The following is a 288,358-nucleotide window of genomic DNA, read 5'->3' as shown; positions in this document are numbered from 1 at the left end:
GCAGCATTTAAAGTGACCTAACCTTTACTTCATTGGTTGACTATCTGGAAAGTTTTCATTGAACATAGAACATAGAACATTACAGCAGTACAGGCCCTTTGGCCCACAATGTTGTGCTGACATTTTATTCTGCTCTAAGATCTATCTAACCCTTCCCCCCTACATAGCCCTCCATTTTTCTATCATTCATGTGCCTACCTAAGAGTCCCTAAACTATCTGCCTCCACCACCTCTTCCAGCAGTGCATTCCACGCACCTACCAGTCTCTGTGTAAAAAAATGACCTCTGACATCCCCCCTATACCTTCCTCCAATCACCTTAAAATTATGCCCTCTCCTGCTAGCCATTTTCGCCTTGGGAAAAAGTCTGTGACTGTCCACTCAATCTATGCTTCTTATCATCTTGTATACCTCTATCAAGTCACATCTCATCATCCTTCACTCCAAAGAGAAGAGCCCTAGCTCACTCAACCTATCCTCATAAGACATGCTCTCCAATCCATGCAGCATCCTGGTAAATCTCCTCTGCACCTTCTCTAAAGCTTCCATATCCTTCCTATAATGAGGTGGCCAGAACTGAACACAATACTTCGTGTGGTCTAACCAGAGTTTTATAGAGCTGCAATATTACCTCGTGGCTCTTGAACTCAGTAACCCTATTACTGAAGGCCAACACACCATATGCCTTCTTAACAACCCTATTGACCTGCGTGGCAACCTTGAGGGATCTATGGACGTGGACCCCAAGATCCCTCTGTTCCTCCACACTGCTAAGTGTCCTGCCATTAATCTTGTATTCTGCCGTAAAATTCAATCTTCCAAAGTGTATCACTTCACACTTTTCTGCCCCACTCTGCATCCTATCAATATCCTGTTGTAACCTACAGCAATCTTCTACACTATCCACAACACCAGCAACCTTTGTGTCATCTGCAAACTTACCCTTCCACATCCTCAGCCAAGTCATTTATAAAAATCACAAAGAACAGGGGTCCCAGAACGGATCCCTGTGGAACACCACTGGTCACCGACCTCCAGGCGGAATATGCTCCATCTACAACCTCCCTCTGTCTTCTATGGGTGAGCCAATTCTGAGTCCACACAGCCAAGTTTCCCTGGATCCCATGCCTCCTGACTTTCTGAATGAGCCTTCCATGAGGAACCTTATCAAACGCCTTACTGAAATCCATGTACACCACATCCACTGCTCAACCTTCATCAATGTGCTTTGTCACATCCTCAAAGAATTCAATCAGGCTCATGAGGCACGACGTGTCCCTCACAAAGCCATGCTGACTGTCCCTAATCAACCTATGCTTCTCCAAATGCCCATAAATCCTCTCTCTCAGAATCTTCTCCAGTAATTTTCATTGAATTTCTTATCATTGTATATAAACTATTAGTTATTCCACTCATATCTGGACTGGAGGATATGCATGCACTAAGGACAGCCACGGGTGGTACTACTGCTAGTACATTCTCCCTATGACTACATGAGTTTTCTACAGGTGCTCCAATTTCCTCCCACATCCCAAAGAAATACTTGCTGTCATAACTTATCCTTAGTGTTGGTGGCTCGTGGGGGGAGTGGGTGTAGTGGGTTAATGTGAGAAAATAGATAGAGGGGAATAAGTGCGCGAATGATATTGCTCTGAGAGTCATCATAGACTCAGTGAACTAAATAGCCTCCTTTGAGGTATAAGGGAACATAGGAATACAGTGACACAACTAGTAGGGCCGCTGCCACACAGTTCCAGTGACCCAGGTTTAATCTTGACCTCGATGCTGTCTGGTGGAGTTTACGTGTCCTCTCTGTGTCTGGGTGGATTTCCTCTAGATGCTTGTGTTTCCTCCCATATTCCAGTGGCATGCATGTTGGTAGGTTAATTGGCTTCTGTAAATTACCCTCCATGTGTTGGTGAGTGGTAGAATCTGGGGGGAGACTAGGTTACAGGGGAAATTAGTGGGGGGAATAGGAATGCTTTGTGAGTCAACATAGACTTGATGGGCTAAAATGGCCTCTTATGTTGTAAGACGATATGGAAATATATATTACAGTCACCTGATCCAGCAGTTGCTGAGTCTTGCCCAAAAATGTGGTAAAAATCTGCACCATTTACCCTCATAATGTGATGTCCGCGGAAAACCAGACTCTGCATGTAAACCTTATGTGTGAGCAAAGATCTCCTGTGAAATGGAGGGCCTCCTTACAGAACCCCTCTCTCCAGAACAGCTGATAAGTGGCTGAGGGGCAGCCTGTTGCTGGTTCTGAAGCTGTTATTGGAATCCACAGTGCTGACTCAATGGTGCCAATAATGGTGCCAACACAGTGTTTACTCACCTGACCACCTGACCGGACACCTTGGCCTCTGAGGGTAGAGGACCTCTCTCTCTCTCATCAACTGACATGTCCAGAGTCACCTCTGTACATCAGGATGCAAGCTCTCATCTGTGCTCTGCCCCAAATCCCTCCAACTGTCTGAAATCTGTGGAAGGATTTCCACTATCATTTGCAATTAACACAGGTTCCTCCCCTTTAAGAGATAGCAGCTAGCAATTCCATCAACTTCATTTGGTGTTAGTCGCTCATAAGATTGGGTCCTGTGGATGCATGTTAAGGCACCAAACAACATGATTTCCACTGGAGACAAAGGAGACTACAGATGTTGAAATCTGGAGCAACACACAAAATGCTGGAGGAACTCAACGGATCAGGCAGCATCAATACACAGATGACATTTCGGGTCAAGACCCTTCATCGGTTTCCACTGTCTGGATGCTGAAATGAAGCGTACATATGAAATTTGTTTGCATCCTATGCAGGACCAAAGGAATGTGGGTTAGTCTTGCATCATGGTCTTGGCTACTGTTTTCAATTTCATTCCCGTACCCCCGCTGCCAAGCTCTGGTTAATACTGCTTAATAAGTTATTCAGTTGCTAACCCACCTCTCTCAAGGGGGTTTCCTAATTATATTCTGGTGCACTTGGGTTAAATGTAGAAGTTGGTAAGCTGGTGAAGGGGTTCCAATGCACCAACATGGACTCGAACACTTAGTAGAAGCTATGGTAGCACATGCATGAGAGTGTGCTCTATAATTTTCTGAATGCCTTGGCTGCCGAGGTGGAGAGGAGATTTGTCTTTTGGATGTGTCATTAATCAAAGGCCCATCTGCACTCTCAGGAGAACATAAGAGATCAATGACACTATTTCAAAAGAAAGCAGGAGAATTATCCCTTGTGTCCCAGCCAGTATTTATCCTTTAGATGGCACTACTGAAACAGATTATCCAGTTATTATCATATTACTATTTGTGGGACTTTGCTCTGTGCAAGTTGGCTGTCATGCTTCCTACATTAAAGCATTATTACTCCTCAAAAATAATTCACTGATGAAAAGCTCTTTCAGATGTTCTGAAAGGGATGTCAATGATGCCATATAAGTTATTGTTTATTGACTACAGCTCCGCCTTCAATACGATAATTCCAAGCAAACTCATCCCCAAACTCCTAGACCTGGGACTCAACACCTCCCTCTGCAACTGGATCCTTGACTTCCTGACCAACAGACTGCAATCAGTAAGGATAGACGCAACACCTCTGCCACAATTATCCTTAGTGCCCCAGAAGGCTGCATCCTCAGTCCTCTACTCTACTCCCTATACACTCACGATTGCATGGCCAGATTCTGCTCTAACTCCATCTACAAGTTTGCAGATGACACCACCATAGTAGGCTGTATCTCAAATAAGGATGAGTCGGAGTACAGGAAGGAGACAGAGAGCCTAGTGGCATGTTGTCATTACAACAACCTTTCCCTTAATGTCAGTAAAACAAAAGAGCTGGTCATTGACTTTAGGAAGGGGGGGGCGGTGCACACGCTCCTGTTTAGGTTGAGAGGTTTGAGAGCTTCAAATTCCGAGGAGTGAACATCACCAATAGCCTATCCTGTTCCAAACACGTAGACCCCATGGTCAAGAAAGCTCACCAGCACCTCTGCTTCCTCAGAAGGCTAAAGAAATTTGGCACGTCTTCTTTGACCCTCACCAATTTTTATTGATGCAGCGTAGAAAGAATCCTATCCTGACGCATCATGGCTTGGTATGGCAACTGCTCTGCCCGAGACCACAAGAAACTGCAGTGAGTTGTGGACACAGCTCAGCACATCACGGAAACCTCTGCATGGACTCCGTCTACACTTCTCGCTGCATTGGTAAAGCAGCTAATATAATTAAAGACCCCACCCACCCAGGACATTCTCTTTTCTCCCCCTTCCCATTGGGCAGAAGATACAAAAGCCTGAGGGCACATACCACCAGGCTCAAGGACAGCTTCTGTCCTACTGTTAAGACTATTGAACGATTTGCTAGTACAATAAGATGGACTCTTGACCTCACAATCTACCTCGTTATGGCCTTACACCTTATTGTCTGCCTGCACTGCACTTTCTCTGTAACTGTAACACTTTATTCTGCATTTTGTTATTGTTTTCTCTTGTACTACCTCAATGCACTGTTGTAACGAATTGACCTGCATGGATGGCATGCAAAACAACGTTTTTCACTATACTTCAATACATGTGACAATAATAAACAAATTCCAATGCCAATTCCAAATGCAATCCCCGATTTTCTTTTTAAATTCTTACCTGTTCCCAGCACACAAGCTCACATGGATTGAAGCTGCTCCCATTATCTGAGCATAAACTTAATGTTTATATAAAATGAATAGAATAACAGAAACAAGCTATTGAGCCTAACAAGTCCATGCCAATTTAGATTTTGCAAAGTTCTGTGGCATTTGGCATCTTAGGTTTTGTGAGCAACCTGGTGCTTGAAAACAACAGATTCTCTCTGCATGCTTTTGGAAATAGCCCTAGTTATAAGGACTGAATTTCTAACACAAATTGTGATGTACTGAACTGAAAACAATTATTCCTATGTTTATAGCGTATTTAATGAGTAGTTGCAATGAAGTTCTTAGCCTGAGGATGCTGGGTAATTTCGGGGAGTACTTGTGCTATTTGTGCCTCTGTTAGATGTTAGTTTATCTGAAGTTGCAGCTGCTTTTCTTTCTATATGTTGACCATATGTTCACTTTATTGCTGTGTTGCTTAATAAAATGTAAAGTTCATACTTTGCCGGATCGTCCTTGGAAGATTTCTCCTCATCAGACATCCAATGAAGTTCAGCAAAATGAACATTTCTTCCATTGTGAGTTATCAGTTGATTTAGTTGACAGTTGATTTGCTCTTAAATATGGAGAGTTGTCAGGACAAATATTCGGAGTAACTTCATTGTAGTCTCCCTGAGCCCAGAGTTGTTCAGCATGGACTGTGTTCTTTAGAACCCTGCACTAACTATAGAATCATGAGATAAGGTAGGAGGCCATCCCGCCTATCAAGTTCACTTCATCTTTTTCCTTCAGTTGGTCTGATTTCGCCCACTCTTTCCCAATATCCCGACAATATTTTTCATATTCAGTATTTGTCCAGTCCCCTTTTGAAGGTTATGACTGAATTTCTCACCACCTTCTCAAGAGGAACATTCCAAGACCGAATCACAAACTTTGCCTCGTATTGCCTGTAATTTCTTCACTATTGACTTTAAATCCTAGGCCTCAGATCATCAACTTTTCAGCTAATGGAAACAGTTTTTAATTATTTATGCTATCTGGCTTTCAATATTTTAAACAACTCTATAAAAAAAACTCCTGTTAGCATGCTTGGAGAACAACCCATGGCTTTCCAGCTGATCATACCATATCACTGAAACCATTCCACCAAATCCCTTCTGTATCCTCCCCAAGACCTTCACATCCCTCTTAAATGACATTGCCTAGAGATGAGCACATTGCTCCATCCTGGACTGAAATATTGTTTCATAAAGTTTTAGCACAACTTATTGACTTTTATACTGTGCTTCAATTTGGAAAGGCCAGGACCCTGACATGTGTGGAGACAACTCACTGGAACAAGTAAAAAGACTAACAACTTGCTGGCTCAACTGAAAAAAGTAACTTTCACTCAAACAGATGCAAGTCCTGAATTGGAAAACACTTTATGCTTCCTTCCATAACCCAGTCTCCTGAGGATCTCGTATATATAACACAATTAGCTCCCTAAACTATAATCTCCTTCTTTAAATCCTTTCCATCTCTCTTTCCTTCTGCAAGATGCTCCTTGGAAACTTAACTAACAGCCTGATCAAAGAGTTATGTACAAATTTCTTCTTGTATGACTTTCTAAATATCTTCTTGTATGACTTGGTTCAAATTTTATTTGCTAGCATTTCTGTGAAATGCCTTGGGACCTTGTAATACGTTTCAAACAACTGCATAAAGTTGTTGTTAGAAGAGGAGAGAGAGATTTTTAACTTTCAAGTTCCAGAGCCTGAAGGCAGAAACATCAGTGGTGTGACAAAGTGAATAGGACAGACTTTGTATGTTCCAAAAACTCTTTGTCTCAAGAATAACAGCCTAGCCTGGTGGACATAGAGGGATATGAATTGAATGATCATGAGAGGTTAGACAGACTTGGATTGTTTTCTCTGGAGTGTTGGAGGCTAAGGGGTGACTTGGCAGAAGTATATAAGATAATGAGAGACATAGACAGGGTAGATAGTCAGAGTCCATTTCCCAGGATGGAAATGTCAAATACTAGAGTGCACAGCTTTAAGGTGAGAAGGGGGAAAGTTTAATGGAGATTACAAGGCAAGTGTTTTTACACAGAGAGTGGTAGGTGCCTGGAACACGCGGCAAGGGGAAGTGGTGGAGACAGATACGATATCAATATTTAAGAGACATTTAGACAGGTGCATGAACAGGCAGGGAACGGAGCGATATAGACCATATTCAGGCAGATGGGATTAGTTTAGTTTAGTATAATGGTGAGTATTGACATTGTGGGCTGAAGGGCCTGTTCCTGTGCTGTACTCTTCTATGGTTTTCTATGTTCTATCACTCCAACAAATCTTTTCAAAGAGGGAAGCGAGGAAACAGATCCTTTTAAACAAAGGGAGAAGTCTGAAGGCATTATATTCAAGAACCTTGCTATGCAGGTTTAGTGAGATTCTGTGAGAATAAGGAAAACCTTCCAATGCTCTTGTAGCAGACACACTAATATTGTAAAGCTTTGATAATCTGGCACCCTTGGGACTTTGACAGTGCCGCACTAGCAGACGTTCTGGACCATTGGATGTCACTCCTATTAATACCCAAACACAACTTTATTTCACTTTTTTTAAAATGTTACTCTGTAGTACAACAAATTTTCCAGTGGACTCAGTGAGTTTACGGGGAGTGGGAAATAATCCCAAGCCCAGCTCCAAAGACAAACCTATCCGTGCATCTGAGCCCTGATGTCCCAGATCCCAACGCTGGCTTTGGCTGACAGTCCAAACCCCAGCTCCACTATCACTCTGGATCCCTGGCTCACATTCCAGACTAATGAGTGAGCCACAACCATCAGGCTTTCTGAACAATCAGATGCCAGATTATAGGAGTTTTACTGTAATTTAAAAAGGAACAACGTTTAACTACTACTCTCCATTAACTGAAGGAAGTGAGGCTCTTCTCAGCCCTTAATAAGTCAATTCAGCTAGGGCTTAGCTTCCAACAGCTGCAGTTTTAATCAAAATCAATGAGAATGTTGCTGTCATGTTTTCTTAAATGTCATATTGTCGAATCTCTGAAATGTCAAGTATCAACCCTTTGCCCTTTTACATTTTGAAGATTAAAATCAGTCTTCCTTTTGTAATTATGACTCCTATTGTTCCATGGCTTTCCTTTGAGGTCACGAGAGTAACTTAACACTCAATATTGTCACCTGGCTTCATAATTTCATTGACGCTTCAACCAAGGTCAGATAAACCTTGCTAAATGTTTGATTATTAGCTAAAAATGAGCAGGTATCAATAGTCAGCACATTTAAGAAGAAGCTGCAATGCATAGCGGGTATGTTATTGCAGATAAGTTAAATTGGTTCATTAGATGTTTGAGAAGAATCTTTGTTCCATATTGCTGGTAGTTACTGAGGGAAGTGATTAGGCACTAAGAAAGGTGTTATTAATACATTACATTATCGTGTCACTCAGAAACATCCCACAGCACTTCACGACTCTTTTAAAGCATGACATCTTTCATACCATAGTCAAAGATGGAACCCATTCTGCACACATTAAAGTCTCACATGTGAGATGACTCATTTGTCAACCTGCTTCGAATGATTTGGGTGCAGAGACAGATGTTGACCATACACACAGATACCTCTTTTGCCATATTGGGTTTAACATGTTGTTAGACAGAAAATTGGTGTAACATTTTATTTGAAGGACTTCCAAAGGGTTGTGAGCCTCTGGATATCTTACTGGTTGGCATGAGAAGTGCTGACTTTCTATATTGACTTCAAGAGGCAGCTGGGTTAGAGTCATAGAGCCATACAGCATGGAAACAGGCCCTACGGCCTAACTCATCCATGCCGACTGTGTTGGCCAGAGAGCTAGTACCATCTGCCCACATTTGGCCTATAGCCCTCTGAACCTCTCCTATCCATGCACTCATCTAGATGGCTTTTAAATATTATTAATGTGCCAGCCTCAACCACTATTTCTGGCAGCTCATTTGAAATACACACCACTCTTTGCGTGAAGATGTTGCCCCTGATGTCCTTTTCAAATCTCTTGCTTCTTATCTTAAACCTATGCCCTTTTGTTTTTAGAACCTTCTCCCTGGGAAAAAGACTACATGCTTTCACCCTGTCTATGATCCTCATGATCTTATATACCTCTATCAGGTCACCCCTCAATCTCCTATGTTCCAGAGAATAAAGTCCTAGTCTACACAACATCTCCTCGTAACTCAGGCCAAGTCGAGGTAACATCCTGCAAAATCTTTTCTGCAGTCTTTCTAATTTAATAACATCTTTTCTATAATTGGGAGACCAAAACTGTACACAATACTTCAAGTGCAGTCTCACCAACATCTTATATAACTGCAACATAACTTCCCAACTCCTATACTCAATATCCTGACTGATGAGGGCCAAACAGCTTCTTCACCACCCATGGGGACCAAGATGAATGACTGCAGGAGCTATAGAGGTAGCAAAAGCTTGCTCCTCACAAACTTACAGCTCCACAGGAGTAAGGACATCTGCATGGATGTACATGTCACAAGACTACAGGTAGAGGAAGGGTATGAGTCTCGGGATGCTCAGTCTGACAGAAACACTTCCAGCCTGCCGGAAAAAGACCTGCCACCAGGTGGAGCAGAATGCCATGCTTTGCCACTGGGTGCAAAGGCCCTCATCTTATTTACCTTTGGATTCTTCCAAAACTTTGCCAGATAATTGTGGGACCTCACAATATGCAGCTTGCATATGCATTCAAACAGGCAATAAGTTAATGGCTTGTTTGTTGTTGGCCAGTGCCATCAGTGATTAGACCATTAGAATGAGTGGGCAGCGGGATTTGTGGCTCCAGCTGGCTTTCCACAGGTTCCAGGGCACGAGGACTGCATGGATATGACTATTAACTGCATCCAGATCACTCAGGTGTATTCCTCAACTGTAAAGGGTTTCCACTCTATTGCCATGCAGTTGTGATCACCTGTATATCACACATTCTTTGTTGCTACTTCTGAAGTATCTTGTTTGTCCCCAGCTCTTGAAATACAGCATCTGTGTCCAGCTGAGCAGAACTCAAACAGTTCTCCACCTTCCAGCATAGACTCTGTACAGCTGTCCCTTGCTCAGTGGGTCTCCATCTGTCTTATCGCTCCCACTGAAGTGGGAGAATCAGACTTGGCGCACATTCTTCAGGGACAGCTACTTTCCTACAACTATCAGGTTCTTGAACCAACCTGCACAACCCTAATCCTACCTCAACAATGGAACACTACAGACCACCTTTTGCACTACCGTGGACTTGTCTCTGATTGTGTTTCTTTTGCACTAATTTCTTGTGTTGTACAATCTTTTTTTCTCTTTACTGTCTTGTGTAATTTATGTTTTGTGTGTTGTCTGAACCTAGGTGCCTGTGATGCTGCTGCAAGCAAGTTTTTCTTTGTACTTGTACCTCACTGTACTTGTGCACATGACAAACTGACTTGACTCTTCAGTAGCCAAATGATGGTGCACCTTTAAAGTGAGTGACTTCCCCTGAAGAGTCAGCATTGTCCTTCCTGCAGGATTTTGAAGGTCCTTTCTAAAATTAAAGCATTAAATTAAAACTGTCAAAGTAAGAATGGTTGACCTTTTGATCATATTATGTGATGAAGATATCAATTCAATATGAATGAGTGTTCTTTGCTACTGGAACATAAGAAGTGTATGGACTGGGTTGCTTTAAATGAATTCTTAAGCAGTGTGCAGTTCTGCAAAGAACTTCAAATCTTTTGATGGTTAACTAGCTTTTTCAGCATCTGCATTTCACCTCTTGCAGGATGCTTGCAGTCACACTTAGTTTTCATTGGCCTCACTGCTTTGGCCAATCCACAAGGCACCACTGGGTGCATGAGCGGCAATCAGGGCTCAGAAGATGGAGCCCATCTGCCAACCTAACTGGCCTTTGGACATGCCTCTGATGATCAGAGACATTTAAAAACAGTTGGAAAACATTTCAATGATTAAAAAAAAATTCTTTAAACATGAAGATAAACATTATATTCATTGCAGAGTATATTTAACTTATGTCAATTGATTTAATACATTAATACTAATTAAAATAAAGTAAGAAAGAGCAAGCTACCGACCTTCATATTTTTTAGTAAAGGTGTATAACTCCATTCAAATGAGAGCCATGGAGAGAAACAACACAAAAACAGACCCTTTGGCCCACACTGAGTCCGTGCTGACAATCAGCCACCTACTTATATTAATCCTACATTAATCTTACTTCTATTCTTCCCGCACACCCATTTAGTTCCGCGCCCCCCCCCCAACCCCGACCCCAGATTCTATTACTCAATACGGAATCTGAGGCAACTTACAGTGGCCAATTAACCTACCAATCTGCACGCCTTTGGGATGTGGGAGGAAACTGGAGCACCCGAGGGAAACCCATGTAATCACAGGGAAAACGTGCAAACTCCACACAGACAGCACCCATGGTCAGGATTGAACCTGGGTCTCTGGAGCTGTGAGGCAGCAGTTCTACCAGCCTCGTCACTATGATGCCCACTCACCTCTGACCTCTTGCCATGCCATAACTCAGCACTGCCACACACAGACACGTCCAGAACACACTGAGATGGACACTGCATCTAGTCAGCACTTCTGCACAGATCCATTAACTAGCCATCAGCATTACATCTGTTTCTCTCTCCACAGATGCTACTCAACTTGCTGGGTATTTCCCAGAATGTTCTATTTTCCTGTCTCTGCAATGCTTTGCTTGTAGTACAGAACCTTGGTTAGACCACACAGAGTGTACCGTCCTAGTTTCCAAATAATCAAACCAATACAGAAGAAAATGGTGCAGAAAAGATTTACAGAGATTGTACCAAAACTGAGATTTACAATGGCCAGGAAAGGCTGACTATATGGGGCTATTTACTTGAGGAAAGAGAAGCCAAGAGGTGACCTGATAGAGATGTTTAAAACTATGAAGGTGTTTGATAGAGTGGATGTGGAGAAACATTGCCAAATACTGCAAAAGAGCAAACTAGCATTCATAAATAATAGATAATCATTAATAAATCCCATAAGAAATTAAGGAGGAAGGAGTAGCTGAAGTATGCAATGTTAATGCATGTAAAGCAAAGCTAAATAAAAACATTGAAGGGAAAAGATTGATGCTAATACAATGAGATGTAGTAAAGTGCGGGGGGTCATGCATAACACATGAACACTAGCAAATGCCGAATGGCTTATTTCTGCGCTATAAATTCAGTGTAATTCCATATAATACTGGCCTGGCTCTGACCTGAAGTATAGTACTTGGACAGAGAGTTGAAGGTCAATTGTGAACTCTTATGCTGTTCATCAATGACAAGAAAGTAAGTAAAAGAACAAGAATTTTTTTTCTGAAATCCAGCTTCTTCTGAAGCACCATGGACTCTGACCCTTTTCAAGAGCTCATGTTTCCTAACGTGTCCTATTATGCTGTGAGCATCATATGTAAAACAGGGAAGATAATTTGTTCTCAGATTGTCAAGTTAATGAACCATTGCCCTTGGATTCTGTCTTTCTTTCTGTTGTTGCTGGAATATTGAACAGATTCACTGGTGAATTTACTCATCCCTGGGAGCAGCTGTCAACAGCATTTTTCATCTGTGCAAAGACACGACTTCAATTGCTCACAGCTTTCAAACTCCCACTGAATTTCCACGTGCACTTTTTACTTTGGGGGTTTATTGTATTCTTGAATTTATATGAAAGCGTCATACTGTTTAGGGTTAAAGATGAGTCAGAAATGTTCCTCATTAGAAAACGTCAGGTTTAATCAGTAAAGCTTCAGGAACACAGACAGCTGGGGGTGTACTTACACAAGTCATCGCAAGTGGCAGAAGAATGCTGAAGATGCTATTATTAAAGCAGATTGGACAGCCCGACTTGAAATAGAGGATGAGAGCTAAATTCAACAACCCCCAAAATGTGCAACAAGATCATAATATGTGATTTCCTATTTGGAATGCAGGAAGAACAGTGACTTCATGCTCCCTGCTTGTTATAATGACCTCAATGCCTGCACTGGAGTCATTACCATAGGGCCAATATTATGAGCAAAATAAAATTAAGTGGTTCTACTTCAAGCTAGCCTGCATTTTATAAAGAGAAGGTGCGTCATTGGCAATTCTTTCACAAGTGAACATGACCTGTTAAAAATGAAAGTTGGCACAGCATGTGAGGGAACAAATTCCAAGAGATGTCGGTGGAAGAGGTAGATAGAAGAAGGGAATATACTGTGTCCCCTGGGAATAGGAAGCCCTCCAGAAACATGTGTGGGTGTTAGGATGATATAACCATGGTAGTTAATGCCAGGAATCAAACCTCCCGGATACATACACACATACAAGCTAGTGGCGGGCATAACCCATTCAACCCTTTGTGCCTCTCCATCATCAATAAAATCATGGCTAGTCTGACTTTAACCTCACCTTCATCTTCCTCCCTACACCTAGTAACCTTTCACCCCTTACTTATCAAGGATCTATTTATGTCTCCCTTAAAAGATAAGATATCTTTATTAGTCACATGTACATTGAAACACACAGTGAAATACATATTTTTGCATAGAGTGATCTGGGGGCAGCCTGCAAGTGTCGCCACACTTCCGGCGCCAACATAGCATGCCCACAACTTCCTAACCTGTACGTCTTTGGAATGTGGGAGGAAACTGGAGCACCCGGAGGAAACCCATGCAGACATGGGGAGAACGTACAGACTCCTTACAGACAGTGGCCAGATTTGAACCCGGGTCACTGGCACTGTAAAGCGTTACGCTAACTGCTACACTACCGTGCACTCTGCTTTCACTGCCCTTTGAAGAAGAGTTCAGAAGATTCACGACCTTCTGAGAGAAAACATCTATGGCTTAAATGGTGACCTTTATTTTTAAACAGTGACCCCCTACTTCTAGATTCTAGCTCAAAAGGAAATATTCCTTTCCACATTTATAAATAACTCCACATTCCTCTTAGCCAACTAACTTCTGTCTCATAGGTGGTACATACATCCTGCTATTCCTCCTTGATAATCATCATGCCAACTAGATTGCACAAAAGCTAGCTGATACATTTCCTGATGAAAGGTCTTGGCCTGAAACATTGACTGTTCTTTTCCCTCCATAGATGCTGCCTGACCTACTGAGTTCCTCCAACAATTTTTGAGTGACACATTTCCTTCTCTCTTTCAGAAGAATTCATGCACAACCAGTGTAGATCATCTAATGGAGCACCTGGATGTCCTCAACTCCATGGGGGAAACAGTGCTGGTCATTATTGGAGCAATTGCTGTAGCCTTAGCTAGTAGTGGGATTGGAACCGCTGAACAGGATGCTATCCTCATACCTGAGCATAGTTTGCACAACCTATCTCCCCCTATAATCCACTCTCTTAATTTACATACTACAGATGGTGTAAACATTTGTCCTTGTTTTATGCCCCCCCCATACTTACCCCAGTCCCTACATCACACCCCTAGCCTTTTCCCTTTTTCATTTTAGTTGCTCAAGAGCTGTAACCTAACCAATCAGAAGAGGAAGACCAAGGAGAGTCCAGTTACTGGTATTGTACTTGAGGAAGTACTGTGCTATTGGAGTTGACCTCTTTTAGATGCACAGTTAAATTAAGTCTCCGTTCACTCTCAGGTGAACATAAAAAAAATCCAACAGTCCTATTTCAAAGAATAGCAATAGAATTGTTCCTGCTTTTCCAGCCAATATTTACCCCTTAGTCAAAATCTAAAGAAACATTAGATGATCTAATTTTACCAGATTGCTGCTCTGGGACCTTGTTTGTACAGAAATTGGAGACCGCATTTCCTCCCTTGTGGTTGAAGATATACTTTAAATTGACCAAGAAGTTTCTTAATGCATTTTTCTGTTATAGCTGATAAAAAAAGTGCTTCTTTTGTTTTTCTATCACAAATTTCTTTTGAAATAAAATGAAGTTAGTGCTTTTCACTTAATGTGGAATTACAAAGACAGAAACACAATTCAGTACAAGAGTTTGATAGCATGTGAAACAGATCATTAATTGAGCAGCCAGTTCTGATGAAAACATCAACTCTTTTTCACCCTCCAAAGATGTTGCCTGACCTGTTGTTTACTTCTGGCATCTCTGCTTTTACTTCATTAATTGAGCAGTGGGTTAGTGGTAAAAGTAAATCAGGTCCAGTGAGTCATGAAAATATTGAATGGTCTTAAAGTAAAGAATGAAACACAGACTTTAAACATACATTGTTTAGTCGGTTTGAATTAAGTATAATAGTGAGTTTTAGACAATAGACAATAGACAATAGGAGCAGAAGTAGACCATTCGGCCCTTCGAGTCTGCACCGCCATTTTGAGATCATGGCTGATCCTCAACAATCAATATCCTGTTCCTGCTTTGTCCCCATATCCCTTGATTCCCCTATCTATAAGAAACCTATCTAGCTCCTTCTTGAAAGTGCCCAGAGAATTGGCCTCCACTGCCCTCTGAGGCAGTGCATTCCACAAATTCACAACCCTCTGGGAGAAGAAGTTTTTCCTCACCTCTGTCCTAAATGGCCTAGCCCTTATTCTTAAATCATGCCCCCTGGTCCTAGACTTCCCCAACATCTGGAACATATTTCCTGTCTCTATCTTGTCCAATCCCTTAATAATCCTATATGTTTCAATCAGATCCCCTCTCAATCTTCTCAATTCCAGCGTGTACAATCACAGTCTCTCCAACCTCTCAGCATAAGACAGTCCTGACATCCCCGGAATTAACCTCGTAAACCTACGCTGCACGCCCTCTATAGCTAGGATATCCTTCCTTAACCCTGGAGACCAAAACTGTACACAATACTCCAGGAGTGGTCTCACCAGGGCCCTGTACAAATGCAAAAGAATATCTTTGCTTTTGTACTCAATTCCCCTTGTAATACAGGCCAACATTCCACTAGCCTTCATCACTGCCTGCTGCACTTGCTCATTCACTTTCAGTGACTGATGAACAAGGACTCCTAGATCCCTTTGTATTTCCCCCTTACCTAACTCCACACCATTCAGATAATAATCCGCCTTCCTGTTCCTACTCCCAAAGTGGATAACCTCACACTTATCCACATTAAACTTCATCTGCCAAGTATCTGCCCACTTACCCAACCTATCCAAATCACCTTGAATTCTCCTAACTTCCTCTACACATGTCGCACTGCCACCCAACTTTGTATCATCAGCAAACTTGCTAATGTTATTCACAATGCCTTCATCTAAATCATCAACATAGATCGTCAACAGCTGCGGTCCCAGCACCGAGCCCTGCGGCACCCCACTAGTCACGGCCTGCCATTCTGAGAAACATCCATTCACCCCTACCCTTTGTTTCCTATCCGCCAACCAGTTTTCTATCCATGTTAATACCCGCCCCCCAATTCCGTGAGCCCTAATTTTACCCACCAATCTCCTGTGCGGCACTTTATCAAATGCCTTCTGAAAGTCGAGGTATACAACATCCACTGAATCTCCCTTGTCTATTTTCCTGGTTACATCCTCAAAAAACTCCAGTAGATTAGTCAAGCATGATTTGCCCTTGGTAAATCCATGTTGACTCGACCCAATCCAGATGGTTTTGGATCCAGTTCGACCCAATTCAGATGGTTGAAGCTGGAATATTTAGTTAAGGAGAGCTGATCTTTAGAAACTCAGTCCAAGCTCTTTCTCAGACCACCAAAAGTCTGAAACACTAGGGGATGAAATCATTAATAATTAAAATTCACAAATGTGAATTCTATTTCTAAACCTCTCAACCACACTGTCCTCCCCTAAGATACACCTTAACCCAACTCCTTGACCGAGCTTTGGGACATTGGCCTTGATTCATTCCAGTACATTGGAGACACTGTAACACTGAAATGGCAAAATAAGATCTTCATACACACCCCAGTTGTCTAAAGCAACAACTTGCATATATATCAGAGGTGGCCAAAACAGGAGTCGTGAGCTGCATTTTACTTTTACAGTTCAAGTGTGGCTTTTACAGTGTGGCTCTCAGAAATTCATGGCAAGCAACTAACTCTCTGGTGCTCTAACGTCAGTACCCTGGCAGGGCACCTATGATACAATTTGACCGGGACAGGCACTAATCAACAGGGCTACAATATACAAAGCATGACATCTTCTTATCTCAGGTATTGAAGCAGGAAAGGCTTTGATATCTAGCAAATGCTCTAGATTTAGCAGATAGTTATTGTGGGGTGGGGTGGGGTGGGGTGGGGTGAGGGAGGTGACTTGGGGCAATGATGTCGAGCCCATCACCCTCTAACCTTGGCAGACTGGTCATGAAATATGTACGGTATGCATCAGCATGACAGCTGAAACAAGACTCTTTTCATTGATCTCCCTGAAGGATATCCCTGGAGATACAGGACCAGATTTGAGTGTTAGTTGTCCTATATCAATTTTCCTGGTGACAATGACATCATTGAAACACATGTCTGAAGAACTTAGTTTTAAGCAATAATGGGAAGAAGATTTTGTATTCACTGGCAAAATGCTGCCCTTTCCCTTCAAAGCATTGCTACTCATGGCAAAGCAAGCAACTTGAAACAATACCACAAAATAATCACAAGAAGCTTTTATCCTGGATCAACATGGTAACCATATTCTTTTTATAAAATGAAATGTAAACAAAAAATGTATACATGAATGTTGTGTGTCTTGCTGCTCTTGAACTTCTGAGATTATCACTTGAAGCTCCAAGGATCAACAGGTTTGGCCACCTGATATACAAAATGTCCCAGAATGTTTGGCAGAAGGTCAGGAAGGGTGATTAAACATTCAGTAAATAACAGCAGTTTGCATTTATATAATTCCCAATACAAGCAAAATACTGAACCAAAATCTGAGCAGATTTTAAGACGAAGGCCACATGGTAGATTCTGTCACAGAGATAAATTTTAGAGTTTGAAGACTTTAGGGAGGGAGTTTCAGGGAAGGGGCATAGCATTGGCAGTTAAAGTCAGAGGGTGACAAATCTCTGGAACTCCCTACTCAAGAGGGTGTGGAGGTATTTAAAGAGGGGGTAGATAAATTCATAAAAAATGAGAAATTTAGGACAATATAGAACTGGTACAAAAGAGGAGTTGATGCCTGGGGAAAATCAGCCATGATTATATTGAATGCTGGGGCAGGTTTTTTTTTGTGTATTTTTTGTTGTCTCAGCGGTCAGTGATGAGGCAATTCAAACTGAGGGTACTTGTGAGCACAGAAATGGAAGGACAAAAATATGAAAGGTTTGTCAGGCTGCAAATGGTTACAAAGACAGAGTGACATGAATATCATGAAGAGGCGTTGGAGGAAGACAGAAGAATCAACGATGTTGAAGTTGCATAGGGTTGAGAGAATGAAGAGCGATAGTTTTACACTGTCAAGGTCACAAGGAATGTAAGTTATGATGTTGAAAAGGATTGTTCGATTTCTGTGATGGTGTCAGAAATTGGATCCAAGCATAGAATTATAGGAATGGTGACTGAAGGTTTCGAAAGTGACAGTACTTTCAATGACTTTGGATGAGGGAGTGATGGGAGCTACGTCAGATGGAGAGGAAGTGAAGAGGGTGGAGGAAGGAGGAGAAGCACTTTGAGAGATGGGGTGAGTTGGAAAGGGTGATGGAGATAAATGGCAAGGAAAGTAGAGCAGGGAATTGGAGGATTTAAGGAGGGATAATCCAGGGCTGAGTGACATCTAACCAATGACGCAGCAACATCTGGAATAAGGTAAATATCAATCTCCGTAATTTCCCTGAAGGACATACACAGATGTTTACCTGCAATGGGCACATGCACAGATAAAAGAAAATGCAAACATGTATTCATCAAAATGCATGCACACACAGGCGTTTACATGCCATTGCTTAATCCTCCAGCACTGTTTCTGTCCAGGCTTTTCAATGTCCCTAAATCTATCTACAGAAAAGAATTTCTCACATCCCTCTTAGTGATGTTCTTAAAATAATTAATCCTGGTTACTGCTGCCGTGCCCAGAGCAGATAATATTTCTTTACTTACTTTCTCAAAGCTGCTCTTGACTTTTGTTGATTTTTGAAAGCCCTGAAATATCGGTGTGGCAAAATGGAAATGGCAGGTTAGTCTGCCAGTGGTTTTTCCTCATTTAGTGCTCTGAAGATGAGTTTAAACTGGTTGCAATGGAGGGCGAGTGCTTAAAATCAATGTCCAATTACTAATCCTAGACCTTCCTGCTCTCACCCATCAGCATTTTCAACTTTCTGTTAAGACTAGATAGTTTCCATCCAGGGGATCAAACCACTTTCTCCATCACGCACATATATAAAATAACACACCTCTTCACTCCATTGTGTAGAATGCTTAAAATAATTAAGCATTTTGGCTCTTTCACCTTTTGTCCATAATTGGCTTTATAAATGAGATTTACTCTGTATTCACCTCTCAGCTATGCAAACATATATATAGGCTAATGTGAAAAATAATTCTGCTCATAAGTAGAAAATCTTTTTTTTTCGGGGGTGTCAGTTTTGGTAGTATTTCACTCATCTCTAAGGCAGAAGGTTGTGGACTCTTACTCTAGAGGCTGGAACATAAAAGCCTTGTCTGAAATGCCATTGCAGTACTAAGGGGCTGCTACACTGTCAGAGGTCCCACCTTTGAATGAGACATGAAACTGAATCCCAACATGGCCTTTCAGGCAGATGTAACAGGTCTCATGGAACAATTCTGAAGAAGAGCGGGTGTTCTCTCTATAATTATGCCTCCACAGTATGCACTAAAAGCAAACAGAAGATCTTGTAATTTCCACATTGGTGTGTTTGGGACTTTGCTGTATGCAAATTGACTGTTGTGCTTCTTACAACAGTGACTGAATTTTATTGACTGTGAATTGCTTTACACTCTGGGGATGTATGAGGTGTGAAATAAATGCAAGTTCATTCTTTCTAAATATAACAGCCTGAATGTCAGATTGAAACATTTTCCAATTACATTCAAACTCACAGCAGTCTCTTGCCATATGTGAGTTTAGGAATGTCGAGCAGTGCAAATTATAATCACTCTTTTGCAAAGTCCTTTATATTGAGACCAGCTCACCAAACAAATGATTTAGTGGGCAAGTGGATAAGGGCTAACAATTGTTATTTCCATCATTTATGCTAATATCCCTCTAACTGTTAACTGAACTAGGCAACTGTTTGTTGGAGGTAGCAAAACTTTATTAAAGGTATTTGCCTGGAAATTGTATGCTATACAGCACAATCTGCATGAAAGATAAAATGTAATTGAAAATCAGCAATTTTACGTGAGTTGTACAAAGCCCACAGTTTTCATTCCAGATCTCCCATGGGTCCAATGCACAAAAGTATAGAAACATCCAGGCTTTTACAGTGGAGTCCAGCTGTCTGCAATGCATCTCTGGAATCCACTTCCAGAATAATAATTCTTGGATATGATGACACTGGCTACTCAATAATTTTCATGGTGTCTGTGAAGGCTGTTTCGCTATGTCTTAAAGGGGGCCCGTCTTGGTGCTGAGAACACAATGCAGGCAGGTCTCTTGCATGGAAGGTGCATACCTCACCCTTCTTAAGGCACTTCGCCAACCCCCAACTCCCCTCTCCTCTCACACATGTTCTTGCAGCTACAGTCTAATTTCTAAGTTTTATTCTATAGACATTGAATATCATATTAATGGGCAGATTTAAATAAACCACAGATCATGAACTGCCTAAGGTTTTTGGGTTATGGTTCCTGCTTTTTTTTGCCCCCCCCCCCCTTGAATTCTCTTTCATCCTTTCGTTTCTCTTCTGAAGGGGCTGGAGAATGCTGACATCTCTATTAGAGTTACCCAAGTGTCCATTCTTCATGTGGTGGTTCCTTGTGCTATTCGATGCACACTCTGCTCATGAACCTGTCCTTATGCAATGATCACACACAAATGTAAATAAATGTATGAGGTGTAGGATGGCCGGCTGACTTCTATCAGCCATAGCCCAAGGGGTACTGAGGCCAATTGGTTTCCTACAGCCAAATTTAAACTCATCCACAAGCTGACACACCATAATCCAGAGATGTCACCTGCAACCCTCATTTTAGTCAGTGTCATAGCACACATTGCACCTATATACGGAACCCTCAGGTGCTTGCTTGTTGCTCTCTCTCTCTCTGGATTGTAGGCAGAAATAAATAATAAATAAATCAAGTTTATTGTCAAGTGCACAAGTATGGTGAGGTGCAGGTACATGAAAACTTGCTTGCAGCAGCATCATAGGCACGTAGGTAGAAACAACACACTGAATATAAATTATACATAAATTATACATAAATTATGCAAGACAATGAAGAGAGAAAGAAGAAACAACTTTGCAAAAACAAGACCTTAGGGCAAAAAAACACACAATCTGAGACAGGTCCATGGAAGTGCAAGAGGTGGTCTGCAGTGTCCCGTTACTGGGGCAGGATGAGGGTTGTGCAGGTCAGTTCAAGAACTGATAGTTGTAGTAAAAGTAGCTGTTCCTGAACATTGTGGTCTGGGACCTCAGGCTTCTGTACCTCCTGCCTGAGGGTAGGAATATCAGTCTTGCAATAGACTTAATTCATTCCAATACCATGCATTTTCAAGGCTACACAGCTGCCTGAACCCTCTCACAGCGACATCTGTTTGAACCTTTCATCAGTGACTTATGAGGGAGGCAACTGTGTGTTGCCCACAATGTTGTGCATTGCATTGGTGAAGGGAAACCACAACTGGTAGTGTTTAAAGAGAGACTGCAGTCTCTATACCCATATGCAGAAAAAAAAATTCCTCTCAAACCATATCCTGCCACATAGGTTTAAACATAATCTTGTCTGAGGGAGCAGGCACCAGTTTTATACTTTATTACTCATGAAAGGCATTTGATGCCAAATATATGTCAGCATAACCATTGCTTCTTAACAAAGAAACAATCCTGCCAGCTAAGTCCAAAATCTTTCAGATGTTTCAGTTTCTCAAGGACCTGTGGTAAACAAATTCGTCCAAAACCCTGCTACTTGTATCCAAACTCATGCCAAGTTCAGGTCACCCTGCACCTCTGTATTCAGTGCACATATTCAATCCCAGTCCAATGTGATCTTAATTTTAAAACTTCTCCTTATTTTCAAACCCATCCTCAACTTCATTTCTCCTCCCTATCTCTAGCCCTACGGCATCACACTGCCCACACACCTCAATCCCTTTCCCCTATATTCTTCCATTCCTGGGCTTTCCATCAATGTTTACCGTCCAGTCCATAAGCTCTGAAATCCCATTGCACCCCAAGCCTATCTACCTCTCCTCCTTAAGATGCTCCTTAAAATTTCTCTCTGTGACCAAGCTTCCAGCCTAACATCTCCCCCCATGGCTTGGAGTCAATTTTTTTCTGAAGCGTCGGAGGGCACTTGATTATGTTAGAGTTGCAGTATAAATACAAATTGTTATTTGTTTATCTAAAGTCTGCTGGGTTGAATGCAGGGCTTTACACATGTAGTTTAATTTAGCCAGTTTCAGAGGAACACTAAAGGGATACATATTTTACACATACGTAGAAGCATATGCATCCTTAATATGCTTAATGACTATTGGTAGGAGCAAACATGCCTCAGCTGTCCCCCTCTCCTGCTTCATATGCCCCTGATCGATTGCATTCCTGTTAAATATATTCAGAAAGTGGAGGATTAGAATTTTAAATTAGTCCAGGAGAAATGCAATTTATCATTTCTTTTTCTGGCAGGTCATGCAACTAAAGGGCCCGCCATGGCTCTTTTGCTCAGAGTGGGTAATCCAGCTCCCTGTCTCGAACCACAGAGCTCATGGTTCTCACTTCTTCATCACAACCCACTGACCCCTGGTGGTGAATGTGTTAATGCCAGGCTCAGCCGCGAAACACGCCAAAGTCTATAGCAGCGTCCTGATGCTCGCACATAAGGCATGGACACCCGGTCAAAGAAAGAATTTGCATTTATATAAGCCTCCCCCAAACTCAGGTTCTCCCAAAGCACTTTACAGCCAATTAAGTTCTTTGTTTTGAAGAGTAGTCATTGTTGGAATGAAGGAAAAGAATATATAGATAACAAGGTCATCAAAATGGCACAGTGGGATCTTTAATGCACACCTGACATGGTAGACCAAGACCTCAGTTTGACAGCTTGAACAAAAATCCATGTAGTATCCATGAGGGCACATACCACCAGGCTCAAGGACAGCTTCTATCCCACAGTGATAAGACTATTGAACAGTTCCCTTATATGATGAGATGGACTCTTGACCTCACAATCTACCTCGTTTGACCTTGTACCTATTGTCTACCTGCAATGCACTTCTCTGTAGCTGTGACACTTTACTCTGTATTCTGTTGTTGTTTTTACCCTGCACTACCTCAATGCATTCTGTACTACCTCAAAGCACTGTTTAATGAATTGATCTGTGCAAACGGTATGCAAGATAAGTTTTTCACTGTACCTCGGTACAAGTGACAATAATAAACTAATACCAATAACAATCAGTCTAATGTTTGGCTTTTAGTTTCTGATGGGGGGCTTGAACCTATGATCATCCGACTTAAGAGGCAATGGTCTATTCACTGAGCCACTATAATCTATATGTTATCCTGATAGAATGTTTACCACGTTGGGAGAAGGCAAATAAGTTGAACCCTGTTTAGCCCAGTGATTTCTATGACCCTAACTGATAGGGGTGCTAGGGTAATGAAATGCTAACAGGCATTCCTGCTGTTAATGAAAATCAAAAGACTGTAGATGCTGGAAATCTGAAATGAAAACAGAAAATGCTGGAGACACTCAGCAGATCAGTCTGAGTACCGACGTTAATGTCTATCCAACGCACCTGTAAGCTTTTCATGGCAACAGGATCAAATACGGCAGAAATCCTTCCTGCAATTGAAACCTCCCACCAGCATAGCAGTGTTTAGATTCACATGTACTTAACACAGTCACTTGGCCTAATGCCACAGAAAATCTGGAGCACATGGCTGACATAACCTATGAACCAGTCCTTCCAAATCAAAACCTGAAGGTCACAAAAAATAGACAGTCACTAATAAGTCCAGTAACTAATTCAGAAAAAAACTCTTTTATCCAGAGGGAAGTTAAAACTCATCACCTCACAAAGTGGTGGTGGGAAGTGGAAAAGAGGTATATAAGAGGAAACCAAGATGACCAGACAAGGTAAAAGAAACTGAAGGACATGGTGATAAGGTGAAGTGAAGAAGATTGGGAGAAGATTTGTGTGCAGCATAAACATTGGAGTTATACCAGTTAGGCCAAATGATGTTATTTTTGTGCTCTGTAAGGTCGAAATAATTTGCAGCCCTGTCCAACACATTTACTTAAGCCTCTGAATCATAGAACAAAGGAGGCCATTCTCCCCATCATGCTTGTGACAGTTTTTTAAAAGAGCTATCTAAAAAGCCCCATTCCCATTGCTCTTTCCCTCTAGCCCTTTTCCAATTTTTTAATCCAGTCCTATTCTGAATCTTACAATGGAATCTGCAACCATCATTCTTTCAGGCAGTGCATTCCAGATCTCACTGAGCCATGACGATTATGGTAAAAACCCATAAAATCAGGTCCACAAAGAAATTAGCTGAAGACTGTGGAATGCTGGAGCTCTCAAACGCTGAGGGGAAAGAGCAGGCGTGAAATATTTGGCTTCTACCATAATTAAACATCAATTAATTCTGTAGCTCCTTGCCTTATTTTAACTGCTACTTTCAAGCTTGTAACAGTTTCAGGCAGTCAAAAAAAAACTTCTCAATTAATTAATCCCTGCTCATTAATAGAATTAGCTGCCTTCTGGAGAACGATTTGAAACTTTGGTGGTTTTTCTAAAGATCAAGAAGAGATTTATTCAATCTGGGGATGTAGACATCACAAGCAAGGCCAACATAAATTGCACATTGAAATTGCTCTTGAAAGGATGTGGGTGAGTTGCATTTATGAATTGCCTCAGTCCTTGCGGTGAAGATACTCCCACGGTGATGTGGGGTGTTTCAGGATTTTTACCCAGAAGTAATTGTAATGTTTTTCCAGTTAATGCACTTTCCTATTCTTTTTCCATTTTTTTCAGTGTCATGTAAGTTTTTGGTCTTCAAGTATTTACTTATTGGTTTTATAATTGGTTCAGGCTTCAAGCAACGGCTCAATTTATATGCTAATCTGTTCAGAGTTTATCAACTGAATTAAAATTTAATGTTGCTCAACCCATAAACTACTGAAATCCTGAGATGTATTTCATCCTTTCCGGACTCCTTGCTGGCCACTTAACCCTCAACATTGAAACTTTTGCTGCAAAGATTCTGTCCTGTTTGAAGTCCCATCATCTGCAATTCACATCCCAACTCCCCAGGGCCTGTCCACTCTCTACAAGGCTCAAGTCAGGAGTGTGACGGAATACTCACCATTTGCCTGGATGAGAGCAGCTTCAACAACACTCGACACCACACAGAACATACCACCCAGCTTGATAGGCACCCCACTCACAACCATTCCCTCGCTCTGCCACCGATGCACAACAGCAGCAATTTGCACCATCTCTAGGATGCACTCAGCAGCTCAGAATCAGAATCAGGTTTATTATCACTGACATATGTCGTGAAATTTGTTGTTTTGCGGCAGCAGTACAGTGCAAGACAAAGGCAAAAAATTACCATAAGTTACAAAAATAAACAAATAGTGCAAAGGAGGAATAATTGAGGTAGTGTTCATGGACTATTCAGAAACCTAATGGTGGAGAGGAAGAAGCTGTTCCTGAAACGTTGAGTGTGGGTCTTCAGTTCCCAGATGGTAGTAACATGAAGACCCCTTAGACAGCACATTCCAGACCCATGACCTCTACCAAACTAGAAGGACGAAGACAGCAAAAGCATGGGAACACCACTACCTGGAAGTTGCCCTCCAAGCCACACACCATCCTGACTTGGAAATATATTGCATTTCCTTCAATGTCACTGGATCAAATTCCTGGAACTCCCTCCCTAACAGCATTGTGGGTACACTCACACCTCAAGGACTGCAGCGGTTCAAGAAGGCAACTCAAGGGTAACAAGAAATGGGCAATTAAATGCTGAGTCAGCCTGTGAAGTCCACTTCCCTCGAATGAATTTTAAAAAATCACTGAACCTGTTGATTGATGTCACATCACCATCCTTCCGGCATTTATTTCATTGGCATCACCCTTATCCATTAAGCTCCTGCAAACCTCATCCATCATATCTGCAAAACTCTTCCCAAGCGTTTCATCCCTATCTTGTAGTATCTCACATTGCATCAATCCTGACAGAATTTTCAGACTACTTACTTCTGTACTACAGGCGAGAAGCGTACAGTGGTGATGCAAATAGTTTAGCTGCCACACATCTCCAGCCAGCTCAGGTTTGATTGTGACCTCCAATGCTGTCTGTGTGGAGTTTGCATGTTCCCCTTGTAATTTCATGGGCTTCCCCTAGGTGCTCCAATTTCATCTCACATTCCAAATATGTGCCGGTTAACAGATTAATTAGCCACTGTAAATTGCCCCTGGTAGATGATAGGAGATTTAGAGTGGTTTGGGTGGACAGGTGGTAGAGAACAGGTTACAGAGAAATAAATTGGGGTGGGAGGGAATGGGATTTATAGGATTTCTCTGAGAGCTGGCGAAGGCTCAATGGGCTGAATGGCCTCATTCTCTCTCTTAAGAGAATATAAAAATGAACCACTCCTGTCCCTCTTCATCTAGTGATATCAACGTAAAGTTCCAACCCTTTCTTTCTTTCATTTTTGTCTGGTTTCCCCATAAAATGATACAAGAAGTGTATCAGTTATGCATGTTGCTTCTGTATGCACACTTTTTGTCTTTCATCTATAAATATTAAGCTGATTATTGTAAAACTCGGCACGGATAATTTACACCCCATGAAGATTTCAGCTGGGTTCACAATGTATGAAACTACAGAAAAAAGAAAATAGTGTTGAAGGAAGAAGTATCCAGAGGACGGGGCGAGACAGATAAGGGCATTATTCCCAAAACTGAGCTCAGTAGTGGAAGGAGGCATATAAAAGCAGAGTGTCGGAACATTGAATCCAGAGATTACAAAGACTTGGAGGAGAATTTCATCTGATCTCTCAGCTTCCGCCCAGCTGCTTCCAATAACATCCTAGGATACAGCTGGTCAGGACCTGGGGACTCATCCACCTTTATGTGTTTCAGGAATTCCAACACTTCCTCCGTAATGTTGATATGCTCCAGAATATCATTGTTCCCTCCTCTGAACTCATTAGCTTCCATATCCTTCTCCACAGTAAATGAGACGTATTCATTGAAGACCTTGCCCATTTCCCAGGGCTCCACACACAGATTATCACTGTTGATTCTTAAGGGGCCCACTTGGTCCCTAGTTAACCTTTTCCTCTTAATATATTTACAGAACCTTTTAAGGTTCTCCTTTATCTTATCTCCAGGGATATCCCATGGATCCTTTTTGCCCTCCTAATTTCCTTTTTAAGTGTATTCCAACATCTCTTATCCTCTTCAGCTACCTATATCTGACATATGCCTCCTTCTTTTTCCTGATTAGACCCTCAATATCCATTGTTAGCCAATGTTCCTTAATCTTGCCAGCCTTGCCCTTCACTCTAACAGGAACATGCTGGCACTGAACTCTCCTCACCTCACTTTTAAAAGCCTTCCATTTATCAGACATCCCTTTACCTGCAAACAGCCTCACCCAATCAACTTTTGCGAGATCCTGTCTGATACAATTGAAATTAGCCTTCCCCTCAATTTAACTTGAGGAACAATCTTATCTTACTCCATGACCATCTTAAAACTAATAGAATTATGGTCACTGGTCCCACAGTGCTCTCCCACTGACACATCAACCACTTGCACAGCCTCATTTACTAAGAGGAGTTTCAGTGTACCCCCTTCTCTAGTAGGACCATCTACATATTGCGTCAGAAAACTTTCCTGGACACACTTAACACATTCTGCCCACCTAATCCCTTAGCACTAAAACTATCTTGAATGAAACTGGAAATATGAAAGCCTGTTGAAAAAGTGAAATCCTAACCTACAGTTTTCCCTTTCGGACTTTAGAAATAGGGGCAGGAGTAGGCTGTTCAGCCCCCAAACCTGCTCCACTATTCAATAAGATCATGGCTGACCCAACTTTCCTCAAGCCCACATTCTCACCCTATCCCTGTCTGATCCTAGACTCTCCCATGAAGGAAAATATCCTTCCAATATTGACCCCGTCTAACCGCTGCCCACCAAGAATCTTAGATGTTTTAATAAACCTCTCACTATTCTAAACCCCAGTGAGTACAGACTCAACCTGTTCAACCTTTTCTTATAAAACAATCCTTACATCCTCAGAATCATCCTAATGAACCATTTCTGAACTGCCTCCAATGATGACGTAAATAAGGGGACCAAAGCTGTTCACAATACTTCAGCTGTGATATCACCAGTGCCTTGTAGAGTTGGAGTAAGACTTCTCTACTTGGATACTCCAACCCTCTTGAAGTAAAAGCCAGTGCTTCATTAGCCTTCCTGCTTACCTGCTGCACCTGTATGGCAGTTTCTGTGTGTCATGTACGAGGACCCCCAAACTCCTTCATGCTGCTGATTTCTGTGGTCATTCTCCACTTAAATAATAATCTGCTTCATCATTCTTCCCTACAAAATGAACATCTTCACATTTTCCCACATAACACCATTTGCCAACTTTTTGCTCACTCACAACCTATCAATATCACTCTGAAAACTCTTTGCATCCTCCTCGCAGCATGACTTCCCACCTCCCTTTGTATCATTCACAAATCCGGCTGCAGTGAAGACATTTATTTTCAATGGATCACCTTTTGTCCGAAGTTCTTCACTAAAGAGGAACAGGTTCTAGGCTTGATGAAGGGGTGGTCACAAAAGAGTTGCTCCAATCAGCAGTAGTAATTTGCTACCTGAAATATATTGTACTGAATACATCCCATGTAAAATAGCCACTTAGGTTGACAGGTCAGAAGTCATGAGTATCCTACCCTGGAATGGCAAATATATGATCAAGTTAGGATGGTTTGAACAACTAAGGGGAGAGTTTAGAGTTGAAGGTGCTCACACTTGCCTGTTGGTGGACTCAAAATGATGGTGAATTTCATCTGTGGTGTTGGACTTCTTGCAAGGAGCTTCCAAGATATGGGAAGTTATTCATGTTTTCCAGGATTCACAGTGAGCCTTTATTGTTGGAGGATGGTGTACAATAGGTGTACTTTGTTTTGCAAAGTTGAGTGCAAGGCTTTAAGGCTCCATTGAATGAGTTGACAATGACTGGGGCTCGGTCTCTGAACCAGCAGAAAGGTTGGCATTGTTTGTAACCTGTAGCTCAACTTCTGAGGTTGGGCTGACCTTGGTTCTGAAATGAAAGTGACATAAGTTGGACAGTTTCTCATTACTCCTGCAGATTGGTTCCACTCCAGCAGCAAGTTTGTTGGAGTGGTAGCAAGACTGGACTATATAGGCTGTGGTGGGATGGAGTCAGGGGCGCTAATCTTCAGGACAGAATCACGGTAGAGGAGATCTTTGAAGTTCTTTCTTCCATCAGACACTGTTAATTTCCCTGTCCATGATAAGTTCATCTTTCTTGGCTTTAGTGGGATGAGGTGTTTGGGCCATAGGTGACTTCGGTGTTTAAGAACCTTCACTTATAAAAGTAACTGAGCCTCCTGTGCTCCTTCTACCCAATATCTGTTCTTTGCGTCAAAGGCATGGGGCAGAACATGGGCAGCTGTGTGACCAGGAATGTGAAGGGGTCTGCCCAGAGAGGGAGGGGAGTGTAAGGGTGTAAGCGATGGTGTCTGTGGGAAGGGGTCCTTGTAAGAAGGGTCAGAGGACGTCACTTAGTGTGGAAGTGGGGAAAATATTCAAGAGAAAGAGATAGGGAGACAGGGAGGACTGAAGGTGTGAGAGGTCAAGTCAAAGGTGGATAGGGTGGGGGGGAAAGTAAAGAGAAGGTAATAGTCTAGGTTGTCCGTGCCTGAGCCCAGTTGTGTGTGCGGCAGCAGAGTATAATTGCCACATGATACGACACAGACAGTTCTCATTAAAACAGTGGACAGAATCAGAATCAGGTTTATTATCACTGATATACGTTGTGAAATTTGTTGTTTTGCGGCAGCAGTACAGTGAAAGACATAAAAATATGGCGTTACCAATAAATAAATGGTGCTAAAGAGGAATAATGAGGTAGAGTTCATGGTTCATGGACCATTCAGAAATCTGATGGTGGAGGGGAAGAAGCTGTTCCTGAAATGTTGAGTGTGGGTCTTCAGGCTCCTGTACCTTCTCCCTGATGGTAGTAATGAGAAGAGGGCATGTCCCAAATGGTGGCGGTCCTTAATGATGGATGCGATCTTCTTGAAACACTGCCTCTTGAAGATGTCCTCGACGGCGGGGAGGGTTGTGCCCATGATGGAGCTGGCTGAGTCTACAACCCTCTGCAGTCTCTTTCGATCCTGTACATTGGAGCCTCCGTACCAGGCAGTGATGCAACCAGTCAGAATGCTCTCCACCATTCATCTGCAGAAATTTGCAAGAGTCTTTGGTGACATCGGGATTTTTAAGAGGAAATAAAAAATATATAATTCATGGATTTGAAATGGGGATTGAAATTTATGACATGCCCTGATCCAGTCCTTCCGTCAAGTACCTCAGCTCCACTTACCCATGTTAGCTCCATATCCATCGACAAGCTTCCCCAAGAAAAACCTCAAACTTAATCTCAACATTTTCCATTCTGATAGTTACTGTATGAAAATACTCAGAGGTTGGATGATAAGTGAGATCTCCATGAATGGAAGGGGAGAGTAAGTTAGTTCTGTGAAACTGGATTCATTCCATGCCTTTGATGATGGAAACACTTTGACCTGTTGGGCATTACAATTCTATCTGTGCAAATTATAAATACAGTCTCCAGCAAGCAGTCATGTACCAGACTGGGTATTTTGCATCACTTTGCCTTTCCAAATGTTTCAGCAGATTGGACACACTTACATTACTTCCTTCCACACCCACTTCCTGCTGTGATGTGTCAAACCTTTCATTCCCAAAACTCTTCCATTTACCTTTGTTGTCTTACATTAATATTCAGAATGCCTCACAGTTACACTTGAGTGGAAATTCATTTACCAAGTGTCCTTATTTCATCTCGTTTCTAATTTTCTGTCTCATTAGAGGATTTCACTGGGAGATTTCTCATAAATCTCACTGTCAAAAATTGCCGGGTTGCAGAGGCAGGAAATGAACTAACTCTGGAGACACAAGAGACTGCAGATGCTGGAATCTGGAGCAACAGACAATCTACTGGAAGAACTCAGCAGGTCAAGCAGCATCATTGTAGTCCTGATGCAGGGTTTCGACCCGAAACATCGACAGTTCCTTTCCTCCCGCAGATGCAGCTTGACCCGCTGAGTTCCTCCAGCAGATGGTTTGTTGCAATGAATTAGCTCTGAGTGCTTTCTTTCTCGAGGAGCACAGAACCAAGGGAACTTAGGATTTTATAGCTTCTCCTACTGTGTCTGTGGGATCGATCTGCTGAGCAGACCAACAGAACAGTTATATTTCTAAAATTAATTTTCACATTGTGGGCAAAACTAAAATTTACTGCCCACCCATAACTATCTTGAGAAATTGTTGGTGAGTGTTCTTCTTGAACTGTTTACTCTTTATTCTTTGGAGAGCCGTTAGTGCCACAGAGGGGCTTTCTAGGACACTTCAGAGAGCAGTTAAGAATCAGGTATCTTGCTGTAGGAAAGAAGTCATGTATAGACTAAGTGAGACCACAGATTTCCATTTCTGAAAGCAATGACAGACTAGTCACAGTTCTATTAGCTATATAACATCTTTAAAGTAGCAAAAACCCAAGATGATTTGCAGGAATGTTGTGAAAGAAGAATTGACAATGAACCATCTTACTGGAACAGTTGATCAACAATGTATTCATTTATGGAGCATCTTTAATGTAGCTTTCCCATTCTCTTCCCACATAGAAGGAGGCCATTTGGCCTATTGAATCTATGCTGACTCTCAGAGCACTCTCATCAATCCCATTCCCTCTGTTCCTTATTTCACTAAAACCAATTATCTCTCACAATTTCGCTTTCAGTGGCACAACTAATGGAGCTATTGCCTCATGGCTCCAGCAACCTGGGTTCAAACCTGATCTCCCATGTGGCTTGTGTGGAGATTATATGTTCTTCCTTTGACCACGTGGGTTTCATCAGGGTGCTCTGGTTCCTCCCACTCATGTGGGTTGACATGTTAATTGGCCATTGTAAGTTGCCTCTACTGTACGTCTGGGGGGCAGTTGATAGAAATGTTTGGATGAATAGGTGCTTGTTGCACAGTGTAGACTCAGTAGGCCAAAAGACTTGTTTCCGTACTGCATGACTAGATGACTCAATGATGTGCCCATCAAATCCACCCTATTCTCCTACCACCCAACTACACGAGGGGCAACTTACAGTAACCAGGTAACCTACCAACCAGCACCTATTTGGGGTATGAGAGGAAAACTGGAGCATCTCTGAGCTGCTCCAGGTCTGGTCACTTGCACACCCCTGATTTCAACCACTTCACCATTGACATCTGGGCTTTACAACCTTCTGAGCTGTAAGTTTTGGATTTTTCTCCCTAAACCTCTTTACATCTTTCTCTTCCTTCCACTTACGTTTTTCTTGTGAATGCTGCTTATCTGATGCTATGTACTTGTGAAGCTGCTGCAAGTAAGTTTTTCACTGCACTCATGCATATGACAATATGACTTTGACTTTGACCTACTTTTTGGTGAAGTATTTAATCACCTTTCATCTCCATGTTTGGATCAGTATTTTATAACATTTCTATGAAGCACCTTGGGAATCACAATGCTATTTAAGATGCTACATAATGAAGTTTGTTGTTGCAGCTGGGTATCCTCATGTGTGTATGCACAGAAATTACAGTCTATTCAACCGTGGAAGGAAAGTGCAACATTTTCATGCAGAGTCCACAAAATATGCTTGCTATGAGAAAGCCGTGGATAGTAAAAAAGAACAGGCCAAATGTGTTTACATCCTTAGCCCTGTGATGTTGTGGAGCTTGTTACCCTGTTGGTGCCTCAATTAACAAGCTGCCTGATTAGCACTTTACAAATTAGGCCCTTTACTTCAGCTGCAATCGGCCAATTCACGAACAGTTTATATGGTGCACAAACAAGAGGAATAAATGGCTCTTTAATCTCAGGAAAATATAACACTGAGCTCCTTATTTTGAACACCATCTGCAGGAAAAGTGAATTAACTTTTCCCGGTGAGAATGCAAAATTTACATCAATTCAGTTCTACAACAACTTGCATTGATATAGCATCTTTAATGTAGCATAAACACCGCCGAGCATTTCACAAAAATGTAACCAGATGAAGCCACATAATGAGTTATAAAACAGGGGCAGAAAAATGGCGCAGCTGGTGGAGCTGACGCCTCACAGTTCTGGTGACCTGGGGTTAATTGTGATCTCTAATGCTGTCTGTGTGGAGTTTGCACATTTTCTACGTGACTGTGTGAGCTTTCTCTGGATGCCCTGGTTTCACCCCACCTTCCAAAGATGTGCAGATTGGTAGGTTAATTGGCCACTGTAAATCATCCCTAATGTAGGTTAGTGGTAGAATCTGGGGGATGTTGATGGAAATGTGGGGACAATAAAATGGGATTAATATAAAGTCCTGATGTAGGGTCTTGACCAGAAATGACAACAATTCCTTTCCCCCCACAGTTGCTGCTTGACCCTCTGAGTTCCTCCAGTAGTTTGTTTTTTGCTCCAGCTTCCAGCATCTGCAGTCTCTTGTATCTCCATTAATCTAAAGTGCATGCTAAATGACTCAATGCAAGTTGAAGATAAAGGGAGCTCAAGTCTTGCTACCTATTATTATTTTTTAATTTTGTTTTAGGATGTGGAGATCACAGACAGGACCAGAATTTATAACCTTTGAGAATGTGGCAGAACATGCATTCTTGAACCATTGCTGTGTTTCTGATGAAGATGCTCTCACAGTGTCGTTGGGCAGGGTGTCCCAGAGTCAGCGATGACATATATGCAAGTATCGATGTGCTTGCTGCCTTGGTCCTTTTTGGTGGTAGAGATTTGGGGTTTGAGGTGCTGTTAGGGTAGTCTTGGAGAATAAGTGCAGTCAGCTTTGTGGACTGGACACACTGCTGACAGGCTGTGCCAGCAATGAAAGATAAAAATCAAGAATGCTCAAGAGGTCAGGATCTTGAGGTTTGAAGATCTCGAGGAGAACAATTCAAGGGTGTGCTTAAAGCTTCCTTGAAGAGGTTGTAACATCCTGGGAACCTCTGGCTAACAACGGTTCAGAGTGGAGAAGGAGTATTCAAGATAGTATTGAGAACCTTGACTCCAGGGATCAGGAGCACACCATCTGACAAACTCTCCACCCACCTTACCCATCTGTGGAGGAGTCAGCTATTCCCACAATGATCACATTATAACCTACAAAACTGGAGTGGAAGCATACTGTTCTCAATCCTGAGGGATTGTCTAGGAAGAAGAAGAAGAAGAACTGTGTAGGAAAGGACAAGACGTTGCAAGAACTTGAAAGACAGAACACCAAACTGAAGCATTGCCAGACCAGGAGCCAATATTGATCGACACCTCCAGGAACAAGAGGTAGGCAAGGCTTAGTGTGAGTTTGAATAAGGGATGAGATTTAAATAAGGCCTTCTCATCCTTTCCACAGTGTTTTACAGCCAACTGCAGACACTTGGTAATGTAGGGAACCCAACAGCTAATGTGTTCATAGCAGTAGTCTACAAATAGCAACGTGACAATGACCAGATCATTTATTTTATTTGATTAAGCAATAAATATCACCAAGGACACAGGACACAGCTTTGCTATTGTTCTTGTGATCTTTTACATACACTTAATGGACCTAAAGGGAGCTCAGACTCATGTGAAAGATTGAAGGCTAATCACATTTCTGTGGAGACTGCGCCCTAGGAATCCTCTGTATGAGGCAACACACTGTAGGACTACAGTTACTTCATGCTCTCCTTTCAGTAAGAGGTGGTCAGGAATATGACATTGATAATATAACACACATTACCTTACCTTCTTCCTTCCAACTTCTCAGTCCCTAATCACTCTTTCCAAGTGAACCACCAATTTATTTGTATTTTTAATGTTTTTACGCTTGTTGTGGTCTCCTCTACACTAAGACCAAATAAACTTGCTGTCCTTGTCCTCCTATACTTCCAATTAAAGCCTGGTGTTAGCTCAAGCTTTTGATGAGACATATTACAGCCTTCCAGACTCATCATTGAATATAAAGCTTTCAGATAAAGTACATTGTCAAGATTTCTTATTTTTAGTTCAAATTTATTTCACTGTCTGTATTTCCTTCATGGAATTTCAGATAATGTTCAGCTTCTCACATTTACTTTTTCTTTCAACTGCTAATTTGTTCTTCTACCTGTCCTATTACTGTGCTCTTTTAGTAGTCCTACTTTAATTTTGTGGATCACAATGACATCATCAAGTTGTAAGAAAAACTGTTAGGAAGAAGAAGACAGAAATTTTGTGCCAGAGGAGGAAGAAGATTTTGCATCTGGTATGGAAGATGGTAATCCACTAGGCCTTACCTATAAATTCACAAGAGACTGCAGATGCTGGAATCTGGAGCAACAAACAATCTGCCAGAAGAAGTCAGCCTGTCGAACACCAGCTGTGGGGGGAAAGGAATTGTCAACATGTTGGGTCGGAACCCCGCATCAGGACTAAAGCAGGGTTTCTACCTGAAACATTGACAATTCCTTTCCTCCAACAGATGTTGCTCAACCTGCTGAGTTCCTCCAACAGATTGTTTGTTGCTTCTTATCAATGAAGTATTGCTCACTCATAAAATGAACAACTTGAAATGCCACCAATAAATGAATCACGATTTTCCATCTGAATATCCTCCTGGATCGTAATAATGGAGAGACAAAGTAACCACATGCCTAACCAGCCAAGTTACACTAATTTCTGCATACAGTGAAGAAACTGATGGACCAAACGTAGTTAATTTTATTATTTCATGGACTATCACTCATGCTAAACGATTATACTCTGATGAAAAATTTTGTTTACAAGAATATTACAGAAGGCTATATAAGATAGTATAATACTTTAGGGATTATTAAAACAAATACCAATTTCTGAAAATCTTACAATCTTTGTAGCTCTTGCAGTGATTAGTCATGGTGCACCAGATATGGTTCAATACATACTTATTTTTGCCAGCAATTTGGGAAAGAACCATTGTTGTGGTGGTCCTCATGGTCAGCATGTTCTGTTCCTCCTGGACACTGCAATGCAGAATGTGCTGGTGTTCAGATGCCAATGCCTCTGTATCTGCCACTGAGTCCAGCAGGGATTCCTAATTGATCTGAACTGAGGGTGTGGATGATCCTCACATGTGGCCACTCAGCTTTACACCAGCCATAGAACCATAGAACCATAGAACCATAGAACCATACAGCACAAAACAGGCCCTTCGGCCCACCGTGTCGTGCCATCCATCAGACCACCCTCACACTACCTAACCCCTTCCTCCCGCATATCCCTCTATCTCACGTTCCTCCATATGCCTATCCAACAAGCTCTTGAACCTGTTCAATGTATCTGCCTCCACCACCACCCCAGGCAGTGCATTCCATGCACCAACCACTCTTTGGGTGAAAAACCTCCCTCTGACATCTCCCCTGAACCTCCCACCCATAACCTTAAAGCCATGACCTCTCGTCTTGAGCATTGGTGCCCTGGGAAGGAGGCGCTGACTGTCTACTCTATCTATTCCTCTCAATATTTTAGATACCTCTATCATGTCTCCTCTCATCCTCCTCCTTTCCAGTGAATAAAGCCCTAGCACCTTAAGCCTCTCCTCATATTCAATACCCTCCAATCCAGGCAGCATCCTTGTAAATCTCCTCTGCACCCTCTCCAATGCCTCCACATCCTTCCTATAATGAGGCGACCAGAACTGAACACAGTACTCTAAATGTGGCCTAACTAGAGTTTTGTAAAGCTGCATCATAACCTCGCGGCTCTTAAACTCAATCCCGCGACTTATGGCTTATGGCTGGCACATCCAGCAAGCCCACAATCATATGAATATGATCACCAATTTGTATAGAAAATATAAATGAAGATAAGTTTTTTTTTCCTGAATTTGATTACTATCAATGTTTATATCAATTTAATGCAGGTAAATGTGTTGTAGTTATATATGTTATTTGTAAAAATTGTTTAAAAAATTTTTAAATGTTTACTCATCAAGATATAATCTAATAGGGTTTAAATGTCTTTCATCATCGGAGAGATTTAGAATTAAAAATACTTTTGACAACATGGGCTGTCAAAAGGTCATCAGGATGATCTGGGAACAAGATTTCAGGATCTGTTGCCTCAGGTTCAGTAGCCACTTTTCAGATGGCCATTGTAGCAAAGCCTCAAGGTCAATGAGAATTGCTTGGCTGCAAAACATATATATATATATAAATATACACACACACACACACACACACACACACACACACACACACACACACACACACACACACACACACACACACACACACACACACACACACACACATATATATATAGAGAGAGTGGGAACCATTTTAGCAGGTTGTCCTCAAGGTAATGGTTACATGGTGCACAATCCAAGTCACCTTGTTTAATGCTTTCCCATAAACTTTATAAGATAGATTGTAATAAGTTAAAATGTATCTAGAAAAGCTGTGTCTGTGTTGCAGCTCTTGAGCTTATGCGTATTATTGCACGTGGCTACAAAGACATGTAGGTTTAGTTATATTTGGTGTAGAAAGGGACTTGTTTTGCATTTAGCCTTGCACGCTTTGTACCGAGGGTGCGTGCCTAAAATGGAAATATTCGTGGTTTCCTGATGCTGACAATCTTATCTTGTTCAGCACAACATGCGAACAAAGTCTTAAAAGGAACAAGGCAGGCTGTCAGTGTTGTGATCTGACAGTTTGTGTTGCAATCTGACAGTTTGCATTTGTCTCTAGAGGCCTTCCTGACCTACTTAACTAGGTTCTGTTGAATCTAATTCGCTGATTGTTTCACACTGCAACAATTTTCCTAATTACACAAAGACAAGATCACCCTACCACCACTGATGAGCAACTCTGTGCTGTGAACTTATTCCAAGAGTCAAAATGAATATGTATGTGTCTTTTGAGGATTTCCACTTTTCCACGGCTGTTGGTGACTGAAGAGAGATGGAGAATTACCTTGGGCACTATCTAATGGATACTAACTGTGCATAAGGACGTTATTAATGTGCAAATAGGCCAGCAACTTCAGTGAACGGATATGGTGCAAGTTGTGAATCTCCAGAACTTGCTGGATGACTTATGGCACCTTGCATTTTACCTCATATACCTAACCCTTAATTACTCCAGTACTTTCAAGAATTTGCAGAAATTTGCATGATTTGCAGGCTAATAGCAGAAATTGGTCTGTAATTAAGTGCATATTAATGTTGTGATAATTATATGTACAGCCTTTTAGGCACAGAGGGGAAATATTTAAATTGCTCAGTCTCATTCTGACACATAATAAATTGGTAATATTTCTTAAAAGATCACATTTTAAATGTTAACTTTTCTTCTACATTTTTTCTCTTTCTTAATCTAATTTTCCTTTCCCTGTATTTCTTCTCCTGTTGCCGATTTGATTCCTTTTACCTAATTCCACCTCCATCATTTTTCTCTCATGAAGCTTGAATTTCATGTTACCCAGATAACATTGTGATTTGTAGCGTCCAGCCCTCACCCTGCAGTTAAGAGCTCATACATTCACAAATTAAGACACACAAAGTGGTTAGCATAATACTTTACAGCGCCAGAAACCCAGGTTCAAATCCGGCCACTGTCTGTAAGGAGTTTGTACGTTCTTCCCGTGTCCGTGTGGGTTTCCTCCGGGTGCTCTGGTTTCCTCCCACATTCCAAAAACGTACAGGTTAGGAAATTATGGGCATGCTATATTGGCGCCGGAAGCGTGGCAACACTTGCGGGCTGCCCCCCAAAATCACTACACAAAAGACGTATTTCACTGTGTGTTTCGATGTACATGTGACTAATAAAGATTATTATTATTTCAGGCAGAAGGATGCAATAAAGTGTCATTGCTAAGGCACGGTGTGATGAAAGATGTCCCACTCCAGTAGATCTGGTGCATTCAAGTGTTGTAGATTGTATCAATGTCATTTTGCCTTCACCATTCTTTGTGGTGAATCTCCAAAGAGTCCTGAGGTGGTCAGAAGGGGAAAGGTGACCACACTTGGCTGCAGCACCCTGAGTTAAGCAGGAAGAAAATCATCCCAGATTCCTCCTCATGATCACAATGCAGTGACTCCAACTGGAAGCTGCTTGTATGGATATGATTGGTGACAGGGCCCAGCAAACAATTTGCTGGGACTGTCTGTCCAGGCTCACATTGAAAGAGAATAATGAATGTGTGGGCTATGATGGAATCACGGACACCAGACTATTCATAGCATAGTTTATTCAAGGTCAACTCTAGGAGGAGAAAAGTGTGGGGGGCTGTGGGGGCAGGGAATGGGAAAAATGCAGAGAATTTCTCTAATCAGTCTGCCAGGGGCAATTCACTGTGATAACTGTATCACAGGTAATGTGCTGTGATTGACATCGCAATGCCTGTATTTCACTGGCTGCCAGTGTATATACAGACCCTAACAGCTGTCATCAAACAGATCCCTTCTTGTTACTGCAGCCCTTCACATTCAGACTGCCACTGCAGGAAGAATAAAGAATGAGGAAGTTGTTGTCAAACTCGGAATGCAATGATTACTGGCAGTACTAGTTGTTCTTGGCAATTCAGACAGATTCCTCTTGATTAAATTCTAGTCTGCAACTCACTCCCTTGATATATGTTAGTCTATTTGTAAACTTCAATGCACTCTCACCCCACATGCCCCAAATCCCCAAAATTACAATCCAGCCTGTAATATATTCCAGGGTATTGGTAATTCTATATATTAACTACTCAAGATCCTTGATTTTATTCCAGACTCCAATTTAAACCCAAATATCCATAACGAGTAAGCTAGTAAGGCCTCTTGATTACATTCCTGCCTGTAACTTGTCCCCGAATATCTGTAACTCGCAACGCAAACCAGTAAAGCCTCTTGATTACGTTCCAGCCTGTAACTCACTCCAGGATATTTGTAATTCTATACATAAATCTTTCAAGCCCCTTGATTGCATTCCAGACTGCAATTCCTTCCTAGATTTTGTAGTTTATATATAATCCCAGCCCCTCGAATCACTTCAGTTAGATTCCAACCTGTAACTGATTCCTTTGTGTTATTCTATATATAAACCTCTTCAAGAGTAGGTCAGAGACTGGGAAACCTGTAGCAAGTAACTCACCTCCTAACTCCCCAAATCCTGTCCACTCTCTACAAGGCTCAACTCAGGGGTGTGATGGAATACTCTCCACTTGCCTGGATGAGTGCAGCTTCAACAACATTCAAGACATAGCAGTCCACTTGATAGGCACTCCATCCACAACCATTCACTCACTCTACCACCGACGCAGCAGTTTGTACCATCTACAGGATGCACTGCAGCAACTCACCTGGACTCCTTAGACAGCACCTTCCAAATTCATGACCTCCAGCAGCTAGAAGAACAAGGGCAGCAAAAGTATGGGAACATCACCCCCTGGAAGTTGCTCTCCAAGCCACACACATCCTGACTTGGAAATATATTGCAGTTCCTTCACTGTCATTTTGTCAACATCCTGGAACTCCCTCCCTAACAGCATTGTGAGTATACCCACACCTCAAGGATTGCAATGGTTCAAGAAGGCAGTTCACCACCACCTTCTCAAGGGCACTTAGGGGTGGGAAATTAAATGCTGGTTCAGCCTGCAAAGCCCACATCCCTTGAATGAATTATATTCCATTCGGCCCATTGAGTCTGCTCCACCTTGATTAGATCCCAGCCTCTAAAACCCTTCTGGTGCCTATATCCCGATTTGGAATGTTTTGGTCACCAGTACCTCAATGCTTGTGGACCCAGATTGCCTCCTGATTCAGCAAAGTTTGTTTTAAAATGTTCTTCTTTTTCAGAGTTCTGTAATATCTCTGTAACGACCTCCGGCCCTAGAGCACTGGGATCTGTGCACTCCTCCAATTCTGGCCTGTGGTGCAGCTGCAATCCTAACTCCTGTTCTTCTTTGGCTGTTCCTCAGAATTAAGATGATTTGTTTTCACTCCATTTCTGATTTCAAGGAGTGATTAAATGCTCCACCAGTGGCAAACCTGCCTTCAAACATTCCTAAATTCTGAAATTAAGTCACTGAACCTCCTCATCTTTCTAACTCTCCCTAAAACCTGCATCTTTAACACAACAGCGGCATTTAAGAGGCTGTTACATAGGTATAGGAACATGCAGGGAATGGATAGATATGGATCATGTGCAGGCAGAAGGGATTAGTCTAATTTGGCATTATGCTTGGCACAGACATCATAGGCTGAAGGGACTGCTCCTGTGCTGTACTGTTCTACCAATGTCCTTCTAACTCATCTTATCTAATATCTCGATTGTGACCAAATCAAATTTTAAATCAAATCAAAAGTCGTGCCTCACGAGCCTGATTAAATTCTTTGAGGATGTGACAAAGCACATCGATGAAGGTAGAGCAGTGGATGTGGTGTACATGGATTTTAGTAAGGCGTTTGATAAGGTTCCTCATGGAAGACTCATCAGAAAGTCCAGAGGCATGGGATCCAGGGACACTTGGCTGTGTGGATTCGGAATTGGCTTGCCCATAGAAGACAGAGTGTGGTTGTAGATGGAGCGTATTCCGCCTGGAGGTTGGTGACCAGTGGTGTTCCGCAGGGATCTGTTCTGGGACCCCTGCTCTTTGTGATTTTTATAAATGACTTGGATGAGGAAGTGGAAGGGAGGGTTAGTAAGTTTGCAGATGACACGAAGGTTGGTGGTGTTGTGGATAGTGTAGAAGGTTGCTGTAGATTACAACAGGACATTGATAAAATGCAGAGTTGGGCTGAGAAGTGGCAGATGGAGTTTAACCCCGAAAAGTGTGAAGAGATACACTTTGGAAGATTGGATTTTACTGCAGAATACAAGATTAATGGCAGGACTCTTAGCAGTGTGGAGGAACAGAGGGATCTTGGGGTCCACGTCCATACCACCTTCAAGGTTGCCGTGCAGGTTGATAGGGTTGTTAAGAAGGCGCATGGTGTGTTGGCCTTCATTAGTCAGGGTATTGAGTTCAAGAGCCGCAAGGTAATGTTGCAGCTCAATAAAACTCTTGTTAGACCACACTTGGAGTATTGTGTTCAGTTCTGGGTGCCTCATTATAGGAAGGATGTGGAAGCTTTAGAGAGGATGCAGAGGAAATTTACCAGGATGCTTCCTGGATTGGAGAGCATGTCTTATGAGGATAGGCTGAGTGAGCTAGGGCTTTTCTCTTTGGAGAGAAGCAGGATGAGAGGTGACTTGATAGAGGTATTATGAGATGATACGAGGCATAGATTAAGTGGACAGTCAGAGAGTTTTTCCCAGCTGGAAAATGGCTAACATGAGGGGGGATCATTTTAAGGTGATTGGAGGGAGGTATAGGGGGGATGTCAGAAGTAAGTATTTTACACAGAGGGAGGTGGGTGTGTGGAATTCGCTGCCAGCAGCGGTGGTGGAGGCAGATACATCAGGGACATTTAAGAGAAAGATAGAAAAAGGGAGGGCTATGTGGGATGGAAGGGTTAGATAGATCTTAGAGCAGGATAAATGTCGTCACAACATTGTGGGCCAAAGGGCCTGTACTGTTCTATGTTCTCTGAAGAGTCATGTCAAAATCATTGCATAAATTCAGATTGTTGCTTTTGTTCCATTTATATGCCTTCTGAACTTCAAATTTGATTACGGAAACCTCAGCTTTTTCCAATATCTGTGACTTAAATCAATACTGCAACCCTCCAATAATCCAGCACTTTCAAGAAAAAAAGATAATATTAATTTAAATAAATGCATCCCTGGGAATGAAACCAATGGGAGGGTTTGTGAATGCTCATCACGCCACCTGCTGGTCACTGGTCAAGCTGCCAGACTGTCAGGAGATTAATTAAGAACCACGAACTGTGTGAAATTACTGCCTGTCTACTATACTGTGTCGGATCTGATCTACAGATTGCTCAGCTTATTTATAGCATGAATAGCTTGGGCAATTTCATTCAGAGTTCAGCAAGGGCAACGTTATCCTTAATTTGCAAAACTTGACAAATTAATCTGGGTAAAAGAAAGCAATGCAGCAACAGAGAAACAAATCAAGAAACATCTTCAAAAGAAAAACCATTCCCTTTTAATTCATCATATCTGCTTATAACTGAGAAGAACAACACAGACCATCCCCAGGTAATGAATAGGTTCCATTTTTAAAGACATCCATGGTCGATTTTGTCCATAAGTCGGAAAATACAGAAATGTCACTTGATATGGTAACCACATCTGCACAACATTGTAATGAATAGCATTAAAAGCACATAAGACTGATAAGGAAGAACAATAACTAAATGTGGAGAGAGAAAGGAAACTAATTCTACCATTTGTAGGAATGAATGTATATGACAGACTTCTGAATTTAATAATGTTATGGGAGTTTCTTCATAGGCAGCGATGTCCATAAGTTGGGCGTTTGTAACCTGTAATAAAGAAAAAGTGTATTCCTCACCTATATCTCTTGCCCGTTTCTGATGAAGAGTCTCTAACTTGAATGGTTAACTCTGTTTCTCTTTCCACAGATGCTGTCTGACCTGCTGAGTGTTTCCAACATTTTCTTTTTTTATTTCAGATTTCTGCTTTCTGCAGCTTTTTTATTTGCAATTATAAAACATCTTTCACAACCTTAGGATATCCCAAAAGGCTTTCCAGCCAATGGAGTTCTTTGGAAATGGTTACCATTTGTTAAATAAGAAATGTGGCTGCAAATTTACATACAATAAATTTCCACAGATAACAATGTAATAATGACCAGATAATCCTGTTTTGCAATGTTGCTAAATTCCAACAAAAAGTCTTTGATCTGAAAAGTTAACTGTTTCTCTTCCTACCAATGCAGCACAACCTGTTGAATGTTTCTAGCATTTTCTATTTTTATTTTAGATTTCCAGCAACAACAGCTTTTATGATTATCACATTTGGTTGATGGATAAATACTGGCCAAGACACAAGGAATAACATATCTGCTCTTCTAGAGGAATTGTTTAAAGAACTTTTTGATGCATTAACATTTCACTTTGCAGGGCAACAATCTCTCACTGAGCCAGGAGCGTCACTCTGGGTTATGTGTTCAACTCTCTGGAGTGGAGCTCAGATCCTTGATCTAATGAGCTTTAAGCGAAAGTACTGCCCCATGCCATGAGTAAAGTTTACTACTAGCAATAATAGGGGAAGTGACTCAAAAATGCATTTCTATATTTTAAAAAATTACCCTGCCACCTGGGCATTTATTACTTGCATGACTATAGATCCAATATATTTTATCCACCAAACTAAAACAATGTATGCCAATGTAGACACAAGAGAGACTACAGATACTGGAAATCTGGAGCAATGAACACAAAATGCTGGAGGAACTCAGCAGTTCAAGCAACATCTGTGGAGGGAAATGACCTGCCAACCTCCTTCCCTTTATTCCATGACTACAGTCCTCTCCTATCAGATTCCTTCTTTTTCAGCCCTTTGCCTCCTTCCACCTATCACCTCCCAGCTTCTTATATCCCTTTCACCCCCCCCCCCTCCCCCACCCATCTACCTTCCCCCCTCACTTGGACTCACCTATCACCTGCCAGCTCATGCTCCTCTGTCTTCCCCTACCCTTTTATTCTGGCTTCTGCCTTCTTCCTTTCCGGTCCTGATGAAGAGTCTCGGCCCGAAACATCGACTGTTCATTTCCCTCCATAGATGCTGAGTTCCTGCAGCACTTTGAGTATGCCAATGTAGAACCTGTTCCATGATGGGGAAACAAAGTATGAGTTGACTTAATTTCTGTTACAATGATGGTGATTATGCAGGACACTAATGAAGCTAAATTCCCATAGCGTCCTGATATCACTGATAATCAGAGAAAAGATAGTCTAAGCTTTAGGTGTGAATGCAGAGGAGAGTCACCTGGAGATGTTTGAGTTCGAGACACTTTGGTTATGTGGACTTGAATGATGTGGGAAGCTTAGAGCAGAGAAGTTTAAGGGAGGATTTAACAAAAGTGTTTGAGATTATGAGGAACTTGGATAGAATAAGTAGGGAGAAATAAGTGAGATTGGTGACAAGCAGATGGATTTAAAATAATTGGCAGAGGAGCCAGCAGGGATAATCTGGTGAAATTGTTTTAATGCCATGAGTTTTTATTATCTGGAATGCACTGCCCAAAATAGTAACTTTCAAAAATGAATTAAATACGTTGAAGGTAAAAGCAATCAAATATTTATCTAAAGAGCAGCAACGTGAAAGAGCATTTGGAACCTAAGGTGCAGGTAGATAAATCACTAAAAAAGTGCATAGTTTTAGAAGTTAAATAAACTAGGTTCTGTAGTTCACTTTTAGAAGAATATAATTAGAAGTAGTGAAGGTAGGTTAAACTTATAAAACCTTGGTTGGACCCATGGAATGTTGACCTGATTTTGAACTTATTATGACACAGAAGGAGGCAAATCAGCATATCAGATCCATGTCAACAGTTACGGGCAGGATGTGCCCAACGGGGCAGAGGGGTGGGTGGTTTGTAAGGTGGAGTGCTCCTTCTGCTGTCTAGACTGCGCTTTTGTGTGCTCCTGATATATGAACTGAAGATCTTCAATGCCCAAATACTGTTTTTCAACTTTGAGCAGTCATGGGCCAGAGATCTCAGTGGTTGTTGCATTTCTTTAAGGACTCTTTAAGCACATCCTGAATCTTTTCCTCTCTCCACCTGGTAATCTCTTCCTGTGACAGAGCTCAGAGTAGGGTGCCTGTTTTCAGAGCCTGATGTTGGGCATAAACACCATCCACTGGGCCAAGTGGGTTGTTCCCATGCTATCTGTTGAATATCTGCACATATACCTAATGATGAAAGCATTAATCAGAAAAGTACATTGGTTAAATTTCCTTTATTATTTTTCATTTGCTAACCTTTTCCAATGAATGAAGAGCAATAAACAGACCTTTTCATGGAATTATGATGGACTCTCAATTATGGAGATATGTTGAATCCAGAAGTTATTGGCTCATCAGCAGTACTGCATTCTTCTATCACAAACCTTTTCAAAATACAACTTCATCTTTGCAAAGTACATCTGTAAGACAGAAGTAGCAAGACAGAACACTAATAGCAAGTTCTGGAACAGTTATGCGAAAGTATGCACATGAACAACGTGTGATGATTGATGTGCTTGTGTCCCTCATTAATTATTTACAGCACTCGGACAGGGTGGAAACGGACACAATAATAACTTTGATAAAGGAACTGAACCAATAGTTGGTAAAGAAGCTATAACCTCAGGATGTCTTCTGGACAGGGTCGTAGGCCTAACCATCATCAGCTGCTTCACCAGTGACCCTCTCTCCAACCTAAGATCAGAAGTGGGGATGATTACATAATGTTCAATTTAATTCAAAACCCCACAGTAAATGAAGCAATCCAAGCAGCAACACCTGGACATCATTCAGGCAGGAGGTGGTAGGTAACACTCCACTAATCAAATGCTAGAAAATAGTCATCTCCAGCAACAATTTAACCTTGAAATTAACTGGTAATACCATCACTGAGTTCCCCATCATAAACTTCCCAAGGAAGCGTGTGGGCAGCACCATTGATCAGAAATTCAACTACATCAGCTGCATTTATACTGTGACTACAAGAGCATATCAGAGGCTGGGCATCCTACGGCACGGTAGTGTAGCGGTTAGCGTAACATTTTACAGCGCCAGCGACCCAGGTTCAATTCCTGCCGCTGTCTATAAGGAGTTTGTATGTTTTCTCCATGTCTATGTGGATTTCCTCCAGATGCTCCAGTTTCCTCACACATTACAAAGACGTACAGGTTAGGAAGTTGTGGGCATGCTATGATGGCACCAGAAGCATGGCGACATTTGCAGGCTGCCCCCAGAACACTCTACACAAAAGACGTATTTCACTGTGTGTTTCGATGTACATGTGATTAATAAAGATATCTTATTTTATCTTAAGTGACTCACCTTTGGACATCCCAAAGGCTCTTCACCATCTACAAGGCATGTCAGCAATGTGATGGAAAACTCTCCACTTGCCTATATGAGTGCAGCTCCAAGAACACACATGAAGCTCAACAATAGGGCAAAGCAGTCTATTTGATTGCATCCCACACATCAACCCAAGCAGACATTCCCTCCACCACTAGTGGACCATGGCTGCAATATGTACACCTCGGAAAGGCACTGCAGTCACTCAGCTAGGCTATCCTGACAACCACTCCCGACCCTTAACCTATACCACCAATAAAGACAAGGGCAGTAGGTGCATCAGAGCATCACCACCTGCCAGTTCCCCTCCAAGTTCCACACATCATGGTTTGGAAACGTATCACTATTTCTTCATCACAGTGTCTAACTCTGTAGAACTTCCAACCAAGGGCAGTGTGAGCATACGGCCACTAGAAGGATTGCATTTGTTCAAGAAGGTGGCTCTGCACTACTTTTGCAAGGGCAATTGGGGCTGGGCAATGAATGCTGGCTTTTCCTACATTCCAAAACAATAACTAACAAAAATACTTGCAAAGCGAAAAATTTGCAAGGCTGTCTGAAAAGAATGTGTCTAATTGGATAATGTGTTCAATGGTAAATGGACTGGATAATTAAAAGACAGAAGGTTTTTATTGGCAATATGGGAATTACTAAGCATAAAGGGACCTGTTTCCAGCTGGTTCCTCTTCTACCATCCTGATAGTCACATGAGGTAACAATAATGGAGTTGTTAGCTGATCAGAGCAATCTCTAATGGTTAGTATTCAATCAGGAGAAGAAATTGTTCAATGACACTGGATAGGTTTTAAGTGTTTGAAGATTACAGAAAGAAGGCAAAAGTAAGGAACTTAATGGCTGAAATCATGTGAAAAAAGTTTGAATTCCATATTATGTGATGATTCATGATTTCTCTCCTCCTCTTAAGATAATTTCAGATTTTATTTGTCTCCTATTTATACCTGCCCTAGACATAACTTTGCTATTCATTGGCCTTCTTTGCCCTCTTTCAGCCAGCTTCACCACCACTTGTGTCATTCAATTTCTCTTGTCTCACCCCATCCCTTATATTTTCTCAGCCCCTCCCTGCTTTCTCTGCAACTAAAACCTTATTTTATTTCTAACTTTTCCCAATTCTGATGAAAGGAGAGCAACCTGAAAAGTTAACTTTGTTTCTCCCTCCAAAGATGCTGCCTGAGGTGCTGATTTTTTTTCTATCTGATTTTAATTTCTATGTTCTAGTGTCCTCTGTTTGTACTGTACTGGACATGGATATACTCAATCCCTTTTGAACCTTAAAAACATCGATCATACTCTCTCTAAATTATCCCTTTGCTGGTAAGAACATGCAGAATTTTCAAAAATTTTCCTCAAACTCCAAACTCTCATTCATTCCAGTTGCCATCTTCTGTGTCCTCCTCCTGAACTAATCATGTGCTGTGACTCAAATCACTCAGACACTGTAACAGAAAATTTTGTTTTTCTGAAGGAAATTGGTCTAATTTGCCTAATGGTGATATTTGGCTCATTGGTTCTTAAATGCTGACTTTCACTCCAAAGAAGAACAGAAAAAAGGATCTAAATCATAGGATGGGATCCAGTGAGATGTGGTGTAGTACAATGAGAAGGTTTGTGATCATGGTAACACCATCCTAGTTAATAGCATACTTTATTCCATTGAAAAAAAGATTCAGCATTTTTGATATATTGCAAAGTATCAGTATTTTTTGTTAAATAAAGATCAAACACATCAAAAGGATCACGCATCAAATGAAGAGTGCAACCTGACCACATCTGAATAGCTTTCTGGTGTTTGATCTTCTTTCTCTGTAGAAATCCATTTCTGGCACTTTCACGTTGAACAACCCATCAGCAATAAAGTTCAAGGGGGTTGCAGGACTTATTTTAAAAGTTTATGTCAATTTATGTCTCATCACAGTGAAAGATGTCAGTGATGAGAGATGGAACATTTTCCTACTTTTCGTAACTTGTATGAAAACATTAGGACTAAAAACAGAGTAAAGCTTGCACTGCATTGCCCGTCAAATGCTCCCAGGGCCGGTCTACCGTGGGTTAGATACAGACCAAAGCACCTCCAGGGCAGATGCACCACAAGATACATAGAATAAAGCTCACACTGCACTATCACATCAAATACTCCATGGTCAGGTACAGATCTTTTCCTTCACTCATTTCTGCTCTTGGTGACAAATCAACATTTATTGCCCATCCTTAACTGCCCTTGAGAAAGTGGTGGTGAGCCACTGTCTTGAACTGCTAGATTGGGCTCAGAAGATACAATCAAGTGAGAAGATATCAGACTCCCAAGAGATATGAAAGCTTTTGTTTGGCTGCAACTGGAGTATTGCATTCAGTTCTGGTCACCCCATTATAGGAAGGATGTCGAGGCTTTGGAGAGGGTGCAGAAGAGGTTTACCAAGGTGCTGCCTGGATTAGAGGGCATGTGCTATGAGGATAGTTTGGACAAACTTGGGTTGTTCTCTCTGGAGCAGTGGAGGCTGAGGGGAGATTGATAGAGGTTTATAAGATTATGAGAGGCATAGATAGAGTAGACAACCAGTATCTTTTCCCCAGGGCTGAAATGTCTAATACCAGAGGGCATGTAATTAAGGTGATAGTGGGTAAGTTCAAAGGAGATGTATGGGGCAAGTTTTTTACGCAGAGAGTGGTGGGTTCCTGGAATGTGCTGCCTGGGGTGGTGGTGGAGGCAATTATGATAGGGGAGTTCAAGAAGCTCATAGAGAGGCACATGTATGTGAGGGAAATGGTAGGATGTGGACATTGTGTAGTCAGAAAGGATTAGTTTAATTGGGCATTTTATTACTAATGTAATTGGTTCAGCACAACATTTTGGGCCAAAGGGCCTGTTCCTGGGCTGTACTGTTCTATGTTCTATGGACACCTTTATCTTTCTTCAGTAGCACTGTTGAAAGGAGCTCCATGTCAAATGTTAGTGATATCACTGACAAAACAGGAGAGAAAGTTGAAGAGGTTCCTAGTGCGCTGACTGAGTGTTGCAGGAATACACGGACAGCAGAAAATCTTTTCTGAATGTGAGGATTTAGCAAATGAGAACTTCAAGGATATAATGTACAACAACATCTTGCATTTCAGAAATATATACTGTAATTGCATGGAATGTGCACCACAGAGAATATCCAGATAGCTCATCTATTTTAGCTTTTTTTCCTACTATTCTGCTATATCTCTCAATATCTGCATAATTATCCTGTTCCCTACTCACTTATATGTAGTTCATAGTCCATCACTGACAATGATGCATACAATTAAATACCTGTCCTTGTAAACTTATTCTGCCTCATGTTCTTGTCTAGCTTCTCCTGAAATGTGTCTGTGCTATTCATCTCAACCAGTGTCAGTGATTTCCATGTTCTCCCCAAACTCCAAATAAAGATTTTTTTATTGAATTCCTCATGAATGGTTCCCAAAGTGCACTATAAGGTGGACTACTGTTCAAATGGAAAGTTGGAGCCTATAACTAGCACACCTTCATATCATAGGACAAAGGCGGCCACGCTTTGTGATGTACATGGAAATAGTAACGACAGGTGACAGTGACAGGTGATGGTAAGTTAGTACATATCAATATTGTTTCTATTTTCTATCGGTTGCCTCTTGGATTCAGTTATGATGATTTCACTCCAGTACCTGCTCAATGTGAGAGTGGTCGGGTGGGGGATACAATGAATTGGAGTAGAGGGAGAGAGGACAGTGGAAAATATTGACGCAAGAGGAGAAAAGGCAAAGCAAAATGAAGAGGAGGAATGATTAGTAAGGAGGAGGGGAAGGAAGGAGAGTGGAGAGAAAGATGGAGAGGAAAGAGAGAATGAATGAAAGAAGAGAGAGTGGGGAGGGAGAGGCAAAGAGCAGGAAGAAAGACAGAGGAGGAAGAGAAGTAGTGGAGAAGAGCAGGGTGCAGATTATGAGAGGAAAGTGGAGAGCAGGAGATGATGGAAAAGGCAGATAAGGAAAGAAAGGAGGAAAAAGTGGAGGATGGAAGAGAAGAGGATAGAGTGTGACGGAAATATAGTGAGCAGAGCAGCAAGACAAAGGAGGGAAGGAGAAAGAGAAGAATAGAGAACAATAAAGAAAGACAGAGAGAGGAAGACAGAAAACAGAAGAGCTGGAGAATGGAGTAGAGAGGGAGAAGAGAATGTAGACGAAACTAGGGAAAAGAGAGCGGGGAGAGTTTTGCAAAGAAGCTGCCTTTGTTGAACTCTAAGTTTTCGATTCAAATTCATTTTCTTTCAGGATCTCAAAATGAAAAATTCTTTATCTCCTTTGGCTTTCCCTTCCTCTGCAGATCTGATTAAAACCCCAGAATGGTGAGAGCAAACTAATGCATCAGCTGCTTTTCAAAATCGATGGTTTCCTTCCGCTGTCAGCTTTGTCTCATCATCGAAGATTTTCCCTTAAAAACATTGTCTCTCACATTTGGCAGTTTCAATCCATTCATCACTTTCAGTTCCACACACACACACACACGCACAAAATTTATCTTGGCAAAGAAATAGTGCCAATGCTTAATAAGTGCTTTCAGTTTAATTAACAACATTGTGAATAATCCACCAATTCCTCCACAACGAAGGAACAAAAATCGCACAGGCAGGTTAATCACTGGATAATTTACTGTGAAGATCTTGCAAGGACAGGAGATGGAAAATTCTAATCACTTCAGTTAAAGACTCCTGCTGTGCTGTTAATTTTATGATGTGTTCAACTGGAACATATATCGATCCATTCTTTTCACTGTAGGAAAACAAATTGTTACCTCCCTCTGCCTTTCAACGTCATCTACAATGGCTCAATTAAACAACCCCAAGCCTCTAATGATTCTGCCACTGATTGTCACAACATTTGGAAGAATGAACAAAACAATGTTTAGAAACAGGAATTTCAGGCCAAGTAAGTATGTCCTATTTTTGTCTGACCATTCTATTAAATTTAAGTCAATGTTCCTTTGTACAATGGCATTTTGAGCAGTAAATTTTCAAATGCATCCTCATGAAGAGATTTTTCCTTTCTTTTTTATACAAGTGGAAAAAGTATCTTTCCGGCTGGTGATGTGGGCCAAATTATGGTAACAGTAATGTGGGTGGTGGTGCAGTTTTTGATCTACGTCACCGATGCATCAGTGATCTGCATACAGTCAAGCCCTAGTAAATCAAGCACAACCAACAGCAAATTGCACACTGCCCACTCTCAGTGACATATGGCTTGAGAACATTCAGTGAAGATAATGGTTAGATTTTGTTTACTATCTGCTTTCAAGGAATTCATGAAGGAATGAAATTACATTCATATTAAATTGTAACCTCCCTGCAATCACCCTGAGGTCCAGGAAGATTAACAAATTGTGACGGTTAGTGTTTTGTCTTGTGCATGTTTTTGAATCTTGCATGCTGCCTATCTTACTGCCTCCTCTGGGATAACTAACTTTGTAGGGGGATGGTGTGTCATTTATGGTGAAGATTTCACTTCCAGGCAAGATATCCTCTTTCACTCAGCATCTTGTCACTGCTTCTAAACAGAAGATCTTATAAACGCTTAATTTCTGACCAAGGGCCTTCAACCTGAAGCATTAACTCTATTTCTCTTTCCATAGATACTTCTGATATCCTGAGTGTTTCCAGCATATTCTGTTTTTATTTTATTTTGGATTTCAACTGCAGTTTTTTTTTGATTTTCAAATTGGTTAAACTTGTGCTTCCCCAGTTAATCTGTAAGAAGCATTTAAAAATGTGAAAGTAGAAAGGATCAATTATCTCTCAACCAGCAATAGAGAAACAGCTTACCTGGTCATTTATTTCAATGGTTTATGTGAGATCTTGCTGTGCAAAAATCAACTGCAACTTTGCAGCTGGAGCTGCTCTTTGAAGAAGAATTAGATTCTAATGCACTTTGAGATGCTCAGTGATCAGAAGAGGCATTACGTGGATTTCAGTTTGTTGTTTTTCCATTTTCTTTCCCTTCTGATAATATTAGATGAAGGTTCCCGATATTCGAATGAAGCTGACACGCTTCCATCAAAGTCAATGACATTCTCTGCAAAAGATGTCCAAGAAAGGACAGCAACTATTGAGACCCCCCCCCCCACACTTACTGTTGAAAAGACATAAGATGTTTTAAATATGCAATCACCAACTCATTCAACACAAATTTCTTTGCAAAAAAGCAGCAGCCATTAACTTGCAAAGTCAATCTATCACATCCTCTCATTTCCTGGAGATATGGCTAATTACTCAATAATTTATTTGAAGATTAATTGCCAGAGGAGATGCACAGTTGTGTTGTGAGTCCAAGCAATCAGAATTGAAGATGTCTCGGTGCTTAGTGCTGAGTCAAACTCTTCTTCTTCAAGTCATTGCTTCTTTGATGCTTAACATGAAATTCCCAATCACAGGAGATTATTTTGCTGAAACAATCAAATGCTGCTTCATTTCAGATTGGCAAATACTTAAATTGATGCCAACTTTAGACTATTCTTAGCTTGAGTTAATTCTGTCCTTGCCTCCTGCCATGTTTTGTGCACATCAAGGAAAGGGTTGTGGAAACACTTTCCATTAGGCACCCAATATCAACAACAAGGACCCGCAGGCCAGCTGCAGCTGCTTAGAAAATCAATTACACGACACAGTTTTTTTTGGAGTTTTGCAACTGAAAATTAATTTCTTCTGGAGTGAAACATGATGACGATCACTTCTAGATCATTTCACATTTCAATAGAAATTGGACTAGGTACTTCTGGAAGCAGGGCTGGAGGAAATGATATCATTCCATGCCCAACATTCATTTGTGGAGCATTGTGCGGGGAACTTAGACCAATTTGCCCCATGGGTTCCCATCGTTGGGCTCTCCTGAGACAACATGACTTTACAGGCACAGCACTGGACTAGAGCGCTGCTGGCTAAGTAATTTTTTTCATGCTTAGACCCACCACAAGGACCAACACCATCTCCCCTTGCAGCTCCACCGCCAGTCCCTATCCATGTCACCCAATTTCATTATAAATGCCAGTTGCGATTTTGCACCCTCCCAATGTACCAACAGTACCAATCCCAATCTGTTCATCACCAACATGCTGCCAATGCCAAACTTCCTCATCACCACCCAGCCTGGATGTCCACATCCTAATCTCCCTCACCACACTATCTCTATCTGCCAGGCTTTAATGTCTTCCCATCCCACCTGTTGGATTTGACTGTTTTAACTAGTTTTTTAACATGTATAGTGTTTAATACTCCTCAAGTGGCTGCACAAGGAATGGCTGCTTCTTAGTTTATTGGCTCGTCCCTCAGGTGAATATGTGTTTTTTTATTGGTTGGTTTGGCCACAGGTATCTAATAGGTTTCCTGATTGGACTATTGTTAGCTAAGGAGTACCCTTTATCTCAGGTATAAAAGGTGTCATTTTTTTGTTAATCACTCTCTTGCTCACTTCCCCTCACCGCACCCCCCCCCCCCCGGCCCTAGCTCATCTTTATGTCCTTTTGTCTCGGCTCATCTCCTCGTAGTAAAGCTGGTGCCATGTGCTCTGTGACTGTTTCTTTGTTTAAACTTTTCCAATAAAACTTTGTGAAGCACCAAGTTGTTTTCAACTCATTCTTGGACTCCTGAAAGAACCTGCGATTCAAAAATAACTGGATCCTACACACTCGAGCCACAGCACAAGCCAACCTCACGATTCTGATCTCCAGAAACAATACAGCCCATATTCGTCCCTCAAAAGGTGTAATATCCAGTGATTCGCACTGTGTTACTCCATCCTTCTAGTAAATACATCAGGGTGCACTGGAATTTCCAGACATGCACAAACTATTCACTGAACAAAACTCCCTCAGCAACATCCCACCAAACACTCACAGGACAAGTTCTCCAAAGATTAAATCCAGGGTCAAATTTCCTCTGCACTAGTTCATCCCATGTAGAATAGATGGTCATGATGATTAACATTGTTAGCTTGATGGTGAAGGAATGGTTGGACAAACAATGGGGCATGTGGGCTGGTTGGGCAGCTGATGGTGGAGGTTAGTTGGACGATGAGGAATGGTTAAAGAGATGATGGTGAACAGTGGTTGAGTAGACAATGATGGGGAATTCTTGTGCAGAAGATGCTGGCGGATGATTGGCCAGATGATAATAGGACAAGTGAAAGGACTAAGGCATCTTCAAATCTGCATTCTAAATACCCTTATCTGTTCACTTGTAGCCATGTCCTCCAAACCGCCACCCCTCCCCACCACCGTCCAACCACCACCACTACCACTCCTGCTCCTAATTCAATGGTACATAATTTAAATAGTGTCACTGCTTCTGGAACAAAAATGGCCACGTAACTTTCCCCCTTATGATGCAACACAGTGTCTGAATTCATCAACTCTGAGCTGAATTTCCTCTGATTTGGATGAGGTGATCAAGTGTATCACATCCAAGTTTGATGATAATACAAAATTATGTGGGCTGTGAGGAGGATACAGGAAGGCTTCTGGGAGATAGAGACAGGCTAAGAGAATGGGCAAAATAATGGCTGGAGGAATATAGTGTGGAAAAATGTGAGGTTATCCAACTAGTGGAAAAAATGGACTGGAGAAGTATTATTTTAAATGATGAGAAACTGCAAGGTGTTGGTGTGCAGATGGACCTGGATGTCCTTGTATTCAGCTCCCTACTTTAGTATTCAAATTCCACATCAGTACTAATATTCTCTTAGCTTTCCTAGTTACTTACTGCACCTGTAAATCATGCCAAGGACAACCGAATCAATCTGTGTTTCAACATTCCCCAATTGCTTACAATTATTTTATACTTTTCCCCTCCAAAACAGACAATTTCACTTGTTCTCACATTTTACTACACTTGCCAGTTCTCTACCCACTGGCTTAATCTTGAGCAGATGAGAGTGGGTACAGTTGGGCAGATGATGGAGGGAATGCTTGTGTGATGGCAAAGTTCTTTGGGCAAGATGATTGGTGAGGTGACGGTGGAGTAAGATTGGGCAAATGTTGGTGGGGTAATAGGACAGATGATAATGTGGGATGGGTGGTCAGAACCGTGGAGCTGTTTAGGTAGATAATGGTGGAGGGGGTTGGGCTGAAAATAAGGTGATGTTGGGCTAATGATGCTGAAGAGGTTCGGGCAAATGATGCTGAAAATGGTTGCGCTGATGTTGGTGGGAATGTTTGGTCTGATAATCAGGGTATTGGTTGAAATGATAATGGTGAGAACGTTTAGCTGATGAAGGTGGGGATGGTTGGGTTGGTGAAGGCGGCGACGGTTGGGTTGATGAAGATGGCGATGGTCGGGTTGTTGAAGGCGGCGATGGTTGGGTTGATGAAGATGGCGATGGTTGGGTTGATGAAGGCGGCGACGGTTGGGTTGATGAAGATGGCGACGGTTGGGTTGATGAAGATGGTGATGGTTGGGTTGATGAAGGTGGCGATGGTTGGTTTGGTGAAGGTGGTGATGGTTGGGTTGATGAAGGTGGCGATGGTTGGTTTGGTGAAGGTGGCGATGGTTGGGTTGATGAAGGTGGTGATGGTTGGGTTGATGAAGGTGGCGATGGTTGGTTTGGTGAAGGTGATGATGGTTGGGTCGATAATAGTGGGAATTGTTGGGCTGATGATGGTGGGGTTGGTGATCAGATAATAATGGAGACCTTCAGATAAATGTGTCTGGGGTGGGTCATACTGAGTGGGAAGATGATTGCTGAATAATTTGGTCAAGTGACGGCAAGAGATGATTGTGCTGATGATGCTTGGAATTGTCAGGCTGATAATGATGAAGATGGTTGGGAAGTGATTTTTCATATTTCTTCTTTCCTCATGACCTAGTAGGAGGCCATGATGTCAGGGAATGGTTGAAGTGGCCTTGAAAAAGATGGTTTGACAATGGTGGGAGGTTGATGAAGATAGTTGGGCAGATTATTGGAGTAGTTAGGCCTTGTTGGCAAGCATGATTGTCCCCAAGGTGATGGGAGAGGTTTGGGTGAATAAAGATGGGGAGGGTTGGGTAGATGATGGTGGGCAATGGTTGATGCATTGATGGTGGGGTTTAATTGGGCAGGTGATGGGTGGAAGATGGTTGGGGTGATGATGTTGGAAGATTTCTTGGCAGACAATAACGAAGATGTTTCGGCAGATGAGGGGAGTGGCTGGGCCTTGTTCCTATGGTGACGGGAGAGTTCGAGCAGATGATAATGGAGAAGGTCAGGTAGATGATGGAAGGGAAAGATAATGGTGGGCAATGGTTGAGATAAAGATGGTAGGGTTTAGTTGGTCAGGTGATGGGTGGAGGATAGTTGTGCTGATGGTGGTGGAGATGGTGGGGATGGCTGGGTAGCTTTTGACAGGAATGGTCAGGCAGAAGGTGGTGTGGGAAGTGTCAGGCAGGTGATCAGATGCATTTTGGACAGTGTTTGTGGGAGATGATCATCCTGATGATTGGTGGTGGAGATGTCAGGCAGATAGTAATGAATTTTACTTCACGATCTTTCATTCCAGGATATCTGAGATGTCCTCCTTTTTCAGAACTTCCACTCCAGGACATCCGAGATGTCTTCTTTTCTCAGTAAAGGATTAAAGATAATAATGAATGTCATTTAAGATATTAAAATATAAAACATATGCTGGTAGGGACAAACAAATAGTTGGTAAATCTGGAAAGGGAAGATTTTGGGACTTTGCAATTTCTACATAGTTGTTGGATTCAAACTAAATGTCCAGACAGTACTCTGTGCACCTACCACTAATCTCAGGTGTATGTATTTAAGCATTCATTCTTGTCTGGCCGTGATGGAAGGGAAGACCTGAAAGGACAGGTGTGGCATCTCTTGTGGTTGGATGGGAAGGAGCCATCAGGGCAGGAATAGGTGGTGGGCAGAGCAGGATGGACCAGGGAGTCATAAAGGGAAATAGTCCCTTCAGAATACTGAAAGGGGAGGGGAGAGAAAGATATGTCTGGTGGTAGAATCTTGTTGGAACTGGTGGAAATTGCAAAGAAAGATCCATTGTACCATTGTATGTGAAGGCTGGTGGGGTGGAAGGTGAGGACTGAGGGAACTTTATCCTTGTTCTGTCTAGGAGGAGCGGGGTGAGAGCAGGGATGTGGGAAATAGGTGAGATGTCCTCAATGGCCCTGTCCACTATCATGGAGGGGGAACCACGGTTCAGGAAGAAGAAAGGCATTTCAGAGACGCCTATGTGGCACATCTCTCCATTAAAACAAATGTGACAGAAACAGAGGAACAGAGAAACAGAGGTGTGGAATGGAGTCCTTACAAGAGGCAGGGTTGGAGGAAATATGGCTGAGATGACTGTGTGAATGTGGACTTGTAATGATTTTTTGTCATTAACCTATTGCCTGAGGTGGACCGTGTGAAGGTGAGAGCTAGGTAGAATTAAGAGAAGAAGTAATGAAATTTTCAAGTTCTGTACAAGTACAGGAACCAGAATCAATTCCAAACCCATATGGGTTAGGAGCTGTGAGCATGCTATGTTGGCGCCAGAAGCGTGGCGACACTTGTGGGCTGCCCCCAGAACAATCTACACAAATGATGTATTTCACTGTGTGTTTTGATGTACATGTGACTAATAAAGATATCTTATCTTATCTTATCTTTTATCTTATCTTATCAATTCAGATTTTGATGTACCCTAAAAAGAGATGAGCGAGAGACCTGAATCAGATTGAAACTGTTCCATGGCACCGACAAAGAAGCAGGCATAGTTTGGGCTAATGCAGGTTCCCATAGCTATACCTTTGATCTGGAGAAAGTGAGTGGTGTTGAAGAAAAAGCTGTTCAATCTGTGGGTGAGTTCAACCAGGTGAATGAGTATGTTGGTGGAAGGGGTCTGGTTGGAAGAAGCGGAGGGCCCTCAGTCTACCCTGGTGTGTGATAGAGGTGTAGAGGATTACACATCCATGGTGAAGATGAGCTGGTTGGGACCAAGAAAATGGAAACTGTCATGTTGGCACGGGGCAACCAAGTGTCATCAATGTAAGTGGGAAGGGACTGGACAGGGGAGAAAGAATAGGAAAGGTAGGAAGAAATAAGTTCAATAGGGCAAGGGCTGACTGAAACAATGGATCTACATCAAGAGTGCTGCTCACAGATCTTGGGCAGAAGGGAGAATCAGGTTGTGTGGGACTTGGAAATTATATGGCTGGAAGCTGTAGAGAGATCTCCCAAGGAAATGAAGCCAGTGATTGTCTGGGAGACAATGACCTGATGTTCAGTGAGTGGTGGGTCATGGTCCAGGGAGGTATGAAAATCCAAGAGCTGAAATAGAGGTCAATTTGCCAGACTACAGCTGCACCATCCTCATCAGCAGGTTTGATAATGATATCAGCGGAGCAAGTTCAGAGGTGTTGGAGTGAGTGAGGGGAGTGGAAAAATCAAGGCAGTTAATGTGGCACTGGCAGTTAGCAATGAATACATCTAGAGAGGGTAAGAGTCCAGAGGGAGGGGTCCAGGTGGATTGGGTATTCTGAAGACGGGAGAAAGGGTCCTCAGTATGAGGTGAAATCTCCTGGCCAAGGAAATGGACATGGAGGCAGAGGTGGCAGAAGAAGATTTCAATTGTCATGTTGGACTCAGAATTCAATAAGATGGGATGTAGGGGAATGAAGCTGAGGCCTCTGCTGAGGACTGATCATTCAGGGTCAGCGGGGGGAAGATCAGAAGGGATGGAGAAAACATGACAGATGTGTGGAACTGAGGGGAGAGATAGGAGTCAAAGCAGAATGGAGGGGAGAAAGATCTAGAAGAGTAATGGCATTCAAGAGCTGTTGAATTTTTGATGCCTTAAAGGAAGGAAAAATGTCTCCTATTGTAGCACCAAATGTGGTGAAAAGTAATGTGGAACTGCAGACAAAGACAGCTTTGAGAGAGCATGATGTAGTGTTGTTTCAGAGAAAGTTCAGGAGCATGCATTTACCAATGGATCTCAGTATGCAATAAGGACTGTGCCCTGAGAATGCTGGATAGTTTAAACATACCTGTTGTGATCCTGGCTACGTGTGAAAGGTGGATTTTCAGTCGGAATCCACAGAGGATGGCTTGGAGACAGAGACGTCTGCCAGGGAAAGTGATGTAGCTGATGAAGCAAATTTTGGTCATCACCTTATCAAAGACAAGAAGGAAAACACAAACCACTGAGGGTGATCAAGGCAAAAAGAGACCAAAGGAAATCCTTCCAGGGAGCAAAGGAAAACTTCTTCAAAGCTAGTGTCCTTGGAAGAGAAGTGGCAGTGAATTCAATAGTAAATAAAAATCAAAAAGGTGCAGAAGCTGGAAATCTGAAATAAATAGAAAAAATGTGAGAAATGGTCAGCAGGTCCTCTGCAACTAACAACTATCTTTCATCTCAGCCACAATTTTGTTAAATCTGATCTGTGCCCTTTCTATGTCTCTGACATCTTTCCTGAACTGCATTGCCCAAAATTAGTCCCAGCATATTATAATTCCTGCTTATTATATCTCGTGTTTCTATTTATGAAACCAAGAGGGACCTTGCACCTTTTTGCACTACACTTTCTCTGTAGCTGTGACATTTTACTTTGTACTGTTATTGTTTTTACCTGTACTACATCAATGCACTCTGTACTACCTCAATGCACTCTGTACTAACCCAATGTAACTGCACTGTGTAATGAATTGATCTGTACGATCGGTATGCAAGACAAATTTTTCACTGTACCTCAGTACAAGTGACAATAATAAACTACTACCAATTCCATAAGCCTTCTGAAATCATTCTCAGCTTGCTTTGTTACTCAACTTGCTTTGTTGTCAAAGCCTTGTGTATCTCAACTCTCGCTAGTCATTCACCCTTTGTAAAATGTTGTAGTATAATTTATGTTGATTCTCATCACTCCCAGAAGCTCGGATTGTTCCTCTGAGTGCAGGAAAGGTTAGGGAGAAATTTACTATAGGCCAGTCAAAATCAAGAAGAGTTTTGACAGTAAATAAATTGTTTACTCTTTCCACAAACAATAACCAAAGGTTGCAGGCAATTGACAAAAGAGTCAAAAATCTGATAAGCAAAACTATTTTTAGTAAGCAAGATATGCATTGCCTGGAAGGATGGTGGAAGCATATTCAATGGCAAGTGGATAAACTGTGAATTGAATAAATAATTGAAGGCAAAATAACATACCATTTCATGAGATAAGAACAAGCTCAAGGGTGAATTAGATTTATTTTAAAGAGCCATCAAAGGAGTGATTGGCTGAATGGCCTCCTGTGCTATATGGTACGATGAAGTAATGAAAAGTAGTTAAGATATTAAGCAGCCCCAGATTGCTTTCATGCATGTATACATGCAAACAGCACATACACAGGCTGCCCAGACATTATTTTCTCAGCCAACTGGCTGTTTGACATGCGTGGAAAGCAATAATCATGTTTAAGAGTCTCCAAGTCAAACCACTGAAAATTAGAGAGATTTTCTATTTGAACAATGTTCTTTCTCCGTATTGACCGTCTTCACTTACCCAGGTTGGAAACAGGTCTAGCTCTAGATAGGTTAGGCAACTGGAAAGATGCAGCCTGTTAATGCAAAGCACTTAAGATTAGAATTGGCTTGTAGGATTGAATGCAGCCTAAAAGGAAGAAATTCAAAACCGAACCACAGACAAATTAGTAAAGTATCCATATAGAGTCCTGTTCCTCCCCCAAAATGGATCTCTGGTTTTTCAACAATGGGTTGACTTGAACCTGATTATATATCATCATGTCACCGAGGCCAATGTGAAATCTCCTCACAAAGGACATGGTGATCAGTTCACCTTGATGTTGAGATCCAGCACTAAGCATCAGGCATATTCATTGTCAATTGCTTAATTTGTATTATCATGCAAAAGAGGTGGGGAAGGAATGGAATGAATGTATGGGCATTGGGCTGAACCAACTACCTGACATTGCAATGATGCCAGCAACAACTGTGTTGCTGTCCTTGCAAACATTTGATTTTTCTTTGTGCAGAAACACCTGGCATGTTGGAAGTGGATTTTGGAACTCAGCATTAGTTCCCCATAACCTAAAAGTCTGTGGACAAAGCACTGAAAATGGGAACAGACTAGAAAACTGATTTTGACCAATGCAGCAACTGTGCTGTACATTTATAGTGTTCTGTACCTTTGGCAGGTACAGCACATGTTAGATACAGAATCACCCTGTCCAACACATTCAGGGTAGGTATACTATGGATTAGACACAGAGTAAAGTTTAATCCACACTATTCCTTCCATACTCTGGGGCAGTTACAAGAAGATTAAAGATAACACATCACTATGCCATCAAACATGCCAAGGATAATTCAAGGGCATTTACATCCAAGGTTAGATAAAAAATAAATCCCCAATTATATGGTTACATCAAATGTTGCCATAGCAGGTACAGCATGGGTAAGACATAGACTAAAGCCCTGTTATCATTGCCTTACATTACAGCAGAACAGTTAGAGCACCGCTTGGTTATGGATTAAAAACTCCCCATAATTTGTTCTGCAAATGTACCCAAGCTTCAGAAGAGGGTGCTACTGCACTGCTATAATATTTCTGACCTCTGGTGCTGCCTGTGAAGAACTTATATGTTCTCCCTGTGAGTGGCTGCTCTAGTTTCTTCGCATATTCACATATGAAAGCAGGTTGAGGGAACTCGGTCTTTTCTCCTTGGAGTGACGGAGGATGAGGAGGGACCTGATAGAGGTATATAAGATGATGAGAGACATTGATCGGGTGGATAGTCAGAGGCTTTTCCCCAGAGCTGAAATGGTTGCCACAAGAGGACATAGGTTTAAGGTGCTGGGGAGTAGGTATAGAGGAGATGTCAGGGGTAATTTTTTTACTCAGAGAATGGTGAGTGTATGGAATGGGCTGCCGGCAACGGTGGTGGAGGCGGATACGATAGGGTCTTTTAAGAGACTGTTGGATAGGTACATGGAGCTGAGAAAAATAGAGGGCTATGGGTAAGCCTAGTAATATCTAGGGTAGGGACATGTTCGGCACAGCTTTGTGGGCCGAAGGGCCTGAATTGTGATGTAGGTTTTTCTATGTTTTCTATGTTTCTATATTCCAAAGACATGCTGTCTGATAAGCTGTAAGTTACCCTTAGTGCAGATGGGTGACAAAAAAATTGGAGGGAATTGATGGGCATGTGAGAGAGAATAAATAACAGGGAAATAAGTAGAGGATTGGGATTGATAGGGTTGCTCTAAGGGCTAGCATACAGTCAAAGGGCTGACTGGCCTTCTTCTGTATTGTAAAATAATGTGAAATAAAAAAAATACATGAGGTGGGAACCAGAGCAGCAGGTCAGCAAGTGGAGGGATAGAGTGGAAAGTAGATGTTAGGTCAAGTAAGGCTGAAAGGAACAACAGGCAGGGCCAAATTAATGAACGTGGTGGGGCTGATGGGCTGATGTGTATTTATTTCAATGTAAGGAATATTACAGGTAAGGCAGATGAATTTAGGGCCTGGATTAGTACATGGAATTACGATGCTGAAGCCATTACAAAGACCTGGTTGAGAGAAGGGCAAGACTGGCAGCTCAATGTTCCAGGATTCAGGTGTGATGAAGAAGGGTGTAAAAGAGGTAGGGGAGTTTCACTGCTGATCTGGGATAATGTCACAGAAGTACTTAGAGAGGATATCCTGGAGGGCCCATCCAGTGAGGCAATATGGGTAGAGCTCGAGAATAAGAAAGGTGCAATCACTATCTTGGTGTTATAGAATGGGCCTCCCAATAGCCAGAGGGAGATAGAGGAAAAGATATATTGGCAGCTTATGGAAAAGTTGTAAAAGCAAAAGGTAGTTGTAGTGGGTAACTTTAATTTCCCCAATATTGACTGGGACTCCATTAGTGCCAGAGGCTGATATTGAACAGAATTTGTTAGGTGCACACAGGAGGATTTCTTGACACAGTATGTCGATGGCCTAACCAGGGAAGGGGCCACACTGGACCTTGTACTGGGAAATGAGCCTGACCAGGTGATGGGAGTTTCAGTGGGAGAGCATTTTGGGAACAGTAAACAAGTCTGTAAGTCTTCAGGTAGTTATGGATAAGGATAAGACTGGACTCCAGGGGAAAGTACTAAATTAGGGAAAGGCTGATTACATCAGTTTTAGGCAGAAGCTGAGGAGAGTAGATTGGGAGCAGCTGTTATTGGGTAAGTTCACATCAATATGTGGGAGTCATTCAAAGGCCAGCTGGTCAGAATCCAGGAGCAACATGTTCCTGTGAGGAAAAAAGACAAGAAAGGCAAGGATGGCAAGGTTTGGGGTGATGAGAAATGTTGCAAATTTAGTCAAAAAGGAAAAGGAAGCATATGTAAGGTTTAAGAAGCTGAAATCAGAGGTATATAAAGAAGCAAAAGAGAACTTAAATGGGGAATTGGGGGGGGGGTTGGGCAAAAAGGGGCCATGAAATGTCCTTGGTGAGTAAGATTAAAGAGAATCCCAAGGATATTTATACATACATTCAAAACAATAGGGTAACTAGAGAGAAGGTAGGACCACTCAAAGACAAAGGAGGGAATTTATGTCTGGAACCAGAGGGAGTGGACAAGATATGAAATGAGTACTTTGCACCGTTATTCACCAAGGAGAAGGACATGGAGGATAGCAGGATCAGGGAAGGATATTCTGATATTTTAGGGAATGTTTATATCAAGAAGGAGAAGTGCTTAAGTCTCCAGGACCTGGTGGAATCTATCCCAGGTTATTGAGAGAGGCAAGAAAGGAGATTGCTGGGACCTTGACAGAGACCTTTGTATCCTCTTTAGCTACAGGTGAAGTCCCAGAGGATTGGAGAATAGCCAGTGTTGTTCCTCCATTTAAGAAGAGCAATAGAGACAAACCAGGATATTATAGGCTGATGAGCCTCAGTCTTAGGGAAATTATTGAAGAAGTTCCTTAGAGATAGTATCTACTCGCAACTAGAAAAGCACAGGCTTACTAGGGATAGTCAGTATGGATTTGTGTGGGTAGTGTCATGTCTTACAAACTTGATTGAGTTTTTTGAGGAGGTGACAAAGATGAGTGATGAGGGTGGGGTGGTGGATGTTATTTACATGATCTTTAGTAAAGTTTTCAGCGAGGTTCCTCATGATAGGCTGACCCAGAAGATTAAGGCATATAGGATCCATGGAGACTTGGTAGATCAGATTCAAAATTGACTTGGCCATAGAAGGCAGGGAGTAGTGTTGGAGGGGTGTTATTCTGACTAGACATCTGTGACCAGTGATGTTCTGCAAGGTTCAGTGCTGGGACCTCTGTTGTTTGCAATATATATAAATGACTTGGATGAAAATATAGGTGGGCTGATTAGTAAGTTTTCAGATGACATGAAAATTGATGGAGTTGGTGGATGGTGAGGAAGGTTGTCAAATGATCCAGCAGGATATGGATCAGCTGGAAATGTGGGCAGAGAAATGGCAGATGGAGTTTAATCCTGAAAAATGTGAGGTGTTGTACTTTGGGAGGTCAAATTTAAGAGGAAAGTATACAGTAAATGGCAGGAACCTTATGAGCATTGATGTCCAGAGGGATTTTGGGGTGCAAGTTCATAGCTCGCTGAAAGTGGCAATGCAAGTAGATAGGATATTAAATAAGGTATTTGGCATACTTGCCTTCACTGCTTGGGCTGTTGACTATAAAAGTAGGGAAGTAACTTAGGTCAGGCCACATTTGGAGTATTGCGTACAGTTCTGGTTGGTGCATTACAGGGAGGAGGTTCGCCAGGATGTTATCTGGATTGGAGAGTATTAGCTACAAGGAGAGGCTGGACAAACTTGGATTGCTTTCTCTGGAGTTTTGGAGGCTGAGGACTGACCTGATAGAGGTGTGTAAATTTATGAGAGGCACAGATAGGTTGGATAGTCAGAGTCTTTTTCCCAGGGTGTAAGTGTCAAATGCAAGACCGCATAACTTTAAGGTGAGAAGGGGAAAGTTTAAAGGAGAGTTATGAGGCAAGTATTTTACACGGAGAGTGGTAGGTGCCTGCAACACGCTGGTGGAAGCAGTTATGATAGTAATGTTTAAGAGGTATTTGGACAGGTACAAGAAGAGGCAGATGGGATTAGTTAGATTGGCATGGTCGGCACAGATATGGTGGGCTGAAGGGCCTGTTCCTGTGCTGTTCTATGTTCTCTGTGACGCTTTTGAAGTGCAGTCGCGGTTACAATGTAGAAAGACCGCAAGATAGCACCAAAGTTATGAGTTAGAACAGATAATCTGTTGATTGAGAGAGAAATATTGATCAAGACGCTGGGACAAACTCCCCTTCTCTTTGCCTGTTCTGCCCCGTGAAGGCTGCGGTGCTCTATGTTTAACATTTTGTGTCTCCGAAATAGATTGGGAACCTAACGAAGGAACAAGCCGCAATGCACTGAGTTACAGCTTGAACTACTTGTACCGGACTAATGAACAAACAAAATATAAAGTTAAATCATTTGCAGAAAATGTTGCCTCTGCCATGAACTCTCTGCAGATATCCTGTGTCTAAGTTAACCAGAATTAAAGGTCTTCGAATATTTACGATGGTGCGTTACATCCTATCGCCTGTATTTAATTAACTTGGTTTGGATTGAATGGGAAATTTCGGTAGGCGCTAGGACCCTGTGCCTCACTGAGTGCAGTGTCTCTGAGCTGCTCAACCCTGTCGCCGGATCCGCAGCGTCTGCACATGGACTGAACGCCGGGACAGAGAAGCAGCTTCAGCACCACGGTTAGCGCCGGCATCCTTGCAACGTCAGGTACTCGGTTCAGCCCAATGCCTATACATTCATTCCGTGCCTTCCCCACCTCCTTCTTAGATAATTGCATTAACTGCAACACCAAAGGAAGGACAGGTGGAGCGAGATGAAAGATTGCAAAAAATGCTAATTGTGTCTCTCCAAGGATATAACAGCCAGTGTTACATTCAACCCTGTGAAATCCAAATGTTCCATCGACTGCAAAAAAAACCCCTCGTGTTGAAGCGCCGGTTGCATGCTAAAATAGTTGGTTATTTTCAATAATCGAGGGAAGTGGATCTACGGGATATTACTGGATCACACTGCAAGCGGATTAGAAGGTAGACTTTATTGATGTGGGGTTCGGCGTGCACTATGAATGGAGGCTCATTATATAAATAAATAAATGACCTGTACTATAAATAAACTTCAATCCACCGCCACCTTCCCCTCCATTTCCATTTTACCAAATCCTGTATTGAAGTTTAGTCTATGTGTGGAGAAATATTCATCCATTTATTTTTTTGTCTCTTGACTATATTATTATATAATGGTTGAAATATATTTATTTGTGTGTGTGTGAGAGAGAGGGAGAGAGTGCACGCGCCTTAGGACTCCAGTTCCTATCTTTTAATGGTGCAGGTTGAGAATTAATGTAAGAAGCTGTAGGAACGAGTATCTTCGGGCTTGTGTGTTTAATTTCTGGTGTCTTTTGTTCTTGAAGATTGGACCGTTCCTTCCTTGCTTTTAGGTTATTGCTCAATGGCAGTTTGACCTGGTTCTTTCACCCCAACCTCCCACCCCAAAAGGGAAGGCCGGCACTTGCCTGACTTGGGATTTGCTAAACTCTGTTCCATTATGCTGGACTCTTATCCAACCCTGGACCTGATGTGCAAGCACTAGTCACTGCCAGGCACCCTTTGATTTCTACTTACCCCCCAACGCCTCCTCCTACCCCGTGCATTTAATGGGTGCTGAGAACCTCGACCAGCCTTTATGGCTGAGCTCACACGGTGAGAATAGGCAGATTAGTTGACGCTGTTGGCCATTACAGCTGAGCTCAGACCTCTCCCATTCACAGTTCATCCGCAGCTGGAGAGGGGGAAAGGAGCTGATTCCCTTTCCCTTCCTTCGCCGATAAAACTGAGCCCAAATAGACCTTTGAACACCCTCCCCCACCACACACACACACACACACACACACACACACACACACACACACACACACACACACACATACCTTCCCACACACACCTCCCCACACACACACACCTCCCCACACACACTTCCCCCACATACACACACACTCCTCCCAACACACACACTTCCCCGCACACACTTCCCCCCACATGCACCTCCCCCACACACACAAACACCTCCCCCCCACACACACACACACACACCTCCCGACACACACACACCTCCCCACTGAGATTAATTTACTCAGCACCAATTACAGAAAGAATCCATGGACTATGTATCACCATTGTTTTAAATAGTATGTGAAGTGAGGGATAAATTTCTGACACATATTTAAAACTTTGTGATTTAACCAACACATCCCAAATCTTAAACCCTACCTTTGCCTTTGATTTCTCCAGCATTTGCATCCACAAATGTTTCTCATTTTCCTCGATGGCCTTGGTGATTCATGATCATTTTGTCCTCACAAGAGAGGGGATATTGCTAGTGCCTATTTAGTTAAAAATGTGGGAGTAGGAAGAGGCCATTCAGCCCATCAGACTGTTCCAGCTTTCAGTTAGGTCATGGCTTATCAACTTCACTTGTACATCTTTGCTCTATATTCCTTGGTACCCTTACCCAGCTCAGTTTTAAATGACCTGCCACCTCTATAGACTTGTGGGGAGAAAATTCCAACTTTCCAGAAGTCTGTGCGTGAAGAGATATTTTCGGATTACAGCCCTGAAAGTCCCACTTCCAATATATAAGTACAAGGGACGTCTGTGAATTCCAAAAGCACGCAGAGTGGATAGAAAAGAGAGCATTAGACAGTTAATCAAATTGATCAGGACTAAATACTATCACATGCCATATGAGAGAAGCTTCCATACGCTATATCTATCACCTGAGCCTTGGTTTCAAATTAAAAGCTTTGGAACACATGAGCAGGAGGAAGGCCACCTGATTATTGCATTCAATTCTGGTCGCCCCATTATAGGAAGGGTGTGGAGCCTTTGGAAAGGGTGCAGAAGAGGTTTACCAGGACGCTGTCTGGATTAGAGGGCATGTGCTGTAAGGAAAGGTTAGACAAACTTGGGTTGTTTTCTCTGGAGTGGCGGAGGTTGAGGGGAGACCTGATAGAAGTTTATAAGATTATGAGAGGCATAGATAGCTAGCCGGCATCTTCTACCCAGGGTTGAAATGTCTAATACTAGAAGGCATGCATTTAAGGTGAGAGGAGATAGATTCGAAGGAGATGAGTAGGGCAAGACTTTTACACAAAGAGTGGAGGGTGTCTGGAATGCACTGCCAGGGGTCGTAGTGGAGGCAAATACAATAGAGGCGTTTAAGAGGCTCTTAGATACGCACACGGATGTGCAGAGAATGGAGGGATAGGGACATTTTGCAGGCAGAAGGGATTAGTTTAGTTAGGCATTTAGTTACTACCTTACTTAGTTCAGCACAACATCATGGGCTGAAGGGCCTATTCCTGTGCTGTACAGTTCTATATTCTATGTTCTAGATCCTCCAACCTGCCCTATTCAATAGATATTGGCTGATCTGTATTTTGCCACTATCCACCCCCTTTGATTCAGAAATCCTTAATATTCTTATCTAACAAAAGTCTCTCAATCTCAGTTTGATGCATGCTTGTGATTTAAATTTTTTATCTGTTTCAGAATCAACAACCACTTGCACTCTTTTATTACCCTTAGTGCAATAAAGATCTTATAAAACATTTCACATTAGTGTAAATTGAACAAAATTTGAAAAATAAATGCCATGTAAGGTGAAATTGGACCTGTAACAAAAAGCTTAACCGAAGAGATTGGTTTGATGAGAGTCTGAGGTGGGGTGAGAGGTTTTGGAGAAGGCCTAGGGAACCAGATTCTTTAATAGAGTTCATAGCTTACAGATAAAATTTAAACATTAATATTTCCTTCACTCGGGGAAGCTAGGAATGGGCAATAAACGGTGGCCTTGTCAGTGACACCCACACCCTGAGAATGAATAAATCAAAAAAACATTCTTAGCAAGAAGCAGATGGGGGTGATCTAAATCACCACAGCAACCAAATAATTCTCTTTAGTGCAGCAAACAGTGACAGTAATCTGTCTTTATTTATAAATGAATATTTTTAAATTATGAGTTGCGTTTCATCTAGTTTGGGGTCAGTAATTGTGCCCAAAGCAGCTCTCAGCATTGTTAGAACATGTCAGTGCAGCTCATATCATTGGCATTGGACTGACGATAGACTGAAAATCTATCAAGATATGGTGTGGTATCAACTTACAATTAAAGGGAATTGTTACTTGGGGAATTGCCATCCCCAAAACGCAATCCTAAATTTGAAAGTTCACATGCATTTAGAAGAAAGTGGTGTGTTAGATGTTTGTCCTTAGTCAGAAAAGTAATTTACCATTACTAAGTCATATCTAAGCTGTTACTTTCCTTTGCCTGTATCTGCCACTCTCTCCTTTGTCCCCTCTATCCTCCACCCAGTCCATTCTTCAGTTTTTCACTGGCCCATGCTCTATGCCAAATGCCCAATTCTGCTGTATGGTGAGATGGGAAATGGAAATATCGAACTCCGTTTGCTGGGGTGGCGGGGGTGGGGGGGTGGAGGTCAGATGTTCTTTTCAGTTTCTGCAAATAAATGACCTGACCTCAAGGATTTTCAATCAAATAATTGTACACAAATCTCCATTGTTAGGTCCGCTGTTCCTGAGGTTTGGAACTTGTTAAAGCTCTTCACCTAGGAATAAAGTCATGTACATCTGGGATAAAGTGATTACTGTAGCGCATAGCAGAAACTTTGAAAATAAATTCTTACATTTATATAGCAGCTTTGATAACCAGAGCACGTCCAAACCCCATTACAGCCAATTTTGTCAATGTAGTTTTTTAAAATGGTACTTAGTGTCTTATGGTAGTAATCATATTGGGTTGGAGTGGATAAGAAGTGAGCGGGCATTGAGCAACTTTAATTAGATAGGTTTCTGTGGTGTTGTTTGATTCAGACAGTCTGTAATTTCAGTCTGCATTGCATAAATTTGAAGAGAGTGTGAATTTGAAAGGCCCTTTGCCATTGTAGCAAGATAATTAGGCTTGTGTCACTTGTGCCTCACTTGCATAAGGGGATACCAGCTTGACCTGACTGAGGCTTCTCACCCACTTTCCTTTGCCATGTCATTGGCCACCATAATTTCAACCATCCAGGTGTTAAGCTCTGAAATTCCCTCCTTAAACCTTTCTAAATCTTGCGTATTAAGATGCTCCTTAAAATCTATTGTTATCCCAAATGTGTTCAGTTCTCTGCTAATCTTTGTTTTCTATGATCCACCTAGGGATATTTAACTATTTTAAAAGAGCTAGATAAATCCAAGTAGATCTTGATTCTAAATAGTGGGAATACAATGAAGGATGTTGCTCAAATCAGGGAATATGGAATTTTGGATGAACAGAAGGTCACAGATCAAAGGCTCACTAAACAAGATTGCTAAAGGCTCACTAAACAAGATTGCTTCCATTGTGACCAGAAAGACTATCGGTGGATAGCACCCCTACCTTTCAGCAGAACTCTTCAACTAGAAATAAAGTCAAGAATTATTGGGTTAGAGTGATCACTAGTGCAGTGCTGGCATTCAAATGGATGTGAAAGATCCCATTGCACAATTTCAGAGAACAGGGCGTTATCCCAATTGTCCTGGCCAACGAAATCAAAAGAAATTAACTGGTCATCAATAGCTTGCTGTCTGTTGAAGCATATTGTAGGCTAGTTGATTCCCACACTTACTGCTTAAGAGCATGGAAAACACTTCAAAAATAATATTTTTTGTCTGTGGAGCTCTTCAAGGCTTTATGAAAGACAATGTTTTTCATTCTTTGACTGATAGAATAGATGCCGGTTTTTTCACTGGAAATGAAGGTTAAACTAAAAAGAAAGGATTATCAGCTGCATGGTTATGGAGTTAGAGACTGTAAATTAGTCTGAAAAGAGAGATGGTCATATAATTGACAATAGATGAAGAATAAAGAGGAAGCAAATGGTATTAATGTTTGTAACCATTCAGGTTAACTGGTCTTTCTCATTGTTTCTGCTCCACTGAAGACTCCTGTCATCCATCTTCATTTTATCCCTTTCTCTTCATGTGCAAATCTTCCATTGCTTGAATCCATCTATGCCTTATACCTCAACTATTTTTTTTGGTGTGGTAGCGATTTTAACATTCAAACCATTCTCTGGGTAAAGCAGTTACTCCTGAATTCCCTCATGGGTTATTTATTTATGGCACTTGACTTTGGTATGAGATAGTCACAATAATGATCCAGCAATGGATCATGACTGATGATCTGTTTGGTCTCCTTCCATGGTGTAAATTCTATGAACATAGAAGGTAAGTGGATTGATTAGTAAGTTTGCAGGCGACACAAAAATTGGTGGTGTTGTGGATAGTGAGGAAGGTTCTTAAAGGATTCAGCAGGGTATAGACCAGTTGGAAATGTGGGCAGAGAAATGGCAGATAAAGTTTAATCAAGACAGGTGTGAGGTGTTGCACTTTGGGAGGTCAAATATAAGAGGAAAGTACATATATGGTAAATGGCAGGACCCTTAGGACCGTTGATGTACAGAGAGATCTTGAGACGCAAATCCATGGCTCACTGAAAGTGGCAACACATGTAGAAAGCGCACAGCATGTTTGCCTTCATTGGTCAGTGTGTCGAGTATAAAAGTCGGGAAGACAGGTTGCAGCTGTATAAAACTTTGGTTAGGGAATATTTGGAGTATTTCATGCAGTTTTGTCTGTCACATTACAGGAAGGATATGGAAGCTTTGAAGAGGGTGGAGAAGAGGTTCACCAGTTTGGTTTGGCATCATGGACAGTAAAGACATTGTGGGTCTGTTCCTGTGCTGAACAGTTCTATGTTATAGGTGATTCAGACTAGTTCCTTACATAAAGTAAAGTAGTTTACAACCATTTATTTAACACATGAATTTAGTTATTGGCAGTTAAATTCACCATTGCAACTCAACATTGAAAACATCAAATTAGATGGTATGAAGCAGACAGACTATTTTGTGATATAGTGGCCTCTAACTGAGCAGGGTTAAGTCTTATAATGAAATAAATGTCTCCAGCTGATTCAGAATATTTCTTCACATAAAGTAACATGGTTTATTTAGTTATATGATTTAGCAGTATGAATAAAACAGATGTAAGCAAACGTGAAGGAGAAGGGGGATGAATTTTAAAATTTAAGTCTGCAATTTGGCAAGGGCATATAAGCCACTCGTTCAGCTTCAGCATTGTTCAAGAAGTTGGAAGGCCCTGAAGAAGATGCAGGGTAATATTTTTTCCAGAATTTTTCGAAGGATAAAAACTTCAGCCACATGGAAAGACTAGAAAACTGGGAATATTTCCCTTCGAGAAGATTAGTAGAAGATTAAACTGAGGCAAACAACTTTATAAGGGGTTTTGATAATACAAAGAAGTAGAAGTAGTTTCCACTGGTATTGGTGTTGGGGTATCCGTAGGATACAAATTTAAGGTAATTAGTAAATAAAATCTCTGCACTGAGTTGAGGAGAATAGATAAGATATGGAATGGACTGCCTGAGTGTACGGGAGAAGGAGATTCAATAAAAAACTTATAAAAGAAATTGAGATAATTATCTCAAAGGGCAAAAACTGCATGACTCTGGGGAAGGACCAAACAGAGTGAGATTTATTGTAAATCTCTTTGATAGAGCATTCATAGATACAATTTTGCCTGTGCAGTCTCCAAAACATAGCACCACGGAGCTCATCTTAACTATTCAGAGTCTTACAAAAAAAACAAAAAGAAATAATAAATTAAAATAAACTAAGCATTTCATAATGAGAAAATTGACTTCACCAGAGTTCTAATTGTTACTGATAAATGAAGATTATATTCAGGCTTTGAACCATTATTCAGTACACTGCTCCAAGCTGGTGCTTCACAAGGCCAGCAGTAGAACTCCTACAGACACTGATGTTAGTGAAAAGCATGGAGCAGTCAGGATTACGGAATCTGATATAGATTAAATAGCTTGTCATGGGTAAATTCTTCTGATACCCAACAGATCACACCAACAGTGCACCTGTCATGTCTGAACAGCATGGGACAATACAGCTAAATTCTGATGATGCAAATCCTCTAATATGATAGGGAGTTCTGCTCAATAGCAAAGTACAGCTGGACATGGCTCAAGGCACAAGCATGGGAAGAGAAAAGATAGGAGTTAAAAGCAGAGAACTCCGCACAGAATATAGCACTCCATTCTTTCTCCAGGTCCCTCAAGATGATTGCCTTAATGTATTTATACATTTCCCTTCTGGGACATCACCACCCTTCCATCAGGCAGTCTCAGGACAGGTACAGTATAAGCTGGATGAACACTCAGAAGAACCTTGTGGAAAGAGTTTCATTGGGTGATTTGGTCTGTTCTTAATGTGGCACCCAACTCATTGGAAATGGCTGAAACAGCTGCGATAATCTTACTTTTGACACATTCATCACTGATAGCAGACTTTGTTTCTCCAACACTGATGTCTTTGCAATAGTAACAGTTCACAGTAATAGGGACAGTTATAGCAATCAGTCTCTTTAACTCTACCCAGCAAAATGACACACATATTCTGAGAATGACTAACGCCAGATTGCAGCTGTGTGCATGCATATATATATGCAATTTTGTGTATGCATGTTGAGCAGCTCATGTCATAATGACTGCCTTTGCACTCGACTGAAAAACAACCCCAGTTGCATATTTCTGTAAGTGTCTTCAGACATTTTGTTTACTTGAGCCACCTGTTTTTTTTGTGAACTGCACAGCAGAAGTGAAAAGGAAGTGCAATAGATTGGCTCAGTTGCTGGCACTCGCTTTTGATCACAGTTAAAGCTCTGCACCACACTCGCACACTTGAGAAAATAATCTATATCAACATTCCAATGCAGAACTCTGAGAGAATTACACTAGCAAAGGAGTTGTTAAACCCTAGAAAAGTTTGTTGGTACACTTTGAAATACCTTCTGTTGCCCCAGTGATGTCCAGTATCCAAAATTAGATAAGTATCTCACCTAAATGTCACCCAAAATGGTTTTCACTCTACAATTCAGGGTTTAGTGCTAATCAGTTTACCAGAGAATCTTCCACTCCTCTCAATGCCTCTTTCTAATTCAGTCCAAATAAAGAATTTTTGAAGAATTCACTCTGCCTTTAACTCTTGTAAAAATCAGTATTTCTGCTAATTAATTAACATATAGGCTCCCAGAATGTGCAGTGGTATAGTGGTTATGCTACTTCTCTGATCATTTGGAATTATTTCACAAAATATCTTAAAGTTAAGGGACAGTATCAGTAAAAGTTACTATCAAACTTTCACATTGCTGTAAGAACACAGTGGGTTCCTTTAAGGAGAAAAAAAACTATATTTTCATGTCCTGTTTGATCTAAATGTGATTCCAATCCTGAACCGATTGACTCTTGACTGTCCTCCAAGGTGGCCTAGTAAAGACCTGCAGGCTGAACAAGTCTTATGATTTAAGAAATAGGTCCTCCGCAACTAGGGCAATAAATACCAACCTTGCCACTTATGCATACATAATACTTCTCCTACAGTCTCCTTTATGTAATTGGATAAAATTTCCTCTGTACATCAGGTAATTTTAATCCCAGTTATAAATACGTTTGCAACCAAATTTTCTGGTGGGAGCTGAGGATAATGTTCAGATTTGCATCAACATGAATCTACACAAAAGGAATAAACCAGTTCTTTTTGATCAAAGTTACAATGATGCTAATTAAATTCAAAGAAATGAGTCCCTTTGATCTTTTGATAAAAAGCACGCAGTGCTAAGAAAACTAGATTGCCATTGTAGCTATTCATTTAGAAAGGTTTGTAACCTCTAGGATTTTTGTAATTGGGGAAGCTATTTCAGTGGTTCATGGTCCTCAATGAAAAATGTCATCCAAGTTTGAAAAGACTTGGAAATTGTTATTGATAATAATTCCTTTCTATTTTCTTTATTTTTAGTTTATTTTTGAGGTCCGTTTCCTTCCTTTGACAAGTTTATGTTCATTTAAGAGCTGAGAGTATCACTAGTGAGGTCAGCATTTATTACCCATCCTTAATTTTTCTTGAGAAGGTGAGTGGCCTCCTTGACCTGCCACAATCCTTGTGATCGTGCAACCAGGATCTTGATCGTGATGAAGAAAGATCTGCAATATACCTCTCAGTTGGAAGGGTGTGCAATTTAGTTAGGAACTTATTTATGTAATGATCTTTAAGCCTTCTGCCTTTAACATTGGGGTTGGTTGGTGCTGCCGGGGAAGCTTTGGCAAGTAGATAGTGCAGGTTACAGCCACATTTCATCAATGTTGGTAGTGACAAGATAAAGATAATCCTGGATTTGTTCAGTTTGATGCAAGTTTCTTGCAAGTTGTTGAACATTTTCATCACGCTCTTCACTTGTGTCTTATAGTTAGTGGAAAGGCTTTGGAGAGTTAATGAATCTCTTACCCCTACACTACACTCTATACATGAATATGTAAATTAGCAATTCTGTCTTGATCAGAAGTTACAGTGTCTAGGTACCCAAATTCTCGTGGTGCACATGTCATAAATTCTGGCTTTCTAGTCAGAGCATGCATTTGGAAAAGTGGACATATAAGAACTGGATACAGCACCTACATCTGTGTGAACTTAACTCTTTTTACATTTTTAACTATACAGGTTTCCTGGAAATGAATGTTCTGAACCCAATGCCTACTTGGCAATATAAACTGGAAGATTAAAGAGTTGGATTGGAGAAGCCACATTAAGTCTTTTCAAGTCGTGATTAATGGATAATAAAAACTAGCACACATCACAATTTGGAGGTAATTAAGCCACTTTGAAACTCTTTCATTAACTATGCCAACTGCCTAATTGGTTGATATTGATGGCTCGCCAAGGTTTGCATGGTTAAAAAGAAACAGAGTCCACCAACCACTAAGCAAGCTACTATCCCTAAAGAGGATGGATGATGGACTAGGAAGAACGGCTTTAGGATCTCCATCCTTCCATCACTTTACCTATCCATGGCTGCTCCAGTTTCTGTGGAATGGGAATGGAATACTTCCACTCCGGGAAGACAACAAAGAGTTTCTCCTACTTCAATGCTCTTCAATAAAAGCCTGGTATCCACGGACAGGGATCTTGTTTCACAGTCTATTGGTCTCTTCTTGATGCTGCTGGTTGACTTAGTTGGGATCATTGGAAATGCTGCCGTGATGCTTGTAATTATCAGGACTCCATTATTCAAAAAATTTGTCTTTGTTTTCCACCTGTGTTTAGTGGACCTGACAGCTGTCTTAATCCTAATGCCTTTAGGGATGGTGTCCAGCTCCGCTCTTTTTGATAACATAGAGTTCAGTGACACCTTGTGTCGGATATACCTCTTCCTAAGCATGTTATTCATTAGTGCATCAATATTATCTATCCTGGTCATTAATGTCGAGCGATACTACTATATAGTACATCCGATGAGATATGAGGTAAGGATGACTCTGAAGCTGGTCATGTCTGTCATTATCTGCGTGTGGATTAAAGCCATCTTAATGTCAATAGTCTCAGTTTTGGGTTGGAGTTCCCAAGCTCGCATGAACAATCAGTGCTCCTTGCAATGGGATGGAGAGATGTACAGAAAGGTTTTCATAACTTTCTTTGGCCTATTTTACTTTTTGTTCCCAGTTTTAATTATCCTGATAGTTTACTGCAACATGTTCAAGGTGGCCAGGGTGGCAGCAATGCAACATGGACCCTTGCCCACATGGATGGACACACCCCGGCAGAGGTCAGAATCACTCAGCAGTAGGTCCACCATGGTCACCAGCTCTGGAGCACCAAGAGTATCCCCACAAAGGACATTCGGAGGGGGGAAAGCAGCTATCATCCTCATTCTGGTTGGGGGCCAGTTTGTGTTTTGCTGGCTGCCATTTTTTGCTTTTCACCTGCATTCTGCTATGACCCCAAATTCAACCCCCTCGAGCCTCTGGGAAACAATTGTTACTTGGATTGGATACGCCTCTTTTAGCATTAACCCCTTCTTTTACGGATGCTTCAATCGACAGATTAGAGGGGAGCTAAGCAAACACCTCACCTGTCTCTTCAAACAGACCCTGGAAGAGGATCTTCGGCTACCCAGCCGAGAAGGGTCCATTGAGGAGAACTTCATGCAGTTTTTGCAGAGGACAGGTTGCAATGCAGAAACCAGGTCAAGCTATGATGCTTCCAGTCCAAAGTTAGACCAGTCAGGACTGGGTTTCAGGATACCTGGTCAGATTGCAGAAGAAACATCAGAATTCCTTGAACAACACATAGCCACTGACTTTACAATGTCCAACAGCTGTATTAGAATGAGTAGGTCACCAAAACATGATGCTTAATACATGCGAGTGAAGTTAACCAAATCATTTAAAGTTAAATACTTAAACCTCTCATGATTGTTTCCAGAAACAATCTTACCTGATAGGAAGCCATGTACTTTAGTGTCTTTGCTTTAATATTCTTTATCTTATTTGATTGGATTTCAAGTTTCATTTTAATTTCTAAATTTGCCAACAGAAAAAAACAAATTTAATGTGTTTTCTAAAGTAAGTCTCAAACTCGTTGTAAAAAGATGTCAGTAGCTTTCCTCATTGTTTGCAGGTTTTGAAATTGATTTTGTTTTAAGTTGTCTGCTGATAATGTACTTGCTCCCTTAGTGAGGAAAGGGGACAAATTCAGGATCATATTTGTTGGAGAGCAGATTTAGTGTATCTGACAACAACAACTTACATTAGTATAAAGCCTTCAATGTAATAAAAACATCCCAAAGCACTTTGCAGTTATCAGACAAAATTTAACATGCCACACAGAGATATTGTGACAGGTGACATAAGCCTGGCTTGAAAGGTAAGTTCTTTAAGGAGGAGAGAAAGAGAAAGGGAGAGAATTCCAAACCTCAGAGCAGCTAATGGCGTTGTCACCAGTGTTAATATCCAGGATGCACATGAGCCTTGCATTGGAGAATTGCAGATATTGCAAAGGGCTGTAGGACTGCAGAAGGTTACAGAAGGAGGGCAAGGCCAACAGTGGAATTTGAATGAAGGATTGAGATTTTTAAAATCGGGACATTCCCAGAATAGGAGACATTGTAGGACAGCAAGCACACAGGTGAGTAGGACAAGGGTGTGTCAAGACAGTCAGACTTTTGTCTGCTTTCATAGTTGCAGTGGGTGAAATATGAGAAGCCAAAATGAATGCTTTTTTGCAGTCATATGTCTCCGAATATTCCCATTCGCAGCAAACTTGAAAGAGTGTAATCTCCCCTTGCCCACACTCATTCCACCATTCACTTTGCCACACTTCTTCTTTTGTAACAAACTCTCCTTTGAAATCCACTCCTTAAGTTGGAAAGTCTGGGTAAAATGCTGAAGCTCACTATTCAGTGCAGTAAGAGGAATTGAAAAGAGTCAGAGATAAATCAAAGAGAAAATGGTTAAATTTTTTTGGAGTCTCCAATTTGTCAGGAGAAGAAACGAAGAATTCGAAAGATCTCAGAGACTTAAAAGTGTAAGATTCAGAGCAGGACATGTGCCATGTTGTGGATCTCAGAAGACTGGACTCCTTTCATCAGCTCCAAGTTTATGGTTGGGTGCCCTGAGGTTTCGAAATTCAATCACACTGTTTTCATGTGTATGCACCCTGTGCCAGATATGATGTGATTAAGGTTTTATCTTGTTTGTTTAAAGTAGTGTTCAGATTAAGAGAATGTGGATATTTATTCTGAAATAATCGACTGCAGTGATACAACATGATGTGTTTTTTCCTATTGTTGCCAATATTTAATAAGAACTGTTTATGAAAATGAACCTCTAAAATATTAATGACAACAATGGACAATTAATAGTTTTCTTCATGAAAATATTCAGTGGCTTTTGATGATGTTTGTGTGTCAGCCGTATTTTCCAGCATATGACATCACCCAGCATAGATACTTATGCCAAGGTCCAGAAAATCAACAACTCCACCTCTGTCTCCCCAGTGGCATTTTCTCCGACTGAGGTGAAAAACAACCTTTCCCAGCTGAATCAGCTGATCTCAGGGGTACAGCATTAAAATAGCTACAGTTTCTTACAGTGGCCCTGGGTTAGAGAGGAGCAAAATTAGCCAGGGTTTTTAGTCCTAAACAGCATTCAATGGCTACGCGCACCATTTACCGGTCATTCCACAACCTGCAGCCATCAAATGCCTCACCTCACCACATCCTCCCGTCTCCTGCTCCATATCTATGATGTACACCAAATGATTAGATTTGATTGTAATGCCCTTCTGCTACTATTCAATTAGCTGACTGGACCCAGGTCTAAACATTAATTGTATAATTCCAAACAATGGTGTTCTGCTGTTGAAAATTGGTTAAACCAGTGTTGAACAATGTGGCATACATTCTTCTGCGCCTTAATGCCTTTGGGAAATTTGTTTCCTCATTTCTTGGCAGGAATTTCATTCTCCCTCGTGCTTTTTTCCAATATAAAGCTTTCCTAAATGATGCCAATAGTAGTGCAACCCACAAAATTCATCTGTGGTGAGATATTTTCTCCAGTCCGTATTTATTCACAGAAGAGCCCGATATTACTAATCTATTTCCCCTGAAATGGTGCTATTTAAAGGGCCAACACTCAAACTGCAATTTTTTTTTGCCTCACTGAGATTTGTTACCTCCGAGACCTCAAACACATGATGTGCCCATGGAGATCAGAGCCAAGGTCACTCTCAGTTTCCCAGCCTCGGGATCATTCCAGGCTGCTGCTGCTCATCTCTGCTACATCTCATTTCTCTGCACACTGCTGCATTGGCGAAGTCATCCAACTCTGTACTCAGGAAGAGGCGACCTCTGCAGCCCACAGGAGCATGCAGAGAGGGCAGTGACAGACCACTGCATTTGCAGGGTTCCCCAAGGTGCAGGAGTTCGAAGGCAGCATTCACGTTTTTACAGAGACCTTCTCGGTAACTTCCTGCATCGGGTGCCTGGACATGGCTCTGGAGGGTCTCCACCGCTCCCTTGCAAAAAAAAAACCACGCGGCTGCTATCATTCACCAGCCTCTCCAGGACCAACTGGCACCTGGGAGCACCCTCCCACTTCCTCGTGTAAGGCAGCATCCATTTATTTAGAGCCCCCGTTCCCCCGTAACTGAGGAAATCTTGCTTGTGTTGTAAAATGTCCTTTGACGAACTGGATGCAAAAATCACTCCTAGTGTACTTCATGCTAAGAACTATGAGAACTTACCATTCCATGGGGAACACTGACCTAAGAGTGAGAAGGTGAGTTTAGGCGCAGCAGAGCACCAGGAAGCCTCGACAACATTATTCCATGAAACTTGTAACTGATGCTCTCACTCTTCACTTAACACCCACAAACAGCATTTGGGTGACCTACAATGCAGCTTAAATGTCAAATAAAAGAAGTGGTGGGGAGAAACTTGTAGGTTCAACAGTCACTTCTTCAATTGTTGGAAGGTAGGAACAGGAAGGGGCAATCAGCGCATCGGGTGTTTTCTAATGGTATTCAATGGGTCTGTGTGCGAACTTCATTTCCTGTTTTGTTTCCAATGCCACTGATACCCTAGCCTAGTGGTAAACTATTAGTCTCAGGTCTGCAATTTTCAACTGGGCTCCTGCCTCTATTATTTATTTGGGGGCAAGGGTTCCATGCCCTATTAGTGCATCAAGCACACAGGAGCAAATAACTCAGGAAAGCAGTCAGGGGTCACTGCTCCTGATCACTGATCAGTGAATGTTGGTTGAACATAAGATCTGAACCAGCTGGGTTAATAGCAGAGAGTTCACTGGTTAGCCTGGTAGTTATTGCCCATCCTTGTTTGCCCCGAAAAAGTGGTGGAGGATAACCTTCTTAAACCATTTCACCTTGAAGCTTCCTGGCTTTGCCCTCTTCCTTTCCAGTCCTGATGAAGGGTCTCGGCCCGAAACATGGACCGTCCATTTCCCTCCATGGATGTTGCCTGACCTGCTGAGTTCCTCCAGCATTTTTTGTGTGTTGCTCCAGATTTCCAGCATCTGCAGTCTTTCTTGTGTCTTCATCTTGAAAGCAATCATGGTGTACTTGGGAGAAGGCTCCATGAACCAGTTTCGTAAAGTAATAGCACAGAAGGTGGCCATTGACTTGTCGTGCCTGTACTAGCTTTTAGGTCAAACTGTCCAATTAATCCCACAGTCTGCTCTTTCCTCAAAGTTCCACAATGTTCTTTCCATCAAACATTTGTTATATTTTCTTTTGAAAAGTATATTTAATCTGCTGCCACTACCCTATCAGGCAATGCATTTCACAGTAATTTACTGTGCAAAAACAAATGTTTTCTTACGTCACCTCTGGTTTTAGCAATAACCTCCAATCAATCTTTTCTGGTTACCAACAGTAAGAGAAACTACTTTTCTTTATTTTTTTTCCCTTTAAGATTTTGAACACCTCTATTTAATCTTCTCTGCCCTAAGATTTTGTGCTGCTTATGTTGCCCCTGGATGTATAGGCCGGGAGATTGAAGGACGGCCATTTGAATTAGATTAGGGTGAAGTTACCAATGGGAAACAGTCAGCAGAGATAGCCAAAAGGAGGAGGAATGGGACACCTGGCTCACCACTTCCCTACATTCCCCTGCTCACTAATTAAATGGAACTTTACCTTTGGAGAGAAATGTGAAGACTTTAGATCTAGTGCTTGTCATATCTGGGTGGTACAGCAGTCACCCACACTGACCCACGTTCTGCAGTTTTATATTCATTTTCTCATTCTTGCTAACATTTTACATCTTAGAATCAGCCTCTTGCTGCAAGAATTTTTGACCAGACTGAGAAGGATTCTGTAATGATTTCAAATCACAGGAGAGATGCTGTCAGACACTTTTACATGTTGGTTTCTGGGAACGTTGCCTCAAAACAACAGAGCTAACTGGCAGTGCAGCACACACCCACTAGCTTGCTGCTTTTAGAATCATCTCTTCCATTTATTCTTTAGTGTTTCTGAGTTTCAATGAGTTTCTGATAATGAACTGCATTCACCCAGATTGATTCTCTCTGCTGATCCAGTCTTTAGTTTCTTTTCCCTTTTCTTTTGATTACTTTTCTGTCTCTTTCTTCTCTGCTGTTTGTTGCTTCCAACACAAGGTTAAGGCATTGTGCCCCACTTGATGGTGTCCTTCAGAAGGCCAGAGGTGGAGGGTTATGAACATCCTCCTGACGTCCCATTGATGCCCAATTCCCACCTTGTGTCTAAAAATGGTCCAGCCTCCTGAGGTGGGACCTTATCCTACAAAAAGAGGTTTCTGCCATTCCCTACTGGCAAGAAGCCTCCTTACAGGTGGCATTTTCCACTAAGTCAGTCACTCAGCTTCCTCCCATCATCTTTATGGATCAGGGAAATTCCCTTCCACATTCCTGCTCCTGAATGTCAAACAGGTGAGGCACATTCTCTGATGGTGCCCTGAAATTAGAGCTGCTACTCCTTGTGTGATTCTTCCATAAACCCAATGATCGGTGCCCAGCAAACATGAATTGATCAGAATGCATGGCCTCCCCACCTACCTCATGCCTGATTCTGTCTCACCCTGGCCCAGGGGAGAACCCTGGAGCCACAAGAATAGTTCAAAAATCAATGGGACTAATTACCACTAAATTACATTGCATTTCCAGAATAGAAACTGATCCGTTTATGATCCAGGAGGACCTAAACCCACCTCATGCAATTACCATATTCTTTATCCCCTATCTCAACTTTGTTCTTTTCTAGTTTTCCCTTAAGTCCACTCATGCTGGAATATTCTTCCCAACCATTCTCTATGGAAACGATTTTCACATTCTAAAAAAAATTTCTGGGCAGAGAAATTACTCCTGATTTTCTACTGGATTTATAACATATATCGCACTTAGTTTTGACCCTCCATCTTCTCTACATCTATGCTACACAACCTCGATATCACCCTTCAACCTTCTCATTTCCAGATAAAAGCATCCCAATTGCCAGCATTCAAATTTGTTTTTGTGATTTCAAGGTGAAAGAGCCAAGGCACAATGTACAGGCCATGGCTCTGCCAAAGCCCCTTCACCACACGGACTGCAGCAGCTCAGTAGGTTTTTCAGAGATGGCCACATCCCAGGAATTAATTTTAAGGGATCACATTGCCACAGAAGAAAAACAAAAGTTAGTGATTGCAGCTCATGGTTCTTGGCTGTAGGAGAGAAATTCTTGTAACAACCAACTTTATGCCATTGAAGATTTAGGACAATTCATTCTGACCAAATAAAAACAGCATTCAGTAAAATAGGGATTCTTGTAAGATCTTTTAAAGAGTGAAGCAGTGGTCAACATTGCAAGTGATCTCTCAACCTTTGAACCTCCCTTGACTACCTTTGACCTCTGCATAGCCTCTGACACTGGACCTCTGCAACTTTGCCGACCTCCACAACATTTGATTTCTACAAACTTCTATGTTTCCTTTGATCTCTGCAACCCCCTGATCTCAAAAGCTGCCTGACACTCTGAAACCCGAACACAGGTAATCCCTTTAACCATCATTAACCATCCTGCCACAATAAACCCTCTCACGTCCACCCATCTCCCCATCTCACCCTTGTTCAAGGAATATGGACAACAAAAAGTCTGAACTTCTTTGTGTTTGATTTTATATTTTACCTAGATGTACATTTCATAATTAATTTATCTGTTGTTCAAGCTCCTGTGTAGATTCCACAAAAATATTATTTGTAAATTAACAGTGTGTTAATAAACAAGGAATGCCTTTGACACCACACTATTCATCACTGAGCAGGCTGTTATTTTACAGATCCCAAAGGCATTGAACCAGTATTGCTGTTTTTTCTGTTTTCTGTCCTGTGAATTTTTTTTATTGAACTCTGTCCTCATTTAGGTTTGGGATTTTGTTCCACAGATGGTATAACTTCCATTTAGACATCATGTCAGCATAAAACATTCCCTTGGCAGGGACGGTGTGGGGTAGGAACAGAGTAGTTTCTTCTGCATCAATCCACCAAACACTCCCAGGGCAAATATGAGTTATATATAAAGTGAATCTCAGCCTCTGTTGCTCCATTCAACAACCCAAGAGCAGATTCAGCACAGCTCTGATATTAGTATTTCGTTTCCTCTAGATTGTCAAATCATGCACACTGAGTTACCAACTGTAAGTCACCGGATGATGTAAAGTACATGTAAAATGTGGCACCAGTAAACAGCATGAATTATTAAAGTGCAACATATAATGCATAAATGTTCACTCATATGGATTGTCCCATATTTCAACATTTCCAAATGACTTTAAAAATCCTTCTCTATCCTTTCTCCTCTCTGGAGAATAACTTGCCTAACTGGTGAGATGGTTAGTCCCTGCATTGCTAATCATTATGTGACCTGAGTGAGCCTGTATCGCCCACGAATTGATTGAAACCATGACAACCCTTGCGGTTATTAAAGTAGAATTGTTTCTCCTTCACTTTTCTCCACTTCTCTCTATTTTTTGTACAAATTCATTCTTTGAATAAAGGAACCACTAGCAAGCCTGAAATACTTTACCCAGCTCCATTTTCCCTTGAGAAGGCACCAGTGAGCCTTTTTTTCTTAAAATACCACAGTATTTATTATCAACTGAGCAACTTGCTATTTCAGAGGCAGGTGTAACACAGGTCAGATAAAACATATGGTTCACTGCTCTGTCCCATTAAACCCTCACATGTCAGGTACAGCACAAGATAAAGCATCTTTTAAAATTCCCCATAAAGCTTAGGAGAGCAGGTATAAGTGCAGATCCCATATGGCGCTTAGATCCCACTACATCACTGCAGAACATGGACCAGACTGACAATCTGAATCACTTCTAGCAGATATTTACGTAAATGCCTAACTTCCTCAGTGGTCCTTGCTCCAGTGTTGAACTTCCCATGGAGTCCTGCAGCAGAGCACTATCTTCCTGCAGTTTCACAGCAGTTACAATGGAAAATCTGGACACCGAACATGCATCAGGTGAAATCTGCTGTAGATCCACAGGCTTCATTCAGAGGAGCAACTCTGAAAGAGAAAGTTGATGTAATAACCCAAAGATGACTTTAAGAGCCTTTAGGAATTGTGGCAATTCTATTGTTCAATTCCCTCTGATGCTTAGATGATGACACAAAAAATAAAGCCGCTTCACAGAGTGAAAGTACCTTTAAACTGCTGAACTTAAGTGTTGTGTTTGTTTCATGTTGGCATGCACTGCAAGTTGCTACTACGATAAATGAAAATGAGGATGAAAGAAAACTGATTGGAGTGGTTATGGGAGTAAGGTTGTCTTCCTTTTGTGAGATTTGGGTTCTTTTTCTCCGGAGCAGCACAGCTTACTAAAACCAAGTTATAGTTTATTGATTCTGTAATTTGCATTTACATCAGTTTTATAAGGCATTATACTGTACAAGTCAAGATGACTATAGTTGGTACTTTAGATTCAACTGTGTCATGGATTGAATGTGTGGACAGGGTAGAACACTTTGATGCAAATGACATTGCAGAAGGAAAGAAAAGTCCATTTTGCTCAGATCGAGGAGGTGCAACTTGATAAAAACCTTGCTAGCTCCACATAACCAAGAGATAAGACTTTTAAAGAGTTCGTCGAACTAGTGTTGACCCTTACCTTGTCAACTAACTTAGTTAAGGTAAATGATCACGCAAATCCTAATTAATTCAAACTACTCATAACTTTATTGTATCAACTTTATCGTATTAACTTTATTATATCAATGCAAATATCCATGTAAGTTATGTTGACCCCAGGTCAATACTTCCTGAATGCTATTGTTCCTTTAGTGTTAGTACTCACCCAAACTACTTCTCCCACTTATAACATGAAAATAGGGGATATCCCATTGGCCAAATGATTGATCCTTCTGCTCCCTGCCCCAGGCATGGAGGTCTCCCTTGTGAGTTAGTCTCCAGTTCTCGTTTGCTACACATCTGAAATCCTTCATTTGTAGCGGTCGCTACCGCGGAATGAACACAAGACACTAGTCATAGAGTTTCAGAACAGAACTGCTTTATTTTCCCACCTTGCACGGGCCTTTTAAGAGAGCCTGTTCCCGCCCACTCAAAACGGCAATGTCATCAAACCTTTCCCGCGCGCGGGTTCTCCCTGTCGCTCGGGGAAGACAAAGGCCCACTGCCATCTTGGGCCTCGCCGCTTCAACGACATGCGACCCGACCGCCGAGCAGGTTTGCTTGCTCGGATGGTGAGTCGCTACACAACCCCCCCCCCCCCCCTCCCAGAACCGGCGATACGGTCCCCAAGGTCTGTGGGCTGTGTTAGCCGCTGCTTAGGAGGTCAGCCTCTGCGTCGCAGTGCTGGAACCTCGACTGGTTGTTGTAGATCTAAATGGGCCTGTTTGAGGCGGTCTGTCGTGAAGACCTGCTCCTTGCCCCCAATGTCCAAAATAAAGGTGGACCCATTATTCCTGATGACTTGGAACGGCCCCTCATATGGTTGTTGCAAAAGTGCCCGAGGTGTGCCCCTGCAAACAAAAACAAACTTACAGTCTTGTAGTTCTTTGGGCTCACAGGACGGGGCTTGACCGTGCCGCGAAGTGGGAATCGGGGCCAAGTTGCCGAGCCTCTCATGCAGTCTTTGCAGGACTGCCGTGGGTTGCTCCCCTTGGTCCTGAAGGGAGGGTATGAAATCCCCTGGGATGACCAGGGGCGTTCCGTACACGAGTTCAGCTGACGAAGCGTGGAGGTCTTCTTTGGGGGCAGTGCGTATGCTGAGCAGGACCCAAGGCAGTTCGTCGACCCAGTTAGGACCCTTCAGGCGGGCCATCAGGGCTGATTTCAGGTGGCGGTAGAAACATTCCACCAACCCATTTGATTGAGGGTGGTAGGCCGTGGTGGTGTGCAGCTGCGTCCCCAGCATATTCGCTAATGCAAACCAGAGGCTGTAGGTAAATTGGGTGCCTCTGTCTGAAGTGATGTGGGCTGGAACACCAAAACGTGAGATCCAAGTTGTGAGCAGCGCCCGGGCACAGGAATCAGTCATGATGTCAGAGAGAGGGGTTGCCTCTGGCCACCTCGTGAACCAGTCCACAATGGTAAGGAGGTACCGGGCCCCTCTTGAAACTGGCAAAGGGCCTACGAGGTCGATGTGGATGTGGTCGAACCTTCTACGGGTAGGCTCGAACTGCTGTGGCGGGACCTTGGTGTGTCGTTGGATTTTCGATGTCTGGCAGTGCTGACAAGTCCTGGCCCACTCCCTGACCTGTTTGCGCAGGCCATGCCAGACAAACTTGCTGGCGACCAGCCGGACAGTTGATCTGATGGACGGGTGCGCCAACCCATGTATCGAATCGAAAACGCGTTTCCGCCAGGCTGCAGGAACTATAGGGCGGGGTTGACCTGTTGCGATGTCGCAAAGGAGGGTCTGCTGACCAGGACCAACTAAGAAATCTTGGAGCTGCAGGCCCGAGATTGCGGTTTTGTAGCTGGGCAGTTCGTTGTAGGCTTGCTGTGCGTCAGCCAGGGCCGTGTAGTCGATACCCAGGGACAGGCTGTGGATGGTCGGTCTGGAAAGTGCGTCAGCAACGACATTGTCCTTCCCGGAGACATGTTCAACATCCATTGTGAATTCGGAAATGTAGGACAAATGTCTCTGCTGACGAGCTGACCAGGGATCAGAGACTTTGGAGAAGGTGAAGGACAAAGGCTTATGGTCAGTGAAGGCGGTGAAAGGCCTGCCTTCCAAAAAGTACCGGAAATGCCAGACTGCCAGGTACAGCGCTAGAAGTTCCCGATCAAAAGCGCTGTATTTCAGTTCAGGTGGTCTAAGGTGCCTGCTGAAAAATGCCAAGTGTTGCCAACTGCCTTCGATTAGTTGTTCCAGTACTCCACCAACCGCTGTGTTGGATGCGTCCACCGTGAGGGTGGTTGGGACGTCTGTCCTGGGATGTACAAGCATCGTGGCGTTTGCCAGGGCATCCTTGGCCTTAACAAAGGCAGCCACAGCCTTGTCATTCCAGGCGATATCCTTGCCCTTACCAGCCATCAGCGAGAACAAAGGGCGCAGGATACGGGCTGCTGCAAGGATGAACCGATGGTAAAAGTTGACCATCCCCAGGAATTCCTGTAGGCCTTTGACCGTGTTGGGACGGGCAAAATGGCGGATAGTGTCCACCTTGGCAGGTAGGGGTGTTGCTCCGTCGCTGGTGATTCTGTGGCCGAGGAAATCAATAGAGTCAAGCCCAAATTGGCACTTGGCCGGGTTGATTGTGAGGCCGAAATCACAAAGACGGGAATACAGTTGGCGGAGGTGGGAAAGGTGTTCTTGGCGGTCACGGCTGGCAATTAGTATGTCATCTAAGTAAATGAACACGAAGTCCAGGTCTCGGCCTACCACGTCCATCAGCCGCTGGAACGTCTGCGCGGCGTTCTTAAGGCCGAACGGCATTCGAAGGAACCCGAAGAGGCCGAATGGGGTGATAATCGCAGTTTTGGGGACGTCATCCGGGTGGACCGGGATTTGGTGGTATCCCCGAACAAGGTCCACCTTGGAGAAGATGCGGGCCCCATGTAGGTTGGCTGCGAAGTCTTGGATGTGAGGGATGGGGTAGCGGTCTGGGGTGGTGGCGTCATTCAGCCTGCGATAGTCGTCGCAGGGCCTCCACCTGCCGGTGGCTTTGGGGACCATGTGCAGGGGGGAGGCCCAAGGGCTGTCTGACCTGTGAACAATCCCCAGCTCCTCCATGCAACGGAACTCTTCCTTTGCCAGGCGGAGCTTGTCTGGAGGTAGTTGTCATGCTCGGGCATGAAGGGGTGGCCCTGTGGTAATGATGTGGTGTTGCACCCCGTGTTTGGGCATAGAATTCATAAACTGAGGTGCCAAAACTGATGGGAATTCAGCTAGGAGCTTGGTGAACTCGTTGCCAGACAGGAAAATGGAGTCCAAGCGCGGGGCTGGTAGGCTGGTTTCTCCCAGGGGGTAGGTCTGGAAGGTTCTGGAGTGGACTAGCAGTTTCCCCCACAGGTCGACTAACAGGTTGTGGGCCCGAAGGAAATCGGCTCCTAGGAGTGGTCAGGCAACGGTGACAAGGTTGAAGGTCCAGGTGAAACAGCTGCCGCCGAATTGTAACTGAAGTGTACGGGTACCGAAAGTCCGTATCGTTGTGCCGTTTGTGGCATTGAGTACCGGACCTTGTTGCCTGTTATGAGTGTCACGGCCAGTCGGGGGCAAAATACTGACCTCTGCTCTAGTATCGACGAGGAAACACCGCCCGGACTGCTTGTCCCAAACAAATAGGAGGCTTTGTCGACGGCCAGCCACCGTAGCCATTAGCGGCGGCTGGCGCTGGCGCTTCCCTGACTTGCAGGGTGGGCGGCATTGACGGGCCTCCGCGCCCCACCTCTGATGGTAGAAACACAGCTCGCGTTTGGCCTTCCACAGGATATCTGCCCGGGTAGTTACCTCACACGGGTTGCTGAAATCAGCGTCGGCCAACAGCAGGTGAATGTCATCGGGTAGTTGTTCAAGGAAGGCCTGTGCGAACATTAGACAGGGCTTGTGTCCCTCTGCCAATGCCAGCATCTCATTCATTAGGGCGGATGGGGATCTGTCCCCCAGGCCATCGAGATGAAGCAGGCGGGCAGCGCGCTCATGATGGGAGAGGCCGAAGGTCCGAATCAGAAAGTCTTTGAAAGCCTGGTACTTATCCTCCTCCGGAGGAGACTGGATGAAGTCACTAACCTGGGCGGCTGTCTCCTGGTCCAGAGAACTGACCACATGGTAGTACTTTGTGGAGTCGGAGGTGATCAGCCGAAGGTGGAATTGCGCTTCGGCCTGGTCAAACCAGACGCTGGGACGAAGCGTCCAAAAGGTGAGCAGCTTGAGTGCCACTGCGTTGGCTGATGCATTGTCGTCCATTGTGCAGGTCCAAAATCCGTTTGGACCGTCGGGGTCACCAATGTAGCGGTCGCCACCGCGGAATGAACACAAGACACCAGTCGTAGAGTTTCAGAACAGAACTGGTTTATTTTCCCGCCCTGCGCGGGCCTTTTAAGAGAGCCTGTTCCCGCCCACTCAAAACGGCAATGATGTATACGCCACGTCATCAAACCTTTCCCGCGCGCGGGTTCTCCCTGTCACTCGGGGAAGACGAAGGCCCACCGCCATCTTGGGCCTCGCCGCTTCAACGACGCGCGACCTGACCGCTGAGCCAGTTCGCTTGCTCAGACGGTGAGTCGCTACACATTGTTATTCTCTGTTCTTATCAGTTCTGAACCGTTATACTTTGATTCCGTTGGTTCTGACTTATTGGGCTAGCCTGTGTCCACTTTTCATTGGCTCTGGTTCAAGGCTACAGGTAGCATTACCTCATTGCTCTTCTCCCAAATAAGGATATGCTTCTGATGTTATTCCTTTGCTTTTCCCTGAATCAGGCCATTTCAAACCAGTTACGGCCACTTCAAGTCAGACACTGAGCTCAGGTTATTTCAGTTCATGGCCACAGACTATCCTTCTTATAAGCCTGTGTTAATTCTTCTACCTTATCAAAGAGCATCCCACAAATAACTGACTTAGCAAATTCTCAGTAGGGCCTTTGTTATGCCCACCTTCAATTACTTTAATCCAGCAAGAGTTAGTTCAGAAGACCAGTTAACAAAATGGTGGTCACAAGAAGTCTCACAAAAGGACAGCTTCCACTTCTTCCACCACATGGCGAGAGCAAAGACATTTGTTTTGTCTGCTTGTCCACTATCCTTGACTTGTTCTAGCCGGCTGTTTGCAGATTTCTGGTTTCTTCAGGCCAACACTAGTTGAACAGCGTGAATGTCATGCCCATTGTCTTATATGATATTCCTTAACAGCTGGAATCAGCATCTGAATGAACTAGACTTCTTGGCAGATATGAGGTTCATTGCTGAACTCTACGAGTTGGTACCAGCTTTAAGGTTGTGGGATCACATTTTCTGTGGAACCCTAGATGCGCATGCTCATAGGAGGTTGCTCAGAGAGAGGAAATTGAATTTCAGATAAGTGTTTGACACTACTCAGGTATTGGAAATAGCAGTCAAGCAAACACAGGGTTTGGAACAACACCCAGTGAGAGATCAGAGTGTTAACAAGATAAACCCTAGCTCTTAGTCATCGTGGAGAGCAAGGATGAACAAACTGAGCAGAAAACATTATTAGGTGGAGCAGCACACAACGTTGAATTATTGAGTGCAGAAACAAAGATAAGATTTCTTTATTAGTTGTATGTACGTCGAAACACACAGTGAAATGCATCTTTGCGTAGAATGTTCTGGGGACAGCCCGCAAGTGTCGCCACGCTTCCAGCGCCAACATAGCATGCCCAGAACTCCTAACCCATACGTCTTTGGAATGTGGGAGGAAGCCGGAGCATCCGGAGGAAACCCACGCAGACATGGGGAGAACGTACAAACTCCTTACAGACGTGGCAGGAATTGAACCCGGGTTGCTGGCGCTGTACGAGCGTTACGCTAACCACTACACTAATGTGCCTGCCCCTAAACACACAGTGAAATGCATCTTTTGCATAGAGTGTTCTGGAGGCAGCCCGCAAGTGTCGCCATGCTTCCAGCGCCAACATAGCATGCCCACAACTTCCTAACCCGGATGTCTTTGGAATGTGGGAGGAAACTGGAGCATCTGGAGGAAACCCATGCAGATGCAGGGAGAACGTACAAACTCCTTACAGACAGTGGCCAGAATTGAACCCGGGTCACCGGCTCTGTAATAGCGTTACGTTAACCGCTACACTAACATGCCTGCCCTGGTTGAATTTGTGATAATAGTGGTATCAAGGGATATTTGTCAATAGGCATAAAGCAATGCAGCACGGATACAGGCCTTTCGGCCCAACGAGTCCATGCCAACCACTGTGCCCACTCAGCTAGTCCCAATTTCCTGCATTCGGCCAATATTCCTCTAAGCCCCGTCCCTGTGTGTATCTTCCAAGTGTTTCTTAAATGATACTATTGTATCTGCCTCAACAACTTCTTCTGGCAGCTCGTTCCATATACTCACCACCCTCTGCGTGAAAAAGTTGCCCCTCAAGTCCCTTTTAAATCATTCCCCTCTCACCTTAAATCTATACCCCCTAGTTTTCGACCATCCACCTTATCTATGCCCCTCATGATTTTATAAACTTCTATTAGGTCAGCCCTCATTCTCCTACACTCCAAGGAATAAAGCCCTAGCCTGGCCAACCTCTCCCTATAACTCAGGCCCTCTAGTCCTGGCAATATCCTCGTAGACCTTTTCTGCACTCTTTCCAGTTTAACCACGTTTTTCCTATAATGAGGTGACCAAAACTATACACAGTACTCCAAGTGCGGCCTCACCAACGACTTATACAACTGCAACATAATGTCCCAACTCCTATAGTCGATGCCCTGATTGATGAATGCCAGTGTGCCAAATGCCTTTTTCACCACCCTGCCTACCTGTGACGCTGCTTTCAACAAACTATGTACATGTACTCCTAGGTCCCTCTGTTTCATTACACTCCCTAGTGCCCTACCATTCACAGTATAAGTCCTATGCTGGTTTGACTTCCCAAAATGCATCACCTCACACTTATCTATATTGAAATCCATTTGCCACTCAGCCCACTTCCCTAACTGATCAAGATCCCCTGTAATCTACGATAACCTTCTTCACTATCAACTTCCTAATTTTGTCTCATCCACAAAGATACTGATTGAGCCTTGTTCACTTCAGAGCAAAGTAAGTCCATGACACACTGAATCAACCAAGCCTATTTGGTGGGTGCGGCTGGATAAAGAATGTGGTGAATTAGTTGGATTATATAGACCGTACACGTTGTAAAAATTCAACTGAACATTTCTAGAGCAGGCATACAATGAAGGAAAAGGAGTAACAATAGATTCTGACACTGTTACTGCACTTTCAGTGATGTGTGAGCAGAAATTTAAGTGACATTGGCCAGATGGTACAGTGAAACTCAAGAAGTGATCTGCTTTCCTTCATACCTACACTGGAGAAAAGATCAAGGTGATGGGATGTGTGAAACTGGAGTGAGAAGCAGATGACAGTGAAGCAACCTTCCTGCTTCTGATTGTTATAGGTCAAAGATCAAATATGATGGGCTGGAACTGGATATCAAAGATAAAAGTAGATTGGAGCGAGATCAAGAGCAGGAAGAAACTGCCTGTATTAACCATGCTTGACAAGTAACATAGAGTCACAGATTAGTAGAGAAATACAGAACAGAAATAGGCCCTTTGGCCCAACTACTCCATCCTCACCAACATCTAAGCTAGTCCTATTTGCCCGTATTTGGCCCATATACCTCTGAGCCTTTCCTGTTCATGTACCTGTCCACGTCTCTTTTAAATGTCCTTATTGTACCGGCCTCAACCACTAACTCTGGCAGCTTGTTCCAGATACGCACTAAACTCTGCGTGATGAAGTTGCCCCTCAAGTTTCCAGTCTTACCTTAAACATATGCCCTCTAGTTTTTAATTCCAATTCCCTGGGAAAAAGACTGAATACATTCACCGTACGTATGCCCCTCATGATTTTATATTCCTCTATAAGGTCACCCTTCAGTCTCCTACACTCCAACAAATAAAACCCTAGCCTACCCAACCTCTCCCTATAACTCAGGTCCTTGAGTCCTGGCAACATCTTCTTTGCACTCTTTCCAGCTTAATGACATCTTTCCAATAACACGGTAACCAAAATTGAACACAATACTCCAGGTACAGCCTCACCAACACCACAAGTTCAAGTTCAAGTTTATTCTTGTCATAGGTATACATACACAGGCTATAAATGCCATGAAAATAAACTTTTTGCAGCAACTATACATTACATTACAAGATGAGGACAAAGTTAATAAACAAATTAATAAAAATTAAACATAACTTATGTATAACATCTTGTATATAATGTCCCAACTCCTATATTCAATGCCCTGAGTGATGAGGGCCAGTGTGCCAAACGTCTTCTTTATCACCTTGTCTATCTGTGTGGTGTTTCATGATGAACTTGCAAATATTCAAAGTATGAGTGTCATGATTCACTGCCACACCTGCATTCTTCAAAGCCCACATCTTACAATGTGAAACAAAAGGTTGTGAAGGAACCACAAGAAGCAGGTAGCATTGAACTGGCTGAATTTTTTGATCGGGCAGCACCAAACATTTCTGAATTGGTATCACTGGGATCAAGATAACAATCAACAGGGAAGCAAAAGATGACAAATACCCTTAGAGGTAGAGAGTCATAGACAAACCTCTCATTGATAATTTGTTTGCTTAGTTAGGAGGAAGACAGGCCTTCACACTCTTGATGTATCAAGTGTTTAGTGCAGAGTAGATCAAAGGTTCAAAGGAGTAGTCAACAATTAACACTCACCTTGGATTGTTCCAATACAAGAGATTCCTTTTTGGGATTGCATTATCTCCTGCCATTTTGCAAAGGATAATGGACAATTTGAGCCAAGGACTGCCAGTTGTTATAGCCTACCTGGTTGAAGTTTTAGTATCTGGAGAGGAACAGCAAGGACACACAGAGTTAATGAAAGTGTAATTTGGTAATTCCACAAAGCAGAAGTATGCTTGACAGTGTGTTTTTGGTGTCCCAGAAGTAATTGATCTTGATTATGTCTTGGATGTTGAAGGACTCCATCCTTTTGAGGATAAGTTTAAAGCAGTGTTGGATGCACCTAGTCCAATCAACTTGACAGAGTTGAAAGTCTAGGATTTATTGACTAAAGTATATGTTTCATGCCATTTTTAAGCAAAGTGTTGGGGTCTCTGCATAAGTCAAGCCTTCAGAATGGTGTGGTTCCATGGGGATCCGGCGCCATTGTTCCCCCAAAAGAAACAATAGTTATTCTGAGGCAGTTGCATGAAGGACACCCATCATATCATATCTCATATCAAGCAAATTGTCTGGTGATGGGGAATCATTAAGCAGTTGGAGAACACTGTGAGGGAATGTTAGCAATGTCAAGAGCATCGCAAGAATCCAGCAGTGGCTCCCCTTGGTGCCTGGCTCTACCTAAACAAACATTGATCAAGAGTACATGAATCTTGAAAGTCTGTTTATGGGCAAAAGTGGTCATAATAATGGCAGATATGCATTCAAAGTTGATAGAAACAGGTCCTGTGGATAGTTTCACAACACGCGTGATGACCTCAAGGCTGAGGGTGATCTTCAATGCAGATAGTCTTCTGGAGTTACTTGTAATGGATAATGGCAGCAACTTCACTGCTGCTGAATTTACCCAGTTCCTCAGAAAGAATGGAGTCAATGGTGTGTGCACAATTCCATACCACCCAGTCTCAAACAGTTTGGCAGGAGAACAGTTCAGCCTGTGAAATATGAATTGAAAAAAGATAAAAAGATGAAATTGAGACAAAACTTGCTCATTTCTTATTCCACTACCAGAATACTCCATATAACTACAAGACAGTCACCTGCTGGGTTACTGATGCGAGGTTAGTATTACTGTGTGTTCCAAACCGTCAATGCAGAAGGAACAGCAAGGCACCAGAGCACGTGATTACCATTTTGAAAATGAGGATACTGTATTCATACAAGTTGTCACAAGAAGAAGCTGATTATTGGGTCTCAATGTTGACTGCACTAGACTGGTTTCATTTGTTGTTCATATGGGTGATGGCTGGGTGTTGAAGCATCATCGAGACCCTATAGGGCATAATACATGACAATTATCAAATAATCCAAATAAGAATTTGCTGAAACCAGAATCTTCCTTACTTGCTATTGGAAATGATGTTCTGAAGGAGGACATACCTTGAAAGGAGTGTCACCATGTTTAAATGATGTCCCAGTGCAAACTAAGCTATGTTCTTTGCAACAAATAAAGAAACCAACAGATAGATTGACTTTGTGAATATGGAAATGCTTATTATATGTTTATTGTAGCATTGTACTTCTTTGAATTATTTGATGCATTAAGTTTTCATCCAAGCTATGGCAACTTTTAGAGTTGTGGTGATTCTATTTTTAACCTCTTCTAGTCGTACGATGATGAAAAAAAATAAAAGTTGCATAGAGGAAGCACATATTTTAACCACTGAACTGCCAGTGTGTTTTGACTCCACGTTTATATGCATTGCCTGATGCCATTATGATGGGTAAGGGTCAGGTAATTTATATCTATTAAATTAATTTAAATGCATTTAATTGGTATAAATGCAGGCAGTTATTCTGCATTATTATAATTCTTTCAAATGTTTTTAATTTTTGATGTTTTTATCATTTTTAATCATTTGATTAATTTCTCATAATTTTGAACACTCTTGAATGTTTATGACACAGACCTGGGAAATGGCTCTATCAGTGTCAAAGTATTTTTGGGAGTGGTGATTGCATTTTCAGCAGGATGACCCTGTGCTGTGCAAAGCCTCACTAGTCAGGAATCTGCTTTGGTGACTAAGTTGCCACTACAGATAAGTGCAGGCAGCAAGGACTGGTGATTCACTACTAAGGACCAGACTAAACTGGTCAGATGGAGCATATAGAACCATAGAACCATAGAACAATAAAGCACAATACAGGCCCTTCGGCCCACCATGTTGTGGCGCCCTTCAAACCACACCTAAGACTATCTACCCCTTCCTCCCACATATCCCTCCATCTTAAATTCCTCCATATGCTTATCTAACAATCTCTTGAACTTGTCCAACGTATCAGCCTCCACCACCGCCCCAAGCAGCGCATTCCATGCACCAACCACTCTCTGGGTGAAAAACCTCCCTCTGACATCTCCCTTGAACTTCCCACCCTTTACCTTAAAGCCATGTCCTCTTGCTTTGAGCATTGGTGCCCTGGGAAAGAGGCGCTGGCTGTCCACTCTATCTATTCCTCTCAATATCTTGTATACCTCTATCATGTCTCCCCTCATCCTCCTTCTCTCCAATGAGAACAGCCTTAGCTCCTTTAGTCTCTCCTCATAATCCATACTCTCTAATCCAGGCAGCATCCTGGTAAATCTCCTCTGCACCCTTTCCAACACCTCCACATCCTTCCTATAATGAGGCGACCAGCACTGGACACAGTACTCTAAGTGTGGCCTAACCAGAGTTTTGTAAAGCTGCATCATCACTTTGCGGCTCTTAAACACGATCCCCCAACTTATGAAAGCTAACATCCCATAAGCTTTCTTAACTACCCTATCTACCTGTGAGGTGACTTTCAGTGATCTGTGGATATGAACCCCCAGATCCCTCTGCTCCTCTACACTGCCCAGAATCCTGCCATTTACCTTGTACTCCACCTTGGAGTTTGTCCTTCCAAAGTGTACCACCTCACACTTCTCCGGATTGAACTCCATCTGCTACTTGTCAGCCCAGCTCTGCATCCTATCAATATCCCTCTGCAAGCTTCGACAGCCCTCCACATTATCCACAACACCACTGATCTTTGTGTCATCTGCAAACTTGCTAAGCCAGCCTTCCACCCCCTCATCTAAGTCGTTAATAAATATCACAAAAAGTAGAGGTCCCAGAACTGATACCTGTGGGACACAACTAGTCACAGCCCTCCAATCCGAATGCACTCCCTCCACCACAACCCTCTGCTTTCTACAGGCAAGCCAATTCTGAATTCACACAGCCAAGCCTCCCTGGGTCCCTTGGCCCCTGACCTTCTGAAGAAGCCTACCATGCGGAACCTTGTCAAATGCCTTACTAAAATCCATGTAGACCACATCCACTACAATACCCTCATCAATCTTCCTGGTCACCTCCTCAAAGAACTCTATCAGGCTTGTGAGGCAAGATCTTCCCTTCACAAAGCCATGCTGGCTGTCCCTAATCAGTCCATGATTCTCTAAATGCTCATAGATCCTATCTCTTAGAATCCTTTCTAACAGCTTACCCACCACAGACGTAAGGCTTACGAGCCTGTAATTCCCTGGACTATCCCTACTACCTTTCTTGAATAAGGAGACAACATTCGCCACCCTCCAATCCTCCAGTACCATCCCCGTGGACAACGAGGACTCAAAGATCCTAACCAACAGTTCAGCAATCGCCTCCCTCACCTCACGAAGCAGCCTGGGGAATATTCCATCAGACCCCGGGGACTTATCTGTCCTAATATTTTCTAACAACTCCAACACATCCTCTCTCTTAATATCTACGTACTCTAGAATATTACCCTCACCTACACTGTCCTCAGCATCATCAAGACCCCTTATGTTATGAACCCATTTTCTATACTGCCCTACCAAATACTGCCAGGAATAAGAACATAATGACTGAATACAGAATAAATGTTCCTGCGGTCTATTCCATCAAATTCCCAGAAGCATGTACAATGAACTTTTGATACAGAGTAAGTCTCCCTCTTAACTATCCAAATATTGGTGTGCAACTAATATCACATGTCAGCTCCAATAGGATAAATAAGATAAGTTTTCTTCCCTAAAAGACAGTAGTAAGCTGGCTATGTATTTATGAATGTATGATGGTCATTGTTGCTCAGACCTGAAGGTATTGACCCAGTTGAGTAAAGTTCCAAATGTCCTGAGACCCTCCAGCACCTAGGCAACAAATGCTAGAAGGGAATTAGTGACGTCAATCAAATCCGCCCTCTCACATAGGTAGATGGAGAGGGAACAGGCCAGGATATTTTAATTTTTTTGTACCTTCAGAAGCTCCTGCCAGTGAGAATCTCTGGCAAATTGAATACAATGGCTCTATTTCTGTGCTGTTCAACTCTATGACTCAACAAGATTTAAAGAGGAATTGAAGAGATTAAGGTCTGGTCATGTGAAAAGGTAGTGAACAATAATTGGTCAATGGAAAATGGAAATTCTCTTCATGACAAGGACTGGAAAGATAAATTATAGAATGACAGAATAGTTGTAGCACAGAGGGAGGCCATTTGGTCCCTTAAGTCTGTACCAGATTCTCATAGAAGATTTCATTCGGTTCTATTCCCTTGCATTTTCCCTGTAGTCTGCAAATTATTTCCCTTAAGTGCCCATCCCATGTCTTTTTGAAAGCCTTGACTGACTGTGTTTCCACCAGAATCAGAATCAGATTTATTGTCACTGACTTATATGAAGTGAAATTTGCAGCACAGTGCAAAGACAAAAAAAATTACTATAAATTACACAATAGAACATAGAACAGTAGGAATAACATGGTAATGTTCATGGGTTCATGGACCATTCAGAAATCTGATGGCAGAGGGGAAGAAGCTGTTCCTAAATCATTGGGTATGGGTCTTCAGGCTCCCGGGTGGTAAGGGTCCTTAATGATGGATGCTGCCTTCTTGAGGCACCGCACCTTGAAGATGTCCTCGATAGTGGGGAGGGTTGTGCCCGTGATGGAGCTGGCTGAGTCTACAACCCTCTGCAGCCTCTTGCAATCCTGTGCGTTGGAGCCTCTATACCAGGCGGTGATGCAACCAGTCAGAATGCTCTCCACTGTACATCTGTAGAAATTTACAACAGTCTTTGGTGATATATCAAATGTCCTCAAACTCCTAATGAAGTAGAGCCATTGCTGTGCCTTCTTTGTGATTGCATCAATGTGTTGGGCCCAGGATAGATCCTCCAAGATGTTGACACCCAGGAGCTTGAAGCTGCTCACCCTTTTTACCGCTGACCCCTCAATGAGGACTGGTGTGTGTTCTCCCAACTTCCCCTTCCTGAAGTCCACAATCAATTCCTTGGTCTTGCTGACGTTGAGTGTGAGGTTGTTGTTGCGACACCACTCAACCAGCCAAATTATCTCAGATACCTCCTCGTTGCCATCTGAGATTTTACCAACAACAGTGGTGTCATCTGCAAATTTATAGATGCCGTTTGTCCACCTTTACAGACTGACTGTTCCAGATCATACTCCTTGCATGAAAAAATCTTTTCCTCAATGCCCATTAGTTTGAATTTGTGTCCCCTGGTCCTTGAACAATCTGCTACCAGGAACAACTATTCTGGATCTCAGTTGACTGTAGATTTGAAGGAGGTTCGGAAGAGAAGGGGATGCTAATTATGGAACTTTTTTCTAATTATTTACTTTCTGCATGAATAGAAAAGATGTCACTCCACAGAATATTAAGGCTAACCAGATAAGCACCCGAATCACCAAGGCATAGAAGGCTGCAGACTAAGTGCTGGTAAATAGCATTAGTACAGATAGGTACTTGATGGTCAGCATAGACAAGGTGGGCTGAAGGGCCTGTTTCTGTGCTCTATGACTCTATGAGACAACAATTGTGAAATTCATTGATGTATTGCACAGGCCAGGTGTTGCACAATGATTCCCACAATTTTGCTATAAGATGAATAGCCCCATAGCCTGCTGCCTTCCACATATTTATTTTGATCCCTCTGCTCTACGAATGGAGAAAATTATGAGAGGCATAGATAGGGTAGATAGGGAGGAAATATCAAATCCAAGAGGGCATAGCTTTAAAGTGAGAGGGGGTAAGTTTAAAGGAGATTTACGAGGCAGGTTTTTTTTACCTGAGTGTGGTGGGTACCTGGAACCCACTGCCAGGGGTGGTGGTGAAAGCAAATATGATAGAAACATTAAAAAGGCATTTAGACAGGCACATGATCAGGCAGGGAATAGAAGGATACAGATTATGTGGAGGTAGAGGGGATTAGTTTGGATTGGTGTCAGGGTGGGCACAGACATCATGGGGTGAAGGGCCTGTTCTTGTGCTGTACCGTTCGGTGTTCTATGTTCTAAACCTAGTTTTTGTGTGTCTTCTTTGTAGACCTCTGCATGCAGAAAAATGGGCTGGACTCACAATCTCCATGAACCTAAACTTACGTGAACCTCTGCTGCTCAAATCCTAATGTGCACCATCTCGGTCACCGATCACCTGCAAAATCACAATCCACTAATGCTTCAGATTTTAGTGCTCACCCTCCCATTCAATTGGCTCTGTACTTTTGGTCAGAAGCCTCCTGCAGCCCAGTGATCTATTTTCGCTCCACTTTAATCTAGCTTTCTGTGCATCTCCTGAAAGGCATGGGCAGAGTGAACAGGTACAGCATTGGTTTAAGAAGGTGGCCTCTCACAACCACTTTTACAAGAGGCAACTAAGTATGGGTACACCTTGCCAGCAGCATCCAAAAGCAAATTACTTACAAAAATGGTTGAAACTAGAAATCAAAGCAAATAATACCTGAATCAGCAGGAACCAGAGAAGTAATAACAAGAAACCAATGAGACAAGTAACGGATTTTATCTTACAGCACTTGACCAGGCAGATCCTAACTCCAAGAAGATCTAATGCTTACTTTTATAAATGATTTACACCAGTCCTAAAAATGGAATTGCATCTCATAATTATGCTTTGTAATATATGCCATTGTATTCCAAAACTATGGAGCTGGTGCTCAGGGAATATTGCATGTGTCTATTGGGTGATCCTTTTTCCTCACAGAAGGCAGAGTAAGAGGTAACTAAACAATCCACCTACAGCTTCAAAGCACTGACTGGTTTATGTTATACAAAATATATGAATAGGATGGTATAGATCAGGAGAGAAAATGTTTCCTATTGTGGAGGAAGCAAGCATTATAAGTAAAATGCAGCCACTATTAAACCCAATATGGAATTCTGAGTTTTCCTAGACAGAGCTGAGAATGTGGGACTTGTTACAGCAAGCATTAGTTGGGGCATTTAAGGCATATCTGAATAACAATGTGAAGATCCAGGAAGTAGAAGGACACGTTATTAAAATGGATTGGAGCAGTCTTGCATGGAATGTTGATGCACCATGCAAAACTGCTGCTAGATTCATTGTAATGCAATGTATTACTAGCTGTACTACATGGACTGTTAAAAATAAAAGACAAAAGTCCTCCTGAGGATTGGGCATTAGGTAACAGAAAGCCCTAGGAGTGCAAATGTCTGGCACCACATTGGCTAGGTTCAAGACCAGTCACAGGTGGTGATCATGCAGCTTAGGAAGTGGAGGGAGGGAAAGATGGGCTTTCTGACTCACCCTTTCATCTCACATCAGAGAATGTCAGAGACACAACCTCTTCTAACATCTCTTTCTATCTGACCTTTCAGCTCAGTGCTTGAGTTTTCAGAAGACAAATGTTAAAAGGGAAACTTTCTACTGCAAACTATTCATTTGATTTCCCCCTTTTCAAATTCGAATTCATAGTACATTTGCTTTCAAAGAAATATCCACTCCCCTAAAATTTCTTCCTCTCCTTTCCTGAAGGTGCTGACTTTGATTGGGTTTTGGTGATAATTTCCAGTGGGAATTATCTGCACCTCAGTACCTTGCCCAACTGATCCAGGTTGAGTGTTAGCGGCTGCTTGATTACATGAGGCATCACATCCAAGCCCATTGCCCTGTAAGCAGATACTCAGTTTAGTTCAGTTAATAAGAAATAGAAGCATGGATAGGCCATATGCCTCTTGACTTTCCTTTGGCATACAATAAGATTATGCCCAATTATTAATATCCTGAGAGTCCAAAAGTCATTCAATTGTAGTCTTGAATATGCTCAATGACTTGGCATCTGCATCCCTCTGGGGTGAAACTTCCACAAATTCATTACCCCCAAACTAAAAAGAAATTCTGTTCATCTCAGTTCCGATTGGCTGATCCTTGCTCTGTGACTCTGCCCCTTGGTTTTACACTCCTCAGCCAGCGGAAACAGCCTTTCAGCATCCATCCAATGAAAATATAAACGTCCCCTGGACCACCATATGTCAGTGATAATAAACCTGATTGTATTTCTGATTCATGGTAGACCCATCCCAGGCTTAAGCTGGATCAGTGGAGGCTCAGGCTAAGCCTGGGATGGGTCTACCATGAATCAGAAATACAATCAGGTTTATTATCACTGATATATGACGTAAAATTTGTTGTTTTGTGGCAGCAGTGCAGTGCAAGACATAAAGACATAAAAATTACTATAAGTTACAAAACTAAATAAATAGTGCAAGAGAGGAATAATGAAGTAGTGTTCATGGGTTGATGAACCGTTCAAGAAATCTGATGGTGGAGGGGAAGAATCTGTTCCTAAAATGTTGTGTGTGGGTCTTCAGGCTCCTGTACCTCCTCCTGATGGTAGTAATGTGAAGAGGGCATGTCCCAGGTGGTGAGGGTCTTTAATGATGGATGCTGCCTTCTTGAGGCACTGCCTCTTGAAGATGTCCTTGATGGCGGGGAGGGTTGTGCCCGTGATGGAGCTGGGGGAGTCTACAACCCTCTGCAGCCTCTTTCGATCCAGTGCATTGGCGCCTCCATACCAGGCGGTGATGCAACCAGTCAGAATGCTCTCCACCATACATCTGTAGAAATTTGCAAGGGTCTTTGGTGACATACCAAATCTCCTCAAGCTCCCAATGAAGTAGAGCTGCTGGTGTGCCTTCTTCATGATTGCATCAATGTTTTGGGCCCAAGGTAGATCCTCTGTGTTGTTGATACCCAGGAATTTGAAGCTGCTCAGCCTATTTACCACTGACCCCTCAATGAAGACTGGTGTGTGTTCTCCTGACTTCCAAGGCCCACAATCAATTCCTTGGTCTTACTGACATTGAGTGCCAGCCAGGATACCCCACACCTAATCTTAGTATAATTCATATTGTGGCATTGTTTATACAAGTCCAAAGCAATATGGGCTTCATGAATGGCCCAGCAAGCCCCTCATTTCAGGGCAGTTAGGGAAGGGCAATAAATATTGACTTAGTCAGTGATGGCCACGTTGTGTGGATGAATAAAAATAACAAGTGGTCACTAGGATCTGCCACCTGCTGTGGGCAGAGCTCTTTAGCCACCAATGTGCCCAGATGCTCTGCTCATGGAGGGCTAGTCACAATACCCTCGACTTTCTTAGCCTCTGAATTATTCTAGGCAGCGGATGATGTTTGACACATCCACAGATAAACCACAGATATTAGAATATGATACAAGTTGTCTCTTCAAAAAGAACAGAATTCATCTTCTCTTTAAGTAAAGAACCCAAATGGCACAAACAACTGCCCAGGTAGCAGTTCCCTGAAGGTTCAGAATGATAGACCGAAACCATATGACATTGTAGGCTCCATAGTGGATCACCAACCTGTGTCACAGCAGGAAGGGCAATCACTTCATGAAAGTCCAAGCTGTCCATAGGCACTATCAAAAGATCATGGTTGTCAGTGCCATGCAGTCATGAACCGTACTTTCCTCGATGGTCAACACATTTCAGCTATCACGTCAGACTGATACATGGCTATTTGAGTGCAATAGCTGTCCTCCAAATTTAAAACTCTTCAGTCCTCTGGGAACTCTTGGAAGTACCTGAAAGTGCATTGGCAATCACAGCCATACCCCCAACAGTAACATTGCGGAGGTGAATATTGGAGCCTTCAAACTGAGCTATTGGTGACTGTGCCAGACAGGAAAAGCCCTGCAGCATATTCCCTAGAGGGTTCTCTTGTTTCATTATTGCCTGCTTTATTCTCCAGTGCAATATCTGTCTTCCACTCTGTAGCAGCTACAAGAAGAAGAGGAGAAGGAAGGGGAAGAAGAACAAAGCAGTTCATGATGAAGAGAGCTCCTTTCTAGACATGCAGTCAGACCACTTAATCGTCATGTGACTTAGCTGACCACACCTCATCACTGAATAATGACTCAGGTGAAGAGGCAGTTTAAGACTATGGCCATAAGCGGGGTATGAGTAGAAAGTTATCATTTCTCCTTGGCATTTGACCCCATAGGTATTGTCAAGTCCTCCCACCAGCAACATCAGGAACCTCCTGAATGTCACCATTGTGTGGAACCCAGCCTGGACCAGCTAATAAGCTTTTAAGTACATTGCAGCAAGGGACTCAGCCCCTGACAGCACAAGAGATTTAATTCACTTGCAAGATAAATGTCAGGGTTGACGTAGAACTTTTTCTCTTGTATCCACAAGTGTAGCTCCAAAGATACTGAAGGAGCTTCTGCTTGATCAACATAAAGAAACCCACCGCATGCCGCTCCCTGAACACTCATTACGGTCCACAATTTTTATTTTATCAAATATGGATGTCTTTGACTAGCTCAGCAAGGGTAATAAGCCCATTTTTAATTTCCCCTGAAATGATTATCATCGCTATACCAAAGGACAGTGATAGCCTACCTACATTGCCCTGCTTCTGGGCTTCATATATACTGTAGGTCAGGCCAAGTAAGGGCAATGTTTCCTTCCATGAGGGTGACCCAGATGGATTCCAAATTTACTTGAATCCTTGAATTTAAATTTCCCAACTTTACCTTAACTACATTGCTGCTCTCTCCATGCCCTGCTTCTTTGTCTTGTTCTCTTTCTGTGATATTCAGGTGTTCAGTCCACTGTGCAAAAAAACCTTTCCAATTTTCCCTTTAGTTCTTTCAATAATTATTCTACATTTGGCCAAAAAATTTCACCCCTGAAAAGTTTTGAATACCATTCCACTTTTTCCACATAACTGAAGCTTCTAGACCCTGGCAACATTTCTGCATCCTTTCCAAGTTGTCACATTTATCCTAAAGTCAGTGGGTCACAACTGCTAAATTAGGAGCCCATCTGCTCTTAGTGGGAGCCTTGGCTGACCTCAAGGCTGATGAGCGTGAAATGTCAATCAGTATGGAACAGCATAGGCATGGGATCTCAAGTAGACTTAGACAACTTTCACTCATTCCCTGAGCACTATTCCACTGGGATGGGGAAATCAGAGGTTAAATTCAGTCCTAGTTCATCTACCAACTGTGCTCAAATTTGATTTCCAGCTAGAGGGAACTGGGACAAGGTTGAATCTCAGCCACTGATTGTGGCCTCAGCTCTTCCTCTAAGCAGCTGTGAAAGGAAGGATATGCTGCTCTAGTTTATTGAAGTGTTGCCAGATACGGCATTACTGATATTTGAGTGCAGTTTGATAGATGAGCATCTCAGGCATTTCTGTCTGGTGTAGGTCAAAGATTTAGATGAGAAATGTTGGTAATTTGCAGACAAAAAATAATTCTGGAGCATTTTTGGGAATTATTCCAATAGTTACCAGAGTATTTTGTGTAAACTATACCTAGAGTAAAAATTGACCATGAAGAATTTGGGACTGTGGTTGTCTGAAGGTGTAATTTGGATTTTATCCCTGCAGTCAACTCTTCGAATGTTATTAACTTACTCAAATAGTAAACTATTGACATTGATTTTTATAAGCCTGGTTGTAGTTCAGTGACTAGCATCCTCATCTCAAGTTCAGAAGTTTTGTTGGTTCATGTCTCCAAACCACAGGAATTGAACATGAACTGTTAGCCAATGGTCCACCATGCAATGAGGATGCTGCACTGCTGGAGGTACCATTTTCTGAGAAAAGATGCAAAATGGATGTGTTGCTTACCCTCTTAGATGAATGTAAAAGATCCTATTGTGCTATTGGATGAAGAACAAGAGAGTCCTGTCTGACATTTATCCTCCAATTCTTTGAACATAAAAATCAGATCCCGGACATTTCCAAATTGCTGTTTGTGTGACCTTGCTGTGTGCAAGTTGGCTGCCACATTTCTTTTATTACAACATCAAAAATAAAGAACTTCTTTGGTCCCTTTGCAATTCGGGTAAGTCCTGAGGTAGTAAAAGGTTCAAGAAGAAACCCAACTTCTTCTCCATCATGTGTACTTAACAGTTCAGAGGTGGGTGATCAAGTGCAGGGATGGGGGAGAGAGAGAGGGCATAACTTTGGGGATTTTCTATGACTGGCACTAAACCAACTTAAAGCCCTTGGATTTTTCTCAACTCCCCCATCCATTACCAATAACAATTGCTCCTCACCCACCATCACTACAAAGTCATGACCCCGCCACACCACTACCCAGCCACCTATCTCAGAGACTGCCACCCTCTCGTCCTCCACCCTCAGGTACCTCCATCACCCCACACACTATTTGTGCAAATCAGTGATGGAACTCTGCAAACAATTCGCTAGGAATCAGCCAGCGCCTCATTAGCCTAATGTTTCACAGCAATCCAATGACCATTCAGACCATATCACTGTGAAACATCGTAACATCAAGCAGCCCTTGCTCCCTCAGGAGTCCAATATGTTCTGGGTGGAGCTGAGCGTAGAAAAGGGTGAGTCACAGATGTGGGAAGAGCATAGAGGATTGGAAGGGAGTTGAGTCTAATTGATATTTGGAGGGCTAAAATTAGGCTGAGCTGTGGAACTTGTTAGGGATGGGGTCAGTGGGATCAGTGGTGTAGAGCTTGGGTAGGAATACTTGTCAAAGTGGAAGATTTGGAAGCAAGTGGTGTGGATGGTGGGATGCAACCAATGATGTTGGGGGTCGGGTATCATAGGAGGGTTTTCCATAGTTGGGAGCTGCAGTTGGTGTTTGGAGGTGGGCAACGGTTGCAGGGATGGTCAGGGAGAGAGGGTGGCACAAGGAGTGGGGTTGGAGCAGTCAAAGTTGGGAGGGGGCAGTGGGGGCACACCTTCAACCAGATGAGTGGCCTCAAACATGCGCAAGTGAAAATAGTGGTACTGGAGCCCAGGCATGGGTTGTAAGCTGTTGGACGCCTTTTAAACAACTGAGTCAGCTTATCAACTACAAGGGTCATGCAACTCACATACAGTGAAATCCCCAACTTCCAATCACATTTCACTTTCCATAACATTGGACTGCTTCATGAACAAACATTCTGCACTAAGCAGTCCAGTTTCCAGGCAAGTGTTTTCTCATCGAGAATTTTGTGCCTCTTTCAGGTAAATGGGACACATCTTGGAACAGCAACCTTGCCTGGTTAAGACTGGAAGGGAAAGGTCACATGGGAAGAGATGGATTGTCGAGGCTACTGTGGCTGACAGTGATTAAAGTGCACATTACCGAGTTCTATTTAAACCAGCCCAAGATTTGTTATGCTAAGAGCAAGCCAGCTGGTGATGGTGAGTGGCAATGATCGGGAGGCCAGTTCAGAAATGGAATTTGCATAACGTAGAAATATTCCGCACTTGCATCTTTGGTTGGCTATGTCCCTTCCGGCACATTTTATTTTTGTTTTTTTTGCAGGATCTGTACTAACAATTCACATTGTTGCTTGGACTGAGTTTCATTAAAATATCAGTCCTTAATTTACCAAAATAGCCTTTCGGGCTCTGTTGCCATGGTAACAAAGTGATAAAACCACTCACAGCAGCTATTGAACAGTGAAATCAATTTATTTGAGACAAAAATAGCAGGAATCTGAGTAGTTTGATGCTGCGTTTAAACCACGGAGAGAACAAAAAAACAAGTTTAGTCACACACCATCTCGATGCCTGTGTCTCCAGCATAACCCCTACCCCATCTACTCCTGAAGCAGAAAGCTTTAGTGGTCTGCTCCATCACCACAGTTTGGAAGTAAATATACACATAGAACATAGAACAGTACAGCACTAGACAGGCTCTTCAGCCCACCATATCATGTCGAACTAATAAAGCTAATGGCACATATTAAACCAATTCCTTCTGCCTGCACATGGTCCATATCCCTCCATTCTCTGCACATTCATGTGCCTATCTAAGAACCTCTTAAACGCTTCTATCATATCTGCCGGCACCACCACCCCTAGCAGTGCATTCTAGGCACCCTCCACTCTCTGTGTAAAAAAAACTTGCCCTGCACACCCCCTTTAAAACTTTGCCCCTCTCATCTTCAACGCATGTCCTCTAGTGCCAGACATTTCAACCCTGGAAAAAAGATACTGGCTTTCTGCTCTATTTATGCCTCTCATAATTTTATAAACTTCTATAAAAGAAGTTAATATTAACACATTACTGCTTAATATGTTTCAGTTTTTCCTTTTCACTCCCTACTGAAAGGTGCTGACTCCCTCCTGCAGGAGGAAGGGAGATCTGGTCATCTCAGAAGACAACTATAAGCAGGAACAAAGTAGTGAGAGGGCGAATGTGAGGGAGAATAGATTAAAGGTCCCAATACTGAACCCCAACCTGGCCTTTCCCAGTATCAAGGCTGTCCCATCATTAATCATCAGGCAGTAATCGGCATCAGGAATCTTGACCCATCTGCTCTGTGCAACCAATGGGTTAGTGATATTTCCATCCCTTCAACTCTATGAACATTGTATCATATACTGCATGGGAGCACAGCAATTATGTCTTCGAACTGGTGATGCAGAGGCCTGGACAACTAGTCTTAGGGACGTTTATTCAAGTGTTACCATGGCAATTTGTGAATTTGGATTCAACTAATAATTAAATCGGGAATAAAAGTCATTGGTAATAATACTGTCCATAAATCTGTTGGATTATAAAACCCTAACTGGATTTTCAACTGGATTTTTAATGAAAGGCAAACTGACATCTTTAACCATTCTACCAAACATGTGACTCCACTCCCTTGTGTTTGACACTTTATTCTCTGGAATGGCCTAGCTCACCATTCAGCTGAATTAAACCCCTCCAAACAAGCACAATCCTTCACCACACAGACTACAGTGATTTAAGACAGTGACTCGACAACACCTTCTTGAGGGCAATTAGGATGGATGATAAATGACACATCTAAAGCATGAATAAATCTTAACACGACTTCATTATTCCTCTTTGGCATTATTTATTTATTTTTGTGACTTATAGTAATTTTTATGTCTTGCACTGTACTGCTGCGCAAAACAACAAATTTCACAACATATGCCAGTGATGATAAACCTCATTCTGATAATAGTTTAGGAGATTGGAGAGTGATCTGATGGTGTTCACAGAGTTAAAACACTCAATATAGCAGGTACAGAAAAACTTCCTGTTTTGAGGAGCATATGACAAGGGGACACAAAATCTACTGATACATCAATTGTTTATAAAAGTAAATTACCCTACGTAGTTTGTGTGAGTCTTGTTAATTTGTATGTATTACTGTTATTATTAAACTAGAGCAAATGGAAACCACAGCAGCCATGATGCATATCTCTCTCTCTTTCATATGCACGGAATCCATCAAAAGGAGATTATAAAGGGAGATCTTTAACTTCACCTTTCCCAACAGCTGAGTTGGAAAAGAATGGTTGGAAAAACCCACAATGTTGTGCCAAACCGATTAGATTAGTAATAAAATGCCCAACTGAACTAATCCTTTCTGCCTACACAATGTCCATATCCTACCACTTCCCTCACATTCATGTGCCTATCTAAGAGCCTCTTGAATGCCCCCATCGTATTTGCCTCCACCACCACCCCAGGCAGCACATTCCAAGCACCTACCACTCTCTGCGTAAAAAACTTGCCCCACACATCTCCTTTGAACTTACCCCCATCACCTTAAATGCATGCCCTCTGGTATTAGACATTTCAACCCTGGGGAAAAGATACTGGCTGTCTACTCTATCTATGCCTCTCATAGTCTTATAAACCTCTATCAGGTCACCCCTCAGCCTCCGCCGCTCCAGAGAGAACAACCCAAGTTTATCCAACCTATTCTCATTGCAGTTGCCCTCTAATCCAGGCAGCATCTTGGTAAACCTCTTCTGCACCCTCTCCAAAGCCTCGACATCCTTCCTATAATGGGGTGACCAGAACTGAATGCAATGCTCCAGATGCGGCCTAACTAAATTTTTATAAAGCTGCAGCATAACTTCCTGACTCTTGAACTCAATGCCTCGACTAATGAAGGCAAGCATGCCATATGCCTTCTTTACCGCCCTATCAACCAGTGTAGCCACTTTCAGGGAGCTATGAACTTGGACCCCAAGATCTCTCTGCTCATCAACACTGTTAAGGGTCTTGCTATTAACAGAGTACTGTCTTTTTACATCTGATGTCCCAAGGTGCAACACTTCACATTTGACTGGGTTGAACTCCATCTGCCATTTCTCTGCCCACATCTACAACTGATCTATATCCCTCTGCATCCTTTGCCAGTCTTCTATACTATCCACAACACCACCAATCTTCGTATCATCTGCAGACTTACTAACCCACCCATGTACATTTTCATGCAGGTCATTTATATACATCACAAACAGCAGAGGTCCCAGTATGGATCCCTGTGGAACATCACTAGTCACAGACCACCAGCTAGAATAAGTCCCATTGACCACTGCCCTCTGTCTTCTACGGGCAAGCCAGTTCTGAATCCAAATGGCCAATTCATCATTGATCCCGTGCATCTTAATCTCCTATGTCAGCCTCCCATGAGGGACCTTGTCAAATGCCTTGCTAAAATCCATGTAGACAACATCCACAGCTCTACCTTCATCAATCACCCTCGTTACCTCATCAAAAAACTCAATCAAGTTAGTAAGGCACAAAACCATGCTGACTGTCCCTAATTAGGCTATGGTTTTCCAAATGCTCATAAATCCTATCCCTAAGAATCCTCTCCAGTAACCTCTCTACAACTGACATGAGACTCACCGGTCTATAGTTACCAGGATTATCCCTGTTTCCCTTCTTGAATAATGGAACAACATTAGCTACTCGCCAGTCCTCCGGGACTTTGCCTGTGGCTAGAGACGACACAAAGATATTGATCAAGGCCCCAGCAATCTCATCTCTTACTTCTCTCAATAACCTGGGGGATATTCCATCAGGCCCTGGGGATTTATCTACCTTAATCCTCTTAAGACCCAACACTACTTCCTCCTTTATCTCAAAATGCTCTAGCATATTAGCATGCTCCACACTGATCTCCCTATCCTCCACATCCTTCTCCTTGGTAAATACTGATGCAAAATACTCATTAAGGACCTCACCCAAATCCTCCACTTCCAAGCACGTTCCCTCCTTTATCCTTGAGTGGTCCTACCCTCTCCCTAGTTATTCTCTTGCTCTTGATGTATGTATAGAATGCCTTGGGATTCTCTTTAATCCTACTTGCCAAGGACTTTCCTTGGCCCCTTCTGGCTTTCTTAATTACCTTCTCGAGTTCCTTTCTGGCTTCTTTATAATCCCGAAGGGCTCTGTTTGATCCCAGCTTCCTAAGCTTTACATACTTTTCCTTTTTCTTCTTGAATAAGTTCACCACCTCTCTCGACATCCAAGGTTCTCTTACTTTGCCATCCTTGTCCTTCCTTCTTACTTCTTGTTAATTTGTCTGCATTACTGTTAATATTAAGCTATAACAAATGGAAAGTATGCCAGCCATGATACATACCCTTTCTCTCTTTCTTACATGTGGAGATTATAAAGGAGATTTTGGTAACAGAATGGATTTTTAACACATAACCTTGTACCACAGAAGTGAGGGTACTGCTCCCCGGGCTACGTTGACACAAAGCAAGAAACCATCTTCAATAATTTGATTTATTCATTGCATGGTAGTTCAGATCAATGGTAACTTCAGATCAATGGCTTTACAAGGAATTTAATTGTTTACTCACTACTGAATAATAACTTTCTCCCCAGAGAACTGAACATTCAGAACATATCAGGGAGTTTCACTCGAACTCCTCTGATCAAATATTTCAAAAGTAGAGTGAGAAAACAGATAATGTTAGAGGTCCCTAGTAGGTCAAGCTACACCTGTGGAGAAAAACACAAAGTTAACATTTCAAGTTAATGACTCTTCATCAGAATTGGAAAACTGAGAACTCAAGTGTTTAAGTTTAAAATTGCAGAGAGGAGGAGAGATGAAGAGAACAATGGGAGACTCTGTGATGGGGTGGACACCAAAGTTGTCCAGGTAACTTTACTTTCTGAGTGTTCTAATGAATAGATGAATAAGGACAGTTTGAATGAGAATAAAAAATAAAAGAACATGCTGGAACTGTGAGAGGCACAAGGCAGCAGTCGTTGGAATTCAAACAACGCAGCATGCTAGAAATACCCAGCAGATCAGGTAGCTACTGTGGAGGGACAAAAAAAAATTAAGGTAGATGACCTTATATCAGAACTAGTCATTTCCTGCAAAATTGTTGAATTCAACATTGAGCCTCAAGAGCTGCTTTACAACTGGGTGGAAATGAGGTGAGGTGCTTTTCCTCAATCTTAGGTTGGACTTCCCTTGAATAATCTAGGAAGCCAAAAACAGGAAGGTCAGAGTGGAAGCGGGATGTAGAATTGAAGTAACATGTCAACTGGAGGTTCAAGGTTGCCCTTGCTGTCTGAACGGAGGTGTTCTGCAAAGCGGTCACTCAATCTGGTTTGGTTTCTCCAATGTAGAGAAGGGGACATCATGAGCATCGAACATAATACACCAGATCTTACATGGGCAGCAGATGCATGAGAACACCACTATCTACAGGGTCCCCTCCAAATCACACACAGTCTTTCATCATTGCTAGTTCTACATCCTGGAAACTTCCCCTCCCCAACAGCACCAGAGGAATACCTTCACTAGAAGAATTGCAACGGTTGAAGAAGGTGGCTCACCACTCCCCTCTCAAGGGCAATTAAAGATGCTGGCCTTGCCAGATCATGAAGATAAATTGAAATATATAGCTCAGGTACTCTGTTAGACTGAATATTATAATGCATGTAAATTGTTTTAAAATCTTTCAGAAAAGCTTACTCCATACTGCTGGATCACTGAGGACTGAGGAAACACGTTGGTCCCTTCAGTCCAGAGAATTAACTCCATGTTCAGACATTCAGTGTGTAGAATTCAGCTTGTGAAATGACCTCTTTAAGTAAATATTCTGCAATTACAAACAGCTAGAATTGATGTCACAGTTTGGAGAATAAAAGTGGGTTGGAACCATCTTCTATATTGATAGTTGATAAATAAGATTTATAAGATAAATAAGATAAGCTGCTTTTATCAGCTACTTTGTTGCTTTCCATCTCCTAGTTTCCTATTCTTCTCTCCAGTCTTCCTAGATCTTCCTTCATGGCTCTGGTTTCACACACCTCTTAGAGTTATCTTGCTTCTTCTCCAGAGGCCCCATTCTCCCAAGTGTCCACCATTTCCTCTCTCACTCTCCTCACACAGAACTCATCTCTGACTCTCTTGCCGAAGATGCCTGGAATGCCAATCCCCTCCCTCCCTTCTGCCATAATCCCCTGGCCTTTACTTCCCTTTGTTTTGCCCTCAGTCCAGGTGCGGATGGAGCAGCAAGCAGAAGACTCAGTAAACACTGAGTCAAACTTCTTACTCTTTGGAGCTGCAGAAATTGAAGGGCATTTGGGGCTCAGATGTACTTGAGTATTTCTCTTTGCTTGGAATTAGGAGGGTCTTATCTTGTCCACAAGTATTTACTTAAATATTGTTTGATATTCACAAAATCTGTCAGCATTTGAAAGAGGAAAGAGCTGTGCAATTATTCTCGCTTCACTACTGTTTATCTATAGCTCAGCAAATCTTTCCTTTTCAATTACTTACCCAACCCTATTTTGCAGTCTACAAATCATACTGGGTCCGTCGCCCTTTCATGGTTACGTACTTCATAAAACAAATTATTCTTCACCTATTCCCAGGTTGTATGCCAATCTTCTTATGTTTGATAATGGAGAGATGTTGCCAATGGCAGTGAATGAGAAACAGCCTCCCCCCACCACCCCACCGACCTTCCCGCCATCCCCCAATAGCCACTCCGTCATATTTAGTAACCAGGAGCCCATGTTCATGTAATCCATGGCATCAGTGAGCCAAGTTACCAGGGTGACAAGACAAGCCTCTCCATGCTGTACCTACAAACCCCACTTCAAAGATTCTTTATTAACATTTCAGAGCCTCTTAAATGATTTTCAAACTTTGGATTCATTCTTTACTTCAAAATTTTAAACAATTCTAGAATCAGGCACCTCAAATGTTGTAAAATCCTGGCCCAACTCTGTTTTAGAAACTATGAGTCATTACAGACACCACTTTGTCCATTAAATACATGCCAGCTTTTGTATCATCCAATTAGTCCCATTTGCCTGGCATTCTCCAAGTAGCCCTTAAGTTACTTTATCTTCAAGCATTTAATGGATTTTGAAAGCCACAATTGAATTTGCTTCCTCTACCCTCTCAGGCAGTGCACTGCTGATTCTAACTGTGATTTTGTTTTCCTACATGCCACTTTTGGTTCTATTGATTAAAAACCTCAAATCTGTATCCTCTGGTTATCAGCCCTTCCACCAATACAGTTCCTCTTTATCTATGTTGCCTAGGTCCTTTGCGATTTCAAACCTCTGTTAAATGATCTCTGACCTAAAGCGAGCAATCCCAGTTTCTCCACATAACTGAATTCCTTTACCCTGAAACCATTGTGTTAAGTCTTTATTGAACTCTCTCAAAGACACAAAGTGTAGTGCCCAGAACTGCAGTTATGACCAAACTAGTGCTTCTATTCAGAGCCTAGGCTAGCTATTTTGTGCTTTTTTATCCACCCTCTTAACTTGTCCTGCCACCTTTAGAGATTGGTGCTCATATAACACCAGCACTCTCTGTTCCTGCAACCCCTTTAGTACTGTACCCTTTCTATTGTATTGCCTCTCCTCTTTCTTCCTCCAAAATGCATCATTTCACCCTTCTCTGCTAAATTCCCCCGCCACATGTTTGCCAGTTCTACCAGCCCATGTCCTTGTGAAGTTACAGTCATGCCACCTATGATCTAATTACATGGCAAAGCAGGCTTGAGAGGTCAAGTGAACCAGCCCTGTATCTAATTTGTGTGTTCGCATGTAAATCTATTGCTATTGTCTTCACTGTTCGCTCCACTACCAAGTTTAATGACATCTGCAAATTTTGAAATTGTGCCCTGTATACCCAGGTACAGGACATTAATATCCATGAAGAAAAGGAGTGGCCATAGTATAAATCTTAGGGAACATTATTGTAATAACTCCTCTAGTTAAAAAAAACACTTCCTGTTTCTTCCTGTTTCCTGTGCTAGATGGACTTTGCATCCACGTGTTCACTGGCCCTTTTCATATGGGCCTCAAATTTGCTAACAGGTCCGTGAAACCCTCATTGTATATAATAATCTTAAGCCTTTATTGCAGTATAAGATTGGCGGCTCTGGTTGGATGCATCCCTGGAGATTTCATTATATGACATTGCGCCTCCCACTGGTACGCCTATGCTGCTGCCATTGCTAATCAACGTGTCCCTCAATGAAGCCATTCCCTTCACGATTCATCTGGGCGATATTTGACTGTCAATCAAATGGCCTTATATTTCCCAAATGGATGCTAACTTTAACGCTCCCTCCTGATTGCTAATATTTAATTTCAATCTAATGGTTCATTTCCAAAGACAATAAAGTCCAATGCCATTTGCAAATGTGCTTTTCCATTCCGATAAATATTTAATATTCAAATCTAATCAGAAAAAAATCTATTATTCATAGAGATACATCTGAGTCAGGTTTGGACATAATCGCAGATCTATACGGGGTTGAATGCCGCCTGGAGTCGCTCAGCCTCTACAGTGCCTTTCCCGCTGTCTCAGGTCGCCAGCACAGTGACTATGAGTGAGCGGAGATGGACCATTGCCATCCCAATTACTGAAGTGCAGCAGACGTTCCCAGAAGCTGCCAGTGTAAAGGTGGCCGTCTTTGCCGTGTCTGTGCTCAGCGTGGATGATGGAGGGGTGCAGGACACGTTGGAGTTAGTGTGGTTCTCTGGAACCTGCAAGACCACATCATTGTTTCTGTCATGGATCATGATTCTCGGCTGCCGGGTAACACGCTCCACGCCGTACTCCCTGAAGTCGAACATCTTCCCATAGCGGGCGGTGACTTGCTCAATCCAGTTCAGATAGGACTTGGTCATGGTGAAGACGCCGGGCCAGCGATGGGAACAGTCGCTCATCCAGCTCACCACCCCGATCAGGAAAAACTGCCTGCCGCCCTTGACCTTGCAAACCACCGGACCGCCGGAGTCCATGTGGCAGGCGAGGTCTAGGCTCTTCTCCACGTCCATGCACATCATGGAGGGCTGGAGCTTGCCGCTGAAGATGGTGTCGTTGCAGTCTTTGAAGGAGATGAAGGTGACGGGCGCTTCCTGGAGGAGGTCGGAGGTCTCCTCCCCGGACTTCATCCATCCCGTGATGTAGCAAGCGGACCAGCTGTTCTCGAAAAAGATGTTGCTGTCGGGGAAGCACACGGGCAGGACGTGCTCGCCGAAGTTGATGCGCTCCACCATCCTGACCAGGGCGATGTCATTCTCGCCCGTCTGCTCGTTGAACTCTTCGTGCATGATGATGTCGTGCGGGTTGGAGTAGCGCGCCCACTGCTCGGGGTTCATCTGCCTGTTGAGCCCGGTCACCACCACGATCTCCTGCAGGTTCTGAGGCACAGGCGGGATGAAGCAATGGGCCGCCGTGATCACCCAGTACTCGCTGATGATGGCCCCGCCGCAGAAGTGCTTGTTCTCGGCCGCCAGCTCCAGGCTGACCTGCCAGGGCCACGGGCTCCCCTGTGGGGGTTGGGCGAGGCCGGGCGGCGCGGCGCTCCCTCCGCTGCCCGCCTTCCTGACGCCGCACCGGCTGGGGGTCTGGGCCAGTAGCCGCGCCGCCAGCAGGAGCGCCGGGATCGCCAGCCAATGGACAGTGACTAGCGGCATGGCGCCTTGGCCCTCAGCACATTGCCTGTTGGTTTGGTCCCCGGGGGCGCGGTTGGGTTTGGGTTCGGGGCTTTGGGCTTGGGCGGTCGGGAGCAACGCGGGAAGGAGCCTCGGGTGACCCGGGGCGTGGTCTTTGTGGCGTCATAGCTCGCTGCAACACAGCGAGGGTCACGTCATCTCAGTGATGTCATTGGAAATTATGACATCATCGGCAAAATTGAGGGGGGGGTGGGCTTGCCCAGAGATGATGAACACCTCCCACTATCTCCCCGTCATTTCCAACTTCGATGGCTGCAGCCTTGCACCATCAAGCCCATTGAATCTGGCCTAACACTCCCCATCATAGGGAGTGTTGCACCGACTGGATTGGTGAGATCTCAGACCCAAGGTCTTGCCTGCCCTTTCTTGTGGACAGAAAGGTCTCATTGGCACCATTTCAACCAAGTGTAGATGCATTCCCTCCAATATCCCAGCCTGTGTACTCTCAACAAACCCCACTAAATTAACCAGTCATCGCTATTCCCTACTTACAACATCGACTATACCATTGTACTCAATTGGGCACAGGGAATGCAGTTCTTTCTTCTCTTTTCAGCTTTAGGCTGGGAAATCTGAAGACTTATATACCACACCACACCCCATTCCCTGACTGTACAATGGAGAAAAGACAGGTTTAATGGGCTAAATCTCCTTTGCACTCTTTCCAGTTTAATGGCATCTTTCCTATAGCATGCTGACGAAATCTAAACACAATATTCCAAGTGCAGCCCAACCAACGGCTTGTACAACTGCAACATAACATCTTAACCCTTATGAAAAACACTATGATGCCAGAGGAACCCCGCAAGCCAGGCAGCATCCATGGAGAAAAGCTCTTCTTCACGGATGCTGCCTAGCCTGATGATTCCTCCAGCATCATAGCGTTTTTCATCTAGATTCCAGCATCTGCAGTCCCTTGTTTCACTCATCTTAACTCTTATACTCAGTGCTGTGGCTGATGAAGGCCAGCGTGACAAAAAGCCTTTTTCACCACCCTGTCTACCTGTGATGCCACTTTCAGGGCTCCTGGGTCCTTCTGTTCTACAACTCTCCCCAAGGTCCCACCATTCACTGTGAAACTCCTACCCTGGTTTGACCTCCCATGCCAAGAGACAATACCAGACCAAACTAGAGTCACAGACCAGCAATTGGTTGTAGCAAACCTTGCATGCAATAATGAGCTAAAAAACAAAGTCAGGCAATATCACTGGCAAAAACACATCCCTCGCCAATGAGCTCAGTGCATTCTATGCATGTTTCGAACAGAAGGTCAGTGAAATGACACTACCTGCCTCTACAGCCTCTGAAACACCTGTACCCCCAGTCACCATTGCAGACATAGATTAGCCTTCTAGAGAGTGAACTGGCAGAAAGCAACTGGCCTGGATAGAGTCCCCAGCCGTGTCCTCAGATCCTGTGTGGATCAGATGGCAGGATTATTCACAGACATCTTTAGCCTCTCCCTACTCCAATCTGAGGTTCCCACCTGCTTTAAGAAGACCACTATCATCCTGGTGCCAAAGAAAAACAAGGTAACATGCCTTAATGACTACCACCTGGTGGATCTGACATCCAACATCATGAAGTGCTTCAAGAGGCTGGTCATTGGCACACGTCAACTTCGACCTCCCAGACAATTTTGACTGACTGCAATTTGCCTACTGCCGAAAAAGGCCCAAGGCAGATGCCATCTCCCTGGCCCTACATCTGGAACATCTGGATAACAAAGACACCTATGGCAGACTCCACTTTATTGACTATAGTTCCAACTTCAACACCATAATTCCAAACAAACACATCTCTAAACTTCTTGACCTATGATTCGGCACCTCCCTCTGCAACTGGATCCTTGACTTCCTGACCAACAGACTGCAATCAGTGAGGATAGGCAGCAACACCTCTGGCAAGGTTATCCTCAATACTGGTGCCCCACTAGACTGCGTCCTCAGCCCCTTAATTTACTCCTTATATGCTCCTGACTGTGTGGCCAGTTTCTGATCTAACTCCATTTAGAAGTTTGCAGATGACTGCACTACAGTGGGCCGGATTTCAAACAACGACGAAACGAAGTAAAGGGAGGAGACGGAGAGCCTAGTGGCATGGTGTCAAGACAACAACCTCTCCCTCGATATCAACAAAACAAAAGAGCTGGTCATTGACTTCAGGAAGTGGGGCAGAGGACATGTCCCATCTGTATCAGTGGTGCTGAGGTGGAAATGGTTGAGATCTTCAAGTTCCTAGGTATAAATATTACCAACAACTTGTCCTGGTCCAGCCACATAGATGATATGGCAATGAAAGTACACCAGCGCCTCTATTTCCTCAGAAGGCTAAGGAAATTCAGCATGTCCCCGATAACCCTCACCAATTTTTACAGATGGACCATAGAAAGCATCCTATCCAGATGCGTCACAGCTTGGTGTGGCAACTGCAATGCCCAAGACCGTAAGAAATTGCAGAGAGTTGTGAACGCAACCCAGTCTATTATGAAGACCAGCCGCCCCATCATTGACTCTGTCTGCACTTCCTGCAGCCTTGGGAAAGCAGCCAACATAATCAAAGACCCCTCCCACCCCGGTCATTCTCTCTTCTCCCCTATAATGAGCAGAAGATACAAAAGCTTGAGATTATGTACCACGAGGCTCAAGGACAGCTTCTATCCTGCTGCTATAAGACTCTTGAATGGACCTCTTATACAATAAAGGTGAACTCTTGATCTCTCAATCTACCTCGTCAGGCTTGTGCATTTTATTTGTCTACCTGCACTGCACTTTCTCTGTAACTGTAACATTATATTCTGCATTTGTTTTGTGCTACCTCAAAGTACTTGTTCATGGAATGATCTGTCTGAATGGCAGGCAAACAAAAGCTTTTCAAAGTATCTTGGTAAATATGACAATAATGAACCAATTAACAATGACCAAAATGCAACACCTCATACCTATCTGAATTAAACACTATATACCATTCCTCAGCCGACTTACTCAGCTGATCAAGATCCCGCTGTAATTCCTGATAACCTTCTTCACTGTCTACAATACCACCTATTTTAGTGTCATCTGCAAACTTATGACGATGCTTTGTACATTCTCATCCCTATCGTTGATATAGATGACAAACAACAGTGGGCCCAGCACCCACCCCTGAGGCACACTACTAATCATTGGCCTCCAATCCAAAAAACAACCTTCCATTATCACCCTTTTGCTTCCTACCATCAAGTCAATTCTGTATCCAGTTAGATAGCTCTCCCTGGATCCCATGCAATCTAACCCTCCAGAGCAACTTACAATGCAGAACCTTATCAAAGGCCTTGCTGAAGTCCATATGGACTACGACTACCACCCTGCCCTCATTGACCTTCTTGGTTACTTCTTCAAGAACTCAATCAAATTCGTGAAAACTCAATCAAATCGCATTGATGCAGCTGGCCAATCCAACAATCACTGAGACTTCCGAAGGCAGTGTGTTGTCGAAGGAATGACTTTGAACCCAAAAGATCGTTGCTCATTGATTAGTTCTTGGAAAACCAGGAAAGATGTGTGTTAGCCTTCACCGGGATGCCAATGGCTTCCAGGAGCTGTTTACCAGCCTGGTGTTTTAAGTCCCTGTAGCACTTGTGTAGTACTGTCCCAGTTGTTCATGAGTATATGTTGGAAACACCAAAGCAGAAATGTAGATGAGCTGAAGTTTACAGTGATTGAAAGAAGGCTGGTAAATAAGTCAGTGAAAGGATTATTTCTCTTTTGTAACTTGCTTTTGAAACTTTCCCTCATTATTTTTCGTGACCAACTAATTTTTGTTGTATTAATCACCAAGTTAATACAAGCACCAAGTTAATACTTGTGAATAATTTAAAGAAAACATTTTAATGGGAAGAAAATAAACAATTACATTCTGTCTTATGGCATAATTTCTCTGGTTCTTGGATGATTTTATGTTTATGCTATGTAAATTAATTGTAGAAAACCTTACATTCCAACAAAAGTAATTTCAAGGGTAATTTGACCACAATTTCCTGATTGTGCAAAAGTCAGGATGCCACCTCCTACCTGTCTATTAATTCCAAACTATTACCCCCATTTGCAAAATCAAGAATCAGCCCATAAAATTAAATTCTGGAAGTCTTCTCCACAGAGGAAGCATCTCACCTCTCCATTCTCAGGGTTTCAACCTGAAATGTCAACAATTCCTTTCCTCCTACAGATGCTGCTTGACCTGCTGAGTTCTTCCAACAGATTGTTTGTTGCTCCAGATTCCAGCAGAGGCAGACTCTTGTGTCTCCAAGCATGAAAGCTTGTCATATTAAATGAAAGAAATAAAATTTGGGATTTCTGCAAAGGCATAGAACCAGAGTTTGTAGTCAATGTCAAATGAACAGTGTTATGCATTACCTTTGCATGTGTTCATGGACCTTCTGTGTGCTTTTCACAGGAGAATGCTGACAGTTATAAACTATATAAGATTAAGCTATCTTTATTAGTCACATGTACATCAAAACACACAGTGAAATGCATCTTTGTGTAGAGTGTTCAGGGGGAGGGGGGTAGACCGCAAGTGTCGCCACGCTTCTAGCGCCAATATAGTATTCCCACAAGTTCCTAATCCGTACGTCTTCATAATATGTGAGGAAACCAGAGCACCCAGAGGAAACCCACGCAGACACACGGGGAGAACGTACAAACTCCTTACAGACAGCAGCGGGAATTGAACCCGGGTCACTGGCACTGTAATAGCATCACACTAACCGCTACATTACCGTGCCTGCTAACTAGCCAAAGAGACCAGTGTCCCTCTATTGAACACATAACACACAAATGAGTGAGGCAAGCAACAGAGTAATCACTCAATTTTTTTAAAGTGTGGCTGAGATTCTTCTTGAGATATGAATTTAGTCTGCTGATCAGATCATTTGTGTCCCCAGAAAGTGAGTTTACTACACCCGGTTTCCCAGCTGGACTCCCATCCAAGTACTGACCAGGTCTGAGTTAGTTAAACTGGATACTCACAAGGAACACAACGAGAATGCAATTGCATTGAAGAATCTTCAATGACAAAGCACAATCTAATCCAGGAAATGGCACTTAGAATATTTAACTCAATCTTAAATCAGGCATTGAAAGCAAAATAAAAGGAAGCAAATGCATTTGGATTGAAAGGAATCAAAGTAAGGCAGAAAGTACAGTAATAACTTTTTTTGTAACATCAACAATAATGTAAATTTGAAGGGAATAGGACTCCATGCTTATAAATGTAAATCTTCAATGCCAAATATGTTGTTTGACAGTATCTAAGACATACAACATTGTCCAAAAGGGTACTTACACTGGAATGGACTTTTTCTGTGAAGCTTAGTGTGTTTATATCAGGTAATACAACAACTTCATGCTGTTCCAAGTATTGGCAAATCTCTCAATGAGAAAAACATCACACAGTTTCTAGGAAAGCAGAGCATCTTGGAGGACAACTTGCTAATTTCTGCATCTAACTATGTGCATGCAGTCACTGGAAATTGCTATTCAATTCCCATGTTAGTAACAGTGAACACTGACTGTTAACCTCCGATTTTGTACAGCAAAATTAATGTGATTTTTCAGCCAGAAGATGGTGCCATTGATCAACATAACCCTGTTACCTTTGGTTGGTGTCCCACTCTTGCCTCCTGAGTAGTGGTGGGAAAAGGTGCAGGGGGTGAGGATAGAATAGTTGGAGGGTTAAATTATTATTCAACTTTAAGAACATGCTTGTTCAAACTATATTGCACTAACAGTGCAGAAGTTGGCCATCTGATCCATGCTCGCTTTTAGGCTTCACGAGACCCTCTTTCCACCCTTTCATTATCTCCTTCCATTCTCTTCTCCATAATATGTTCATTTAGCTTCCCTGCAAACACCTCTACGATAAGTATATGAAATACTCTATCAGTAGCAAGTTCCACAGTCTAATCACCTTCCACATAAAGATTCTCACTAATCCTTTCTGGAGGTCATAGTAACCACCTTATAATATTGTCCCTTAGAGTTCTGACTCCTCAGAAGTGGAAATATTTGTTTCATATCTAATCTATTAAAATGTACATAACTTTAAAGACCTCTGTTAGCTCCCCACCCCCACCCCCCCCCCCCCCAGCCTTAAATTTTACAGAGAAAAGTGTAAGTTAACTTCTTCCTGCTAGTTATAACCTCACACTTCTGGTGTCATCTGATTTTATCAGAATACATATCATCCAATTAAGCAAGGGCCTGCAACTTCTTGACTTAGATGAGGGTGTTACCACTGAATTTGGCCGACAATAATGAGGACAGAAATATCTATCTTTATGCAAGGGGATTAAAAACCTTTCTTTTCATAAGGAAAACAATGCACATTGGACTCAAATCGCCTACTTTTGTTCCCATATTCATTTTACAGAACCGAAGATCTCCACTGTTGTCAACATGCCATGAGATAGTTCCAGCGCGGATTAGCTCTGACTATGGTTATAATTCATTCACAGGAAAGAAAAGAAAGAAGGATGGTGAAAGAGGAAGAAAGGAAACAAACAAATGACAAATTGTGTTAATTTTTTTTGTTTCACCCTTTATACCTCTGCATCTCTCAGACAGCAAAGAGCGTGTGAGAAAGGCACCCAGGCAAACTGACAGTTGAGCTATGTGCAATTTCTGACACATTAGCTCACTAACTTTCATGCAGTTTTGAGACCACAGAGATCATGATTATATGCTGATACTGAAACAATTTCCTTCAGTAATGTAATTCAAGGGGTAAAGAAATGACCAACAGGACATTTCATTGATTTCTCATTAGAATGATACAGGAAATCAATGCATAATGAAAGTGCATAGTCTTTACCACATTGTCAATGGCAGCCGGCAACCATGAGAATGGTGTGGAGGAGTGTTACATAACATACATACTTCTGCCTAAGTGCACTTAACTAGTGACAGGTTGGTCTAAATTCCAAACCTTCATTTCAAAATCAGGATTAAACCCGGATTACTGGAACTGTGAGGCAGCAGGCTCTACTATCTGCACCATGGTGCCACCCCATCTTGGAAACAAGTATTAATTGCCCATTCCTATTTGCTGTGAGGCCCTCATGGACCATGTAAATAGTACGTGGGGAGAGTCACATGTACTGTAGTTAGACAGGAGAAGGAAAGCAGATTATCTATTCTGGAGGACCTTGGTGAACTTGTTGAATTGCTTTACAATGATCCAAACATAACTTAAACAGTAATTCTAACTCAGAAAAGGAGACATGAGATTAGGAGTTCAAACCAAATTTAGATCCTAACTCTAATTTATTTAATTCTATCAAATGGAAAATACAGACCTGACCATAACCATGAGATATAACATTTGTACAAGCAACACATCAAACACTTTGACACAGCAAATTGCTGTGATCTGGAAATCAGATTAAACAACAATTTTCAAAGAAGAATTGGATAAATATTTGAAAGGTAAAATAGTTGCATGGATATCTAGAAAGTGCACATGAAATGAGAGAAATTGGTTTTGCTTTCTAAAAGAGACTTTCCTGACCTCAGAATATCCCAAAGTACTTTACAGCCAATGTAATTTTTTTATATGAAACCACTTGCAATCTAGTAAATATGGGATCCAATTTGCACACATTGAGATCTCAGATGAGCTGAATGGGTTTCTGCTGTGCTATGTGATTCTAAGAAAAAGAAACTACAATTGGTTTCCAGAGGGTGATTTGCTATCATTCTTTCTCACCAGCAGATATTGCACTTTACATAAATAATCCTCTTCATTCATTGTTGCCATTTTTGCTGTGATTCAATGCTATCCCAACTCTTGTATTTCCCAAAATATGAAGCACAACTATGAGGACCAGGTCTGAATGACAATGCATACATAGTGAAAACAAAACAAATGTAGAGCCACGGAGAACGTTGCAATTGTGAGATGACAAATGGCTAAAGCCTACACAGTTCCCCTTCTTTCATCTTGATCATTGAACAAAAGAAAGAAACTGCATTTATGTAGCACCTTTCCTGATCTCAAGATATCACAAGTGTTTCACCCAGTGAAGTACTTTTGAAGTGTAATCATTGTTATAACCCAGGGAAATGCAGCAGACAATTTTCCCACATCAAATGCTGACAAACAGGAATGAAATAAGGACTAGAAAATCTGTTTTATATGAAAGATGGTTGGTTAAAAGATGAAAATTGGCTAGAAAAATTGGGAGAACTCCCCTGTTCATCCAAACCAATGTCACGGGACTTTTTTGTCCCTCTGAAAAGATGGGTGAGACCTCATGTAAGATGTCTCACCTGAACAATGCTACCTTGTTCTCTCACCTAGTAAAGACAGCCTTTCTTTCCAGATTTTCAATATGTTTCTAACTAGTAAACAGTAGTTTTAAATACACGTGTTTTTTTTTTCAGAATTGCTCACAGCATTGTCTTGGAAATTAATTTTGCATGCCTAGTGATTCCAGAGGAATGTTGGAGGTCTTGGAGGTCTAATTATTTCCCAGAACCTTGTACTTATGGAATATCATGTTACAGCTATAGAAGTTTGAGACCACACTTGGAGTATTGTGTCCTAGCTACAGGAAGGATGTCATGAAGTTGTAAAGGGTGCAGAAAAGATTCACAAGCATGCTGCTGGGACTGGATGGCTTGAGTTATAAGGAGAGACTGGACTAGCAGGGACTGTTCCTCCTGGAAAATAGGAGGCTGAGGAGTGACCTAATAGAAGTATATAAAATCATGAGGGGGAAATATAAGGTGAATGGTCACAGTCTTTTTCCCAGGGTATGGGAGTCGAAAACTAGAGGGCATATATTTAAGATAGGAGGGGAAAGATTTAAAGAGGACCCGAGGGGCAACTTTTTCATGCAGAGGGTGGTGGGTATGTGAAACGAATTGCCAAAGGAAGTGGTAGAGACGGGTACAATTACAAGGTTTAAAAGACACTTGGACAGGTACATGAGTAGGAAAGGTTTAGTGGGATATGGGCCAAACATAGGCAAATGGGACTAGCTCAGGTAAGTACCTTGGTCAGCATGGAGCAGTTGGGTTGAAGGATCTGTTTCCATGCTGTATAACTCTATGGCTGTTATGGAGTGCTTCCTTTCTCTGCCTTCTGACCACATTGAGTCACTATTTCTGGGTTTACCTCACCTTCCTACTCATTTCAATCTTGAGTCATTCATTTGTTGTGTCCGTTTATGCCAAAACTGATGGCACTGTGGTGCCGCAGGTAGTGGACTTGTTCCACAGTGCCAGTGTCCTGTGTTCAGTTCTAATCTCCGGTACTATTTGACTGGGTTTGCATGTTCTCCCTGTAACTTTGTGGCTTCCCCCTGGATGTTCCAGTTTCCTCCCACCTCCTAAAGACATGCTGGTTGTTAAATGTGCTTAATGTAGATTACCCCTAGTGTAGGTGGCTGGTGGGAGAATTGGGGGAAATAGATAATGTGTGCGAGAATAGGCGCAGGGACATAAGTGGGGAAATATGATTAGGTGATTGCTCCAAGAGCTGGCATAGACTGATGGGCCAAATGACCTCTCTTTTTGTCATAATAAAGTACAAAATTAGATCATCTCCATGCTACTCTTTCATATTAACATGAAAAAGGCAGCAAAAGCAAGAAGATATCAGGAAGTATCAGCAGGTCAGGCAGCAGCTGTGGAGGGAGCAGAGAAATTATTGTTTCAGGGTGGCTTCTTGGAAGAACTTAGAGGTGAATTGCAGTAAACAATAACTGAACAAGGGAAAGGGAAGGAACAAAATAGATACCATCGAATTTCCAACCTGACACACAGACACATTTGCATACACAGAGACAAAGAACAACACACATACTGTATACAAAGACACAGATACACTCACATGCATAAAGATATATGCACCTCAGGCCATGTTATAAACCACATAAATATACATGGAATAGGCAAACACGCTGGTAGCATACCAATCCACCAACATATAGATAGCCCATCAAATGCACAAATATGTACAAAAACACAGATACACATGCATCCACAAAAGCAGAGGCACACACGTATAAAGGTGTGGATTATACATCTGCACTACCACACACAAAGAAAAAAACACACACCAATACATTATACCAAAGCTAAATCTCCATCAGTGGAGAGAGAAAATCAGAGATAATGACCCTGAATCAGAACTGGAAAAAATTAGAAATAAAACAAGTTTAATGTTGCAGAGCAAAGTCAGGGTGGGGTTCAGAGAGAACCAAAGGGAAGGTCTGTGATAGAGTGAAGATTGAATGACACAAGTGGTGATGACGTCGACTGAATAAAGGCTGATAAATAACTGCCCAATATATCTCGATAAACAAGATGCAAATGCACGTGTAGGTCATTCAGATTCAAAACATGCAGCCCTATAACTTACATTTGTATAGCACCTTTAAGATAGCAAAATAAAATGATTATTATTGAACAAATATTGACACTGAGCTGCAAAAAAATTAGCTTAAATATACAAAAGCTGAGTAAAAGGGGATGCCTTGTCCTAAAGGATGTTGAGAGACAGAGAGATTTAGAAAGAGAATTCTAGAGATCAGGGTTGCTATCGGCAAAGAACAAAGAATTAGCATGTGAATTTGGCCAGTGTTAGAGGGGCACAGATAGTTCAAAGAGTTAAAGGGCTACTTAGAGAGGTGAGAGCATGGAGGAATTTGAAAAGCAAGATGATAAGTGCATTGCTTAACCAGGGGCCATTGTAGGTCAGCGAGCACTCGAGTGACGGAGGAAGGAGACTTGGTGTGAGTTCGGACAACAGCAGCAAAGTTTTGAATGATTTCCAGTCTGTAGAAAGTAATCCAAGGGAGGTTGACCAAGAATGTGTTGGAATGATCTAGAGTCACGGTTGGACTGCGGCAAGGATGGAGATGGGCAGCCGTAAACCACATAAGTATATGTGTGGCTTCGTGCCCAGACAACCATATGGGTATAAGTCCCCTAGCCACCTACACACAGATACCACCCGTCACACTCACTTAGCCTCAAGCACAAACGTATCATGGAAAAAAAAGACGGCATGTAAAGTACTCAAACAGAAAAAAAATGCGGTCCAAATTTATATTATTAGTGTTATCTCAGAAGTCAAGTCAAATGTCCTAAGTTTTTTTAATGCTACGGTTAATTTCTTTAAAGTGAAGTTAAACTTCCGGGTAACATAAAGTTAAAATGAGAGGAAAAAAACAATGTTTGCTAAATTGTTTATTAAATCGCCTGAGCGCGAAGGAACTCAAGGGGCGCTAGGACCCGAAGAATGTGTGTCTATTTTTCCCCTCTCTGACCACAGCAACAGTGACTACTGATTTCCCTCAAGACGCTTTATAACTTCGTTAAAACCGCAGGCATGCAGCGCCGACTCTTGCTCTTCTGGCCAATTGAGATCACAACCTTTGTCATGTCCTGCGCCGACCAGCGAGATCCGCCAGCAGTTTCCCAGTTTTCAGCATGGACCAAAGAACTGCCTTACTGAAATTCCTCAGAGAAGTTCAGGGCAAGAAATCCAGCAAGGACGAGAATATTTCTGGGGAATTTCTGGTAAGACCATTGTTGAAACTACTTTGAATCGCAGCCGCCGAACGAGGCAAGCAACAACCGTGAAACTGACTGGGAGAAACTGACAGAAGTGAACTTAAAGGGGGTCAACAGGTGGGGAGACTTTGAATCTCCCTCTAGTCAGGGGTCTGGACGTGGGGCTCCTGTACTTGGCGAGTCTTCAACGTCAGCACCCCGGAGGGGTATGAACACGTAAAATTTGATACCCTACCCCCTTCGGGAGTCATTAGGGCAAATGACCAAAAGTTTGGTCAGAAAAACTGGGATTAAGGAGGAAAGAATGCGGGAAGGTAGCTGGAGAATTCCGGAGTTTCGGACCCCAGCTGCTGAAGGCAAAACCAGCAATTATGCAGCTGTTTAAAAACTGGGTTAACCAGGGGGTGGGGGAGCTCGCCCTGAAGTTCCAGCCGGATCTTATCCCACAGTCAGCACTGAAATAGATTTTCTGGTGATTATGGCATTACTGTCAGTGGGATCTTGCTGTGTGTAATGTTGGCTGCCACGTTTCCTATATTACAGTAATAGTCACCGTCCAAAAGTACTTCATTGACTGTATGAAGCGCTTTGACACACACACACACACACACACACACACACACACACACACACACACACACACACACCTCTACTCTTTTCCTCATTTTTTTCTCCTGGTTTTTGTGGGGGGGGGGGGGGGTCTCTCTGAGTTAGAAGTTTAAGTGGGACAAAAATTTTGTCTGCAACCATGCTGCATTGCTCCTTATGGAGTTAATATTACCTGACAGTACAAGATAAGAGGGATGTGCTACCTTTTAAATGGAAGAACTCAGGGTGCTATTGGGAACATTTCAGTTATTGATGTTGTTACCTGGAGGTGTGTAATTGTCCACAGGGGTTCTCTGGAACACTGTTGATATTTGTAGGGGGTCTCAGAACCATTTTGGTATTTGTAAGGAGATTCAGGACATGTAATTATTTGCAGCAGGTCCCATGAGCATGTTTATATTTGCAGGGGTTCATAGGAGATTCAGGGAATCTCAGGTCAGCATTTTCGTGGGATCTCCAGTATTTGTGTGTGTCTTGGTGAGCTTCCGAAATGTTCCACCTTTTTCTTAATGGAGGAGTTGTACAGAAAGGGCTGAAAGACCCACATCTTTAGTGAAACTTGAAAAATGATCCTTTTTCTCTAAGGCGAACAGTTTCACATTCAGATCAAGATTATTCTAACCCTCTTAAACAAGACTTTTCGCAGGCAGTAATTTAGTTTTTCCATGTACCCATGAATCACATGACATTCTAAAATGATCATCCTTAAGGGAATAGTGGATATTTTTGAAAGGTGCTAGTGTATTTTTGGTAAATATGTAGCATGATGTGATTGCGTGCAGGCTGTTATATGGTCTGAGGGAGGGCTGCTATCTAACTGGTTCAAACCGGATATCAAGATCAATTGTAAAACTAGAGGAATAACATGGTCTGGCCAAGAATGTAGAGAATCCAGCTTTGCAAAAATATCCTTCACACCCTACCATGAAGCATTTTGTTAAGTGCATGTGTGTATATATATCCTGTACCACCCATGGTCAATCATACAATCTTATACAAAGAAGGAGGTCACTCGGCCCATCACCCCATGTTGTCTCTTTGAGATACTCAGTTAATTCCATGTTTCCTTCACTTTTGTCATGGGCCTGCAAAACTTTTACTGGGCAATTATTTATCCAGTTTCCTTTTGAAAGAAAAGTTTGAATCTTTTTGTACCGACCCTTCATTGTTTTTATCTGCCATTTGGTTATTTTTCCATTCACTTTAGAACATACATTGTGCCGCACAGGAACAGGCCCTTCGGCCAACCACGTCCGTGCTGACCAAGATGCCAGTCTAAGCTAATCCTATCTGCCTGCAGCTGATCTATATCCCTTTATTCCCAATCTGTTCATGTATCTGTCTAAATGCCTCTTAAATGTTGCTAGCATGTATCTGCTTTCACCACTGCCCCTGGTAGTGTATTTCCAGGTAAGTATCATTCTCTGTGTTTTTTAAAAAAAATACTTTGATGCTCAAATCTCCTTCAAACTTTGCTCCTCAAACCTAGGCCTTCTAGTGTTTGACATTTCCACCCTGAGATTTTGACTATCTACCCTATCTACATCTCTCATAATTTTATCAGGACACCCCTCAGCCTCTGATGCTCCAGACAAAACAGTCCAAGTTTGTTCAACTTCTCCCTATAGCAAATACACTCCAATCCAGGCAATTCTTCTGCACCCTCTCTACAGCCTTCACATCCATCCTATAGTGTGGCGACCAGAGCGACATACAGTATTCCAAATGTGGCCTAACCAAATTTTTATACATCCAACCTCCCAACTTTTTACTCAGTGCCCCAACCAAAGAAGGCAAGCATGCTTTACATCTTCTTTACCACCCTATCCACTTGTGTTGCCACATTCCGTCACGGATCCCATGTGACTTAATCTTCTGGACCAGCCTCCCATGAGGGACCTTGTCAACTGCTCTATTAAATTCCATGTAGACAACATCTACTACCCTACCCTCATCAGTCATCTTTGTCACTTCCTCAAAAAATTCAGTCAAATTTGTGAGACAGGATTTGTCCCACACAAAGCCATGTTGACTTTCCCTAACAAGTCCATGCTTTTCCAGATGTGAGTAGATCCTACCTCTAAGAAATTTCTCCACTATTATCTTGACCACTGATGTAAGGCTCACTGGCCTCTAATTTCCTGGTTTGTCCCTGTTGTCTTTCTTAAACAAAGGAACAACATTGGCTGTTCTTCAGTCTTCTGACACCTCAGCTGTGGCTAAAGAGGGTTACAAAGATTTCTGTCAAGGTCACAACGATCTCCTCCCTTGCTTCCCTCAGTATCCTGGGATGGATCCCATCAGACCCTGGGGAAATATCCACCTTAATGTTCATCAAGAGACCAAGCTTCTTCTCCTTGATATGATCATGTCCTAGAACCCTCCCTGATCTCACGATACCCCATGTCCTTCTCCTTGGGGAATACCAATGCAAAGTACTCACTTAGAATCTCGGCCGCTTCCTCTGGCTCCAGGCAAAGATTCCTTCCTTTGTTCCTTGAGTGGTCCTGCACTCTTCATGGTTACCCTCTTGTTTTTAATGTATGTATAAAATACCTTTGGATTTTCCTTAATCCCATTTGCCAAGGACATTTCATGGCTCCTATTAGCCTTCCTGATTTCCTGTTTAAATTCTTTCTCATTTCCTTTGTATTCCTCAAGAGCCCTGTCTGATTACATGGTCAACATGACAACTGGGCAGCACAGTGGTGCAGCTAGAAGAACTAAGGTTTCACAGCTCCAGTGACCTGGGTTCAATCCTGACACCCGATTCTGTCTGTGCAAAGTTTGTACATGTGACTGTATGAGCTTCCTCTGAGTGTTCCAGTTTTCCCCCACGTCCCAAAGATGTGCAGGTTGGAAGATTAGTTGGCCAATGTAAATGGCCCCTAAAGTGTAGGTGAGTGGTAGAATCTGGGGAAAGTTGGTGTGAATGTGGAGAGAATAAAAATGGGATTAATGTAGGATCAGTGTAAAAGAGTGCTTGATGGTTTGTGTGGACTCAATGGGTCACAGGGCCTGTTTCCATGTTATAACATGAGTATGTGTGAGGCCATCCAGTTCCAATACAAGAAATATAACAGACTATGTTCTGATTAATGAGAGATTAGGTACTATTGAGGAGTAAAGGAATTTATGTGGCCATTTTTCAAAAATCCTAACCAAATAGAAAATTCTATTGCAATTTTTGTCTTTATTTCAAAGGGACAGAAATACAAGTTGCATAACCTCATAAGGAATATTGTATTCAGTTCTGGGCACTGCATCTCAGGAAGAATATGTTGGCTTTTGAAGAGATGTACCAGAGCTTTTCAGATGTTTTGTTGTGCCATTGGCTTGTATTCATTCTGAGAAATATAGGAAACTGAGGTGTTTATTAAAGGATTCAATGTGGTAAATAAATGAATGTAGGCCTGGAAATTGGAAGCTTTGAATACAATAAAATGAGCATTGCACATTTTCAACACGAGTGGGAGTTGGAATGGAGCCAGGTTTGAGCCCATGTGGAGTTTGTGGTGTGATTGGGATGTAGAGGGAAGTAAGACTGAGCTTATGCTGTGGTCAGGAAAGGGTGGAAGGAGGATTGGGGATTGTGCCTTGGGTGTAGGGATGAAAGAGCATGGCTGCTGATTGCCTGAAGATTGAGGGACACAGAATTATGGTGAGACCATGAGGTAAATGAAAGTGATAGTTTGGTGATTGGGGCCGACATCAAGTGCACCAGGAGATTGTGGGATCAATTAATCAGAAGGATCAGGAGGGGAAGACATGCAGGGGTCTGCAGATTTGATTGACAAAGTTCTAAAGTTTTTATTTTAATTGCTTCATCATATTTTGTAAAAAATTCAGTAGCTCCCAATACTTTTTGGTCCTCTTTTAAGCTTCCTTTTCTCAAATTTAGTTCTGTTATTTATGTAGTTATTTCCTGCAATTTTTGACCTGTATAAGAGTTGACATTTATCAAGAATAAATTTAATTTACCACAGTTCTACAAGGTTATGCAACTGAGGTAAGTGCTTCTCTTCACTGAACCCTGTGACTTTTAGTTTTGGTTTGGTTTTAATCGCCCCATTGATGCTTTAAGTTGCCTCGGCCTCAAGTTCTGGAATTCCCTCCCTAAATGTTCCTACCTTTTGTTTTAAATGATAAAATCCAAGTCTTCCACCATTTCTCTACAATACCCTGTCAAACTCTTCCATAATTTTAAAGAACACTATCTGGTCCCTTCTCCAGAGAAGAATAATAACACTCTGCTCCTGAGAGTTGGTTTTATTTATTTATTATTTCTTGTTAATCTTTTCTGCAATTTCTCCAACACTTCAACATAGCTTGTTTCTATGCTACACTTTCTATATTATTTGATGCAATATATACATATATAACATTTATAACCTTGTTAGCTATAGTAGGTCCAATGGTACAAATAATAAAAATGCTTAGTACTTTGATTTAGGATTACTTCATTGGTGAGAAAACAGCACTTTGCCAACTTTCAATCCCAGCAAATTCAACCAGGATCATCCAGTGATCCCTCACATGCAGTGGAGAGTTATGCTAGGAGCACTATTTGGAGGGATGACTATCACATTTTGGTCCCAGCTCTCCAAACCTTTGTCCTCAATGAGCTTTTCTCTCTTCTGAGGAATAAAGTTATTGAGTTATTGCTTTAGAAGTGGCAAAACTAACCAGCTGTTCTGGAACAAACCTGGGTTCCTGACTCTGCCTGGAAGTATTCCTGGATTTCCTACCTCCAAACACCTTCCACGTACCAATGGTAATTTGATATGTGCACTGCTGCCTTGTAGACAGTCAGAAAGTGACCAGAGTATCTGATCATTTGTCAAGAGCTATCCAGTCATATGACTTTTTATGTAGTTCATTTACAACATTTTTAAACTAGCAAAGTCCTCAAAAGAAAATTAAATGAAATTTTTCTAAACCAGGTAAATTGCAAGTAGCAATGTCCTAGAATTAGCCTTCAACTTCTGAGGTCACAACCTGAAGCTTCAATTAAGTTGTGATCCACACTGTTGTGAAATGAGTTTAATTAGAAAAAAATGGCCAGATATTTCTTACGAAAAGATAAACCAGTGGTCTTCACTTAACACTGGAACATCCAACCAGAAAATTTGGCCTTTGGCTGGTTAGAGATAACTTTTTGTCCTGCAGTTAGATTTCAGCAGAAAAGAGTTTTGAGGAATTATTCATTTCACTTACTTTTGGAATGGAGTGTCACCCATTCAATAGTTATAGTCCTTCCCTATCTGATTGGAATCAACAAGTTAGTTTGTTCATCCCCTTCTGTTTGGTGTGGGACTGGATTAACCAATTCTTGATTTTTTTTTTGCCAGATTTCTTTCTGACTCAAAATTCTGTAGTGTTCCTAACTAGTCCAGTAATAATGCATTGGACCACCATCCTGTGTAATACTTCCTGAACTTTGGACCTTTTCATGCTGCTATTACTTTCCAACAAGATTACCTTGAAACTGATTAATGAAGCAGATTCAGAGCATGGGAATTAGAGACCAGTCAGTTCCTCATTCAGATCTGATTGGTATCTCCAACTCCATTATCTACTTTTGCCCCAAATCTCATGGTATTCCTACCCCACAAAAACCTCTCAACCTTGAATACCCCAATCATTCTCCAGAATTCATTGCCTTTGGGAAAGTGTGGACAGTAAGCTCCTATAAGCAACAGTGAGATAAATGACCAGACAAACTGTTTTACTGCTGCCTTCAGTTCAGGGACTCATATCATTGAGGGCTCAGGGTGAAAAGTCACTGTTCCTCTTTCAGGGGTGCCAAAAATTTTTTCCATCAATTTGAACAGGCAGACAAGAGCTCAATTTATTATGTCATCCAAACAGACAGTTCATCCATGCTGTACTTTCTCAGTACTGCGCTGAAATGTCAAGTAAGATTACATATTCTGGTCCTGCAGTGCACTTTAAACACATAGATTTAATTACTGGTGGTTGGTCAAGGCACATTCATTTTTGGATATAATTGGATTCATGCTGTGTCCCTTCTGTGTTCCTGTACCATCCTTCCACTGCCTTCATCCCTCTTATAGGTACACCCTTATTTATTCCAAAGCAAAGCCTGTCATTCATATCTCTGTCACCTCCAGGCTTTATTTCGGTTCCCTCCTTCTCAGTCCATGAACGTGAGTAATCCAGAAGTCAGCTGTTCATGGTCTGACTCTCAACATGTCCCATTTACCACTGTTCTTCTTGGCCTGCATTCCATATTACTCCATTGCCTCACCCCTCCAGAGCTGAGGTATTTAGCACCTCTTCAAATCTCTGCTATCTTTTCACTTCTCCAGTTCAGACTTCTTTCATATGTCTAATTTTTATCACTGTCTGTTAAAGCTTTTTCTTTTACTGTCATGGCCCAATGCTCCAGAAATCTATTCCTAAACTTCTCTGCCTCACTACCTCTCTCCTGTTTTAATATACACCAATTACTGACCTCTTTGACCAAGTTGTGGTTCCCTTGACTAAACAGTATATAGCATTGCCCGATGTCAAAGTTTAGGTTTGCTTTACTATATTAAAGAGACTGTATACTGTGAGTTGTTGATGCAGTTATTTTTATTCCAAAGGATGTCAGGCAAACTAATTATAACTTGGTATTTATACCCTTGCAATAGGTTTTAGTTATGGAGGTATTAAAAATATTAGTTGAGCAGGAAAACAAAACTGTAGATGCTGGAAATCTGAAATAAAAACAACAATGCTAGGGATATTCAACAAGTCAGGCAGCATCTGTGGAGAGAGGTATCGAATTAATGTTTCAGGTCTGTGACCCTTCATCAGAACTGGAAAACAAAGAAAGCAAGCATATTTTAGGTTGCTGAGAAGGGGAGGGGGGGAGAGAACAAAAAGTGGACAACCAGATTGTCTCAGGTGATACAAGGGGTTTTGGTGCCACCCAAGAGAGGAAAATGAGTGGTAATTAATTCTAGCTGACCAGTCTGTAACTGGAGGAAGATGAATGAGGGCTGTTACTGGAAATGTGAGATACAGAACTCGGCAGCTGCTGGAAATTTTAAAATGAAGAAGGTTCTCAATGATACTCAGCAGATGAGGTAGCATCTGTGCAGGGAGAAAAACATTATTAAAAGTGGATGACATTGCATCAGAACTGACAAGCAGGAAAGGCTGATATCTGAAAAATACCATCTTAAAAATATTAGGTTGCACAATAGGCGGACACAAGTTCTGGTTTGCCGTCACAATGGGGTAGAGACCAATTAATTTTGTTAATGATATAATTGGCCAAATAATACCCACAACACCCTGTGAGAAAACTGTAGCGTAGTAAGAGTTCCTCACTGTCTACCAATGCAGAAGGTTCTACTGCACCAAGAATTCTTCCTCTGCCACCCCTCACCCCATCAATTCTCAACTGTAAGCCACTAAAGGTTGAATAAAGGACAAGGGGGTTCAATAGATGAGGACACGTAGATATCCATAAGACAGGCTGACAACGTATAACTATAGGTATAATGTAGCTTGTGCTAGACTTGTACAATGTATTGTTGAGGTTGCATTTTGACCACAATGTACAGATATAGGTGTCAAAAAATAGAAAGGACTTTGAAAGCAGACAGTTTAAAGTCACAAGTTGATGCCAGGAATGGGACACATTATGAGGAAAGACTCGAGTTACTGAAAGTGTTTCCACTGGAGCAGAGAAGGCCAAAAAATGATTAACTATTTTTTTTAAACTATTGGAATGACTAGGGGCAGCTCATCTTTTTTTAAACATGATGTGATTCTTGATCAGCCACATTTGTGGGTGCAATGTACCTGCAGAGTGTGTACAAGTGATGTGGAACCCAATCACCAGCTCCCAGTGAAATGGGATCATGGATATGTATTTAGTGCCTGGAGTGTTCTGCAGAGAGGAAAGTAGGTCTAACCACAGGGATGAGGTTTTACTTGGGATATTTAATTGGATTATTGATTACTTATAGGTTTCTTCGGGAATCAGTTGAAGCAGAGCTCACTTCATTCCATGGGGCAGAAGACTCCTTGTAGAACTCCATTTAGAGGGATATGAGCCAAACACGGGCAAATGGGACTAGCTTAGATAGGTATCTTGGTCAGCCTGGACGAGTTGGGCTGAAGGGCCTGTTTCTGTTCTGTGTTACTCTAGAAGTCACAGCAACTCTGGGTAAGCACTAGTTTGGATTTCATCATTGCTTGTAATGAGAGCTTTAGCAATGGTTGCACTGGGTCTCAGTTATGCCCAGGAGCTGGAGAGGAGCAGCTTGGCAGTGAAGCATGAAGGAGGAGAGACAGAAGGACTGTGTTGTGAAGAATGTATCCTCAAGAGTTCAGGAGTCAATCTCCTACATAAAACTGTCCAAGGAGCAGTGCACCTGGAGACTGAGGTTTAATAAGGCAGTGGTGACAGGAAATGTCAGTTTCCCCAGCCTCTCTCCTTTGCCTGGGCTGTACTGCCTGTAGAAGTGATGGTCACAGTCACCTGAATTTAAAACTGGCCTCTGATCGTTCCAGCTGCCGGCAGCTGAGCCACACAGCTCTTCACAGTTCATAGCTCACCAGTCCACATTGAACATTGCAGATTATCTCCAGGCAAGGAAAGGAGCAGAGAGCAGCATGTGTGTTTGCCAGCACCACGAGCTCCTCAAAAGCAAGAAACTATAGATTGTACTTGTATAACACGGTGGTAAATATGGCCACTCTTCTGGAACCACAAAGCTCTCACACCCTAAACATGCAGAGTGGCTTTCATCAGATAATCCTTATTGTTAAACTATAAAAGGGCAGCACAGTGGCACAGATAGACGAGCTGCTGCCACACAGTGCCAGAGACCCAGGTTTGATCCTGACCCCTGGTGTTGTCTGTGTGGAATTTACATAGAACCATAGAACACTACAGCACAGAAAACAGGCCATTCGGCCCTTCTAGTCTGTGCTGAAACGTTATTCCGCTAGTCCCATTTACCTACACCCAATCCATAACCCTCCAGACCTCTCCCGTCCATGTATCTATCCAACTTATTCTTAAAACTTAAGAGTGAGCCCCCACTTACTACATCAGATGGCAGCCCGTTCCACAATTTCACCACTCTTTGAGTGAAGAAGCTCCCCCAAACCTTTCCCCTCACACCCTAAAGCCATGTCCTCTCGTATTTATCTCTCCTAATCTAGGTGGAAAGAGCCTACTCGCATTAACTCTGTCTATGCCCCTCATAATTTTGTAAACCTCTATCAAATCTCCCCTCATTCTACTACGCTCCAAGGAATAAAGTCCTAACCTGTTCAATCTTTCCCTGTAACTCAACTCCTGAAGACCCAGCAACATTCTAGTAAATCTCCTCTGCACTTGTTCAATCTTACTGATATCCTTCCTATAGTTAGGTGATCAGAACTGCACACAATACTCCAAATTTGGCCTCACCAATGTCTTGTACAACCTCACCATAACATCTCAACTCCTATACTCAGTACTTTGATTTATGAATGCCAGGGTGCCAAAAGCCTTTTTTACAACCCTGTCTACCTGCGATGCCACTTTCAGGGAATTATGTATCTGAACTCCCAGATCCCTTTGTTCCTCTGCACTCCTCAGCACCCTACCATTTACTGTGTATGTCCTACCTTGATTTGTCCTTCCAAAATGCAACACCTCACACTTGTCTGCATTAAATTCCATCTGCCATTTTCTGGCCCATTTTTTCAGTTGGTTCAGATCCCTCTGCAAGCTTTGAAAGCCTTCCTCACTGTCCACTACGCCTCCAATCTTAGTGTCATCAGCAAACTTGCTGATCCAATTTACCACATTGTCATCTAGATCATTGATCTAGACAACAAACAACAATGGCCCCAGCACAGATCCCTGAGGCACACCACTAGTCACAGGCCTCCAGTCTGAGAAACAATCATCCACTACCACTCTCTGTCTTCTCCCACACAGCCAATTTTGAATCCAGTTTACAACCTTTCCATGGATACCTAGTGTGTGAACCTTCTGAACTAACCTCCCATGTGGGACCTTGTCAAAGGCCTTACTAAAGTCCACGTAGACGAGCCCTCTGGGCTGTCCTGTCTACGCACAGCTGTGATATTTTCCCTGATTAGTAACGCCACTCCTCCCCCTTTCATCCCTCCCCCTCTATCATGTCTGAAATAATGGAACCCCAGAACATTAAGCTGCCAGTCCTGCCCCTCCTGCAACCAAGTCTCACTAATAGCAATAATGTCGTAATCCCACGTGCTAATCCATGCCCTAGACTCATCTGCTTTACCTACAATACTACTTGTATTGAAATAGATGCACCTGAGAACATTCCTATCACGTACAAACCTTTGATTTCTGTCGATACCTGCAGTCCTCGCATGACCATTTTCCTCCTCCACCTCACTATCTGCTCTAACATTCTGGTTCCCCTCCCCCTGCAAATCTAGTTTAAACCCCCTGGAGCAGCACTAGCAAACCTACCCGCAAGAATGTTAGTCCCCCTCCAGTTCAGGTGCAAACCGTCCCTTCGGAACAGGTCCCACCTTCCGTGGAACAAAGCCCAATTGTCCAGAAACATGAAGCCTTCCCTCCTGCACTATCTCCTTAGCCACGTATTTAGCTGCATGATCCTCCTATTTCTAGCCTCACTAGCACGTGGCACGGGTAGCAATCCTGAGATTGCAACCTTGGAGGTCCTGTCCTTCAACTTTGCACCTAATTCTCTAAACTCTGTTTGCAGGACCTCCTCCTCCTTCCTATCCATGTCATTGGTCCCTACATGGACCACGACATCTGGCTGTTCACCCTCCCTCCTGAGAATATCGAGAACTAGATCTGAGATATTGCGGGCCCTGGCACCAGGGAGGCAACAGACTATCTGGGATTCTCAATCTCTCCCACAGAACCTCCTATCTGTCCCCCTAACTATCGAATCCCCTATCACTACTGCTCTCCTCTTTTCCCTCCGTCCTTTTTGAGCTGAGGGTCCCGCCTCGGTGCCAGAGACGTGACCACTACAACTTGTCCCTGGTAGGTCGTCCCCACCAGCAGTATCCAAAACGGTATACTTATTGTTGATGGGAATGACCACAGGGGTGCTCTGCTCTTTCTGTCTATACTCCTTCCCACAAGTTTGACCTGTGTCCGTGTGGGTTTCTTCTGTGTGCTCTGGTTTCCTCCCACGTCCCAAAGACATGGATTGATAGGTTAGTTGCCTATTGTAAATCATCCCTAATGTGTAACAAGTGATAAAATCTTGGGGGTGGGTGAAGGGATGGGAATGTGGGTCAGGATGGATTTAGTGTAAAAATGGGTGCTTGATGGTTGCTGTGGTCACCATAGGCCAAAGGGCCTGTTTCTGTGCTGTACCTTTCCATGATCTATGACAGTTTCCAGGTTATGTGGAAGAATGGAATTACTTTTGTTTGTTAATGTAGTCTGGGAAGAGATTTGCATGGAGCCAAAACACCGTTAAGTTGAATTGTCTATTTTTGTGGTGTAAATTTAATGTAATTTGATACTGCATTGCTGAGTTTGTAAGTAACTGGAGGTAATGTTCCTCAGTACTACAATCCCAAAATGGATACCAAACTGCCCAAGAGAAATGGGAACTATTGGGGGAAGATGAACTCAATTAAAGAGCTTGCAATATCAGCAATGGAGACAGAAAGATTGCAGATAAATACATTCCAATAAAGCAAACAGTTTTGATCGCATAGAGAAACTAAATCAAGATTGAGTTTTAAAAAGTTGTAGCCTTTAAGGAAAGCAATAGAAAGAAAATCCAGGGCAAATTTGAAGAATACGGCAGAAAAATGCAAAAGATTAAGATGTGATAGTGAAAAGGAATGAAAGAAAACTGCCAAGAAACATAATAAGCAACTAAAAGAGGGTTGATTGTGTCATGGTTAACTCACTGGACTAGTTTCCAGAAAAATGAATCATTGATCCGGAGATATGAGTTCAGAACCCACCATCGTAACTGGGAAATTTAAATTCATAATTAACTCTATACAGAATGAAAAAGCTAAGCATCAATATCGGTAACTTCAAGACCACTGGATTATTGTAAAAACCCATCTGTTTCACATTATCGCATATTACCATTCTAACATCTGTGTGACTCTGGATCATCCAGTGCAGTTTACTCTGAATTACTGCCTTGGTTGAAGGCAAAGCTGGGAAAAGCAATAAGTGCCAACCTTTCAAGTCATCCTGTTAATGAATAAATTAAAACAAAAATTAGCATGTTGAAATATAATTAACACAGTGAGAGCATGTAAGGATTGAAGGAAGGAAGCAAAGTTGTAATAGGGTTGCCCCAAGGATCTATCGCTTTCTGCTTGCAATGAATAGTTTGGGAGGAGACAGCCTATGCTTTGCAAAAAGTTCCAAACAGGTGTCTGTTATCTCACCTGAAAGTAGGTGACATTGATGGGTTCTAGGACCAAAACGGAAACTTTGTTTAATTCAAGGCTTAATGTCGCATGATAAACGCAGTTCATAAACCAAGGGCCATAAATTTAAGGTTTTCACCAAGAACTCTAATACGTAGTTCAGGAGAAACTTCTCTACTGGGAAGGTAGTAAAAATATGGAACTTGCTTCCACATGAAGTAGTTGTGGTGAATAACAGATGCATTTAAGAGGAAGTTAAACGAACATGCATGTGAGTAAGGTGGGAGAAGGTTCATGTTGAAGATGAACCCACTATTGATCATATTTAGATAAATACTCTGTTTCTCTGCAGCAAAAAGATGTAGAAACTTCGGTTAATTTCGAGCTTAAAGCAATGCAAATAAAAAGCCAGGCTGTCATCGCAGATAATAACTAACAAATCCAATAAGGCAAAAGAGACTGCAGATGCCGGAATCTAGAACAACAAACAATGCTGGTTCTGTTTCCTGGTCTAGCGTTCTGTTGCTCATAAATCCAGGAAGAAGTTTGGGAGAAACCACTTAACCCAGAATGTGCTTTGAATCTGGAACTCATTACCACAAAGAATGATTGACAAAAATGCCACAGGTGCAAGGGAAAGTAAGTGTTTTAAGTATAAGAAAGTTTGGTATCGAAGGCTGTGCTGATTGGATGAGATAAAGTACAATGGGAGAGGACTAGTTTGGAGCATGTACCAAATAGATCCGCAGGGCCACCTGGCCTATTTCTGCCCTGTCAAATCTATGTAATTAATTTAATAACTATTGCGTCACAGAGAAGATGGGTTGTGGATTGGCTGCAATTTTCCTCATTTTATTTGGGTTTTCCTTATGTTATCTGGCACCTAAGAGTGATAAAGTGACAGGTGGAGGTGATCCTTCGGAGATAATAGAAACCACCAGGGGTATAACAGTTTGCGCTTAAAGAAGAATGACTGAGAGATAAAAATAAACCAGTGAGTCTATAGGTCAGTTAGATTTATTTTACTTGTTGATGAGGGCTGATTTATTAAGCCACTACCTCAGGACGATTCATCAATTGGAAAGAGGTGATGTAGATTCACTAAAGTGTTACCAGGGATGAGTAATGTCCCAACCTGAAGAAAGACTTGAGAAGCTGTAGTTTTATTTCCATTAGCAATAAGATGGTTAAGGATGAGTTGGTAAAGGTCTCTGAGATTATGAAGGCTTTTGCTGGAATAGGTAATGAGGAACTGAAGAGAAACTTAAGAATATGGTGGGTATCGAAAATGCAGAAATCATCATTTAAACAAAGTCTAAATATTTGAAAAATCTTTTGGTTAGCTAGTTGATGTGTTGTGAGAGTTGACAAGAGTGGCATTGGACTAAGTGAAATGTTGAAGGATGGGGGAAGTGTACTCAGTGGTGAGTTAGACAAGTTATTAAAGAATATGGGAGAATGGACTAAAATAGCAAATAACTAGGTGGGATATTGAAGGTTATGAGGAAAAAATGAGACTGCAGCATAAGTAGATAAGACAGTGGAGAAGGCATATGGTATGCTTGCCTCAGTAGGTGGGCCATAGGAATTGGGATGTCATGTTCAACTTTACAAGACACTGGTTAGGCTACACTTGGGAGTGTTATGTGCAGTTCTAGTCTCACACTTTGGGAAGAATGTGCTTACATTGGAGAAGGGTGCCAAGGAGATTCACTAGGACGTTGCCTGGAATGGAGGATTTTAGTTATAGAGAGAGATTAGATAGGCTGGGTTTGTTTCCCCTGCAGTGAAGGAGACTGAGAGGTGACCTGATGGAGGTATAAAAAAATTATAAGAGGCATAGATAGGGTAGATAATCAGAATCTCTTTCCCATGGTGAGGGGCCAAGAGTTTAAAGAGAGAGGAAGGAGTTTTAAAAGGGATTTCAAGGGAAAGTTATTTTGCACAGAGAATGATTGACATCTGGAACGTGCTGCCAGAGGAAGTGGTGGAGTCAGATGTAATCACTATGTTTAAGAGGCATTTGGGCAGACACTTCAATAGGCAAGGCACAGAAGGAAAATGGGATTAGTATAGATGGGTCAGTCAAAGGGCCTATTTCTGTACCGTACAACTCCCTACAAAGTAGGATGCTAAAAGGATGACGAGCCAAGAGTGCAGTGGATCAGATTGGCTGATTAATATGGAAAAAAAAATCACCCAAACTAGATGGTCTGAATGGCAATCATCTATGCTGTCAAAATCAAACTCAAAGTCGAATTTATTGTCATATGCACAAGTACATGTACATATGCACAGGTGAAGTGAAAAACTTACTTGCAGCAGCTTCACAGGGACATTGCATCAGATAAGCAGCATTCACAAGAAAAAAATAAATGATACATTTTTTACAAGAAAGAACACAATTGGAACAAAAAGAAACAAAGTCCATTTGTAGTGCAATGTGATCAAAGTGGTCATAGTGTTGCTATACTGAAGTAGTGATTAGGGATGTGCCAGTTGGTTCAAGAATCAAATGGTTGAAGAGAAGTAGCTGTTCTTGAACCTGGTGGTGTGGGACTTGAAGCTTCTGTACCTCCTGCCTGATGGTAGCCACGAGAAGATGGCATGGCCCGGATGGTGGTGCCTCCTGTAGATGCTATAAATAGCGGACAAGGATGTGTCCGTGATGTTTTGGGCTGAGTCCATTACTCTCTGCAGCTTCTTGTGTTCCTGCAGATTCCAATTACCTTACCAGATCATGATGCAACCAGTCAGGATACTTTCAACAGTACATCCGTAGAAGTTAGTTAGAGTGTTTGCTGATGTGCCGAACCTCCTTAACCTTCTAAGGAAGTAAAGCGCGCCTTCCTTGTGATTGCATCTATGTGCTGGGCCCAGGACAAGTCAACCAATATGTTAACACCCAAGAATTTAAAGCTGTTGACTCTCTCCACCACCGATCCACCAATGTAGACATTCTAAGTTTCGAATTCTAAGATTCTGCCTGTAGTGTTAGAGATTAATAATTTCTCAGTTGTCATGTTGGATGTTTTGAATGGGAAACCCTGGGAGAGGGATAAGCATTTTATAAATTAGAGAGACTAGAGTTTAAGATTAGCATTGCCATCAGGAAGACTTTGCTGATGCATATTTATGCTACACAATTCATAAATCTGATTTTGTTTTTTCCTATACCCCACAGAGATTGAAAAGACAGTCAGTGAAAAACAAGCATGACAAAACCTACTCAGCAGGTCATGCAGAGAAGCAAGAGAACGTCAAGAAGAATCGCTACAAAGACATTATACCCTGTAAGTCAAGGTTTTCAGTTTCAAGTTTCCTAATTCCTTTAACAGGCCCAATACACCCTTGCAGGATTCCAGTGAACTTCTGTTCATTTTTCCTTGTTTAGGGATCATTAGCAAGGGGCTTGCGTAGAAATATAAATTACTAATTGATTGGATTGAAAGGCTGTAGTTGGATGTCTAATGACACAAAGAGAACCAAATTTAAAGTCCTTTTCTATGATGCGAAATATTGCTTATATATTTGATGCTACCTTTACCTAAGAGTAGGTTATGGAAGATTCATTCTTGATTGAATTAAATTGGAGAAGATTTAATTTAATGAATGAAAGACAGAATGAGAGTGCACTGGGGATGTTTTTATTCACTCACAGAATGTGGGCATTACTGGCAAGGTCAGCATTCATTGTCCATGTCAAATTATCCTTGACGACATGATAGTGAGTTGCCTACTTGAACAGTTGCAGTTAGTAAGGCGAAGCAGTTATCATGATGTGTTGAGGTTGTAATACAATTGAGTGGCTTGCTAGAGATTTCAGAGGGCAGTTTACAGTTAATCACCAGACATTTTCTTCATGAGTTTAGTTGCTTCCCTTTAAACTCCTTTAAGTGCGCAGTGTACTTGCAACATTTCAGTATCGCAGTCCTTTGTATAAAGTTAAATTAAATCTACTTAAGCTGCTGATTTTCAAATACATCGATGGAGAGTTGAGGTCAAGTACAGCACACTCCTTGGGGGACCACTTGCAAGTGGCGTTATACTTACAGGGAATTCCGATAAATTATTACAAAATTCCAGGACCGCTCCCCCACACCCATGTTCCTGACCGTAAACAGCATGTAAGTACCGGTCATCCCCAGGTTACAGCAGCGTTCCATTCGTGTGAACTGTTCATAACCTGAACAGTTCGGAAATGAAGCCGCAAGCTGTGTTCCCACACGACAGAAGATGCCGCAGCCCCACAGAAGCCAGCAAATCCACCCCGCTGGTCTCCCGAGTGCTTGTTCGTAAGTATGGTCTATACATAAGTCAGCCATCGGAGAGGACCTGTATTGACCAACTTCTGATGACATCTTGTAGGTGAATGTACTATCAGGAACTCCTGTAATTACATCCGAGTGAACCCCTGGGTAATATAGTACCCACTGCAGGCAGGCTCCTGCAACTCCCATGCAAAAATCTGAAAATTCCTGGGAACCTAATTCCCAAAGGATGGTCCCAATTATGGTTAGGAAGCACAGAGAATTATTTTTTAAATCAGTTCGACTGAAATGGCAATGAGTGAATAAATCAATAAAAATGGAGAGCTGGTGGCAGAACACTATAAATTTGATGACTCTGTGGCTCTCCTGGGATGCTTTCTTAGATCTGAACCTTCTGTCTGCAAAACTGTGTTAGAATCGAAACATTTTAAATTTAGAATGAACTGAGAAGATGAAACAATTCTTGAAGTACTGTTTGAACTCTATGGAGACACTGCTTTCTCTTCAATACTTTCCATTATATCCTAGCTTTGAATAAGGATGTGCACAAAAATAGCAACAGGAACTTAATGTGAATTTAAACTGAACCTGCTGAGTTTTTTTTGTCTTGCTGTCACAATGGTCCTTATTGTTTGTTAGTTTCATTCCTGTGACAATTTTCATCTTTACTAAGTACCCAAAAAAAATTACACTAAACCTGAGTTCTAGCCTGTGACTAAATTATCTGACTAGATAACACATAAGTGAATATACATATATCTATAGCTTAGAGCCTACATCTTTCAAATGCATATTTTCAAAAATATTGATGAAAATGTATCAAGTATGTACAGTTCTAGTTGCTGCATTACAGAAAAGAGATAGTAGTTGAAAGGATACTGAACAGAGTGACTGGATTATGAAGAGAGATTATGTAAATTGCCAATGTTTTCACTGGAAAAGTAGGGATATCATTGAAGTTTTAAGGATTCTAAAGGGTCGAGGTAAAGTTGACTGAGACAGTTCGTTTCAAACAAAAAATACTGGAAATATTCAGGCCAGGAAGCATCTGTGGAGAAAGAAACAGAGTTAATGTTTAATCTTCATCAAAACTTGGAATAGTTAGAAATCAATCATGTTTTAAGTTGCATAGAAGGGTGGAAAGAACAAGGGGAATGTCTGTGGTACACTAAATTGGAAGATCCACTGTATTCAACACGGTCTCCTCTCCATTGAAGAAACCAAATGTACCTCAGATGATTGTCTTTACAGAACAGTTCCATTCACTCCACAAGGACACACTTGGGAGGAGCAGATGATTTTGAAACTCCAACGTCTCAACCACTGGTGTTTTCCTCACCTTTTATCTGCCTCTGTTGTATACTAATTGATTGAGATTGATTGATGGCTGCAATTAATCAACAACTCCATTATTGTATAATGTAAAATCCAGGGTAGCAGAAAGTGAATTAGAAGGGCCTTGGCTTTTATTGCCTTTTAATTCCTTTGTTCCTGAGACAGACACCAGTGATACAAGAAGTCATGGGAGCAGATTGCCATTCAGGATAGACCTGATCCTATCCCAACCTGCTCACCAGACTCCAGGTACTAAATTATTGTTAGCTGTCCATTCTGGCATCAGTTCCAACTCCAGACCTGTTTTTAAAAAATGGCCCTACCCCCTTAAGTGACCCTTTGTTGTTGAATAATCTACTTTGAGTGACCCCGATCATATAATCACTAGTTTGTTAATTTTAATTTCTGAACTTGCCAATTCAGTCGAAACTGAAGTGGCCACTGAGTTAAACAGCTCAGTTCCTTTTAACTAGATGGGCAGAATGAGGAAATGGAAAATACATGTTGTGTGTGTGCGTGTGTGTTTAATATTTGCATCCTGTTTTCAGTTGATCACAGCCGAGTGCAGCTGTCACTGATCATTTCCGACAGTGATTCTGATTACATCAATGCAAGCTTCATCAAGGTATGCACTTTCTAAATGGAAACTTTGCCAAAAAAAAAGTGGCCTGTGCATTTCTGTTGAAATAATTTTTGATCAAACCGTCGCACCTTCATTGTGGGAAGGGAGACGTGTTCTCACTGACCAGCGAAGGTAGCAGAAGTGGAGAAAATGGGGTGGGTCTCCTTTAATCAGGGAAACCATAGAAGATGTTTGAGAGCTGTGCTCAAATTTTTTGATGGAATATATCAGGAGAAACTTTTCAACTGTAGAAAGATTGATAATTAGAGATCACAGGATTAAAGTGCTTGCCAGAAGAACCATTGGTAATGTCTTGTACCTTATAACAACGCAGAAAAGGCCATTCAGCCCTTTGGCTCCATGCTGGCTCCCAGGTGACCATGAGTTCCATTCCCCTCTCCCTACTTCCCTGTATCACTGCAATTTATTCCCTCTCAGACATGTCCATTAACAATTTTGTTTTTCATTCTTTTTGCCGTTAACCACACTCAGTGATAATTAACCACCCTGCATGATTTTTGGGATGTGGAAAAAAAGAACCCAGAGGAAATCCACATGGTCACAAAGAGAATGTGCAAATTCTACACAGACAGTACCCAAGGATCAAATCCAGTTGTGAGTTGATACCACCAACTGCTACGTCACCATGCTGCCCATTAAACCACTGTGTCATCCATATGAGGATGTATGTCTTAGATATTGAGCTGTGGTCGAGAATGCTTTGCATGAAATGGCAGTGGAAGCAGATTCAATTGTAACATTCAAAAAAGAACATAAAACGGTACAGCACAGGAAAAGGCCCTTCAACACTTGTCGAACATGATACCAAATTAAACTAAATCTCTTCTGTCTGCACATGATCCATATCCGTCCATTCCCTGCATATTCATGCGTCCATCTAAAAGCCTCTTAAACACCACTATCGTATCTGTTTCCACCACCACCACCCCTGGCAGCCCATTCCGGGCACCCACTACTCTCTGTGTTTTTAAAAAAAAAACAACTTGCCCTGCACATCTCCTTTAAAACTTTCCCCCTCTCGGCTTAAATGCATGTCCTCTACTATTTGACATTTCTACCCTGGAAAAAAAGATCCTGATGGTCTACCCTATCTGTGCCTTTTTTTTCAATCTTAAGAATTGGATAAATAGTTGAAAGGGAAATAATTATTGGGCTATGGGGAAAGAACGAGAGAATGAGATTACTTGAATGGCTCCATAGTTATAATGGGCTGAAAAGCCTCCCCTTTGTACAGTATGACTATCAAAGAAACAAACCCTTGAAAGGCAGTGATTTGAAGAGAAGTGTTGACAGCACGGGACAGGTAACTATTGCAAGCAGTGATGTACGTAGAAATGATAGAGGTGGAAGAATTGATCAGGCTGTGGGGAAATATCAGTCAGAAAGAACGTATGGTAGAAGAAAGAAAGGGCAAAATGCCAGAGGGAGAATCCATATAAATTGAGATGAAGGATAGGAAATTATATAATATTACCAAAATAGTAGAAAAGAGTAACGAGGAGAAATAAAAGTCACATTATTATTGTGGAATATCTCAACCAACCAAAATAAACTGCCAAAGAGATGTAATAAAAAGAGAGCAGACTGAGTATTTCCCAAGTATGTGCAAAGTGTGAGAAGCTTTCCAATAGAAAAAGCATTGCTAGACCTGGTAATGGGAGATGAAGTGGAGAAATGATGTGAAGGTAGCATGCAAAATTTTGTGAAAATAGTGATCTCATAACAAATAAGCTTGAAGATGATGACTGAATGGGATAGTACCATAACCAAATTATTAGGCTGGGAAAATACCAACTGTGAGGGAACAAGGATGGAGCTAAAAAAGGGAAACTGGAGAAAAGGTTTGACAAAATAGTCAATACCAGTGGACAATATTTGAAAGTGAAATTTCTAGAGTTCAATGAGCCCCAGTTTTAATATATTAAACAAGTGCAATTGTATCCAATAATACAGAATTTTCCCATTGTTTCACTGAGGACTTTGTCCATTGCAGACCCCAAATTAGATCCTCAAGTCCTAGAAGGTAACTGAAGTTTACAATCACTTGAGTCAGAGGCAATTCTGTTATCTGCTAAAACAAGCTGACATACACCTTCGAAGTATAACTCTCCTTAAATGAGCTGTTCCATCTCAAACTACAACTCTTATAAAACACTTATTTTGATTTTAAATTATGTGACTTGAAGTTCATGGGGTAGAGCATATTTTGCAATAGTCAATTTCCAAAAGCTCACACTTATAAATGGTTTTCTTCCCAAGGGTGTGTATGGACCACATGCCTATATAGCAACACAGGGCCCTTTGCCGCATACAGTGATGGACTTCTGGAGAATGCTGTGGGAGTATAATGTTGTAGTAAGTCTTTTATTTCTTCAAACCAAGATTTGACATGTGCACTACCTGGAACATTTGAACCAAGTAAAATATCCTTACTGAATAATTCTCAACCAAAGCAAAATATTATGGTTGTGGGAGATCTGAAATAAAGCCCAAATGCTGAAAATAGTCACCAGGTCAGGTAGCCTGTGGAGGGAGAAACAGTGTTAAAATTTCAGGTCATTGACCATTCATAAGTATTGCCATAGGTTAGTGATGTAGCAGATTTTGAATGTGATCTGTAATTGTTTTGTACCTTGCAATGTTGAATTTATTTTTAACTTTTACTAATTTTCTGGAAAGTCCCTTACTTGATTCTTTTAATTCAATACAACTGGCTGGTTGGAAGAGCCATGTTAATAGATAATAAAGAGTGAGTCATATTGACTTGGGATAGGAATCACTTGTAGGCCAGATTGGGTCAGGATGTCTGATTTCCTTCTCTAAAGGATATTAGAGAGCCAGTTTTGTTATTATGACGGTTCGACAACTTTATGAACATTTTTGTTATCAGCAGATTTTCAGCTCCAGATTTTTTCATAGAACAGAATTCAAATTCCCATATTGCCACAATGTGAGTTAAACTTGCATCCTCTGGAGTACTGGGTCACCAACAGCTCAAGTGAAATGTTCTGTAGGAGTATGAGGAAAAAGAACAAGAGCGGAACTGATCGCATGGCACTTTCAATGAACTGACAGACTGAATGGCAACTTTCTGTCCTGTATGTTTCTGATATTAACTTAATCTCCTCACGTCATTGTACTTCTGCAGGACAGTGTGTGAAACTTCCATAACCCTTTTTTAAGATTCCTGGACTGACTATGAAGCCAGAACTCTATGCAAAGTGCAACATATCAGATGTTTTTTCTGCTGTCCACGTGATAGTTTTCAAATGTTTTTTTTCCACAGAATGACTAAATGACAAGGTGAGAAAACAGTTGAAGCTGACAGAACCCTGGACTTCATAAGTAGCATTGTAGAATGCAAAAGTTAGGATATGGTTCACCCACATTCAAGTATTATATCTGCTTCTGGGCACGGCGCTTTTGCAAGGATGTGGGAAAATTCAGTGGCAAAGATAGATGAGAGAAGCATGGATTATTCTTCTTTGAACAGAGAAAACCACGAGGAGGTTTAAAAGGTTGTAAAATCATGAAGGGTCTTGACTAGATATGCAAAAATTAATTACTGTCATTGAGAGAAGGATCAAGAATTAGTGGACACAGATTTAAGGTTATTGGCAAAAGTACCAAAAAGGACATGAGTAGTTAAATTCTGGAATGGATTCTCTGAAAGGTTGGTGGAAGCAGATTCAATTGTGGCTTTACGAAAGGAATTAGATAAGTACTTGAAAGGAAAATAGTCACAGGGCTACAAAAAAAAGATGAGGAATGGGAGTGAGAGGATTACACATACAAAAAGCTGGTGTGGGCTGGATGGCCTTCCCTGTGCTGTTATTATTGCTGTATTTTGTGAAATTTGAATGGTAAATAAAAGAATTGTCCTGTTTTGCCATGCTTCTGGAAGCCTTAGAAGGTTTGTTTGATTTGGTGGTACCCTCACCAAGATGGTTAAGGAATGATCCTGAGCATAAATCTTGAAGTCACTGCTGTTGAAATGGTAACATCAATTAAAAATAATGCAAGAAACTGCACTGTTTCCTGAAATTCAGCAGGCAATTAAAGGTCATTCTTATCTGGTAGGTTTCCGAATTCAATTTGCTGTTTACTTACGTGAGCAGCATAGTCACTTTAAGATATTGTCGTGCATGGTTTATAAATAGTCACTTTTGTTAAAAGGATAAAAAAAAGTACAGAAACTCTGGGGTCTGAGCCTATCAAAAGATCTTTACTCAAAAGGTTGTTAACCTTTCAATTGGCAGGTAACAGCTAAAACTTACTGATTCTTGAATTAGTGCAACTTCCACACTTTTGTTACTGCCTTTGATATATAACTAAAGGTCTAAATGCATCTTATTATTTAACTCTTTGCCAACTCATGGTAGTGTAACGATTATGCCACCATTATAGTAATCAAGAGGATAGTACAATGATAAAGAGGTGTTCAAATCCCACTATGGCAGCAGAAGTATTTAATTTATCACATAAATGTGGAAGTAAAAGGTTAGCATCTGTAGTGGTGACCCTGATATGATAAGGTTGTCATTTTAAAGCTTGCCTGTTTCACTATAATTCTTCAGGGAAGGAAATCTGTCAGCTTTACTTGGTCTACATTGTACGCGATCCCAGACACAACAACAATGCAACTCTTAAAATGTCCTTTTAAGTGGTACAGCCAGTCATGCAGTTGTGCAAGTGCAATTAGGAACACAAGAACATGATAAAATAGGAACAGGAGTAGGTCACCCAAACCTGCCCCATCATTTAATATGATCCTGGCCCAGGGATCAACTTCTCTTCTGTGCCATTTCCACACAGACCTACTGGGCAGAGAATTCCAGAGATTCCCCACCATCTGTGGGGGGGTGGGGGGGGGGAAGAATTTCCTATGCATCTCAGTTTTAAATGACTGTCCCTTATCTTGAAATTATTTTCCCTCATTCCAGACTCTCCCACTAGTGGGAACATCTCAACATTTACCCTATCATGCCCCCTTAGGATTTTTTTTACAATTCAGTAAGATTACCCCACATTCTGCTAGATGCCAAAGCATCTAACATTTTTAGCTGTTAATCAGCTTGAGAAATAAGTGCTGGGCATGCCAAAACAAACAGCTCCTATCCTTTTGTTGAAGGTACTGGCAAGCATTACTGGGGAGTTCCATTATCTGACCAAATGACAGTGATGGCACAATGGTATATTTCCAAGTTACAATGATGAAACTTCATGAAGAATCTGTAGCTGGTGGCATTCCTATACGTCTGCTGTCCTTGTTGTTCTTGGTGACAGAGGTCATGAGCTTGGGAGGTGCTTTCAGAGATGCCCGGCCAACAACTGCAGTGCATTTTGTGGATGTACAGACTGGGGCCAGGGTGTGCCTTTGTCAGAGAGAGTGAATTTTTAGGGCGACAGATGAGTGCCAACAAGTGGGTTGTCTTGTGCCGAGTGGTGGAGATCTTCTTGATTGTTGATGAAGCTACACGCAACCAGACAAGTGGGCAGCATTTTGTCACACTCCAAATTTATATCTTTTAGATAATGAAAGCCTTCAGGAGTTAAGGACTGAGGTACCTCACTGTGGGATACCCCCTGCTCTTCCACCCATTGTATTTATGTGACCAGCCCATTTAAGTTTCTGGTCAATGGTAACCTTGCTCCCCCAAAGAGGTTAACGGAGGGGGGTTTGATCACAGGAATGCCATTGAATACCGAGGAGAGTTAGTCAGCCTCTTTCTTTTAGTAGATGGTCATTGCCTGAGTCTTGTGCAGTGTAAACGCTATATGATAATTATCAGTCAGGCCTGAAAATTATACAGATTATGCTGCCTGCTGGCACTGTCTGTTTCATTATCTCAGAAGTTGCGAATTGAATTGGACTTTGGACATCATGATCTAATCATAAGCAGGCAACAATCCACGAAGGACTTGTGCCCATGACTGAATACCATACGTGACACCCATTCTCAATAACCTCCATCAGATATCCAGCTCCCTGACTGTCAATTTCAATAACCCCAACATCCATTCAAATTAAGTCCACCCTTCACAATCAATCTTCTTCAGATCTTTTGTCTTTTTCACAATGGTGGCTCTTCTGACTTTGATACGAGTGTACTCCCTCTCTTCCCTCTGCTTTACTAATACAGGGCCTTCAACCATTAGACAGCATCTGTGGAAAGGGAGTCAACATAGCAAGTTGAAGACCCTCTTCTGATGAAAGGTCATTAACCTGAAACTTGAATTCAATTTCTCTTTTCACAGCTGCTGGCTGACCTGCTGAGTGTTTCCAGAATCAGTTCTTTGATTTTTACAAAACTGGTCTGTTCAGTAACAATACTTTTCCAAAACCTCATCTTTTATCACACGTGTACCCAAGTTCAGAAGCCTTCTCAAATATACTGCTCCCCAAAATGTTTCTCCCATGTGGCAGTGCCATGACATTGAAACTGGCATGACACTTCATGAAAGGTGTATCTTATGAAACTCCTTTGGATGTTTCATCCTATTAGAGAGTCAATATGTAAACAGGTGAAATATACAAGGGGAATCTTGAGGGGAAACTTCTTCACTGAGAGGGTGGTGCGAGTGTGGAACGAGGTGCCAGCAAAAGTGGTAGATGCGGGTTCAATTGCAACATTTAAGAGAGGTTTGGATAGGTACATGGGTGGGAGGGATTTGGAGGGATATGGTCCGAGTGTAGGTAGATGGGACTAGGCAGAAGATCAGGTTGGCATGGACTAGATGGGCCGAAGGGCCTGTTTCTGTGCTGTAGTACTCTGAGAAATTCTTTCTTCATATAATTGCAAGTTGTTGCATGAATGAAGGTTAAAACTCGGCTTTATAATCAGTCTCCCTAACATGTTTGCATTCCTTCGTTCTGCCAGGTAGTTGTCATGGCTTGTCGTGAGTTTGAGATGGGACGGGTAAGTATACATTTGCTTTCCCCAAAGCTATTCTTTCAGTCATTTCAAGGATTAAAAAAGTAGATTTTTTACCCCCAAGGAAGTGGGCATAGAATATAAAAGCTGGTAGATTATGTTGCAACTTTACGAAGCACTGGTTTAGACCACACTTAGAGTATTGTGTAATTCTGGTTGCCACACTATAGGAAGGATGTGATTGTGTTGGAGAAAGTGCAAAGGAGAGTCATCAAGATATTGGAGCAGAAAAATAAACTGCTGGAGGAACTCAGTGGACCAAGCAGCATCTGTGAAGGCAAAGGGATAGTTGACGTTTCAGTTCGAGACCCTGCATTTTCACACAGAGTAGTTGATATCTGAAAGAAGCTGCCAGAGGAGGTGGTGGAATCAGATACAATCGCAGTGCTTTAACAGGCATTTAGATGGGCACTTGAATAGGCAAGGCATGGAAGAAAATGGACCTAATGCAGGCAAATGGGATTAATGTAGATAGGCAAGATGGCATGGTGGGCAGAAGGGCCCATTTCTGTACTGTTCAACTCTCTGACTCTATGACATTAAGCTCTACCTTTTATGACTTACTGCACCTCATCTGGGCACGACACTTTAGGAAGAGCATCAAGGTCTTCAAAAAAAAAAGTTCAGAGACTTAGCAGTGAGGGAGAGATGAGGGATCAGTCATCTGAAGATACTGGAGAATTCAGTTTGTCCTCCCAAAGGGAAATTTAATAAAGACGTTCAACATCAAGAAGGGTTGGATAGAGAAGATAGCAAAAACAGTTTCCACGGGTAGGGAAGTCAGTAACCAAAGAACGTAAATTAAAAATAAGATAAAGAGATGATAGAGATAAGAAGATTGTTATTATTTGGAATATACAGCCTAAAGGGGTGGTGGAAGCAGATTCAACAGTGACTTTCAAAAGGGGGTTGGATAATCACTTGTAAAGAAAATTTCAGGAATTTGGAGAAATTTTATCAAGGAGCCAACACAGTCATGATGGGACGACGGGACAAATGGACTCCTTCTATGGTGTAAGATTCTGAGATTTGTCTCTCCTTGCCTTTCAGAAAAAATGTGAGCGATATTGGGCCAACAAAGGAGAAGATCCATACTGTACTGGGCCTTTCAGTATTACTTGTGTGAGTATTTTAACTATGAGTGGACCGACCTCCCTATTTGTTGTAGTCTTGATTATCCTTTCCAAAAAAACAAATTTTCTGTGCATGTTTGGCTTTTAAAGGAATATGCTGTCTTAGTTTTTATTGTCTATAGAAAAGCAATGGAAGTGTTTATCACATTCTGATCATCAGCATTTAAAAACAACAAAGGAAAAACACAAAGCCATTCATTTTGTGCTGGATATCTTCTTTATAAAAGGAGTTGCTAATTCTGGTTCCGTGCACTTCTGGAGGATTCATCATGTATTAAAGGTTGTTAATATTGTAAAAGGGAATTAGCATAGCAGAAGAAGAAACAGTGTGGTGCTGTGTGGAAAGGGTTGGGGAACGGGTAAAATTGGACCAAAAAGCCAGCACGATGGGCTGGATGTCTTCCCTCTGTGTCATAAGAATATATAATTATTGTAATCCATAAACAACTAGAACCTAAGAATTCCATTCTTGATATGAGTCAGCTATTGTCTGGATAAACTCGGTTAACTAGAAATTAAAACTGGTAATTAACCTTAACATAAGAACAAAAGAAATAGGAGCAGGAGTAGGCCATCCAGTCCTTTTATCCTGCTCTGCTATTCATATCATTATGGCTGACCTTCTACCCCAGTGCCATTTTCCTGCATTACCTCCATTCCCCTTAATATCCAGAAATCTATCACTCTCCATTTTGAATGAACTCAATGTCTGAACTTCCACAGTCATCCAGGATGGAGAATTCCAAAGATTCACCACCACCCTCTTCATCTCAGTCCTAAACAGCCTATCTCTTATTCAGAGAGTGTGACTCCTGGTTCTTCACTCCTCAGCCATGAGAAACATCCTCCTTGCTTCGAGACTGCTGTGCTCTGTCTTAATTTTGTAGGTTCAAATGAGATCTCCTCTCATTCTTCTAAACTTTGTAGAATACAGGCCTAGTCTATTCAATCTCTTCTAACACAGCAAACCTGCCATTCCTGGAATCAGTCCAGTACTTTGCTGCACTTTCTTGATGGTAAATACATCCTTCCTTTGGTAAGGAGACCAAAACTGTACATAATACTCCAAACGCAGTCGCACTAAGGCCCTCTTCAATTGCAATGAGACTTCTGTAATCAAATCCTCTCATAATAAGGCTAAAGTATTTACCTGCCTAATTGCTTGTTGGTCCATTTGAACATCATCACCACCCAATCTGTCACTATTTAACAAATGCTCTACTTTTCTGTTTTGAGCACCATAGTGGGTGAGCTCACAGTTTTCCATGTTAATTTGCATTTGCCACATTTTTGACTGCTGACAACTTGTTGACGTTCCCTTGAAGCCTCATTACCTCCTTCTCATGATTGTGCCTAATTTAACGTCATCAGGAAACTTGGAGGTAAAATATTTGTTCCCCTCAGTCAGATTGTTACAGTGGATTGTGAATAGCTGGGAATTAAGTGTTGATCCTAGCGGTATCCAACTAGTCACAGCTTGGTACCCTGAGAAGGATCTGTCTATTGCCTCTCTTTGCTTTCAGTCCAATAACCAATTCTCAATTCATGTCAATATATTACCCCCTCCCCACTCTGTTTCCATGTGCTCTTACCGTGTTGGCCAATATCCTGTGTAGGTCCTTATTGAATGCCTTCGGATAATCCACTGGTTTCTCTTTATCTATTCTACCAGTCACATCTTCAAAGACCTCCAGCAAATTAGTAAAACATATTTTTCTTTCATAAATCCATGCTGACTCCCATTATTCTTTCCAAGATGTTCTGTTATTATATCCTTTGTTTTAAGATTCCAGCATTTTCCCTGCTACTGACATTAGGATAGCAAGTTGATAGTTCACTGTTTTCTCTCTCCTTTTATTAAATAGTGAGGTCATATTTGCTACTCTTCAATCTACAAAACAATTCCAGAATCTATAGAATTTTGAAAACAGATAACCAGAGCTTCCACTATCTCTGTAGCCTACTCTTCCAAAAATCAGCACAGGTTGATCATCAGTTCCTTGTACCAACATTTTAGCTCACCAACTTCTCTAGCAATATTTTTTGACCAGTATTTATTTTCTTCAGTTTGTCATTTTCATTGGACCTTGGTTCTCTAATTGTCTGGTAGATTTTTTTGTGTTTTTCCTCATGAAGACCTGCACAAAATAGTTGTTCAATTCCTCTGCCAATTTCTTATTTCCCCTTATAAATTCACTCTACTCTGCTTGTAAGGGACCTACCTTTGCCTTTAATAGTCTTTTTTTCTTTTTATATCTATAGATTACTCTATCTTGCCTTTTTTTTTAAATCATTTTCCTGGAGCTGCTCTGCTGAGTTCCAAAATACACCCAATTCTCAAATCCTCTGCTATTACTGGCAATTTTATTAGCCTCTTCCTTTGATTTAATACTGTCCTTCATTCCTCTCATCAGCCAAGGATGGATCTCTTTTCCTTTTGGGATTTGGACTTAAAAGAATATTTTTATTTGCAGTTTACGCATTATTTCTTTGAATACAAGACGTGGCTGTCCATTGTAAAATCTTTTGATGTATTTCACCAATTAACCACAGCCATTTCTCCCCTCATTCCTTCATAGCTTCCTTTGTTGAGATTTAAAACCATAGTTTTGGATTCAGCCACAACATTTTCAAAATCAATTCAAAATTCTATCATGTTATAGTCACCCTTTTAAAGGTTCCTTTACTACAGGATTATTAATTAATCCTTTCTCACAGGACAAAAAAATTTCTAAAATTGCCTTCTCCTCAGTTGGTTCCTCAACATATTGGCCTAGAAAACCATCTTGTACATTCCATGAAATAGTTCTCCACCTCAGTTCTGCTAATTTGACTGCTAATCTACATATAGATTAATGTTCCTCCATTACTCATGTTGCATGCACCACTAATTTCCTGATTTGTACTATGTCCAATTTTTACATCTCTTTGGTGGCCAATAAATAGCTCCTATCATTGTTTTCTACCCTTTGCTATTTCTTAATTCAACCCAATTTGATTCTCATTCTACGTCATTATCCATCGAGCCAAAATCATTACTAACCATTCTGCTAATCACCTTCCTTATTCATAGTGGCATACCACTTCCTTTTTACCTGACTTTCCTATATGACAAATATCCCTAAACATTCCGTTCCCAGTTTTGGTCATCCTGCAGCTATGTTTCTGTAATGCCAATTACATCATATCTGTTTAGTTCTATCTCTGCCATTAATTAACCTACCTAGTTATGAAGGTTGAGAGTATTTAGATATATCATCTTTAATTTTGCCATTTTCTGAATTTTAACCCCTTTTATTGCTTGCCTTTGTTTCTGCCGTCTATTTTTGTCACTTACCATTGTTCTAACTTCCACTTTCCGCTTTGTTTCTCATCTTCCTGAATTCTCCTTGAACTTCCCATTTGCCTGCCGTGCTAGTTTAAACACTCACCAACAGCACCAGCAAACACCCCTGTAAGGGGTATTGGCCCCAGTCCTGCTGAGCTGCATTCTGTCTGGTGTGTGCAGGTCTCGCCTTCCCCAGAAACTGTCCCCATGCCTCAGAAATCTAAAGCCCTTCTAACTGTAACATCTTCAGACATTTGTACTATCCTCCTATTTCTGTATGTGACACCGGAAGTATTCCTAAGGTTACTGCATTTGAGGTCCTTTTTGTTTAGTCTCTTTCCCAACTCCGTAAACTCTGCCTGCATATCCTGATCCCTTTTACTGCCTATGTCATCCGTACTGGTATGGATTGTGGCCTTTGGCTTTCCTCCCTCTTTTTTTCAGGCTGTTCAGTGACAGTCTTAACCCTGACAGCAGGGAGGCAACAAACCCCACAGAAACACCTAGCCGCCCCCTACATAACCACTGAACCCTCCCAACATTATTGCTGTTGCTCTTCTACCTTCCGTCCTTGCCTTTCAACCACTCACGGTGCCACACTGCTGAATCGAACTGCACTTCCCCAAAGAACCACACCCCAAACAGTATTTAAAAGGGAGTATAAGCCAGTGGACTTTCCAAAGGCCTTATTGATTGATTGGTAAAGGGGTTGGGGATTATTGTACATAAGAGGATTGATTGGGCCAGAGGTGAGGGGGAGTCAGGCAATTATGGTTGGGAAGGATTTGAGTGATGGGTCTGAGGAGGCTGTTAGGGGCCAGTGGGATTACATTACTCAAAGGGGATGTAAATTATACAGGATCCAGATTTTCTCAGAGGAATCCTCCACTACCTTCCAGCTCCTCCTGGTCTCCCTGCCAGTCTCCCTGCCAGTCTCCCATCCTTTATCTGCCTCCACACTCTTAGGCTGCAGGTGACGAACTGCCTAAACGTGCTCTCCATGAAATTCTCAGCCCCGTGAATGTGGCACAGTGACTCCAGCTACCACTCAAGTTCAGTCGGAGATGCTTCCTACATATATGGCTATCTGGGTCACCAGAAGTATTCACGACTTCCCACATAGAGTCACAGAGTCATACAGCATGGAAACAGGCCCTTTGGCTCAACTGGTCCATGCCAACCAAGATTCCCATCTAGGCTAGTCCCATTTGCTCATGTTTGGCCCATATCCCTCTAAACCTTTCCTATCCATGTACCTGTCCAAGTGCCTTTTAAATCTTGTTGATGTACCTGCCTCAAACATGTCTTCTGGCAGCTCATTCCTTATATATAAGAATGTAAGAAATAGGAGCAGGAGTAGCCCATCTGGCCTATCAAGCCTGCTCTGCCATTCAATAAGGTCATGGCTGATCTGGCTGTGGACTCAGATCCACTGACCTGCCTTTTCCCCATAACCCTTAATTCCCCTACTATGCAAAAATCTATCCAACTGTGTCTTAAATATATTTAATGAGGTAGCCTGTACTGCTGCCCTGGGCAGAGAAATCCACGGACTTACTACTCTCTGGGAAAAGCAGTTTCTCCTTGTCTCCATCCTAAATCTATTCCCCTGAATCTTGAGACTATGTCCCCTCGTTCTGGTCTCGTGTACCAGTGGAAACAACTTTCCTGCCTCTATCTTATCTATCCCTTTCATAATTTTATATGTTTCTATAAGATCCCCTTCTCATTCTTCTGGATTCAAGCTAATATAGTCTGAGGCGACTCAATCTCTCCTCATAGGCTAACCCCGTCATCTCTGGAATCAACCTGGTGAACCTCCTCTGCACCGCCTCCAAAGCCAGTATATCTTTCCTCAAGTAAGGAGACCAGAACTGCACGCAGTACTCCAGGTGCGGCCTCACCAGTACCCTGTACAGTTGCAGTATATCCTCCCTGCTCTTAAATTCAATCCCTCTAGTAATGAAGGCCAATATTCCATTTGCCTTCTTGATAACCTGTTGCACCTGCAAACCAACCTTTTGCGATTCATGCACAAGTACTCCCAAGTCCCTCTGCACAACAGCATATTGCAATCTTTTACTATTTAAATAATAATCTGATCTTCTATTTTTCCTTCCAAAGTGGATGACCTCGCATTTACCAACATTATATTCCATCTGCCAGACCCTTGCCCATTCACTTAACCTATCTATATCTCTCTGAAGACTCTCCACATCCTCTGCACAATTTGCTTTTACACTCAATTCAGCATCATCAGCAAACTTAGATATGTTACACTCAGTCCCCTCTTCCAATCATTAACATATATCGTGAACAGTTGTGGGCCCAGCACTGACCCCTGCAGCACCCCTGCTCACCACTGATTGCCAACCAGAGAGAAACCCATTTACCCCAACTCTCTGCCTTCTATTCGTTAACCAATCCTCTATCTATGCTAATACATTACCCCCTACTCCATGCATCCTTATCTTATGGATAAGTCTTTTATGCAGCACCTTATACAGAACGCGTTCTGGAAATCCAAGTATACAACATCCACCTGTTCCCCTCTATCCACTGCGCTCATTATATCCTTAAAGAACTCCAATAAATTTGTCAAACAAGACCTGTCCTTCCTGAATCCATGCTGTGTCTGCCTGATGGAACCACTTCTAATCAGATGTCTCACTATTTCTTCCTTAACGTTAGCTTCAAGCATTTTCCCAAGCACAGACGTTAAGCTAACTGGTCTATAGTTGCCTACCTTTTGCCTACATCCTTTTTTAAACAGTGGTGTGATATTCACTGTCTTCCAATCCACTGGGACTTGCCCAGAGTCTAGAGAATTTTGATAAATTATCACAAATGCCCCTACTATAACTTCCGCCATTTCTTTCAGTACCCTGGGATGCATCCCATCGGGACCAGGGGACTTGTCTACCTTTAGGCCCACTAGTTTGCTCATCACTACCTCTTTAGTGACAGCGATTATATCGAGGTCCTCACCTCCCATTGCATCCATAACATCTCTCTTTGGCAAGTTAGATGTGTCCTCCACTGTGAAGACCAACACAAAATAGTTGTTCAAGGCCTTGGCCATTTCCACATTACCCAATATTAATTCCCCCTTCTCATCTTCCAAAGGACCCACGTTCACTTTAGCTGCCCTTTTCTGCTTTATATAATTATAAAATCTTTTACTAGCACAAAATATAGTTTACTTTCATAATCTATCTTCCCTTTCCTTATTGCTTGCTTAGTGGTTCTTTATTGCTTTTTAAAGTTTTCCCAATCTTCCAGTCTCCCACTACTCTTGGCGACTTTGTGTGCATGAGCTACTAGCTTGATGCCTTCTTTTATTTCTTTAGTTATCCAAAGCTGGCTCTCCACACCCTTACTGTCCTTGCTTGTAACTGGAATATACTTCTGTTGAGCGCTGTGAAAAATTTCTTTGAAAGTCTTCCATTGTTCCTGAACTGCCCCACCAAATAGCCTGTATTTCCAATTTATGCTAGCCAACTCCTCCCTCATCCCATTGTAGTCTCCCTTATTTAGGCATAATACACTGGTTTTAGATCGAACTATTGCACCCTCCATTTGTATGAGAAATTTAATCATACCATGCTCACTCTTTCCAAGAGGATCCCTAACTACAAGCTCGTTAATTTTACCTGTCTCATAGCACAGGACCAGATCTAAGATAGCATTTTCCCCTATAGTTTCACTAACATCTTGTTCAAGAAAGCTGTCGCGGATGCATTCTATGAAGTCCTCCTCAAGACTGCCTCAACCAACTTGATCCGCCCAATCTATGTGGAAGTTAAAGTCCCCCATGACAACTACCGTTCCATTCTTGCATGTATCAAATATTTCTTGGTTTATTGCCCGTGCCACTGTAATGTTATTATTCAGTGGCCTATAGACAACTCCCACCAGTGATTTTTTTTTCCTTTACTATTACCCTCTACCCAGATGGACTCAACATTCTGCTCCTTAGATCTTATATCATCTCTCACTATCACCCTGATCTCTCTCTTAATTAAGAGCGCTTCCCCACCTCCCTTACCTTCCTGCATATCCTTCCATATTACCTGCAACACTTGGATATTTAATTCCCAATCATCTCCACCCTGCAAACACATACAGTATACTGACCACTCTCTGACTGAAAAAGTTGTCCCTCAGGCTACTATTAAATCTCTCCTCTCTCAGCTTAAACTTATGCTCTCGAGTTCTTGAGTTCCCAACCCTGGGAAAAAGACTGTGTGCATTGATCCTATCAATGACCCGCGTGATTTCATACACATGGTATGGGATGCACATTCCACTCCACTGAGCTGCCTTGCTGTGCCTCACCTTCACTAATAACTTGTATACTAAAATCTCTTCCCCAATTTATCACTGAGTTTCAAGGAGTGAGTGAAACCGCGCGGGTGTCCCTGAATGTTGGACTATGACATCCTTATGACTTTGCTGCCCATTTAGTTCTGGTTGAAAGAAAATGGTGACCCTAGAATCCCGTGGTTGCAAATGTTGACCAAGTCCTCTCCGTTTTGTAATGTTTCACTTTAAAATGTCTCTCTCGTCCTCCAGGAACAAGAGGAGGTCAAACCAGAATACATCATCAGAACATTGAAAGTTCATTTCCAAAGTGTAAGTAAAATAATTAAGAGATTTGTATCTAATTATTAACATGAAGGATGTGCATACTAATCATAGCAAACCTAGTTTAATACACCTGAAACTGTTGGCTCCTTAGCACAACCACTTTTCTTTCACTTTTCTACACATTTAATATAACGTTAATGTGGATTCATTAATATAATAGTCAGGAAACCCCTACCATCTGCATTTGTACCTTCAACTACAAAACAAATAGTAAGATACTATTCTACATAAAAATGTAAACCACTGAATACAAAGATCTGAGATGATAAGATTAAAGTGAGTGGTATCAATTAAGAAGGACTGAAGTAACAAGGATTGTTCTCCTTGGAGAAAACTAGGCTGGGGATGTTTGACTGAGGTGTTCAAATTCATGAATAGTTTTGATTAACCAAAGAGAAATTGTATCCAATGGCAGAATGGTTGATAATCAGAGGACACACATTCACGTTGATGCGCGGAAGAAACTGAGACAATGTGAGAAACACTTTTGAGTTATTGTCTGGTGGTGGAAGCAAATTCAATTGTGACATCCAAATGGGATAAGTTGTTCAAAGATCAAATTTACAGGGTCTGCGCATGGAGCAGGGGAGTGCGATCAATCAGGAAGCTCTACCAAAGACCTAGCAGAAGCAAGATGGGCCAACTGGCCTCTTTCTATGCAATGATTACATCATCTACCTTAGCACATGCTGCAGAAAGCTGCAGGCACATTTCAGTCTTTTATCTCCGACAGAAGCTCAAGATTACCATCAGAACCAACCAAGTGTATTGAAGATTAACTTTTGGAAACTTCTTATTGATGTTTTTCAGTTATTTTGTTATCTTAATATCATTTCATCATAATATAACCCTTAGATACCAGTTACCTAATATATTAGTAATCGGCTAAATGTCATTGATTGGGAATCCACGTGTGGCTAATTGTATTTCTGATCAGAAGGTGAAGATCAGTAATAACCACTATTGTGGTCAAGTGACTTCTGTACTCATTTTTGTTCAGGATGTGACTGTAAATTTTAATTTCATTTTTTGATTAGTGGCAAAATAGAGTGTTTTTGTTTGGGAATGTGTTTTATTTCAATAATTAAAGCTGGTGATATATATTTAAGTACTTTACCTGTACTGTGTGACAGGTGGTTTTGACTAATATTAATGCCTGTGGTTAAAGTGGGGATGCCCATTTCCTCAAACCTGGAGCTGGTCAGCGAATTCTATTGGACAAGCACTGACACACGTGGTTTTATCTAACAGATCAATCGGACTATGTATCAACTTCACTATGTCAATTGGCCAGATCATGACATTCCATCTTCAATAGATCCCATCTTGGAATTGATCAAAGACATGCGGAAGATTCAGCCGCACGACGATGTCCCCATCTGTGTCCACTGCAGGTAAGCCAGCAATTGCCAAGAGCCCAAGGATTGACTGAAGGCCCATAATGATCACATGCTTACAAACACGAGCCCAATTCATTTTTTCTTTGGCTGAACATTGATCCTCAATAACCTGTGGGTTTCAACAGAGAAAAGCCCAGCAGTGAAAAATACTCCTTTGGTTATTTTAATGTTCCATTGTTGCCAATACACAATCTGACAAGCAAATTCTTTTAACTTTTCTTCCTGTAGAACTCTGAACTGTTTTAATAAATATTCAGTACCAATGCAGTTTGAGAGGACTTTAGATTTGATCCTGTGAACTATATTGTCCGAATTTGTTTACACAATTTCCCTTTGCCCACCAAATCTCTTATTGCCCATTCTGTAGCCCTCATCAAGTTAATGTGAACCATCTTCTTCAGTCACTGTGGCTCATGGTGAGAAGATGCTGCCACAGTGGCAGAAGGGAGTTCCAGGATTTTGACTCAGTTACAATGAAAGCATCTCAGGATTCTGTGTGAGGGGGAACCTGGAGGTGATTGTGTTTCCACATACATGCTGACCTTATCTGACTGGTGGGAAGGAAACAGAATCAGGGTCAGCTATTATAGTGGCAGAGTGTTTACTACTGCGTTTATGCTGTACTCCCATACATAGTTTGGGAGGGGACAAGTAATTTACCAGATAAACGAGTGTTAATGTGCAAAAATCACCACAAATACACACCATTTGTAACATGCAGGCACATGACTCATGCTGAATTTTGGACTGTGGGGAAAGCAGACTGCAAGCAGGATGTGGTGTGGGTGAGAGAAGGAGGGAGGAAGTGATAGAAGATGGCCTGCAGTATGTTTTTTCTGTAAGTTATTCTGGATCCCGGAGGATTCTTCGAGCTTCTCCATACCAGTGACCATTTTCTCCTGCACTACAATGCCCCGTGCCTAGCCTGAGCTCTCCTAACTGTCCACTGCCTCCCACTCAGAAAATCCCTTGAAGGACATTTAAATTTTACAAAGTCTAATGTTGATGTATGACTTCCGTAGAGGCCGTGTTTTTTATCTTTGGCCATTGATTAACAGAAAACCAGAACAAGAATATCATCCATTAGGTGTTTTTTCTAAGTGATGTAAAGCTTGAGTTTTAGCCACCTATTGGTGAGAGGTGGGAACTATCGAGGAGGTAATACTTCGTCCTAGGAAAGAATGGGTTAGAATAGAGGATGCTGAAATTTGCATTTGTTTTAGAATGAGGCAGCTAGGATGCAAAGTTTTTGGGGATTCTCCACAATCAAGCCTTTCAGTCAGGGAATCACACAGCATGGAAACAGGTTTTTCATCCCTCTGTCTACACTGGCCATCAAGTACCTATCTATAATAATCTGGTTTTCCAGCTCATTGTCTTCCATGCCATTACATTTAAATGTTCATCTAAATACTCCCTGTATGTTGTGAGAGTACTTGCCTCCACCACACCCTTAAGCAATGCACTCCAGATTTTAACAATCCTCTGAGTGAAAAATGCTTTGCCAAGTCCCCTCTTGGTTATACATATCCCTGTTAAAAGGAATAGTTTCTAACTATCTATCCTTTCTGTGCCCCTTATAATTTTATATTTGGGTCTTCCCCCACTCTTCATTCTGCTATAAACTCCAAGGTAAAGAAACCTAGCCTATCTGGTCTCTCCTCATAGCTGACATTCTCCACCCCCAGACAACATCCATGGGCTCTTACCTCATGGAATCTTGTCTGAGGCCTTACTGAAGTATGACGTGTCAGTGATAATAAACCTGATTCTGATTCTGACATGTATGCTATAACAATTCCAACACCCTCATCGACAGACTCAGTTATTTCTTTGAAAAATTGCATTGAATTAGTCAGACAGGATCTTGCCTTAGCAAAGCCATGCTGACTGTCCTTGATTAATCCTTGCTTCTCTAGGAGCGGAATAATCCTGTGCCTCAGAACTTTTTCCAGGCATTTGCCTACCATTGTTAGACTCACTGACCCATATTTACCTGGCTTGCCCCTGCTGCCCTTCATGATTTCTGAGGTACATAAAGTCTTAGAATGAAAAGGAAGACATTCAACCAAATGAACCCTCGCCCTGTTCTTTCCTCATGGCTCTGCAATTTTTGGCCTTGCAATTCAATTCTCTTTGGTAGTTGCTATTGAATGTACTTTCAGTAGAGCGCATTCTATGCAGGTGAGGATACCGAGAGGAGGAAGGGGGATTTGGAGTTCAAAGGGAATAAGAGGAATGTTTTTCGAAGTGTAGTATTGGAGGAATGCTAAAGCACAGGCAAGACTCTTAGGGGAGAGAGAGAAAGAGATGGGAAGATAGCAAAATTGGAAGGTGAGAGAGCTTGATGGCTGACCTACATTGGCTCCTGGCCAATAAGATTGTTATCCTCATGTTCAAGTTCCCCTATGGTTTCACACCCTCCCTATCTCCACAACCTCTTCCAGCCCTACCATCCTTCGAACTCTCTACATTTCTCCAATTTTGGCATACTTCATGAAGGTTTTGTCTAATAACACTTATGTGCCATGCTTTGGGGGTGTCTTACTACATGAAACGTGCTACAAAAATGCAAATTGTCATTGCTGAGACTCAAAATGAAAGATAAGACAATTTGCTTTGCCTACTGTTCTATTCTATTACCACCCAGGGATGCCAGTGACAGCACTTAGCTGGAACGTCAGCCCTGACAATGTGTTGAAATCAGAGAGTGTGGTGTCAACTCCCAATCGATGTGCTAGTGTCAAAACCAAACTCAAACTTGAAGAACATCCCTATCTATTTGTAATAATGAGATTAGGCCATTTGAAGTTTTCAATTTCAGAGGGAATAATCATGTTCTCACTGAGGAGATTAACTGTCCTGCTACCTGGATAAAGAGTGTTTGATTTTTCCATTATACTTTCTCCTAATGTCTATCTCTGACTGCTTTACCTTGCAGTGCTGGCTGTGGAAGGACAGGTGTGATATGTGCCATTGATTATACATGGAAGCTGCTGAAGGATGAGGTAATGTTCATTTCATTTGCATTCACAAAGCCATGTTTTTAATTCATGTTTTTGCATCGCAACAGGGAACTGAGAGGTCTAAAAATGCCCTTAGTTAAAATATCTTGCTGCTATTCTAGTGGCAATAAAAGATATCTGAAGTAAACAGATTTATTAAAATAGCAACTACAGATATTTTATATTTGTTCTCAGCATTGGTAATAAGCATTAAGGGAAAGTATATGACTGGCTGAGTGGTAATTTTAAATTTAAATTTTTTTTAGCCAGTCATATACTCAGCCAGTCATATACTTTCCCTTAATGCTTATTACCAATGCTGCAGAAACAGTACAACAAAAAAAAACTTATGGGCACTCGAGTATAGATCATGCCTGATCCTTTACCTCCATTCCAGGGACTTATTAAGATTCTCACATAGTCACTGGACTTTTGATTGATTAACTATGAATGCATTTCCTTCCCTTCCCTTCCCTCAAAGCAGTAGGGATATTTAACACCTTCTAGCCTTTATGGACCAATATTGAACCTGTTTCACATGAAGCAAGAGGTAATGCATATTTTAAAGATCTGCAGCATTTGAGGGATGGGGAGGTGCAGATTTTTGCTGTGGTAAATGCATACGAGAGTTGCTCTTGCAAAGACCTGAGCAGAATGTTCAGAGTCTGATGAACAATGTCATAACTTGCATGTGATAAGTTTGTTGGAGTGGTGCACATAATATTGTTTATGAATGTTTTAAGACTTTTGGATGAGGACTGCTCCCTGGACTGCATCAGTGCTAGTAGAAAGTTTTATGCACGGTCTGTGCAGGACTCTTGAGTAAACTAGACACATCACGGTGCCATACGTGCGTCAGTGTGTACACTCTGCAATGGACTTCATTAGAGGATGAGAACACACTTGGTAGCAAGGATAAAATGGAAAAGATGTTGAGGAAACCCATGCCGATCATCAAGTGTCCACCTATACTAATTCTAGAACAAAATCTGTTTTTTCCCCACAATGATGACGTCAAGAAATCTGAAGTGGTTTGTCTTGCGGAGTCTATGTAACTATGACTGTGTACACAGAGTATTCAAACAAAACACCACAGTGGACTCTTTGTCAGGGCTGGAAAACAAATAAAACTGCAGATGCTAGAATCCGACACAAAAACAGAAATAGTGGAAGAACTCAGCCAGTCGAGCAGCATCTGTGGAAAGAGAAACCAGTTAACATTTCAGGTTGAAGACCCTTCATCCGAACTCCTGTCAAGACTACCTGATGATAAAGAAATCATCAATAATAATGATGAAATAAACATAAAAGATGATATTTATACTCTACAGGCAGTATAAGATGATTTCGCTGACACTACAGTGGAAGTTTCAAGTTCAAGTTTCAAGTTTAGCTTTATTGTTATAGGCATACCCAGGGCATAAATACCATGAAAGTTAGCCCTTTACAAACATGACAAACATAAGTTAACATAGACTTAAATTAACATTATAAAGAGCTATCAAAAGACACCAATTTTGAGATTAATATATGAACATACATTCAGTAATTGGGCTAAATTGGACACCCATCTGATTGAAGACATGAAGCCCTTTCATCACAGCTGCTGCAAATTGTTACAATGAAAGGTTGCATAAAATGGGAACCCAAAGAAGTGGTATCAAAGAGATTTCACAGCAAGCATATGGAGGCATTCCATGCAAAGTACAAGGGGACATAGTGAATACAGGCATTGCCTATGGGATTTGGCAATTAGCCTGGCATAGATAAAGGCATAAAAGATCTAGCCAGTAGATATGCAAGTAGATCTTCTATGCCTTTATCAGGATTCAAGGTTCCAGAACTCAACCTGCTGAAACACCACTCCAGCAGTGGAAGTGTAACAAAACCATTCCAGCAGATCCTTATAGATTATTGTAAAAAGGACAGCCTTTTAGTTTTAGTTGGCAGCCACTTGAAGTGATTAGAAATAGAACAGGCTGGGTCATGCACAACCACAGAATGTACAATAAAGAAATTAAGAGCCATCTTTTCCCACATATGGTTTCCCAAACAAGTTGTGTCAGGCAGTGGTCCACAGTTTAGATCATTTAGGTTCGAACAGTTTCTGAAGGGCAAAGGAATATAGCACCATTTCACTTTTCCTTTCTGGCCAGCTTCAAATGAGGAAGAGGAAAGGTCAGTTCACAAGGGAGCAATTTGAAGGAAAAGACCATGAAAGATTAAACAATCATCACAATGAAACATCAACGGTGCATTTCTTCTAAGACTACACTCCACAGCAGGATATGCGCCTGTGGAAATATTGTTGTACAGGAGAGTCAGGATCTGATTTGAGCCTCATTCAGCACAATTTAGAAGCAAAGATGGAGGAAAGGCAATATAAACAGAGGAGGCATCGCAAAACAAACCACAGAAGCAGAGGTTCATTCTCCATGATAGAATTCATGTGATGAGAACCCCTCCTACCAATCCCTCGGGAAATCAGACACGAATAGATGGGCTATCAGGGAAACAGAACCATTTACTTCAACAATCTTATAAAGATTGCTGAGAATTCCCCAAAAGTCCACACAGAGCACTTGATGGTCATCATCATCTGGTGAATTTGTGGACTCAACAAAAGTAACACCGAAACCACTGCAAAAGTCATAGAGAGTGAGAAAATCTAAAACTTCTATGTGTAAATATGTTAAAGATTTTCTTATTTTTAAATGAACAAAACATAGTTGTGAACAATAATTGTTGCTTTAAAGTTATTAACCCTTTAAGGATTGTGTTATGTGACTAACTGCCCTTTGGACTGCCACAATGTTTATATTCTGCAGGTCATGCAATCTGTGAGTACCCCTAGAATAAACTATACATGCCTTATTTGAATGAATCGTACCTCGTCTAAGGCCTTCCATAAAGGAATCACTTGTTCTTAATTCACCAAGTTTGTCTCATTTTGACTCTCGTCAGTAATGTTACATGTTGGTTCCTGTGGAAAAATCATGAGATTCCCTTCAGGAATGTCTTCAATCTCATAGTATCTTCATAACTCTCTCAGGTATTGTGCTAGGCCCAGTGACCTATACAAATTAAACATCCACTGAGCACACATACCTTATAATCAGCTCTGTCCCTCTCTTCATAGGTTTTACTCAACCTGCTGCAGGCTTGGATTTTCTTTTTTTTGATGTCAAACTGAACATTTGTTTTTATGTTTTCAGATAATTCCAGAAAATTTCAGTATTTATAACCTGATTCAAGAAATGAGAACACAAAGACCATCAGTTGTACAAACCAAGGTATGGGCAGTGTTGTAAAGAATGTCTGGGCATGCAGCGAACATGTAATATTAGCATTTCCAAAGGCACAACAGAACTAAAAGATTCTTTGACTTTTAATCGATAAGGCTTAAAGAAAAAAGAAAGTTGAATTTGTATTGTATGTTTCATAGTCTATGGACCCCACACCCACTTTAAATATGGTCAATTTCCTTGGAAATTCCTAATGGATATTTAGAAATCCTTGGAAGCTGCTGACAGAATCCTAGGATCCCTGCAAGTACTGAAGCACTTCTCATATTTTCTTACAACATTGAAATGTAGGAGGAGGACATTTGGCTTATCGAGTCTATGCCTGCTCAGAATCCTGTTCTCCCATCGAGTTTCCCCATAACTTATTTTCTCTCACAGACCTCCAACGAGCACTGAATTCCCTCTAACTACCAAGTATGCCTTTCAACATTCCATGAGACAAGAGCTCTAAAGAAATTATTCTTAACCAAAAGCTAACAATTTTATAGTAGATACAGAAATAAAACTCTCATGAGACATTCTTGGAATGCATTGGGAATTGCTTCTTACATTACAGAGCCTACCAAGGAACAAGCTATTTTAGATTTGGTATTATGTATTGAGGAAAGATTAATAAGGGATCTTATGCTTAAGGGATCTAGGGGGTAGTGACCATATGATGATAGATTTCAAATGCAGTTTGAGGATGAACACCATAGGTCCATAACCAGTGTCTTCAATTTAAGTAAGGCAATAATAATGGTATGAGGCAGGAGCTGCCTAAGGTGGACTGGGTTAACAAGCTAAGAGACAGGTCAGTAGAGGAACAGTGGCAGACATTCAAACAGCTGGTCTATAATGCTCAGCAAGAGCTTATTCCAATCAAAAAGAGGGATTCCATGAGAAAGAGGCACAATCTGTGGTTAATAAAAAGGTTAAGGATAACGTTAAATTGAAAACTAGGGTATACAAAGTGGCAAGGGCTAGTGGTAGACCAGAAGACTGGAATTCACTGCTCTGACAGGTGGTGGAAGCTGGATCATTGGAAGTATTTAAAGTGGGGTGGATAAATATTTGATAGATTGAGGAAAAGAGGGGTATGGAGAAATGACACAGAAGGGGAGTTGAGGCCAGTGTAGATCAGCCATGATCATATTAAATGGTGGGGCATGCTTCAAGGGCCTGTGGCCTACTCCAGCTCCCATTTCCTTGTGTTCTCGTGACATAAAATAACAACATTCAGTCCTGGAGGAGTAGCTTGTACACAGTGTGAGAGAGAGTTAATATCTTTGCAAGTGGTACATGTTTGTTGGTGTGGTGTGTATAACATTGTTTATGAATGCTTTAAGGCTTTTACCCATTTGAGGATTTGAGGACTGTTCTCTGGGTTGCATCAGTGCTAGTAGAAAGTTGTAGGCATAGTCTGTGAAGAACTCTTGAGTAAACTATACACATCATAATGCCAAACATGCATCAGTGTGTACACCCTGGGGTGAACTTCATTAGAGGGTAAGAACCCACACTGGGTGGCAATGGAAAAGTTGTTGAGGACGTCAAGTAACTACATGTCCATGCTAATAGTCAAGTGTCCACCTATACTAATTCACACTGGAAGGCTCAGAAGTAGATTGTCTATCACTGAGGGCAGGTTTTGATCATTTGTTCTGTCTGTCAACGCAGCAGGAGAATACTTTCTCTCACCATGATTAGTACTTGTTCTCTGTCTCTCTGTCTCTCTGTCTCTCTGTCTCTCTGTCTCTCTGTCTCTCTGTCTCTCTGTCTCTCTGTCTCTCTGTCTCTCTGTCTCTCTGTCTCTGTCTCTCTGTCTCTCTGTCTCTCTGTCTCTCTGTCTCTCTGTCTCTCTGTCTCTTGTTTTGTGTTTGTCTTTGCTTTTTCATGTTTTTTCTCTATCTCTGTCTCTCTGCCCCTCACCCTTGCCTCCCCACTTTGTTTAATTGCTTTGAGGTTGATCAAAGCAATTAAAGAATAACCTATTCTTTATGAGTAGTGGAAAGCACACTGTTCAATTGTATGTTGGAGGTTTATACCTGTGGTAAGAATGAAGCCTTCTTCTGACATTGATGTTAACATTTCCCTTTTCAACCCACAGGTGGGACGTTTATAAGTTATCACAAGAGGAAAATGCACAGACATTAATGCTGGTGCTACATATTTTAACAGATCAAAATGTTGTTTTACAAAGCCTTCATACATGAAACAAAATTTCAGTTTCTCAAGTTCCAGGTTATAAAACTATTTTAACTTGTGTATTTCCTGCCCTTATCTACAAACAGATCTAGTTAAACAGTGCCACCGTTACAGACAGATGACTTCAGCAGAGGAAACATGATTTGGCTAGAAACAGTAGAGCACTTCAGAGACCAGAAAGACCCTCTAGTCAGCCCTTCCCCTCACTAAAATTTCAAGAACTTTGATTGACATTTACTGTATGTTAAGCTGTATTCGGAGCAACCACAGGAATCTTGGGCATAGGGGAACATAACAAATAAGAGCTGGAGTAGGCCATAAGGCTTCTCAAGCCTGTTCTTCTATTCAACAAAATAGTGGTTGATCTGATATTTAATCTTAACTTCATCTGATCTCCTATAATCCAAAAATGTGTGTACCTCAATCTTGCTTATGATGAGTCAGCATCCACACTCTTGGTAGAGAATTACAAAAATTCTCACCCCTCTGAGTGAAAGTAAGTCATTTCTCCTATCACTCTTAACTGGGCATTCCTAAGGCTATATCCCTTAGTTCTGGATTATTCCATCAGGAGAAACATCCGCCTTGCCAAAACTCCAGATCTTCTATGTTTAAATGAGATCACCTCACATTTTTCTAGTGAGTGCAGGTCTTATTTACCCATTATTTTCTAATAAGATAACTTTCCACCATACAACAACCCCCCCGAGCAAAATCAGAATAACCACCAAAATTCTTTACTCGCCTACAGGCTATAACGTATAACTCAAGATTAGCCTCATGACACATCTTGACACTGATGAGTAACATAGAAACATTAATGACAGAAGGAAGCCATTCAGCCTTGTCAATTCTGCCAATCAATTGATCATTAGGAAGCTATAGAAAGGGTGCAGTGGAGATCTACAAGGATGTTGCCTGGATTGGGGAGCATGCCTTATGAAAACAGGTTGAGTGAACTCGGCCTTTTCTCCTTGGAGGACGAGAGGTGACCTGATAGAGTTGTATAAGATGATGAGAGACATTGATCGTGTGGATAGTCAGGGGCTTTTTCCCAGGGCTGAAATGGTTGCCACAAGGGGACACAGGTTTAAGGTGCTGAGGAGTAGGTACAGAGAAGACGTCAGGGGTAAGTTCTTTTACTCAGAGTGGTGAGTGGAATGGGCTGCTGGCAACGGTGGTGGAGGCAGATACGATAGGGTCTTTTAAGAGACTGTTGGATGGGTACATGGAGCTTAGAAAAATAGAGGGCTATAGATAAGCCGAGTAATTTCTAAGGTAGGGACATGTTCAGCACAACTTTGTGGGCCGAAGGGCCTGTATTGTGCTGTAGGTTTTCTCTGCTTCTATTATTAAGTAAAGTCAAATTTATTGTCATATGCACAAGTACGACAAGGTACAGGTACAATGAAAAACTTGATTGCAACAGTGTCACAGACAGGTAGATTCAGACAACACACAGAACATAAACTGTACATAAATTGTATATGACACTGAAGAAAAAAGACTGCAAAACAAGAAATTATTGCATAAACGCAATTGGAAACAAGTCCATGGTAGTGTAAGAGGTGGTCCGTAGTTGCTGAGCGAGAATTAGGATTGTGCAGGTTGGTTCAAGAACCTGATGGTTGTGGGAAAGTAACTGTTCCTGAGCCTGGTGGTGTAGGACTTCAGGTTTCTGTACCTCCTGTCTGACCTCCACTACATTCAATCACTTGTGCTCAATGTGCCTCAATGCCCATGGTCAGTAAAAATCCAATAATTTCATCTTGAGAGCTCCAGTCGATCCACAACATTATTGACATTGCATGAAGGAGGACCTTCTGATTTCACTCCTGAAAGACATAATTTTAATTTTTGGATTATATTCACTTCTTCTGCATCCCCTTACCCCGATCTCTCTGAGGAATAATATTTCTATATCTACCTTTTAAAATATTAATACTTTAGTCTGATCACAAATTTCAAAACTCAAGAACTGGCAAGGTTTAAGCCCTCATAATTAAAACTTTCACTCACTGAGAGCTTCAAGTTGCTAGGAGTGAACATCACTAATAGCCTGTCCTGGTCCAACCATGTAGACGCCACAACCAAGAAAGCTCACCAGTGCCTCTACTTCCTCAGGAGGCTAAAGAAATTTGGCATGTCCCCTTTGACACTCACCAGCTTTAATTGATGCACCATAGAAAGCATCCTATCTGGATGCATCACAGCTTAGTACGGCAACTGCTGTGCCTCGGACCGCAAGAAACTGCAGAGAGTTGTGGACACAGCCCAGCACATCAAGGAAACCAGCCTCCCCTCCATTGACTCTGTCTATACCTCTTGCTGCCTTGGTGAAGCAGCCAGCATAATCACAGACCCCACCCACCTGGGTCATTCTCTCTTCTCCTCTCTCCCATCAGGCAGAAGATACAGGAGCCTGAGGACACACATCACCAGGCTCAAGGACAGCTTCAATCCCACTGTGATAAGACTATTGAATGGTTCCCTTATACGATGACATGGACTCTTGACCTCACAATCTACCTTGTTATGACCTTGCACCTTATTGTCTACCTGCAATGCACTTCCCTGTAGCTGTGAAACTTTATTCTGTATTCTGTTATTGTTTTTACCCATACTTCCTCAACACACTGTGTAAGCATTTTCTTATGCTTACTGATATGCAAGACAGGTTTTTCACTGTACCTGGGTACAACTAACAATAATAAACCTAAACCAATACTAATACCAATATCAGTTGCCTTTCTTATATTTTAGGATTTCTTCCATTTAAACCTCTCCTCCACCGTACCTCTACTCTCACTTTTTAAAGGCATTCCTCAAAGCCTTCCTCTTTAACTCAATTTTGGATCACTTATCCTAAAATCTACTTGGATGGCTTAGTCACAAATGTTGTGTCTGATAAAGATCACATGAGGTTCATATGTTAAAGCAATTACTCTAATGCAAGTTGTTGCTATATCTGGTGTGCTCATTCCTCAGTGATGTAATCTTCATTCTCTACTTGTATACAAGCGTACGTGTGTGTGTGTTGTTCAATATTAATCAATAACTTATGAACTTAATTATATCCCTGCAGGTTTCTGTCTGTTGAACTTGACCCAGAGCATCCAGTTACTGACAGTTTGATGTGTTTCTCAATTGCAGGAACAGTATGAGTTGGTCTACAGAGCAATCAGTGATCTGTTTGAGAAGCAGCTAGAGCTCCTGAACACAAATCCAAGTTTCAGTATTGATGAGGTGATCTAATCTTTTTATTCTGTGTTTTTTTTTGCTGAACAGTTTTGTAACGCATCTTCAAAATGAAACAACCCAGTTCTTGGTGGACTGATGTACTTTGAAGCCATCCCTTGCCCTTAATTAAATTTCTTTACTTATTTGGTCTCTGAACCCTTCCTAACATGAAAAATCTCTTTAAAGCATCTTTCCTGTTCTTTACCTTCAATCTTCCAATGAAAATGCCCCAGAACAGGAATAAAAATTCATTTCATATAAAATATTAATGTGTAAAATTTATAGTGATTTACAATGATCATTGACTGTTTGCATTAACATCAATTACCAAGTTTTTATTTGTACCATGTTAACCACTCGCCTGTTCACCCTCATTAAGGAGCATTGAATACACAAACAAACAATACAACACTAAGTAGAACTTTTAATGTAGTAAACTGTCCCAAGTCACATAGCAGGACCATAATTAAAGAAAATTTGACTTTGAGCCACATGTGAGAATATTAAAAGCAGAAGGAAAGGTAGGTTTTAAGGAGGAGAAGTGGGGAGACTGGGGAATTCTAGAGCTTGGGGCTTTAGCAGCCAAAAGCACAGCCACCAAAAGGGGACCCTAAATAGGGAAGCATGAGAGGCCACGGTTGGAGAAGTGCAGAAATGACTGAGACATGTAGGATTGGGCTCTAGAGATTGCGAGTGTGCAAACCATGGAGGGATCTAAAAACAAGGACACAAATCTTAAAATTATGATGGCACTGCACCAGGAGACTGAGAGGATCAGGGAGCAGTGGGATAATGGGTGAGCTGGAACTGGTGCCTGTTAAAATATGGGCAGCAAAGCTTTGGATGGCTTCAAGTTTATGGAGAGTGAAATACACAAAGCTACTCAGAGTGACTTTAGAATAGTCCCTCTTTAATGTTTTCTCACCCATTGGACATTTAAGCACTTCAAACTTTCTACACATTCACTGGCTTAAATGAAGTCATAGATCAGAGTGGAGATGGAAACTAAAGATCATTTATACAGAAGGAACATTTTTATAATTGAGTGAGCCATCTTATACCAACTATTATGTAAAATAGGAAAACTGCATTCATAAAACTATGGTCCTCATAAGTGCTTGGGAATACATCTCTCATTCCTGGTATAATTGCTTTGTGCCCTTGGCATAGGAGCATCAGGCAGCATATATTCAGCCATTAAAACATGCTTAACTTGGTCAAATTTAAATATGGGATCACAAGTAGATTTTTCAGCATTGGGACAAAACAGTTGATCATTGTGCCATTTCAGCACATTTCAATGGGGATGATGGAATTTCCAAGCATGTGACTTTGTTAGATCCTCTCATTGCTGTCGGGAAGTGGTCAGTTCCTTTCTTACGCTGTTCTCAGTTTGAAGTTGTGACTTAACTTAGAAATCTTGTGTATTAATTGACTTCTTAGAATCACAGAATATAACAGCACAGCCAGAAGCTAAAGTTGCCTCTGTCATTTTCAATGAATTATCTATAGCATCCCCACCCCACCCACCTTTTTCTCCTGAACCCAACAGTATTTTCCTTTTGAAGTACTTGACCAACTCCCTTGTGAAAGTTCCTGTTGGATCTTTTGGATCTGCAAAATATTCCACATTTCTCCTCGTTTCATTTTGGATTTTTTTTTTCTGCTGATTAACTCAAATTTGTTTCATCTGACCACTGACCATACTAGCAGTAGAAATGGTTCCTCCCCAACTACTTGGTCTAAAACATTCACAACCTTGAATAACTCTAAAATTTACCCTTAGCTTTTTCTACTCTACTGCAAACTAATCCCATAAATTGAGTTAGAATTCAGTTTATGTGGCAATAGTTGTAAAAGTGAATTTCAAGGCAAAGAATTGCTAGGAAATAATTGTGCTAATTAATTGGATAAAAAATTGTAGAGTTCTTGATGGAATGTGGAGAGGATAATGTGTACTTCTTTCCCAAGATAGGCTTGCATGCATATGACAGTCTGTCTGGATGGCAGATAAAAGATTTCCAGTAAAATGGTTTGTCCATTAGTAGTCAGTCAGCATTTCTGAGAATGAGCACCATTGACACTGTGCCAGTTTGGTTATTTACGGAATGCTTTGAACTTATTAACTTCCTCCTCTTCTGAGCTCCTGTGGAACAGGACAGAAGGGCTGTGGTTTCTGCACAGTATGAGTCTCCGATGATTGGAAGCCCCATGCACAACCGGATGTGGTAAAACAGATGGTGAGCAGCCAGTTCTGCTGGAGAAACGGCCATGAGCCCAAAATGGGACTTATTATATTTTAGCAAAAAATATTAAGTGGCTCTTCCATTTAAAAACTATACTCGGCTTTTTCCTACAGCTCTTCAAAATGCAGTCTGTCACACTCTGGACTGTTGATGGGATTGAGTAGAGAGGTGACCCTTTGCAGTGAAATTGTGCAGTAGCTATTGGATACAGATAAGGATGCACTTTCCAGGAATCTCTAGAAGCTAAAAAAAAAATAGTCTGTGGAAATGCAGACCTCAGAGAAAAACCACAGAGGTGTTGAAATAGGTTTCTAACTGCATTTTTCTTTTTGGAAAAATCTTAGAAATAGAGGGCAAAGGAGGTGTAACTGATTGCCTGATTGAAATAACCCAATGAGTCTTTTTCCTTCCATAACGATGTACAACGTAGGTGACCAATGGCTGTGGTCAGGTTGGGGGTAGGATCGTTAACAGTGGGTCTTCTGATGGAGCTTCTGGGAATGCATTCAAAGAAATTTGGCAACCCTGGTGCAAAGATTTACTCCAGTCCAACACACAGAGTGCGCTGAATGTATTCCATGATGTCAGCCTCCAACCACCTGACCCAGGCTCTCTGAAACTGTGCTTCCTGGTTCTTTGTGTTTCATACCTGGATCCTTTGATATGCAGCAATTGTTTTAGTCTCTGAGAATAAGGTATCATGGAACAACAAGGAAGTGACCAAAAGAAATGGGTTTGAGAGACACCGGAAGTTAAAACAGGAAATGCTGTGTAGCAGGATAAGTAAAGAGAGAACTCAAACCATGACCTTGACAGTTTCAGGAAACTAACAAAAAGTGAAGAAGTATCTCCCAGTCTGTTGTTCATATAGGGTTCCTAGACTTGCCGTACAGCTTTAATCCTTTGCTGCTCAGCAGATGAGATTAGGCATAATTCAGTTTGAAGCAGGTTACCTCATTTCTGACTGCACACAACAATCGAATTTACATTGGGTCTTTTTAAAGTTATTACTGGTACATCTGACCAGCTCAGTTTCACAATAGCCTGTTACCAGAGGTTAGAGTACCGAAGAGCTGAGTGGCTGTGGTCTATTTCAGGAAGTCCTGGGTGTTCATTTTCAGCCCAATACTAGAACCAACATTATTTACAGAAATATGATGTGAAGTTACTGACCCACTGCAGCTCACAAGAAGCCGGAGGTGAATGTGGACTCCTATCACTCTGAGCTTGTGTAGGCACAGAGCAGGTTGCAGGTCAAACTGTGTAAAACTCCAGTCAAGCTGTGCATGTGACTGAGATTGTGGGCACAAAATTCAGTGCTGTAGTGTGCATTTTGGTGGGGGGTGGGTAGGAAGATAAAAGCACATAGTGTTTGATCCATGTGTAGAGATTTGTAGCCAATTGTGCCAAATGCCATACTGATGTGGACACGAGGACTTGTTCCCCTGATACTCCCCATGTATGCATAGGTTAACTGCAAATTGATTGACCTCTACTGCCTGTTGCAATAATTCTGCAAGTGGTTGGCAGTTCCAGACTGATTTAAAGTTGCCAAAGTCAAACTCAGTGATGAAGCAAGGGCTAAAGGACATTTTATTGATTTCATGTCTCCTATACAAACCAGTTGCTCTCAGACACATTAGGCAAGAAGGAGGAGGGGCAAAGCTGCTAAAAAGGGAGAGAAAGGCTGTCGGTAGGAGGCCATATCCTCCCAGGGTGTTATGAGAGCAAATTGGCTGTTAGGATTGATTAGGATATGCCTTGCAATTAATAGATATTAGGCTTACAATACAGTTCAGTGTGTGATGGTGAGGTCCACCTATCAATGTATGCTATGAATCCTGATTGATAAGGATTGTTAGGTGAGTGGTGGCAGTGCAGGGAAGTGTCTGATACCAATGACGGAGTTGGTGGGACATAGCATTTGAAGATGCCTTCATTGACCTTAACCACCACATGTGTGAGGTTATTGAACTGCTTGCAGAACTGCATCTATGCCCTCAGAGTTGGCCTTCTGGCACTGAGCTCAACAGCCATCTACTCTCACTGCCTTCCTGACTTGGTCTGGAGATCCTCCAAATCCCCTGTAGATACAGTACGTCTCTCCTCCCATCCATCTCCAACAAGGCCTCAAGTGTAACTGAAACATTTTAGAGTTTTCTCTATCCAAGATTCCAACAATTTTCAATGTCTGCTGAGTCAGAATAAGCTCGAGAAAGACTCCCATCACCTAATCCAGACATAATCCACTTCCCATTTAAGTAGTGTAGACCAGCTTTAAGTGGCACTTGTCACTCACAATATCGGCCCCTGTTAAGGTGTGCAGTCACTTAGAAGTGTGGTTATTGCTGGATCACACTGAAATCAGCAGGCAACATTAGCTTGCCATGTCATCTGTAAAAGCCAAGGGTTGAGAACCTATAGACCTGACCCAAGCCCCATAGAACCCAATCAGTTATGGACTGGATTGGACAGGAATAAAACCATAAGCAGTCAGGCTCAGCTTGGGTCCACAACAGTGGCAATAAGGTCAGGCTACAAACAGGCCCCAATTTTATACATTGGTTAATTCTTCATTCTGATCCCTATGTGAGTGTGTGTGCCTGTGTGTGTTCCTCTAAAACAGCAAACACTGGAGCTCTGAATATCTAAGTTTATTAATGCATATTTCATATATTTGCTTGTCTAATGAGTATATCGGAAATGCGTAAGTCCCTAATTGCTATTAGTACAGCTACTTCTGTGTGTTAAAGTTGTTTTGAGTATGTAACAAAGAGGTGGATAGATCAGGGGCAACACAATGGCACTGCTGCTTCACAGTTCCAGCAGCCTGGGTTATCCTTGTCAGTTTTCCCCAAGTGCTCCGGTTTCGTCCCACATCCCAAAAGACATGGGTTGGAAGGTTAATTGGCCACCATAAATTGTCTGTTATGTTTAGGTGAATGGGGGTTGTTGATGGGAATATGGGAGAATAAAATAAGATTAGGGTAGGATTAGTGTAAGTGGATGCATCATGGTCAGTGAGGACTCGGTGGGCCAAAAGGCCTGTTTCCATGTTGTACAACTCTCTATGATATTAGATGCAATTGTGCTTAAAGCCCTCATTCAGTCTTAGAGCTTCATGCAATTTTCAAAGATGCTTCACTGGCTGCATCATTGCCGGGGATCCGTTTCACAGAGGGAGGACTTCACTCCATCAAGCCTGGGCTGGTTTTTTTTTTTGAAAGAGTTATCCAGATAATCAACAAACTTGCTCTTTCCCGATAATTCCATCAAATTTCAATTTCAAGCATCTACCTTATTCCCTTTTACATGTTCCTATTGAATCTGCTTCTACCACCCTTTCAGACACAATAACTCACTCCTTTTAAAAGAAAATCTTCTCAATTCCTCCACTGGAAGTTTTGCCAATTTTCTTAAATTCATGTACTCTGAATATCAACCGTCCTGCTAATGGAAATAATTTCTCCTGATCTATTCTTTCAAAACATTGTGGTTTTGAACACCTTTTTAGAATTTCCCTTAACTTTCTCTGCTCTAATGAAAACCATTCCGGCTTCCCTGGTCTCTCCATGTTAACTGATGACCCTTGTTCCTCAACACCATTTAACTAATTCTGCTCTACATCTTTCTTTAATTTTGTCTTTCATTTTGGAATGTCACATAATTTGTTACATCCAAAGAAAAGAGTCAGTAGCAGTGTCTTTGAAATCTGGGCCCAGGCTCTGTGATGTGAACATATTTAAATTCATCGCTGTGGCTGTCAATATTTAGCCCTGTGACAGGTTATTATTTTCCTCTGATATCTCTGGACATTTCCTTACTTGCATCTTCAGCTGTACACTCCCTTTCCTATTTTCTGCAAAAGCTTCTTGTGCTTCCTCAGTAATTCAATAAAGTTTCATTTATCTTTACTATTCAGTTCATTATTTATTTAGATTGCCATGACAACAGTCCCTTGTGCTGATACCCCTCTCGGTGATGGAGTTGCATGGATTTTGCTTCTGTCTTTAGGGAGTTTTCATTGTTAAGTTTTAAATAGCCCGTTTTTCCTAAATGAAGCTTAATCTTCCTGCTTCATGTTTTTACTTGCAGGTGCCTTCAGAAACTCTGGTATGTTAATAGATCCATCCTCCTGTTCAATGATCAATGTCTTGAGGGTCACATTAACTAACAGTTTTCTTTTGATACCCCAGCAGGTTAATGAGCTGCCTGTGACGTTAGAGAGACCTGAGCGGCCACCAAAACCCATCCAAATGTCGACAAACTCACCTTGTCACAGGTACCATGTGTGGAGCATATCAGCTTAGATTCACAAGCCAGTAACTACTCTTGTATATAAGTCAATATCTCTGCAAAATCCTCTGGCTGTTCCTTTATTTCATTGCTATATCCCTGCGTTTGCTCCACCAGTATTAGCCATGCCTCCAATTGTCCAGGCCCTGACCTCTGGAATTCCTTCCTAACGCTCTCCTTTTCCATTAAGAAGCACTTAAAATCTGTTTTAAAAACAGAACTGTAAAATGTAAATCTTTCTTTCTTTGCCTCTTTGGCCAAGTTTATGTTCATCTGTTCTACTATCTTATTGGAACTAACCAATGTCAAATATTGTTTAATAAATTACTGTTGAAGTGCCTTAGCACATTTTACATTTAATTAATGGATTTACAAAATGTTGAAAACATAAATGCAAATTCTTGTTGTTGTAACTAGTAATGGATGCCTCAGCATAGAAATAGCAAGACACGGAAGTAACAGTAATTGGTATGGTAACAAATTGTATGGAAACAAGTCAGTTACTTGTTATGGAAGTTGATCAGAAACTAACTGATAATGTTTGACTGCCTGAAGTTAGTCTTGCACCATTCTTGCAATGCAGTCTGCATAGTATAGCATGGAGCCTCTTGTTCCCTCCCTCCTGGCCCACTGGATAGCAAGAACTTTGGGTAGCTCCTGAATGAGGTTAAAATTTCTGCAGCAAGAAAGTTCACGTGTTTTACGTGGGAGCCTTGATTTTCAACATTAATGCGTAACGTGCAATATACATGCAGGCACTTGACTGAGATGGCCCTTTTAATGGTGCAAAGAATTTCTAGGCTGAAGTGTTTTAGGCTGCAGCATGTCCTGGAAGGTGTCTTACAGCTCCTGCTGACCTGGCAGACATTCAATAATGATGCAACACAGAAGAAAGTGGACTACATGGTTTGGCAAAGCTGCTCTTGAGATCTTGGCACAATGTACTATTTCCACAGGAAATCGGGAGGTCATACAGTCTGAAGGCAATGATTTCAGTAGCTTTTCAGCGCCAGAAGTCAAGCCCCAAGGACTTGAGTGCAATGCTGTGAAAGTTCATTGATACGATGGATGCTGCCAAGAACAGTGAATGATCCTGATCTTCAAATACCCTGTACTGCTATCCTCAAACAATGTTCACTTACCAACAACCTCTACTGATCAGAACCCTGACCTAATATTTATTTTCTCCAACATGCTCACTCAGAGTTGTTGCTGCTGCAAGACTCGCACCCACATCCAGCAGCTTGCACACACTACCAACTATAAATGCTTGACCCCAAAACATTGTACAACACTCAGTAACATTTCCTCCCTCTTACAGGGCAAGGTGGCACCTATTCACAGGCAGCAACAATTAGCCCCAAGAAGGAAACATTGCTTATCATTAATGGTGTAAGCATTGCTAAATCTGTTGTCAGCGGCAGAGATGAAACCAGAGAAGGTACCTCCATGGTTCTCCAATCTTCTTGCATGCAACTACTTTCTTTATCCCACAGTTACTTCTGATTTGTAAGCTGCAGAGAGCTTACTTTCCCCCTTCCAGCTCACCACGGCCACATCCTTGCGCTTTTCTCCTTGTTACTGCCAAGGCTTGGAACCTGGTCAAGGGATTAATAAAAGAAAACAAAGCTGAACTTACAGTCACTCACTCTCACAGTTGCAGACACCGGCTCTGACACAGCCCAAAATTTAGACATTGACAGAAGGTGGGTCTACATGTGGTGAGTCTCCAGCCACAAGTGGCGTACTGTCATTGCCAGGCTGTTCTGCTCCCCCTCAGTCCCTTTCCTCCCCGGCCCCCATCACCATGTCTCTTTCCCCTCCTCCACCCTCTCCATTTGCCCATCATCCACACACTCACCCCCCCCACTACTCCCCTCTGCCCTCCCCACCTCCCTCCCTCTATTCCATGCTGCACCTCAGATTCCATCATCTTCAGCACTTTGCCACTTCCGCCTATCGCCTCCCAGCTTCTAAATCTATTTGCACCCTCCCCTTCCCCATCTGCCCATCACCCTCCCTCACCTGGATCCACCTATCACCTGCCACGTCTTGCTCCACCCCTTCCCTCAACCTTTTTACACTGGCCATCTCCCCTTTTATCTTTCAGTCCAGGTGAATGGTCTCGACTGACCCGCTGAGTTCCTCCAGCATTTTGTGTGTTGCTCCAGATTCCAGTATCTGCAGTCGCTTGTATCTCCTGTGTTGCTTGGTGGTTTGTGTTGATGATCTGAGCCCCAGGAGATCTTCAGCCACAAACTTGATAGCATTGGTCATGATTTCTTACTTAACAGAATGGACTGTGTGAAAGCTGCTTTATTCCTTTCCAAGAGTGGAGTGTTTAACCTCCAGCAAGGCAATGTCAACGCATATTAAACTCACAAGAAGTCACAAACATTGAATGACACAGAAAATCCATGGCTTTGACCTTGCAAGAAAGTTATAGCATATCTGAATCACATCTATTCAGGCCATGTCAGACATCGATACTTGCTGCACAAATGGAAAATAAGTTTCTCCAGTTTGTGGCTGTAGTCATCAGGAGCAGACCTTAAATGGAACACTAAGTGGTTCATTGCCCAAACCACAACCATGAAGGAGGAATCATGGTGATGTACTCTGTCACCTCTGACGCAGTTATCTGCTTTAAGCATATGAATGCAAAATTTTACTTCTTGTTCTACAGCTTCACCAGCTTCGTGAAGTCAGATTTCAAAGATGAAACAAGATTGAAAATCAAAGGAAGCAGAGGTACCTGCTGCCCACAGGCAAGGTTACAAAGCTTCTGTTGTTAATCACTGTGCAGAATTAGCAAGTCTGTCAGAGGCAATTTTCCAACTTTGAGGAGCTTGGACGAGTCTTGCATCAACCTTCTGCAGAGGGTCTTATGGAAAATTTACCTATACCGCTGCTGAAAAGATGGACAATTCCACTCGGGTCCGATGCAGCACTGAATGGCTGATGCCTCAACTTTCACTACAGCTCAAGATGAAACATCCCAATGTCCAGCTGCTGCAGTATAAGCTCAGCTCACTGCTATGGAACTCAAACCTCTGTCATCATGGCTCTGGATACCACTTTTAAAAGGACAGGTACTGTGTGGCAGCACCCCGGTAATCTGTCCTCCAACAAATTCACTCCAGGCTTCAACCCAGAAAATTGGCAGTGGCTTCCACAGAGCACTAGGCAGCCGTCCCTTCTTACGAAAACAGCACTGCCATTCTGTCACTGCCTTTGACATTGCCTGTCACTCAGCCAACTGGCCAGATGGTGTCTGTTCATACCAGTAGAAAAATATGTCTGATGCTGGAGGTTTCGATAAAAACAGGAATTTTTGGATATCCTCAACAAGTCAGAAAGCATCGGTAGAGACAGAAACAAAGTTAACATTTCAGATCAATGAGAGCTCATTAACCTGAAATGACATCTTGATTCCTCTCTCCACAGATGCTCTTTGTCCTGCTCAGTATTTCCAGCATTTCAGTTTTTATTTCAGGTCAAATCCAAAGCCGGGTCTTCTGGTCCAGAGCTGTTGTAGGTTGTTGAAGGTTGTCCTCCAAAGCAATCTGCTCTCCTCCACTTCAGGTCACAGTCTTCCACCAGGGCAACATTGTACAAAGACACCAGGGCAAGGTGGCAGATAAGAGCTAAGGGAATACACAAAAATAATTGACACGTGTGTGATTCTCCCTCTCCTGCCTTTCCTCTGTCTGGTCACTGCTGAGCTTGCATAAAAACAGAAAGTGCTTGAAATACTCAACGGGTCAGGTAGCATCTGTGGAGAAGGAAACAGAGTTAACAATTTATAGAGTCATACAGCATGGAAACAGTCCCTTAAGCCCGCCAAGTCTCTGCCAACCATCAAGCACCCACTTACACTAATCCTGCTTTAATCCCATATTATTCTCCCCATATTCACTTCAACTGTTCCCAGATTCTGCTCCTCACCTACACCTTCGGCACAATTAACAATGATCCTCTAAGCTACCAACCCACGTGTCCTTGGAATGTGGGAGGAAGCCAGAGCACCCGAAGGAAACCAATGTGGTAATTGGGGGAAATGTGCAATCTCCACACAGACAGCACCAGAGGTCAGGACTGAACTTGGGTCACTGGAGCTGGGAAGCAACAACTCTCCCAACTGCACCATCCTATCACCTTTTAATCAGAACTGGAAAACGTTAGAAAATGTGTTTGCAGATTTTTGCTTTTTGATTATTGTCTAATTGTGATGAGACGGACCCATCAGGATGGTGAGCTTGTGTAGCATATGGATGATCATTAGAGGTCTTGAGACCTGCTCCGCTGAGTCAGGCAGGCCTCCTCCTGAGTGGTCCAAGCAGTGGAATTATGGTTTCTAACTCATTTCATATGACTGCATGCCTATCGCTGCTAGTCTGCATATGTGTGGGTTTGCAAACCGTGATCATCCTTGTAAAATGTCCTTGTCAGCCTTTCACTACTTTCAGATTTCTAATGTGGGGGCAAATAACTGCAAATTGTTGTAGAGTGAAGACATCCTGAAAACTGCTGGAAACTATTTATTAACCTGTAGAATGTACTGTGTATGGTCACATACCCATTGGATATTTTGAGAGGGAATTCTCTCTCAGTTGCTGTATATCCACAAGTTAACTTGTACCGCCCCCATAAATGACTGGCTGTCCTATTTGAATTTCATCAAGGCACCTTGTGTTTATATGTATGTGCTACTATAATACGTCATCTGCTCCAGTACAACTGCTGTCCCCACTCTGATGGCAAAGCTCGAGTTGTCAGTTGGCCTTCAATGTTTCCAAAGCCACTTGCCCACAGGGTCAGCTCCATTGTTGCATGAACATGGCCCATCAGAGACAAAAAACTTTGAGATATCACAAACATCTTCAATCCATTCTGGAAGGATTTCAACCCATAAATGTTTAGGATTTCCCTAGTAGTCACTGACAATGCAGTCTTTCCATAAGAGTAAGGTAGCAGTTGTAGCTTGAACAGGGGGCATATTACTGAAGTACATGCATCTAACCCATGGTTCATTGCTGAAGTTCAATTAGAAGAACTACTCCATGAACACTTCTTGGAATAATATGCTGAGCCCTCATCTTCTCCTCTGTGCCAGTTCCCTGTAACCATCAAGTCCCTGGTTTTACCCCTTTAAGTATCCCCAGTGCTCAAGCCTCCATAGCTCTCCAGGGCAGAGAATTCCAGAGATTCACCACCCTTTCAAGAAGAAGTTCCGATGTGTCTCAGTTTTAAATGACAGTCCCCTAATGTAGTAACCATGTCCTCTTGGTCAAGATTCTCCCACAAGTAGAAACTTCCACTATTTGTTGGATAGGAAAGGAACACAGGGGCAATGGGTTACCTGAAATAGGACCTGAAGGTGACCATTTCAGAAAGTGGATCCTTTTTGTCAGAAAGGCAATAAGTTTAGTCCTTGTTGATATACACTGAAATGAAGATAGATATGTGTGATCTTGTGTGACAGCAGAGTGTACAACTGAGGAACTGATATGGGTCTTTGCAACTGAAGAGTTGGTATCAAACAGTAGTCCACAGCTAACAGATACTTGTTTCAATGATTCATGAGATGTAATGGTATCAAGCATTCATTACTTTCCCCAATACCACCTGCTCCCCAGCAATGCGATGGAAAGTTCCGTACGTATTTTGAAGGAAGTTTTCCATGGTAGTTCACTTTGACAGTGAATCATTGATTAACTAACTTCTTATTTAAATGTCACGTAATACCACGTTCTACTGCAGGATTCACTCTACCAGATTTGCTAATCCATCTTAGATTTTGAACAATTTAAGTGTGGTGCAACCTAATTTGGAAAAGAGAGTGGAGAGGAAGCAGTTGAAAGAAAATCATTATTCACATTCCAACAACTCATTCGGAAGAGGCAGAGGAAAGTAATTCAGACAAAAGAGAACATAAGGATTGAGATTGATAAGCCAGTGTGATGTTCAGAAGCCGAACAATGTGAGTGAGACTGGACAAATCTGCAGTCCAAAATGATAATTAGTAAAAGTTTGAGGAAAGGTCAGAAGTATCCCGGTTGACCAAATGGTTGGAGCAAGAAACTGGTTGAAGAAAAATATAATCATGAATTTCTTCTGGAAGTCAATATAGGATCAGCAAGTGATAAGGAGACAGAAGTCAACAATGAGTGAGAGTCAAGATATCTCACGTTCTTCAAATCCGGTAGTAACTATACTGCCTGAAACCCAAACATTTTTAAAGTCTCAGCATCTTAGAAACCCACTTAACAGACTGAAAATGTATGTGTTATATTTATGAAAAGGTGTTTTATACATTTTCAGAGAGAAACCATTGTGGTTAAGTCATAATGCACAAGCACAGGTTAGTTGTCGGTATCTGCAACAAAGCACCCCCTTGTTCTGAAGTTCCTGTAGATTAGTACAGTTAGAATTTACTGGTTCTACAAAATTGGCTCACAGACACCTCCAAAAGACACCATATCCAGCCCCAGTTAGCATGGGCGGTGAGAGCCTGTGGGGGTGAATCCAGACAGTGAGCTCAATTCAGCCCAGCAATGTTTTGCATGTGTGTTGAGTAGAAAGGGAAACAGCCTGCTGCCACCTAGAGGCATTTGGAAACTGAGCAGACAGGTCAAGCATCAATGAAACTCCATGACCAATCATTTCCAAGAATTATTAATGAACACTAGAGCCTGAACCAGACAATGTAAATTATATTGGAAGAATGGAATGTCAGATCGATACTGAAAGGGAAATAAGGAAGGGGAAAGGAAGATTGGAGACACAAGAGACTGCAGATGCTGGAATCTGGAGCAACACAAAAGGTGCTGGAGAAACTCAGTGGGTCAGGCAGCATCTATGGAGGGAAATGGAAAGTTGATGTTTCAGGTCAAGACCCTTCATTTGGACTGGAGAGAAAGCCAGTATGAAAAGGTGGAGGAAAGGGGTGGACCAAGAGCTGGCTGTTGATAGGTGGAACCGGGTGAGAGGCAGATGAGGGCAGGAATCTTCCCCTATTTTTCTTTTTGTTTCTTTTTTTTTTCCTCTTTCCTCCTGATCCAACTGGCCTCCATCACCCTATGTCTTTCTCATCCCTCTCCATCTGCCCATCACCCACTCACGCCTCCCACCAGTTCCCCTCCCCACCTCCCTCCCTCTATTCCATTCTCCACTGTCCTCTCCTATCATATTCCATCATCTTCAGCCCTATGTTGCCTCCACCTATCATCTCCCCTTCTGACATGATTCCTGCCCTCATCCACCTATCACCCCCTCACCTGATTCCATCTATCACCCCCCTCTCACCTGGTACAACCTATCACCAGCCAGCTCTTGCTCCACCCCTTCCCTCCACCTTTTCATACTGGCCATCTACCCCTCTCCAATCCAGATGAAGGGTCTCGACCCGAAATTTTGACTCTCCATTTCCCTCTATGAATGCTGCCTGACCTGCTGAATTCTTCTAGCACCTTTTGTGTTGGAAAGGAAGATTGAACTGAGACAGTATTTGGAACAATCTTCAGCAATTAAAATCTAAAGGAAAGTTGTTCCAATTTTTCCAAAACTTTCATTGACAATAAAAATTAATTAACTTTATTTTCAATGAAGTTGGTTTAGAGTAAGTAACATGTCATCTTTGAAAAAGAATATTTAGGCTTGAAATTACTTGACTTGGTTTGACTTTCTGCAACGTGTTTAGTTTATATCTACCACGTAGTCATAGCAACTTCATATCACTTAACCCTTGCCTAGACAAAGATGTGCAATTTTCTTGAAAATAATGTCAGTGAGGTATAACACAAGTCACTTCTGAGTTTGATGTTTAACCGTGCTTCTTAAATGCTGTTGAATTTTTCTATCAACAATGAAGAATAGCATTAGACTCATTACTATATTCTTCGATCAGTGCTCACAATAATTCAGTGAGAAGATAAAAGCTATATGATGTGATTCAGAAGCTTTTTTAATTACAGTTGACTAAAAGTATTGTATATTTACTTAGCTACATATTCTTATCTTTGCAGGTCACCAAAAGAGGAAAGAAGTTCACAATTCAAGGTACAAGAATTACCATTAGTAAATCAACACAACCAGTTAGGATTCTTCCCCATTAGACACAGCCAGTCTCATGGATTAATAACAGACTTGAACAATAGCTCCAGTAAATATGAAGATATTTCTCAACGTATCCAGGATCCCACTTCTTGCATTGCAACATGTCCTCCTGAGAGAGGGCCAGGAAGACAGATGAGCCTGGGCCTTGACAGGAACGTTGAAAGGACATCATGGGGTGAATTATCCCAGAATTTGGAGAGACTGCCTCACAACACAACAGAGTCTGCAAGCAAGCAATGCCTAACCAGGGCCAAGTCAAATCCATTTAACATCACAAGTCAGGATCTTGATGAACCAAAGGCATCACCTGAAATCAAGGAATACAACCACCTGGGTTCTTTAGAATTGCTTAGCATCCTTTCCAATGACTCTCCCTCAACCAAATGCAATAGCTTACCGCCAGTTGGAAAAACCTGGAGTCCCTGTCATTGGGAAGCTGCTCAAGAAGACAAGACCAATGTTCTTGAAAACACACGGAGCCAATCCTTCATGCACCTCGGTTCCCAAGCCATGTTCCCTACCACCTATTCCACCGAAGATCCTTACTTCTCCCCTCCTGGTTCATCACTGGAGGATAGCATGTTCTCCTGTCCAGACTTACTCTGCCAACACCTGGATAGTCTGACCTCGAACAAGCCCCGGTCTGAGAATGAGTATGGTGAGTTGCCACCCTGCCCAAGTTACTTTGAACCCATTCGGGCCCAGCACATGGAGGAAAAATGGAATCATCGCAGCCTTGTTGAAACAGAAGTTGTGAAAGAAAATAGTAAGTATGCAAGGCAACCACAGTGTTGTAAAGTTTTATGCTGAGAATGTGACCATGAAGCCTGTCGGAAACAAAACCAATATCCTGTAGGAAAGGAGACCTGACATTCTTTTCAGTCTGGCTCAGTGTGATTGACTCTTAACTGCCTTCTAAAGTAACCTAACTAATTATTTGTACCAAAACAATGTAATATTATGCAAACAGGTTCTTGAAACGCAGCTTAATGGGAGGTACCTGTTCTGGTGGAGAGGCTGCACTTCATGTTTGTGGTAGTGAGGTTAATAGGAGTGGATGGATGGGGAATTACATCAAACCTATCAGGCAATGGGCATGTATGAACGTGTTATAAAACAGTCTCCCTCTCACTCTGTATTTTGATTGTGCAACAGCCAAATTCTTAGTGAGGACCACAGATCACTGGATTAAACCTGTTAGTTTATCATTGCAAATTTCCTTTGTGACATTGGTGACAGAGTAGAAAATTGGCTCAGATGGTTGGGTCATACTATTTACATATTCATTCCCACCTCTCAATCGCAACCCCAGCAAACTGAACCCATCTGACTCCGACACAAATGCAAGTTGTACCAAACAGAATGAATGGTCAATAAGAAGTGAACTGATGATTGTTCAGAATGAAGTTTCACTTCCTGCTCCCCACTGGAAAATACAAACAGAAGAGCTCATTCAGTGTCGTAATCCTATTTCAGCTTCAATTGGACCTCAGCTGATTTGATGGACAGCTATACTATCAGAGGAGCTGACTTTTGGCTGAGACATTAATGTAAGGCCTTATCTGTCCTCTGGGTAGGTTTAAATTAAAACATAGCATTATTCAGGGTAAATATTTCCTGGTCAATATTTATTCCTCAAGCAGGGACACAAGAAAAAATAAGCAGAGTAGGCCACCAGGCCTCTCAAGCCTGCCCTGCCACTCAATACAGTCATGGCTAATCTGCCCCAGGTCTCAGTTTCTCTTCTGTGTCATTTCTACATACCTCACAATTCCCAGATCTTTCAGAAATCTACCTCTTTAAATATCTCCAGTGCTTCAGCCTCCATAACTCTCCGGGGTAAAGAATTCCAAAGATTCGCCATCCTCTGCCAGAAGAAATTCCTACGCAACTTGGCTTTAAGTATCTTACCTTACCTTGTTTGAGACTCTCCTACCAGTAGAAACAACATCAGTTAAAGAGATGATCCAATCATTATCACATTGCTTTTTGTGGGAGTTTGTTGTGCACAAACTGGCTGCTGCATTTCCTACATTACAACAGTGAGTACACTTCAGAAAATACTATATTTGAAGTTCTTTTCCTGTTTCCTGCAATCTCTGTTATCACTCACTGCTCTGGGAGCACAGGAAAATATACATACTGCCTTAACTTGCCTCAGCGCCCAACTGCGGTGGCAATGACAGTGCATTCATGGGAATGGTGAGAGTGGAAGACTTGCTTGTGCTGTACTTCAAGATTTCTGTTTAATATATTACCTGTCTGAGGTCGGAAAGTTCAGTACTATAACTCCAAGGAGCAGGGTTACCCATTGTGGTGCAGAGCTCAAAACAGTTAACAATCTTCCTTGGTAAGATGTTAGTACAATCTCATTTAATTTGTGCAATTTATAGAGACTTCAAGTTATTTTTCTAAGGATGTGCTTTGGTGACTAAAATAAAATTGCTGCTTTGTTTCTGTTTCATAGATTCTGACGATGAAACTCCTCCTCCTCTGCCAGAGAGAACTCCTGAATCCTACATTTTGCCAGAAAACCCTGGTAAGTGCATCAATTGCTTTTCCCGATGACGATGGGAAGTGGATGTCTGATCTATCCTAGGGATCGTGTTAAGTGGATCTGTCCTGTTGTCCTGTTGATCTCATCTCGAGTATTACTGGCCTATCCCAGGAATTCTGCTGACAGGACCTATGATCTCTCCCGATGATCCAGGTCACAACTCAAAATGGGAACAACTGTGAGGAATTTGAGTTATACAGGGCCAAACTTTGAACCAGTTAAGTTCAAGAATAATTGGACTTCTCACCCAATTGAGAAAAGGCCTCACAATTCATCCTATCCAGGAACAATAACTTCAGAAAATGTTGTCTTCTCCCAACACAAGAGAGACCCACAATAAACACATACTTCCAACCAGCGACATTCATCAACCTACAGGCAGGGTAACTGAGTTAATCAGTTCACATTTTATTCTCCTCTGATATAGAGCCAGTACCAGTTCCTCCAGCCTCTTTGAAAATTGGGACATCTTTGGAGTGGAGTGGCTGCACCCAAGCAAGGGTCTTCACAGAATCCGTTAACGTGAAGACACGGAGTAAGGTATTGGACTGGAATGGATTTACGTGGGCAAATCTGGGCCTTTTCTTGTCACTGTGTTAGAAATTTGTGTGCATTATACCTGTTTTTTTTTACAAGTGTAAAACAAGGGAAAACTATCAGATATCCACTAATTTAATAGTGGATATCCGATGCCCTGATTAAGCATTCCATTCACTATGAAATTCGTCCCATATTTCAGATATCTTATGTGACTACTTAAAACAGAAGTTGTACCACTTGCATATGCATGCAAGGGGACTTAATGATTTTTTCAGGACTTCACTGAGAAATGTGCTTCCAATGAGCAGAGCAGACACCAAACCTATTAGTACTTGGGTTATGTCATCTCTGTCCAGTTCACACCTTACCGTCAGATAATCAGCTGACCTGTGAAGGAGTGATTCCTCTAAGGGGGATCTTAGAGCTGTGTTTGATGGAACAGTGAGGAGGGAGCTTTACTCTGTACCTAACTCTGGATCTATCTACCTGGGAATGGAATGTATGATGGGAAATAGAGGAAGCTTTGCTTTGTATCTAACATGGGTATGAAGGGACTGTGTAAAGGGAATCTTGTTTTATATTTACACATTTGCATTGTAATTGGTCCACACTCAACTTCCATTCTGAAGAGCAACTTGAGTTGACGAAAAAAATCTTCGTATTCAATCACCACCTCTATCAATAGCTGTTTTCTATCGGCTTGTTTGACTCTGTCGTTTGTAAGTTTTCAAGCCTCATTACAGACACTACATCACCTCCACCACACTTTCCTCCCACTGAAACCCTCTAACCACGGCTTCCATACCAGGATGTAGCCTTCCCTTTCCTGCTTCACCCTAAAGCTTTTCCAGTTCTATAATTCCCAGCACTGGAGCCACTTTCCTTTCATCATTGCTTTCCTTGATCTTCTCTGAACCTTATGTCCATTAAAGTACTGCATTGAAAATAATTGTACTTCTTTGAGTTTTTCAGACCTTTGTATCTCTGTAACCCCCTCCCTGTCTGTCTGTTCTTTCTAGTTCTTCTCCTAGCATGCATCCTCTTCCCTTTTACCTCTCTGCAGATTTGAGGCACACTCCTGCACCTCTCTTTTACTGTAATGCCTTACTTTTCAGTAGCTTTCTTCTCTTTTTTTTTCCTTTTGTAGCACAGTCCCTCAGGATCAAGGATGACTTATTTCTACTCCAGTTTTGAGGGTTCTGGGGTGGCTGATGTGGGACGTGAAGACTCTTTCACAGATGGAGCAGGCGTTGCCTGGCAGGATAGTTGTGTGGGTAGTTTATGAGGTGGTGCACTACGCAGGGCCAATGTGTTGGTCTCACCATCCCAAACCCTCCTCTGCTGAATGATTATGGGCCAGAGATTCCCAGAGTTCAGTGGGGATGTTACATTTTCCTACGGAGGCTTTGAACACATCCTTGAAGCTTTTTATCTGTCTGCCTGGTAAACTCTTCCAGTGACAGAGTTCAGGACAGAGCTCTTTTGGGAATCTGGTGTTGAACCCGCAAATGATGTGGTCTGCCCAAGGTAGCCAACAGTGTAATTTGGATGTCAGTACTGAGGATGTTTTCCTGGGAGAGGATTGTGGAGACAATATCTTTCCAGTATCTTGGAGTCTGCTGTCAGTAGTCCAGGTCTTAGAAGGACAGGGATCGCTGCTTTGTGCCAGGTCTCAGGTCTATATCACCAAGTATCCTTTTTCTTGATTGACTGAAGACTGTGCTAATATACTGAAGGTGAATTTTATCGTCAATACTGCTCTCACTGCATGGGTCTACCTGTGGGAAATTAACTCTGCTCTTTCTGTCAAAACTCTATTTACTTAAATGCAAACTGAGTAAGCAAAATTTGATCCATTGCTTTTTTTTTGTTACAGAGTTTGAAATTGAGAGGCTTTCGGAAGGGTGAGTTGATGCAAATCTCATATTTTTTAATTTTTTAAAATGAAAGATAATTAATTCAGCACTTTCTCTGCCTCATCTTGTTGCCACGCTATGAAAAGAGCTCATGTGGCTATATTAAAAATTATTAACCATTCTTCTAATTTTATTATGCATGTAACTCAAGTGGTCGTTAACCATATTTGTAATTATTAGCCTTGACAGTAAAATTCATAGTAATACCTGTAACTAGAATAGCTATTAACCACACCAATAAATGTAGCAGCTAATAACCATGCCTATAATTCTAGTAACTATTTGGCCATGTCTGTAGTTCTAAGATAAGATATTTTTATTAGTCACATGTACATCGAAACACAGTGAAATGCATCTTTTGCGTAGCGTGTTCTGAGGGCAGCCTGAAAGTGTCGCTATGCTTCCGGTGCCAACATAGCATGCCCACAACTTCCTAACCCATACGTCTTTGGAACGTGGGAGGAAACCGGAGCTCCCGGAGGAAACCCACACAGTCACGGGGAGAACATACAAACTCCTTACAGACAGCAGCCGGAATTGAACCCTGATCGCTGGTGCTGTAATAGCATTACGCTAACCGCTGCACTACCCATTCTAAAAATTATCAACCATACCTCTAACTCTGATATTAACAATGTTAATAGTGCTAGTTACTATTGGCCTTACTATTGTAACTTGAATAAAAATTAATTACACAGATGCTTATAAATCAATTGCATTTTATTCTATTACCAATTAATCATGGCTATAATAGAAAATCAGCAAACTGCAGATGCTGAAAATCTGAAATAAAAACAGAAGGTGTTGGGAACACTCAGTAGGTCAGGCAGAGTCTGTGGAAAGAGAAAAAGAGGATGTTTCAAGTGGACAAAAATATTAGATGAATTTTTTTATAGTTCAGACAAATTTCTCAAATTGAGAGGTGGGAAAAGTAAATTTACAGAACAATTTAGATTATAAGACTTAACTGTTAGCTTTATCCTTGTTGAAGAAGGATATGCTGTATATAGTTTACCAATTGCTTGAGTAATTATATTTTTATGTGCAACATTTCCAAATTTATGGAAATGTTATCCCTGTAAGTAATGTTCCATTGGAGAACATGGATGGCAGATAGCTAATAAATGTCATTCTGTGGTCATTGTCAAGGGTTTACATTGGTCTTTCTGTACTGAGACTTTCTGGCTGAGTGATAATTAGGTGTTGCCTCACTCTTAATGAAGAGCTGCAGATTGGGGTGGGCTAGTTTTATTCATTCCTTCAAGCGATGTGGAGATCACTGTCAACTCAGGCATTTATTACACGATCCTCCCCCTGACTGCCCCCAAACTATGCAGGCAGGAAAGAGTCAATAACATTGATGTGTGACACAAGGATCACGCTGGGTGAAGGTGGCTGATTTCCTTCAGTAAAGAACATTAGTGAACTAGATGGGTTTTATAACATAATTAGTGGCACTAGATCTTTTTAATTTCCATATTTGTTTAATTACTTGAATTTAAATTTGCTCAGCTGCCTTGGTGGGATTTAACCTGGTCTGTAGATCAATTGTCCGTAACTCTGTCTGCTCATCCAGTAACTTACTTGGGTTAAATGCTGCAGCCTAACTCTGGCCCAACACTACGATGCAATGGGTACATTGTGACAAAAGTTAGAACTCTTTGTTCAAGATGCTGCAAACCTGCTTATATTGGATGTATGAAGTTCCAATGACACACAAAGAACTCAATAACATCCCAAGAAAAAGCAAGCCACTTCTCTCCAACATTGACACACTGTGGATGTGGCATGTATTGCATACAGGATTCACTTCAGCAATTTGACAAGCTCTTCCATACCATATCTCATAATTGCAACCTTCCCCCATCAAAAAGACCAAAGACGACAAATACTTGAGACAACACAGGTTCTAGGTTTCCATCAAGAACCTTCATTTAACTTGCTCGTACATCAAGCACTTCTTTGACAATGCTGTCGCAAGATCCTGTCTTAACAACCTTCACCACAAAGCCCTTCAGTGGTTTGAGACAGACCACTGCTGGCTTTTCAAAGGTCCAGTGGGACGGACAATAAATCTGGCCTTGCCGGCAATGGTCACAGTGCAGAACTTTCAAAAGTATAACATCTCATAATTGGCATGCTTCAGGAATTTTAAGAACATTTGTTCACTTGATTTGTTGATTGAAATTGGGAATTTTTTAATGTCACTGCTCAATGCATTTTCCTTAGTTTTAATATATAGTTTGTGTAATAGTCTGGGGAGAAAAGTGAGATGGGGGGGCTACTGGAAGATCAGTTAATGATGAGAAGGCATTGCATTTCTTATTTATGTTGTTGTTGTTTTCTGTTTACCGATTTACTCAGATCTATCTTCTCTTACAGATAGGAAGGCTGATTCGTTAGCAATTCCAAGTTCATTGAGTGAGTATAATTTATTTTTGCAATGTTTGTTTCACCCCACTCCCATCTTTGTGTGTGTTGGCACTAAATTAAAGGTGTCAATGCCCAATAAGTATGTTTCAAACTCACTACTAGTGACTCATCCAATGTGTATCTGCCCCACCCACCCCCATGTCCTTGTGCCATCTGGGGATTCCCTCTGTACTTCCTTGTAACTTTCTCAATGAGTTCCATGGTAAGTCCCTCTGAGCTTCCCGATGGGTCTTCCCACTGATTGCTGTTCTGTAAACCCATGTGCTCTCTCTGACTCCTGATGAAGCCCTTGGTGTCTCCTGCGATTCTTACCTAAGCCTTTCTGCACCTTAGTTCTTAAATGTGACTTTTAACTTAAATCTGCCCACAGGTTTGCCACAGTGTGCCTCTGACTCATCTCCATCTACTGAGACACACAGTCCCAGATCATCACCTGATCCCAATAAGGCCTTCACGAGGAGCAAGGTAAGGAACAATTGCTTATGTTCAGTGAAGATATTCAAGGCATTCCTCAATGAACCCTGCATCAGAACTGATTATATTTTATGCCAAACTGATGTTTTACATTTTCTACATTGCATCTTTTACCATGGTTTTGCTTTCAAAAGCAGAAATAGTTAATGTTAACAAGTAGCATTTAGGGAAGTATTTTGGGGAATCATAGAACAGTACTTCACAGGAACAGGCCCTTTGGCCCACAATGTTGTGCCAAACTAATTACATTAGTTATAAAATGCTCAGCTAAACTAATGCCTTCTACCTACACAATGTCCATATCCTACCATTTCCCTCACATCCATGTGTCTAAGAGCTTCTTGAACATCCCTATCATATTTGCCTCCACCACCACCTCAGGCAGCGCATTCCAGGCATCCACCACTCTTTTTAAAAAAAAAACTTGCCCCACGCATCTCCTTTGAACTTGCCCCGTATCACCTTAAATGCATGCCCTCTGGTATTAGACATTTCAACCCTGGGGAACAGATACTGACTGTCTACTCTATCTATGCCTCTCATAATCTTATAAACCTCTATCAGATCTCCCCTCAGCCTCCGCTGCTCCAGAGAGAACAACCCAAGTTTGTCCAACCTGTCCTCATAGCACATGCCCTCTAATCCAGGCAGCATCTTGGTAAACCTCTTCTGCACCCTCTCCAAAGCCTCGACATCCTTCCTATAATGGGGCAACCAGAACTAAATGCAATACACCAGATGCGGCCTAAATAAAGTTTTATAAAGCTGCAGCATGACTTCCTGACTCTTGAACTCAGTGCCTCGACTAATGAAGGCAAGCATGCCATATGCCTTCTTTACCACCCTATCAACCTGTGTAGCCACTTTCAGGGAGCTATGAACTTGGACCCCAAGATCTCTCTGCTCATCAACACTGTTTAAGGGTCTTGCCATTAACAGTGTACTGTCTCTTTACATTTGATCACCCAAGGTGCAACACTTCACATTTGGCCGGGTTGAACTCCATCTGCCATTTCTCCACCCATATCTACAACTGATCTATATCCCTCTGTATCCTTTGCCAGTCTTCTATACTATCCACAACACCACCAATCATCGTATCATCTGCAGACTTACTAACTCACCCATGTACATTTTCATGCAGGTCATTTATATACATCACAAACAGCAGAGCTCCCAGTACAGATCCCTGCAGAACACCACTAATCACAGACCTCCAGCTAGAATAAGCCGCATCGACCACTACCCTCTGTCTTCTATGGGCCAGCCAGTTCTGAATCCAAACGACCAATTGACCGTGGATCCCATGCATCTTAATCTTCTGGGTGAGCCTCCCATGAGGAACCTTGTCAAACACCTTACTAAAATCCATGTAGACAACATCCACAGCTCTACCTTCATCAATCACCCTTGTCAAAAAAACTCAAGTTAGTAAGGCATGACTTGCCCTGCACAAAGCTATACTGACTGTCCCTAATTAAGCTATGGTTTTCCAAATGCTCATTAATCCTATTCCTAAGGATCCTCTCCAGTAACTTCCCTACCACTGATGTGAGACTCACCGGTCTGTAGTTACTAGGATTATCCCTGTTTCCCTTCTTGAATAATGGAACAACATTAGCTACTCGCCAGTCCTCTGGGACCTCGCCTGTGGCCAGGACATGAAGATATTGGTCAAGGCCCCAGAACTCTCATCTCATGCCTCTTTCAATAACCTGGGGTATATTCCATCAGGTCCTGGGGACTTATCTACCTTAATGCTCTTAGAGAGACCCAACACTACCTCCTCCTTTATCTCAAAATGCCCTAGCATATTAGCACGCTCCACACTGATCTCCCTATCCTCCACATCCTTCTCCTTGGTAAATACTGATGCAAAAGTACTCATTAAGGACCTCACCCATATCCCCTCCACTTCCAAGCACATGATCCATCCTTTATCCTTGAGTGGTCCTACCCTCTCCCTTGTTATCCTCTTGCTCTTGATGCAGGTATAGAATGCCTTGGGATTCTCTTTAATCCTACTTGCCAAGGACTTTTATGGCCCCTCCTGGCTTTCCTAATTCACTTCTTGAGTTCCTTCCTGGCTTCTTTATAATTCTCAAGTGCTCGGTCCATACTTATCCTTATAGCTATCTTAAAGTTTCAGGAGTTGTGGTCACTTTTCCCTAACTGTTCTCCCATTGAAAGGTCAGTCACCTGGCCACGCTCGATACCCAACACCAGATCCAGTACAGCCCTTCCTCTTGTTGGTCTATCTACATATTGATCTAAGAAACCCTCCTGGATGCACCCAACAAATTCTGCCCTATATAAACTTCTTACACTTAGGAAGTCCCAGTTTATATTAGGGAAGTTGAAGTCTCCCATGACAACAACCCTATTAATTTTGCACCTTTCCTTAATCTGCCTGCTTATCTGTTCCTCAGTGTCCTGGTGGCTACTGGGGGGGTCTGTAGTATAATCCCATCAGAGTGATTGCACCTTTCTTATTTTTGAGTTCAGTGGACGAGCCCTCCATTATGTCCCTTCTGAGTGCAGCTGTTATATTGTCCCTGACTGGATTATTGGAACTTCTTCTGGGGCAGGGGTGACAGAATGTCAGCACCCATTCCTGTCCCTCTCTCAACCAAGTCTGTCATGGCCACAACATCATAGTTCTATGTACTGATCTATGCTCTAAGTGCATCATCCTAACCCATAATACTCTTAGCATTCAAATACACACACTTCAAACTGTCTGTCCCACCATGACTACTACTTTGCTCCTGCCTGTTTTTACTGGCCCTGACATGTACCTTCTTCTCAATCCCTCCACTTTCTGAGCCGGTGCTCTGGTTCCCATCCCCCTGCCAAACTAATTTAAACCCTCCCGAGTAGCACTAGTGAACCTCCCGGCCAGGATATTGGTTCCCCTCCGATTGAGGTGCAACCCGTCCCTCTTGTACAGGTCACCCCTGCCCCAGAAGAGGTTCCAATGATCCAAGGACCTGAAACCCTGCACCCTGAACCAGTTCCTCAGCCATTCATTCATCTGTTTTATCATCCTATTCCTGGTCTGACTAGCACATGGCACCAAGAGTAATCCAGAGATTACTACCTTGGAGGTCCTGCTCTACAACCTCTTTCCTAACTCCCTATACTCACTGTGCAGGACCTCTTTCCCCCTTTCTACCTATGTAATCAGTGCCAATGTGCACCATGACCTCTGGCTGCACACCCTCCCACTTGAGAATATTCTGCAGCCGCTCTGAGACATCCTCAACCCTAGCACCTGGGAGGCAACGCACCATTCTGGTGTCTCTCTTAAGGCCACAGAACCTCCTGTCTGTCCCCCTAGGAGGAGTCATTCTGAGGAGTCTCCTATCACTATTGTTCTGCCTGACTTTACCCTTCCCTCTTGAGCCACAGAGCCGGCCACAGTGCCACTGACCTGGCTGCTGCTGCTGCTGTGCCCTGATAAGTCATCCCCCCCAGCAGTATCCAAAGGTGTATACTTGTTGCTTAGGGGTATGGCCACAGGGGAACCCCGTACTAACTGCCTTCTCCCCTTACTTCTCCTGGTGGTCACCCTTCTATCTGAAGCCTGTACCCTGGGTGTGACCACCTCAATAAAAGTCTCATCCACGAGGCTTTCAGCTTCCCGGATGGTCCTGAGTACATGCAGCTCCAGCTCCAGCTCCAGTTCCTTGACCTGGTCTGTCAGGAGCTGCAGCTGGGTGCACTTCCAGCAGATGTAGTCATTAGGGAGACAGTGAGGTTCCCTGACATCCCACATCTTGCAGGAGGAGCATTCCACTGCCCTAACTGCCATCCTGCCTACACTGAATCAAGGACTAAGGATTTACAGACAACAAAATAAAGGCCTTACCTCTGCCTTCTTACTGAAACCGATTTTTTTTAAAAGAGCTGTTCACACTCCCCTCTCCCAGGTCACTTACTCTTCTCGCCAAAGCCTCAGTCCCCCACTCTAACACTGAACCACGCCAACAATGGCCACACCACTTAACCCTAACTTCTTTTTATTAGCTAATTAGCCAATATGCAAATATGCCTCTTTAAGGATCCCGCTCACTGAAAAAGAACACCAAGCACAGAGACTTGCCTCTTTTGAAAACTCCCGCCTCTCATTCCAAGTCCCGGCTCCCACACACTGAGTTGTTTTTAGGTAGTCCAGTGAGAAAGCAGAAATAACCGAGAAATAAATAGAATTTATGGCACTAAATTTGGCTTTGCTAGTCAATGCTCATGATTGATTCCACATGAACCATCTCCTTTGCCCCCATTCCTGTCACCAACTCCCAATGCCATATTTTCCTATTCCTTCCCTCATGTACTTCACTAACTTCCCTTTAATTGCATCCATGACTCATTTGTCTCACCCGCTCAATGTGGTAGCCAGTTTTACTTTTGTTGACCCAAACTGGAACATCATTATGGCAGTTCACACTACCAAACACAATTCTTTGGTGCAAATTTTAAATTAAAATCATTTGTTGAAACACTAGTGAAATAAAGTGTTATTAAATTGTTGCAATGACTGAGAAATCCCTCCATTTCCACTTTAGCAGTGTGGATTCTACAATACCAACAAGATCTTTATATATCTACATTGCTTTGTCCGCAATAACTACACCACCAAGGTTCAGTCAGCAAGTGTAGAAATGCTAATAGAGTAGTAATTCAGAAAATGATTTTGAATCGCATTATACAGGTTTAAATACCCAAAAATAAAATGGCTTATAATCTGCCTTTAGAGAAAGTAATATCCTGCCCTTGCCCAAACCAGTCTTTGATCTGTCTCAAGTTTCATATCTACATTGATAAGTCTTAACAATTATTTAGTTTCAGTATATTCTCTGGAAATTACCAACCAATGAATCTAATCACAGCCATCAACAGAGTGATGGAGATTTCATTGATAGTGTTGTCAACCAGTAATTATTCACCAATAATCTCCTTGCTACTGCCCAGTTTGGGGTTTGGCAAGTCCAATTGGTTCCAGACCTCACCATGGGCTTGGCCTAAACAATTCCAGAGGACAGGTGATGACGTTTTGCATCAAGCCAGCACTTGGCTGAGGAAGACGGTGAATACCCCTGCTAACTCTGAAGTTAATGGGCATCAAGGTGGAACCATGCCAATGTTTGGAGTTATACCTTGCACAAAGGAACATGGTTGTGCTTGTTGGAGGTCAACCTTCCAAACCCTAGATCATCAACACAGGAGTTGCTCGGTGCACCGCCCTAGGCCCTATTATCTTCAGCTGCCTCATCAATGATCTTTCTTCCATTATAATGGGATGTTTAATGATGATTTATTTATGTTCAGTTTTATTCACAGCTCCTTAGAGCATGAAACAGATTGTGTTTCCATGCAGAAAGACCTAGACAATACTTATGCATGGGCAGATAAGTGGCAAGTAACATTTGTCAAAGTTGAGTTTATTGTCATATGCACAAGTAATGTATACACAGCTGCAATTAAAAACTTACTTACAGTGGCATCATGGGCACATAGCATTAGAGACAACATTCACAAGAAAAACATAAATTAAACATAAATTATACAAGAAAGAACACAATTAGAAAAATAAACAATGTCCATAGTAGTGCAAAGTGGTCATGATGCTGCTGTACTGAGGTAGTGATCAGGGTTATGTAGGTTGGTTCAAGAACTGAATGGTTGAAGGGAAGTAGCTGTTCTTGAACCTGGTGGTGTGGTACCTCCTGCCTGATGGTAGCTGCAAGAAGATGGCGTGGCCCAGATGGTGGGGATCTTTGATGATAGATGTTGCTTTCTTGAGGTAGCGTCTCATATGGATACTTTCAATGGTGGGGAGGGATGTGCCCTTGATGTATTGGGCTGAGTCCACTACTCTCTGCAACTTCTTTCATTCCTGTGCACTATACAAGTACCAAGGAAAGAGAATGTCCAACAAGGGAGAGTCTAACCATGTACACCATTCTATGACCCCATCCTCTACTGTTCTAGTAGAACCAGGTTGCCACTGACCAGAAATTTGACTGGACCAGCCACACAAATACTGTGGCTACAAGAGCAGGTTAGAGGCTCAGTATTTTGCAGTGAGTGACTCTCCTCTTGGTGCCCCAAAGCCTTTCCACCATCTGCAAGGCATGAGTCAGGACCATGAGGGAATATTCTCTACTTGTCTGGATTGGTTCAACACTTAAGAAGCTACTCAGGACCGAATGCAGGGTTTCAACCCAAAATGTCGACAATTCCTTTCCTCTAACAGATGCTGCTCGACCCGCTGAATTCCTCCAATAGATTGTTGCTCAGGGTAAGGTTACCAGCTCTGGTTGAAGTTCATCACGTGCTGTTCCACCTTAAGTTGCCCAATTCTTCCTACAATCATACTTGGAATATTGTGTGTAGTTTTGGTATCTTTGACCCAGAAACTACTGTGTATTTGCTACCACAGAGGGCTGCAGAGGCCAAGTTGCTGAGAGATAAATACATTTTTAAACACAAAAGGTATCAAGGGATAAGAGGAGAGACTGGGTTTATGGCATGGAAGTAGAGGATCAGTCATGATTATATTGAATGGCAGATAAGGCTTGAAGGGATAATCAGCCTGTTCTTGCTCCTATTGTCATTCAATTGATTTAATCGCCATCTCTAATATTTTTACGATTAAACATGAAAATGTTCAGAGAGAATGAAAAACATAATGATTTTTCTCCCTGGGCTTTTGCTTCAACTGTGTCTTGGAGATAAATCGTCAGTTGGTGGAGTCTCCAAGTCAATCTTGGAGAATCGGATAATGTTCCCTCTGAGGAATTAGAAGTAACCTTTAGATTTAGCAGTTCAAAGAAAAACCAAGTGGGCAGTATTACACAGGATGGAGCCACAGAAGGGAAGGACACAACCATGGACCATATACCCTGAAATAAGAAGGACCCACCAAACCACATTGAGACTGCTTGTCAGGCTTTGAAACAATGGCAATGGGAATATGTGGGAGTGAAAATCTGCCTACATTTGGTTGTGAAAGCAGCTTAACGTTGCACTCCTTTCCAAAATCACTTCTGTTCACTTCAATGTATGAGCTCATTAAAAAGCAAAGGAAATAGACTTTTTGCAGAAAGTAACATTATATGACACAGTGTAAGATGAATGGAGTGTAGCATGTTTGGGGAGGAACAGATGACTTTGAACCCAAGGAACCTAGAGATTTCCATCGATCAGATTTTCCTCATCTCATGTCTGGATCTATTGTACTCAAACTGATAGAAATTGATTTCAGTGATTAGTCAGTAACTCCATCCAGCTACCAGAACGACAGAAAGGAAACTATATATATTTTGACCTTTTCACAGGTGGCAATTGCTGACAGATCAATTGGGTGACCTTTTTACCACTCGTTCTACCTGACCTATTGAACGTATATAGAATAATGCAGTACAGCAAGGGAACATGTTCCTGCACTGATTCTTTCTAAAGGTTGTTCAGTTAGTCCCAGTCTCCCCTTCCAATCCTGCAAACCTCCTTAGTGAAAGATATCGCTGAGCTGCTTTCCATTACCAAAATAGGCAGTGCATTCCAAATCTGGGTAAGTGACTGGGCAGGATGTGATGGGTGGAATACAATGTGGAGAAATGTAAAGTCATCCACTTAGGAAAAAAATAAAAAGACCGAGTACTTTTTAAAGTGGTGAGATATTGAAAGATGCTGGTGTTCAGAGATCTGGATGTTCTTGTACACACTCACAAAGTTAACATGCAGGAACGTTACAAAGACAAATGGTACATTGGTTGTGTGCAATCCTGGTCGCCCCATTACAGGAAGGATGTGGAAGCTTTGGAAAAGGTACAGAAGAGGTTTACCAGGATACTGCCTGGTTTAGTGGGTATGAGCTATAAGTAGAAGTTGGACAAACTTGGGTTGTTTTCTGTGGAGCGTCAGAGGCTGAGGCGAGACCTGATAGAAGTTTATAAAATTCTGAGCAGAACAGATAGGGTGGACTTTCAGAATCTTTTCCCCACGGCAGAAATGTCCAATACTCAAGGACATGCATTTAAGGTGAGGGGAAAATTTAAGGGAGAGGTGGACGGCAAATTTTGTTTCCACAGAGAGTGGTGGGTGCCTGGAACAGGCTGCTGGGGTAGTGGTGGAAGCAGATACAAAAGTGGCATTTAAGAGGCTTTTAGATGGACACATGAATATGCAGGGAATGGAGGGATATGGATCATGTGCAGGCAGAGAAGATTGAGTTTAATTTGGCATCGTGTTCGGTGCAGACCTCGTTGGCCAAAGGGCCGATTCCTGTGCTGTACTGTTCTATGTTGTATGTGCCTCTCTTACAAGAAGATCTAAGTACAAATGTAGAGAACTCTTGCTCCAACTGGAATATTGTGTAATGCCTGGTCTCCCTACGTAAGGATATTTGTGAAGGTTCATCAAATTTATTTCTGGTGTTTGAGAGATTAAGTAGACTGAGCCTGTACTGTACTCTGAGTGTAGAAAAATGAGAAAAGATCTTATTGAAATGTACAAAATTCTTGTGAAGCTTCACAGGGTAGATGCAGAGTCGATGCTTCTCCCAGGTAGGATATCAATAGCTAAGCTCACAGTCTGAAAATATGGGAAGACACAGATAAGGAGAAATTCCTTCACCTAGAGGGCAGTAAATCTCTCTAGCCGAGAGAATTGTGGAGGCTAAACATGTTCAGGATAGATCAATAGGTTTTTAGGTATTAAGGGGATCAAGGGATGTGGGGTTAGTGCAGAAAAGTAGCACTGAGGTCAAAGATCAGTCAGGTTCTTACTGAATGGTGGAGCAGGCACAAGGGTCCAAATGGACTACTATTTCTTCTGTTATCATGACTCGAGGTGATTGTCAATAAATAAATACATCTTTTTCAAAATTCTCTCCCTTTCCTCTTTGTTCAGCCATGTATCTTTTATCTGCGCCTTCTGATTGCTGACTCTTGCCAGTGGAAAAGTTTGTTTTTATGCTCCAACAATATTTTACTTTCCATTGCATAAGCCGCAGAACCTTCCAATTCCAGTAGGTGGCGCTTATACACAAGGATTACCTTTCATTTCCAGGAGCAGCAAGGACAGGAGGCCATTCAGCCCTTGGACCCTATTCTACTACCCATGGCTGATTTGTACTGCAACTGCATTTTCTCCGCCTTTCTTGCTATCAACAAACACCTATCAGCCTTATTCTTGAATTTTGCAATTGATTCACACTTAGGTGGAGGGTGTTCCAGGTTTTTACCCTGTGTGTGACATTCTTCTTTCTGATCCACTCCTGGATAGCTGTAGGTTTGGCCTGGATTCCTTTCCCACACCACAGCCAGAGGAAATAGCTTCTCTGTTTATTTTTTTTTTATTATTTGCATGTCTTTCTCAATTTAACCACCTCGATCAGATCAGTCCTGTTAATTAGTGAGGTCAACCATGTTGTTCTGCCCTCTATCAGACACACCAACCCAACACCCTTTATTTATAAACCATACAAATGTAAGTAGGCATTTGTATTCAGTTACCATAGATATTTCAAGCACAAACCAACTTTTGGTTCTCGCTTCAGTGAAAGAATCTGCAGTCATCATTTTCCCTTCACTTCCCCAAATCTGTTTCCAAATCTATGCTGGTGGGGACAGAAATCAAAATGGTAAAAGAATTGTAATAATTCAATGCATTGCTCCAATCCTAATTATAATTCATTCTCTCTCTGTGCATTTATCTGCAGAGTATGAAAATTCTACGAAGTATGAAGAAGAGTGAGTAGATTTTTTTTTCTGGAATAACATTAATATTTATGGATGTTGTAATGTGCAATTAATGGGTCATATAGAGTCAGCAAGGAAGGGCCCCATCAGCCTTTCTCCATCCAGTAGGTGTATCACCTTTTTCAAGGAACTAATCATTTGCTCCCGCTCCCTGCTGTTTACCTTATTTTTCCTTTTGAAATCCTTGCCAAAGAGATGAAAGAAGATTGCAAGGACTGATGGAACCTCAGAAATGTGGTACATTTGTGAAGAGGTTCTCGCTCTCCAATTCACCGCATGGAAGTTCAGCGACATGGCCAACATCAGTCTTCCCATAGAGACTGGCTGAACCATTGCACCTCTTGCACTTTGTTTTTATTTTAGATGTTCTCTAAAGAGGTGAGCTTTCATAATCCCATATCTGTCGACATCTGTGGCTCAGACTACTTTCTCAGGACATTCCACTCCATGTCAAAGCTTATGGGTTCAAACCTTGCTGCAAGACTTGAATATAAGCTAGGTTGACACTCTAAACATGTTAGCTAGTAATGAATTATCATAGTCATAGAGCTGTACAACATGGAAACAGGCCCTTCAGCCCAACTCATCCATGCCAACCAAGTTGTCTACTTGAGCTAGTCCCATTTCTCCACAATTGGTCCATATCCCTCTAAACTTTTCCTATCCATGTACCTATCTAAATGTCTTTTAAATGTTATCGTTGTACCCACTTCTACCACTTCCTCTGGCAGCTCATTACATATGCCCACCACCCTCTGTCTGAAAAAGTTGCCCCTCAGATCCCCTTTAAGTTATTCCCCTCTCACCTTAAACCTACACCCTCTAGTTTTAGACTCCCCTACCCTGGGAAAAAGACTGTGACCATTCACCTTATATATGGCCTTCAATGCTACCTAGTGTATGAAGTATTAAATCAAAGTCCTGCCGCCTTGTTCCAATAGCCATTGAAGATACTATAGTGCTGGTTGTAAAACAGGACTGTCCCAGTGTCCTCTTCAACAATCCTTCCTCAGTCTGTAATATGATAAACATTAACTGAACAGTACCTTTGATAGAATTACATTCTGTTTGTAGTTCTAGCCATTGTTTAATTGGTGGCAATCTCATTCCAGAGTCAGAAGGTTATGGGTTTAGAAGCACAAAATTCTAAGATGCTAGTTAATTTTAGTAGTGCTGGAAGTGTCATTCCTCAGATGAGTTATTATACTGAGAGCTCATCTTCCCCCTCAAATAGCTGTGAAGGATCCCATGGTAACATTTCAAAAAAGAGCAGGGGAGTTCTTCTGGGTATCCTGGCTGATCAGCGTCACTAAAACAGTGCTGGGGTGTCACGATGCCTCCCAGCTCCAGCAACCCAGGATAAATCCTAACTCCAGTGCTGTCCCCAGCGGAGTTTGCGCATTCTTTCTGTAAGCCCATGGATTTCCTCCGGGTGTTTCAGCTTCCTCTCACATCCCACACACATTTGGATTGGTAAGCTAATTGGCCCTCGTGTGTTAAGTGAGTGGTAGAATCTGAGGGGAGTTGATGGGAATGTGGGAAGAATGAAATAGGATCCGTGTAAAAATGTCAGCACAGACTCAGTGGGCCAAAGGGCCTGTTTCTGTACTGTATCTCTCTGATTCCACCAAGTATCTAATTGCCATTTGTGAGAACTTTATTTGCATTGAAATGTTGTTGTATTTCAATTACAACGGTGGATACACTGAAAAGTAAAATGATTGTAAAATATTGGAGGCATCCAGATGTTGCGCTTTACAAATTTAAGTCTTGTTTTCTGCAAAATAAGAATCACTAGTTTATTGTGTGAAGATTATTGCTTATCTGTGCATAAATAATACATTTATTTCTTTTGTATTTTAAACATAACTTGCCAGTATAGAGATCCAGTTAATGTATGTTGGCGGATATAGTTAACGCAATATTGCATATCTCTCTTCGTCTGCCTACAGCTATAAGCAGTGTCCCTGCGCTATCCAGGACTCCTGTGACTGAACCAAGCACAGAACAAAATCGCTCCTTTCTTAACTTTGGTAAGTTTATTACTGTATGCAGAAGCTGATACATGATGTCCATCACCATGACCAGAAGATTGAGGCATCTATTTATTAAAGCAATTGGTTCCAACAGGTCTGATGCATATGGTCGAATCTTCAGTTGAAAAGTTGAATGCTCCTAGAATTTCCATGTTAAAAAAGAAACAGTTCAAAAAGTAGTTATGGTAAACATTTTAAGTGTTTTAATTTGTTCCATATTACAAAGTGCAGGGTCTGCTCATTTGTTCCTATGTCTATTCACCCTTTGAGAAGTCAGTGGTAAGCAGTCAATGCAGTGAAGGTTCTCCCCTGTTGCTGTTGGTCAAGCAGTTTCAGTGTTTGACTAAGTGATGCTGTGGTAACATTTGATCCATTTCCAAGCTGGAGTGGGGTGTGACTTGGAAGCAAAGTTCAGGATTCTGTGCACCTGCTGGTGGTGCAGATCTTTGGTTTGCTGCCAAAGCTTTGATGGGTTGGTGCAGTGCATCCAGTAGGTGGTGTACAATGCAGTCATGGTGTGCAGTGAGGAAGGAAAGCAATACTGAGTCCAAGGCAAGAGCAGTGCTGGACCCTGAATCTGAAATGTAAACATGTGCATAGTTACAGCTGGTATTCTTGCAAACATTCAACCTTTCATTTAAGCAGCAAGGTTCTCCTTCCATACACAGGCCACAGAATTTTAGAATATTTGATTGTTCTTCCAAAGTCTGGAAATCAGGCCGAGCTTCCTCACCGAAAGCTTCTGTATTATCCAATATCCCATTCTCGAGAAATAATTTTAGAGTTACGAATGCTTTCCATTCTTCTTTCTGTGCAGGAAGCTCAGTTGCCTTGGGATATAAAACAAAGGATGTTCTTTGTTAGAGTTTGCTTACCAGTGAATTTAAACTAGATAGAAATTATACAATACCAGGTTCTTCATTGTCCTGGTTCTGATGATTGACAGAGCTTTATCTGAAGTGCAAAGGATTGTGGGTATTTAAGCAACCATACCTATATTAATTAATTTGGTTAATTGAACAACCCATGTCGGGAGCATGGGAGTGTACCCAAACCCTCTCCCAATGACCAGCATCCTCCTCCTCCAGAACCCACCTGCAATGTTATACTTGTTTTTCTCACCTCAAAACTCCTCTCTATCAGCAACTTTTAAGCCTGGCTCAAGCCTCACTCTAGACACCAACAAACATTGGAAAAGTGTGACTAATACTAGTCACCTACTTCATGTGCTAAACACAGTGATTCCACATGCTCCAGATTAGTTGTTCAACAGACAAGATGATGTCCACCACGACAACATTGTCCTGATCTCTCTGTCCCTGCTCTCCCTTTTAGAGATATCATTCAAATTATACCTCTATTCCACATTGTTTTTTTCAGATTTCTGAACTTTGCCTCTCATACAGACGTAGATATATTGAGAGGTTATCAGAACGGTGGGAACTAATGCTGATTGCTCTTAGAACAACCTCCCTGTAGTAGATGCTTAAGATAAGACATAGAGCCAGGTTCCAGATGTGTGCTGACAACAACCGTTCGATTTCACCACAGCTTCCTTTGACTTCCCCACTGCCTATTTGTTGTCAGACTGCCTGTCCCACATCCAGTTCTGAATGGGCCATAATTAAACATTGGGAAGACTAAAACTTCTGTCTTAGCCCTCGCAACAAAAACCATTCCACTGAAAGCAATACACAGAAAATGCTGAACATATTCAATGGGTCAGGCTGTAACTGTGGAGAAAGAAATGGAGCCAACATTGCAGGTCAATGACCTTTCATGAGAAAGAGCCTGATGAAAGATCATCGACCTGAAATGTCAACTGTTTGTCTCTCCACTGATGCTGCCTGAGCTGTCAAACACAATTCCCTAGCAACCAACCCATCCTTTTCCTGGTCACTGTCTCAAGCTGAATCAGACTATTCACAGCTTCAGTTTCCCATTTTACCCTGGACTAAGCTTCTAGCTACATATTCTGTTCAACATAAAGACATGTGAAGTAATGTCCTTCTCTTCTGCCTTGGCTCATCAGCTGCTGAAACACTCATCCCTGCTTTTGTTGCTTCCAGACTCAACTATTCCAAAGTTCTCCTGACTGATTTCCCATCTTCTATCATCCACAAACTAGAGTTCATCCAAAGCTCTGCCACTGGTATCTGAATATACACTGTCCTCTTCGCCCATCAGTCCTCTGCTCACTCACCTGCACGGCAGCACAACAATGTCTGAATTTCACAATGCTCATCCTTGTCCTTATTTGGCTTCTCCCTAATCTTTCCCAGCCTCGTAACCAATCGAGAACCTCGCATTTCCCCCAAATCTCACTATTTATTCATCCACCATTTCTTTTGACCCATCATTAAGGAGTCATACAGCATTGAAGCAGACCCTTTGATCCACTATGTTGGTGCCAGCCAACAGGTACCTATCAATATGAATACCATTTTCAGGCACTGGGCCCATAGTTGTCTATGCCATGGTGTTCATCTATATACTTGAGCTTTCTGACAATACTGCCTCCACCACCACTTCAGGCAATGAGTTTCAGGTTTCAACCACCCTCTGGATGAAAAGAAATTCTTCTTAAAATATTCTCTAAAGCTCATATAACTTGCCTTACATCCACGCCCTCTGGTCACTCTCTATCCTATCCATGCCCATATAATTTTGTATACCTCAATCACGTCACTCTTCAGCCTTCTCCACTCCAAATAAATTCCACCTATCCAGTCCCTCATCATAACTGAAATGCTCCATCCTAGGCAAAGTCCTGGTGAATCTCCTCTGCACCCCTTACAGTGGAATCACATTCTGCCTATAGTGTGGTGACCAGAATTGCACACTACTTCAGCTGTAAACTAACCAATGTTTTATATAGTTGCACCATAATCTCCCTGCTCCCTGGCTAATGAAGGTAAGTAACCCATATGCTGCCTTCACTACCCGTGTTGCTGTGTTCAGGGATTCTTAAATTTCTACCCCAAGATCCCTTTGTTCTACACTACTTCCTAGGGTCCTACCATTGCCTAGGTCCTAGCATAACTAGTCCTTCCAAAATATCTCATTCTTCAAGATTAAATTCTATCTGCCATTTCTATTCCCATTTTACCAACTCATCAATATTGTTCTGTAGCTGAAGACTACCCTCCTCTTAATCAATGCTACTACCAATCCTTGTGCTACCTGTGAACTTACTAATCATACCTCCTACATTCACAGGTCATTAATGTACATAACAAACAGCAAGGATGCAACACCAATCCCTGTGGTACACCACTGGTCACAGACTTCCAATTGCAAAACAAGCCTTAACCATCACCCTCTGCCTCCCATTACCAAGCCTTTGCCTTACTAAGATATCAAATATTCCCATTTTTGTGGTAATTTGTTTTAGAGTTCCACTGTCCCCCCACCCCAAATTCTTTAACTACAGTGTCTATCTCCTCAGTGAATGCAGATGAGAAGTGCTCATCTAAGATCTCATCTATGTCCACTGACTTCATGCTCAGATTGCGCCTTTGGTCCTTAGTGGAACCTACTCTTTACCTGGTTACGCTCTTGTCCTTAATATACATAGAAAATGTTTTGATTTTTCCTTCATCCCGCCTGTCAGTGCCATTTTGTGCTTGCTCTTTGCCCTCCTAATTACTTTTTTAAGTCCCTTCCATATTCTATTTTCTTTCAGGGCTTCACCTGCTTTCAGTTTACTAAATTGCCATGTTACGGTTTCATTTCTTTGCTCAAACCTCTATCTCCTCTGTCATCCTGGGTTCCTTATTCTGCTCTCAGTCTACTTTTGCCGGGTCCCATCTTATTTTATTGAAATCAGCCTTCCCTGAAATCAGGACCTTATTTTCTGATCTATCTTTGTCTTTCTCCATAACTACCTTAGAACTTAGAGTTATGGTCATTATCTCTGAATTGTTCTACCACCTAGACTTCCTCCATTGGTCTGACTATACTCCCAAGGATTAGATCCAGTACAGGTGACCCCCCCCGCGTTACTGGAAGTTGCATTCTCAGAAAACCATCCATACTGCAATTTTCCATAATGCAAAGCCACATCATCCATGCATGTGCCAAGAAATGCGAGCTGAAAATAAAATAAACATTGACACATAAATTCTGTGAAAGTGAATTTTTATTCTGTATCTTGGATTCTTTGGTAATTCTATAAGGGTGAATTTCTGTTACTTGAACTGCTGTAATGCAGGGGTTGCCTGTATCACCCCTTTGCTAGTAAGACAGGAGAATATTGGCTCAAGTCTCCTGGACTTGAGCCAATATTCTGCCCCCTCTATGCTGGTCACACTAAAGCAATCCCAGTTAATGCTGGGAAAGTTGAAATCTCCTACCATTATTACTCTGTTATGTTTCGTATTATCAGCCCTGCTACCTAGGATTGAAGATCTATAACTTCCTTGCGGGCAATATCTCTGATAGGGTGAGGGCAGGATTGCCATGGTGATAAGCCATCTGGATGATAGGTTAATAAGGGCAGTTAGAGAGAGAGAGAGAGAGAGAGAGAAAACACCAACAAAGGAACATGTAAAAGCTGTGAAATGCAAAGCTGTGAGAAATGCCAGCAGTGCCTAAATATTGGTCAATTTCTCTGTTGTAATGTTCTATGTATTCATTTATTGTAGGATTTAAGAATCGCTTTGTGAAACCAAAAGGATCAAGAAATCCTTCTCCAGACTGGGTCTGATATTACCCTTGGTGAATTCCTCCCGCAGCCAGAAATCGAATGGGATGTTGCTCTAGGCCAGGATCATCTTCCGAGTTGCTCCTCCAGAAACCCCACTTCCCATGGGTTGAGAAATTCATTCTTGCAAGTGAAAAGGAGGTTTTGTGTTCTCCCTCATAACGGACAAAGCACAACTGAAAACAAGTTTTCTGAAATCATGCATTTCATTAGCAGGCCACTGAACAGAAAAAAGGATTCTGTGACACTTTGTTAAAGGATTCTGATTCGGGTCTACTTGCTGAAGCACAGTTTCGTATTTCAAGAACCACAGAGTTACAATCAAATTTATTTACATTTTCAAATCTTTTGAACATGTTATTGCACCCTTTAAAATGTAAAGCGTCATTTTCTCTTCCTTCCTCTGGAGGAAAAAATAGTCGTATCCAATTACAAAAATAAGGAATTGCACCCTGACTCTGCCGTAGCTGAGGTGGAGCAATGAGAGTGTGAGAGTTGGAGACTTCCTTTCCGACTGGCTTTGAGTATTTTCCCAACACAGACACTTTCAGTGGTTGGGGATGAATCTGCTGTGAATGGGTTGAAAACTCAATGACATCAGTAAAGAACGCCTGGGATTTGTATTTTCACTGGGATTTGTCTTTTTATTTTATTTACCACAAGAAACAACAGGATGGTTCAAGGGAGTATGGGCAGAATGAGTTCAGTGAGATTTGTGAAGTGTGGGGATCCAGTAAGTAGTAGGGAATTACAACCTGCAAGTATCTAGTGGTGTATACTGAGGGTTACTTGCGGGTGGGGCAGTGGGGAGGCACGGGATGGGTAGTTTGCACAGTGCAGGACTCGAGGTGGGGAGGGGACAGAGAAGATCTTTTGCAGGACTGGGAAAGATGAGGTGTTAACAGCAGGTTGAGGGTTGGACTGTGTGTCGAGATGATGAGAAATAAATTCAATTATTGAAATGTAAACTTACTTTCTTATAATGGCTAGGAACATCTTTCAGAAGGAGGCTATCTCTGATAACAGGGACCTTGCAAAGAAATCAGTGGATGCAAGATGAATATATTAATTCAAATTAATGCATAAGATTTGCACTGTTCCTGTTGGGTTTGATGTGATGACCTATTTATCGCTTGCTGTGGCAATACAGCAGTGTGCTAGGTACTCACTAGATGGAGCCAAAACATGGTGCTCAAGAAGGAACAAATAAGAACACACTGCTGAATGCACATAGTTAAGCAGTCCTTGTATTGTTGTGAACAAGCCTTGCACTCACAGGCTATTGATTTTTTTTTAAATTCATGATTTGATCTTGCTTCTTTGTACTAAGCACCACAGAAAGTACTGTCCAAGTGAATAATTTGTTTAAAACGAAATGTCTCAGTGGGGCATTTATAAGCACCTTATCTCCCATGCCTTTGAACCAGCTGCATGCATAAAAACACATAAATTTAGTGCAGGAATAGGCTGCAAGTTCTACCGTAGTCCTGGAAAATAGGTAGAGGTTAGTGCCAAGATTACAATTGCTAATTCTTCGTTTTTGTTCTGTTCTCTAGGAATTAACTAGACTGTTGAACAATTAAAAATAAATCATTGCAATTAATTCCAAATTTAAAAAGTTAATTGAGGGTTAATTATAATCACACTGTTGCCAACAATAATAGAATGCCCATATTTTCAAATAGTCTCATGGAAAACACTTTGCCTTTATAACCTCCAATGATGTAATTTAAACATTTCATCATGTTCAAGTCCCTCCACAAGCTTGGCCTCCCAACCTCTGTAAACCCCCAGACTTGCAACCTCTGATCATGACCTTTCCAATTCTGAGCTTTTGTGCATCCCAGATTTCCCTTGCCTCAGCATGGGTGGCCAGTTAGCTCAATACCAACCACTTGTCAAGCTTCCATATGAAAAATTGTTTTGCTTTGGATGAGATTCTCAAAGTTGACTGAAATCTGGGGAACAGCTTGCCACAGGGGTGAGGGGCAAAACTGCTGGAAAATACAAAACACCGTGATCTAACCTGTGAACTAGGCTAAGCCATGTTGCCAGAAGCTTTATTGTAGTTATATGATTGAACTTGAAGGCATATGCGACAGAGCATGTAATATTGAAAGCTTCATACTTAACCGTGTAGCGTTAAAAGTTAATTTAGGGCACAGGAGAGGATAGAGATAAAGGTGGACGGTGAGTGTGTGTGTGTGATGGGGAAATGAAGTTGTGGTATTGAGAGGGAGTTTGAGTGTAAGTAAAAAGACGCTAAAACAAAAGGAGACAGTGAACAAGCCAAACTTCGATGAGGACAAGAAAAATTAGATTCTCTTTGAGACGGAGTCTGTGAGCCCAAGCCACGGATGTTACCTGCTGATTTGATTGCCTCCATATTCTCCAGCAGCCTGGAGGCAATCACATGTTGCAGCCTCCACTCCTGTGTCTCTCACAACTGCCCAACTCAGTCCCCCTGTCTAAATAGGATGTAGTGAAGGATGGGAGCAAATTGATGGATTACTTTACCCCAGCTTCAGGAAGTCATTGAAGCTACAATTCACAACCACCACGTAATTCTTTATAATCTAGTGCAATCTCGCTACAGGTCAGTGTTCACCACACATGAGCACGTCACCCTCTCCAACTGTTGCCTAAGTATTGTTTGTTTAGAAACCCAACATTGGAGGCAATTTGTACAAAGTTTGCTTTTTTAAATATCTTTTTAAAGCTTGGGGATTTTAAAGAAATGTTAATTTGCATTTGCCATATTGGTGCATTATTGGCAATTACTCATTAGCTGTGGAATTAATATTTAATCACCAGGACATAATTGTAAGCAACTGATAGCTATCAATCCCAGGAATCTTGTTAAAAAGTTTTTATTTCATTGCCTTTGAAAGTTTTGCTATGTTGAAATACCGGAAAAGGGGAAACCTTGATCTGACTGACAGCCAATCAGGTAAGGAAGAGATTTTTTGCTATCCAGTTGGCTGTGGGAGGGCAATCCCATACAGGAATGGATATGTTGAACGACCAATGATCGGCACCTGGAGAAATATAATTGGAGGTAAGAGATCCTGATGCCTCCAGGAATATTTTCCTATGTCCTTATGGGAAAGGAATCTTTGCTGGGCGCAAGTGAGGTACCAGATGACTGAAGGACAGCAAATGTGGTCTCCCTTTTGAAGAAAGGCAGCAGGGAAAAGCCTGGTAACGATAGACCTGTGAGCGTAACACCAGTGGTAGGGAAGATAACAGGAAAAATTTCTGAGGGGGAGGATTAATGATCACTTGGAAAGGCAGGGACTAATCGGAGACAGCCAACGTGGCTTTGTCAATGGCAGATCCTGTCTGACCAATTTGATTGAATTCTTTGAAGAGATAACACTGTGTATTGATGAGGTAGGGCAGAAGATGTGATTTACATGGACTTTCATAAAGCCTTTGACAAGGTCCCAGGTTCAGAAAGTTGGGGCCCATGGGATCCAGGGCAAGTTGGCAAACTGGACCCAAAATTGGCTTGGCAATAGGAGACAGAGGGTGATGGTAGAGAACTGTTTTTGTGACCGGATGCCTGTGACTAGTCGGGTCCCGCAAGGATCCGTCCTGGGACTCTTGCTGTTTGTAATATGTGTGAATGACTTGTATGTGGATGCGGGAGGCAAGATCAGTGAGATCACAGACGACGCAAAGATTGGCGGAGTTGTTGATAGTGTGGAAGGTAATCTTAACCTGCAGAGAAATATTGATGAGTTGGTAAAATGGGCTGAAAGATGGCAGATGCATTTTTGGAGCACTAATGAGACTAGGACGTACACCATGAATGGTAGGGTTTTAGGAAGTATTGAGGAACAGAGGGATTTTGGAGAACAAGTCCTTAGATCCTTGAAGGTGGCAACACAGGTAGATAATATAGTTAGGCAGGGATATGGGACACTGGCCTTCATTAGTCAGGGCATTGAAAAGAAAAGTAAGGAGATTATGCCCCAATTTTATAAAACCTTGGTCAGACCCCAGCTGAAATACTCAGTGCAGTTCTGGTCACCAAGGTATTAGGATGTGATAGAGCTGGAGAGGATGCAGAACAGATTCACCAGGATGTTGCCTGGGATGGAGCAGTTCAGTTATGAGGAGAGACTGGAGAAGCTGTGTCTGTTCTCCCTGGAGTGGAGGAGGCTAAGGGACATGATTGAGGTATATAAAATTATGAGGGATAGAGATAGGGTAGACTGCAGGTAACCTTTCTCCATATCAGAGGCAGATAGAACTAGAGGACATAGGTTCAAGGTAAGAGAGAAGAGATTTAAAGGGGATATGAGGAGGACCACCTTCACCCAGAATGTTGTAAGCACCTGGAATGCACTACCTGAGAGAGCGGTTGAAGCTGAGTTATTGTTGGCATTTAAGAAGTGTCTATATGAGCATTTGAATCACTTGGGCATAGAGGGCTATGGACCAAGTGCTGGGCAATGGTATTGGTTTATTATTGTCACTTGTACTGAGGTACAGTGAAAAGCTTGCCTTACAAACTGATTGTACAGGTCAATTTATTACACAGTGCAGTTAGGTTGAGTTGGTACAGAGTGCATTGATGTAGCAGAGGTAAAAATAATAACAGTACAGAGTAAAGTGTCACAGCTGCAGAGAAAGTGCAGTGCAATAAGGTGCAAGGTCACAGCAAGGTAGATCGTGAGGTCATAGTCCATCTCATTGTATAAGGGAACCGTTCAATAGTCTTATCAGTGGGGTAGAAGCTGTCCTTAAGTCTGGTGGTATGTGCCCTTAGGCTCCTGTAATTATTACAAATGGGTGCCCACTGGTCAACATAAACAAGTTGGGCTGAATGGCCTGTTTCCATGCTGTACAATTCTATGAGGAAGTTATTTGGCACATTGAGTCTTATGCCTGATCTCAAAGCAATCTCATCATTCTCATTCCCACTCTCATTTCCCTGTAATCTATTCTTTCACAATGCCCATTAAACACCCCCTGATTCTCCTACCGTTCACTTTCATTCAGAGTAATTTACAGTAGCCAATTAATTAACTGCCAGCATGTGTTTGGGATGTGGGGAGAAAACTGGGTAACCCAGTGAAACCCACATGGTCACAGGGAGAACAGGCAAACTCCACACAGGTGGCACCGATGGTCAGCATCGAACCAAGGTTACTGCGGCTGTGACACATTGTGTCACCCATATGTCCAACCACTGTTAGAAGTACTATTTCTCTTGTGACAGATACCGCCTGACCTGTGGAGCATTTTAAGCATTTTCCGTTTTTGTTTCAGAGTTCACAGTCCCTAACTCCGGTAGAATACTATGTAGAGAGGGCATTACATTTGCTTCGAGTCAGAGTTGTACATCACAGAACAGACCCTTCCAGCCCACCATATCCATACTCTTACCTTAAATCTATGCCCTTTTGTCTCTGACACCCCTGTCACGGGGAAAAGGATTTTGACTATCTATCCTATCCATGCCTCTTGTAATCTTATATACTTCTATCAGGTCACCCCTCTGTCTCCTTCGCTTCAGGGAAAAGAAACCCACCCTATCCACTGTCTCTCTCCATAATTAAAGTCCTCCAATTCAGGCAACATCCTGGTGAATCTCCTCCACACTCTCTCCAGCACAACCACATCCTTTCTATAGTGGGGACCAGAACTGCATGCAATACTGGCTGCACAATGCAAGTGCAGCCTAACCAGTGTTTTGTAAAGTTGCAACATGACATCCCAGCTCTTGTTCTCTGTGGCCTGACCTACAAATGAAGCATGCCATATGCATTCTTCACCACCTTGTTGACCTATGTTGCCACTTTCAGGGAACTATGGACTTGGACCCCAAGATTCTCTGTTCATCAACATTCCCTAGCCCCCTACCATTTACTGTATATGTCCTACCCCTACTTGACTTTCCAAACTGCATCATCTCGCACTTGTCAAGATTAAATTCCATCTGCCAATATTCTGCCCAACTTTCCAACTGATCTATATCCTGCTGTAGTCTTAGACGACCTTTCTCGCTATCCAACACACCATGCCATCCACAAATTTACTAATCATACCTCCTACATTCACATCTAATTTGTTAATATATATTACAAGTTAACAAACGTCCCAGCCCCGATCCATGTGGTACTCCACTAGTCACAGACTTTCAAACAGAAAAACCATCCTTCCCCCCACTACCTTCTACCTCCTCTCACCAAGCCAATTTTGGATCCAATTAGCCAGCTTGCCTTGGACCCATGTAGCTTAACCTTCTGGATCAGCCTATCATGCTGGACCTTGTCAAATGACTTACTGAAATCCATATTGACAACAGCTACTGCTCTGCCTTCATCAAAGTATTAGTATTAATTTATTATTGTCACTTGTACCGAGGTACAGTGAAAATCTTGTCTTGCATACTGATTGTACAGGTCAATTCATTACACAGTGCAGTTACATTGAGTTAGTACAGGTAATAACAGTACAGTACAAAGTGTCACAGCTAGAGAGAAAGTGCAGTGCAATAAGGTGCAAGGTCACAACAAGGTGAGGTCATAGTCCTTCTAATTGTAAATTCAATCAAATTAGTAAGTTGAGAATCCCCTCTTGCAAAGCCATGCTGGTTATACCTAGTCAGTCCCTGCCTTTCGAAATGTATATAAATTCTATCCCTTAGAATTTTCTCCAATAATTTCCCTACCACTGACACAAGGTTGTAATTACCTGATTTAACCCAGCTGTCCTATTTAGAAGGCTGTTGCTGGCAAAGCCAGCATTTATTGTCCATTCCAAATGGCCGTTGAGGAGATGATAAACCACCTTCATGAACCCTTCTGGACCTTCTGGTGAAGGTACTCAGCAGTCTTGTCAGATGAAGAGTTCCAGAATTTACAGCTAACAGTGATGAAAGTACAGTAAGACTGATAATCCACTATCAGATTGTTCAATAATTCCCAATCCCTAAAGCATTTACATTTGAAACACCTGCATGCAGTGTTTAATGAAGATCTTTAGGAATCTTTCCTTCGGACGGCTCACGGGACCCTGTTTCCTGTGTTCCACTTAAATGTTCTGCAGCCCCATTTCTCACACTCTCTTTAAACTCGCTATGGCTCTGTTTCCCATGCTCATTTTAAATTCACCTTGTTCACTGGAAAATGTATTATAACACTGTCTAACATCCAAAAAGAAGTTAATTAAAAGTGTGCTGGAGTCTCCTCGGAGAAAAAGCCAGTAACTAGGAAAATCCACTGCCAAACTCCCAAGGTGCCGGATTATCGGAGTTTTAATTTAGTTCCAGCGTCAGGAGATGTGTGACTTGGGGGTGGTGGTGTTTTAATTTTCTCATTAACTGTGCCCCTTCTTTTGAAAAAAAACTCTTAATTTAGGGAGACACAAGAGATTGCAGATGCTGGAATCTGGAGTAACACAAAATACTGGAGGAAATCCTCAGGTCAGGCAGCATCTATGGAGGTAAATGGAGAGTCGACGTTTCAGGTGGAGACCCTCCATCTGGACTAGTGAAGGGTCTCGACCCAAAGCATCGACTCTGCATTTCCCTCCATAGATTCTGCTTGACCTGCTGAGTTCCTCCAGCATTTTATGTGTTATTCTTAATTTAGAATACACTGTGGCATAATTTCATTCTTGGTACAAATAGGTTTAACGAGAAGGGCCCGAAATATTTTGGAGAAAGTTGCACTGAACTAAGTCAGTGCCCCCTAGGGAGGACCTTGACTGACTTGACCTCATCAAGATGGCGCCGACCCTGTTCCACGGATGTGGGAAGGCCGGCCGGTCCCGTGACGCCACTTCCGCCGACTTGCCCCGCTTGCGGGAGCCGTGCTGCGGTGCACGCGCCCCTCTTTCGGTCGGGGCCCTTCCGGCAGCTGGAGACGTCACTGCCGGTTTGCGATGGCGCAGCTCGGCCTGATCCGCCTGAAGGCGCCGAACAAGGAGCCGCGGGATCGCGAGCGGGAGCGGGAGCCCGGCCTCAGCCCCGACCCGAGTCCGGGCTCCGGCCCGCACCCTGCCGCCAAGCGCCGTAAAACTCACCACCACCGCCTTCTCCGTGGGCCCGCCACCTCGGCCCCCGCACTCCGTTACCCGGCCCCCGCTCCTGTCAGCGGCGGCCGAGCTGCCGCCGTGTACTCGGTGTGTCCGCCACCACCCCCGGGCCCCGTCCCTGCCCCGGGGCCCAACCCCTGCCCGCGGCCACCTTCCGCGCCCGCCGCTGGCGCCACCGCCCTCCCCAAGACCAAGAACCCCAAAGACAAGCACCTGCACCGAGACAAGGAGAAGAAGCATCGGCCGCGGAAGGAGAACAGCGACGGCGGGCCTCCGCGCAAAGGTACGAGGGTCTCACGGGTTGGTTTGAACTGCTAGAGCCGCCGGTAAAATTAAAAGCCCTCGGTGGGGTCGGTACAAACCTCCGGGTGTCCAGACGGGACCTCCCGGCAGTGCAGCTCTCCTTCAGTGGGTGTGTGTTCATGGCTCAGGAGCAGGACGTGAGCTTACAAGCATCCGAAAACTGAGTCACGACTGATACTGTAAAACAAGAGTGAGACGAGGGATGTTGTGCTGTTCAAACCCAACCTAAAATTGGTTCAGAAACTTTATTCTCAAACCAGCACACTCAAAACTCATCTTGATGTGTAAAATTGGCTGTCTCGTTCGCCTACATATGCACATGGGAAGATAAATTCATCAGCTACAAAGCACTTTGAGAAGTTCAAAGCACAACAAACTGAAGCTCTTCTTTCTTCAGTTACATTGTACCGAAGATTTTGTCCTGTATTGCACTCAGTTTATGAACGCTGGTGATTCTCATCCTATTTTGGGGCTGACCTTTTAGTGACAAATTAGTTGAAACTATTCTGCCATTGTCTTTTTTTTAAATTATGTATATAGTTTATGATGAAAAATTGTTTTGCTGCAAGTAGGGAAGGAAATCTTTGATCTTGGGTGAAATGTTTCATGGAAGTGGATTTAAAGTTTGCTAAATTTTAGAAACTAGATTAGACTGTGGATCTTGGAAGTGGTTAAAACTGTTTGGGTTAGCTTTTAAATTTGGGTAATTGGAGCTATTCTTTGCTTTGTAGCAACACATTCCTTTGAGATTTTGGTGCTTTGAGAATAAACTTCAATTGCAATATCCTCTTTGGGTTGTGTTCTTATTGACTGAAGAGGAATCATAAAGAAAAGCGAATTTGTGTTCATCTGTTGCCTTTTACAGTTTTGGGGTGTCCAAAAGTATAGAATCACAGAAGTATAGTCTCTGCTGTAACTTGGGAAACAACAATGTCTCACAAGCAATGATTTGGTAATGACCAATTATATGTGTTTAGATGTTGGATGAGGGGCATCTATTAGTCCAGGATACTGGGAAAATGCTCTTGCTCTTCAAAATTATTTTTTTTCCCTTTTAGCCAGGGGAATAGAGAGGGCTCTGGTTTAACATCTCATCTGAAAGATAGGGATAGTTGTTGCAAAATGGACATGTTGCTAACAGAGAACATGGGTGTTTCTAATGATGACATTATATAGCCGATGGACAATTCCACCTGTCTCCACCAAATACACAGAAATTACCTTTATTGCTGCATATACAGCTCAGATTGGACTTGTTTGCTTGACTGAAGATGCATTGTGGTGTCTCATGTCCTTGGAATGTCCTCAAATGTTTAGCAACCAGTAACTTTTGCGATGCAGTCACTGTTCATTTTGTGACAGGGTATAAAGTGAGTTTGATTGGAAGCATGGTCTTGGTACTTTCATTATTTATCAGATGTGCTCTTCAGTTTTGTGAATGGTAAAAAGCTGTGTAGTAGGCTAGCAAGCTAGAGGTTGAGAATACAAGGTGAAAGATACTGAATTAAGTAAATCTGTAATTTATGGATTGGTAACTAAAATGGCAATAGAAGTTTGCAGAATGCTATACAACCCCAACAGATTCACTAATTTCCTTAAAATAAAACTGCAACCTTATCCAGTTTGGCCTACATGTGCCTTCACCCTACAATAATCCTTCATTAAACTGGAAAACCAGTTGCTGACTGTTAAAGTCTTTGGCTTTAAAATGTCTTTCTGGGCCATCTAGGGCTATCCAATTAATATTGCCCATCGCAGAATATCCCACATTACAAGACATTTTTAGAACAAACGTCAAGAATGATTCTGAGGAAAGGATATCAACCTGATGCATTAGCTCTTTCTCCTGGATGCTGTTTGACCCATCAAGTATTTCCAGCTTTTTCCTGATTAAAGAACAAGGTTGAAAAGGTTCTATCTGGAGCCCAGGTAATTTCTTTGCAACTAATGTTTGCTTCCAGCATGGAAGATGATTACTAGGGAAAACAGTCCTGTTCTGCATGTTACACTGTGGAATCTTTAATATTCATCTGAAACCAAATGGAACCTTCATTTGACGTCCAACTGCATCTGTTGCATGAGCAAGACAGCCAAGTTGCATATCCATTAAATCACTCAGCTTTGACTTTAACTGTCTCATACGCTCACCCATGTCTTTAGCCTTGACTTGATTTCAGTGGTCTCCTGATTGACTGCTCATTTTCATTACCTTGATGTCCTTCAGAATTTTATGGCCAGATGCTATCTAACATTAAACCCTGTTAACCAACACTACTTGAGCTTGCTAGCCCACATTGACAGATTTTCTTTTGGCTCCTTGACTAACAGCCCAATCTAGTTTTCAAAACTCTTCTATTGTCTTTCCTTTCCATATCAGTGTAATCTCCAATTCCAGTATTCTCCAAGATCTCTCAACTGACCAATACTGGCCTCTTGTGCATTCCCGATTTTAATTGTTTCAATATTTTGAAACTTTAAACTTCATACAGCATGGTAACAGGCCCTTCCAGCCCAGCAAGCCCGAGCCACCCAATTACACCCATGTTAACCTACTAATATTAACCTAATATAACCTAATGTTAACCTAATATTAATGGCTGGTCTTTCAGATGTGCAAGAAGGTGGCTTTGGCATTCCCATAATAAAATCTTTCATTCTCCAAATCTGCTTCTTGATGGTGATATCTCCTTATGTGGCCTGATTCCAGATTTTTTTTTTTGCTTTTGCACCTGTGAACTGTTGTTGGACATTCTTCAAGGTAGTAGTGCTGTGTAAGTGCAAGTCGTTGTCTTGCCTGAAAGCTGATACCTTTGATGTTGCAACAATTCCTTGCTGCTGCATAATACACATTAGCCTAGATTTTGTGCTCTAGTTTCTGAAGTCAGACAAACCAAGATTGCTAAAAATTTCTTGACTATAATTTTATATTTGACATATAAATTTTCAGAATTATAATTGTGTCCTTTTTGAAAGAAAATTTATTAAGTTAGAGACCGTGCAGAAAAGTTTCACAAGGATGTTGCCTGGACTGGAGGGCTTGAGTCATCAGGAGAGAGTGGTTAAGCTGGGTCTTTTGTTCCTGGAGTGAAAGAGGCCGAGGGGTGACATGATAGAGGTATATAAAATTGAGAGGCATAGATAGGCAGTGTATGTTTCCCAAGATAGGGGTATCTAAAACTAGACAGCATGAGTTCAAGGTGAGAGGGAGGAGGTTTAAAGCAGATCTGGGGGTTCATTTTTCACACAGAGTAGATTGTATCTGGAATGAGCTGCCAGAGGAGGTGGTGGAGCCAGGAACAATAACAACATTTAAGAGGCATCTTGACGTGTAGTTGAATGAGCAGGGCATAAAGGTATATGAAATTAATGCAGGCAAGAGAGTTTATTATAGGTAGGCATAATGGTATGCAGTGGCCCAAAGGGCCTGTTTTTATACTGTACACCTCTGACTAAATATAATTTCCTTGAAGGGTAAATCAAGGTAGCAATAATATTTAAATATCTTGAATCAGATCACTGCAAGTTAAAGAAGTTCCTTCTGCACTCTTTGGACTGCCCCAGTTACTTATATCTGTTATGACCTTTGGTGTGCAAGAACCCCTTCCGAACCCTATATATAATCAGAAATAATCCTTCTTCCCACTAATACTACAAATCATGGCTAAAGGAAATTGCCCTTTCTGCGTCGATGCAGACCTTTGACAATGTTAGTAAAGCATACTCCGAAATAGGAGAATGCACAAGTCCTTGGGTGAGGGAATTGGGAGGAGACGATGTGCAAGGACTGTAGGGTTGGAAGGTAGACTGGAGCAAGAACATGTTTTGGTCGGGCATTGTGTAGTTCAATTCTGTATTGATGAACTATATCCACAAGTACAATTCTAATTATGGAGCCTGGATTGTTCTCTGCTCATTTCTGCTTTGTTCTGCCATTGGGGAAAGGATGTCATCAGGGCTACCGGTCACATTTGTTTAAATATATATTTAAAAAAAACAAAATGACAAGTTGTAAAACACTGATTTATTCTTGTAAGTGAGCCCTTTCATTGGTTCAATTTGATCAAATGCCATTGCTTTTGGGCATTGATGTTGTGCAGTCTGCCAGAGGCAAAATAGTGATTTCCTACCCTCTTGTGCTCCTATAGTTGTAAATCTCCCTGAAAATCTGGCACATCCAAAAAAAATGCTTGTTTCTCAATCTGATTGAAGTGTCAGATTTGTAGAACAATTTTGAAAGCTGAACTAATTTCACAAACACTTGGGTACACAAACATTTAGCTGTGTATGGCAGTTAATGTCAACCTGAAGTATTTGCTGGAGGCTTTAATGAGAATTTGTGCGCCAGCTGCAGTGTAGTTGGTAAAGGGCTGCAGAAATTCATTGTCACAACTGAATGGAGAACATCCTGGCATCCAAGTCAGAAAGTTTAAGCAAAATTTCATATCATTTATGAGGGGTGGGGGAGGGGGGTAATCGTTAATTGCAGTACTAAGGGAATATGATTGTGTCAGTTGTTTTTCAAATGAGATGGTAAACCACAGCCTTGTTTGTCTTTGGGCATAAAATTCCATGCCATTATTTCAAGAAGAGTGGAATTCTCCATTGTGTCCATGTTAAGTCTTCACCGAAAACAAGTGATTTAGTCAGTCTGCTTAAATTGCTTGTCTACAATATTAAATGTACTTCAAAGATTACTCCATTAGCTGTAGATTGCATTGGGGCACTGAGGTAGTTAAAGGAACTGTACAAATGAAAGCTTATGACTTTATCACCTTGGGCTGCATGTCTTTGTGCATATTCTGATATGTTGTGTAAACAGGCATCTGATTGATGCCTGGGCATGGTCTTGCTTAGATGCTTAAATATATTCTGCACAAGCCCGTTGATAGGGTAGGGAGAAAGAAACCCCTTTCTGGTGATGGAGTATCTAGGACAAAGGACATAACAAACTCAGGGGAAAAAAGTTAAGAAATGCTTCATGGAAGGATGAGAAAAATATGGAACTCTTTATAAAGCAGTGAATACCAGTAAATTTGCTGTATTGGGAATATGGAGTCAAAATGGGTGGATGGAATTAGTAATTAATTCGCTTATCACTTAGAATGATGGAATAGACACAAGGGGCTGAATAGCCTGTTCCTGTTTGATTTCCTGTCCCTCATGACTCATTTAAGATTCCTAGCCTTGTATTTAACTGTCTCTGGCCTTGTGCCTTCCCATATGAGATGACAAAGCTCCAAGGTATCTCTCATTCCTCTGACCTCATCATCAAAGACCATGCCTTCATCTAATTTCCTCTTCCTGGAATTTTCTTCCTTGAGTTAACATGCTGCTTCAACTTCATCTCTTTGCTCAATTTCTGCTCACCTACCATAAAAGTCCTTGAACTTGTTGCTTGCTTTTATCTTATTACAACTGTGAAGCATCTGGGTGTATTTTTCTGTTTTAATGATATCATGTACGTTCAGGTTGCTTTAGTTTGATCGCAAATAGAAAAAGCCTAGGTTCATAAATCTCTGTGTGTGTTACTGGATGAAAGAGATTGCGAGAGGAAAAAAAAAGTAGAGTAATTTACCATCTCAAGTTTCCTTACCTAGTCTAATATCAAATGTGTCCTTGAAAGAGTGGAGGTTGAGCAGTCTTTGTGTAACCATGTGATCTTTATTTTATGGATTGGTACGTGCACATTGTCTATGCAAGTGGTGTAGTCGGGTTGTGTAGTACATTAATGATCCATGTACTGCTTAATAATGGGGTAACTGTAACGTTTGCAATGTTAGCACTATTTTACATGCTGTTGGTCACGACAGTATTGTAATCAGATTTCTGTATTACCTGCCTAATAATGTGTAAAGATCTAAAGCAAATTGGAAATAATTTAAAATAGCAAAAATTAACTCAACATTGAGCATTCTCTAGTTCTCATAACGCAAATGAATTATTGTTGATGTATTAAAGAATTTCCATAGTCAGGTGTTGACGAGGAAGAGAGAGTTGGTTAGTGTGCAGTGAGGTTTAACTCTTCCTCTGCTGACAGCTCTGGGCATTTGACGCTCCCATGGCTGGCTTGTTTATTGAGAGCTTTCAGCTGTTGTGCAGTGCTATTGAAAATCAGCTTGTGCACTGGGTGTGGATTATCACTGAATTTGTACCAAATATACACTTATTTTTGTAAAACACTTGTTCTCGCTATTATTGTTGCTGCTTGAATCTCACTAGAATTTTCTGTTTTTCAAGCCTAAACTTGCCCTTCCCTCCCATGTTTCCGTCAAACTGTGTTTCAATTGGACTTCAAAGTGCAAAGTACTATTTAAAGTCAGTGCCAATTATTTCCTGGTAATGGGCTCAATAACAGTGCAGCATTCTTGGCCACACTAGTTATCTGGTCAAAGTCTACTGCACTTGGAACTTTGGTAACCGTATGAAAAATAAACTGAAGCAATGTTGTGCATTCAACTCAACTTGCTGTAGCCAAGGTAGTTTCTTGACCCATGGAATGAGTTCTGCACTGTTTGACAGAAACCTGAGGATGGCAATGCCAGCAGCATACATTGATGTAGTGTCTTTTGTTACCTGAGGATGTACAAAAGCATTTTAGTCATTGAAGTACTTCAAAAATGTAGTTTTATATTGTGAGGAATGCAACTTCTTATTAGCACCTCTGCCCTGCAATGTGATGGTTACTGGACTTTTTTATGAAGTCAGATGAGTGATAAACATTAGCATGATACTGGGGAAATTTGCCTCCTCCTCTTTGAAATAACGTGTGGTTTCTTTTATATTCATACAAGATTGGACTGCCTTAGATATTGCTTGGATATTTGCATATTGTCACTATTGTGGTAATGTGAGTCTTTTTTTTAGTCTTTAGTTTTTTTTGCTTTTGAGCTCCTGTCTCTGGAGTGCCACTTGAACCCACAACCTTCTAACTCGATGTGGGAATTCTTCCAATTGAGACATCTAAAGCAGCTACTGAAATTGGTGATCAAATATATTAAAATCTACTTTTAAGGACTCTGAGGAGGGAAAAAATGGAAATGTTTAAGGAAGGAATTTCAAATCTTGGGGGCTAATGGTTGAAGAAGTGGTCACTGATGTAGAATGATGAGAGTTGGATGCATTTGACGCCAGAAATGAAGTCTAAAGACTGAGGTTTGAAGAACTTCAGTTTAGGGCGGTATTGGTTGGGGTTTTCCATGCATGTGGGTACCAACATTTCATTCGGTTCAGATTATAACTGTTGTCAAGGTTCTAGTGTCATAGCCCTGCTGGATAGCTAACCAAAATCAAAGCCCAGAAACACAATCATTACCACATCTAACATGAAATAACAGTGTAGCCATTATCATCCTTGTATTTAGAATTTCTAAATTAAGGATTCATGTAAAAACTGACTAGGAAGCTGCTTTTCCTGATTTGATAGGCAAGTATTTGGCCTTGATCTTTTGTTTTGAGCATTGCAGCCCACTAGGCTTAAAATCTGGACGAAAGGGTGTTTGTGATTTGGAATTAGCTTCCCTGCAACTTACTAGACCCACTGTGCTTTAGTCAAGTCTTAACATTATTTTATAAATTATTTTACATTTTGGAATTAACAAGAACAATTTGGTTTGTTAATTGATCAGAGGTGGGATACTTGGAGGTTTTCTTTGCTAACTGAAGGTTGGCTGTGAATGCTTTTAACAGCTATCCCACATCAGAGAAATTTCTAACAACCTGCATTTTAATTAAAGTTGAGAACTTTTAGAATAAAATACTTTTTTTGTTTAATCAGTGTGGGGATTTAAATACCTCCATGAATGGCGATAGGCCTTGCTGAATAACAAGTTAATACTGAAATTGAAAGAGGTCACTTGATCTTGTTAATCAGATCGTAATATCATTGTCATGGCACACTTCATCTAGCCAAATCTGGCAAGATTCCTGTATCGAGTTGTTGCCGCATTTAGCCAGGAGTGACAATATACCTATGTTAATCGTCTACCCTTTAGTTTAGCTCCTTAAGCAACAGCATAGTACCTTTCAGTTTCTAACCTCAATGCACCACACAGCACCAGGTGTGACAAGATCAGTTTTCAGGGTTTTATGCTTATGAGGCTGGTATAAGCATATGAGTTGGAGCCAGTTTTAAGGACAAATACTTGTATGTCAGACTGGTTTCTAGTGCATATCTCCACCAACAAAAAGTAGGTGAATGACATAGCTGCACTATCACAGCTAAATGTGGGAACAAATGTGTTACGTGGATACAGTGGAATTTGGCAAGATAATGTGTCATGGCAATTTATTAAGATCTGGATAAATTGACTTCCTTTCAACTTTAGTACCACCTTGTTATATTGCCAAGAGACATCTTGGATGTAGCAAGAACATTTGTTGCCAATTTCTTCCCTCACCCACCACAGGGATCCCACCACCTGCCTGTTCCCCCTCTCCTTGTTGTCTGAGGAAGTTAGCTAAAGTATAGAGTCCTGCTGCCCTACACCACATCGTTCTGCTGGTCATTTTAGCAAGCACTTGTTCTTGTTTAACCTTTTGAGTGACCAGAATTGATATTTATTGTCATATCAGCTTGTGCTTAATTATACACTGCACAAGGCTACCATTTAGTAATATCATTCTTCCAGACAGAGACTTCTAAAGAATGGGGTAATAACAATATTCAACTAATCCTGCTGAGGGTTCAAGACTGAGGATCCTGAATACAAAAGGTTAATTGGGATATTTTAAGATGCTTGCTATTTCAGATTATTTCCCTTTACTCATAAGATTTATCTTTTTTAGTGTCGTATAGTCTGACCAGCAATTCAAGCATGTTTTTTCATACTACTTTTTAGAAAGTGGATTTGTGCCCCAAAATCAATGTGAATATGAGCAATATTGTGTGCTGGTGATGATGATCCATTGCACAACCCACATATGGCCTTGAAATTTATCCAGATGCCACTGTCTCTAGTCTTTTCAGAAGCAGAAGTACAGTCTTGTTCTTTAGGAAGAATGGGATGCACTCCAAGACTCTATCTCTAAGTGCTGAATTCTTTTGAGGCCATTATCTTTTGGTAGCTGTAATCTGGAAAGAATGTCCCACATTTTCTCATAATTGCGGGAAAAAAAACTCATTTGGCATTGTGCTCCAAAACCATTGAGAGCTTCAGCTTAGTACAGGCCTATTAATGGCATTCTGCAGGATTCTATGATCACAGGGCCTTTACAGTATATTAATGCTCCTGCAGCCTTTATGATTGTGGTGCACTGTATGCCCACATTGTCAGTATATTCTATCACAGCATTATAACATGGAAATCTGAGACAACAGAGCTCATCTTCATTTATAGATATATTGTTACATTCTTTTTTAGCGGTGTCATATAATATGAAACTATTTTTCTGTAATTTTTCTTATACCTCATTTGAACATTGTAACGAAATTTAGTGTCCACTTAAGAGAACTTTATGCTCTTTCAGGTGATCTTTTGAGATGCCAAGCCTTTGAATAAAACTGTTAAGAGTACTGGGGAGTAACTGGAGCAGGGCTTTCATGTAAAAACGTAGGTGTGTGCACGTAAAAGAGAGTGTTTGAAATCTCTGCACTGGGTTGGCTGAGAAAATCATGTTGTAGGGCAAAATTTAAACTGAGGTAAATCCAAGTAGTAGGGGTTAGCTAATGTTAAAAGACTCTTGGCTTATAGCAGAAAAGTAGGTCTGGGAAATATTTAAAAACTAAAGTTTTGCAATCTTGTGAAATAGTCAAATGGAGAAGGGTGAGCACAATCACAATTCAGGATGTGTTAGCAATAGAGCTTGTAGTTACATAATTTTCCTGATCTCTGAGCATTCCAAAGTGCTTAAAGACAATGCTTTTTTCACAGAAATTTATGACATGCGAGGAGCCCAAGGCATGGGAGGAGCCCATTTGGTCCTTTGTGTCTATGTACAGTCACTATAATATCAGAAAGTATTAGAGTATTTCCCTCAATTTATTCAGTAAGGCTGCAAGTTATTAATGTCCTGTGTGAAAGGATGGGTAGGATAAGTCTTCTTATTGTGCTTTTATGATTTCAAATATTTTTAGTTATTTTACAATTGAACAACATGTATTTGATGCAGTCTTAAAATTTATTCTCCATCACAGGTGGCTCTGATGAAAATGGGAAAAGTCGGAGACCAGATGAATACTTGGGCAAAAAGACAAAGAAAAAGAAGAAAAAGAAACATAGAGAAGGTGAACGACCAAGACAGTTAAAAATGTACAATAAGGAGGTGCAGACGACTTGCGCAGGGCTCACGCGTGTTGACCTTGATACCTTGGGGCAAGGTTCTTCTGATGAGTCAAGTATAATCAACCAAGCTTCGATTAAACATGAGGAAGAGCTCAAAAGGTTGGACCTGAAAATGAGCCATTGTCCCATACCCTCATGTGCACAGTTGCCATACTTATCACACAGAGACTACTGTGTCCGGAAAGGATTCTTGCGGACAGGTTCCTCTAAGTTTGCCCACTTAATTCATGTGGAACATCAGCCAAATGGTGGTGCACCAGTGCTCCATGCCTACATGGATGAACTCTCTTTCTTGTCTCCTATGGAGATGGAGAGGTTTGCTGAAGAGTTTCTTGCATTGACTTTCAGTGAAAATGAGAAGAGCGCAGCGCACTACGTAATGGCTATCATACATGGAGCAGCAGCCTACCTGCCAGACTTTCTGGATTATTTTGCTTTCAACTTCCCCAACACTCCAGTAAAAATGGAAATACTTGGGAAGAAGGATATAGAAACTACAACCATCTCAAATTTTCGGTCTCAGGTAAGGTTTAATGCTTTATGGCCTTTTAATCAATTTTTGAAAGGTGAGGTGAAATATAAAAAGACTGCAGTACTAATACCCAGCAAAAGGTCATTAAAACAATTGTAAATTCTTATCCAATTAGAAATAATCTATTGTGTCTGCTATAAATTCTAACACCAGCATCTCAAGCCACCTCCATGTTTAACCACCTCGTCTGTGAATGGTATATGTCTTAAAATTATCATACTATCTGCTGTCAGTGAGGTCTGCCAGTCAATACCTGCAGGATAGAAAGCGTACAGTTTTGCATGGTGTTTCCTGTACAGCTGGAAACATCCACTGCTTAAGTAGCATTGACCATCAGACAAAATGGTAATTCAGGAGTCCCTCCCACCCCAGACTAAACTCCTGACAGGCATAAACTGGCAAGAACTGACAACCTTCCACTCAGAGTGAAGGGTGCTATCAACTATATCACAGCTGAATACTCTCACCACATCCCAAAAGCACCCATCTTGAAATAAAAATATTTATATTGGAATTATAGAAGTACATGTGGTAAACTAAAATTTGCTCCAATTCTTGATACAACTTTCTTAATTAGCTTTGTTAAAATCATATGAATGATATGACTATTTTGTTACCCACAAAGGCAGAGAAGTAGCACCCCAACATATAGCACACTCTTGCTGAATCTGATGCTTTGTGGCTTAAACCAAATCTGGAGATTTGGTTATATCATTCTATAGTTTCAAAGTGTGTGCAGGGGAATATTTACACTCGTTGGATGTGTTACCCCCTTGCATCAAATTAGAACACAACGTAAGAAATAAAAGTACAAGTAGGCGCTTCAGCCCTTCATGCCTGCGCCATCGTTCAATAAAATATAGCTGATCTATTAACTCTGCCATCTTCCTGCAGTAGCTGCCTCTCTGGATTCCCTTAAGATCCAAATGTTTACAGCAGAGAAAAATGCCACTTGGCCCAAAAGATCTGTTAGTGTTATACTCTCTCATTTCTGGTCTTATCCTTGCAGCTTTTGAGTAGTAAAGTGTTAACCAGGGCACTAAACAAATATGCGCACATTCATCCCAAACGTTCCATACTCCACTCCAGTCACTTCCCAGCTTCCTCATCGAATTCTTATCTGCAATCCCATTTATTCCTTACTTCTCTATACGCTTATGTACTTTTAATGCATCTATATTGCTGGGCTCAATTACTCCCTGTGGTAGCAAATTCCATATTCTTACCATTCTCTGGACAAAAGAGTTCTTAAGTTCTTTTCCCCCCACTTGATTTCTTAATGATTATCTTATATGGGCAACCTTTTCTCCTGCTTTACCACACACAAGAGCATTCACTGTGTCTCCATTCTCAAAATTTTATGACATCAGTTACAGCACTCCTTAGTCCTATCCTTTCATGAGTAAAGAAATGCAGACTGTTCATCTTGACATGTATAACCTCACAGTTCTGGTAACATCTGGTTCAAATCTTTTTTGAACTTTTGCCAGTGCCTCTATATTTTTATAACCTGGCAACCAGAACTGTGCAGAGCTCTCCAAGCATGGTCTAACCAAGATTCCAGGCAGGTTTAGAATAATTTTGCTACTTATTTTTAAATTATCTTGCTTTGATTTAAATCATATTGGAGTGTGTTGCAACTTCCGATAATTTGTCTATTTGTACTCCCAGCTTTCTCTGCTCCTTTATCCCACTTAACAACCTTAGGAAGCTAGAAACACAGCAACAATAAATTGGCTGATAATCACAATTTGTGACCATTGGGCAACAAAAAACCAAGAGGAAGACTTGGATCTCTCAGATTCATACTTGAAACTGGTGATTGTGAGGGACATTATGCCCTGTGAGAAAATGTAGCAGGCTGTATGGACAACTAGCAAGATAATTTATTGATACTTTTCTAAAACTGGAAGTTAATTTTCAATACACAAAATATTGATGGAATTCAATAGCTATAGAAAACTTCAGCAAACACCTGAATAACTGAGGGGAGGAGAAGGATTGGTGGAAACAGTGTAGGTTTATCTTTTGTACTGGGCATGTTTGCTTTCTGCCGTTTACAAGGGTTTGGCCAAATACTGCCTCCATTTCTTGTACTGATCTATGTTCAGGATGTCTGTTAAGAGTGTGAACAATGATGTATTGATCAGACCTCTGAAGAGGAGCCTAGAGGGTCTTCCACTTAAGTACAAGGCAGGGCCCCGTATTATGCTTTGCAATTGACATCACATAAACAAGATTACTCAGCAATAGGCAAATGAGGCTAGTGGAAGAAACTCATTGCTGTCTTAATAATTAGTGAACAATTTCTGACGAAGGTCCATTTGGCAATGGGTTGGATAAATGAGGCTGGTTAGTACATAACTGCATTCCCATGTCAATTTTGAGTCAACTTCCTTTCATTCTGCACTATGCTGGGTTAATACATGAAAACTGTAGCCCATACAGGTTGATAGCTTTTTGCATATTGGAAGAGTCAAGGGACGAGGAAAATTGGATTGAGGTAGAAGACAGGCCACAATCTTGTTGAGTGGCAGAGCAGGCTTGAGGGGCCTAACAGCTGAATCCTGCTACTTAACATTTTTGTTATGTTGAGTGTTGGTCAGTCTGCATTTTACCTCTTAACTCATTTTTTTAAAAAAACATGCATGTAATGAAGTCGACAAGGACTGAATTATGTGAACTTACATTGGGGAAGCAAGCTCAAGGTCACCAATACCTAGAGCTGGAGGGATGAAATCCTCTTGTGCTTTCAGGAATATTTTGTTGATTAAAGCCACAGAGACATCAAAAATTTGTCAGAAATCAAACAAATAATATTCCAGAAGTGACAATGGAATAATTTCCCTTGTGACTTTTTTTCCTCATTTCAGTGATATACTGTGTTAGTCATAAGAGAAGGGTAAGCCATTCAGCCCCTTATGCATGCACTACCATCCAGTCGGGTCACGGCTTATCTTCTTCCTCAGCAGCACTTTCCTGTATCCCTTGATATCTAAAAATCTATTGATCCAACCATGATAATTTCTTAAAGTGAGGGGATCCCATTGCAGTGATTTTTGTTTTTGCTGATCCTTATTTGGAATTAGAGCAAAATGTGGCGACCATTTCACATACCACAAAAGCATGAGATCCATGTTCTAGCCCCTTGAGTCCATCCAGAGGTACAAATGGGAGACAAATCCATGTGTTGTTGCATTGCATTATCAATGACTTGCTAAATGGAAACCTTGGAATGCTTATTACCTCATAAATGACATTAAACATTTGTGTACTACAGTGAGGAAGGGTATTTTGTTTTGCCAAATTAGGGGGAACATACCATCAACTTCCATTCAATTCTTTGAAGGTCTAACTGATAAGATGGTTAACGTGAATGATAAATTTTCTAAGTTAATTTTGTAACTTGCAATTTTTGCAACTTAAATATTCAACAAAAACAATTACTGAAGCATATTGTAATCTGCAGGTAGTTTAACCTAATTTTTGAAAACCAACAGCACAAAAGTGAAAGGAAAGCTGGAGGGGTGTATAATGGCAGTTGCAAGGAATACAAATCTTTGCACACAGGCTGTTTTTAAAATGCACTAATGGCCTCGCCTAATACAGTAGTAGCTTTTCAGAAGATTCAATAAAGTGTGTGTTCATTTTAAAATATAATCTAACCTAATGGGTTCCTTTGTAGGAGCTGCTCCCAGATTAGTGCTTGCTCTGAATAAATGAGGAAGCTGGAAGAATGCCAGAGAGACTGAGTAAGCGAGTGGTTATAAATATTTGCTGAAAGTCTCACTTAGAGACTGTAACTTAGCTGTCTGACTGTGTCCTCGGGTGACGCTGTTCCTGATTAAAGACAAAGTCTTGGCAGTATCTGGTTGTTGTAAAAAAAAGAAAGCAGCTTGCGTTTGCTGTATAATACCCTTTTAAACCAGTTTATACAAATGTGAGACAGCAATATGATTTGCTTTTATTTATTACTGGCAAAACATTGTTAAATGAATCAATCATACTGAATATGCTGCATTTACATTGTGTGTGGTTGATTGTTTTGAACAAACATAATAGTAGTGGCATTATCTATTAAAAATTTCATTGCATCTCCTAAGGCAGATATAGTCATACTGCACAGAAATAGGCCTACTCTTCCATGGCAACCCATCTATACTAATCTCATTTACCAGCATTTGGTCTGTAGTCTTCTAAACCTCAGTGAGTCACATGCTTGTCTGGACATACTCAGATGTTGAAAATGCCTTCACCACCACATCAGGCAGTGTATTCCAAACTTCACCGATCTTTGGCTAGAAAAAAAAATCATCTTGTATCCTCACTAAACCTCTCACTCCTTATCTTAAACCTATGCCCTCTTGTTATGGGCATCTCTAGTATGAGGAGAAATTTACTGCTGCCTACCATACCTGTGCTGCTCAACTTGATACAACTCTTTCCAGCTGCTGCCACTCCCCACCCTAGGCTATCCAGTCTCACCTCGCAACAGACACTCCATCCCAGGCAACATCCTGGTGAATCTCCTCTTTACCCTCTCTGGAGCAAGCATGTCCTTCCTATACTGTGGTGAGCAAAACTGGATACTATTTTTCATATGTGGCCTCACCAATGTTTTATAAAGCTTTAACATAATTTCCCTGCTCATATATCCAAGCCCTGCCTAATAAAGGCTAACAGTCCATATGCCTTCTCTACCACCCTATCTACCTGTCTTGCCACCTAGGAATCTTTGGACTCCTAATATCAAGCCAACCATAATTGGACTTGTTGCTACCAGTGTGCTGAGCCAATGTCTAGATCAACATATTCTGAAGTCATAGACAGGACCAACCTTTGCTTGGCATTGGCAGCAGTACATGATCACCACTTTGAGTCTGATCTTACCAATGTAGCTATTGTGTTACTCCAGTCCTCAGGGTAAAGGTCAGTCGTCCATTAGTCACTTGATGATTTTCTGCACCTGATGATGATATATGAATGATCCACGTATATGGATATCTGAACCGCTTTGGACTGGCACTGTTTCCACTTTTTCAATATTTGGAAACATCAGACAAATGTTTTTTTTCCCTGTCAGTCAAAATTGGTTCTTTTTGAGTCATAGAGACAGCACAGAAACAGGCCCCTTGGCCTGCCAAGTGCACGCTGACCATCAACCACCCATTTATACCAATCGTACATTAATCTCTTTTTTTTAACTCTCCCTACATTCCCAACAACTTCTCCCAGAGTCTACCATGCACCTACGTACTAGGGATAATTTACAGTGGGTATTTAATCTACCAGGCCACATGTCTTTGGAATGTCAGAGGAAACCAGAGTACCCAGAGAAAACCCCACATGGTTGTAGAACACACAAACAACACTTGAGGCCAGGACCACACCCAGTTGCTGGAGCTGTGAGGTAGCAGCTCCACTAGCTGCACCACTGTGCTGTCTTCATTGAAATTTATTTGACTCCCAAAATTCTTCATTTGACTTTTTTTTTGCCTACATTTTATCTGACAACTATGTTAAGCTACCTTGCAAACCACCTTCAAATTTTACTATTCTATGCTTCCACCCACCCCCCCCCCTTTCCCCGGTCTGTCTCGTGTGTAATGCGCATTATAGAATTCCTAGAGTTACTTGCAGAGAGTCCATTAGACTGAATTGAGTTACACCAGTGTTTATGCTCTAAGGTACCAAAATATCTTTCTGAGTATGTGGCAACACTGAGCTGCTTCCTTCCACCAATCCATTCACATAATTTTAATCTGAAAGCACCCATAGATGAAGCAAAAAACAAGATGCTGGAGGAACTCAGATGGTCAGGCAGTATCTATGAAGGGAAATGGGCAGTCACCGTCCCAGGTGAAGAGTCTCAACCTGAAACGTCGACTGTCCATTTCACTCTGTAGATGCTGCCTGACATGCTGAGTTCCTCCAGCATCTTGTTTTTTTTTGCTCCAGATTCCAGCAACTGCAGTCTCTTGAATCTCCACCCATAATTTTGCGTCTCATTGGATTAGATTGTCTCCTGTTGAACTTATGCATCTCGTGTGAATGTGTCCTAGGCTGCATTTATGGGTTATTGTAGGCAGGTTTCTCAGTGGCTTAATATGTTTAATAGTAAAATAAAATCCACTGAAGGTTGCTTGTACCTTATCAAGATTCACTGTGCCATTCCAGTAGTTTACATATGTGCACATGATTTTGTTACACTTAATTTTTTAGAACTGTGTAAATCTGCGAAGTTTCTGTCCAAATTGGATTGGCAACATATTTTAGGCTTCCAGATCTGACCACAGTTGTATGTAGGCTGCCTAGATCTGACTTCATTTGTATTGAGCCTATACTGCATAAAATTAAACTAGCACACATCACTAAACCAATACATGTACTCAATATGATAGATAAAAACCTGTGTAAGTTCACCCTTTCTGATTTTCTGTGTATTGCAATTTAAGATCTTTAATAGAACAATATTCTGCACATAAGAATGGAAATTTAGATGATACTTGATTTATATAGCTCCTCATGGGTTGATAATTAATTGCACTTAGCAGATGGTTACTTCAGATCTATTCCGAGGCAGTTTGTCTTTAGCTGTTGATAAGTTTATTTTGTCTTCTGAATGCTTTGCTTTGTATTATGGTTCTGCAGTAATGAACCACTCCTTCCAGTTAACTCCATATCTCCATGACTTCGGCAGAAACAGGATTATAGGGAATTATTGATGTTGAAATAGAAGTATCTATTTCAACTCCTTGAAAACAAATTTTATTTAAATGAACATCTGTTTTTAAAATGTGACAAGATCTCTGTGGTGTTCAAGGTTTTTGTCACAAAAATGAATGTTTGCTTTTAGTGGTGTAAGCTGACATTTTATACAAGTGAAGATATGCTTGCTGTGTTGCTCTTTGAAATGTTATTGAATGAGGTCTGTTGGTAATAAACGTAACAATGTATGACAAGCTGTATCCATCAATGCCTAGGTTGTTAGTGAACCTGCTAAGAACCAATGTTGACCCCTGTGTACAATGCTGAATGGAATATGGGTACAGGAGATGGCGTTCAAACCCTAGATTTTGTAACTGTAGTGAATGAGATTGTCTGATCTGTACTTGCACTTTATTTTTCAGTACAGAATTCTTGTTTCCCAAGTCTATCAAAATTCTATCAGTATCATTCTTCAAAATTTCAGTAGTTCACAGTCATTTGAAGGTGAGTGTTTCAGAAATGTACTGTTTTATACTTCCTGGTTTCATGCTTCAATGGCATATAGAGTCATAAGCACTGAAACAGGCCATTCGGCCCAACTGGTTGATGCTGATCAAGATGCCCATCCAGGCTAGTCCCATTTGCATGCATTTAGCCCATATCCTTCTAAACCTTTTCTATCCATAACTTCAATGTTAGATTGGCCTTGTTCCAGATATAACTGAGAAAATAATTTCTCTATTGTAACCCTATTTATTTTTTGCATCTTTTAAGAGACTTTGGTTATGTCACCCCACATCCTTTTAAGCTCAGTGGAACAATAGATAGATTGTGGAACCTGTTCTCAATTTAGCCTTCTAAATCCTGGTACACTGGTACTCCATTTAGCGCTATCCTGCAGAGCATTAATTCATTATAGAGCTTTTGGTCCTCCAGTTTAAACACTTGCCCCTTGTACTTCATAATGGATATCTGGTTGGGCTATATGCAGTAGTGCCACGAACGTGGTGTGAGCCCCTGTTGCTACACCCTGCTGTGCTGGGCCATTGGCCTCTACTGGTACTCTCCCAGCAATGAATCTCCCCATAGTTTAATGCTGGGCAGGCTGCACCCTAGACATCACGGTGAGTGTGGGCCAATGCTGGACACTAGCAGTTGCTGCCTGGATCTGATAGACTGCCTAGATCCTGCAGTCTTTCTCTTTACCTATTGAGTGTGATTAAAGCAGTCATCTCCCTCTCTCTGTGCTACTGTACAACTCGTCTGCAGTCCAGAGATTTCTTTGTGGTGAAAGCACAGCCAAACAAAGAGAAGGAAATGGTAGCTTCTGTCATGTCCAACAGGAAGTGATGGGAAGCCACAGGATTTGAGCAGTCTGAAAATAAATTGAACGGGTGCTGCCATGGCCCACACTCATGGAGCCTGCCAGAGTGCAGCGCTGAACCACATCTCAGTGCTGGCCCACCCACAACCAGCCCTTGCAGGCAACTTCTCCACACCAAGTCATGGGATGAATCATTGCTGGATTCACACCAGGTTTCCAGCACAGCACCATGTGGCATTGGAGAGGGCAAGAGTTTGTGCAAGGTTCCCAGCAGAGCAGCACTGTTAGTAATACATTTCTTTATATATAACGCTAAGATGACCCATTTTAATGCTGATTCCATTAGCACACTCATTCCTTGGAACACATCCTGCACACCGTGAGATACAAGAGTATTATTCTCACTGCATCTTCTCCTTGGACAATATTTCCTTCTGCCTAGAACTGGGCAGTTCTCCAGATGTGTGCTGCCAAAGGCTCTGTACTGAACTCGATTAGATCATCATTCATTCTTCTGAGCAGTCATCAAACAGTCAGTTCTTTATCTTGTCACTGTGGCAGAGCATTTCTTGGAGTGTTTTTCTTTAATTTCCTGTGCTGGTTGTTTGACAAGTAGCTGCTATTTATTCTTTTTCAATCCTTTCTTCCAGAGTCAGTGTCCATATGCTTTGGCTGACTTTTTTCAGCTGACGTGGGACTATACATGCTGTGATTTGCAACAGTCATCATCAATCTTAGTTGTACAGGCCCTGAAGTTATGACTTACTGCTGGCTGACTCTCAGTTTGTGCTGAGTTGCACAGTTAGCAATGCTGTCTTGCAGATGGGACATTAACCGATGGCTCCTCTGACATTTTTTTTGATTGGATATGAAAAACCCTTTAGTGCTATATTGTTTCAGAAGAAGAGCTGCTCATTTATCCCTTATATGCTGGCCAGTATTTTTCTCAACAAGAATCACTAAACCAGCGAGATGGAATGAAGCCCTGGGCTGGCTATTTGGCCATTCATGTTTGTGCCAGCTTCTCAGCAGAACTCAATTAACCTCATTCCTTTGCTCTTCCTTCATGGCTCATTTAATTCCCCTTTTGAACACTCGGACTGAGTCTGCTTCCACCACCCTTTTTAGGAAGTTTATTGCCGGTCATCGCAATTTGAGGAAGAAATATAAATTTCTTGTATCATTGCTAGTTCTTTGTTATGTACCAAAAATATCCTCTACCAGTGACAAAAATTTCCTTTTACTTAGTCTATCAAAAGCATTCATGATTTTGAATGTGTCTATAAAATCTCTTCCTGCAAGGAAATCAACTGCAGCTTTTCCAATCTCTCCAATAACCAATATTCCTCCTCTCTAGTCCATTCTAGTAAATCTCCACAACCCCTCAAGTAAAAGTATTATGCCCAGAAATTAATACGATACTTCAGTTGAGGCTTGTGTAGTGTTTAGGGAAGTGCTTTTCTGTATGCAAAGGATCTCTTGTGTTTTTTTAAACAGTTGTTTCAACCTGTTTTGACAACCATGTATAACGTATATGAGTGTGTATATTTGTATATACATATATATAATATAAAATCATATACAAAATACATGCATCCACAAATCTTTTAATTCACTGCTGTTTGTGAGGCCTAGCTACAACATTTCCTACATATAAAAATGACAGCACCTAAGTACTCAATTGGTTGGAAAGTGATTTGGGAGATCCAGGACTTGTGCAAGCACAACACAAGTGCTTATCTGCTGAGGATCAGTAATCAGATGAGGAGTGAGAATCCTTGATCACCTTATCAGATGCAAGAAAACTGATAACACCCATACCAGTGCTAACCAGAACAGGGAAACTATGGCAGACTCTTCACAAAAAAGAATGCAGGAAATTCTCAGCAGATTATGAATGCCTATGAGGGGGCAGAATGAGGAAGAAAGAATTTGCATTACAGTTCTCACCTGTAGTTGCCTGACCTGCTAGAGAATGCAGCTTTGAAGCTCTCAGCTCTGTAGATCCTGACCTCAGTTGATGAATGTGGAGTTTGCACTTTCTGCCTGTGGGTTTTCTCCACATTCCAAAGACATGCTGCTGGGGTATTTGGTGCCTGTAAATTGCCCCTAGTTTCAGTGGGTGGCAGGAGAATTATGGAGGAGATGACAGGCATATGAGAGAGAAAGGTTTACAGGGAGATAAGTAAGAGAATGGGACTGTTGGGAATGCTCTGGGAACCCACCTAAACTTGATGAGCCAAACAGTATATATCGTGAGAAATATGAATTTTTGCAATACACAATCATTTTCAAAATTACACTTCCTCTAAGTTGGAATTTAGAAAATAAGGATGTGGATAACGGTGGACTTGAGAACAATAGACAACTTGCATTTATATCATAGTTTTAAAACAAGTAAAACATGCCAAATAGTGATATGTTCATAGAAAACTTTGACTGAGAAAATTTGACACCAAGTCCAACAGGAAATATTAGCTTGACAAAAATAAAGATTTCAAGGAATATCTTCCAAAGGCTACAGAACTCGTGAAAGAAATGACAGCAACTGGGGAGAAGGCACCATCTCCATTTGCGAAGAGTTGGAAATCAGGGATATAGCAGAGGCTAGAAGCGTGGAAATCTGGGCTTGCCACAAGGTGCCGTGCAGTTGTTTGAAAAAGGGGATGAGAATGTTAAATTTGAAACAATGCAGGGCTGGTAATTATTGCAGGTCAGCAGCACAGAGATAATGGGTATAACAAACAAAATATGTATAGAGAGGTGAAGAATTGACTTCAGATATTTGCAGCCTACAATTAGCAGCGACGATTTGCAGAAGTCATGATGGACTAAATGTGAACTGTATAAACAGTTGGTAATGCATACTTGCGTCATGACATCTGAGTGCTATAAATGTGCATTGATTTGGCTCAGGTTGAAAACCTTTGTAATCAAATGGAAGTGAGTAGCAAATATACTGCAGCAATTGAACCTGGGTTCTGAAAATATCTTTTGTCATTGCTGTTTTGTCCTTGAGCTGGGTTTTCTCATTGATTTCCTTCCATTTTGAGTGCCTTAACCTCCTTTTGAGGTTCAAATCTTCGTTTTAACAAGATATAACACTAGCTTTTTCCTTCCCAAGGTCTACATGCTGTTTTTTTTCTGGTCTGTGCTGCAATCAGAAGATTATGCATGGGAGGTTGTTTCTAAGGAAATCTAATCCTTCTGTCTTTTGGCCTCGTAACATATTAACTGTGGTTAGGAAATACTGAGTTGTATTGTGTTTGTCATGGTCCAGTAAGTGAAGCAATTAACATCTATAGTAAAGGGTGACAAATGCAATGACAATCACAAAAGAAAGGAGATTTCCATTTTGTTAAATTATACTTATTTTAAAAAGGTATGAAGCATACAGAACTTTCAATAATGTAGCACCCTTCGAAGGATTGTATATTTCAAAATAAGGGCATTCAACCTATTTTTATTTGGGCATAGTCACACAGATACAGCACAGAAACAGGCTCTTCAGCCCACCAAATCTGTGCAGGCCATCAAGCTGCATTTTTATATTAATCCTACCCTAACTCATTTCATTCTTTCCACAATTCCTATTAACTACACCAAACCACCACCCCACCCCACCCCACCCCGGCACTGAACTGCAGATTCTACCTCGTATCTGCACACTAGGGGCGATTTACAGTGACAAGTTAATCTAACAATCTGTATGTTTTTGGGATGTGGAAGGAGATCAAAGTGCCCAGGGTAAACCCATGTAATATATCAAGTCCACACAGACACACAGAGCACCCGAGGTCAGGACTGAATCCAGGTTACTTGTGCTGTGAGGTAGCACCTTTACTTGATCTGTCGGTGTGCTGCCCCTTAAATCCCACTTTTTTTTAAGAAATGGTAACCAGCTTTTTTTTTATTCCCTTCATAGATGTTGCTGAATTTTTCAGTTCCACTTTGTTCTCTTGATTCTTTTCTCTCCTACTTTATTTGCCAATATCTAAACTAAAGGGTATCTAGGTAAGTTTGGTCTACATCCTATCACAAACATTTGCTTTGTCCTCTCCACTTCCTTGACTTAAAGCATGCTTGTTTTCTCAGTTTTCCAGCTCTAATGAAGAGTTATTGATTTGAAATGTTGACTCTTTCTTTCTCCACTGTTGCTGCCTTACCAGTTGAGTGCTCCCAGCATCTGCAGGGTTTTTTTGACCTTCATCCTACTTCCTTACTTAGACACCAGCAATATTTGCTTCTCCCATGCATTCATCTTTAAAAATTATTACTGAATCGTTTACCTCCCGCTCAACATGTTGCATTCCATTGGGACATCCAAAATTCTATGAATTGCCTTTTGATCTTGAGTCTGTTGTCTATAGGCAAATGTGGCAACTGGTTTGTATTCACCAGGATCCCACATTTAATGAAATAATGCTCGAGTAAATCCGTGTGCTAGCTGAATGAATGTTAACATACCCCAAGAGAACTTCTGGCCTCATCAAGTAATGGCTTACCTGAACAGTTGACAGGGCCTCTATTTATATCTGAAAAAAGACAGTACTCTCTCAGTACTGCAGTAAAGTGTGGGCTGAGATTAACCCCTCAACATTATTGATTGGGACTTGAATTCATGTCCTCCTGATGCAGGCTAGAGTTGTACCCCTGGGCTAAGCTGATGAAAATATAGCCCATGTTGTGAACAGAGGATATTTTTCATTCTGCTGAACACACTTTATAATTTTGCCTTGTATCAGACTATAATAATGCATGATGTTGAGCTGTAGACTTGACAACTCTCAAGAGAATAAGCTATACCAAAATTTTGTTACAGAAGCTCACATTTACTATCTGTAAATAAGTAAACCAGAAAATGGGTCATTGCAGTTTTAATCAAAATCTTTTTAAGTTCTTTTTTTTGTGAACTGCCAACTTATTCCTTTTTTGGTAACAAAGATCAACTTGGCAGACATTTTCCTGCTTTTCACTCAAAGGGAGCAGAAAAGATTAAAACGGTTGTCTGAATTCTGTACACACGCCATTCTATGACTTGATAATCAACTGCAGAGTATTCCCATGACCTACTTACGAGCACTACGTGTGACTGTACCTGTGTGATCGTACACCAGCACTGAGCACTTAAGTAGCCAAATATAGTGATCAACTGTTGTATATAATTGACACAAAAACATAGTTCTGTAAAATGTTTATCTAATATCACTTTGATATAAACAGCTGATTAGCATAATGATATTTAGTAGCTGGGTCAAGGCTGCAACATACTTACCAATATGTTGTTATGTATAATTTAGTTTTGCCTGTGGGCTAAGTACTGGATGCAATGAGTGCAAAATGAAGTCTCTATAAACTTCATGACTTAATATCACAAACATTAAACAATATTATCAAGTAGTGAATAACTAGAACAGAATTAAAATGTATTTTGTGCTTTTTGAAGACCTACTTGAATATATGAACGAATTCCTCTTCCCAATACTGTGTGCCGTTCCTGGCATTTCAATTTTTTAAATTTCTAATTTACCTTAATAGGATGTATTTATCTTGCCTTCAGTCAGTAGGTTATTGGTTCATGTACCATTCCTGAGACCTGACAACACAATCCAGTCTTGCATTTCATTACAGTACTGATGGAATACTGCACTCAGGATTTGCTGATTCAAAAGAAGCCAATAAAGGTCATGTGTTGTTTTGAGGGAAGTAAGTGTATGTGGTTCCCTTGATCTTGGTTAACCTTTCTCCCAACCAATGTCTTAGGATATGGGTTGATAATTGGGAAGGGCATGAGTCTTCATGGATGGACTTTTGATGTAGGGGTGATTGGGATGGTGTTTGAAGGGGGAAGTGGTCAATGGCAACAAAGGTGAACCATTTGTAGTGAAGTAGGGAAGTTAGGTTGTTTGCTTTTTAGTGGAAATTGGTTCGGGGGCAGGAAGAAGGTCTGATGGATGAGAGGTCAAGAGCTGTGTCTGAAAAGAGTAGAGAGAAACTAGAGAGAGCTGGTGGGCATATGACAAAGGACAAGGGGAGGCAAAGGGTTTATTAACTGGACGCAAAAAGAGGAAACTGATAGGAATGTATTGATGGATGTAGAGCACTAATGAAGCAGTCAGGATCAGGTGTCATGTTAAAATACCTGTAGCAGATCTGAGAATGAAAATACAGCCATATGTGGGAATCCTATGCTAATGCACCTTTTATAGTATGAAGCAAGAATATGGGCATGGGTGACCTCAGTGCAATTGAATTTGGAGGAAAAATGCCAGGTGTAATTAACTATCAGAGCTACATGACTGGAGTCAGAAATGGTTTTCGTAAAACTATTTTAAAATGAGTAATTACACCCACCTGTGGCAGTCTAGGTCAGAGCATGATTGTTGCATCCATCAGTGCATTCCTATCACACTGTTTGCCTCTTTCCTTACCTGGCACCATTCATTTTCAAATGCAAAGTATAACATTACTACATCAGTAGGTTCATCATCCCTATAGTAAAGTCTTCTCTTACCAGCACCTTTTATTCCTTTCTCCAATACCTTATTACTTCTCGTAAATTACTGCATTTTTATTTTCTTGCATCTGTCCCGTTGCATGCTTTGTTCCACTTTCCCTCGAAGGGTGCCTTTTAAGAGAACCTCTGAAATAGAGGAGGAGATGTGCTCGTATGGCTAGTGCAATATGTCACACTGGTGCTGATTCCACTCAACCCTCTGGTGATGGTCTATTTATTTGACAGTGAAGGTGACATTCAGTAAAAGAATGCTTGAAGGATTATACCCAGTTATTTTAAAATCTTCATCTTCAAACAGTTTTGATTTTGCCCATTGAACTTCACCTCCGCTGGCTGCATTTGCTCTGGTTTATAATGATTGATCTCATATTAATTTGAAATCTTGTTCCCTTTGTTGCATTATTGTATCTTCCTCTGTCCATCAGAAAGGCATTCCACACCGAAGCCTGTGTTCAGGTTATGTTGATTAAGATTACAGTATAAAAGACTTAAAGGGGCTGTTTTGTGCCTTGTTGAGATAGGTAATAAATTGTGAAATCTTTTCTATTATGGTGAATACATTTTATGGAAGGGAAAAGCAAACTAAATCAATCTGTTTGCATTTAAGTCTTAATCTAATGTTTGAAGTATCAACTTATTGCTGTTTGTGTGATCTTGCTGTATTATAACTCTGCTACCTTTCCAGGTATAACAATAGGAACTGCCCTTTAAAGCTAAGTCATTGATTATAAGGTGTTTTGGGATATCCCAAGGACATTGTAGGGCACTTTATAAATGTTTCCTTGTACCTTGACAAAAAAGACATGACAGTCCAGTCAGGTGTTTCTTTCCCCACCTCAGCAACCTTTTGTGCCATGCAGGGTAATTAGTGGTCATCAGCATTTGGTTATCTATCCTCTTGGTTCTAAAAATTGTTTGCCACCATTTGTAACTTAGCTCATGTTACTTGTACTTTACAAGCATTAATGACACTGTTTCAGGAACGTAGATGTACTCTTCCTATTTTTAAGGTCCCTGTCTGGGAAATGAGACCCTGTATTGTTTGAGGACCACTATTAATATAGAGATTAGGAGTTAGAATTGTGTGAAGACTAGTGAATGAAACCTGGTACATTCACACCTCAATGTGTCTGGTGGTGCTTGTTTATTGTAGGCAGTTGATCTGCTTCTAAGGTTAGCCATGCACCAATAATGTAAAAGCCCTTGAGAATGAATAAGCCCTGGGGCTAAGCAAACCCCTTTAAATTCTACTTCAGCTGCCCTTTCAGACCACCCTGTTTAACATGTCCACTAGAGCATTGCAGTTTCCTATTACAGCTTCCTGATTCTCATCAGAGGTGCATTTTAAAAAAATACCAGCATGCATATTTGGTTCAAATGTTATTTAAAGTGCCCTCCTTTCCCTCCTGGGAGTATTTAAAATGTAAATTTGATGAGGTTCATTTGTATGAAGTTAAAAATAAGACACTTAAACGAGCATACTTTGTCTAAATTCAGAGTGTGCCACACCTGGCTCTGAAGTAGTTCTTGCAAGGTATTTTTACATTGCTGCTTATTGACAGTGACTCACAATGTGGGAGAGTGGTGACGTGCACTGGCTTACCATATTTACACTGTTGCTGGTTGTCAAGATAAGGAAGCCAGCTTTAGTAGAGTAAACATAGCAAGCTTTCACTTGGATACCGTTCTCCAGTGATTTGTTTATACTAGTGGGAATTAGATTTGGCCTTGCTCAACAACAATATTCTCTCATTTGGATCAGGTAATAGTGTGCAATGATACTTTCACCTTTAATTTAGGAAATGTATTACTCATGCTCTTGCCTTTGTCTTAGAGGCTTCAAATTCCACTGGTCACTTAAAAAAATCTTTAAAAAAACTAGACTGGCATTTTAGTGCAGTACTTGGGGTGCTGCCTTGTTAAAGGTACCATGATTCCATCCAACATTAAATCAAGGTCACACCTGCCCTTTCATTAAGCACAAAGAAATTCCATGGCACAAATGGAAGCAGGGAAGTTCATCCAGTGCCTTGGCCAACACATTATTATCAACCAGCCAGCCAACCAATCAGTTCCAACCCACCCCCCTACGCCTCCTCCCCTTTACTACGTGCAGTTTATCTACATTGTTATATTTTGATCAATTATTGAGTTCTTTGCGATACTGTAGAGCAATTAATTTAGTGTAGATGTACATGTAGACTTTCAAATGTTTGATAATATACCACATAGTACACATGTTAAGAAAATTAAAGCCCATGGGAATAAAGAGATTGTAGCAGCATGAATGTGAAATTGGCTATGAACCAGAATACAGAGATTGTAAACGTTATTTTTCCAGACCGGAAGAAAATATAAAATCACGTTTATTTCTAGGGATTGAACTTGGAACCACAGCTCTTTGATGCAGCCCAAGGTCTTGGATTTTCGGGTACAACATATAATTTCCATGTTTTCAAGTACACAATACTCAAAAGTGAACAACCATGAGGATAGTAATGTGCTTCATAAGGGGTTAGCTTGGTGGAACGGGTATAATTTGGGCAGCTAAAAGTTTGGCAATTGTGAGGTAATGTATTTTGGTAGGAAGAAGCATTCTAAACTAAGTGACATAATTTTAAAGGGATACAGGAACAGGGAGGTGTGTGCATAATACCTTTGAAGAAGGGAGGACATTGAGAACAAGTTTCAATTTTTAAAAAAGTACATGGGATCGATGGTTTGTGAATAGTCATTGATCATTAAATCAAGAAAATTATGCTAAATCTTTCTAAACCACTGGTTAAACCTCAACTGGAACGTTGTGTTCACTTCTAGGCAACCTATTTCAGGGTGGATGTACAGGCCTTGATGAGGCTGCAGGAAATATTTTCTTGAATGGCACAAGGGATGAGGAATTCACTTGCATAGGGAGACTGGAAAAGCTTGGATGGTTCTCTCTAAAGAGGAGATTTGATTGAGGAGTTCAAAATCGTGAATTGCTTTGACAGAACATAAAGACAAACTGATTTCATTGTGCGTGAGCAAGCATGGTAATGAGGTTACAAATATAAATTGGAGGAGGAGCCAGAGATGACATGAATTTTTTTTGTTATTAACACATGACAACTAGAAACTTAGCAACTGTTCTCTTTTGTTTTGAAATTCACTAGCTGAGGGGGTGGTGGAAACAAGTTCAGTAGTAACATTCAGAACTGAAACAAATACTTCCTTGGGAATTAAAATCAGGACTATGGTGTAAGTACAGGGAGTGGGCCAATTGAATTGTTCTTTCACAAAACCAATACTGGCCAATGTCTGGAATGATTTCCTTCATGCTAAATCAAAAGCATGTACTATTTTTATACTTTATCTAGTTCGTGTTGCCAGAATGTACTTGTGTTGTGCGATCCTGTTAGTTTCCTACATGGGGAGAAAAGAAATTATGCTACTGCATATTGTCCTTTCTTCCTTGCAGATAATGGGCTCTTTGAAAAGAATTTGGAAAGACATTCTGCCTTTGTATGTATGTCTAAGAGGCACTGTGTCACTTCCATTTAAAATCTAGCTTTCAATGTAAGTGACATCCCACATTCTGAGTTCGATTTTAAAAGAGGCATGTTGTGGAATAAGCTTTTACTAAACCTGTACAAACCTAGGGAGTACAATTCAACCCTGAACATTTGGTTAGATTTCCATTAAACTCAGTTGACGTGCGGCCCACACTGTATTTGTTTAAATAATTGTGATTTACTAAAGTGATGACTTAAACCATTCTGGGAATAATATCCCACAGTGCCTCAAATGACTGAATAAAAAATGTTACTGATTACATCATAAGTAAATGCATATACTCGAGGTTCGCTCTTATGTGATTTATTGGTAATGAATTTTGGCTAGAGCCAACTTGTCCGCACCTAAATCTGAAGGTTGTGGGGTTTCAGCATGATCCCAGACACACAATTTAACCTGAAACTTAACTGTTGGTTCTGAGGGAGTGTCGCACAGTCAGAAGTGCTATCTTTCACTTAAACAAGGCAATGTTTGTCTTTTCAGGTGGTTAGAAAAGGTACCACTTGTTATTTGAAGAACATGGATATTCCAGCCAATATCTTTGTCCTTTTATACATTATTATTTTGCTGTTTTTGAGAATTGGATGTATGCAAATTAACTACCTCATTTCTTATGCAACAACGTAGACTATGCATCTCAAAAACTATTTTGACTGTAAACTACCTTGATGCACTGAGGTAGTGAAAATCATTTATGTAAATGCTTTTAATTTGAAAATGATACCTGCAATGTCCTCTTTCCTCTTGTTCTTTTATTTAAGCTTTTCAATCGAGCATGACCTAATTTTTCTTCCTCTGCATCAAGACCTCTTATTCCTTCTCCTTTCATACATGCATGCATGCTTTGTCTTTCTCCTGCAGCAACGATTTTTCTTGAAGCTGTAATGGTCCACAATTCTACTTTCTTTTGCTTTAACGAAAAATTATTCCTTTTCAGTTGACAAGCATGCAGTTTTCAACAAGTTGAGTTCAAATATTTTGTTTAGATTTTTCTACCCCTTAACTTTCCTATGACCCGATTTCTCTCTCAATTTTGCACCTTGCTATGCTTTCACTGCCCAACCTTCTGCTCTTTGATCCCAAATGATAGTCTCTCAGCTTCACCCATGCCTCCTTATCACTATCTCAGTGAATGTTGAGCCTAACATAATGTTGAGCTCTTTGCCTTTGCTTCTTTTTTTGCCGGAGAAAGAAGTGGACCAAGCAATGGACTATTTCTCCTGCCCTAAATTCCGACACTGTCTGGATCTCTCCTTCTAGCCACTTATCTTTTATATCAATCTGTCATTACAAATTGCTGGCATGACATTGAGTGTGTCATTTTTACAGTCTGCTTACTCTAACTTGCCCCCCCCCCCCCCAAAATCAACATGCAGCACTCTTTTTCCTCACTTATGTTTCAGATTTCCTTTGTCTCCTGCTATTTACACCTGCCAGATATACCCTTAGTAATATACTTAGCCTCAGGGGAACAAAATTTTGTTGTCTCTTAGCAAAGTTGTTTCTTATGCACTGGAGAAATAAGACCTTAGTGTTCCTATGGTCCTTATTTTCCACCCACTAATGGATCATCCTTTGCAATTTCTGCTATCTTCAATGTGATTCCATCACCGTACTCGTCTTCTATTCCCCTCCTTTTTAGCATTCCAAAGAGACTGTTCGCTTTTTCAACTCCCTGGTTTGCTCTTCCATCTCTACCAACAACTCCATTTCTTACAGCATTTTCCACTGCAACTGCAGGTGATGTTTTTTTACCCATCTTTTTTACCTCTATCCAGGGACCCAAATAGTTTTTCCAAGTGAGGCAGCCATTCACTTGCAAATTTGTACACTGCATTCGATGTGCATGATACAAACTCCTCTGCATTGGGGCAACCAAACAGATTGGGTGATTGCTTTGCAAAACACTTGCATTCAGTCTGCACTAGTGCCCGAGCTTCTCGTCACTTTAATTCACTGATCCCACTTTCACTTTGACCTATCAGTCCTTCTGCACTGATATAACAAGGCCCCACAAAAGCCTGAGGAACAATGTCTTATCTTCTGTCTCAAGTTGCAGTCTTCCAGGCTCTATCTCGAATTCAGCAGTTTTGGGTAACTATATCTGAATTGGCCATTTCTGCTCTAGGTCATCTATCTAAAGTAATGACTCAATATTTCTTTCTACTTGCGCAGTCTGACATGCTGGACATTTCCAACTGCTCTGCATTTTCCATTTTATCACCATGGCAAACCTGGCCTCGCCCTATCAGAGATATTCCCTTTGTTCTATTCACCCCTCCCTCACCCTCTGCAATTTAAAACTAACTTGCTTTCACACTTTTCCAGTTCTGACAAAGAGTCTTTGACCTGAAGCATTAACTCTACCTCCTTCCACTGATGCTGCCTGACTTGTTGAATGTTTCCAGTATTTTCAGTTGTTGGGGAAATAAAGTTGCTGAGAAACAAAGGGTATCAAAGAATTTGGGAGTGTCTGTTGGTTTTTGCCCATGTTTCATGCCCAAAGCTATCTTCACATCTGCAGAATTCTCTCCCTTGACTTTGCTTTGTAAATTTTGAGCACTTGAGGAATGTAATTTCCCTGCCCTTCCAAACCTGTTTCCTGTTTTTCAGCAAGACTAAAAACATTCCTTCGTTTGAAGGCTCTGTTCCAAAGCTTGCAGTCAAAGGTCCAGCTCAGTCATTCTGTCTAATTTCTAATGGCATTCTGAAAATATGCTTGGAGGTGTCAGGATTTTGAATGAACTATATTTATCTTTTTGTTTTTTGAGTCAACAGAAATTTGTGCAATTGAGTTTTTTTTCTGAGAAAGGTGTAAATTATCAATGCTGCAAATTGAACATTTGAGAAAATTAATATTTTACTAGGAAACATCCCACAATCCTGTGCCAAATGTGCCTTTTTAAAATTGATTTGATTTTCTTTTGACCTTTTGATTAATCTAAATTAACAAAGATCAAAGACTAATAACAGAATACTTATACAAATTGACCAATTAGTTCTAGTTCATGACTATGTCATACATTCAGTCTTCACTGGTGCTTACCAGAGTTGTATATTTAAACTACCACCAAAATTTTAAAAAAAGATGCTAGGAGAAATTTTAGACTGTTGGATGGTACCCTCCGTGAGAATCTGCATGTTGATTTATTGGGAAATACAGGAAGTCCCTGGGTTGCGAATGCCCGTACTTACGAACCGACCTTCGTAAAGCCTATTATTTTAAAAAATCAAGTTACACACAATGGTTCGTACTAACTAACAGGCGGACTACTTTGTGCATTTTAAGCGGTTCGTCGGCCCGAGGGAGAACAACGCCACGCTGTAATCATGGCTTCAAAGTGTAAATGTATGATGTTTTAGGTAAAATATATACTGTATACTCAGACAAACATTTGACTAATTGATGCTAGATGTGAACTGTATGTAACTGTTCCGACTTGCATACAAATTCGACTAACAAACAGACTCAAAAACGGAACTCGTTCGTAATCCGGGGACTTCCTGTAGTACCCTTTCTGTTTTCAGGGTATTGAGTTCTTGCTGATAAATTATCTTGCGTATGCAGCACATAACAGCCAGCTTGCATGTTGTAAAGTCCCACAAGGAGCAATGAGATAAATAATCAGGCAGTCTGGTGATGTTAATTGAGGAATGATGGTGCCTGGTGAACCAGGAACCATTTTCAAGTAGTGCCTTGGTGCCTTTTTGGAGCCATCTTGAGGGGAGATGGGGCCTTGTCTCATCCATTAGATGCCATGCCTGACAGTTCAGCACTCCCTCACTGCTCTGCTAATCTGTTAGTCTAGATTTTGCTCAATTCTGTAGAATGAGACTTGAATCCATGGCATTCTGCCTCCAAAGTGAAGTGCTGTTCATGGCTTAACATCTTTATGCTCTGAGTTAGAAAGCAACATAGTATTTTATGCCATCTTTTGCATTCTCAGGATACCCAAAAACATCTTGCAGCCATGGATGTACTAATTTAAGTAAAAAGGTTGCCAATTTGTGCACAGCAGCAAGCTTTTACAAAATACAGTGAGATCCAAAACTTGACAATCTCTTGTAGTTGAAGGATAAATTTTTGATAGGACACAAGTTCCCTGCCTCTGTCTGAATCTTGCCAAGCAAATGTTTATCTCTGGTGAGGCAATTTAAAGTCTCATCTGAAAGTTAAACCTCTTGCAGTGCAGCATCCCTTAAATCTGTACTAAAAAAATAGCACCAGCAAAGGCTGCAATGAACAAAACAAAAACCTCCCTTAAGTACTTGCCTAGTTCTCCCTTAAATTTTTCAGAGCTACTTGAGCCTAGCAAATATTTGATGAATCCATCCTAAATGAAGCCATTAAATGATAAAGCAAATACTGTCTGAAGTATATACTGATAAAGTTAAACATAGAAAAATAAGAGCAGGAGCAAGGCCTTTGGCCTTTCAAGCTTGCTTTGCTATTCATTGCAATAATGGCTGATCCTCTATCTCAATCCTTAGTTCAACTTTCTCCCCATATCCCTTGATGCCTTTGGTACAATAGCACGTTTCACCATACAGTGAGATTATGGCTAATTTTCACTCCATCAATTGCCTTGCCTCTGTTGTCATGCTCTCATACAATTTCACTGCATCGATTTCTGAATTAAAATTAATTGCACATTTTGTAGGACTTCACTGTTCTTCTCTTTGTGTTCCTAATGTTCCTCCTGAATAAACTAGGTTTATGCCCCCATGTTGTAGACTCCTCCATTGGTGATGGTGCTTCCTTTCATCAAACCAATAGTTTCTTGAAAATTTCAGTCTGATCACCCCTTTATGTTCTTGGGAATATAAACTTTGTAATGTCATCATATAACCCTTGGAGCTGCAGTTGCTTCTTATTTTAACTGAATAAGTGACTTATTACCAAGGAATCTGCAGTAAACAACTACACCTGGGCCAGCTGTCTGGTAGAGTTCAACTGTACCATGACAAGTTTTACTGTTGGCAGTTTCCCAAATATTCTTCTATTCCTCCCAACAAAGCTGGGAGATTCGTTCTGACTTGTAAGGGCTGCCTTTTGACTATAATTTAGCTGATCCTTTGCAGTATTTTAACAGCAGTTCACAAATGGTATGAAATGAGTTGCATCTTAACTATTAATTTCTGGGTGATACTGCACATCAATCTGCAGATTGCAGGTCATTGAACACAATGCTTGAGGCAGAACAATAACCTGTCCAATATTCTTCCATGACATATTGAGAGAAAACTTCTTTCAAGTGGCTCTGTTTACAGGTCACAATATCAAACAAGGCCTACTACTGGAGTACTGGTGGGGACTGCAACTGAACTGTTGTCTGGCTGCAGCTTCCTGGAGGTTGAGGGTTTATTGATTATTGTTTTATATGTGTGTGCACGCTTGCAATCCATCACCGGCTTGCAGTTTGGTTGAGCAGAGTAGATTGATGCCAGTTTATGAACTGCTGTGTTTGATGTTTACCCAGTACTGGTTGCTGGATACAGAACCCACTGAAGTCCAGCTCTGAGCTGCATGTGGGTAAGGTTTGAAAGCTTTACCTTTAGCAAGAAGGCTGATTCTTATTGCTAAAGTTTACAGACATGGGAAATGTCAGTGAGATCCCCCACAGATGTTGTTTAGTGTTTATTGACATTACCTTGGCTGTGCATTACTGAAGACCAATTGTAAAGACTGACACTTCCCAGAAACTTTCCTCTCAAAGATGACTTCCTGGGATCATTAATGCTAAAATATTCCTAGATATCCCCTATGAATACTCACACACTTCTGGTGAAACTTCTCTCTACTTCAGTATTGATCTGCTTCCCTTGAGCCACCCATAAATACTAATATACTCCACAGGATCTCCTATCAATACTGGCAAGTCCTTGGAGGACCTTTTAAGTTCTGGCACACTCCAATGTAAATTACAGAAAGGTAGGGCCAGCCCTCCAAAGTTTAAAAACATTGCACTTACTATTGAAACTATTAAGTAATATACCACTAAACATTCAAGCAGAAAGTAGAGCAAAAGTATGAAATGCATAGCTCTTCAGGTACTTGAGGATGCAAGTTGAAGAACCTGTAACTTGATTTGGATGGGTGTCTTGTAATCTCTCCTGGGTTTCCTTTAATTTGTATTCATCCTAATTAATCCATATGGTTATTTCTCTTATCTGCTGATATTGGAGTTTCAGCTTGATTTGTTTTATGTAAAATAATGCAAAGAAAATGAAGCATGGAGCTCAGATTTACTTTCAAAGATTTTTCTTGAGTTTCAGTTGTGTGGTTGTGATAGCAAATCTTGCAGCATAGTGGGAAGCCATTTTCTCCATTGTGTTCATTCTGATTTATTGTCCAGTTTAGTCCCACACTCCAGCATTCCCCACCCAAATTATTCTTTTCACCCTATTCTATTTTAGTTCCCTTCCTGTGTCGGCTGCTTACATTTTCACAGTAGGTTTAACATGGTGTACAAGCATCCCATGATGCCTTGCAGGAGTATTATCAAACAATAATTTGACAGTGACCCAGTGTCAAAATCTTAGTCAAAGTCAAAGAGTGAAGTCCTGTGATGGAGGCCACTGGTTTACAGTGATGCAATCAGAAATATTAATGTTTTTTGAGGACATTTCAATGAGTGTTTCAGGATTAATTTAGAAATTCTCCCCGACTTTTTGTGAAACTGGTTAAATGCTTCGGTTCACAAATAATCTGCATGTGACTCCAGCACCATCCTGTGGAGAGAATGGAACACAACAGAACTGATTCCTTCCTGTGGCCTGTTTGTCGTCTGGCTGAGGCTGAACACAACATGCCAGCAGACTCTTCAAGCCTACCCTGCCATTCAGTATGATCATGGCTGATCTATGCTGGCCTCAGCTCTTCCTCTGCCAGTTCCCCATAAGTTCAATTCCTTAATCTTTCAAATACATATACGTCTCCATCTTAATGATGTGGCTTTCACCAGCCTTGGAGGCAGAGACTTCCAGAGATTCACTGCCCTCTGAGGGAGAGAACGTTCTGTGCACCTCAGTTTTAAATGACTGACCCCTTATTCTGTGGCTATGTTCATCACTCTCCCACTAGTGAAAACATCTGAACTACTGCCCTGTCCATCCCCCTTAGGGTTGTTTACCTTGCTCATGCTAATAGCAAATTATTTCCAGAGAGGTAGATAGTAGCAAATTGGAAATACTAAGCTAGATAGCTAACATACAATTTGATAGAGGTAAAAGATTTTTTGGAAAGTAGGAAAGTTTTTGTGACAATTCATGGAGAGTCAGTGAAGATTTTTTTTCTTGACACTGGGATTCGCCAGGTGTGCTGAAAACACCTTTCTCTTTCTGTATAGCACTATGTAAAATTTTTAATTGCTAGCCCAGGCTTTTAGTATCATGTTGATGAATAACACAGGCTGGGAATCTCTGTGGGTTCTAAGGGAACTTTTTGGCTCAACAACATGAGTGAGTTGAGCTATTTGTGGGTGTGGTATAGTACAGCTGTTTCAGTGATCACATTGTAAGAAATAGGAACAGCGGTAGGAAATCACAGGATCGTCATTAAAAACCCATTTATTTCATTAGTATCCTTCTGGGAAGGAACTATGCATTCCTTATCCAGTCTGGCCTATATATGACTTGGCCCACAAAGTGTGACTTGCCACCTCAGTTCAAGGATCATTAGGGACAAATAATAAATGCTGTCATGGCTGGCAACATCTCCATTCAGTGAATGAATAAAAAAATAAGCCCCACAGTCCCATGCATTTTCGGTCCCCAACCTTGGTTCCACTTTTCTACCTGAACCTTGCATTCCTTGACCCTGAAGAAAACTGATTTAAGTTCTTTTGGGTCAAATTTGATGTTTTTCTACATGTACTTTTGATTAATCCAATGAATGACTTCTCTCGAAGTGGAGAGATGAATTTGTCCAGGTTATACCCTGACTGTAGGAAATGTGGCTAGAAGAAATTGCATTAGCTACCTAATCAGGGACCTTGTAGGGATATTGACGGCATTTAACATTTATCTCAGGCCTCAAAGCCTCAGTTGCTTTAGTGGTTGCAGCTGCAGAATTTAAGACAGTTCTTTAAATTCTCCTGCCTAATATTGAGTACTATAAAACATCACTGGTCAGCAATTCTTGCTGTAGAATTTGTTCTTCATGATAGTAGTAACTAGGTCATTATGGTGACCAGCTTTTCAAAATGATAAAATGCAATGCGTGGCATTTTTAACAAAAAAGGGTTGGAGATATGGTCAAGCCAATATTATTGGTAGGAGCTGCTGCTACCTCATATGGGAGTCACTGAGAGGAAATGCCTTTTGCAGCTCTGGAGGGGGGACGCATGCTGTCCCTGCAGTATGCAGACACAGAGCTTGCACTTGATTTTTGTAAGTCAGAATTGTCCCAACCACATGGGGGTAGATGAGCATTCTATTTTCCATAGCCACCAGCTGTGTGGTTAACAGCCTGGGAAGCTGGGGGATAGTTATCCAGAAGCCTAGATTGTGTGATCCAGAAATGAGTTCAAATTTCACAACTACGATGAATTTAAATTTAGTTAATTAAATAAATCTGAAATAAAAATGTAATTAATGGTGATTATGTAATGACCCAATTGGTCATTAAAAATCCATTGGGTTCACTAACAGTCTTTTGAGAACAACATTGGCCTTTGATATTCCCAAGTCAGATCTGAAATGTGGTTGACTCTAAATTGTCCTTTGAAATGACCTATCAAGTCACTAGGCAATTAAAGATGGGCCATAACTACTAGCCTCACCATTGATACCTACATTCTCTGTGAATTGAGTAAAGTACATCTAAATTGTGTTTTTGGTGAGCACCCAGTCATTTAAGTGGGATTGTTCCTGTTTTAATTTAATTTCATTTCAAATTTAAGGTAATTGGCAAAAGAACCAGGTATATGAGATTTTTTTTAAACACAGCATGTTTCCTTGATTTAGTATCAAGCTAGGCTGAAGCAAAAAATGTTTGTAAATTGGTGAAAAATGAACTTCTATACATTTTATAAAACAGTGCTGTCACAGTATTTTAGTAAATTGTAAAAGTACATGTGAATAGTTTGATAATACTTTTGCACTGTAGGGATTATAACCCAGCAGCGTACTGGAGAAAGCTTTTTTGGTTAGGTAACACAAGTCATTATTGTGGGAACAACTTAAGAGGATGAATCTAATATCTCCTCATTAAACGTCACCTTGGCCCACATTTTTTTAAACTTTTGTGCATCACTAATGTACCTGGTTACAAAACAAACGTTACAGACCACAGGTCTGTTTAATACTGCGCAGAGAAGTTAATTCAGTTCACATGTTTAAGGGAATTGGCAAAGGAGCCAGGTGATTTTTTTTATGCAATAGGTTATGATTTATTTTAATTCAATTATGAGATTTGTGCATCATTGACCAGACCAGCATTTATTGTACACCCCTAACTGCTCTTGAGAAAGTAGTGGGGATCTGCTGTCTGTACTGAGACAGCCTGTGGAATGTTGGCTACAGTCAAGTTTGTCTTGGACGAATTGCCAAAAAGTGTGACGGAAACAGGTTTAAAAATTTCAAAGGGGAATTGGATATATACTTGAAAAGGAAAAATCTGCAAAGCTACAGGAAAGAGGAGGAGAGTGTGGAACTAATGGGGATAACTCTTTAGAAAGCTGACACAGGCACAATTGACAAAGTAACCATCCGTGTAGTATGACTCAATGAAATGGGTGAAGTAGGATTGCCTATCTGAATTGAATGCTGGATAAATGCCCCTTTATTGAATAGCTTTCATCTGTGGGCAATTACACTTTATTCCTAGGAACTGCTAACTGAATTTTTTCTCTCTACCAAACAGGTTTCACGGACTTACTGTTGTGGCACATACAGAGCGGGCCCAATGAGACAGATCAGCTTGGTGGGGGCAGTGGATGAAGAGGTTGGAGATTACTTCCCAGAGTTTCTTGATATGTTGGAGGAATCTCCATTTTTGAAAGTAAGTTTACAGACTTTGCATTGATTAGAGATAGTGGGTTCACACAGCACTTCCATATTATTGCTGTAGAATAGTATTCACTTCTTACGTAGTACTTACCATTGTGTCAGAAAATTGTCAATTCATGTCCCTTTTCAGAAATGTGAGCCCATTGTCTAAGTGACTCCCACTCTGTCTGAGATACTGCCTTTCAGAAGAAATCTGCCCTTTATTGCGGTCATAATAGATCCCAGTGCCTCTGTTGTAAAGAAAAACAATGGGGTTTGTTCCAGTATCTTGATCAAGGTCACTTAAAACAGGTATCTGGTCATTATCATGTTGCTATGCACGTTAGCTTTTCAACAGTGACCATTCTTTCAAAACATGATTTATTGACTGAAGTGTTTTGATAGATCCTGAGGCTGCCTTTTCCGTGCTTATGGACTTGCTGTCTCATGGATGGCATTGAAGTTTGCCTCAGTGTGCAGGAAGGAATATGAAGGCCTGAGGATTTGACATGAAAACATTTGGGAGGTTTGTGTCCCTGGACTCTGCTAACTTTATATTTGCTGTTTTAGTGACCATTGTTAATGCTTTGGCCATTGCGCATTATTGCAGCCTGTCTGAGAGGCCATGCACATTTAGTACTAATCTGTTGAGTAGTAGAGTTCACGGACTAAACCTCCTGTGTACTACATCATCCAGCAGTGATTCCCCTTTCTTGTCAAGTTGAAAGGGACTATCCAGTCCAGCTGAAGGCAAAGGTTTCATTTACAGAGGTTCTTCCATTCCATGACCCAGTAAGAAAGACCTTGTACTTACATGGAGTCTTTCGCTGTCTTATGACATCCCAAGGTACATTATAACTAGTGAAATGCACTTTGCAGTGTATCACTGTTATGATGTATAAAACAAGGCAGTCAATTTCATAAAAGCAAATACCACAAAGTGCAATAAGATAGTGACCAGAAAATCTTTTTTCAGTGATTCTTTTTGAAGGATAAATATTGTTAGAAGTACTGAGAGAAACTCCCCAACTCTTTATTGAAATAATGCCACGTGATCTTTTGGGTGCATCTGAGAGGGCATATAAGGCTTTATTTTAATGTGTTAGTTGAAATTTGGCCCCATCCTTCAGTACTGTCCTGGAGCATCAGCCTAAATTTAAATTCGAGTTTTTGAAGTAGAACTTGAACCACAACCTTCTGAGTTAGAGGCATGTTCTACTGACTGAACTGAAGGTGATATAGACAGGCATTCAATGTCATTGTGCTCTGGCTGAAGGGTTGGGGGGGAAGATAGCTAGTCTATTCACGTTTCTCAACACTTGGGGGAAAATGTAAGTATCTAAACTATATTTAGCTTCCCATGGGGATGCAACCAATTATCTCCACAGTAGAAATGAGGTGAATGCACATTGGTGCTGCTTTGGAAGTTAAGGAGTGAATGAGATTTTTAATGTCAGTGCAATTTCTGTTTAGAAAGTTTTTTCAGATTTCTTTCACCAGTTTCTTTGCCACTGTCCTTATGTCAAAATATAATTCACTACAGGAATACTGTTCCAGTATAAACTCTACTGGGATGTAATTCTCTCTAGTAGGAATTTTTTGCCAGTCACTGTCAGAAGTTAAAAGATGTAAATAACCCTGGGATGGCCTGTATCCCAACTTGGGGAATAAACATCACCACTTGAGTCAAAATTTTAAGTTTTCATCCAACTATTGTAGGAGCACATTTCGCTACATGGATTGCTGTGGTTCAAGAAAGCAATTCACAACAATCTTCTAGTAGTGATCAAATGCATGTTGAATTGGCACCAACACTTCTAACCTGAGGATATAAAATATGAACTTGAACAAAACACTTTTGCTGAAAGCCAGCCAGGAGATGAAGAGAAGTTTTTTTTTAAAGAGTTGTTATGTATTGGAATGCAATCCCTTATAGGATGGTGGATCAAATTTGGTAGTAACATTCAAAATGGAACTAGGCAAATATTATAAAGTACAAGGCATTTACAGCATAACTAGTGCATTCAGCTCAACAGATTCATGTAGCTGTTTATGCACCTTAACAAAATGTAAAAAGATTTTGCAGGACTAAAAGGAAAGTTTAAAGTGGGGGCAGTGAAACTAATAGGATTAGTTTAAGAAAGCTGGCCCAAACATGATGGGCTGCTTCTGTGCTCTGATTCTAAGATCTGACTATTTATACATGTGGGATCCTGAATTGTTCTCAGTCATTTTTTTATGGGTGTATCTCTGTAACCAGATGACTCTGCCATGGGGGACACTGTCCAACCTTCAGCTGCACTGCCGGTCACAGAGTGACGATGGCCCCATAATGTGGGTGAGACCCGGCGAGCAGATGATTCCAACTGCTGATATGCCAAAGTCACCCTTCAAGAGACGACGGTAGGAATATCCTTGTGATGTAACACTTTTTGGCAGTCTTTTCCAAGACCCGTGGCAAGTTTGGGTTTGACTATTGTCATTCTTTCACAGATCAATGAACGAAATCAAGAATCTCCAGTATCTACCTCGGGCCAGTGAACCTCGCGAAATCCTCTTTGAAGACAGGACGCGAGCCCATGCAGATCATGTGGGGCAAGGCTTTGATTGGAAGAGCACGGCAGCTGTAGGTGTGCTGAAGGCAGTCCAGTATGGAGAGTGGTAAGAAGGTCATAATTTGCATTTGTGTGTGAGCTTTCATTGCAGATTTATGCAGTATGTGGGTCAACTTGTCTACTTCAAATTTCCCCATCATGCCCTTAGCAGTGCCATTTCATGTGATTTCTCTTTATTGATAAGTTCGTTCCAAAGGGAGCCATCCTTTTCAGTGGAATGATTCCCTGAACATCAAGATACTAACACTGTGAATCTCTGCAACTAAAGACCCCAGCATTGGCCCCTGACAACCCCAGTATCCAGGGTCAAATTTCCCAATCTGCAGATGACCACTACACTATAGGGGGAACGTGCAGAGAGATTTCACCAGGATGTTGCCTGGCATGGAGCATTTCAGTTATACAGAGGGTGATTTGTCTTCCCTGAAGCAGAAAAGGCTAAGGGAGGGACCAGATGAAAGTATATAATATTCAGGGCATAGATAGGCTAGATGGTAGGAAATTCTTCCCCACATGAGTAGTATCTAAAACTAGAGGGCATAGATTAAAGCTAAGGGGTTTAGAGGAGATTTGAGGAAGAACTTTTTCTACCCAGAGGTATACTACCTGAGTGGATGGTAAAAGCAGGTTCTTCCACAACATCTAAGTTGTAACTAGACAAACATTTGAATTGCCAAAACACAGATGGCTATTGACCAAGTGCTGGTAAATGGGATTAGTATAGATAGATACTTGATGGTTGATATGGACATGGTAGAATAAAGGACCTTTTTTTTTGCTGTATGACTGGCTCTATGACATGATCTTGGAAGTTTGAAAAGTAGGAGCTGACAAGATGACCTAAATGAAAAGCAACAAGTGCAGATGCTTTACATCTGAGATAAAAATAGAAAATGCTGGAAAAACTCAACATATCAGGCAGCATCTGTAGAAAAAGAAACGTTGAAATGTTAACTGATTCTCTTTCCACAGATGTTGCCTGACCTAAGTGTTTGTAGCATTTTCTCTTACTGCAGCAAGACTTGAATGGGCAGACAATTGGCAGGTGAAGTTTAATACAGAGAAATGTGAAATACCCTTCGATTTAAAAACAATGAAGAGAAACAAAATAGGACAGTTTTAAAGATAGTGCTGGGACAGAGTTCTGGGCACATATGCACATAAATCTTTATAAGTGGCAGGACATGTTGGGAATGCAGTTATTAAAGATGATGAGGTAGTGGGCTTCATAAATAGAGGCACATAATTCAGAAATATGGAAGTTATGTTGAACCTGTACAAAACACTGATTATGCAACAACTAGAATATTGTGTGTGTTTTTAGTCACCCATGTTTAGGAAGGCCATGGAGCTTCTACAGACAATGAAAAATGATTTGCCAGAATTATTTCAGCCATAAACCTAGACTAGGGATTTCAGTTATAAGCTTAGATTTATACCAGAAGTTTAAACTAGCTGGTACTTTTCTTTTTGGAGCAAGGCAAGTTGAGAGGAGAATTGATAGAGGTGTGCAAGATTGGGACTGGTTTAGATGGGGTAAATAAAGGGAAGGTGTTTGTCAGTATAATTGGATGATTCATGGACCAAGAACCACAGATTTAAATTCTTGGGCAAAAGATACAAGGGGACAAGGTTGAACCTTTTTATGCAGAAAAAAACAGTAATCTGGAACTGCCTGCCTTTAGGGTTTCCAGAAAGGAATTGGATAGGAATGAGAGAGAATCATTTGCAGATTAGAGGGGAAAAAGTGCAGGATGGGATTGCTATACCTGGAGATGAAATGGACACTCACCCCAATGGCTGCCACCTGTGTCATAACAATTCTGAGTCCATTCAATCACCACTCCTCCTTTCACCTTCCAAACCCACTTCTGCATTGCCCAGGAAAAGAACTTTTCTAGCTGGCTGTACTGACACTGTGACCCTCTTATGGTTTAGTGCTGTTACTATCAGTCTGGTGTGAGACCTGAACTCAGTCTTCGCACTGAGGACAGACTGTTACTACTGAGCCACAGCTAACATCTTTCTGGATTCAAAGGAAGTTTAACGGGTAGCAATGTGCTTTCGGTGCGACTCTAGTCTTAGTTAAAGCTTTGTATTCCATGTAATCATAACATGGACTGATTAGAGACAGCCAGCATGGCTTTGTGAAGGGAAGATCTTGCCTCACAAGCCTGATGGAGTTCTTTGAGGAGGTGACGAGGAAGATTGATGAGGGTAGTACGGTGGATGTGGTCTATATGGATTTTAGTGAGGCGTTTGATAAGGTTCCTCATGGTAGGCTTCTGCGGAAGGTCAGAGGCCAAGCGATCCAGGGAAGCTTGGCTGTGTGGATTAGGAATTGGCTTGCCTGTAGAAAGCAGAGGGTTGTGGTGGAAGGAGTGCCCTCGGATTGGAGGGCAGTGACTGGTGGTGTCCCGCAGGGATCGGTTCTGGGACCTCTACTTTTTGTGATATTTACAGATGACTTAGATGAGGGGGTGGAAGGCTGGGTTAGTAAGTTTGCGGACGACACTAAGATCGGCGGTGTTGTGGATAGTGTGGAGGGCTGTCGGAACTTACAGAGGGATATTGATAGGATGCAGAGCTGGGCTGACAAGTGGCAGATGGAGTTCAATCTGGAGAAGTGTGAGGTGGTACACTTTGGAAGGACAAACTCCAGGGCAGAGTGCAAGGTAAATGGCAAGGTACTTGGCAGTGTAGAGGAGCAGAGTGATCTGGGGGTTCATATTCAAAGTTCACTGAAAGTTGCCTCACAGATGGATAGAGCAGTTAAGAAGGCCTATGGGATGTTAGCTTTCATAAATCGTGGGATTGAGTTTAAGAGCCGTGAAGTGATGATGCAGCTTTACAAAACTCTAGTTAGACCACACTTAGAGTACTGTGTTCAGTTTTGGTCGCCACATTATAGGAAGGATGTGGAGGCATTGGAGAGGGTGCAGAGGAGATTTACCAGGATGCTGCCTGGATTAGAGCGTATGGAATATGAGCACAGGCTTAAGGTGCTAGGGCTTTCTTCACTGGAAAGGAGGACGATGAGAGGAGACATGATAGCTGTATATAAAATATTGAGAGGAATAGATAGGGTAGACAGCCAGCGCCTCCTTCCCAGGGCACCAATGCTCAAGACGGGAGGGCATGGCTTTAAGGTTATGGGTGGGAGGTTCAGGGGAGATGTCAGGGGGAGGTTTTTCACCCAGAGAGTGGTTGGTGCATGGAATGCACTGCCTGGGCTGGTGGTGGAGGCAGATACATTGGACAGGTTCAAGAGTTTGTTGGATAGGCACATGGAGGAATGTGAGATAGAGGGATATGCGGGAGGAAAGGGTTAGATAGTGTGAGGGTGGTTTGATGGACGGCACAACATGGTGGGCCGAAGGGCCTGTTTTGTGCTGTATTGTTCTATGGTTCTATTAAATTAAAGTTGACTCAGTATCAGACATGAGTGCATGTTCTTTGAGTCCTTTATCACTTTGTATTCATCAAGCACCAACGGTGCACCATTTAACAGATGCTCTTTATCTGTTCATCTTTTGAAATTTTACTTGTCAAGTGCTAAACTTCCCTCTGTGCACTTGAATTCTCAATTGATATACTTTTCATTACTTGTCCTTCCCTGTGCCTTCTTCGGAACACCATTTCTCCTACAAATAACTTGCAGTATTAATAGAGTCTGATTAAAATGTTGCAAACTCATTCCTCTTTGTATTTCAGACTTAAAAATGCTTCAGGCATTCTAATCTGACTATCATAAAGATTTGAAATTCTTTTGAAATCCCACTTAATAAAACTTGTGTTCCCTTCTTGGTAGGAGTGACCAGATTCGGATAACCAAAGACGTGGTATGTTTTCATGCAGAGGACTTCACAGATGTTGTACAACGATTACAGCTGGATCTGCATGAGCCACCTGTATCACAGGTATTGTGTCCAAATCTTCCTCCAGAGTTCAGCATGAGTTTGTGTAGAGTTGCACATGTATAAAGTTGTCTGTTGGGTGTTTTGACTCATTGTGTCATGTTGAGGAGTAGAACAGAATGGGGAGGAGTCTGCTAGCCATCATTTTTGTGTGAAGTTGGATTTACTTCAAGATGTTTGTTTGAGTTTTAAGTAATGTAGTTGTGAATTGGAACCATTCTTGCATTATTTTGTCACCCTAGCAGCCAAACCTTATTCCCTAAGCCTTACAAATTGTGAACAGGCTCTAGAGATGTAGTTTAAAGTGCTCCATGAAGTACTGCCCCAAAGATATTTGACCTATGGTGTAGTCTTGGCGAAAGTGCTTCATTTTGAGATTTTGGAAATGAAGTATAAGGTAGAATTTGTTAAATGACTGCATTTAATAATTTGTATCAATGGCCACAGTTGATGCAGAGAGTGAGGAGCGATGGATTTATTCTGGCACTTATCAGAGCTTGTTTTCATTTGATTGTTGGTCAGTAATTACTGGAGCTGCCATGACTTGCCTTTAAGGCAAGATGCTGGGTTCAAGATTATCCTTGGTTGTTTTTTCATTAACTTGTTCTGCACTGCAAATGTATCATTGTTAATAGAATCCAGAGATTATTTGCTAATTAAATATTTAGCTCATCTACCTTTTAATGTCATTTCCTCCATCAGGGTTCCTACTTCTCTCCTCCAGATTCTTGTCTACCTAAAACTGCTGGCCTTTTTTGTAGGTGTCGCGGTTAACGGTGATTATTATTGTGACAACATAATGTTATAGATCTGTATTTAGCCCACCATTCAGAGGTAGCAACATCTACTGACAATAACACATTTAACACCTATCCTGATGTAATGGGCCAGAATTATTGTTATTGATGTGCATTAGAGGTGAAGAAGAGAAAGGAGGTGAATTATTAATCACCTTGTCCCTGGATATTAGTTTTTTCCCTCCACCATGCCTTCATGAAGCTGCTATAATTGCGTTTTACATACCATTTAAAATTGCCCGATAAAAGTTAGGACAAGTATTTGACGACAAAATACTTTTTGATTGAAGAGCACCACACACAAAATGCTGGAGGAACTCAGCAGGTTGAGACCCTTCATCAGGACTGGAAAGGAAGAGGGCAGAAGCCAGAATAAAAAGGTAGGGGGAGGGGCACAGGCTGGCAGGTGATAGGTGGGTCCAGGTGAGAGGAGGAAGTTAGGTGGGTGGGGGAGAGATTCATGTTCTTGCAATCCCACAACCTTTCTGAACCAGAAAGAGAACAGCAGAAACTCTGGAGACCTACTCCTGCAAGTAGTATATTAAAATTTTATGTACAGTTTTCCTCCCTTCTCTCAATCCAGTCATTCTTTATCTGTATTTCTTTCTCTACCTGTTTTGACTCTAATTCATCCTGTTCCCTTCTCCCTGTTATTTCCTGAAGCATTAAATCTCACTGTTAGACTGTTGGCTTTGTGGTTCTTTTAGGTCCATTTGAACGATAGAACATAGAACAGTACAGCACAGGAACAGGCCCTTCAGCCCACTATGTCTGCTTCAACCATGATACCAATCTGACTTATTCCATCTGCCTGCATGTGATCTGCATCCCTCTATTCCCTGCCTGTTTATGTCTGTCTAAATGCTTCTTCAACATTGCTATCCCATCTACAATCTCCTCTGGCAATGCATTCCAGGCACCCATGAATCTGTATATACATAGAAACACTTACCTCACACATCTTTAAACCTTCCCCCCTCACCTTAAAACTACATCCTCCAACATTTGACATTTCCACCCCGGGGAAAAATACTACCTATCCTATCTATGATTCTCATAATTGTATATCCTCCTATCAGGTCACCCCTCAGCCTCCATTGCCCCAGACAAAACAATCCAAGTTTGTCCAACTTCTCATTATAGATTATACACTCCAATCCAGGCACCATCCTGGTGAGCCACTTCTGCACCCTGTCCACAACCTTGGCGTCTTTCCTATAGTGTGGTGAACAGAACTGCACACAATGCTTCAAATGTGGTGTAACCAAAGTTTTATACAGTTGCAATATGACTTGCCAACTTTTCTACTCTGTATTGGTTTATTATTGTCACTTGTACCGAGGTACAGTGAAAAACTTGTCTTGCATACAGATTGTACAGGTCAATTCATTACACACTGCAGTTACACACTTGTCCAGATTAAACTCCATCTGCCATTTCTCTATATTTCCAACTGATCTGTATCCTGCTGATTCCTTTGATAACCTTCCTCACCATCTACAACTCCACCAATTTTTGTGTCATCTGCAAATTTACTAATGAGACAATTTGCATTTTTATGCATATATCACAAGCAACTGGTCCCAGCACTGAACCTTGTAGAACACCACTGGTCACAGACCCCCAGGAAGGGAAACACTGCTCCACCTTTACCCTCTGTCATCTGTGACCAAGCCAGTTTTGTATCCAATTTATCAGCTCACCGGATCCCATGTGACTTAATCTGATGGATTAGCCTACTGTGAGGGATCTTATCAAATGCTTTCCTAAAGTCTGTGTATGCAACATCCACTGCTCCATCATCAACCATCTTTGACACCTCCTCAAAAAAAAACTCAATTTGTGAAACTGAACCTCCTCCCACACAAAGCCATGCTGACTATCCTTCATAAGTGTATGCTTTTCTAAATGTGAGTAAATCCCATCTCAAAGAATCTTCAATAATATCCTGCCACTGATGTAAGGCTCCCCAGCTATAATGTGGTTCGTTGAGGGACAATGTCTAACTAGTGGAGTAGTTTGCGAACTGCCCTTGCTCCAGCAATTTCTGGGCCAGTGTCATTTACCGCAAGGGCAATATACCAGACCGATTTCCTTTTTCTTTTCACAGTGCGTGCAATGGGTGGATGAAGCAAAACTCAACCAATTACGGAGAGAGGGTATCCGGTACTCCAGAATTCAGCTCTCGGACAACGACGTATACTTTATTCCTCGAAATGTCATACACCAGTTCAAAACGGTATCTGCTGTTTGTAGCTTAGCATGGCACATACGTCTGAAGACATACCACCAGGAGGAGACAGAAACAGAACCAAACACGGACTCTGACATGGCCACTAAAGAAATTAAGACAGAAACTGATGCGAGCTGTTCAGATGATATGGCAGTTGAGCCTGAAGTCCAGGCCAAGTTGCCTGTAATACAGGAAGATCACAGTTATCACCCCCAAGATCAGCAAAGTTTTCCACAATAACGTGTGTATATACTCGACTTTTTAAATAAATATTTTTTCTTTCTTTTTAAACAGGGATGTGAAGTTTTAGTTTTATAAGTTGGCTGGGATTCAAATTTTAGTGAAGAAATCGTGCCGTTCTTAAAGTGTGTTCCTTGAATTGCGGTGACGTTAAAATGCACTCAGCGAGTGAACGCCAGCCCTGTTTACACAGATGTTCAGACCACTCATGGCTAGGATTTTGGCCCCTTTGATTCTGGTTAACGTCCCAAAAAGGTAATGGCCTTGTTGAACCTGCACTTCATTTCAGAGTGCATAATGTAGCAGGAGTGCAACCAGCACTATAAACCAAACCTAATTAAAGTATTCTAATCTTTATCTTCACAATAGACTGTGTTTTTAATGAAGACTTGCTACTCTGTTGCTGTTTTGCATCTTACGTACATGATTGTAACCAGAGAATTTGCCTATGGATGAAACACAATGTAAGGATGTGCAGGAACATAGTAGATCTTTGGAATATCTGAACAATGCTCACTTAAGGTCCAGTTCCTTCAGTGTTCACTAATTTCCTTGAGGCAAGGAAAGCAGTATCTTCGCCCAGTCTGGGTCTCTCCGCGATTTCAGTTTTGCACCAGTATGGTTGACCCTTACCTGCTCCTTGAACTGACCTAGCTGGCCAGTGAGTTTATACAATTAGAATTTGATGTTTGGGTAGGGACAATAAATTCCAGGCTTGCCAGGACCTCCCACATCCACAAAATGAACAAAATCCATTCCCCGTTGGGTAGAAACAGTGCCACAAAAATGGGCAGTCATCTCAACTGGCCTATTGTCAGTGTTTAAATTCCATGCAAGACTAAATCATCCTTAATTACTCCTGGTTCTCCCTCCAAATACCAGTCTCCTTATGCACGTATGCCTCAAGCATGTCTACTCTCCACCTCAACCTTTCCATTGAAATTGATGCCTGCAAGTCTGAAGGCATCCCCATGGTTTTAGCGTATTTTCTGGAGGATTTTTAAATAACGTTTGAGGCCAGCATGTGCATGCTGATATTTTCTCCAGCATTGAATACCAAGGGATTCTTTCAGAGTGATGGTTCTGAAAGTCTTTACAATTTAAACTTCTCCCAAATTCCTGTTGGGAATCGTTGCTGATGTTGATGAGTAGCTTGTTATGATTACTGAGATGCTGATAGCTTAAGTCTTAGTCAGTAATGGCCTTGGGCTGTGAAGCCAGCTTTTCCTGAGTTTCATATTGTTAACCCACTAGTGTTGAGTTCCTTTCATCTCTGGACTGTTGAGTTGAAGTATACGATGCAGCCTTTCACTGGACTCCAGCTAAAGACATTCACCTCTGAATTTCTTCTCTGTGAAATAAACATGGCAAAATATCAATAAGATTATTTAATAAGATTGCTTGGTAAAAAAAGAAAGATGGATTTTTATTGCCAGTTTCACTGAGCTGCTACTTGGCTGTCCTGGTTAGGATTGCAGTATAACTTTGGGTACTTTTTGATTAGATTTGTGCAAATTTGCCTCTTCCCAAGTGTTCAGGAATGTATTCCATTGATTCACCTGGAAGGTTGTTTGTTGAAAGATTAAATGGAAAAAAAATTAAATCTGCGATGAGGAGACCTTAAGTCTTTTGGGTTGGATAACTCAGATTGGGATGGAGGTCCTTTCTCATTTGTAACAGCTATCAACCTGGACTTCATGGGAACTTTTAAAAATATTAATTGAGATTTCTGACGCTGAAGGACTGAGACATAATGCTAACCCTAATGTTAATGCAACCCATATCCATCCAAGTATACAGCCATATTTTGTGGAGGGCTCACTTTGTCATTCCTGGACAAGAGAGTTGCAAAGCAATCATACATTAGACGATCTCGATTAATTTTGTCTCTTTTATAATTTAGCTTTTATCAATGCTATGATCAGAACTTGCTTAAACTTCCATCCTTTGCTTGTTTTCACATTCCTGTTTCCCGTTGTTGCAGAACTGATAAACTTTGGACGCAAGGCCATTCAGGGGTAGTAGCAGAGTGTGTTTCAAAGAGTAAAGCAAATCCAAAGCCATGAGAAAGCTATAGAGTCTTGGAGATGGTTTTTGAACATTTTTAGTTGGTAGATTTCCATGTTTAGCAAAGGTTTATGGAACCAAGGCAGATAAACAAAGATCTAAATCACTTGTAATCAGATTGAACAGCAGAAAGGCTCCAAGGATTGAATGCTTATCTTATTTCCTTCTCTAACTTGCTCTTTCCCAGGCCTCCGAACGCAGGAATTGCGAGATCATTATCAGTTCACCTTTTCCTGTGTTGCTAGTTGCATGATGCAATGATGAAGAAGTTGCTGGCTAATTACAGCAATAAGTCTTTATTAATCTGCAACAGACTAAAATAAGATGCAAGGATAAATCCTCATTGGTGGAAAGCTTAGGGAACCATATCCCACCACCTACAAAGATATTTAGTGTTGAAATTTTAATATTTGCTAAATGTTGCTTATTCAATCTCAACCCAGTCCTGTTTTAAATTGCCAGTCTGATAGCTGTTTTTACATCACAATTAGCCTACCTCTAATTCAATCCCCGTAAAGTGTAAGATATTGGGAATGATAGCTTCCTTAAAATCAAAAACAAACATTCTTGTTCTGTCTAGTTTCATTTTGTTTTGCAGTAATTTGATAGCTAAATTGACTTAGCTATTGAGCTGTGTTGAAACTGTCCTCAGAAGCAATGTACATTTTGACCTAGAGGTCAACAGAGTGATGTTAGGCACATCAACACATATCCTGAATGTGTAAGGAAGAAGCTCCTTATGTTAATTGCAGCATTTCATTTTCTGGACTGTTTGCCTCTAAGTGCAAGTCATATACTGCAGTCTCTGCCCTGCAGCAATGTCTCATTTTGGGCAATCAATAGATTTTTTTTTAAAGGATCAGGTTTAGTATCCACTCAGAATTGGTAGAAAATCTGTGGGAAAAGTTGTTGATGGAAGGAGCCGACAACAGGGAGTTGCATAAAGTTAATCTTTTAGTACAATGCAGTGTGACCTGGAATGCACTTGCCAGATGGTGATCCAGTTCAACCATTCAAACCAATCTGCCCAGACTTGCATTCAAAAGTAAATTGGAGGATTTGAAGGGGAAAAAAATTCCCAGACTTGCTCTTCCTATAAGCCAGGAAAGGCACGGGTGGGAAAATGGTGGCCACCTATGCTATTTAAATTCTAATACAAGGTTGTCTTAGATTTTTCTGTTGATCCACGTGCTGTTGTGTACATTCTAGGCCCCAGGAGTAATTAGACTGGGATCAGGAAGCCAATCTGATGCAGAACAGATTACAGGTACAATGGGCTCAGAAGGTGCTTTGATTTCAGAAAGGTATTGCCTGATTTGAGTTTAGTTGAATCCCAACTATAGTCTCAGTATGATTGACAAGTTTGGAGTAGTGCTGTATTTTAAAATGACATGCGTGCCACTAAGTTAGGCATTGTCTGTGGACGGTTTATGTAACATTTGGTCTAAATTGATGACAGACTTGCATATAACAAGTTGAAATGATTGAGGAATGATCTAATCAAGCTGTTTAAAATGATGAATAGATTCAATATGTCAGAGAAACTTTAGACAAATCAACAGAGAACATTGACAATTCTTTTCCCCCACTGCTGCTCGACCTACTGAGTTCCTCCAGCAGATTGTTTTTTGTTGCAAAGAAGCTTTCATCTGGTTTGTGAATTCAAAGCAAAGGGATGTGATCTTAGACGTTTCTTCTCACAGAGGGTAATGAGAGTCTGCAATTCTCTTTGCAAACCCAAAACCCTCACCCAGAACACAACATAGCTCTGGATGCTGAGGGTCAAGTTAAATTCTTGGACTGAGATGGATAAAATTTTAAGTAAGGGTTATAGATTAATGAGAATAGGAGTTGAGCTGGTGATCAGCCTTGATATAACGGATATGAGGGATTGGGTGACCTCAGTTTGCCCCTCTGTTCCCCTGACTCTGGTATGAAAATATTTTAACATTGACAAGAGTTGCATTGTTTTGGGGGTATGTAAGAAAATCACTGCAACCTTTGAGAGAAATGAGAAAGATTAGGCATGACCATCTTAACACTCCTGATGTGTCGTTCTTTCAACCAATTCAAACCAATCTGCCCAGGCTTTAGAAAATGCCAGTTTTTAATGGGCCAGGTTTTGCGCATGGCTTGAAACTGGCTACTTGTCCTCTGCACTTTGGAAACTCAGTGGCACCACTGTGATATATACGCACTTTCATATAACTCCACATGGTTTGCCTCAGCTTGCCCTCCCTGACAATCCATTGCACAATTTCCCCTCTGAGATCATAATTACAAAATTAGGACATTCAGACCCTTGTATGTTTTCCAGCCTGCATGGCTAGGGATTACCCAACTGTGGTACCTTGCACTTTTTGACCCATCTCTACATGATGGACATGTAGAAAGCCAATGCTGCCCCTCTGCCTATGTGATTATGTTTCACCTACACATTTGTCCAGTTCCTGAATTCCAAGTTGTCAATTTAAGTTGGAAGCATGCATAGCTATCTCTCCAGGATCCTTCATTTCATTTCCATGCCAACATCGATTTCCTAATGAGCAAACACCGAGCTTTCTTCAGCCAATTCTACATCTATTCCTGTTCCAGTAATATGACAATAATGATTAATATTGAGATACTAACAGAATCTGAATAGATGATAAAATATGATTTTTTTAAAACCTGTATAATGTAATGTGCAATCAAATTATGTAATCTGTGTAAACAGGGTTTTTGAGCAACAAGCACTTGCTAACACGATGGACAACCTTCATACTGAAAAATAATTTTATCCTCCAGACACTTGGGGTGAAGGGGAGGGTGGGGATGGGGTAGGAATTCCACAAACTCGTTCTCCGCTTTTAACGAGAGGAGCTGTATTTGTTGTCTTGTCCTGAGATTTTTAGAGCTTAAAATTTGGTTGTTCAGAGTAAAACTTGCTTCCCAGGCATTTGTATTTTTTATTCACTTTAGTGTATTTGTAATTTTTTATCCATTTATAATCGTAAGCGGTTTTCAAAAGAAGTATGGCTCCTTTAAGATATTGTAATATTGTACCTAGCAGGAGAATTCCTTCAGGTTTATCTTACTTTACCAATAGTCAGCATTATTGAAATGCCTCAGTGTATCTAGCAGTAATTTATGAAGACATTTACTTTATTTTTGAACATTTCTATCAGTGTAGCAGAGTTAATGCCCAAAAGGGTATTGTATTTTTGTATTTCTGTTAAGTATATTTACATTACTGTAAACTTTTCAGCCAATCTGCATGTATTATTGATATCATTGGCTTATAAATCTTCAGAATACTGTGATATGATGCCACACTGCAAGTGTGCATGTCCTTTCTTGAGATCATTGCACAATCAAGCTGCAAGTGTGTCCATCCATTCTTGGGGGTAAATGTACCCATTCATTCTTGGAGTTGATCCATTGATGTGCTTTGAGTGTCTCCCTGTTCTGGACTGTCAGATTGAGTACATCTCTCATTTTAGACATCCGCTTCAGAGGGAGGGTGATGTAAAATGGATTGTAGTGAATTGATTGCTGGCTACATAAGCCAGTCATTGACTTCAATCGGTTACCTATCTTAAGCTCCCACTCCCCAAGTAAAATATATTGCTTTATATCCATCCTTCTGCACTGCGAGAATGTCGAATGCAGACCAGGTACAGAAGTGTTAATGGAGCAGGAAGGTAGGGAGAGGGTTGCTGTTGACCAGGTTTTGTTTGAAAACCAATCTTGAATATTTGCAATAATAGATCAAGACTGCAAAAATGTCAGTGTCACCAGGTAACATTAAATATGAGATGGCGAGTGCACCAAGGGGATTCTTTGTGTGAGTCACATCAGTGCTGTTCCTTCAGTAGATATGTAGCAGTGCACTCCACATTCTCACCATTTGTACTGAATTTCATTTGGAATTATTAGTGAATATTTATGAGCCCTAATTTTAAATAGCGTACCCCTATGTGGAAACATCTCCATTAATGTATCTACATGTCATAATCAAGGAATATTACATGAAAAATCCTGTGATTGTATAGCTAGTCTCAATCGCAGGTAGGCCTGTGATAGTGGTCTGAGTAGAGGGATGGTGATAGGAAGAGGCATCAAAAAGCTTTCTGGGCTTTTGGTGTCAAGTGGTATTTGTGGAAAATGTGCTCTCTGCTAGTCAACTCAATCTACAGTCATGAAGAAATAATGGCTTCTTGGTCTAATCCACTGGAAAGTGGAAAAGGACTGAAATAACGTGATTTTTTTTTTGGAATAAACAGAATAGATAAGCCACTAATTTTCTTTTGATGCAGCAGTAGACTTGCATCCTCAGGAGTGCACCACTCCTAATAGATTTCCTTTCCACTTGCCCTGTACAAATCACAATTAAAGGGATAAGTGCAGTCCGTGTTAGCTGGTTGATGGACACTGACTATTGTGGACAGACAGTCAATTCCATGGTCAATGCAAAGCACTGTTCCACAGATACGTGTGAATCTGTAAAACCAGTGGTCCACTGAGGAAATTGTCCATGAGAACCTCACTTGCAAATAAAATTTCAGAACGGCATTTGCTTGGGAAGTAAGCTTTGCTTTGCTTGGCCTTAGTTCCATCGCAAACCCTATAAATTCTTGTCTCACCGGAGGGTGTAATAACTTTTTAATGATGCGGAGTGTGTGCAGATGGTACATTTTAAGATAAATAAATCTCTACGTGTTATTAACCTTTTGCTCAGTGAATTTCTTTAGTTCACTATATGAAGCATGTTTTAACCTTTTAAAATGTTGCTTTGTAAGATTTTAAATTTGAGCGTGCAGATGGAATACATAGAAAATTTCTTTGAAGTATTTTTTTAAATAAACTGGAAAAAGTTCTGAAGTTGTCCTTTTTTATTGGTGTTATTTTAATGTAGGAATGTGTAATGTTGTGTTACCTAGAAAATACTGCACACAAACAGGCCATTCAACCTATCTAGTCTGTAAGTGTTCTCAAGGGTATGAGCCAACTGTACTATTTAATTTTATTAGAATATCCTAGCATTCCCTTCCTCGTGTAATTATTAGCTTACCTCTAAATACGTCAAGTGGTGGTTCTGTGGAGCGAACTGGTAGAGGTGGGTGTAACTGCAATGTTTAAAAGACATTTAGACAGGTACATGTATTGGAAAGGTTTAGGGAGATATAGGCCAAATGCCATTAAAAGGAATTAACATAGATAGGCATTTTGGTCAGCATGGATGAGTTGGGCTGAAGGGCCTGTTTCTGTGCTGTACAAGTCTATGAATCTATGCCAATCCCTCCTAATACCCCCGTGGCAATGGGTTCCACATTCTCAGCAGCTTATGCCTAAATTTTCATTTTGGATTTATTAGTAAGTTTAATGTGACTCCTTATCTTCACCACCAGTGACTCATGTCTGCATTCCAGAATCATAGAATATTACACATAGAGGGCTGTGTTATTTCTTTAATCCCAGTTATTTCTGCATCCCACTTTTCCCCAGGTATGCCTGAAATGTGTTTTCTTTAAAAATGTATCCAAGTCTCTTTTTAAGGCTTCTATTGATTCTCTGTCCACCACCCTCTCCCACAGTACTTCTGAATATGTAACCACTCATTGTGTTTTTAAAGTTTTCACTTGTATCATCTCTGTTACTTTTTGCCAATTGTCCAAGTTCCATGCCTTCTGGTTCTCGACCTTCAGCCACTGGAAGCAGTTTCTCTTTAACAAAACCATCGGGGTTTTAAACACATAACAAGCCTCCTATGGGCCTTTTCCACGCTCTGTCCAAAGCTTCTGCGATCTTCATAATATCTAATGCCAAGAACTAGACACCACTTCAGTCGAACTAACTTATTTAATAGAGATTTAGCAAAGCTTTTTGTTCCTATTTATGAAGCCCAGGAACTGCTTTGTTTAATTTGTCTTGCTACCTTCAAAGATTTGTGCAAAAACAACCTGGTCTGTGTTCTTAAACCCCATTTAAAATTGTATCATTTAGCTTGTGTTGACTTCTCTCATTGTACCAGAATGTATCAGCTCACATTTATCTGCATTGAATTTCATCTGCCTATTTCATTTGTCTGTTTCAAAGGCCTATCTATATCCATGTCCTTTTAAAGTCTGTAATATCACTGTTTACTACACTTGGATGTGTTGTGCAAACTGCAAATTTCAAAATGATACCCTGCAAAATACTAACATTGCTGGTTTTGTACATGCTGTGTTACTGGGAAGAAAAAAAAGTTACATTTTTCTTTCATTGTGTGGCCTGAATGTGGTAATCTAGTAAACTATTTTGGTATACTTATTCAGTACCTTACAACTGCATATGCTGGGGGGGAAAGGGTGGGAGTGAGATTTGGTTTTAGATAGTACTATCTTGCATCTTTAGTGTTTTGATGCTCTTCACATAAAACACACAGCTTTGAAGTGGAATGACAGTTTTCTAAGCAAGTAAAGTTAGTTTCCTGGCAGATCTATTTAAAATGATCGTGCTTTTAAAAGCCATTTAGACACTCAAAGGGATAGATGGATATGGTCCTAATGCAGGCAAATGGTATTAGTGTAGACGGACAAAAAAGTTAGCATGGACGATGGGTCAAAGGGCCTGTTTCTGTACTGTGCAACTGATTCTATGACAGTCAGGTGGCTGGTTTCCTGCATTTATCTGTATCTCTCTTGCCCTCCCACTTTAAGCCTGCACTGCATTCTTGCTGATTCTCCCTTCTATATCCCTCATCAATACACCACACCCCTCTCTGCATCTGCACTCCCACTCTCCATGTATTCACCATTTCTTCCCTCCCCCTTGCACTCCCATTTCAAACATCTTTGCTCTTCTAGTAGGTCCATAGAAATATTTAGAACTGTCAGAGATTTAGTTTGCTGTTTCATTACATAACTTGCCCTTAAAGCTTTTAAACAAAGAAAGATGTGCATTAACGTGGTGCCTTTCACATCCTTTCAGGATAAACCAAAGTACTTTATAGCCGATGGAGCACTTTTGAAATGTAGTTACTACTACAAAGTAGTGAAATATACCATAATACAACCACTGACGAGTGTTCCATACACTTTGCTGATTGCCCAGATTGCAATTCTCTTAATGATGCCTAATACTAATTACCTCTAACTCAATTTTTAAGCTCTAAATTCAGGATGCATAATTTAATTTTAATGATCTGATTTAAATTCTTACCTGCATGTCTGTCTGCTTAAATTCAGCCAATGGAACTTGAACTCAGCACCTTCTGAGTTTACTGTTATCTGCTCAACCAATCTCATGTGCCTGCAGCTTCCCTGAGAACTGAACAGATTAAAAAATGAGCAATTAACTAATTGACAGCAAGCTGAATATAAAGCTAAATGTGACCACATCTTCTAACTGAGATGTAATTAGATTTATGGACAATCGGTGACTATAAATCTAGATTACTTTCCCAGTGTGTGCAATAGTTCAGTAGTTGACATTGAAATAAGGATATGAGCAAATGAATTGCCTGATGCAGGCACTGAAGAGCAGCAGGCGTTTGCAATTGTGCACAAAACATTTCCCAAGAATTAATGATTGCAGCTGAGCTCAGCGCCCTGCTTCATGTTGGCAGCAAAATTATGTTAAATGTGGATCAAATGGTTGGACCACAGTTGGAGCACTCTGTACTGTTCTGATTGCTGTTTCATTTAAAAAAAAAGCATACAGAGACACTTGAGAGGATGCGAAAATGATTTGTGAGGATGATATCAGTACTGCAAGGTTACACTTAATAGGAAAGGACAAATGGCTGCGTGTCTCTCATACAAGGGAAAGGCTGAGGAGTGACCTAATAAAGATTTTTTGCATTAATATAAAGGGCTTGATGGAGTGGACAAAGTTTCCACTTGTAGGGAAGAACAAATTTAAAATCCATCAACAGAAGATGGATACCAAGAATTTAAACATGAAATCCAAAAAGAAAAAGTGCACTAAAGGGAAAACTGGAAATCTATAATGAAAATGGGAACTGCTGGAAATACTCAAGGTCAGGCTGCATCTGTGGGAAGAGAGACAGAGTTAATGTTTCAGGTGGAAGAACCTTTGGCAGAACTCAGGGAGAGCTGGATAGGCAAGTAAGAGAAAAGTTGTCCCTATCCTTAGATGATGAAGGGTGAGAGGCACAAATAGAACATAAATAATGGAATGGACTGGTTGGACTATGTCTGCTGCTTCAGCTATACTAATTTATTTTTTCTCATTACCCAATGCCTTGACCTGCATGTAAAGGGCAAAGACATTGTGTGGCTGTTTAATAATAAGCACTAATGGAAATCACACTTCACCATCGTTGTCTGCCTAGAAGAGATATTAGATCAAGCTGCTCACTGTTGTATCCTGAAATCTGAGCTGAGAGGAGCTGTGTAACATGGAAAAATGCCAAATGGCATTCTCTGTGAGAGAAGGTTGAGTTCAAGTTCCATATCAGAAACTTGATCATTTAAGTTGGTGCTTTTGCTGCAATACTGAAGGAGTGCTGTGCTGCCAGAGGTAGTATCTTTCAAAAGTGACCTTAAACAAAGGTCTCATCTTCCTTCAGGTAAACATGAAGTTCTGTGGCAATATTTTGAAGAACAAATTAGTTCTATCCAGTCTTGTGGTGTCGATAGCAAGGATTGTTGTCTAAGGCTACAGAGTGACATTGATCAGCTGGAAAGCAGTGGCATCTGGAATTTAATCCTGATAGGTATAAAGTAATACATTTTTGGAAGATCAAGTAAGGATAGGATACACACAAATGGTCGCACTCTAGAGAGTGTTGATGAATGGAGGGACTCAGGATAAAAGCCCACAGATCCCTGAACATGGCAGCACAGGGAGAGAGGGTGATGAAGAAGCCTATGGGATGTTTGCTTTTATCAATGATGGCAAAGAATATAAAAACGGGGATGTCATGTTACAACTTTATAAAACATTGGTAAGGCTGCACAGAGTATTGTGTGCAGTTCTGGTCACTGGGAAGGATGTGGTTACACTGGAGAGGGTGCAGGGGTGATTTGCCAGGATATTGCCTGGATTGGAGCATCTCATTCATAAGCAGAGATTGGATAGGTTGGGTTTGTTTTCCCTAGAGTGGAGGAGGCTGAGGGGTGACTTGACAGAGGTATACAAAATTACGAGGGGGATACTAAAGGTAGGTAGTGAGAATTTGTTTCCTATGGCAGAGGTGTCTAAAACCAGAGGGTGTCTATTTAAGGTGAAGAGTAAAATATCTAGAAGGGCATCCTATCACTGCAGAGAACACTGCTGTGTTTTATCTATGGAATGAACCGCAGCAATTCTTCTTTATCGGTGCTTCCCAAGCCTGAGATATCCATCACCCAGAAGGACAAAGTCGGTAGGTACATGTGATTGTCATTCAAGTTACAACTGATTGCCAGTCCCTCATCTTCACTGGTGTAAATCCTGGAAATCTCTTCCCAATGGCTTTGTACAACTACCTTTGCAACATGGATACGATCGGTCTGGAAGGCAACTCACCATCGCCACCTCAAGGGCAAATAGGGATACATTATGAATGCCGATCTTACCAGGAATCCTTGTGCATAAGTAAGTAGAAAAAAGAACAAATTAAAGAATAAGTTCATCAAGGCGGATGGACTAAAATCCCCTTCTACACTCATTCACTCTTTCACTTAAAGTGTGATGTATGAACATTTGCTATGTGACAATTTCAAACAGAGGGTTGGTTTCTTTTTCTGACCTCATCTCCATTTATTTTCCAAAACAACAGCATCCTATTTACTCCAGCTGAACAGTACATCACTGACTAATTGATGAGTCCACTCATTCATGTTTCATTCCTGGTATCAGTGGCATAGCTCAATTGTCATCCAGTGGTTAGTGAATGTGTTTGGTGAGTTATTACTTGGATTTTGATCTCTATCGTCTCCTAGATAATCTTCAAATCCTGTGACGTTTCTCACAGAAATTGCAAGGTAAAGTTTATCTCTCTCCTCAATACAAGCACCAATGTGTTGTAAAGTATGGAAAAGGCATATGCATAACGCAGAGGAGAGAATAGCATGTATATGAAAAAAAATCTGCTTAAGAGAGGGGACAATGAATATCTTAAATATAGCCAAGCTCTCAGAATTATGTACACTTGAGGAGGAAATTAGGAGGGTAAAAAAAGGGTCATGAGATCTCTGGCAGATAATGTAAAAGAGAATCCTAAAAGATTCTATATGTATATTAACAGTAAAAGAATAGCAAGGGAGAGAGTAGGTCCCCTTAAGCATCAGCATGGTAATCTATGTGCGGAGCAATGGGAAATGAGTGAAGTCTTAAATGAATACTTCCTATTTTATTTACCATGGAGAAGTATATGCAAGCTAATGAGTTCAGGGATACAGTGTTATCCTGGAGCATATCAACATAATGAAGGAGGAGGTGTGGGAGGTCCTGAAACATGTGAAAGTGAATAAATCCCCAGGGCCTAACCAAGTATATCCTAAGATGCTATGGGGAGCAAGGGAGGAGATAGTTGGGGCCCTGGCAGAGGTTTTAGTACCACAGGCCAGTGTGCCTTATATCAGTGGTGGGAAGGTCATTGCAAGGGATTCTGAGAGACAGGATTTCTTTGCATTTGGAAGGGCAAGGACTGATTAGGGATAGTCAGTATGGCTTTGTACATGGGAAATCATGTCTCACGAATTTGAGTTTTTTGAAGAAGTGATCAAGGAAATTGATGAGGGCAGGGTAGCAGACATCGTCTACATGGACTTTAGCAAGGCTTCTAACAAGGATGGTGGGCAGGTCTGGAAGATTAGAGAGCATGGGATCCAGGGTGAGCAAACCAATTAGATACAAAGTTGGCTTGGAAGTAGGATGCAGAGGGTGGTAGTGGAGGGTTGATTTTACAGATTGGAGGTGTGTGACCAGTGGTATGCTGCAGAGAACGGCACTGGGTCCTCTAATGTTTTGGATGATTATGTAGCTGGCATGATTAGTAAGTTTGCAAATGACATCAAAGTTGGTAAGTATAGTAGATGAAGAAAGTTTTCTAAGGTTACAATAGGATCTAGGTCAACTGGGTAAGTGGGCAAGGGAATGGCAGATGGAATTTAACTCAGACAAGTGCTAAGTGATATATTTTGGGAAGTTAAACCAGGGCAGGACATGCACAGAGCATGAGCAGGCCCTGGAGAGTGTTGTTGAATAGTAAGACCTTGGGCTATAGGTGCATAATTCCCAAAAAATAGCAACATAGGCAAACATGGTGTTGAAGAAGCCATACAGTATGCTTACCTTCATTGGCCAAGACACGTACAAGTATTGGGGTGCCATTTTACAGTTGTATAAAACATTGGTTAAGCCACACGTTGTGCAGTTCTGGTTGCCACACTATAAGAAAGATGTGATTAAGCTAGAGAGGGTGCAGCAAAGATTCACCCTCTTTGGATGCTGCCCGGATTGGACATTCTGAGGTATAAGGAGCGATTGGATAGGCTGGATCTGTTTTCCCTGGAGCGAAGGAGGCTGAAAGGTAACATGATAGAGGGATATACAATTATGAGGCAAAGACAGTAGATAGCCAGTGTATTTTTCCCGTGGTAGGAGTGCCCAGTGCAGAGT

General features: G+C 41.5%; 4 protein-coding genes across 5 annotated transcripts; 3 read left to right on the top strand and 1 right to left on the bottom strand.

Moving 5' to 3' along the window:
* The first annotated feature begins 77,160 nt into the window (after positions 1 to 77,160).
* gpr61 (G protein-coupled receptor 61) lies at positions 77,161 to 78,429 on the top strand. Its single transcript, XM_052035091.1, has one exon. The coding sequence runs from the start codon at positions 77,161 to 77,163 to the stop codon at positions 78,427 to 78,429; it is 1,269 nt and encodes a 422-aa protein (XP_051891051.1).
* Positions 78,430 to 117,386: 38,957 nt separating this feature from the next.
* Positions 117,387 to 118,505, bottom strand: LOC127581033 (serine protease 27-like). The gene has a single exon (XM_052035090.1). It carries the CDS (start codon positions 118,503 to 118,505, stop codon positions 117,387 to 117,389), a length of 1,119 nt encoding a protein of 372 aa, XP_051891050.1.
* A 10,734-nt stretch (positions 118,506 to 129,239) lies between these two features.
* Positions 129,240 to 218,265, top strand: LOC127580873 (tyrosine-protein phosphatase non-receptor type 22-like). 2 transcript variants are annotated; one of them, XM_052034840.1, is made up of 21 exons: positions 129,240 to 130,114; positions 146,301 to 146,409; positions 149,271 to 149,347; positions 151,625 to 151,720; positions 156,247 to 156,285; positions 157,351 to 157,422; positions 165,337 to 165,396; positions 166,663 to 166,805; positions 169,753 to 169,819; positions 173,032 to 173,109; positions 178,462 to 178,554; positions 184,994 to 185,076; positions 193,118 to 193,974; positions 195,676 to 195,747; positions 196,193 to 196,305; positions 198,182 to 198,209; positions 200,604 to 200,642; positions 201,025 to 201,119; positions 210,856 to 210,886; positions 212,848 to 212,928; positions 217,578 to 218,265. In XM_052034840.1, the coding sequence occupies exons 1-21, from the start codon at positions 130,025 to 130,027 to the stop codon at positions 217,637 to 217,639; spliced, it is 2,385 nt and encodes a 794-aa protein (XP_051890800.1). In that variant the 5' UTR covers positions 129,240 to 130,024; the 3' UTR covers positions 217,640 to 218,265. The 2 variants fall into 2 exon arrangements, with proteins under 2 accessions (XP_051890800.1, XP_051890798.1); XM_052034838.1 differs by having other exon boundaries at positions 129,944 to 130,114; positions 184,991 to 185,076.
* Positions 218,266 to 225,518: 7,253 nt separating this feature from the next.
* On the top strand, positions 225,519 to 279,543 carry LOC127580874 (lysine-specific demethylase 9-like). Its single transcript, XM_052034841.1, has 7 exons — positions 225,519 to 225,971; positions 236,124 to 236,794; positions 264,770 to 264,907; positions 267,155 to 267,297; positions 267,388 to 267,555; positions 271,321 to 271,429; positions 274,334 to 279,543. The coding sequence occupies exons 1-7, from the start codon at positions 225,536 to 225,538 to the stop codon at positions 274,694 to 274,696; spliced, it is 2,028 nt and encodes a 675-aa protein (XP_051890801.1). The 5' UTR covers positions 225,519 to 225,535; the 3' UTR covers positions 274,697 to 279,543.
* Positions 279,544 to 288,358: the final 8,815 nt, after the last annotated feature.

Source organism: Pristis pectinata, chromosome 20, assembly GCF_009764475.1.
Source record: "Pristis pectinata isolate sPriPec2 chromosome 20, sPriPec2.1.pri, whole genome shotgun sequence".
Classification (NCBI taxonomy): domain Eukaryota; kingdom Metazoa; phylum Chordata; class Chondrichthyes; order Rhinopristiformes; family Pristidae; genus Pristis; species Pristis pectinata.
Note: the sequence above shows the minus strand (reverse complement) of the source record. Positions and strands in the feature narration are given on the sequence as shown.

What these genes read in the sequence shown, in the direction of transcription:
- gpr61 (XM_052035091.1), top strand. Translation starts at nt 77,161, where the DNA reads ATGCTCTTCAATAAAAGCCTGGTATCCACGGACAGGGATCTTGTTTCA.
- LOC127581033 (XM_052035090.1), bottom strand. Translation starts at nt 118,505, where the DNA reads ATGCCGCTAGTCACTGTCCATTGGCTGGCGATCCCGGCGCTCCTGCTG.
- LOC127580873 (XM_052034838.1), top strand. Translation starts at nt 130,025, where the DNA reads ATGGACCAAAGAACTGCCTTACTGAAATTCCTCAGAGAAGTTCAGGGC. An exon ending in CATTTTGCCAGAAAACCCTG is followed by an intron (nt 195,748 to 196,192) that starts GTAAGTGCATCA and finishes CCTCTGATATAG; the next exon opens with AGCCAGTACCAGTTCCTCCA. An exon ending in AGCAATTCCAAGTTCATTGA is followed by an intron (nt 200,643 to 201,024) that starts GTGAGTATAATT and finishes ATCTGCCCACAG; the next exon opens with GTTTGCCACAGTGTGCCTCT.
- LOC127580874 (XM_052034841.1), top strand. Translation starts at nt 225,536, where the DNA reads ATGGCGCAGCTCGGCCTGATCCGCCTGAAGGCGCCGAACAAGGAGCCG. An exon ending in TCACCCTTCAAGAGACGACG is followed by an intron (nt 267,298 to 267,387) that starts GTAGGAATATCC and finishes ATTCTTTCACAG; the next exon opens with ATCAATGAACGAAATCAAGA. An exon ending in GCAGTCCAGTATGGAGAGTG is followed by an intron (nt 267,556 to 271,320) that starts GTAAGAAGGTCA and finishes CCTTCTTGGTAG; the next exon opens with GAGTGACCAGATTCGGATAA.